The sequence below is a fragment of the Toxorhynchites rutilus genome, chromosome 2 (assembly GCF_029784135.1).
Source record: "Toxorhynchites rutilus septentrionalis strain SRP chromosome 2, ASM2978413v1, whole genome shotgun sequence".
Lineage (NCBI taxonomy): Eukaryota > Metazoa > Arthropoda > Insecta > Diptera > Culicidae > Toxorhynchites > Toxorhynchites rutilus.
Window position 1 is genome coordinate 139,741,660 of NC_073745.1, and position 282,295 is coordinate 140,023,954.

Genomic DNA, 282,295 nt, shown 5'->3' on the forward strand with positions numbered 1-282,295 from the left:
TGTCTCAAATTTCGAACAGCAAAACTTCAATTTAAAAAAATAATAACTTTTGAGCTACTAGACCGATTCAGATGATTGATACATCAAGTCAAAACCAATTAGCTATTCATCTTTGGAAAAATATTATACTCTAAAAATTTGGATTTTGTGCTTCGAAATTTGATTCTAATTCCGAATTTGCTAACGCAAAAATTTTATCGTTGGTTTTGACAGTCACTTCTCTGTAAATGCTTAGTATTAAATGTAAATGATGTTAAAATGAAGTCTATACCACAAAGAATGTCAGGGTTTTTATTATTCTATTATTCATAACGTTTTAACGTTAGCTCAGTAAATTTACATTAAAAAAAAAGTGTTCGGAATTCGAGACATCCTTACAGGGTTGGTACAAGAACAACGAATAAGAAAGATTAAGAAAAGCAGTACAGAAATTAAATAAGTCATTCAAAACTGCGCCATTTTCTTCCACTCAACTTTGTTTAACATAAACATTTTATTTTTTACACAAATTAATCGTAACATTTTATAAACATCGAAAATTGCAACCTCCACTCAATAATTTCATCTAAACTGTCACTTAGTTCCTAGCTCCTGGCAACTATTTGGTGGCAATGCAACCGGCCTTCGTTCGCTATTCGTTCTTGTTCTTACATCTCAGATCTAAACAGTTAGCATTGATCTCGAACTGTTTGATCGGATGCCCATTGAGGTAGGCCTGTGCGTAGAAGTTGCCGAACAGGATGATGAACGAAATCATGTATCCAATCAGGGTGTAGTGCATCCACAGCGGAAAGTCACACCCGGTGACGATGCCGTTGATTCCCAGCAGCATGGCAAAGGTGAATTGGATCTGTCGAGGAGGATAAACAGAATCATTGGATGAATGTGCATAGATGTTGTTGACAAAAATAGTTTCCTGTTACCAGCTGTAGGATTGTGAGGTATTTTTTCCACCAAAGGTATTTGTTCATATGTGGTCCCAGAGCGGAAAGTCCGTAGTACGTGTACATCAGAACGTGAATGAATGAGTTCACCATGGCGGGTAGGAAAGCTGGAATGAGAAGATAAATCAAGTAACCCCTCCACTACTGGGAACATTTTACATAAGATTTGACGAAACGGACACTAAAGTATAATTCAAAGTTATTTGGGATACGATGTATGTTAGGATATTGTTAAAATTCTGATATTAGGCTCAAAGCTCATAGGAAAAATGTGTTTTGTACAAAAATGCTGATTTGGAGTAGCTGGGAAGAGTTCTCAATTGGAATGAAATAAATAGAAAAATGTTTAATGACCAGATTAATAGGTATCATTTGTTACTGCATCAGAAAAGATTAAAAAATCCGACAAAAAAATTAGAGGAACAGAGTGCGAAGTCGAAATTTGTAGGTAATTATTGAAGACCTGTAACTTCGCGAAAAATCAGCGCATGAAGATGGGGTGTACACAGTGTTGTCACACGTACAGATTCATCTGGAATGGTACAGATTTTTTCGTTATTTTTGGTACAGATTCTGCACGGTACAGAGTACAGATTTTCGTCAAAAAATACAGATTAATACAGGTTTTTTCCATTTGTGAAATTTCTTACATTTGAACAAAGCAACATTGAGGCACATGACGACTTTTACGCCGCAGTATCGCTTGGTGATCATAAAAGTATTTATAATGCTATAATTGATCATTTCATAAGGTCGAAATTCCTTACGTAAATCGTCTGAAAGGATTCGCGTCGGACGGTGCGACGTATGTTTTGCCCCAGATTAACAGATTGAATCGTTTGTTCCAGGCTGAAAAACCTGAATGATTTTTGTTCGATCATTCTCGCTAATATCTGAGTGGAATCTTATGTTGTTTCAATGTCCAATGCTATTAAATATGAAGATCATTTGAAAAGCGACAATTAATTTAATGGTGGAATAGCAGCAAAAGAAATTATCAGAACAATGAACAGCGAAAGACAGATTATTTCAGAGGATATTTGTCGCAGTTTTTCCGTGGAGCTGATCAAACAAATGAGAAAAAGACTCGTGCAGGGTTGATGGACAAAAATTGGATGCCTGAAAAGAATTAACGGTTCGATCGCCTTTTGGGCGCTCCGATGCCTTGTTTGTAACGTTCTCACTATGCCTCACTCCTCGGCAACTGTCGAGCGATTTTTATTCTGAACATAATCAGAACAAAAATAAGCTTTGAAATCGGCTCAGCAACGATACGATGAACGATATTTTGAGATCAAAGGATTTGATCAAACATCGTGGTGGCAGCTAGAGAATTTTAAAAAATTATAGTATGAAATTTAGATTCAGATAAAAAACTACGCATAAGCATCATCAAACACACGAATGACTTGCAAATGTGAATGTAGTATTTGTAGTAAATAAATCAGTATTTTTTTAATGCGAATAAATTATTTTTTTCTCTACAACGAATATTTTCGATGGTACAGATTTTTGGTACAAATTTTTGGAAAAAAGTACAGATGAGAAAATTTTTTGATCCCTCTGGTACTGATTTAAATGCGGCAACACAGGGTGTATATCGTTTTAAAGCTTCAAACTTGAAGTTTTGGAATATTTTACAAACACATTTTTATCTGAGTGTGTGTAGATGAAGTGGACAAAAATATATGAAGTAAAAAATCGATTTCTTTCAGATTTTCCAAACTTTTTTTTGACTAACACAATTTTTTGCTAACCGATTCAATAGATTCCAATTCAATTTCATAATGGAAAGATATACGATCCAACAACGAGTCGAGATTATTAAAATTTACTACCGAAATTCAGAGTCAATGGCCTCGACTTTAAGAGCGCTACGTCCAATTTATGGTCGTCATAATCGTCCTGCCAGATCAACAATTGAGCATCTAGAGGAAAAATTTGAATCCACAGGCACAGTACAAAATGTTCCCGTGCCACAGAGACAAAGAAGTGCCTGTAGTGTTGAGAGTATTTCTTGCTAACAATTGAGGAAGACCCAAATCAGTCTCTCACACGTCGTTCTCAAGCGTTGGGCATCTCTGTAACGTCATGGTGGTGAATTTTGCGAGAAGATCTTGGCCTACATCCTTACAAGATCAAATTGATGCAAGAACTGAAGCAACTTGACCACCAGAAGCGTCGTATGTTCGTGAATTGGGCTGAGCAACAACTTGAAAATAATCTGGACTTTCATCGAAAAATCTTCTTCGGCGATGAGGCTCGTTTCCGACTGAATGGCTTCGTCAATAAGCAAAATATGTGTTATTGGTTAGGTAGCAATCCACACGTACTCCATGAGTCAGCATTGCATCCTGGAAAAATAACGGTTTGGAGCGGTTTATGGTCCGGCGGCGTCATTGGGCCGTACTTCTTCCGTGATGATCAAGACCGGCACGTTACTGTGAATGCGAATCGCTACCGCTCAATCATAACCGAATTGGATGATATGGACTTGGACAATATGTGGTTTCGACAGCACGGCGACACAAGCCACGCAGTGAATTTACCAATCGATTTATTGAAAACCAAGATCGGTGAGCGTGTTATCTCGGGAAATGGCCCAGTCAATTGGCCGCGTCGGTCATGCGATTTGACGCCGTTAGTCTATTCCCTGTTGGGCTACGTCAAGTCTATGGTCTATGCCAACAAGCCAGCGACGATTGATGAACTTCGTACGGATATCAAACGTGAAATTGCAGCAGTATCGACCGATTTATGCTTGAAAACCGTCGAAAATTGGGTTCAGCGTCTGGACTTCTGCAAGCGTGCCCTTGATGGCCAGGCAAAAGAAATCGAGTTCCATACATAATGGCATCAAATGTACTTTAACATGAATAAAGAATTTCATTGATATCCAAAACCGTTTAAGTTTTGTTTAAAAAAAAACTTTTGAAGCAGTCTTATCGAAAAATCCGATATTATCCTCCTATTATTTGAATAATTTTGTTTTTCTTTGGACATTTTTCGTTCGATCGATTCAATGTGGATTTACCTTGGATCGATCTTTCTTTTCTCACATTATGTTATTTTTCTCCTGCTTATTCTTACGAATTCAACACGGTGTGGCACCTATCCAAGCAGCCATGTGCTATACTGTCTCATATTATTCTAAAGATCAGAAGATCATAGGGTCAATGTACTCCATTGACTTTAATTGATATGAATCTAAAACTCAAGTATTCTTGTTTCCGTTTTCCTCAATCGACCATTCGACGATATGTAAATCTGAAGATCTCATGCGTCATAATGTGTGGCAAATACAGTAGAACCCCCATTATCCGCGAGCGGATGATCCACGGTGCGGTTTATCCGCGGAAACGAGTTCCATAGTAATTCTATGAACCTACCCTAAATTTGACAATGAGTGGTAGGTTTTTGTTCTTCTGTTTTGGTCATGACTTTCACATTATTTGGCTACTGGTGTACACGACCTTACAGATGGATAGTTCAATGATTCCTGTATTGATAAAACATTGTTTTCATACTGAAATATCTGATTTTTTGACGTGGGACTACGTCTAACCGGAATATATGGGGGGTAAAATGGAAACCTAAACACAGAACATGCAGGAAAAAATGAATGATTTCGAATGCTTATTTCTCTAACATTTTTTACTGGATCGGCATGATGCTTGCATCAATTGATAGGGAATATTTCTACGCATCCATCGCAATTAATAAAATGTTATTTTTCATTAGATAAATAGTTGAATAACTGTGAAATTTTAAGCGTTATCTAAACGCCCTAATTGCCTCGTTTTGATTGGTCCGATTTACGGTTTCCCCAACACAGACTTCATAACCACGCAGCCTTGAAGTAATCGGCATTGCAAATACATGAAAGTAGGGGGATTTTCGTTCTCACCGAGATGTGTTCCCTAACATGGACTTCAAAACCAAGCAGCATTGGAGAAATCGGCATTGCAAATACCTGAAAGTAGGGGGATTTTTTGTTCCCACCGAAATGTGTTCCCTAACAGAGATTTCAAAAGCAAGGTGCCTGGGGGAAATCGGCACTGCAAACACATGCAAGTTGGAGGTATTTTTGTTCCGACTGAAATGTGTTTCCCTAGCATAGACTTCAAATCCATGGAGCGTGGGAAAATTGGCATTGCAAATTCATGTAAGTCGGGGGCATTTTTGTTCCGACTGAAAGTTGATTCCCTAACACAGACTTCAAAACCAAAGTGTCTGGGGAAATCGGCTTTGCAAATAAATGCAAATTGCGAATACTTTTGTACTGAATATGATATATTTGCACCCGCATGTTTTTTTTGCTTTCCGGAAAGTGTTTTCCTAACACGGATTACACAACGTTTTGGCTCAGCTATTCAAGATTGCATTGAAGGATATGCCTGCATGTCTTCTGCTATCTGAATTTCTAGGCATATCATTGGAAGATTAGGCAAAATGTTGATAACCATTTGCTGCGAGAACGCCTATTGATTAAACAATATGCGCTCGAAGTACATGTCAAAATAGAAAATGAGTGCCTGAAGTTCATCAAATCAAGTAAATTCAGTATTCGAGAAGTGCGTACACACGAGAGATACAAACTTCAGAGGGAAATGTAAAATACAATAATCGTTTGATAACTCTTCCGTTGACATATTTTATAATTCCTAGGCATCATACAAAACGTAAAAGGGCAGTAATTTGATGTACTCGTAATGAAGAACATAATCTGTCACAATGTATGAATTGACCTTACAAGGCATTTGTTCAATATTCTTACTCACAAAGCAAATATATTGAATTAAATTCAATTCGGGAATTATTTTATTCAATCAAAAATTTATTCAATACAAATAATTGATTACTAAACTAACTAACTAACTAACTATGATAGTCCCTAACTAACTAAACTAAGATAGTCCCACGTCAACCTTGCGTTTATGTCTAAGATATAACCCACCCATTTTTTTTGTGTTTGCACCTCATTTTTAGTCATTTGATGTGTTATCCGCGATTTTCGTGATCCGCGATGAGCTAGCCCGACTATTCCGCGGATAATCGGGGTATTATTTTTAGGTACCCTGAAAAGGGAAACCTGTACAACTAATTGGACCTGCTGTATACCCTACGACGGTGGAAAGTTAACTGTTGGAAACCTGAGAAAGTAAACGAGAAAACTCCTCTAAAATCAATCGTCCTGGCGATATGTTATGTTATTTATAGCATATACATTTTATAGAACTTTATTCGCGACGGTGAGTTGTTTTTGCGTAATCTAAAAAGATAACTGCAAGAACTATAGAACCAATCTGTTATACATCTTCAAACTCGAAGGACGAGGGTTATCTTTTGGAAACATGAGAAGGTAACCGAAGGAAGGAAGAAGATATTGAATTAAAGAGACTTTAAACTCTGAGAGTTCATTCGTCTCTTAAGGTAACCGAAGGTCTTGTATTATAGAGACTTTAAACTTTTGCAGTTCATTCGTCTCTAAGGTAACCGAGGGAAAGAAGGAAGGTCTTGTATTATAGAGACTTTAAACTTTTGCAGTTCATTCGTCTCTAGCCTTGAGAAAGGCCCTTTGAAAACTCTACTCTACTCTACTCTACTACTCTACTCCAGCGTTACCACCTCCGCTCTCTTGCCTTGAGAAAGGCACTCGATCCCTCGCCGTCCAGCTCGTCTAGCAACGATGTTGTCCAGTCGGTGTCCACACAAAGAATGGGTAACCGAGAGAACTCCTTTAAAATTAATATTTCCGGCGATATGTTCCGTTATCAATCGCGCGAACTCTGTATCGAACTTCAATTGCGACGGTAGAGATGTAATAGCGATGGATAACAGCTGTTACAACCGTCATCCTTAGGGGCTTTGGGCTCTCTGCTCTTCCTTGTTTTCTTGTTTGTATTAGATCATTAGTTGCAGTTCATTCGCTTCTAAAAACCCTCTACTCTGGTTCTCAATAGTTTCAAATTCTTTTTCGGGCATGCTACTATAGAGATCCTTTTCTTATTCCACACTATTAGTGAGTGCGAGAAAGATAGCAACGAAGATGGCCAAAAACACTACAGAAATGTCAAAATTCGAGTTAGAAGGAAAATAATAGAAGATTGAGGTTAGGTTTGATGCAGTGATCAACAACCAGAAATCGTGTCCTCATGCACCTCAATTAATGGCATTGTCGAGCAATAATTCGAGATTTTTCAAGATTTATCCAAATAAAACCTTATTTTCTAGAGATTCTAGGAGAAAAGTTATTTTGATTTGTTCGAATGGTTAATCAATTGTTTTTTATGAACTAGATATGAATATTTTACGAAGCTCCGAAGAAATATTTTTTTTCTCAGGCATTGGAATAGGTAAAAAACACATTTTAGATAAATCAAAGTCGAAATTCCTAAAATAAAACGAATTTACAGGATCCAGTTTTCATCCAGTTTTTTAAGAGCAATCTTCCAGATCTTTGAAAAATATACTCTGCTGCCGAATCTCCGTGAGAAAAAATTCAAATGGTTCACGCAAAGCAAGTTATAAAGACGTCGGGCACAAATTACGTAACGCGAGAATGGAGGGAGGGGAGTCGAGGTTGCATTACTTAATGCGACATAGGGGGAGCGGGGGGTTAACCGTGATCGTTAAGTAACAATATTCCATTTTTATTCCTGAATGAATTTACGCACCCCCATTTACTTGAGCAGCTATCTACGATATGATAAAGCATAAAGAACGTATTATAATGGGTGTAACAGCAGCCAGTAAGCTGGCACCGATTAGTGCATCTCGAATGTTGCATCAATCTACCGGATCATGATTTGGCATGGCTGCTAAGTATAAACTTATTCCTTCTTTTATCGCAGGATGCAAAATAAAGCTAGGCCACCTTGGTTATGCTGAAGCAGTTCAATACAGCGATGCAATGTACGTTGCAGTTCAGGAAGACACTGTTCTTTGAACGCATTTTTCTGATGTACTCGATTTTCGAAGGATGTGCGAGCTGACTGGATTAGAGATTATTCGGTATCAAAGAATAATAAAACCTATAATCATAATTGATGTGGATGGAAGACCAAACGTGAACCCTCGTTTCAAAAAGCTCATAGATATTTTCGATTTATCATTTTAATCAATTGAATCTTGATGCAATATTCGCTACTACAAATACTCCAGGACGCAGTGCTTTCAACCGAGCTGAATGTCGGAAGGCTCCTTTTACGGGAAGTTTACAGGTTCAATGCTCACTTGGATGAAAAACAACAATGGTCTAAAATCCGCATTTTAAGCGTTACGTTAACAGGTTACTCAATAGAGGTGGTAGACCCCGAGAGTGTTATTTGTCTGATAGAACCTCTATTGAACCTGAATCAAAGGCCCCACGTTATGTACAATAATACTAAAGCTATTTGAATTCCTGAAGAAAGCAACGCAAGACAATCATCTGTCCCCTTGCCCCTGCGGAATCCATATTATGTCTGACCATTTGTTTTAACTCATCGATCAAGGCAAAATAAGATCATTTCTCCAATAATTTCGGTATACAACACAGCTGTTGGGCGGTACGAATCGAGATGAAGAATTGAAGGTGGGAAGATTCACGGGTTTTGGTTGTGTTAAACTTTGATTGTATTAGAAGCCTGGAAGGTTGGAAGTTCACATACCAGGCATACCAATTAGTTACTTAAATGTTACAACATTGAGTGTGTCAGCGAATAAATTTGAAAGAGGATATACAGAAACTAATTACATATTTCCAAAATATATTTTTCGCATTATAAAAAAAACAGAGCATGTCACAAACTAAAATGTTTATTTTTTTCTTTGATTTCTTCTTATATCAGAGATAGTATTCTAATGACTACTATGTTTGGATTTTAGAGCAACTTCATGGAAGTTTTTCTCTTGTCAGCAATTGTAATTACTTGTTTCACAATTAGGGTGTTGAACACTTCATTCGTCTAAAACTAAGACATAAGCGGAAAATGTTTCGCCTCAATCTTGGTCATATTTTTCAAGTGCATTTTACATGAAAAAACTTGCAACCTTTTTTCCCATCCACTGTCAAATATTTCTCCGTTAAAGGAACAAAATATTCTGTGACTCTTTGGTTACGTTTTTGGTCGACGAACAAGAAGAAAAAATGAATTGAAATTATGTTTAGAATATCTCAATAATACTGATATTTCAGTTTCTGCTAAATTGTCAGTTGGGCTTCTATGATTTTGAACGCTAACATTGATTTAAGAAAAAAAAAACTGTTCGTTCATTTCATCTGCTTATTTTTACTTTTAATAACAACACTTTTCTTATGTAGTGGACTATTATAAGAAAAGTAACATGCATAAACAAAATCTGTCACAGATTTAAAAATCTTCCCACCTTTCATTTTTCATCTCGGGTATGAATTGATGTCGGACACGGGTTTTCCGTGTTTTATATATATATATATATATATATATATATATATATATATATATATATATATATATATATATATATATATATATATATATATATATGTATATATAGAAGGTGCATTTGCATATGAAGTAAAATTCTGATTAAACGCGAGCGTAACATGAGCAAATGCGAATTGGGGCTCTTTTGATATTAACAAATTCTTCCGCATAGTAACTCGATGTTGATAATTCCTTAATATTCTCCTTCGTTGATCGTATTGTTTTCACATGTTCACGTTGGAGAGCCTCAACCCTTCTCTTCTCAATGTAATACTTTTCCGTTTACTGTTTTTGAAAGCTTAGGCAGCCGTGGCAGTGTTCCGAGCTCTGCAATACAATTTTCTCACCCAATGTTAAAGTTGCTAAAACTTGCACTATAGACCCATTAAACGTAAAAAATATAATTGTATTGCTATCAACACAATTTTATTCTATTGATTTTCATGACATGAAACGCTATGACTCAGGAATAACAATTTATTGAGTGGTTTTTTTAGCTGTTTCGATGATGTTGTCAGTGTCGAAAAAATAACAATGCTTTCACCAATACAAACAAAACCATTGCCGACAATTGAAAAATGAAAATTTAACTTTTACAGCACTAGCTCGAGTTTTCCGACGTTTTTAATTATACAGTGCGATAGCAGATGAAAATTTTATACCTTGTGAGTAATCGATTAGAGTTTGGTTGATATTACTTGATGGGAAGTGTGCGAAAACGATCATTTTCTTCACACAGTTTCGCAAAATTATTGATTTTCGGCGAGGGGTGAGGGAGGGGGATGAAAGAAATGAGCGCCATTGTGGCTAGCTTCCACCATCACCTTAAAAAATCAAGGTTATGGAAACTATTGGAATTCATCCTAGTTCCTTCCCATCGTACCAGCCATGGATCCAACACAGCCCTGTAAGGTCCTCAAAGTCTGTTCAACAGTAGCTGCTGGTTTCGACTTCCATTATTCGAGAAATGTGGTCCGGCAACATTTTATTAGATAAATTAGGAATTTCTATTAATATCATTAGGGAAAAATACTGCCTGTTGATAACAATAGAATAAATAAATAAATAACCTGATACTAAATAGGATACCATTAGGTTTTTGTTTGTTAGTTACTACAACTTGGAATAATTATTATCGTTAAACAACTTACCACCTGTAGTGAAAGGGTTAGTCACATTTTCTAGTTAATTAGGGTCGGTTAATCAACTATTATTGGGCGATTAAATGGAAGCATTCAGTTCATTCAGACGATGGGAATAAAATGATGAAAAAAAATAAATTCATTGAATACTTACTGCTTCCGCTCGGGACCCATTTGACGCCGATCCACCAAAAGAAGAACATCGTACTGTGGTGATACACGTGCAAGAAGGTCAGCTGGTTGTCTTTCTTGCGCAGGATGAAGAAGAAAGTATCGGTAAACTCCAATACCTTCGAGAAGTAGTACCACCAGACAGCTCCAACGATCTGCATTCATGGAGCGGATGCAACGCAAAGATGAAAAGAGCGATGAAATAAAATAAGTAAAGGAAAAAAAATATGTTGTAGAAATCCCGAAACATAGCAAATTAAGATCCTTGTACCAACCTGCAAGATTGGCGGCATAATTAACCAGGAAAAAAGTGAATAATCGCAGGAGAAGACGTACCCAAACTTGTTTCCTTGCTTCGCACACAATTCGCGCCATAAAGCAGGGAAGTGTGTCAACAATAATTTTCGATTGATAAATTATTATCACATTGGCAGATCGAAATGAGATACTTGTTTGAATATAGGTTCAGCTTCACAAAAAAGAAAATAAAAGTGACAAGTTGCAACTAAATTATTGTGTTATTTGCAAAAAGTGCATCTGATTTGTAGCTGTCCTGTATTCACATTTGTCCTTGTCGCCAACAAGTTTTTCGCGAGAAAGCCGCCAAAAGAAACAGGATTTGTTATGGTTTTTTTTATTTTGATGCATGATTTGGTTTTGCATTTTGACCCGTTTCCGTAACGAACGTGAGTTTGTTTATTTTTTGCAAAGACTTGCATAACACTTCATTTAGTTCTCTTGTTTTTTGCATAACTTACCCTCATTTCGGGTATACTGAAGCTTTGCTTGCATGGCTCACAGATGTAGCTGTAGTTCTGTTGTGTCGCTCCTACCAGTAATTGCACGCATATGTACAGATTCAACAGTGCCATCGCCAGATTGTAAGGTACAAGTATCGTGTTGAGGTCGAACGGTTTCCGGCTAAAATATGTTAAAACGAAAAATTGGAAGTTAATTGCGGCGTATTTCACTTGACCAGAAAAATACTGACTCGCGCATAAGTTTTGGGCCGGCCCAGACGATGCACAGATAGGCACACACACAGAGTAGCGTTGGGACCGGAGAATCCACGAAAAGCCATCCTTTTGTCCGCGGGTCGGCCAGTGTGAGGGTCCATTCGTAATATCCAAACACATCGTAGAAAGGTATGCTTTCGTTGGCGTTTGACATGGCAGCTTGGTTAGGTGAACTGTGGAGAGAGATAATGTGCTGAACGTAAGTAATGTTGTTAATCTTATTGGAAATCAAAAGGAGATGTACAGTAATGGCCAGAGAGAAGATCCTCGCTCAATAAAATTTGTTCATTTGCACAAACGTTCTCTTTTTCGAGAATTTGTGATCTTGATTTATGTTATTGGGAAATGCATATTGTGAATGGTTTTTTGTTTTGTTTTTGAGTTAGAACATAATTTAAAAAACAAACAATCGAATAGAACCGAATGTGTTTGTTGAGTGTGGTTCGAATGGCAATTTCTACGATCCAAGATTGTACTTGCATGTACCACCAGATACTTTCTTTTAGCGTTCCAAAAATTATATCCACGTTTGAATTGAACAATTCCAAAATTAGCAATCCTTTTTATTTACTGCTTGTCTATACAATGTCTTCTAAGCTACTGATCTGATAATTTTGCTATCGGTCATCGTGAAGCTGCATAGTGTGATCGTTACGCCTATATCCTTTTTCTGAGGACGATCGATGTCCGATAGAGATGGTCATTTTAATTTATTTATAACAGTTTTAATTTGTCGACAAATTCATTTTAGTTAGTTTAAGTTTTAATTGTTTGTTTAACTGTTGCAGCCTTTTAAACCTATGACAAATATCATTTTTTAATTCTTGACTAACGGGTAACGAAATCAAAACAAATGAATATGGTCAATTAATACGTCCCTTAAAGCTTCAAGATAAATTCCATTCACTGTGGCCAGAAAAAAAAACTTTGCGATCTATTGAGAAATGCTCGAGTTATAAGCGTTCCAAATCTTGCATTTTTTCCTACTTGTTCAGTGCCTAGATTTCCATTTCACCCCCTATTTCTTCCGGTTAGACGTAGTCCTACGTCAAAAAATACATTCATTACGATTTGTTCGCTCGTTGGATTCACATACAGACTAAAAAGGGTCCTTTTCAGGATCACAAAAAGTCTAAAGAGTTTATTGTTCTGTTATCACTCGATATCCCTATCTTGTTCGGCTAAACCTTCCTGTTTAGCGATTTGTTGTCACTCGCCACAGCTTTCACAGTTTGAAAATTTCTTCCCATCCAGCTTGTGACATATTTTACAGTAAATTACATTCAATGGCACGTCGCATTACCACCACTCAGTGCCGGATTGGAGGTAATTTTAACCTGTAATTGAACATTTGCGATGACAGTGGTACAGTGTCGACTTTCAATGTGGGGTCATAATTTGGATCTCTATGTTTACAAAAATGTCCAACTAAATAAGTCGCATTACATGTCCGTCCAATTAGCTAAATGTCGAACTAATTGTAGATTACTGTACTTTAAATCTGGAAACAATTTAAGAATTGGTGAAAATTGAATAATCAGGAAAGTCCCCAACTATAAATAAGCTCAGAACAACTGCCAAATTCACATACTCATCAGATCCTGGCAAACAAATTATAAAAACATCAATTTGTGTTTTATTATTATTTTGGATAATGTTTTAGAAAGCATTGAACTTTATTTCCTAAACTCTTTTTTGGAAGGTTTAATGGCCCTGAAAAGCGCCTTGTTTTATGGAATGGTTCCAATTTAGAAAACTTAGTACTCGTGGTTTTGAAAAAAACCATTTCGAACGCCCTCGAAGCCGCCTTGTTCTGGATTTGCCACCAAAGCAGTTTGTATAAAGAACAAACTTTTTTCTTCTGCTACCTGATGCCGTTTTGCGATTGCGTTTGCCACTCGCCATTCGCTGCAACTGCCTGTTGTCTTGATGTCCGCCGAACCGAATGTGTTCTGTTCCGAATGCAGGTTTTCTTATCGTCGCGAGCAGCTTTGCCGCTAACTCGATCACTCCGGCGGCCGAAACTATATAACGCCGGCTAGGTGGACTGGTACACAGGTACTAACGCGCTCGACCTAGCAACCTTTTCCGGTGCAATTGGCGGATACACCTACGGGAAATTGCAGACCACCACGGTTCGAGCGGGATTTTGCCTTTCCCTTCTCTTTTCCTCCTTTGTTGAGTACACGATGCCGATGCCGTACAACCACACGGGTTTACGGTTTGAAAGAAAATAAGATATTTTTTTGGGGTCCGCGTGTTTTATACTCTAGCGGTACACACTCACAGGATAGAGACAAATCGGCAGACTCAGCCAAAGGGGCGGGTCCAACGAGACGAATGAATGAGCGTTAAAAGGGAGCGATGGCAAAAAAATACATTCATTACGATTTGTTCGCTCGTTGGATTCACATACAGACTAAAAAGGGTCCTTTTCAGGATCACAAAAAGTCTAAAGAGTTTATTGTTTTGTTATCACTCGATATCCCCATCTTGTTCGGCTAAACCTTCCTGTTTAGCGATTTGTTGTCACTCGCCACAGCTTTCACAGTTGGAAAATTTCTTCCCATCCAGCTTGTGACATATTTTACAGTAAATTACATTCAATGGCACGTCGCATTACCACCACTCAGTGCCGGATTGGAGGTAATTTTAACCTGTAATTGAACATTTGCGATGACAGTGGTACAGTGTCGACTTTCAATGTGAGGTCATAATTTGGATCTCTATGTTTACAAAAATGTCCAACTAAATAAGTCGCATTACATGTCCGTCCAATTAGCTAAATGTCGAACGAATTGTAGATTACTGTACTTTAAATCTGGAAACAATTTAAGAATTGAAAATTGAATAATCAGGAACGTCCCCAACTATCAATATGCTCAGAACAACTGCCAAATTCACATACTCATCAGATCCTGGCAAACAAATTATGAAAACATCAATTTGTGTTTTATTATTATTTTTGATAATGTTTTAGAAAGCATTGAACATTATTTCCTAAACTCTTTTGAAAAGCGCCTTGTTTTATGGAATGGTTCCAATTTAGAAAACTTAGTACTCGTGGTTTTGAAAAAAACCATTTCGAACGCCCTCGAAGCCGCCTTGTTCTGGATTTGCCGCCAAAGCAGTTTGTATAAAGAACAAACTTTTTTCTTCTGCTACCTGATGCCGTTTTGCGATTGCGTTTGCCACTCGCCACTCGCTGCAACTGCCTGTTGTCTTGATGTCCACCGAACCGAATGTGTTCTGTTCCGAATGCAGGTTTTCTTATCGTCGCGAACAGCTTTGCCAGCTAACTCGATCACTTCGGCGGCCGAAGCTATATAACGCCGGCTAGGTGGACTGGTGCACTGGTACTAACGCGCTCGGCCTAGCTACCCTTGCGGGGAACTCCAGATCAACACGAGCGGGAACTCCAGATCAAGGTTCGAGCGGGATTTTGCCTTTCCCTTCTCTTTTCCTCCTTTGCCATATCCAACCATGGCTGCTTGTGTTGGTTTGTTGATGTGAGGTGATGCGAAACGATGTGGTGTACGGTTCGGATGAGAATGATCGTTACGGCAGCGGAGAGGGGATTTTTAAGCTGACTGGCTGGCTCGAGAATTACGCATGTGTGAGACTGCGACCAATGTTTCCCTCATTTTTTTCTTTTTCCTTTCCAATCGTGCTTCATTCTATTTCGCTGCTGCTCTGGTTGCCCGTTTTGGTCGGTACGATTTGAGGAGCACAAAATGGACCAATCAAAAATGGGCACATAGTGTATTTGGACAATGCTTGATATTTCACAATTATTCAATTATTTATCTAAAGAAAAATGAAATGTTATTCGTTATGATAGATGCGTAGATATATTTCCTATCAATTGATGCAAAAACCTTTGCGATCTATTGAGAAATGCTCGAGTTATAAGCGTTCCGAATCTTGCATTTTTTCCTACTTGTTCAGTGCCTAGATTTCCATTTCACCCCCTATATCTTCCGGTTAGACGTAGTCCTACGTCAAAATTGCATCCTCTTTTGAAGTTTTCCTTTTCGATCAATTTTCTGCTTCATGATTCCAGAAGTTACGAGAGCGTCAATTTCCAGTTCTATTCGAAAATTTGAAAAAAATAGAGTCACCCTAAAAGCATCGTCGCGATTTGATTTTGCGCAACCACCTGGAAAATCCTCAACTCACTCATCGGGACATCGTAAAACAACTCGGGATCGTGCAGTCAACGGTGAGTCGTGTGATCAAACGTTACTAAGAAACTCTGAGCATCGAACGGAAGGAGAGATGCGGTCAGAATGGATTTTCTATTAGTGATCAGGATCACAAGCGTGTCGTGAAAGCGTTTAAGCGGAATCCCAATGCATCGGTCAGGGATGTGGCCAAGAAGTTCAATCTGTCCAAGTATTTCGTTCAGAGAGTCAAGGACCGAGAAGAACTGCATACGTTCAAAGTGCAGAAGGCTCCAAATCGTGACGAACGGCAAAATATGCTGACGAAGCCTTGAATTACGCCAAGGCGGACTTCCGGCAGCTTCCGGGACTACTGTACTCCACCGCCCAGCAAATGTTTGATGTTCTGTAGATAGTGAAGATGCAGAAACTTTCAGAGTTTGTCAAAGTTTGATTAGGCAAGCAATCTGCTCATGTGGCAAACCGAGTGCGCCGTTCGTGGCTACCGAGACTGTAAATGGACAGATCTACTTCAAGGAGTGTCTACAGAAACGTCTGCTTCCTCTGTTGAAGATACACGAGGGCCCTACGCTTGGTGCCACTATTCAAAGGATGTTCTGGAGTGGTAGAAAAACCAACGGGATCACTTTTCACCCGAGGACATGAATCCCCACCAACGCACCGAAACTAAGGTCCATCGAAAAATACTGGGCTATTATGAAGCATGCACTACGGAAGCATCACAAAGAGGCCAATCTGAGCTAGACATGAAGAAAAAGTGGGTATCCGTACAGAATAAGCTGGAACCAGATGTTGTACAGAACGCACGCGGTTTTATAGCGACTTTCCCGTCAGGCTACGCGCTGATATCATAGTATAGAAAATTTGAATTTACTCGATGGTAATTTTTGAACGTATTAGGACCATCATTGATGATGATGATGGTCTCGCCTCTTTCCCCTACAGAGGTTTGAGCAAGACGAGTTATCTAAAAGATAAGATATTTATTTTTTTCTCAACATTGAAATCAGTTTAGCAAACACAAAAAACGAACTGAAATCGAACGAAAATTGCAATGTCAAACGACAAGCCAATACCTAGTAATGTCCACCACAGAGCCGATCCAATCCCGACGAGGCCCTTGCAGCCAAGTGGTCCACCAGAGCACAAGTCCAACCGTCAGCCTTGTTTTGGATTGACTATGAATAACCTTATTCAGAGAAATCGAGAAAGCAGAATTTTCAATGAAATGATGCCTGATTGTTAACTATTTCCCAAATCACATACACCGGCACTGTGAGCCTTAAAAATATCACCATATTATCGCGAAAATAATGAAATTTTTTTTGTTTCTATGAAGATGAGAGAGTGAAAAAGACACACAAAAATATCGCTTTTATTCATCTTCTCCGACATGATTCTACAAATATCCACTGCACATTGCCACATTATATTCATATCCAGTGGGAATTCCGAAAAATATCTGTTTTTAATTGATAAGAAACTTACTGAGAATATCGTTTTACATGGATGTGGAAGGCAATTGATGTAAACGCAAACATTGACGTCACGATTCGAGAAGTAGCTATGGTAAAGGATGCTATCACGCATACTACGCTCGCAAACTCTGCCATCTGCTCCACATATAATTCCTGCTCATGGATTGGAGACGATCTGACGTAGTGGTAAACATCCGTATCTCTCACGCTAAAGGTCATGAGTGCAATTCTCACCTCCGACATTTAACGCTAAAGGTCATGAGTTCAATTCTCACTTCCAACATTTTTCCTTCGAAATGGAAGTAAAGCCATGGTCCGAGTGACGAATAGGATACAGAAAAAAAATATTTCTAGATCAACTGGAGTTGTGCATACCGATAGACATTGATGCAGTATGCTCTTCTCTCTCAATTCCACTTATTTTCTAGCTGCCGAACTGAATGGAGCATTTAGCGAAATTCGAGATTTAGATGATAATTCGATACAAATGTGTGCCTTTGACTATGGATTTGATAGTGAAGAATACGAAATGTTTGATATGGTGTAGTGGGTATTTCACCATATCAAATAAATCTTACAGATAAAAGCAGCGTTATAAAATAATTTGCATACGAATGCCGCAATCGATCGTCGTTCCCAATTGTTGGGATCGGAAGTATTAATTGTGCTAAGGAGAAATTCATTCCTTCTTTGAGCGTTAAAAATTGTACTCCGTTAAAAATTCTACTCCAAATTCCGTTTCTTCTCTGCAGCTGGACTGAATGGAGTCGCACTGTTTGGTGAAGGTAGAAGATCTATTGTCTAATTCTAAAGCTCACGAATACCGCCATTGACTGATGATTCTTGTCGGGTCTTGGAAAGGGGGTATTATTTGCGCTGGGTATTTCCAAGGAGGAATCGATGCTTCATTTGAGCGTTAATAATTCTTTTCTGGGTAAACGAAGTTATATGATAATCACTTTATTCGACAGATGAATTGCCTAAGAGTTATATGCTCGTTACTTATTGATTGCCAACCGTTAGTCCTACGTCCATCTTGCGGTTATACCACAGATATAACCCACTTCTTGTTTTTTTACATAGGACATTCAAAAATCAGAGAGGTGTTTTGTTTCATTTCTGAGTTATGATTTTTCGAAATTAACATGTTTTGAGTCTTCGTTCGATACTTCTATGCGGCTAGAATTGAATTAGAATTCCCAAGCGTAATTTTTTTCACAGAAGACTAGCTCATTGACTTTAATTTAATATATCGATTATCTGAATCGGTTCAGTAGTTTAAAAGTTATGAATTTTTGAAAATAGATAGAGCAAATAGAAATAGAGCAATTCCAAATGAAATCGACAAATGACAAAACATGAGTATTTTTGATTCGAATGAAAGTGTTAGAGAAAATATGAGTTTTTCACAGCAATTGGGAATTTTTTGACTCAAGCGTAACTTTTGAAAAGGTCGTATCGATTTGAGTAAGAGAAATCTTTGATTATTTATATCTCAAAAACTATGAGTCGTACCGAAATATTGTCTTAGAAAGAGTTATAGAGTATTGATGGTTGAATATGAAAAAAATGTACACTGGGAAAAAAAATTAGTACTCTTTTTTTTTATTTACAAAATAAAAATTCAATTTGCAATATCCAAAATACATATCTTTTAATTTTTCTTAAATTTTTTCATACAAAATAGAAGTCATGTAGAAAATTAAAAAAATGGGCTCAAGATGGTAAAACTATTTTTGACGAACTTTGTGGAACATCGAATTTTTGGGAATTTTCGAAACTTCGAATTATTGTATGTTAACAATCATTTTTAGCCACAAATTATGAATCCTGATGTTATTTAAAACAAAAAAGGTTATTATCAATCTTGTAGCCATTCTCGGAATATTTAAAAAAATATTTATAATTTATTGTCTTTTTTTATAGTAAATAATCCCTTTTAATATGTTTGTCGTGTTATACCGTCATGTTCATGAAATTTTATGCTTATAATTTCCAAAAATTTTTCCAAATACATCATCAAGGTTCATTTTTTGACTCAAGCGTAACTTTTGAAAAGGGCGTATCGATTGAGTATGAGAAATCTTTGATAATTTATATCTCAAAACATATGAGTCGTACCGAAAGAGTGTGTTAGAAAGAGTTATTGAGTATTGTTGGCTTAATTTGAAAAAAAAATACATTGAGAAGAAAAATTAGGACTCTCTTTTTATTTACAAAATAAAATTTTAATTTGCGATATCAAAACATATGTATTTTGTTATATTTTTTTCAATTTTTTCATATAAAATAGAAGTTATGTAAAATATTTAAAAAAATGGGCCCAAGATGGTAAAACTATTTTTGACGAAATTTGTGGAACATCGATTTTTTAGGAATTTTTGAAACTTCGAATTTTTGTATGTTAGCAATCATTTTTAGCCACAAATTATGAATTCTGATGTGATTTAAAACAAATAAGGTTATTATCAATCTCCTTCTAAATGCAACCATTCTCGAGATATTTAAAAAATATTTCTAATTTATAATCTTTTTTATAGTAAATAATCTCTTTTAACTTAAATTGCGGACCGCTCACGAGATTTCTCGTGTTTCGCGTTCCGTCTGTTACGGATGGACTACGAAATAACCCGTGTTTTCAACACTTGCAGGTTGAATTCTTGGTTTGCCAAGAATCTAACAAGGCCTACCGATGGCTCACCTTCGTCTCATCCACATCGAAGGAAACGATCTCACTCATGGAATCCTAACAAATGAAGCTTTCAAGTTTGCCCCAAAACGTTCGGTCCATAATGTGTTAATATGTTTGTCGTGTTATACCGTTATGTTCATGAAATTTTATGAATTTTCTTATAATTTCCAACAATTTTTTTTGATTGATTGAAGTTTGTATTAAGATAAAAAAGATTTTTTAGTTTCGCTACGTTTTGTATTAACCCACATGTCTTCGAATGTTTCGTAACGTAACTCCTAAACATATGTCCTTACCATAACGATGTAAATCTCATGAACATGATGATATAACACGACAAACATATTTAACGGGCCTATTTACTTTTAAAAAATACATATTTTTTGATATCGCAAATTAAAATTCTATTTTGTAAATAAAAAAAGAGTACTAATTTTTCTTCTCAGTGTATATTTTTTCGAATTAAGCCAACAATACTCTATAACTCTTTCTAACACACTATTTCGGTACGACTCATATTTTTTGAGATATAAATTATCAAAGATTTCTCTTACTAAAATCGATACGCCCTTTTCAAAAGTTACACTTGAGTTGAAAAATGAACCATAATGATATATTCGGAAAAGTTGTTGGAAATTATAAGCAAATTCATAAATTTTCATGAACATGACGGTATAACACGACAAACATATTAAAAAGGATTATTTACTATAAAAAACTCAATAAATTAGAAATATTTTTTTAAATATCTCGAGAATGGTTGCATTTAGAAGGAGATTGAAAATAACCTTTTTGGTTTTAAATAAAATCAGGATTCATAATTTGTAATTAAAAATGACTGCTAACAAATTCCTAAAAATTTGATGTTCCACAAAGTTCGTCAAAAATAGTTTTATCATCTTGGGCCCATTTTTTGAATTTTCTACATGACTTCTATTTTGTGTGAAAAAATAAAAAAAAAATTAAAAATATTTATTTTGGATATTGCAAATTCAAATTGTAAATAAAAAAAAGAGTGCTAATTTTTCTTCTCAATGTACATTTTTTTCATATTGATTTTTGATTTTTCGTACTATCGGTTAACTTTGAAAAATCGTAACTCGAAAACAAAAAAAACGCCTCTCTGATTCTTGGATATGTTATGTAAAAAAGCCTCAGTCAGCCAAAAAAGCAGTCAGTTGAATTGAAGTATATAGTGTAGGATATAATAACTATTCTTCATCCAGGTGCGAAACATTAAAAAAACTAAAATTCCAGTGTTTCATAACTATAGAACCAAATGGAAAAACTCTCACTCCTTTACAAAATTAACGTCAATTTCACGTGAATTACAATAAGTTTCTAATTCTTAGGTCATCTTTAGTTCTCAATCAGTACAAATAACCCACACTGGGGGGTTTTTACCTCATATTGGGTTGTCCGAAAAGTTAATGTCGATTTTTGGGAAAACAAAAACACCATTTTCAATCAAAGCATTATAATTTAATTTTATATCCATAGTTCTGTTTCACAATCTTTCGCCATCGTTCACACAGCTTAAATATTCTATCCTTCCAGAACATGTTTGCTTCCTCGTCGAAAACTGCTGCGAGCCATACATGTGAGAAACAGGTTGCTTAATAGTAGCTCTTAATACAGAATCCATTCCAAATCCCACCAGAACAGAGTATATCTTCCTTCGGGCGAAGACCGGATATGTAAAAGAATTAATAAGCAGGGTATAAATCCTCGCATAAGCGAAAATGCTAGTGTTTCGCATGACTTTTTGATCATTTATATTTTTTTCCGAAAACCTACAGCATCACTACAGTCAATTGCAGGGAAATCAATATTCAAATTTTTACTGAATTCATCATCCATGCTTTGGAATATCTTTACTCAACAAATGAGGAAAGCAAGGACTTGTTGATTTTTTTATAATTTTTATGATATTTAGTACGGTTATAGACATATTTACCATAGTCTCATCATTGAAGTTGATCCTACTTTGTATCAGACCAACAAATTACATATAAAATCTTTTTATATTGACTGTGGATTCAAAAATTTTCTCTTGAGTAATTTTACACTCTGAAACGTATTCCTACATTAATAACTCTGGAGATACATCTACATACACATTATCTTAAATAAAGCAATGTTGTTCCTCAAACTTAACCTCATTGTAATTCCATAAAATCGTCAGACAATCTGGTTTTATGAAATTTTCTAGCACTGTTTTGGGAAGCCACGAAACAATTTAGGGTAGATAAAAAAAAGTTAAGTACAAAGTTTAACTTAATGTAAGATATATACATAGTGCTCCCGTGGCCGAGTGGTTAGCGTCAAACCTAACATGCCGGGGGTTCGGGTTCGATTCCCGTTCTGGTCGGGGAAATTTTTCTACAAAGAAATTTCCTCTGACTTGCACTGTGGTCACGCGTAGTCTAGAGCTTGCCACTCAGAATGCATTCAAGGCGTGTTATTTGGCATAGAAATCTCAACTAAGTACTAATGAAAATGACGCAAGTAATGCTACGTTGAGACGGCGGAGTTCCTCTAGGAACGTTAGTGCCATATAAGAAGAAGAAGAAGAAGATATATACAAGTGCGAACCGGAGAACTGTCATGACAGAAAACTTTGGCATGGAAACCAATATATTTATTACAAATAATGTAGAGTACAAAAATCAGGAAAAATCAGGATCATTTTAGTTATGGAACACTGGAATTTTAGTTTTTTTTATTGTTTCGCGCCTGAACACAACAACAAAGTTCAAATGGCCAGTCTTTTAAATGAAGATAGTTATTATATCCAACACTACATACTTCAATTCAACCGACTTCTTACATATCACTCAGAAAAAAGAGTGGTTCTATAGTTGTGAAACGTATTAAAAATGGAAAGAATTGATAGCTTATGGTTACGGATTCTTTCTGCTGTTACTACTCTTATAATCCGTTTAAAGTTCAGTTCAGTTCAAATAAAAAAAAATCTAGGTTGATTTTTCTAGGTCCAGTACTCTTTCTGTTTTGGATAATCAAAATTTACGTATTACTGAACAACTACAAAAACTCAGTTCAAAATCAATTGTCCTGCGAGTCCTACGTCAACTTTACGTTTGCGCCTCTAGGCTCAGGCCCTTCTACTTTTTTGAAATTTTATCACGGCCAAGACAAATTTCATCGTGAATCTGGCGAGATAACATGTCAACTTGTCAATTTTTTTTGATTTGTGGATCAACTGGACCTGCCTCAAACGAAGAAAACACAAAAGTTCAACCTGGAAAAGGGGCTTCGTCTGATGAAATTCCTAAACGTGGCTCGAAACCATCTAAGACTAATCGAGAAGGGAAACTCAAAAGTCTTGTTTTGAATTAATTAGTTTCGGTTGACTTTTCAAAACATAGTTTATTGTTTATAAATGCTCACATTTACTCAGCCAATTCCAAGTTCTAGACTTATAATCAATGATTTACCAAACTAGTTCCTTTTTTGTGTTGAATAAAATTGATTTTAAATGTGTTTAGTTCAAACACCCGTCTATTCGCCAATGAACATAGGTTCTTATTTTTTCCAGAATTCAGCTGATAGTTTGTATAGATGTTACATTCAAATTCACGATATGGAACAGTTTCACGCCAGTTCAATCGAAAAACAGCCGATTTTGACCAATCCCTTTTCGATGTTTTTTAATCCTTGTATATAAGACTGCAGCTAGCAAAAATTAAAATTTTCACTGCCATATGACCAATTTTCATCACGACTGATTTTTATAAGGGCGTATCTACAATCAAAAATAGCAACTTGCAATAATTTTTTGAAAAACTAATAAACTAATAATTTCGAGGAAAAATAACGTTTTTAGGCTTGCTCAGAATTTGATTTAGTATTAAAAACTTTTATATCTGAGGAAACCCTTTAAAATGATTTTATATATTTTCACAAGGAGACTGTTTTGATTTAACAAATTTTTACGCATAGTGGAGTAGTTTAGAAACGTTTATAATATTTCTGGTCCACTCCGAAACCTTAGTTCCAATGTTCAGCGACAGAATACATTTTCTAGTATTTTATGAAGATGATCCGTAAATTACGGATTAACACAGAAAAAAACTAACAACCAACAAAACTTTATGTTTGTGGAATGCTTTTCGGCATAAAAACAGTTGAAGTGCCGAGTCTTGCGGGGGTTTCTAGATTCCCTAAAATGTTACGACATGAAATGGTTCTCGTCAACGTTAAGCCTTACGGGTCGACATATATGGCGTTATAGCGTTTTTACAATGCCAGACTTTTTTGTTTGTTTTGTCCTAGCTTAAATAATGTTTTAAAATTGTCATTAAAAGAGGAAGTCGATAATTTATTGCCAGTGAATAAATCGAATCGTTTCAACGTTGTATTTATATATTTTCGCCAATGTTTTGATCTTGGAAACTAGCCAATGCACTTTTAATGAGCAGATTGTGAGTTAAAGTGACACTTTGTAGGAAGTTTTCCTACCCAATCCCTTTTTTGTGGTCAACATGAAGTTTAATTTGAACCCACCTGTATTTGCATTCAATTCCCTATTCTACTCTGCGTCAAACTTTTGAGAGGACGTCCAAAATTATGACGTGTCGTTCAAACAACTTTCATAATAAGCGTAAATCACACATAATGAGGTAACAATTGGAATGCATACACTAATTTCACTTTTTCTCTGCCACCACACTTTTGTTTAATTTTCGGGCAATACTTTTTCAGATGGGAATGAACGTCTCAAAAAGTCGGCTACGGGACCAACCCGTCAATATTTGTTCTTTCTTCCACACAAAAAAAAACAACCAATGCAGCATAAACACTCACACTCGAATGAAAGAATTGTTTATTTTTGCACTTTCGAACCGCTGACGGAGGCACTGTGCTTGAACTCAAAACCGCGGAAGATGCTTATTCGCAGTTGATACTACACGAAGGCCCCGTTTACCCGTTGACAAGTAACTTGTTTTTCGGACGATCACTAGTGGTCGAACCGTTGAGAACTTTCGCTTCCGTTTCGGGGAGGACCGCGTGGCGCGCGCTTCGACGTGTTGACGAGGAATGACGAAGGAACCTACGCGGCGATTCGAAAAGTAAAACCATGCGCGCTTTTTCCTGAGCTTAGCGCTTTTTCCACTCCGCAGGCTGATTTTACGGCTGGACTGGACGCGCGGCGGTCTTTATGTATTTTTTTTTTGCGTTTTCGAAGAAGGTGTTTCGGATTGAACTATGATTTCATATTCTACTTCATCCTGCATTCGTGTTGATGAACATCCTTGCGTTTTTAATAACTGTGAACCCCATCATGTGAGGGTTACTAATTACGTCAGTTTAGTAACGACCGTACATTTATAGTAAGCATCTTTGTACGACATACAGTATTGGACCAAACATTACGACCAATGATGTACGATAATGAAACTGTTGGGTTGTTAGATATAACGGCGAATGTTAGAAGATATTTGTGAACTGTAGAGTTCAATTTTGTTTCATCAAGAAAGTACTATCCGTACTCAACAATTCAGAAAGCAAAAGGGAAAAAATGTTTTGCTTCTGGACTAAACAAATGCAACTTTGCATATTTTTCATCAAATTAGTTCTGGTTCCAATGTTTCAGAGTGAAACTTCCATTTTTAATAACGGACTTTCATCTTCGAGGCGTACGTTCAATCCAGAAATTGAGGTCTCAATACATTGCACCCATACCTCGCTTTACGGCCTAGATATGTTCCACGAAATTCGGCCGCAAAGCGAAAAGCCGTATAAGGAATCAATTATTCTAATACAAATTTATACAAATTCAATCAGGTCAGTTCCAAATTTGTTGAATATGTAAAGGGTGTGTCACATCAAATTGCATCACGGAAAAAACGCTGTAGAAATTTTATTTTTAGGAATTATATCTTCAGCTTTCGCCTATAATCAGATAAGAGTGTATAGATCACGTTGGCCATGCTTCACTGTCAATTTTTCGTAAATTTGGAAAAATGTCGTCGAACGAAAAAGAGCGTCGTGAATTAATCCTGTGCACTCATTTCGAGAATCCGGAGTTGTCACATCGGGACATCGGTAAGATGCTGGGAATCGTCCAATCCACGGTCAGCAGAGTACTAAAACGATACTTCGAGAACCTAACCATCGACCGGAAGGTGAAGAACGGCAAAAATGGATGCTCCGTCAGCGAAAAAGATCACAAGCGCGTAGTTAAGCAGTTTAGACGTGATCCGAGAAGTTCGGTCCGGGATGTCGTCAATAAGCTGAATTTGTCAAGTTCATTCGTCCAGCGAACCAAGCAGCGGAAGGGCCTGCATACATACAAGGTTCAGAAGGCTCCAAACCGCGACGAAAGGCAAAACATGGTGGGGAAGACGCGAGCCCGGAAGCTGTACACCGAAATGCTGACGAAGCCGCATTGCCTGGTAATGGACGACGAAACCTACGTCAAAGCGGACTTTCGTCAGCTGCCGGGCCTGTTGTTCTTCTCCGCAGAGGACAAATTCAGCGTTCCGGAGGAGATTCGCAAGCAGAAACTATCCAAGTTTGCCAAAAAGTACATGGTGTGGCAAGCGATCTGCTCTTGCGGAAAGCGGAGCGCCCCCTTCGTGATGACCGGCACGGTAAACGGGCAGGTTTACCTTAAGGAGTGCCTACAGAAGCGCTTACTACCACTATTGAAGCAGCACGAGGGCCCGACCATCTTCTGGCCGGATCTCGCTTCGTGCCACTATTCAAAGGACGTGTTGGAGTGGTACGACGCCAACGGGGTCACCTTCGTGCCAAAGGAAATGAACTCGTCCAACGCGCCGGAGCTTCGCCCAATAGAGAAATATTGGGCGATTATGAAGCAGGCCCTCCGGAAGAACCCAAAAGTTGTCAAATCGGAGGCGGACTTCAAGAGAAAATGGATTTCTGTTCAAAAAAAACTACAACCTGACGTTGTACAGAACCTTATGGACGGGGTAAAGAGGAAGGTGTGAGCATACGGGCTTGGGCTCGAAGTATGAATAAAAAGAAAATGCCAAAAGTTGTTTAATAGTTTTTATTTTACTGTCTAAAATTTTCAAAAGGATCGGTCTACTGGGCGAATTTCTACAGCGTTTTTTCCGTGATGCAATTTGATGTGACACACCCTTTAACATGGTTTATCATTCAAAATGCATTTCCTCCTTTTATTTTTATTTCATTTTAATCAAAATTAAAAATTAAATTCATTTAAATCAGAAATACATGCATAGCATAAACATAAAATATTCATGCAACATACATACATTTGTGCTCCCTTGGCCGAGTGGTTAGCGTCATAACTAACATGCCGGGTGTTCGGGTTCGATTCCCGTTCTGGTCGGGGGAATTTTTCGTCAAAGAAATTTCCTCCGACTTGCACTGTGATCACGCGTATTCTAGAGCTTGCCACTCAGAATGCATCCAAGGCGTGTTATTTGGCATAGAAATCTCAACTAAGTACAAATAAAAATGACGCAAGTAATACTACGTTGAGACGGCGAAGTTTCTCTAGGAACGTTAGTGCCATTGAAGAAGAAGAAGAAGACATACATAAAAACCAACAATAAATAATCTATAAACAAAAATGAAACAACTTCATGTTACATGGAATGTGTGTATGTATACTAGGGTGCCAATGAAAATGGTCATCTCTAATTTGGAAAAGTTACCTCATAAAAAATGTTCACCACCTCGAAAAAACACCCTATGCCAAATATTACCTCAATCTGACATAAGGGAGAGTGGCACAAAGCGATCAAAGTTTGTGTTTTTTGAAAATCGAAAAATCACCCAAGGGGGAGTAAAGGAAATCGGGGTTTTCGATTTTTTTTTATGCCAAATGTCTTAAAATAGCATGAAACGTGGAGATCCAGTGTCACCTCGAATTTTTTTTTGTCAAAAATCGACACTCTGGGACTTAGTTTATTTTCGAAGTGCGAGACGAAACGTATGATTTTAAGTGCCAATAAAAATAATTATCTCGATTTTTCATTCGAAACTTGCTGCGAAATGTTGATTTGCACGATTATATACCCTATGCAAAATATTAGCTCCTTTGGACTTCATTTACTCGTGTCACAAACGTTAAAATTCGAGTTTTTTGGAAAACGAAAAATCACCGAAAATCGAGGTTTAAAACAAATATTTTGATGCCAAATGTCTTAAAATTGCATTACTCGTCGATATTTACAGTTATCTCGATTTTTTTTTGTCAAAAAAATGGTTTTTTTGGCGTTTGGTTGTTTTTCGTCTGCTCACAGATTTACAAGAAGAACTTTCACCAATCTCGCGATTTATTCATTCATCCATTCATTCAGAATTGATTCAGATGCAACTTTAAACAAATGATCACTAAATCAACGATAGTCCTACGTCACCCTTGCGGTTATAACACAGATATAACCCACTTCTTGTTTTATCTGCTGTGAATATGAATCATCGTGAGATTCATCGTCGTTTACAGACTGTTTATTGTGACGATACTGTTAAAAGGTCTACTGTAAATCGATGGCTAATAAAATTTCGTGATTCCCAGAAGCCTTAAAATTTACCCTTTTGGATTAAGTTTAGCACTTGGGCAATCAAATGCGGATGTAATGCGAAGGCAGTAGCTACTGTGCTGCTTACGAATGCAAATTTTCTTTTAATCCTACGCTTATTCAAGTTGGCTGGAACCTCAGCCATGGCCGATTAAAAAATAGATGCCCGCATGTTATTCAGCTTTGTTATGGCCTTAGTGATCAGCTATTGCTCTGTTTCGTCCATTAAATTATTGGAGTTATTGGATACTCCGTTTGAGGTTCGTCCAAAAATACTATCGATCGCAGCTGTAGCGTTTTCCAACAACACTTTACAAATACGAATCGTTTATATGCCCTAAGACGGACAAGTGCGAATTCTGCTAAACCTCAAGTTTTCTTTATTTGTATTCCTACTCGATGAATTCATATTTCATTCTTTCCTATTACAACCAAACAACAACTGACAGCCAACGCCGTTTAACCCTTTAGGGCACGATGGTATTAAAAATGTCCCACCTTTTTGATGCGTAATAACGCATGGTGGGGACATTCAGAATCAGAATAGCTGTGTGCTTATAAATTGCATTCGGAACCTTCTTATTTAAAGTAGTTGGCAACACCATTAGCAAAAGTCAGAAATATATTTGATTGTGTTGGCATCATATGACAACACACCAATTTTTTTCAATTTTGAATGATATAGAATTTCTGTGCAACATGGGTGTTTTTTATTTTCTAAAATTCTGTGCCTCAAGGGGTTTAACATAAATTTATTTATAAATATTTTTGTTTCCATGGCTTGATTCAGTTAGAATCCGGAATCACTGTTTTTTTCACAGCAGCGGTCGTAGTAGGCGTACCTGAAATATTTTGACAGCAAATTATTTGAAAAACCTGCACCATTCGATGGTAAATTTTTTTTTCCGTTTTGTTTTAAAAAAGTTGTACAAGATGGAAGCCGAGAGAAGACATTTGATTTTGAACACCCACATTAAAAATCCGACGCGGTCTGGTACTAAAATCGCGAAATTGCTGAATGTGGCTAAACCGACCGTGTATGATGTTCTGAAACATTCCCGTGAACGTACAACTGTTGTTCCGATGGATCAGAGGGCACGTTGTAGTGGACCTTACGATCTGAAACTGAGGTTGAAGGTATTAAGAATAGTTAAGGTAAAACCGGGACTCTCGGACTATGACATCGCCAAAAAACACAACTCTTACCAAAGTATCACCCGAAGGATCTGTATGCAAGAAAGTTATCGTGATTTTCGTAACCTCAAGCAACCTAACAGGATGCTGAAGCAAAATCTGGTGACCAAAAGAAGTGCACAAAAGTTGTACTACAAGGTTTCGACGAAGTACGAAGGATGCATGCTGATGGATGCCGAAACTTACGTGAAGATGGATTTTGGATAGCTCCCAGGCCGGCAATTCTAGAAGGCCAGAGGAGATGTCCTCAGCAAATTTAAGTTTGTTTTCACTGATAAGTTTGCCAGGAAGTTCTTGATTTGGCAAAGGATTTACAGCTGAGGACAGAAAAACAAGGTTCTCGTCACAAACAAGACAATGGACTCGAGAATGTATAGAGGAATGCATGAAGAAACGTCTACTTCCTTTTATTTAGGCTCACAATGATCCTGTGAATGCTGGAACACCTTAAAAGCAGCAATTAGCAGCACAGCAGAGACCGTCATCGGGTATGAACAACGAGGACAACGGAACGAATGGTTTGACGACGAGTGCCGAGCGCTCCTGAACGAGAAGGATGCAGCACGCGCAGCCATGCTGCAACGAGCGACTCAACAAAACGTGGAACGATACAAACTGAAGCGAAGGCAGCAAACACATTTCTTTCGGGAAAAAAGCGCCGCCTGGAAGAGAAAGAGTGTGAGGAGATGGATCTGCGTTATCGTTCTCGAGAATCGTGGAAGTTCTTCAAGAAACTAAACGCCTCGCACAAAGGCTTTGTGCCGCGGGCCGAAATGTGCAGAAACGAGGAAGGAGGCATCTTGACGAACGAACGCGAGGTGATCGAAAGGTGGAGGCAGCACTACGATGAACACCTGAACAGCGCGCAGACAGGAGACCAAGACGGCGTTGAGGAGGACTACACCGGTGCAATGAACAACGAAGACGTACCACCCCCGACGATGGGTGAAGTTAAGGAGGCCATTAATCAGCTCAAGAACCACAAAGCAGCTGGTAAGGATGGACTCGTAGCGGAACTCTTCAAGGGAGGTCCGAGAAAACTTGTAGAGTGTATGCACCGGTTGATAGTCAGGATCTGGGACACAGAACAGCTACCGGTAGAGTGGAAGGACGGGGTAATCTGCCCCATCTATAAAAAAGGCGACAAGTTGGAATGTGGGAACTATCGTGCCATCACAATTCTGAATGGTGCCTACAAAATTTTGTCTCAGATCCTGTATCTATCTATCACCAATAGTAAGTTGATTTGTGGGTAGTAATCAGGCCGGATTCATGCCCGGTTGCTCGACGACGGATCAGATTTTTACACTGCGGCAGATCCTCCAAAAGTGCCGCGAGTATCAGGTCCCTACACACCACATCTTCGTCGACTCCAAGGCCGCATATGATACAATCGACCGACGACAGCTATGGAGGATGATGGACGAACACGGCTTTCCCCGAAAGCTGACAAGACTGATTCAGGCAACGATGAACGGTGTGCGGTGCAGTGTGCGAATCTCAGGTGAACGGTCGGAATCATTTGAGACTCACAGGGGACTTCGACAAGGCGATGGACTCTCCTGTCTGCTCTTCAACATGGCGCTGGAAGGTGTTATGCGGAGAGCGGGCTTCAACATGCGGGGCACGATTTTCAACAAGTCTAGTCAGTTTATCTGCTTCGCCGACGACGTGGAAATAATCGGAAGAACACATGCGACGGTAGAAGACTTGTATACCCGACTGAAACACGAAGCAGGGCTGATTGAGCTTGGGATCAATGCGTCTATAACTAAATACATGCTAGCTGGAGAGACTGATCGCAACAGAGCTCTTCTTGGTAGTAGTATTGTGATCGACGGCGACGAGCTCGAGGTGGTGGAGGAATTTGTCTACCTTGGCTCGTTGATAACAACTGACTGTGAACGAACAACAGCAGCAAAATGCTGAATTTTCGCATCAAATTTTCTTCAGCGCTGAGGCACATTTCGAGCTCGGTGGCTATGTGAACACCCAAAATTTTCGTATATGGGGCTCAGAAAATTCACAGGTGATTGTTGAGAGGCCATTGCATCCGCCAAAAGTCACTGTTTGGTGCGCATTATGGTCTGGTGGAGTCATCGGGCCGTATTTCTTTGAAAATGAGGGCGGCGAGACGGTAACTGTGAATGGTGGGCGCTATGGCCGCATGTTAACCGATTTTTTTGCCACAAATTGAAGATATGGATACGGATGACATGTGGTTTCAGCAGGAAGGCGCCACGTGCCACACAACACGATCGAACATGGCCATATTGCGAACGAAATTTGAGGGACGCATAATTTCGTGTTTTGGTGATGCCAATTGGCCGTCCAGATCATGCGATTTGAACCCGCTAGACTTTTTTTTGTGGGGTTATGCGAAAGACCGTGTCTATGCCAACTCTCCGCAAACTCTTGAACATTTGAAAGACAAAATTCGAGAAGTTATGACCGAGACACCGCCCCATGTGTGCCGAAAAGTCATCGAAAATTACCTGTTCCGGATCAAGGTGTGCGAGGAAGCCCTAGGTGGACATTTGAATGATGTTGTATTTCACACATAATGGCATAAACCAAACTTTAATTTGAAATAAAAGTTTCATCGAAATTCGAATTCTAAGTCGAATGTTTCGGTCTCCATTGCTACAATATGGTGAAAACAATGGACTTCCTTGAAGTCAGCAAATGTAACTATATGCCAGAAGCCATATTCATATAAAATCGCAAAAAAATATTTTCAGGAAATAGTCTAATTCATGGCCTTTACAGCTTTTTTTTTACACATTCATCATCATAGAAACAAATATGTTTTCATTATTTCAGCGATACCATGATAATATATCCAAAGCTCACGGTGTTAGTGTGTGTGACATGGAAGGATAGTCTACAATCAAGCAAAATTTCACTGGTAACGATTGCGGTATAGCGAGGACCAAAATTAAGACTACTGTTTGGTTCGTGTGGTCACTCTTATGTTGAAAATAAGTCACAATATAATTTTCATCCATTGAAAATCCAATCGATACTTATAAGATCATTTTGGCTCTTATTTTTGCTGAAAAACCATTATCATTTTCGCATCAAAATAACGGAACACGAAGCTCAATGCCGTTAACGTCGTTTTTATTTACTACAGAAGTGCTAGTTTTTTTGTATTATACCCAAACTTTCTCATAAAAATAACTATTTTACAGTAGAATCCCGAATATCCGGAAGCGGAAGCGAGTTTCATAGTAATTCTATAGAATTTCCTGAAATTTGTCAGTGAGAGGTAGGCACTTGATCTTTTGTCTTGGTCATTGCTTTCGTATTATCTGACCACTGATATACACGACCTTACAGATGGTTAGTTTAATGACTTCAGTATTGATAAAACTTAGTTTTCATACTTAAATATCTTTATTTCGCGTTTGCATTTCATTGTTAGTCCTTTATCACGCTATCCGCGATTTTCGTTATTCGCGGTGACTTTGTCCGACTACTTCGCGGATAATCAGGGTTCTATTGTATTTGTGTAAGTGTGAAATGTGCAGAATTACGATATTTTGCTTAAACTGGCTACAAGCCAGTCGTCAGAAACCATACGCAGTGCTGCACTTGAGTTTAATTTTCATCAGCGCGAGTTCAAAACTAACACGTATTCTCTCTTGGTGCGGAGTGCACAAAATGCAGAATTCAGATACTAAACATCTCTTCTCACTTGTGTGATGCGCACCTCATTATATACATACACACACATACACATCAAATTCTAGCGCCCGCTTTGTCTTCGCTCGTTCTAAGCAAAGCATAAAAACAACAGTGAAGAAATGTGAAGAAAAATAACTCCACAGGGAGAGCATTCCAGATTCAAGCGCGCAGTATAGAAATACAGCGCAAGCACGGCGCAAAATTCCGCGCAAAACCGGGCGTAAAAACGGCGTTGACAACCGAACATTTCATTTGTGTTTCGGAGCGTGCTCATTCGCCAGTGCGCATGTGTACAAAAGGAGTGGGAGCTCAACTGGGTACAAAAATCTTGTTACACATCATCACCGGGTTGCGTTCAGAAGACTGTTTGTAACAGTATTGTGAATTTAGTTAATTCAATCAAGTTTTTCCGTGTGTCTTCGTGAATCCTGAACTTGGTAAATAAACGAACTAAAAAGATAATATAAAAGATTCAATAAATCCAGTACACTTGTAAATGTCTAACCATGTATATATAATGTTTTTTTTTCGAATTTCACTTCATTTATTCAATACTTGATAACTTATTCTATCATTCTAATGACGTGAAGAAGAACAAAACGAAATAAACACAACTCGAATATGGCTGTTCGTTCTGATGAGGATGATGAGGATGAACCGAAGCTTCATTTCATATAAGATAAATAACATTTACTGCAAACAATATTTATTGTTCAAGACGAAGTTTGAAATTTGTTTCACCAGATCAGAGACTAGACTATAGCATGTGTTGAGAAAACAGCACTGTACATAAATGTTGTAACATACCTAAAATAAATGTTATCAAATCTGCACTTGTTACTCATGACGTAACAAATATGAGAATAATAAACTAAAACACTTGATTTCGAAACTATTTCTTATGTCTGTGCTTGTAATGTACAATTGAATAACTTATCATCAATATCATGCGTAATCAAAAATCTATTTTTACCATGCCAAGACTACACTCAGTACTGTATTTCGTGCAAATTTCTTCACCCAGACGGTTGTATCATAAACGCACAACAATTGCTATCAATAAAGCGTATTTTATTAGCCTGATCTACCGGTCGCATTGGCCCGGTTTCAATCGCTCACTCACATTTTTCATCGCCGCCATTCCTCGGCGAACTTCAACGATAATGAGGTGGGTTTATTTCAATTCTGTTTCCACCGAACCAATATTTGGCAAGTTCACCTCGCCGCCGCAACCAGATTTCTCGACCCTGGAATATTCACATGAGGTCTAGTCCCAGTCCGACTGCGCGGGTAGACCCATCATGTGCAATGATCAATGATGAAACCGAAGGGAATTTCTTTTTAAGTGAAATTTTTCGGATTACCACAGCACAAGTAAAGTGAAAATAAGGAGATGTGATAAAGTTCGTTCGTTGGTACCAAGCAATGCCAAGTTCCCCGCGTTGCCGAAGAATTGAAGAATCAACAGAAATAAGACTCAAACAAAAGAAGACCGACCGGTCAAGTCACGCCCTAAGTATTTCGTTATTTATCTCGAATTAAACTTGTTGAGGATATTTAATGAGACCAGTTGTGCTACGGTCAACTTTTTTTTGTTTAGCTCGCCAACTGCAAATAACACAAACGAAAAAAATGTTGAGTATTTCGGTGCGATGAACTCAATTAACGGTCGTAGCTGCCAAGACAGGTTGTTAAGTTGGTGGAAGTCCTGTGAACAGTGCTGCCATATGAATTAAAAACGTCGTTTTCATTTTTGATACCAATAGCTCTAGTAGGTCAGTGATTCAAGTTTTCAATTTCAATTCTGACATATTTTCTGCCACTATGGCTCGAAGGAGCGTCAAAACGAGATTGATCTTGCACTGTTTCATACCATCTCGGGCCATCCTGCCCGAGACTAGCTGGCGAGATGCAGAGTCCTGATGCACTGAAACACTGAGATTTTCACTTTTAATGAACCATGACCAGCTCGCGCGCATCGAGGCAAATCAATCATGACTTAAACTGGTCGACTGACTGACCGACCCGCATCTTGATACGGAATGTTTCGCGAAGTCAGCAACTGAAGCAATTATTTCGTCTTGCCCTTTTGGTTGGACAGAATCCGTTATTTGTCGCATACACTTTATCGCTTGTCAGGCTCATCATCTCGTCCGAAACGGTGGGTTCGGATTCGATGCGGCAAGTGACACGCGAGTCAAATTTGAATATTGCCCTATCCTGTCGATCGACCTTTGTCGAAAATGACAAATTGTTGTTGGTTCGAGTGGTAAATGGAGATGTCAATGCTTTTTTCGTTACTTGAAATGCAATCAGGGGGTTTTCAGGCACATCAATAGAAGTTATCAATGAGAACGATGCTGCTAATACGAAGTTGAGGAAGCGAATTTCCTCTATGGAGCGTAGTGTCATTGGAGAAGAAAATGAAGGTACTGCTCGAGACTATCAGGCGTGATTGATTTCACTTGATCTCGTCCGTTGACAGGTCTTAAGTTTTTGCACACAAATGAGCTTAATAACCGGTAGGACGGACACCAATTCGAACATTTTAAGGATGGTACCTCCTCGCGTTTACTCGTGTGAGCCAATTGTCGAAACATGAGATGTAAAATTGTTCACTTATGTATTGTTTATGCGCTAGTGGGCTGTTTATAAGGTATGGTGTTTATGAACAAGTGAGCTGTGAGGCATAATCAACATATTTCGCTTTGCTTGGATCTTTCTGTATTATTATTTTAGTGAATTACAGCTCATCGTTGCTTCTCGAGAGAAATGTGAAATCGCTTAATTTGCAAATGTGCGCTGGTTCAGGTTTGACAATTATTCGTAATCATTCATCTTTATCAGATCTCAGTGTTCGTAGACGGAAGATTCCCAAAAAAAAAGAATGAAAGTTCATGTTTTGTGAACAATTTGGTTGACATATAAACTAGATTTTGATGAAGTGGAGAAAAAGTGGAGTGGTAAAATAGATGTTGCTACAAATACACTTCATGTACATTGTAAAACAATCTGAACTTTGTTTGAATAAAAAATATCTTTTCGTCTTTTGTCGTAAATATTAGGTTGGGGAAAAATAAATCCATTATTTTCGCGTGAATTCAAAACATTATTTAAAATGTTTTGGATTATCCGATTTTTAGTTTTGTTGTATAATTTGTATAATTGTAATTTTTTTGAAGGGTACCTCATAATGCCTCTCTTGTCTTGTCTTGGTAATCTTGCATTGCGAGAAAAAGGTGGTAATCGTTCAGTGCTAGGTCTGGACTAACGGGCGTTAAAAAAACGACGCAACGTGGTGGAGATGCCCACCAATTATTCTTGTACACCAGGGCACTGAGGGAGCCGCGAAAATCCTCGATCGGACGGCATTGAGCCAAGTTGGTCGGGTTTCGTTCCTTGGTAACTCGTTTCTAGGGAGCCCAGAGAGCAATTCTCTCGATGAGAAAACAATTTACGCTTTTCACTTTTCTACAGAAAGGTATTTAAAGCATTCTCATTTTTTATTGAACACCCATTATATGATGGTCGATGCATTAAAACTTTCCAAGCTGCCGGAGTTTCTGGTAGGTCACAACACACGCGTGTGGCTTTGTGTTGTCCCGATGGAACACAACACCTCTTCTGTTCGCCAATGATGGTCGCTTTGGTCAATCACTAGCTTCAAACGGCCCAGTTGTTGACAATAGAAATCTGAATTTAGTGTTCAGCCATACGGAAGCAACTCATGATAAATAATTCCTCTCAAGTCCCACCAAATACACAGTTGAACCTTCCTGGCCATTAGTCCTGGTTTGGATTCTGTTTGGGCTGCTTAACCTTGCTATGATCACGACCGTTTTCGCACCGTTTCGGTTTCGGTTCCGTTTAAGGTTGATTTCATTCCGTTTGGTCAAGACTTCGCGGATGGTAATTCGATCCATTATGTTTTTTTTTAGTTTTAATTGAAGTGGTACCCAAACATCGAGCATTTTCGAGAATCCAGCTTTGCGCAAATGATTCAAAACTGTTTTATTGTCGATCTTTAGTGCCTGGATGATTATACGACTACCGTTTTGTCTCATATTCCGAACAGTTTCAAATTCCGAACACCTCATTTATATATGTAAATTTGCTAAATATTTATGTTATAAATAATTGAATAATGAAAGCACAGACATTCTTTGAGGTATATGCTTCATTTTGACATCATTTACAGGTATTGATACAGCCTATAGTTTATAATATTAGACATTTGGAAATGAGTGACAGTTAAAACCAATGATAAAATGTTTGTTGCAAATTCCGTAAAAAACAAGCATCGTTAATTTTTCACTTTATGTAGTTGTTTCAACTATTTTGTCTGTTGTATTCATGTTAAGTGCTAGAGAATGTATAAATCCACAATATATCGGTAAAAAATTATATTGTATGCAGAAATCTTCATTAAAATTAATATTAATATAATAAAAATCAGGTTTCTATGCATGATTCAAATTCCGAACACTTCATTTTCAAATGTAAATTTACTGAACTTTAATGTTATAAATAATTGAATAATCAAAACCCTGAAATTATTTGGGTTATACCCTTCATTTTAACATATTTCACAGGTTTCGATACAGCCTTTAATTTATAATATGAAGCATTTGCAAAAAAGTGACAGTCAAAACCAATGATAAAATGTTTGCGTTACCAAATTTTGTAAAAATTAATACGTGATTTTTTCAGTTTTTGTGGTTTTTTCAACTATTTTGTTTGTTTTTCTCACGTTGAGTGCTATAAATGGTAAGAATCTACAATAAATGGATGAAATAAAATGATATTTTATGCAGAAATCTTCATTAAAATTAGTGTTCGGAACACTTCATTTTAAAATGTGAATTTACTGAACTTTAATGTTAGAAATAATTTAATATTAAAAACCCTGACATTTATTGGGTTATGGACTTTATTTTAACATCATTTACAGGAATCTATACCGATATAGCGCCCTTGGTCCTCAAAACATTGTAAACTGCCATCAACGCATTAAACTGACGCTATGGTGAAGCAGGTGTTAAGGTTGTGCACCAAAAAATTATTTGGGGAATACCAAGTTATTCAATAAGTTATATTAAGTTATTAATTTGTTTGGGCTCGCGTGCCAATCGCAAAACTGCTTTCAACTAGGATTGCATTTGCGCTAATCTTGATCATAATGAAGCAGTGCTACTCTTTTCAATGTTGTTGAGATTAACAGATAGAGTTTATTTCGTATAGTCACCAAGAAAGTAAATGTGGTTTTGGAATTTTGTATGTGATTTTCGCTTGCCAGTAGCAAAACTTTCACCACTAAGGATGACAGCTGCGCTTATCTCGAGCATGTATTATTCTGCGAGCACAAGAATGAATCATCAAACAATTATCATCAAATTATTCTACAATAAAAAAAAACATTTCAGAGCGACCAAACTGGTAGAATGCTTTTTTCAAAATTTTCGTTGCATTATAAAATAATATCCGCAGTTATAAACAAGCGACTTGAATTAAACCACAGCGTAGTTCTACGTCAACAATGCGGTCGTGTCTTCAACACAACCTCCTATATTTTTTTTCTCATAAAGAGTTAATGTAATGTTTTAATATTTTGAAAATTAAACTAGATTCGTCGCGATTATCGAGTTTATGTATCTAGTTGAAACTATCCTTTACTCGATAATCGGTTGAAAACTCTCCGCCACAAACAATATTTGAGACTTACGAATGCCGAATCTCTTATTAAAAGTAAGGCACTACTATACTAGAGCAAGTGCTCCAAATTTACCTACGAATTTATTAGTTTGCAAGTGAATCATTTTTTAGTGGTTCTCTCGTCATGTAAGTCTTGACATGGAAGTGGTCACTTTCTATAACATTCAAGATGGATATCGTCAAAAAAACTGGTCAAAGCTCACACTTTTTTAAATATGCCACCGATTGGAATCACGTCCTGGAGGATTTTTTATCTCGCTAATTTTTCGTTAAAGAGGAATAAATGCAAACTTCAATTCGCAAAAGCTGTCACAAAACTGTTTTACCGACTACCTGCAAAAGGAATTTCACCAGTTGACGAAATAAAATACAGGCAAACCTTTTTTGTGCGGGGGATAGGGACCGCACAAAAAAGTCGCATAAAAAATTTTTTTTGCATGTATTTTTCGTTTTTCGAAAATAAAAGAGGAATTTGATTTTTGATTCATCCCCTTAAAGTCAGAAAACACCTTTCTCACATAAAAAAAAATAAATTTATCCATATTCTCTCAGAAGCAGGGTTACCATATTTACAGAATAATCTGTATTTATACAGATTTTTCAGACTTTTTGAAACCAAGAATCTGTAGATACAGATTACAGTTTTTTTTGCTTTTCATACAGATTTATAATTTTTTTCAAAATAACGATTCAATAATTGGTGGATCACAACATTGAGGAAGATGGCGGTTCCTTCGGCTGAAGGAGGCCAGGATGATGATAGCTCAGGAACATAGTTCGGATGTGACTTGCACAGGAAAATTAAACACTGGAAAACAAAAACTTGGCAAACTTCTTCACACATGGATTTATTATTAACGATGTAACACGGTAAACGTTTGAAATTGGGAGGGAACTTCTAAATGCACTTGTTTTGTTCGTATGTGTTCGGCTGTTGTTCGACATCGGGATATGATTTTTAGATATGATTTTTTCAAAGTTAACCGGTGGTTCGAAAAATCATTTTTCCCCCTTTGTCCAAAAATAACTTTCCGCAAAAAATCATTACATCTGAACTACTGAACCGATTTAGATGATCGATATATTAAATTGAAGCCAATAAGCAAAATTTGGAAAATATCACACTTGCGGGAAGATTGGATTCTAGTAGCATAGGTCTAGTTTAGTCACATATGAATATTGATCGAAGACTTAAAACATGGTAAATTTACTAAATTATAACTTAAAAACGATAATTGTAGCATCTCTGATATCGAGATATGTTTGGTAAATAATCCTCAGCTTTCCATAAAAAATATAAAAAAATATAGCGATCCTATCTTTAACCGAGAAAACTATGAAAAACTAACTCAATCAATAATTACAAAAACAAAAATTCAATTTTTCTCAAAAGTAAAATTTTTTTAAAGAAAAATAACTCGTAAGCTTCAATTTGATATGTCGATGATATGAATCGGTCCAATAGTTCATAAGTTATGACTTTTTGTAGTGGGAAAAATGGGGAAAATTTGTTTTTCGAACCATCGATTAGTTCTGAAAAATCATATTTCAAAAACGAAAAAAATAGCATCTCTGATATCGAGATATTTGATGTAAAAAACTCTCAGCGTTCAAGAAAACATATAAAAAAATATAGCGCCCCCAAGTCCAAAGCCATGAAAACATTAAAAAACGACTACAATCAATAATTACGAAAATAGGATCCATATTATCTGCAAGTTCAATATTTCTCAATTAAAGCTCATTGGCTTCAATTTGATATGTCGATCATCTAAATCGGTTAAGTGGTTCGAAAGTTTTAAATTTTTGAAAAAAGTAATTTTGGGAAAAGTGGAAAAAATAATTTTTTGGATCACCCTAAAATGGAAATGGGCACCCGAATGACAAAAATAAAAAAAACCCGAGTTCAATGTTTTGCGATAAAGAACAAAATTACCACTTTTGACGAAGATCTGAGATCCACTATATTAGTTTGACATGGAATGGCTGTATATATAAACGAAAACAATCTTACGTGCATCGCGATGTACAAAGTATTAATGAATATGTGAAAATTAACGTTAAAAGACATTTCTATAGATCTGCACACTTTTACAGACTTTTCCACATTTTTAACAGACATTCACATATTTTTACAGACTTTTTTTTAAAAATCATCTGGCATCTCTTCCTTCCACTTTTTATCGAATATTTTCAAATCGCAGGTGTAAACATTGACTTTAACTTCGTTTGTTTTTAATTCGTTCGGAAAAACGTTATGTCAAAGAGAGGGGACATTAAAAATGCATGCGTTGCTCAATGAAAGACAGAGATGCTCTTTCAGAGATGCAATGGTTAATTAAACAATTGACGGAAAAATGTAGTTCGTTCATTTTATAATTTTAATTATTTTTGCCCTTGACAACAATATCTCTTTTATAGTGTTGATTATCATAAGAAAATTAACACTCCTGATCGTTGGATCTCTTTTGACATTTCAATCGTATCTTTTTTGGCAGCCGTTTTGATTCAGTCCGCACTACCTAGGTTGATATTCGTCATCTTGATGAACAACGTCGGCTGCCCTAATCTACTACAAAATATGATGATAATGATATGAATGCTATACTACAAAGGATTTCTCTGTTGGTATTGCCAAAAATGCAAACAATATGAATAAGATATCTGTTAAGTATGTATGTAAATAACCTCATTTGGTTGGTATGCATAATCTTTCCGCATTTCAACTGTATTAGTGTAATGTTTTACACACTACGAGTGCCTTTAGTAGTCGAAGCATTGGTAAAATGTACACATTTTTTGTACATATTCCCAAATTTTGTAAAACTGATGTCAGATGCAACGCACATCGCTACCAAAGATTCGTACAATTTACTCCATACCATAAGTAACCTTGAGTGTTTTTATTCTTTGCAACTGTGTGTGTGTGCAATCGCCATTTCTCTAGTGGAAACAAAGCAATTCGGAGGTAAACATTTGGATATGTTTCATTATATATAAATATCTTTCGGTTTCAGCATCTAATCGTAGAAAAATATTCAGAGCAACATAATTGCACAAAGGCAATTCGCAATTCGGAGTAAGTATTTTGTTTTTATTGATTTGAAACATGCATCCGTCTCCTCGGTCTAGAAACTATCTTCATGTTTCCACCGGGAAGAAACTTTAATCGATAACATTTCAACATAATTAACCTCGTCTTCTTTTTCAGTTGGTTTTTAAAAGTTATATGCGATCATCAGGTGCTAGAACCAAACAAAATGTCGGAGCAGCCGCAGAGAAGATTGTAGTTCTAGTACCGGTCAGCCTGGTGCACCGACCAAATATCAGCTTAGAACAGCCGGATAGATGATTGTTCCTGCTACCGCCATTCGTCCTGGTTACAGCTAAAGTTGAGTGCACGTTTTGTTTCGTTGGGTGATATAGTTGAAACCGTTGTAGACCGTGTATATCGCTCTGAAGTCAACATAAACTTCAAATAGAAGTTTTGAGAGTATTATCAAATAAACTGATATAGCAATTTTGCATCGTTCCATTTTTTCTTAGTTATTTTCAACTCCAGCTTCGAGTTTCATATCGCAGGAATGTGTGACTGGAAACTGACCATTCACAGAGTGACGTGCAGTCCACACCAGAAGCAAGCAACAAAAGGCGCTTAAACGCCGCCCAAAGACGAGGCTCGGTATTGAGTCTTGTTATTTAGCATTACCGATCTTCTAGTGTGCGCAGATTGTCAAAAGACTCCAAGGCGTGCACAAGAACTTCCACAGGCCGCCAATTACTTGCAGGCTCTTGAAGAGAGTGTTATGTGAGATGCCATTTAACCACATATTCAACGAGATAAAACGAGCGGTAAGAAGAATTTGTTGGTAGAAACTGGAGTGAGGAGTGTTTGTGACGAACTTTTCTCCTTGCAGATGGAATTTAAAAGGAATGAACGTCGCACCTGTGGAGCCGATCTGGCGTGGAGGTAACATCCATACTTCTCACGCTCAAGATCACGAGTTCAATTCTCACTCTCGACATTCTTCCAGAATGGAAGGTAAAAGTGACGAACCAGCCAGAAGCGTTGAAAGTCACTATAATACAGAAAAAAAAACAACTAGTTTTTATGGCCATTATCCCATTGATGAATTACTAAAAGGCATTACTGCAACCAAAGCATTAAGCTGCTTTAAACTGTATTTATTCATTTTTGTTTTTGTCGCTAGTTCGCTAGGATTACTAATTTTTTTGTTCATTTTTGTTGTGTGGCTCATACTCCTTTCGATTACAGAAGGCCTTTGCAACCAATGTTTTGTAGAATTATTTCAATTGAATAGAGAATAAGTTATGAGTGTTGTGTTCTTAGTATGTAGAATAGTATGTAATTCAATAGAGTATTTGAATTAATAATTGATTATTAAAAAAATATAATCCCTTACAAATAAAGAATAAAACATTCACTGATATTTTACCAACAAATCTGCCATTTGTGAACCGACAAATCGCTTTTATTGAGTCGATGTTGATCCAACTCTGGGCTTACAAATAGGAGTTTTGCACCTACCAATTTTTTTTCGTAAAATATATTAATAATTAGTAGGGTCGAAAATGACTAGTGAATTGGTAACATGTACCAAAAAATTCGTTATATTTACTAATAATTTCTCTCAGTGTAGAGTTTCTATTTATTCGTACCTCGCCAACTATTAAGCCCTCATAACAAAGCGGACCAAGAAACACAATGAATGGTAATAAAAATACACCGAGTGAGCATAACTATTTGAATTTTCTCTCCCCGACCGTGAGGACCGAAGATTGACACTTCTCGTCATCATCGCTGTCCTCTGGTCTCTGGTGGTTCACCGATTAATTGCAAGGCGTTTTGAACAACTCCATCGATTGGCAGCTAAAAATTGCAACACCAACAGGAAACTGTCGAGTACATTAACGACAAAAGTCGCGCTCTTTTCATCGCGAGACATGCATGTGCACTCCACAATGAGACCAATTCAACGTAACGGATTAGAAATTCATACAATTGATGCCCACCTTCGGTGAGGTAGGACATGAAACAAGAAGTCATGCCGTCTGAGCCATCGGCTGTCCGTCTCGTTCGTCAACAATAAACTTCGATGGCTAATAGCAGAAAGTAAATCTCGAGTCTGGGCAGTAAATAACGATTTATGGTGTATTACGTTACCCGGAGACGCTGATGTGAGTCTGATAGTGCAGAAATAGCGGCCAATCGAAATAGATTTGATTGAAAAGCTCCACTGCCTTTCAGCATCGCAGATTCTTCTTTTGTTAGTGGTAATGGTGGTCGAATAGCCTCCAAGTGATTGTGGTTTAGGTTCTGGAAATAACCAATGTCCTGTAAAATAACTCACACCGATTTCTGATAAAGTAAACATCATTTAATGTATTTGATTCAAATATTCATCTCTCGTTGTTTACCATGATTGAAGGAGAAGTGGGTATCGTGTGAAGTTCTATATTTCTCTTATTCCCTATTGTTTGCACATATGCCAAACAGGCGCTATGTATTCTGACTCATTACGAGTAGAAATCATCGGCGTATTTGATGCTGAGGCAGAATATGAAATCCTCTATGTTTATCCTAATCCACTATGATGATCGTTGTGGTTATGCAAACCTTATTTATTGGCTTCTAACACTTGTTAGCAGTTAGCAGCAGTTCTCTATGGGGTATCTGGTAAAGCAGGAAATCCCTTGGAAATTATGTCAATTATTGACAATTTTCCGCCAAAATTGCATAAACGCAACCTGTAACAGCAATGACTTGCTTGTTAAAAGGTTGCGGCAGTAATAAATGTTGTTCCGATTATTGAATATAGCCGAAACCAATTATCGCCTCACGGTGTGATGCAAAGTATTACGTAATCTTTATACTTCCCTGTTGCATTTGCAGTGAAATCTGCGTTTGAATGAATCTTTTGATTTGAGTCGAGGAAAAAATCTGTGGCTTATTTGTCTACATCCAATGCTAAATGGCAATACATTTTTATCCACAATGGAGCCTCACAAACTGTAATGATTAGCTTGTGAGGCTTTTCATCCCAACAATTAGATTGATCCGCACACAGACATGGCACTAATATCTATTAGAAGCAAATGTCGAGGCGTTCACAAATGATGGCTGGAGGGTTGTCGAGTTCATCTTCACTCGTACGTTTGCACTTTCCGGTACGACCCAGTTCAACAGTTCAAGTTTTATCAAATTAATTTATGATGATGTTCCAAAGTGATAATTATTTTACAGCCTAAAGGTGCCCACAACTGGTTGAACTTTTGCGCAAATATCCACAATTGCGCGATGATGCTGACAGCTTGAAGCAGGCAGTAAAATTGGAACGGATTGGAGCGCGAACCCTTTGCGCCGATATGAATAGACCGTTCAAATAAACGTCTCTGTGAACAAATAATTATTCTCATTTGTTGGCTCAAGAAAATGCACTTAAGCAGGGGGAGAAAATGACTGCATGGAGATACCTTGTGCACCTCATCGAGTCAAGTGCAAACGTGTACACGTTTGCATTACACAAAGTCATAGCTTTCTTACCTTTAGGGTGATATACGAGGTTGCAAATCGCTACTCATCATATTCACTTTCGATAAATCTCTCAATGGTGCAGCGCGCATGAAGATTGGACAATGAGTCTGCTGGGATCATATCCGGCTTCAGGTTTGGTTCCTCGTCAACGCGAATAGCTTTTGACGTGACCCTTTGTCACCTTTACTTCACTGTCACTGCATTTCGTTATGCTTTTTTTAATGAATATTATTACGCATCAGAGACAAGGACTATCCAAGAGTAGCGGTTAGCCGCAAATAACGATTAGTCCTTCCTGAGCCACGGTTTATCTTGGGAGACCTCAAATCAGTACAAACTCATATTGCGACCAAGGCCTGTGAAAAGTCTCACCTGAATGTTATTGTTTCTCAAGCTATTATATCTCAGATAAGGCAATTAACTCACTAAAACCTAGTGTTCTCCATTAGAGATTATGCGAAAACTGCTGTTGAAACATGTGCACTAGGGTGCCAATGAAAGTATGGGAAAAAAATCGACCTTAAAATTTAAAAAAGCTACCCTATACAAAATGTTCACCACCCCTCATGTTCAAACACCCTATGCAGAATTTCAGTTCAATCGGACTTAAGGGAAAGTGGCGCAAAGCGGTCAAAGCTTGAGTTTTTTTTTTAAATCGAGGAATAACCCAAGGAAATGGGGTTTTTGAAAAAAAAAATTGTTTGATGCCAAATATCTTATAATTGCATGAAACGTCGAGATCTACTGTCATCTCGAAAAAAAAGTCAAGAATCGACACTCTGGGTTGGTTGGTTCTTTGTTTTTAAGAGGCTTTAAACTTTGCATTCGTCTCTAAACGACACTCTGGGACTTGATTTTTGTTCGGAATACTAGACGAAACGTATGGTTTAAGGCGCATAACATTTATACATTTCTGCATAATTCAAGCACTAATCAAGCAAACGGAACCAATTTTGGCGTGTGGAGGTTTTAGGGGACAAAAAACATTTCTAAGGTGGTTTAACACTTCTCCGCCTTTCTTAGGGGGGGGGGGGGCGGTTGCCATAGAAATGAAACACAAATTTCTGCATAACTCGAGAACTAATCAAGCAAATGGAACCAAATGTGGCATATCATTCTTCGCCGATTGCCCGAAGTAACCAGACGAAGGAAAGTCGCGTCCAAGTTCCGTTATCGGTTACTGCGTGATTGTTTTTTTTCCGCTGAAGAGTTCATTTCGCTGTCTGGATAGTGAGTGGAGTACCCTGCCTGAAAGTGAATAGAAGCTTTCATCCTCGGAGTCATCGTGCCAACAGTGCCAGTGCGGGTAAGCTTTTACCGACGACTGTGTGTAGTGGTGTCGTAGGCACATTCAAGGCGCCTCTATATATGCCAGGTGATACAATCATATGAAATGCACTTTCAGCCATATTGGAATTGCTGTCGTATTGTTTACAAACAGCTGCCGGCGGCTCTCTACAAACTGCCACGACGCTTATTCGAACGATGCCTACTATGTTCGGCTTTCGCGAATTTATGTGAAAAAGAAATACAATTTCTTTCTCATCCAGTTCAACCACTAGTCACGCATGTGAAAATGCAAAAATAGCGTATCCAAGCAATAACAAAACAAACAACCCCCGCTCCACAAACCGTAATCCCCTTCTTATTGAAGTGATGATGTTGCTTCACCTGTTCTACATTTATGCAAGCGCCTTGGGCACATTCTCATCACCAACGAGCTTTCAGCACGCTCCCGTTCATCTGCACTAGAGTGCGTTCATAGGTGAATAAGATTAAATATACTGAGAGAAAATATTTATTGATTATAAGTTTTTTTTGTTTTTGCGAATTATTATCATTGTGAAATATTATTTAAAAAACAAAATACTTAGACTATAAGTGCAAATTTTAGAATGGCAAAGAGTGGGAGGACCTTCGCATATGGAGGTCTCTGACTCTAGTTCCCTCCTGATGAAAAAAGTCACTCAAACGCGTTCCAATTACGGAAGATACTTCTTCTGGGGACGAGTCAGCAAACCCTACCAAGCCTCCCTCCAAAAAACCACCAAATCTCCCATCTGTCCTTAACGATCCCACTTTACCTTCAACCTCGTCTTCTCCCTCTGTTCTCCCCGCTCCTTTTCAACCTTCGCCTTCCCACCCTGCTGTCCCCGATCCCTCTGAATCTCCGTCCTCCCCTTCCCCCCTGTTATTCCCACTCCCCGTGTGAAGGTCTATCCAGAAGATGCACCCGGAACTGGTCCCTGGGTTGTTTTCTTCAGGCCTAAGCCAAATGGAAAAGCGTTGAGAGTCATGCAGATCGCGAAAGATCTGGCAAGGTATACCTCCGTTTCGGAAATTTCGAAGGTTAGACCAAACAAATTGCGAGTTGTCGTGACTGATCGAAAAGACGCAAACAAGATTGTTGTCGATCAGCATTCTACAATTGAGTATCGGGTTTACATTCCCTCCCACATAGTCGAAATTGAGGGTGTGATAACCGAAACGGGCTTGACGTGTGAATACATTACGAGTGAAGGTACTGGCCGTTTTAAAAAACTGCCCTCGACGACTGTTAAGTTCTTGGGTTACCGCCAGCTCGGAACAGTCTCCCATGAAGGGAATGAAACTAAATTTACACCGTCCAACTCGTTTCGAGTCACCTTCGCTGGTTCAGCTCTACCTGACTACGTGATGGTAGATAAATTGAGGTTAGCCGTGCGACTTTTTATTCCAAAGCCAATGACTTGTCTAAAGTGCAAGTCAGTTGGTCACACGGCTGCTTATTGTACCAATAAAGAACGATGTGCCACTTGCGGAGAACAACATGAGGGGAAATCCTGCAGTGCGAATGAACATAATTGTCCATATTGCGGGGGATCCCCACACGTGCTCTCAGCTTGTGAAACATACAAGACTCGCTGGGAGAAACAGAAGCGCTCGTTCTAAATGCACTTTCGCAGAAATTTTGATGGGCTCTTCTCCACTGGCTCAAGAATAACAACCAATCCGCACACACAATGTCTTCGCTACGTTGCCAGTTGACGAAATGGAAGCGGACACAGCTAGCGAAGGCACACCGGTTATCTTCCAAGGGAATCCTCGACGCAAAAATGTGACCACTCCAAAAGTTTAAGGACAAGTCCCTCCGGTGATATCCCCTGTTAGCTTGCTTAAAAAATCGAGTGCAGCGGATAAGCAAAATCAGGTCCCTCCTGGCCTCCGTGGTGATAGTTCACTTTCGCACGACCCTGCACTTGAGGGGACATCAAAAATCCCAACTGTCCCTGTTTTTCCGTCCAATTCAACTTCCCAATCGGGATTTATAAAGTTGTCTGACCTTGTGGATCAAATCTTCACGTGTTTTAATGTTTCCGACTCCATCAGAACCATTGTCACCGTAATGCTTCCAGTATTAAAGACAATTTTGCAGCAATTGATGCAAACATGGCCCCTCCTTGCAATGATTATCTCTCTTGATGTCTAATTTAAATAGAGAGGTCGGAGATATCACTGTTTTACAGTGGAATTGTCGTCGTCTTATGCCTGAATTGGATACATTCAAATTTCTAATTCATAAACTCAATTGTGATGTTTTTGATCTGTCCGAAACCTGGCTTTCTTCGCGAGATGATCTCTCTTTCCACGTTTTTAATATTATACGCATGGACCATGATGACAGATACGGAGGGGTGCTATTGGGAATCTATAAGTGCCACTCATTTTTTAGAATTGACCTTCCACCTATTGGAGGAATTGAAGCTGTTGCTTGTCATGCAAACATCAGAGGCAAAGATCTCTGTATTGTCAGCTTGTATTGGCCTCGGAGAGGTGCGGTTAGCCGCAAGCAACTTGCTGACATGTGCTCACTCCTTCCTGAGCCACGATTGATCTTGGGAGACTTCAACTCTCACGGAACTGCCTGGGGGAACAGTACGACGACAATCGTTCATTGTTGATATATGATATATTAGGCTGTCAAAAAAGTCCTGCGGTATTTCCGCGAGGTGTCGTTGTAAGCGCGTAGTTCTAGTTGTATTCATTGTATCGAGTCATACTATAGCTTGTTGGAAAGGTATTTTTGCGCGCTATAATATAGTCCTTGACAGTGTTTTGTTTGGTTAAGTCGTTCGTGAGTTATAGTGTCGCAAATATGGAGCAAAATAAAGAGAAAATCCGACATATTTTGAAGTACTACTATGACAAAGGCAAAAATGCATCTCAAGCTGCCAATAAAATTTGTGCAGTTTATGGACCCGATACAGTTTACATTTCCACCGCACAACGATGGTTTAATAAGGTGAATAAGATTAAATATACTGAGAGAAAATATTTATTGATTATAAGTTTTTTTTGTTTTTGCGAATTATTATCATTGTGAAATATTATTTAAAAAACAAAATACTTAGACTATAAGTGCAAATTTTAGAATGGCAAAGAGTGGGAGGACCTTCGCATATGGAGGTCTCTGACTCTAGTTCCCTCCTGATGAAAAAAGTCACTCAAACGCGTTCCAATTACGGAAGATACTTCTTCTGGGGACGAGTCAGCAAACCCTACCAAGCCTCCCTCCAAAAAACCACCAAATCTCCCATCTGTCCTTAACGATCCCACTTTACCTTCAACCTCGTCTTCTCCCTCTGTTCTCCCCGCTCCTTTTCAACCTTCGCCTTCCCACCCTGCTGTCCCCGATCCCTCTGAATCTCCGTCCTCCCCTTCCCCCCTGTTATTCCACGATGGTTTCAACGTTTTCCTTCTGGTGTAGAGGTCGTCGAAGATGCGCCACGCTCCGGAAGGCCTGTCGTCGAAAATTGCGACAAAATCGCTGAATTAGCCGAGAAAGACCGGCATAGTAGCAGCCGTAGCATCGGCCAGGAGCTGGGGATAAGTCATCACACCGTTATTAACCATTTGAAGAAGCTTGGATTCACAAAGAAGCTCGATGTATGGGTAACACACACGTTGACGCAAAAAAACATCTTTGACCGTATCGACGCATGTGAATCGCTGCTGAATCGCAACAAAATCGACCCGTTTCTGAAGCGGATGGTGACTGGCGATGAAAAGTGGGTCACTTACGACAACGTGAAGCGCAAACGGTCGTGGTCGAAGCCCGCTGAAGCGGCTCAGACGGTGGCCAAGCCCTCATTAACGGCCAGGAAGGTTCTGCTGTGTGTTTGGTGGGATTGTCAAGGAATAATCTATTATGAGCTGCTTCCCTATGGCCAAACGCTCAATTCGGACCTGTACTGCCAACAACTGGACCGCTTGAAGGTAGCACTCATGAAGAAGAGGCCATCTTTGATAAACAGAGGCCGCATTGTCTTCCATCAGGACAACGCCAGGCCACACACTTCTTTGGTGACGCGCCAGAAGCTCCGGGAGCTCGGGTGGGAGGTTCTTTTGCATCCGCCGTATAGTCCGGACCTTGCACCAAGTGACTACCACCTGTTTTTGTCCATGGCCAACGAGCTAGGTAGTCAGAAGTTAGCCACAAAAGAGGCCTGTGAAAATTGGCTATCCGAGTTTTTGGCCAAGAAGCGAGCTTCTATAACAGGGGTATTATGAAGTTGGCATCTCGTTGGGAACGAGTTATCGAACAAAACGGCGCATATTTGACTTAAAACAGATGATTGTAACTAATTTTATGAACAAATGAAAATTCAAAAAAACAGGAAGTGGGTTATATCTATAGTATAACCGCAAGGGTGACGTAGGACTATCGTTGATTTAGAGATCATTTGTATGAAGTTGAATCTGAATTCATTCTGAATGAATGAATATTTGGAGAACTTCGAAAACGAGAGCGTTACGTTGGAGGCACAAGGTTTTATGCATCCAATATTGGATACGGAAATATCCTACTGATGGGGAAGAATAATCTTCAGAAGCTATCCTGTTGATTGCGATTGATTGAAAAATCACAAAACCTAATGTATTTGGTCACAGTGTTACATGGATAGAAAACATTAAAATAAACTCTTTCATATGAATGTAATTTTAAATTCCCAGAGGAACTGGCAGATTATTTTCAGTAACGATTAGATATTTCCACATTTTCCTCGATACTGGAAGCCCACCAGTGATTAATGCTAACTCGATAACCATCTGTTAATAGCACTTGATTGAAACATATTTGGTCACAGTGTTACATGGATAGAAAACATTCAAATAAACTCTTTCACATGAATGTATTTTTAAATTCCTAGAGGAACTGGCAGATTATTTTCCGGATCTTTCTCGATCCAAACGGAAAGAATTCCGTGCGTGTATGTGTGTGTGTGTAGCGGCTGCTTTGAGATCTTCCCGGGGAACCGTTTGTAGCATCTATCTCCTCCTGATGAATTCCCTTCTGGCCTAAGGTGCACAAACAGGCTCTTGGTGACACCGTTCATCCGCGCTTTCATGATAAATGAAGAGCTTCACCACAACAGCGACAACATGCTCCAATCGCTGTTCAATTAGAACTGAGTGGATTTCCGAGCGGCGCTCGCTTATATACCGATTGGTGATTTCAATAGCCTATTTTGAAAGCAAATTTAAGACTATTGAAACAAGTTTTTGGATCAGAAAGTAACAAGTATAGAACGCGTAGACATTTTATCTTTCGAATGAAGTGTTTATCATACCATTTCGTTCAGTTGTTTAAGAGCTATTAACACTCAAAATCTCGGTCTCCGGCGTAACGCTTTCGTTTTCGAAACTTTGATTTTACATCCCGGTATAGAAATGAAAGACGTAGTCCTACGTCAAAAAAATTCCGCAGGACTTTTTTGACAGCCTAATATATATTGTAACAGCTTCAATATGACCGTTTTGAACACTGGGGAAACAACACGTGTACCTAAACCTCCTGCTAACCCAAGTACTCTTGACCTCTCGCTTTGCTCGAATTCACTATCGTTAGATTGCAAGTGGAATGTAATCCAGGACCCCAACGGTAGTGATCACTTGCCAATCAAAATTCCATCACCATTGGGTTGAATTCTTCTGATTCTATAAACATGGCATATTACCTCACAAGACACATTGACTGGAAAAAAAATATGCGGACGCGATTGTTCTAGCCATCAATTCCAGAGATGGCTTACCTCCATTGAAGGAGTATAACTTCCTTTCTCGTTTGATCTATGACAGCGCAGTTCGCGCTCAAACGAAACCCATCCCAGGTTCCCCCATTCGCCGAAGGTTCCAAGCTTAATGTAGGAAAATCGAATGCATTTAAAGCTTTTCGCAAACGTGGAACCCCTGAAAATTTTCAAACGTACCTTGAGAATCAGTTCAAAAATTTGATCAAAGGGAAAAAACGAGCTTATTGGCGAAATTTCGTGGGAGGTTTGTCACGAGAAACGTCAATGAAAAAATTATGGAAAGTGGCTCGAAACATGAGAAATCGTTCTTCAACGAATGAAAACGAAGAATATTCACATCGATGGATTTTTAGTTTTGCACGGAACGTTTGTCCTGATTCCGCTCCTGCGCAAAAAAATGTTCGAGATATACCACAAGATAGGTGCTATCTTGATTCCGAGTTTTCGATGGTAGAATTCTCTCTTGCTCTCTTTTTATGTAACAATTCTGCTCCGGGATCGGATAGAATTAAGTTCAACTTGTTGAAAAACCTCCCTGATGTGGCGAAACATCGCTTGTTTATTCAATCGGTTTCTGGAGCATAATATTGTTCCAAATGATTGGAGACAAGTACGAGTTATAGCTATTCAAAAACCCGGAAAACCCGCGTCCGACTTCAATTCGTACCGCCCAATAGCAATGCTGTCTTGTATACGGAAATTGTTGGAGAAAATGATCTTGTTTCGCCTTGATCGATGGGTTGAAACGAATGGCCTACTCTCAGATACACAATATGGGTTCCGCAGGGGCAAGGGGACGAATGATAGTCTTGCGTTGCTTTCTTCAGAAATTCAATTGTCTTACGCCGAAAAAAAAAAACAAATGGCTTCAGTATTCTTGGACATAAAGGGGGCCTTTGATTCTGTTTCAATAGAGGTTTTGTCAGACAAATTACAATCTCGGGGTCTGCCGCTTCTATTGAATAATATGTCATATAACTTGCTTTGTGAGAAACATTAGAACTTTTTTTCCATTTTGAAAAATTTTGCGTACCTGATGAAATCAACTCACAGAGTGTATGCGGATTATGAACGGTACATCCTTTAGTGAAGAATAGCGAATGGAAAGTGTCTTCCTAATACGAATTATGTATTATGTCTTTTATATGAAAACACTGTAAAACAAATCATATTCGTGCAAAATATGTGAAATTTTTCATACTTTTTTGTGTTCCTCAGCTGATTGTGCATCTCTCTTATCAACATCTTTCAATGAGTAATTGCACGTGATTTCTGAATCAAAATCCGGTTATAGTTATAATTTTCTAATTCGTTTCTTCACGGGGAATATTTCTAGCAAAAACTGGACGATCAAATGAGTTAGTTTTCAAAATTGTTATAAATTCGAATCAAAACATTGTGATTCTGATAATCATCAAATCTGTATTAACACTTTGACGTCCGCACGGTTTGTAAAAAAATATGCGCTTGGCGCCGGCAGCGCTAACTTGGCTTGGCTTGTCGCCGCTCGTTCTTAACATTATCGGGAAATTTAGAAATTGCTAAGTTTTACTAATCTTATCGTTAGTTTTCAAGTTAGTTTTCAGATTCTCAACCCTGTTCCCCTATTTTCATGAATTCGACGATATACATACGTAAATATTACAAACCTATCCATATTCCCCCCACTTCATGTCCATGCGGGTTCAACGAAAAAATGTTCTACTTTTTGGTCTGTTTTAATTTTAGTAAAATCATCGAAAAACACCCGGCCAATTAATTCGAAAAACAGTATATTGAAATGCGAGAAACTGCATTTAAGTTTGGAAAAAAATGAGTCTCGAAAGATATAACTAAAGTTCTTCTTTTTATGTTCGTTTTTCCCCATCTCCCCTACTTATAGAAACATAAATCTTGATAGCGTGTGTAAGTTATTGTTACTTAAACAAAACAGAATGCAAACGATACTAAAGTACTGTTGCCGGCCTCTGAGATACTATGCGTGCGTAACCACTGTGGTGTCGCCGGACGCCAAGGTGTTAACCCTTTCCCGTACAACATCGAGTCTCACTCGTGGGTACTTGAATAACATAGAGCACTAGAACGCTCAGCAGGCTAGGGGCTGTCCACATGCCACGTGGACAGAAAAAGTACGATTTCAGACACCTCCTTCCCCTCCAAGGACAAGCGTGGACATTTCCTATACCCCTCCCCCAGTTGTCCACGTGGACTTTCCACCATTTTATTTAGATCATGAAAATAATTGAAATGGTCTTAAATTTCGTTTTCAACATGTTTCTATTTTCTACTTCTGCCCGAATTGTCGCTCAAACTCATAAACGTTAGTCAGTGGTCTGTTTCTTATGCCGTTCACTTAGCCAATTCTTTATTCCATTATGATTAGTTTACTATTGCAAAATATTTTACGAATTGTTCGCTCGGACCCAGATCGTCTGAGCATCAATGACATAATTCCACTTTAACTGGAAAGTGTCTGGAGACTACCATTTTGTTTCACAATTTTACGTCATTCTTCACACAACATGAACATTCCATCCTTCAAAAACTTTTTTGTTATCTTGCCGAAAAACTGGACATGGTGTTTTAATTTTTGACGTAGGACTACGTCTTTCATTTCTATACCGGGGTGTAAAATCAAAGTTTCGAAAACGAAAGCGTTACGCCGAGACCGAGATTTTGAGCGTTAATAGCTCCTAAACAACTGAACGAAATGGTATGATAAACACTTCATTCGAAAGATAAAATGTCTACGCGTTCTATACTTGTTACTTTCTGATCCAAAAACTTAGTCTTAAAATTGCTTTCAAAACAGGCTATTGAAATCACCAATCGGTATATAAGCGAGCGCCGCTCGGAAATCCACTCAGTTCAAATTGAACAGCGATTGGAGCATGTTGTCGCTGTTGTGGTGAAGCTCTTCGTTTATCATGAAAGCGCGGATGAACGGTGTTACCAAGAGCCTGTTTGTGCACCTTAGGCCAGAATGGAATCCATCAGGAGGAGAGTGATGCCACAAACGGTTCCCCGGGAAGATCTCGAAGCAGCCGCTACACACACACACACACACACACATACACGCGCGGAATTCTTTCCGTTTGGATGCCATTCAGCATCGAGAAAGATCCAGAAAATAATCTGCCAGTTCCTCTGGGAATTTAAAAATACATTCATGTGAAAGAGTTTATTTGAATGCTTTCTATCCATGTAACATTGTGATCAAATATGTTTCAATCAAGTGCTATTAACAAATGGTTATCGAGTTAGCATTAACCACTGGTGGGCTTCCAGTATCGAGGAAAATGTGGAAATATCTAATCGATACTGAAAATAATCTGCCAGTTCCTCTGGGAATTTAAAAATACATTCATGTGAAAGAGTTTATTTGAATGTTTTCTATCCATGTAACACTTTGACCAAATACATTTGGTTTTGTGATTTTTCAATCAATCGCATTAACAGGATAACTTCTGAAGATTATTCTTCCCCATCAGTAGGATATTTCCGTATCCAATATTGTATGCGCCCGCAATCGATTATTACTCAGTCGCCGAAAGTTCCGAGCTCAGAGAGTTCATTCCCCTCTAGTTTGCCTTCCACATTGCCATCGTAAACCACGCCTTCTCTCGATTCAATCACGCACAAAAAGCATACTTAAGCGATATTCTGGTGGTGAGACGCATTCATTTTTCGTGAGGACATCGACAAGACAACATCGTTGCTGAGGGTGCTGGACGGCGAAGGATCGAGATCTGCCCTGAAACGCAAGCAGTTTGTTGGAAACTGTGAGGGAGCACAGAGAAGCCGATCCTTCAGGAGAAGAGAAGGTGACCATCGAAGTAGCCGCTACACACACACATACACGCACGGAATTCTTTCCGTTTGGATGCCATTCAGCATCGAGAAAGATCTGGAAAATAATCTGCCGGTTCCTCTGGGAATTTAAAAATACATTCATGTGAAAGAGTTTATTTGAATGTTTTCTATCCATGTAACAATGTGACCAAATATGTTTCAATCAAGTGCTATTAACAGATGGTTATCGAGTTAGCATTAATCACTGGTGGGCTTCCAGTATCGAGGAAAATGTGGAAATATCTAATCGTTACTGAAAATAATCTGCCAGTTCCTCTGGGAATTTGAAATTACATTCATGTGAAAAAGTTTATTTTAATGTTTTCTATCCATGTAACACTGTGACCAAATACATTTGGTTTTGTGATTTTTCAATCAATCGCAATTCACAGGATAGCTTCTGAAGATTATTCTTCCCCATCAGTAGGATATTTCCGTATCCAATATTGGATGCATAAAACCTTGTGCCTCCAACGTAACGCTCTCGTTTTCGAAGTCCCCCAAATATTCATTCATTCAGAATGAATTCAGATTCAACTTCAAACAAATGATCTCTAAATCAACGATAGTCCTACGTCACCCTTGCGGTTATACCATAGATAGAACCCACTTCCTGTTTTTCAAACAGTTAGAATTATCAAAGAGACATGAAGTTTGGAATTGTGCATTGTGAAGCATTTCTTTCTAATCAGTCACAGAGCATTTTGCTCGCCCAAATTTTTTTTCAACATTGTTGTAGACGGTTTGATCTTTCACCGATCATTGATTTTTTAGTAAAACGGCGTGTTTTCATTGCGTTTATAAAACGACTCGCAGATGCGATCCATTAAGTATGTTTTGGTCAAACAACCCATACATTGTAGTGTTTTACGTAACCAAGGTTTAACACTTTTGTCGCCCCGTCACCCAGATATGGGTGACACTTTTCTCGTTCAAATTTGGAATAGGAATTTCAAAAGAAATTTGATAGAATAGGAACCCAAGTGTTACAATAGGGAAAAGTGTTATGTGGAAAATTAATAAAATTATAACTATACTAGCTGTACCCTGCCACACTTTGCTGTGGCACATTGTGGTTGCATGGTTACAGTTGAATTTTTATTTTTTTTATGTTGTAACAACAATCCTAGATGTGTTTGGTTGTTTTGTATATTGTATCATAGTTTGAACTCAATCGTTTCCGTACTTTTCGAGTTTTTACGCGCACACAAACGAACAGAAATTTTTTATGTATATAGAGATAGATGAGGGAAATCGATAAATTTTAAATCACTTCGTATCACAATTTTAGTTCATGGTTTTGTCAAACACGTGGAAAAAAGATGTTTCCATCACATAGAACACATATTCATTGCTGAATAGTCGATTTTCTTTAGAAGCTCAATTCCAGAAACGCACTCTGACCATATATAAAATCATTTTTCTTCCAATTTTCCAATGTTTTATGCCGTAACAACACTCCTTGCAGTGGGTTGTATATTATGTCTAGCTTTGAGCTTAATCGGTTCCACACTTTTCGAGTTTTTGACGCGTACACAAACGAACAGAACATTTTTATATATATAGAGATAGATGAGGGAAATCGATAAATTTTAAATCACTTCGGAACACAATTTCAGTTTATGATTTTGTCAAACACGTGGAAAAAAGATGTTTCCATATATATATATATAGAGAGAGAGAGAGATTATTATAATGTTTATACCATACTTTTAATTAATTCATAGTACAGATGGTTGTACTGGAGTTTTTTGCGAAACCTTATATGGATATAACTTTTGTTTTTTGTTATTGTTGTCAATTCGTCTTTAAATTAAGGAAAACATTGCAAATTCATGTAAATGTTGTCTACAAACTGATTTTGACCTCCATTTAATAATTTATCCGCAAGTTGGACCCAACAAGAAACTCAAAAACGTCGTGTGGGCGACGAACGTATTAACAGATGCTTCTGATTTCATGATAACAGATATGTTAATTCATGTGTAGTGTACCTGAGATTATTCTTGAGCGACCTCTCAATCTGATTGTCATCAATGGCGACACAAACTTTCTAAACAAACCAATAGAAGCATATTCAAAAAATTCCACATTTCAATAAAGAAGATCATCACTACTACAAACCCCATCACCCGCAACTAAGAACACAATATCTTACATTTCCAATGCTTAAATACTAGCTAACTAACATTATTTAACATTATTTTTCAGTATAAATCAGCTCCCGATACAACTTATGTCCAGTAACTCGCTCCGTTTCTCTATTTCCCATCCAGTATCTCTTTTATCATCTTTGTCAATCAAGATCACTTTCAGTTCATTTTCGTTACTTTCAGAATACATTGTTTACTAACATATCATTTACGAGGATTGAAATCATTGAAATCACGGAGATAGTATGCTTTATTTTTAACTGCATGAGCGATTTTCATATTTCGGTTTCACATGGAGGTGTTCAAATTTAACATGGAATTTAAAGTTAGCCACTATTCGACTATATAACCGGACCGAGTTGTAAACAATAGTAATTGATAGAACCAAAATGTCAGTAAACCGCAGCAATATTGGGTACACTGGCAATACGAGGGATTTGACGTTTTAGTCATACCCCTGTAAAACTCAAGCTCATACGTTTACGGTTGCCATAAAAAGTTACCGCGACCTGCGTAACTTTATGGCAGAACGAAAATTGTCGGAGTGGCACGTAAGCTTTGGAAACTAATCAGAAACTGTACTTGGGATATGCTGAGGCGATCTGTGAAATATCTTTTTTTAATATTAAACTATTTTGTATTGTGAATTGAGGCTAACAAGATGGTTATGTTTAGTTAGCAGAAAATGTAATGCTAGAAATGTTTCTTATCTATAAATAGATTGAAATACAGGTCGAACTCGTTTATATATAAAGTAACGTCTCGATTTTAACACTAAACATGTTTCGTTTTTATCACGCTTCTCGAAACATTAGAAATAATTTGTAAATTTCAATTCATCGTTGAATTATTGATCAAAAAATGAGAATTGAGCAGAAAAAATGATTTTTTAAATATTCATGCCGTCTCTAGTGATCAATCGTATTCACGTAGCTTACGAAAAGTTTTTCTACTGTGGGTTTTGTAGCGAATATTGCGTGTTTCTATTGAAAGTTCCTCGTAGGGGAAGACGGGGTAAGATCGCCCGGCGGGGTAAGACGAACCACTTCTAGTTTTATAAGAAATCCTCAGTATTTTGGCAAATGAGCTACGCAAGAAGCATTGATAGCATATTTTTGTCATTTCGAAACACCTTGCTACACTTAAGCGTACGGAATATAAAAATTGTAAACAAAACAAAGTTTTCGTCCATTGTGGTTGCAAACGATCTAATTTTCAAGGTAACCAAAATAAGGATTTCTCCGGCAAAAACTGTATATTCCATTAGTTGTCAGAATCCCAGGCCTTCAATAGATTGTTCCGGTTCTGCCTGCGTAAAAAGGTATGTAAAATATAATATAAAATGCGTGTAAAGTGCAAGATAATGCAAAAGGTTTTCTGGGGGGAAGACGGGGTAAAAGCGCCACAAGTTGTGATATTGATTGATTTTCATATCAAATAAAATACTATCTTTTTGCTCATCTCTTTACACACAAATGTTTCGAAAGTACATAAAGAAGTCGTCGCGGGTGCAATGGACGTTGGATAAGCTGAATATGGCTAAAGCGGCAGTGGGTAACGGCATGTCCATCAGGACAGCTTCAGTCAGTTTTGGAGTTCCTAGAACCACCAACAAATCAAAGGCAATATGTCACCGACGATGAAGCTCGGATCCATTGATCCGGTTTTTTACCACTACTCAGGAACAAGAACTGGTGGAGCATTTGCTGCAGCTGGAGAATCGATTCAACGCAATCACAATGCGAGATGTCAAGGAACTGAACAAAACAGCATATCGAATCGGAACTAGAAATGCCTACTTCGGGGTCATACAGACTTCACGTGAACAGATTTTGACAGATTTTAGACCCACGTAGATAATCGTCCTTATAGATTCCGAAAATTTGGTAAATTTTCACGAATATTTGCAAAACTCTGCACTTAGAATATGGATGGCCTTTCCAGAAATTTGTGTGTAGTTTATGAAGAACCCTATACATTTAGTACCTTAGACAACTGTTCCTGTTATTTTCACTAGACTGAACTGTTTGAAAATAGCATCGCTCCGTCTTATCTCGTAATGGTCCGTTTTACCCCGCGGGTGGTCCTTCTTACCCCGCCAGCAAAATATTTTTTTTTATCATTTCAAAAATTAATAAAAAAACGCCTAAAAGTTATATAACCAACAGTTTCACATTTTTTAGTAGTATATTATTATATACTCAAAAATATGCAGCACAACAAATAGGGGAAATCATGAAGGACATTTAACTAAAAATTGGTTTTCTTAGAGGGGCGGTCTTACCCCGTCTTCCTCTACTACTTTTATTTTTACAAAATCAACAACTATGGATGATTCTGAACAGTTTTCTCTTTGATTGTTTGGAATGAGATGTACGGCCTGTGCCGTTTCTCAAGATTCTTCCGCGAAGGAATCAGTAATACAGTATTCTATTTTGTCATTTATTGAAATTCCATTAGGATGTAACCGGTGATTATTTTTTATGACAGCTTTTGCGAATTGAAATATTTATTTATGTCTTTGGAACGACAAACAGGCGAGACAAAAAAATCCTCCGGGACGTGAATCGAATTGTTGGTATGTTTAAATAAGTGTGGATAACTAGTTAACGGTATCCGACTTGTACGCTACCACTTCCATGCCAAGACTTACGTGACCAGAGGAGGAAGTTGGACATAAAAGAAAATAATTTATTTGCACATGCAAACTAAGAAAAATGTACTTAATTTTGGAGCACTTGCGTCATTCCAGTTTTGTAGTATCTCAATTTTGAAAAGAGTTTCGGTATTCGTAAGCTTAAAACATGGTATGTAGCGGAAGATTTTCGGCCGATTATCGTTTAATAGATATTTTCATTTAGGTGTATAAATGCGACGAATCTAGTTTACTTTTCAAAACATTAAAACATCAAAACATCACATTACATGATGTCTCAAAAAGATTTGTCACTTCCAATGCACAATGCATTTAAATTGTATAATTCCAGGAAATGCATTTAACTCGACAGTTATTAGGGTGACCAAAATTATAAAATTATAAAATTATAAAATTACAAATTAGTTAATTATAATAATTATAACAATCTCGTGTTACGATGTTCGTGGTCGAACTCCTCCGAAACCGATTTTAATAAAATTGTACTAAAAAACTTGGTAGGCATGAGAATAGGTCGTGAACTAGATATCATACCGCTAGGATACCGATTACTATGTATTCAATACCGACTACCCAAATATGCAAGATTTTTTTTTCTGAATGATTTTTGTATTTTTTGCATAAATTTGGTTTGAGAAAATGCATGTACAACCAATTTTCATCCCTATCTCCTATTTTTAACCGCGATATTTGTATTTTTATATAAACAACACCAAATAAATGATCCGTCGTTCGGTTTTCAAACATTTACGTTATTAAATGCCAGATGGCACTCCGTTCTCTTCATCGAGCTTTGACCCCATACATACGCAAGTAATCTCAATTCAACTAAAGCTAGGCGCATCGCCGGCGAGCTGTATGTCTTTTTGGATGAGCACAATGAATTATTGAAAGAATTCTAAACACACACATGCTCGGAATGTGAAGTAACAATCACGTTGTAGTGGTCAATCCTGATAAAAAACCGACTGGAGAACACGTGTGTAGATCCAATGCGCCATAGTTACTTCAATGATTAAGAACATCATTACTCAATTTAAACTAATATTATTAAACATGTGGTCGGAGGGGACGAAACAAACAAGAGAGTGCGCTCCATAGATTTTAATACGTGTCGTTTGATGAAATGACGCAGTCAGGACAACGTCTGTGCCAATAAACCACGGTCAACATGTTCGCAAAGGTAGAGAGCGATTCTGCGATTCCTATGACACAATCAACAGAATCCATTCACTTGCGAAACGCTATCATGAGCAACACCGACACAGCCTTTGTTCAAACGACAGCACGTGTGTCCAAACAAAAGAAATTATGTCTTTAATGAGCTCCATTACAAAATTACACGTGTTCCGTCCAATGTGGATGTATTCGATTGAATGACAAAACCAAGTATTACCTTATACGCAAATTTTTAGTTTTAAGGATAGAGTAATTTCCTCGGAAATCACTCAAGTTCAATCGAGTTGTGCAAATGTGGTAGCCTTGCCATGCCATTGAGCTATTTTTGTGAAGCGAAAATGATAATTAATTCTCGGGTGGAATGAACACGCTTTTAGAAAAAAGTTACAAATGAAAAAAGGACTGTTCGCGACCGACAGCGCGAATGTTTAGCGAAAGTGAAGTGCAATAGATTACCCATTCCATCCCGAATCTTGTCCCCATCCGAATCACTCCTTCCAATTCCAGAACGCAATGTGTGGTGTACAACACAACGACAGACATCCGCATATACCAACTAACAGCATGAAACACATACAAACAAATATGTGCATACAATCGATCAATAGCAATAAATCAATCTAGTTTGTGTTTAGATAGTATACCGAACCACATCCAAACGGTTTGGGATTTATTCCATAAGACCAAAGTGCAACGAGTATCCAGATTTCTGAGCTATCAAAATCCAGCCCTCCTTCAGCCGAAAGATCCGCCATCTCCCTCAATGGTGTGATCCACCAAGAACTCTACGGAAAAAAATTAAGATAGTCTCTAATATGTGTTCTATGTAACAGGGAAACACACATTCAAAATTTGTCTCTGATAATGATTTCATATTATGGATAAAGTTTTGGCGGAAATGCAAATAAATATATAGAAGCAACGTTAAGTTAGAACTGTCTTCTAAGTATTTAAGCAACATCGAGTAATGATTTTCATACAAATTGTAGCAATTTAGAACTGCTTTCGTGTCTGCTAATCTGATAGAGAGTAAATTGCTCCACGAATATGGATTAATTATTTTGATGTTTATTTTGCGCCAAGGCAATATTGGCACAATTCATAGCACGAATGAATTGAGGTCGATCAGAATTCAGAGTGCAAATGACGAATCGTCAGATCCGATCGAGATTCAATACAATCGAATTCCGGAATATGGGTGACTGTTCGATATTGTTACTACAAACATGGTTCATTGCCTACGTGGTGATCTAAACCTTTTATTACCTGGCATGGCAGATGGAAAATGTAGGGGAAAAGGGGGGAATTTGGACCACCTAAGCAAATCGCCTAATATTTCCAAACCAATACGGTCTAAACCAAAAATGTCACATTGTATACTGATCTACACTTGTTTTCTCAATCAATAATGTTTAATCATTATATCAAGCTTCAAACTACCAAATATATCATAAAATAAAAGAGATGATTTTTGGACATTAAAATTTGATGCGGGGTGATTTGGTCCAGTGTGTGTTTCATCGAAAAAAAACATACTTATGTTTATGTAAAGTATTTTGGGATAACGTTACAATCCTTAATTGACGGCGCCAGTGGTTGTGTGGTTAGCGTAACAGCTTCACAATCCGATCGGCCTGGGTTCAATCCCAGCTGGCGTCGTTGGGATTTTCTGAGGCGAAAAATCTCTGGTTACGTCTTCCTTCGGAAGGGAAGTAAAAGAAGTTGGCCCGGCTCATGAGTTGTTGAGTCTGATAGGTAGGAACAGGTGGAGTCGCCTCCCTGATGTCGGTGATTGTGGCACTAAAGTGGCGGAAATATGCCGACGTAAAACAAGCGAAGATAAAAAAAAACGTTACAATCAGTAACAGTGTTTTGGGATCGATATCAGGCGTCTTGGTCAGATTCCAGACCAGAAAAATTGGATTGACACCATCTCGAATTCTGCATGAATCTTTCCACTGTTGTTCGAGCATTTTCACATTCTTTCGTTGTTGGTCAAAGAAAATCCGTTCTTGATGGCCTGAGTTGCTCTTTCAAGCTCCTTCTTCTCCCTATGTTGTCTGCCCATCCTTTTTTGTAGTTCCGTGACATCTGGAATCAATTAGATCAAAGAAAAGCCTCAAGCCTGTAGGACTAATTCACCCCACAAAAACGTGTCCATGTCACCCCACACAACATTCAAAAATTAAAATGCAATTAATTTCATTTATTGTTATCAAACTTACAGTTTCGCTGCATCAAAATGTTCCTCTTCTGTAGTCGAACAGAACTTTACTGCACAATACACGAAAAGTTTGTTTAATCAGCGGGAAAACTTGAAAACCACGATCGGAAAACTCACATTTTTTGACAATCAGAGTGCTTGTTGTGTTCATGCTACCGTTGCCTTCGCCCTGTCGAATTTTACCAAAGTTTTTTTACGTTAGTTACATACGGTTCAATAAAAAAAGAAAATGACATTATAAAAAATCCAAGTTGAGCCGTATTTTTTGAGATTAAGGGGTGGTCCAAATCACCCCGTATGTCCAACTTACCCCGTGGTACCATACAAGGCGTTTTCCAAAAAGCATGAACGGGATCCAGTACTTATAAATTTAGCCGTCCATATTAAAAACGGCAGCGCGCATTTTCCGTCAACTGGGTAGCAGTTTAATTAAAAGCATTGATTTTTCTTTATTTTATTTTTTCGTTTCACAACAAAAATATATTACTTTTTTCACTTTACATTTAACATTAAACAGATCAAGCATGTCAGTTACGATAATAAAATATATTGAAATAAAAAATGTTTTTTTGAGTTTTTTTTTAATTTATGTCGGCGGTCATCGTCTAAAGCGCTCCATTCCTCTGTATGTCATAGATCTCATCTCCATCTCCACATCACACTCAGGTTTGGGAAGTCAACTTTCCCACGGTTCAATGCAAAACACGGTCAAACCTTCACGTATCTGCTCGATATTCACGTGGAATGTATCCTTCATCGATCACAATTGATTAATTTTGTAGACCGTTAAAACATATAAACACACTTACAATACATTAGCTATTTTTTATTGAACAGCCAAATATTCACTAGAAATAATTTATATGGCAGAACAACGTTTGCCGGGTCAACTAGTATAAAAACATATTTTTTTAATCGTTTATATACAGGATTCGAACATATACAGTGAAAAGAAATCGGAGACTGTATATAATCGAGCCCGCCCTGTATACGAACACAACTTGGATGTCGAATACCATTTTGATCTCGATTCAAAATAATCAATTTAAACTCACCAAGATTGAATTCACCCATATCTCGCTTTACGGCCTAGATACGTTCCTGGGCCGCTAAGAAAAAAGCCGTGTAACGAATCAATTATTCCAATACAAATTCATACAAACTCTATCGGATCGGTTCCAAGCTTGTTCAACGAAAAGCCGTATAAAGAGCGGCCGTATAGCGAGGTATGGGTGTAGTTCAATTTCGGATAAAGGAAGAAAAACAAAACGTCAAACATTTGATTCTCTAGCATTTTTTAACAACATGTGTCAGTTTTTGTTCAGATTGAATGTTCAGAAAATTTTAAGGGTTACTTTCACTTTAATTTTAAAATAACACACAAAATTGCCAAAAAAAAAAGTGTAAGTTTTCATTTGAACCATGTTCTACCTTCAAGGCTTGAAAATAGAATCTTGTCATTTATTTGGAATCAATTATACCATTTTATTCGTCATTCCATTCAATGTCAGTAAAATGAATATTTTTGAGCTCTCTCTCCTTGAAGCGGCTTTAATTTGTGATTTGCTGAACTCTTAGTAAATTTAACCACTATTCAATCAGAATATCAAGACAAATCAAGATTTAAATCCCGTCAAATCAATCACTGTTAGGTTACCATTCCAGCCATCTATTTCGTTTACCTTCTGCATACACCCGATTCATTACCTTCGATGATGAAAATTTCATTTAATAGAACGTGGGTCGGTTAGCTTTCCTAAGTATTGAATATGTGGAGCCGATCTGGCGTGGAGGTAACATCCATACTTCTCACGCTCAAGATCACGAGTTCAATTCTCACTCCCGACATTCTTCCAAAATGGAAGGTAAAAGTGACGAACCAGCCAGAAGCGTTGAAAGTCACTATAATACAGAAAAAAAAAGTATTGAATATATTTCTGACTCGTCTCAAATGAAGTTAACATTAGGGATTTAAAAAAATAAACACAAACTCACAGGCAATGACTTTCAGCTTATAATTTATTAGCTGATAATTGCAATATTTAACTTTTCAAACCGCCCATAGCATTAATGGACCTATGATTATTGCCCGAGCCGTTCCGAAACACATCCATTTACTTCCTAAAATCAGTCCGCTTATATGATTGCATGTCCACCCCGATGTCCTCCAATTTCGTAATTACGACTTTAGCACAGTCCACCTTGTGTCGTCATACTTTCCATCGTTGTGCAGTTTCCTTCCCCCACATCCCTGGACACAAGAAATCCCCATTTCTTGGACCTTTCCCAAGTTGGGCTTCACCCACCTAATTGGTGCAATTTATCCACTTCTTTGGTGGGGTTTACGTCAGACTCCGATGTCGAATTCCATTTTGGATGATTTTTTCCAGAAACTCAATTTTTAAGGACGTATAAAGTATAAACATGAAGAATAGCGGGATCGCAGACATCAGACGCCTCTGCGTCAGCGACGGCTCTCGGTGGGGCCATAGTTTGGGCGAGTGAAGGTTACATCGCCGATTCTTTCTCTTATCACCCACCCGCTTACGAACGCATCTATTGAACTGACGGCACGGTTTTTTATGTTGAACTATTCATTATATATGTATCCTTTGTTTGATTCGAGTGTCAGTTGTAACAAACAAATCTCGCGTAACTTTTGAAAAGGTCCAATATAACATTTTCGTCAACTCGAGAAAAACGAAGTTGAAGACCCGAACATTATTCCGCGTATTGTCTTAAAAGTTATCGATCTTTATCGCTCCTCTCACCACTTGCGATCAAGAATAACTCTCCAAAACCAATCGTAGCTGTTGTTCCGTAATTTGAGTTTAAAGTTGAAGCCAATGAGCGAAAAATGTTACATTGGTCGTTTTGACTGTCCGCGTTTGCACATTGGACATATTACGTTGTACGATAAGAATTTGAAACTAACTACTAAACAACAATCCAAAAATCAGCATTTCGTTCTAAAGACAGATTATTATTGTTATCACCCGTTGAATTGAACTGAAATCGATAACAACAACTGTAAGAAACAAAAACTTAAAACGACCGAAGTACGACTTCGTGTTGTTTTAACTGCTTTGTTACTTCGGACGTTTTGGGCATCGGCGGAAAGTGGCGTCCGAAGTAACAGCCGGGTGCTTAAAATCCGAATCTGTACATTGGATATTTTTTGTATCGGCGATAAAAAGATGAAGAAAATGGATACGTGAACGATAGTTTTTGTAATGCATTCAATGATTGAAGACTAATAACGTGCATCCATTAACTCGATTTGTTTACATTTGTTACATAGGACCTTTTCAAAAGTTACGCGAGAAATCGAATCTATTACTATCACAGTCTATTGAAATTGTTGTCGTGTGATATATATGTATTATCTGTATTATAGTGATTTTCAACTCATTTGGCTGGTTCGTCACTTTTTACTTCCATTTTTGGAAGAATGTCGGGAGTGAGAATTGAACTCGTGACCTTTAGCGTGAGAGGCATGGATGTTACCACTACGCCAGATCGCCTCCATTGTCGTGTGATAATGACTGTTCTGTACAAATATAAAAATGATAAATTCAATTCATTAGTATTCGACTCGCAATCCAATTCTGACAAGTTTTTATTTCCTGCAAGAATTGAATTAGGGTTAATCGTATGCGGGACTGAATCAAGTTTTATTCTTATGATCTTTTCAAGATATCTTCATCCCAATACTCAGGCATTTCAAACAGGTTTCATATTCGGAATCCTAAATTTTAATTTTTCAGAATTTCAGATTGAACATATTAATATCAAAACAACCATTTTAACAGTTATAGAATTTCATATTTATAATCCATCATGTTAAATCTGAAGTGTTGGTTGAGCATTTGTAACAAGGCTTAAACTCGGAATCTGGATGCTGACACCATAGATTGTAAATATGAAATTTCGAATTTACAATCTGTGATTCTTAGTCTATAATCATAAAACTTGAAATGGAATTTGAATTTGAGACGCAACATCTGAAACGTCTTCAACCTGTAATATTGATTAAGATCTGGTTCCGTCAACCGGAATACACTATCTGAGGCAGGGATCAGTAACTAAAACCTTCAACTGGTTTCTGAAATTAAGAAACTTGTACTTTAAAATTTGTATTCAGATTTGATATCTGAATCTGGGATTCGGAACTTTATTTTAAAAACAACAACTGTAATCGAATTGGATTCTGAACCAAGAATTTGAAGAATTGGATCTGAAATATGGAACCTAAAACTTTTGATCTGAAATATAAAAAACCGTAGTTTGAAATATAAAATAATACTGCAAAACTCGCGTATGGGAACTTGAAACTAGGATGTCTGATAGTTATTTCCGGGATAAGCACGTTAAGCCTCGGCCGAACTATGGCACCGACAATGAACTTTTCGTGTGATCCGCGTCGGTCTCTGTGGACCGGTGGTGGGCTTTCCTAAAAACTATTTTATAACTTTGTTACTTATCGTTCCCAGCACCGACGCTTTCCAAACGAAAAGTTCACTTTCGGTCCGATAAGATTATAACAAGCTATACAATATCAATTCATTAGTTCGAACGTGAATGTGGCTTATGACTGAGTGCTTCAGCAAGCCATATCTGCGTTTTCTTGGCATTATGAGCAGGTGCTCCGTTTTGGTGGGAGATGAAATGACGGCCAGCAGCAATCTTCTTCATCTACGGGACAACAACATCTTGCAGAACCTTCAAGTATACATCGACTGTTACTTTTAGTCCTTGATCAATAAAAATGTGGAGGCATTACATCTCCCTTGCTGGAGACTACGTCTAGAAACTTCACATGAGTCTGAAATTTCTTTGACATAACGATAGGAACCTGACTACGATCTGGTGCAAACTATTTGTCATTCTTTCGATTCACCTTTTGATGCTGATTGAATTTTTTTTTCATCAGGGAAAAAGATTGCAGATTTAGTATGATGAGGATGCTTCAACCGACTCAGGAGTTTTTTAGCTTTGTCCAATCGTTGTGATTTGGTCGTAGCGTTCATGAATTGTCCTCTGCGTAGCACATACGACTTACAGCTAAGGTTATTGCCTTTACCCGCCGGATTGAGAAGTCCGAACACTCGTTTTCCCGAGCCATGGACCTCATCGATCTCGCTGGATTCTTTTAAATCATGTTTCTCCTTTTTGCTCCGTTCAGCAGTATTGGAACGGCACTTGTAGTTCTTCCGGATAGGTGCGTATGATAGTTTATTACGTTCCCAAGCCTTCTCTATATAATGAACCGTTCTTTCCGACACTTTTGCCGACCGAACTATCTTCTTTACGCTTGCTCCGGCGCGCAATAAAACGACGACGGTTGACCGTCGACATCTTTACGTATACTCAACACTGTTTGTTTACATCTGACATTTAACAGTATAAGCTATTCAGTGCTGCCAGATATATCTGAATCTTGTTCCGCAAGCATGAGAAATTGCTATTTGAAACAATTTTTTTTGTCATTCCGTCAAAAATACAAAAATGTATAAATCTTGGGACAAGTTCAATTCAACGGATTACTCTGAGGCTAATATTTCGACTGTAGAAAGCTACAATCCAGCTAAAATAATTGAGGGGGGTGCCTCACAACGCATTTGATTTTGTGGACCTTGAAGCAGACAATTTCTTTTCGACCTGGGATGAAGCGTCAACTTCTTCGTGTTATCTACGATCTTCCAACAACACGTAACGACACGTACTCTCATTAATCCGTGGTGCATTGGGATACTCCGTAAGTGGATATGCTTCCGTATAAGTTAGACTGTACGTCGTTGTTTGACACTGCTGTATATCGTAGAGTCTACGATACCTACGAACAAGGTGGCTGGACCGAAATCAGCACAAAAGTTCCCGTTAAATTTAACAGCAAATACGGACGAAACGATTCCCAAATCCAACACTTCGTCATGCATTACCTGTTCAGACAAACATTTCTTGTTCCAGTGTCCAAACTTTGGAAAAATGAGTTTGATCAATTCTCATCGCCCGTTGTTGGACCTCAATTCAGTATGATGGTTCCATGATATTTAAGGGGGTCTTCGTAGCCAATGTATCAATGTGCGTTTACTTACTAACCGATTGATCGTGAGTTCAAAACTCAGGGCCCCCAATTGACCATCATTGTGTTGTTATAGAATAACTACGTCCACGCAACAATCATCAGTGATGGAGATCGATTCACGGTCGGAATCCGGGAATCTCTCCATCCATACAAGCTCTGCTTGCAGTAAAGGAACATGCTATTAATAACACAACAATGATCATGTGAATTGTCTCCGCTTTCCGGTCTAACTGAACAATGGAACAGAAGGAACACTCTTACGCCTTAATGACTACTGTGTAATTTACAATTTATAGAGTCGTGTACATGTAATCAATCTGGCTCGATTGCAATTAAAATGCTAATTAGCCTAAATAAATAAACAAATGGGATGAAAAAATCTATGAAATATCACGGAACACTACTGTTGTTAGTTTTGAAGACCAACGTGACAAATACTCTGAGCGCGCGCTCATTGATTCGGCTAAATTCTTCTTCTTCGGTAAATGTTCCTAACGGTTCCTCGCCGTAATATTACTTGCGTCATTTTTATTCATACTTTAAGAGGAGGAATCAAAAATTAAATTCCTCTTTTATATTCAAAAAAGGAAAAATATAGGAATAAGAAACAAATAATTTTTTTTCCCTTTTATCGAAGATAATCCGTAAAATGTAAATTGTCTTTTTGTCGACTTCTATTTCAAAGCCCTGCAATTCATGACTGAGTGAACCAAACGAAAAATTACGAAAGAGTTGTGACAAACAGTCATCTTTCCAACGATCATAAATCTGCACCCAAAGCGTTGGCAGAAAAGATACATTTTCTTGTGTTAACGCGTCAAATGCATACATAAAAGCACATTTTTCAAGATGTTGTTATGTATGAAGCAGATCTCTCATTCTCTCAAACTGAATGTTACCTTGGAACTGTACAAAAAAAAATTCAAATGATGCCAACAAGGATTAAATCCAGGCCGGCTAGTATGTAAGGCTATTCCGCGCGTTTACGCCATCCACATAACCACTGATGCGGTTATGCCAATTCGTGAAAATATTACACTAAATATTACAAAACATTACACTACATTACAAAATGAAGTTGGATCTTAAAAGTCAAGAAATTATCGCTCTGAGAGAAAAACGGTGAGCATAAACAACGTGAAACCTTTAACTCGTTCGCGATGGCGCAGAGTGGGACTAGTGATCCCCGATAATCGTTCGATTAATCGATTAATCGAATACTTCCTACAGAAATCGATTATTAATCGAACGAATCCTACGCAATCAATAATCGAAGCGAACGAATAATTAACGTCGATTAATCGATTCAAACCCAGAGAACAAAAAAACGTACGGCCGCTACAGTTTTATCCTGCAATTCAATCATTATCTTTGACGCTCCCCTAAACCCGTAAAAGCAGCTCAACGCCGTCAACGCGAATTGAACTTCGTTTACGCGTTCCAGGCGGAATGACACTTTTTTGATTTTACATGGCTCTCTAGCAAATGTGAAATATTAGTCTAAATAATTATTTCTCTCAGTGTGACGATTAATCGATTAATCGATTATTTGGGGCGATTAATCGTATCGAATAACGAACTGCTGAAAATTATTCGATTAGCTGATGAACGATTAATTTCAAAAATCGGGGATCACTAAGTGGGACAATTCTGAAAAAAGACGGTCAAAAATCTTTTCTTGCTTAACCTTACATTTTACATTTTGTACTTGCGAAATAGTTGACTTTTATTTTCGGAGAAATTGTAGGCCTAACAACAATAATTTCTATCTCTTAATTTCCTAGTAACTGGGTTTCTTAGGAGAGTACCCTAAAACTAGTTTTTTTTAAATTTAAATTGCATCTAAATAACATTATATGTACTCAATATGCTCCACAAAGTTATAGGTGGTTTTAAAATAGATAACTTTGCTGATGACATTGATAGTATTTAATGACCCCATTTCGATGTACATTGCTTACAAAGAAAAAATATTTCACTTTTTCTTACTAAGTTACTCAAAAATGTGCACGTCTGTGCATCCAAACTCAACGTCATTTTTTGTCGTCAAAGTTTGAAGTATAACACATACTTTTTTTCGAACTCGGGCACTTTCGGGAACATCATTTTTATGTTAATTTGTGCAGCCCTATTTGCTCCATTTTTTACCTTTTTATTTCATACTTTATCTAATATTGATGTTTATCTACAATTTATTGATTCACAATTAAATTTTTGTTTCCAGTTCCCTATCTGAGCTTAAATCTGAGTTATTTTGCAAAAATTTCACTGCAGTTGGTGGAAGAAATTGGATTTTTTTGGATATTTGCTTTCACGAGCTGCTTATCAGAGGATCGCATGTCATAAGCAGTCTTACGAGAACATTCTGATTGTTGACCTCTCTGCAAATTGTATTATGAAGGCTTACAACAAGTATAATATTTGAGAAAAATAACATTTAACATATATTATTGAAAAAATTGTTATGCATCCACTAGAATAGAAACAACGAAGGGGGATTGACGAATTTACGCAAAGCTGAATCAGCTCATGCGACATCTACATTAGAGCTCAGAACCACAAAAGTGAGGGTGTTTGTTTATTTTACGCACTGAAAAGCAAGATTCGGTGGTGATTATTCATTTTATTTCAATTTAGGTTCATTTCAGCCATTGAATGTCGTCAGTATATGGTAAGTAAGTTGGAGCTTTGTATATTTACGATGGTTTCAACACGCGATTTGATCAAAGTCATAGATAATCTTCGAAAATTTTAAGTTTGACAATGCATACCGGTTATTGATACTATGGATAATTGCAATGAAATCGATATCATATCAAATTGGCTGATATCATTGATTTTGTAGGGGCCGATTCGAGAAGGATTTGCAGTATTTTTAACGCAAAACACCCTATTCATCGTTTACTTAGTTAAAAAAATTAAAGTTACAATACTTATAACAAGCCATTCCTCGTAATGTACATAACACATTGTAAAATTATGATTTTCTAACCTTTTCAGCGTGGAAAGAATACTTGAATCCGGAAAATTTGAAGGAAAATTCGAATTCTTCTAACAAATTTAAACGAATTTCATATAAAAAAAACAAAACATCATCACTTTACTCGCTGCGCCATCTGGTTGTAAATCTAACGTAAATTCGTCAATTGACGATTTATAGTTTTCACTACTGAAAGAGGTAAATAAATAACATGTTATATATAAAATTGCGCAGACTTAAATTTCTTACACATTCATCGCAATCAAATAATCTTTTATGATTATAACATTGTAATTTATGGAAATAACTACAAGCCTTCCAAAAGCTCACATAGCAAAATTTAAAACCATCATCACTTTCACCACAGCGCCGCCTAGGTGTAGATTTGTACGTTAGATCGCCAATAAGTGGACTGTCGCTAGCGTATTCGCGTTGACAGCGGAATGGTGTCGACATCCAGATGTCTCTAATATCGTATCCAGATACGATATCAGTTTGTATGAGGTCAACTATTCTCTATCAGATTAGTCGACTCTAAGGCAGTTTTAAATTGCTAAAATTTGTATGAAACTTTTTTCTTTGCGTTATTTACCTACTAGAAGTTCGTTGTTCTGACCCTAATTTAAACTATTTTCTATGAACTTTCAGATATTCTCACCAAAACTTACCATTATTATATAAAATTATCTTTAGACACAATTTTTGTATGATATTTTTTCACTACTTGCAAGCAAAAGTGATTTTCATTTACATAGAGTACTAATTTGGTTTGGTAAAAATAATTTTCATTCGTAATTTTTATTTTAAAGGCACGTTCATTTCTTCTGCAAACCCATATTGTCATGCCTACTCCCCCATTTCGTAATACGAAACTCAATGCCATCAACGCGGATAAGTGTTGCATCTCGTCTGATGAATATTCATGATGAACAAAGGTCGCTTATTTTGCTCGTTTTGTATTTTATGTTTCCCCTCGAGCTGTGAACGTTAGTGAATATTTGACTAAAAGTGCATCTGGCATTGCAAGAGAAGAGTGCAAATAATTATAGGTCGCTTCTAGCCATCAGTGTTTGGCTTTGTGTGTTGCTTGTTTTCGTTGCGTGAAACTTAGAACTTGTTCATTTTCTGTATATGTTAAGCACACCTTCGATACTTTTAGTTTGCCATTCGTATTTGCTTTCGTGCGCATCGGCTCTGTTATAATGCAACAAGCTCCTAGCTTTGTTGACGGTTTTGACCGAAAGTCGAGAAACGATTTTCCATAAACGGTCATTCTCGCGATGTTTCATTTTTATCGCTGCAACTGTGTGCATCTGTTTGACGCGTTTTTGATGCTTGTTGAATGGCGATCCACGGAAGATGCCTCTCGTTAAATACTCAGTGCAATGCGTGCATTGATATGAAGAAACAAATTGCGACATATGACCAATTAGTGTATTGTTCTCGCAAAGGCAAGAAAGAATCTTTGTTTCTCGAAATAATTCTACAAAAGCACGCGAGCCAATTAACCTTTTCAGGGTCCCCGGAATTTTTTTATTAAAGAGGTATTTATGAAATTTCCCGAAAATTCGCAAATAATAAAATGGTAAACCAAAAAATTAAAAAAAAAAAAGAAAGTCCTACGTCCTAAGCGCTCGTGTCTCGGGTACAACCCCTTGAGTTTTTTGTTTTTTTTTCTCAACAAAACCTGAACTCCTTCATTTTATCCAGACATGGTTGGAGCAGTAGATAGTCTGTGAACTGGATTTCATAAAAACTAAACCCTGACCTTTCAGTTGCTGAAAAATGTCGTTGTTCAAATCTGCAGCATTTCCCACCCAAAACGAAAAAAAACTAGGAGTGGATTATATCTGTGATATAAACGCAAGGTTAGCATAGGAGCCCCTCATATGTAAAAGAGTTAATAAGCATGGCAAAATCCTCGCATAAGTGGAAATGCTAGTGTTTCGCCTGATTTTTTGATCTTTTATATTTTTTCCGAAAAACCTACAGCATCACTACAGTCAATCGCAGAGAAATCAATATTCAAATTTTCACTGGATCATCCATGCTTTGGAATAAATCTTTACTCAACAAAGAGAAAAGCATATCAGCAAAGGAAAACTTGTTGAATTTTTCCTAATTTTTATTATATTTAGTACGGTTATAGATATATTTACCATAATCCCATCATTAAAGTTTATTCTACTTAGAAACGTATTCCTACATTAATAACTCTGGGGATACATCTACATACACATTATCCTCAATAAAGCAATGTTGTTCCTCAAACATAATCTCGTTGTAATTTCATGAATCCGTCAGACAATCTGGTTTCATGAAATTTTCTAGCACTGTTTTGGGAAGCCACAAAACAATTGAAGGTAGAGATAAATAAAAGTTATATACACAGTTTAACTTAATGTAAGTGCGAATCGGAGGACTATCATAACAGAAAACTTTGGCATGGAAACTAGTATATTTATTACGTATAATGTAAAGAGTACAAAAATCAGGAAAAATCAGTATCATTTCAGAAAAACCAGGATAAATTGAGTGTTCGTCAGGATATCAGGGTGCGTCCTAAAAAGTCTGGCAACCTTCCTGAAAAATCAGGAAGGTTGGCATCTCTGTTCATAAGCAAAAGAGAAACGGACAGAAGTTGGGCAGCCGACGCATCATACATCATGTTGATACCGTTGATACCGCAGACCAATCGAGACTGAAATGAAATTTCATGAAGCTATCACTATTTATAATGGTTTCAATAGTTTGCTTTCGAAGCAGTTTTGACGTAGGATTACGTTTTTCGGGAACATATTGGGGTACAAATTGAAAATCGAAAATCAAGCACATCTTGAAAATTGTCCAATTTCTAACGCTTATTGCTCTGTCATTTCATTTGTTTATTTGTTTATTTGTTTATTTATTTGTTATCAAAAGGCCTGAACAAGAGTGCCCTAATGATATACTTAAATCTAACTTAAATTCTACCTAATATCTAAGGGCATCAGAAAAAATCCTTTTCAGATGTGAACGGGTCAAGTTAAAATCGTACTAAGTGTACGAGCGGTTGAAAACTCGGCACATACTTGAAACGGGTTCATTATACCCGTAATTAGTGCGTGAAGAGGGGACACAAATGAATTTATGAGAGCGCAAAGTTCGTGTCCTTATATTAAAATTAATTAATTGGAGAAGAGTAGAACAGTCGATGTTTGAGAGGATCAGGTCTGATACGAATATCGCTTTAGCGACGTCTCTACGTAGATTTAGTGAGTCTAGTCCAATTAAATTAGAGCGATCTTCATAATTTGGAAGATTTGAAGGATTGTTCCAAGGCAAATTTCGCAGAGCAAAACGAACGAATTTGCGTTGAATCGCTTCGATTCGCCTGAACGCCATTTTGATAATAAGGCGACCATACCACACAAGCATACTCGAGGGTTGAGCGGACCAACGCACAATATAGAGACATTAAACAATGTATGTTCCTGAAATCTTTCGTAACGCGAAAGATGAATCCTAGAATCCTTCATGATGGATTGACGAAATTTTTGCGTCAATCGATTTCGGCACTCCATAATAATATATATAATGATACTATCTATCGAACAATTGAAAAATCTCAACCCCTATCCGAACAGAAATACCCACTTCTGATAAGGAACTTTTGCTCCCACTGAAATGTGTTCCCTAACAGAGACATCAAAACCAAGTTGCCTGGGGAAAATCGGCATTGCAAATACATGAGAGTAAAGGGAATTTTTGTTCCTACCGAAATGTATTCCCAAACAGAGACATCAAAACCAAGCTGCCTGGGGGAAATCGACATTGCAAATACATGAAAGTAAGGGGAACTTTTGTTCCTACCGAAGTGTGTTCCCTAACAGAAACATTAAAACCAAGGTGCCCGGGGGTAATCGGCTTGCAAATATATGAAAGTCGGGGGCATTTTTATATTGCAAGTAAGATGAGTGATACGATTAATTCTAGCAAATTTAATTTAAATTTGAACCTTAAAGTTGATTATTTCGAGAAATTTCATATCAATGACCGATCGTGTATTGTGAAAAATTAAACACAAGCGTAAGTGTAAAATTGGATATGGTAGCAGTTGTGTTAAAAATGACTTGATATATAAAACGATTTATTTCAATTTTCATAAATAAAAACCAAGGTGTGTTCCCGCTCGAGAACGGGCCGTTTGGTTTAAGCTGTCTGTTTTGTTCATTTTCACCCAAGGAAAGTTTATACGACGAGAAAAGTTGGAAAAGTGAAGAAATATTAGAGAAAGTGATTGCTTTACATATAGTATTAGGTGTTGTTAGTCCAATTAAAATTCGCATTAGGTTGAATAAACACTCATAAAGTAAAAATTATAAAAGAAAATTACCTTTTCCATTTCAATTATGTTTTCTCTATATTAAAGTAACATGTTTTACTGATTAGAAAAATTGTGTGTGGTATTGGTAATTATTCTATACATAACACATTTCGTCTAGGATCACAGAGGGTGGTTTTCGTCATATCTCGTTCCACTTCGGTATCTTTTATCTGATACGCACCATCCAACGACTGTTTACCATCATCGGTCATCATCACTGGTGGAGCTTGAGCTTGAGCTTGAGCTTGGGTAGACTGTACAATTCGTAGTTGCTCTCCGTGATTAACCTAGCAAATCATTCTCGTTGTGCAATTTTCGGTGATTCGAGCTTTAAATGGTCAATAATGACGCCGGCCACGTCCTTACAGTCACCAGGGGAAGGGAAGGAATGTTAGTATGATATTCGCCGCCCGAAGGCTAGAAGGGTCGCCTCTATAGCGTGGTTCCCTAGCGTCTATCATGGGAGGGATAGTTGTTAGTGGGAGAGGTAAGAATCAGGATTCACTGAGGTAAGTGATGTGATTATGTGAACGCGAGCTATCGACCACTCGACGAAACGAAAATTCGAGAATCGAAGGCATTCCGTAGCGACAGTAATGATGTATTGGTAATGATGGCTATGGAATGTTCTGCCTGTAAATTGGGGATTGTGATAAGTGATCTGCCTGTTTGCTGCAGTGGAAGGTGTACCGGTGTATTTCATTACAAATGTACACCTCTCACTAAAGCGCTGGCAAAGCTTATCACAGAAAATGTTAATGTTTTATTCAAGTGCAATGAATGTCTAGCAGACCAGAGTTGTGGTGAGCAGAGTGATCTGATCTCGGATGCGCGGAAGATAGAGAAAGAAGTGATGAAACTATCTTCACTTTCTGACTCGCTTACAGACATGCGAGATCACGTCACTGCTCAGTTAGACAGCGCGTTAAAGTGCGGTATGGAAGAATTGAGACAACATGTGAATGAGTCTCTTGGAAAATTAATTTGTGAGAAATTTGAATCAATGACTAGTTCTGTTTTATCAATTAATACGCAACAGAATTTAGCTGCAATGAATGATTCTAACGAACCTAGTATTATTTCTACAGGTTCGCAACAGATGAATCAAAAACGAAAGAAACGTAAAGTTCAAAATAGTGATAACGATGATGTCTTTCAAGATAAAATAAGTTTTGCGGATATTGTTAAAAGTTCTAATATTGCTGAGAAAAGTTATGCAACGGGTAATATTAATAAGTAAGGTAATCGTAAGGCTCCTCCGGTCATTGTGATAAAACCTAAGGAGTCCAAGCAAGCTTGCGAAGAAACTCGTACGCATTTAAATTAGATCCAAGAACACACAAAATAAGCAATTTCAGAAATAGTAGAGATGGCTCCATCATTGTTGAGTGTGCAACTGGAGCAAATTTAAACGATGTGAAGAATGATATTGAAAATAATCTGGGTGAGAAATATAGTGCTGTTGTTCCCATATCGGTTCCAAGATTGAAAATTGTGGGCATGAGCGACCAGTATTCCTCCGATATCTTCGTTGACTATTTAAAAAGTCAAAATCACGATAGATATGTAAAAGATAAAAGATGTAAAAGTTATAAACACGTTCGAGAATCCACGCTTCACATATAACAAGTATAGTTCTGTTATTGAAGTAGATGTTGACACATGTAATGGTATGTTGCGTGCAAAAAAAGTAAATGTAGGGTTTGATCGGTGCTCCGTAGTTCCCGCGATAAATGTGTTAAGATGCTTCAAATGTGGAGAATTTGGTCATAAGAGCAAAGTATGCAATATTTGCGATACGTGCTCTTGGTGTAGTCAAAAACACCAAACATCCGAGTGCAAGTCAACTGTATTGAAATGCGTTAATTGTTTAAAAATGAATAAAGAACGCAAAATGAACCTGTACGCTAACCATGCCGCTTTTAGCTCTGAATGCTCGGTTTATAAAAGACTATACAATTTGAAAAAAAGCAGCTTGCATTTCAATAAATAGCAACCATGTTCCAGAAGAATTGTGGATCAATTTCATGTACTGTATTTAAATATCGCGGGGTTGTCGACAAACTACGTAGCATTACGTCAGATTGTTGAGGAAAAGCGTCCACTTTTAGTTTTATTATCAGAAACCCACATTGTTGAAATTGAATCATTTGATCAATATAGTATTCCGGGATATAATGTTGCTGCTCGTTTATCACATTCTAGACATACTGGCGGTGTTGCTATTTATGTAAGAGAATCTGTACAATTCAATCTTCGCCTCAACGAAATGATTGATGGAAACTGGTTCTTAGGCATAACAGTTGCACGTGGTATGAAGATGGGTAATTATGGTGTTTTATATCACTCTCCCAGCTCTAGTGACCAACGTTTCGTTGAAAAGTTAGAAACCTGGCTCGAAATGTTCATTGATTCTAGTAAACTAAATATACTGGCTGGTGACTTTAATATTTTAAAATCTTTATTGAAGCCAAGTAATTGCAAACCGCGGTCCATAACCTTTAATGGCACATTAGAACAATCCGAGCAAGTAATAGCATCTAAGTTTAACGATTATTTTGTCGATAGTGTTTCATTGATCAAACAATCTATTGAATTGGTGGATGAACCCGATGAAATAAAACAGCCGGGTAATATTAATTGTTGATTTGTAGATTTCCACCCAATTACATTAGGTCAGATGAAAACTATTTGCTTTTCATCAGAAAAAACGGCTGGAGTAGACAATGTTAATGCTAGAGTTGTTCAAGACTGCTTCCATATCATTTCTCACATCTTGCTGGACCTTATAAATACTTCATTGCAAACTGGGCATGTGCCTCAAGTGTGGAAAGAATCTTTAGTTGTTCCGATCCAAAAGGTTGCTGGAACGATAAAAGCCGAGGAGTTTCGTCCCATCAACATGTTGCACACCTTAGAGAAAATATTAGAACTTGTTGTTAAAGGCCAGCTGTTGGAATATTTAGATTGGAACTCTTTGCTGATACCAGAACAATCGGGATATCGGGATGGTCATTCCTGTGAAACCGCATTGAACTTGGTATTAGCAAAATGGAATGAACAATTAGAAGATAAAGAAACCATTGTTGCTGTTTTCTTGGATCTAAAACGCGCTTTCGAGACAATTTCTAGGCCCTTGTTGTTGAACACGATTAAGCGCTTTGGAATTACGAGTACTGCATTTAAATGGTTCGAAAGCTATTTGTATGGCAGAACTCAACGGACTGCTTTCAGCGATTTCATTTCTAGTCCTTTAGAGAATAATCTTGGAGTACCTGAGGGCAGTGTATTAGGGCCTCTTTTATTTATTATTTATATCAATGACATGCGGAGAGTCTTACGATTTTGCGATATTAATCTTTTCGCAGATGACACTGTGTTATTCATTGCAGCTAAAGATGTATATCAGGCCGTTTTGCACCTGAATGAAGATTTGCGTTTTCTAAGTAGATGGTTGAAGTATAAGCAATTGAAATTGAACATAAGTAAAACAAAATACATGATAATCTCGCGAAATCGAATAAATGAAAACGTCTGTATTGTTATTGATTATGAGACTATTGACCGCGTTCGGGAGATTAAATATCTTGGCGTGATTATTGATGACAAACTTAAGTTCAACACTCACATTGACAATGTCATCAAGAAAATTGCCAAGAAGTATGGAATCTTATGCCGATTGAAAAATGATTTAACTATTTGCAGCAAAATACAGCTATACAAATCAATCATCTCTCCTCATTTGGACTTTTGTTCATCCATTCTATTTCTAGCCAATGGAACACAAATATCGAGATTACAGCGTTTGCAGAATAAAATAATGCGATTAATACTAAAATGTAATAGGTTCATTTCCTCATCTTTGATGCTGGACGCTTTGCAATGGTTATCCGTGAAGCAAAGAATTGTTTATTTAACTATGGTGTTCATTTTTAAAGTAATTAACGGTTTGCTACCTCGATATTTGTGTGATCGAGTTGAAAGGGGAAGTGACTTTCATAGTTATAACACTAGAAACGCGAAAGAATTAAGAACACCCCATTTCTTGACATGTGCTTCACAAAATTCGTTATATTTCAACGGAATTAATGTTTTCAACTCGATGCCAAGACATATTAAACGTGCAACAACATTAGCAGAGTTTAAGAGAAGCTGTGTTTCACACGTGAAAGCTGTGTTTTCATAACATCTGAATGATTTTCCTTTTACTTTATGACGAAACTTTTAAATGACGAAGTTTTATACGAACGGATAATTTATGTGAAAAGTTTTATGCAGTCTTTTTTATTTAACTTTTTTCATTGAATATTGTATCTGACGAAGTTTCTATTGAACGGATTATAATGTGGAGACGATTTAATTTTTTTTACATTATTTTTTTTCTCTATTTTGTATTAATCTCTATTATGTCTGTCATGATCTTGGTGATGATGGACTATTTTTATTTTTATTTTGATTTTTTTTATATTGTAGTAGTTGAAAAAAAATAAAAGTAGTCTACAAAAGTTTGAGCGTCGCGCGCGTGTTGCAGATATGAAGGATAAAAATTTAAAAGTTTTGTAAGGGCCGGTCTAGAAATTTTTCGTGAAGGAAAATTTCTCGATTTCTCTGGATGGGGATATTCAAGTCAATCCAAAACAAGGCTGGCGGTTGGACTTGTGTCTTGGTGGACCATTTGGCTGCAAGGGCCTTGTCGGAACCGTATCGGCTCTGTGGCGGACAAGACTGAGTATTGGCTTGTCTTTGGACATTGAAATTTTTTTTTGAACTTATATCTGTAAATAAAATCAGTTCGTTTTTTTTTGCTAAACTGATTTCAATGCTGAGAAAAAAAAATCTTTTAGATAACTCGTCTTGCTCAAATCTCTGTAGGGGAAGGAGGCGGGACCATCATCATCATCATCATCATTATCATCACAGAAGACCTAAAAAGGTCTTCTCTTTTATGTAATCGGAACTGAGGTGAATAATGGGAAACAGTAAACAACAGAAACAACTACAACTACTCTATGAAACAGAAACTCTAGAATGAAAAACTTCTCGTGGCAGCTGGTGATGTTAAAGGGTGACCTGAAAAGGTATCCTCTGCAATAGATCGTACTGAATATTGTCTAATCACACGAAATTCTTTCATTGTAACCCTGTGTAATATTAGAACGCAATCGAGAAAACTCCTCCCACGCATATCAAATTGACGATATACCTTCTATTACTAGAACAAGAATAAATAAGATCTTTACAAAAACAAAACAACCTCGCTACAAATTTACCATGACCTTTTTTAGTAAATAAAATGTTTTTAATCCTAGGCACAAATTTCTGATTGTTAATTTTGATTCAAATTACTGGATAAAATCTGAATCTGAATCTGATCTTCAAACTAAAAAAGTACATCGCGCTGAATCTATCGAAATGACGTTTTAATTGCGGAAAATAAACCTCACTAAAAGTCACCCATAATTGTGAATTAGTAAAATAAATAAATAAACCAGAAATATCCTTCAAAATCTTAAGAAAAGTGAACTTTCAAGATGGACAAGAGGACTAATATCTGATTAATGTGGGATAAGGATGGTATTATAAAAACATTAAGAAAATATAATAAAATTCTATTTCAGAATAATTAGTACTAAGCGCCTCATCTGTTATGCAGCTTTTACGAATCTGTTGACATTCTCTGAGAAATAAGAGCCATCTTGAGATCTGCGTTATAACGGATAGAAGTATGAGTGTAGGGTGTTGCTAGATTAAAAACGAATGCATTATGGGGAAAAACGAAACGGAAATATCAACTGAACGTATTCTCCTCTCTTCTATATAGCATACATCAAAGAGAAAGAGAAAAAATCAAGAGTTTCGCGAGGACTTCAAAATATTTTTACAATGAGATATTAAATTGAATTTTAAAGCAATTTGCTGAGTTATCGGAATGGTCAATTTCATACGACCTGAAACGGTTATGGCACCAGTTACCAGTTATCATGCTGTGCGTCGATCCTTCGCCAAATGTAGCATACTACACAGGGACAGACACCCTCCTCCCCCTCCGTGGACAAACGTGGACATTTCCTATACTCCTCCCCCTGTTGTCCACGTGGACATTTCTCCAGTTTCTGGAAGAAAATCAAGAAGATCCTATATGTTTCGCTTATATCTAAATTCAAGTTTGTTTCAATTTTCTATTACATGTTTTGTTAATAGAAATGATAGCCTTATTAATAGTAACGATTTGTTTTAAATTCATCGATTTTGATATTATCGCGCTGTTCAAATCGTCTAAATGTTGTAATGTATTGCTAGTTTTGGACCGTTCAACACACCCGAATTGTCACTCAAACGAATAAACGTTATTTGTATTGACTGCATTAAACTTTGTGCTTTGTTATTGGGAAGGGATAATGACAATGGCTTGGTGGATTGAACACACTTTGAAAATAAAAATTATTATTTTTTTTGTCCTCCACTCACCCCCATCTCAAAGATACTCTTATTTGAGGATCCAATTATCAAAAAAAGGACACCAACAAACATCTAGAAACAAAATGAGTGGACAAAAAACATGAAGAACAAAAATGTATGGACCCCAGTGAAAAATAATATTTGTTTTAAGGATGCCATAAAATAAGAGAAGAAAAAATTAAATGAAAAAAAAACAAATAAACATGGAACATGAAGTTCACAAAATAGAGTACTGGCAAGCATACAAAAGATGAAACATGAATGGATTTTTGTGGTTGATTGATCTATATTACGATAAAATTGGTCATCGATTTGAGATATTGTTCTAATTTTTTTTGAAAATTCAATTTCCATTCATTTTTTTTTTTAATTCTAAGATGAACGTAATTTGTCTCAGAATCTATTCATCTACATTCATGATCGCGGATTGCGAAATATTTTCTCATCTTACAGAAATCTTAACAGTTGGTAAACTGAAGATACAATATCTGGTGAGTAAGACAGGTGGAGTCTAGGAAGCGCCCTTGAAGCGTTCTAGATCGCTGATTTTAATTAGTGATGAAACGGATAGTAATTTGGCCGGATATTGTATACCGGATATCCGGCAAGCTTCGATTTTCCGTATAGAATGAAAATCCTTTAATTGAGTATCAAGTTTTCTGCAAGGATATTGACCACTTTTTTTTCTCAAGGATTTTCTATTTTCTATATCTATTTCTATTTATTTATATATTTTTTGTAGATATATTGAAATAATTCTAATACTAGCTGAGTTGGAGTAAGTACTACGAATTCAAATAATCAAAGAACAACAATCAATTATTTTCATTCAAAAAAGAAAAGGAACTGTCTTCAGGGATGATAATCTGAGAGAGGGTACACTTACTTCGACACAAATCAAATCAAACAAAGCAGAAGAGACGAAACTGAATTAAACCTGAAGCTCACGACACCTTTTGAAACACTTTCAACAAAGTGGCAAATGAATATGATAGTTATCGTAGCGAAAAGAAAAAAAATGTCATTGGTAACGAAATCGACTGTTATGGGAAAACATTTCGAATGGATCACAATCACGTTGATTACATTTGGTAATCATTAAACTCTAAGCAGTACCCCAATCGGCAAAATTTGCTAGAGTTTATCTTTCAGTTCCTTACAGTAGTGTTTATAAAGAATGACTGTTCTCTGAAGCTGGCCTGGTGTACGAAGCAAAGCGTAATCGGTCGGTTCAAACATTCATAATAAAAGTAATAGTGTTAATGAATTATTGTTATGAGTTGATATGAATTTAATTTTGAAAAAAAATATTATTTATCTTGTGTTAATGAGAAATTATTGATTTTTTCTGATATCCGGTATCAGGCCGGATACTAAGTCACCATCCGGTATCCGGCCGGATAGCAAATATTGTGTTTCATCTCTAATTTTAATACGCTCAGCTGCAAGCAGTACTTGTTACTAATTGGAATTCATCGAGACTAGTTGCTTGGTAGAAACTCATAATGCAGATTTTCTTCTAGTCTTACCAGACCCAGACAACCTGCTTCGGGGTTATATTCACTTGGTCAATATTTTTTTAACTCAACATTATTGTGAATGATTTGCTCTTCACAATTTGCTACAAATATGTATTTTTGTGCTCCCTTGGCCAAGTGGTTAGTGTCACACATTATCATGCTGGGGGTTCGAGTTCGACTTGCACTGAGGTCACGCGAATTCTACAGCTTTACACTCCAGAATACATTCAGGGCTTGTTCTTCGGCATAGAAATCTGAACGAAGTACTACTAATAAAAATGATGCAAGTAATACCGTTGAGAAGCCTCAATTTCCACTGGGAACGTTAATGCCATCCAAGTCAAGTCATGCATTTTAGTTGCGTTTATGAAACGAATCGTAGATTGAGGTGCGTTCTTTCAAATGTTTTTCGATAATATAAACCCTTATTCCGGAATACGGTCGAACTTCAAATTAGCCCAATATAGCGTTCATTCATCTGATTGAGTCAAATCCAATCGGGTTGTGCAAATGTTGCATCCTTGCAACCCTCTAGAAGTGTATTATAAAAATTACCATATCTCAATAAAGAAAAACATCATTGCAAGAAACAGATCGCCACAGATACGGCCCGTGCACTCATGGAAGAATTTGTTGTTCGTTTCAATTTCGGAAAACCTTGGGAGCTCTCTGAAAATAAATACGAAGCCGTGTTGTCATCAAGAGCAGAAGCTGAATCGAAACCTGCACATGAGTCGTGATTTTTATACTACAAAAATTCCAACATTCTTTATGTTTTTATCCTGACGAAATACATGGTCCTCTACTACCGTTTGGAATAAATTGATCGATGCCAGTTCATGCGCGTTTGTTTCAGAATATACATCTCCGGGAAGAAGTCTAGCCATATGAAAGAATGTGGATGTCTGACCGGGCAGCACTCTCAGGCAACTCAGTCTTTTTATTGTTGAATACAGAATATTCAGGGTGGGCGTAAAGTTAAAAATATCTTGTAAATATAGAGCAGATCTCATTGAATTTTTAGTTTTACTTAAAAATATACTTTACATGTCCACGTGGACATTATTTAAACCCCCTCACACCTCACCGTGGACAAGCGTGGACATTTTGGTAACCCCTACCTCCCCTAAAGTTGTCCACGTGGTATGTGGACAGCCCCACATACACGCTTCATGAGATAAATGTACACAATTCATTTGCACGAAAAATAACTAGCAATTGACTATGTACTGCACATTTGTAACCCACAGAGAGTATAGCAGTTCGTAATATTACTGACACTTTTTCTTTTGAATGAAGAATTCAAAATAGAACTTCCGCAATTAATTGATTTGCGTTTGTAACACTAAACGATACCCATCATCATTGCATGGTGATGATCACGAGAGCAAACCACGAGAGCGTAACATTTCGAGCGGCTGGACTAATGAATAAAATACCCACACCAATTCATGGTTTGACAGCGAACACTGGCACTGGATCACATACACACATGTATAGAAACATAAAATGGAGGGAAGAAAGAACGTTTTCAAAATCATTTTCTTTTTCCGTTCAGCCACTGTTAAATCACGGCCACGGTTGAACACTGTCAAATCACGAGAAAAGCACGGCCCGAAATGTAAAAGAAATGGCCTACGAAAAAAAACTACTGTTCACTTTGACGGACGCATCGAGCAGCCGGCTCGACAGCATAACGGAAGTCATCGCAACTGGACCGCTGCTTTGCAAATTAATACAGACGAACCGCCGTTTCACACAAAAACCACTACTTCACACCACACACAACTTTAACATATAAACTAGTCATCAATTTCGACACCAATCTCGATCATGTCTTTTCGCGTTGAACCGCAATGAGTTCCGTTAAATTAAACTATGTACGGAGCAAACAAGAATGCGTCTGAACTCGACGACGGCTCGCTCGACTCTCCCCATCACTCGGTAAACACTAGTGGAGTGAACAAACAATACCCAACAACCAAACAAAACGGCCCTTTTTAGGAGGCCACCAAATCGTTATTAAAGAGTTTAACGATGTAAATCTTCAAACATATCCAAAATCAACGGATAGCCTAACGGAATCCTACGTCAACTATGCGGTCGTGTCTCGGACACAACCCTCTTGTAACTTTTTTATCTTTCGAACAATGTTATTTTCATAAAACTTCGTTCATCTGGTAGAGAGTTATGAACGCCCAAAACCTTGTACTTTGAATGTAACCCCCTCGTAACCACAAGAACAGGAATGAAGCCAAGAAAGATTCTATAACATGGACTTTCCCATAGTGAATTGCTTCATTCAAAATCATGTTTTTTTTTCAATATAATATACTTGTCATGGTCATGGGTGTCACTCCTCTAAGGGAGACACCGTAGGCGGACCGCCCCCCCCCCTTTACTACGCTACAGCGTAGGGGTTATCCATCATTGTTGGTCATTCAGAGCCATTACCAACAAACCGGAAGTCAAAACAATATTCGTTTTCCGCTCGTCAGTCATTTTCATTCACTATCTGTATAATTCGGAATGTATGTCATTTCCATGCAATTGGGAGTAGATTAGCTGCAAAAAGTACATGGCCAATTCAGGACCATGGGGTCGGTTTAGGATCACCATTTCAAAAATTGCAAAAAAACGAAATTTTATATAATGAATGGCCGTTGAAATGCCAATATCCAATGGTCGAATGATAGATCTATCAGAAGCTTTCCAGCAATTGTTATTTGAGCGTATCAAATGTGTACAAATGTTTTTTGAGCATAATGTTCATTTAAAATCCCTTTGTGTTCATTTGTCTTGCAGATTATTCCGAAATGTACTTGAAAATGTCGTTTATACTGGCAACCCTTTATGCCAGTGTTCGACACATGCAACGTTTGGGGTCTAGCTTTCGCTTGTGCATTGCCCTGTTGTCTTGTTGTTTACCATCACAAAACAGCGGCGACGCTCACACACACACGACCGTTACTCACTCCCTGGTCATACACACACACACACACACACACACACACACACACACACAAAGAGAGAGAAGCGCTTTCGCGAAACGGCGCCTGGAACGGAACGCGACCCACAAGGAAAACTGTTTTTCAACTCGCCACCCATTCAGTTCCAGTTCGGAGTCACCCGCGCGCACGTTGTGGCTTTAGGCGTCTCAAAGTTCCCGGCATTTCTCGGTAGCACAAGGGCCTGAGAATCAATTCCCAAACAACAGCTGGCCACTGTTCGGTGTGTTTCTTACTGTTCTGCTTGCTTCCCCTGGTTTTGTTTGTTTGCGGATTTTCCTATGAGACCGGTAAAGTTGCACGCCTAGCTTTCGGGTGGAAAGTCGGGAGCTTTCAGTTCGCGACCGTCCGTCCAACAGTTCAGCGGTGTTGGAAAAATCTGTGGATTAAAAAAGGATTCCGTTGCTCATTGCTATCAACACGCGGTGCCTTACGGGGAGGGAGTGCTTACTTTTAGTGCCCCAGAGGATAGTGTATGTGGCAGATGAAAACTGCTGCTCGGGAGGGTGAAGACGACAAAAGAATTCCCGAGTGATAGTTTGTGGCGGGAGATTTGAGATTTGGTGCTAATAAAAAAAAGTCGAAATAAGTCAGACAATTTTATCGGTAGTTATGCGAGCGTATTGATGGAATGGCTTAATGAATTAAAGTGTAACAAACAAGCGACGTGAAGACGAGAGGTCTGTTGCCGATAAGTTAATTAAAACCGAATAGATGTAAAAATCAAGTTGCTAGATCGACGACCCACGTAATCGTAGCGTTGATTGGATGGATTAATTCTAGCGAAGAGAATTGAGGCGCGTGGGAACTTGTGCTGTTTTTTTGTGTGTGTATTCTAGTTCAGCAGGTTTGACGAACGCGCAGACCGGAGCCTTCAATAATGCATATGATTTTCAACGTGCCGTAATTTGATGAAGTAGTGAATTTGTACAGCAGACAATTGGGCAACGCGTGTTACACTTTAGATAATTAACTGCAGTACACCTAGTAGTTAAATATCAGTGTACAGATAGAAGAGTACATTCGAAATGTTACGTGATAAGTTGTTTTGGATGGTGTATCGTAATATAATCAACGCTGGTACGAATACAGTTTTGGTCTCTGAATACCGAATATCGTCCGATTACTTTTTGTTCATTTCGCTAAATTGTTCTCTATTCTACTCCACATTTGTTGTATTTGAATCCAAGATTTAATAAAGATTCAGCTTTCTCTCCGATGACTAAGGAAAATACCCTCAGTGCAGTTCTGTGGTGTCGTAATAAATATTTATCTCCAGTTAGAGATGGAAGAATAGAAGGAGTTTTCGTAGTGTATAAAATTCATTTTAGGTATTTTTTTATTATTATTGAATACTTTTCTAATAAAATTTGGACTAGTTGGAGTTTGAAGCACTGTGAATCAAAAGAAAACAAATAACGAATAACTGACAGTCTGAATCGTTACAATTGTTTGTTTGTGAATCAGCCGTCGGAGAATGAGCCTACCCATGGTTAGGTTTGGCATCAGGGTGTCTACTTATTTCCTCGAAAAAAAACCTCCTCGAGACCGCCAGGTTGCCCAATGAACAGTAGAACAATGTTATCATTTACTTTGGTTTCCGTTTAGAAGATAAATGAAAGCAATATGAAGGTCTGGTTTGCACTTTCTCTGAGCAATAATCCGCTCTTCCAGCGCTGTCGTTTCCTTTTGCACATTCTCTGAAATCTTATCCACTTGCGCTATAAAGATCCTCACGAGAACTAACGATTACTTCCCTTACATGCTTACAATTCGTTCATTACTCGGGCCACAGTCCCAGACTCAATGTAACACCTTACGTTACGTGTGCCTTCTGAATCATATTGTAGAGTACGGCCCCGCAACTGAAAGTTGAACCGAAACGCAAATGGTTAATTCTTTTAAGTTTAAGTTATAGTTCTCATCAGTATTAATCAGCACATAATTTTAACAGCGCCAAATGAATTGTCTTTTGAAATTCTAAAATATTACGCCAGATAACGTCAATACAAAACAATGCTGCCTATATTTTTTTTACAAAATTCTATGATAGAAGGTTGTTCTAAAATTGTGTGATGTTCTTCAAAGCCTGTTTCAGTTATAATTTGGTCGCATAAAGTAGGACATTTCTCAGCATAGAAATAACGTACAAAAAAGGGAAGGATGTCATTTTGTAAGTTTTTCAATGAAGTTTAAAAATTCATGAACATTATTCGTCAACTGTTCGGATGAATTTTTTGAACATTTTGTGTGATACCACCCATCATTGTCTGCAAAATACTGCTGGTAACCGTATTTGCTATCCGAACAGCTGACGAATACAACGAATACAAAAAGTTCACTAAAAACTTATAAAAACTTTCCTTTTTTGTACGTTATTTCTTTGCTGAAAAATCTTTTACTTTATGCGACCAAATTATAACTGAAACAGGCTTTATACATCGTATATTCTGTCAAATCTATACCGGGAATTTGGGTTTTTCAAGTAAATGCTTTATTTATTATCTTAATTTACAATATCGCTTCAAATTAAGCCCCTTCACTTTTTACACTTTTTCCAACGAACAATCTTGTGGAATTGCCTACAGTTCACACAGTGAATTCGTTTTATGTCTTCAATGCTATCAAAATGAGATCCACTAAGCGCTAATTTGAGTTCCGGAAATAGGAAAAAGTCACACCCATGTCTCGTCGCCAGTGTGTTATGCGTTGGATGAACGTTGGATCAGAATTTGATCGTTCAAGCATGTCTCTAGCTAGAGATTGTGATGAAATTTTTGAAAAAATAGAGCTCTCTTGGCACTAATACATACTGTCCAACTTCTATAAGACACCCTGATTCTATTTCGTTGCAACACAAACAGATAGAATTTCAACAAGATACATTCATACATTGTTGAATGCTTAGAATAAAGTATATTTAACGTCAATTTCGTTCAAAAGAGTTTTTTGTTTATTTATTCTGCTTAAATATGATAATTTCAGCTGTCCAGTTTCTATAAGACCATTTCAAAATGCATAAATATTATCAATGTAAAATTCAAAACGATCGGCTGATTTACATGTCAATAATTGACAATCTTGCCATTTCGGCTGTTGGAATATTATTTACCAAATGCTGCTGAGAGAATTTCTCGATATTTTTCCATGTTTCCGAAATTGTGACCTTGAGCTCTTCAATCGTGGTGTACGTTTTCCCTCAGTGTAAATTCTGCGTACAAGGATCCCCCCTAAGAATTTCAACAGGATTCAAATCTGGAGAGTGAGCCGACCAGTCCAAAAAAATGAGTTTTTGGTTCTTAATCCATTGTTTAGTTTCCTTGCTGATATGAATAGTATCATTGTTTTGTTGTAATGTGAGTTTTTTATGAAGATATCCACATAAAAACGGTAGGAAAGAGGATTCCAGAACATGTATGTAATCCTTGAATGATGTGAAAGCTATCTTGAGCTTCCGGTTGCACAGAATCCCGCCCAAGCCATGCACGAGGCTCCACCAACATTCCTGGTTGAACAATACTGTTCCTTCCTCCGTAAATTACGCCAGTACCCGTTGAAACCGTCAGAGCCATCCTAATTAACCATTTTGTTTCGTCAGTGAAGATAACCTATACATTGAAGAACTTTTCTCTATGGTATATGGCAAAATGTATTTTTCAGAAACATTCTTTGTCACAACTTACCATGACAACTGTTGGTTCATGTGAGCTTTGCAAAACTCAGACATCTTCCGATGTGAGACGGTTCACGATGAGGAGCCTTAGCCTTTTAAACCCTCTTTATTTGAGGATTTTTACCAAAACTTGACGAATTGTCACTCGAGTAACATTTAAGTTGAAATATTGCTTTATTTGCATAAGCGATTTTGAGGTATTCGAAGTTGTTCTAGCTATTTCCCGCTTATCCCGGTCAAAGAGCCTCGATTTACGTGGAGCTTTCTCCTTCTTACAGTATCATTGAGGATTCGTCAAATAATTGAGAACTACTTGATCGGATCGTCCAATCTGACGAGAAATTTCTCTGATACTAACATTTTCTTGGTGGAATGCATCGATGTGTCTTTCTTCTCTCTCCGTGGGCTCTTTTTCCTTCGGCGTTTTCCAGATTTATTGATCAAAACAACTAAAGGGTGAGTCACATCAAATTGCATCACGGAAAAAACGCTGTAGAAATTTAATTTTTAGGAATTATATCTTCAGCTTTCGCTTATAATCAGATAAGAGTGTATAGATCACGTTGGCCATGCTTCACTGTCAATTTTTCGTAAATTTGGAAAAATGTCGTCGAACGAAAAAGAGCGTCGTGAATTAATCCTGTGCACTCATTTCGAGAATCCGGAGTTGTCACATCGGTACATCGATAAGATGCTGGGAATCGTCCAATCCACGGTCAGCAGAGTACTAAAACGATACTTCGAGAACCTAACCATCGACCGGAAGGTGAAGAACGGCAAAAATGGATGCTCCGTCAGTGAAAAAGATCACAAGCGCGTAGTTAAGCAGTTTAGACGTGATCCGAGAAGTTCATTCGTCTAGCGGACCAAGCAGCGGGAGGGCCTGCGTACATACAATGTCCAGAAGGCTCCTAACCGCGACGAAAGGCAAAACATGGTGGGAAAGACGCGAGCCCGGAAGCTGTACACCGAAATGCTGACGAAGCTGCATTGCCTGGTAATGGACGACGAAACCTACGTCAAAGCGGACTTTCGTCAGCTGCCGGGCCTGTTGTTCTTCTCCGCAGAGGACAAATTCAGCGTTCCGGAGGAAATTCGCAAGCAGAAACTATCCAAGTTTGCCAAAATGTACATGGTGTGGCAAGCGATCTGCTCTTGCGGAAAGCGGAGCGCCCCCTTCGTGATGACCGGCACGGTAAACGGGCAGGTTTACCTTAAGGAGTGCCTACAGAAGCGCTTACTACCACTATTGAAGCAGCACGAAGGCCCGACCATCTTCTGGCCGGATCTCGTTTCGTGCCACTATTCAAAGGACGTGTTGCAGTGGTACGAAGCCAACGGGGTCACCTTCGTGCCAAAGGAAATGAACCCGCCCAACGCGCCGGAGCTTCGCCCAATATAGAAATATTGGGCGATTATGAAGCAGGCCCTCCGGAAGAACCCAAAAGTTGTCAAATCGGAGGCGGACTTCAAGAGAAAATGGATTTCTGTTCAAAAAAAACTACAACCTGACGTTGTACAGAACCTTATGGATGGGGTAAAGAAGAAGGTGCGAGCATACGGGCTTGGGCTCGAAGTATGAATAAAAAGAAAATGCCAAAAGTTGTTTAATAGTTTTTATTTTACTGTCTAAAATTTTCAAAAGGATCGGTCTACTGGGCGAATTTCTACAGCGTTTTTTCCGTGATGCAATTTGATGTGACACACCCTTTAAACCAACGGAAGAATGTCACTGGTCTTATAGAAACTTTGAAAAATACAAAACCTTTGGTTTACGCTCAGCGTTTGCACATATACAGGGTTTTCCATTTCGGGCTTCCGAAAGTATACAGCCCTGCGCTGACAACCGTTTGACATAGCTGTCAACCAAAGCGTCATATCGTTAGTTGAATGTCTGCCATTTTACAATGTGGGTCGTTTTAGCATCGCACATCGGTGTTAATTTTGTTAAATTATACTATAAAAATGATGAAAAACCGGCAAATGTTTTTCGAGCATTACGGACGGATTTTTGTCGTCATGGGCAGAGCACACAATCGCTAATGTAGTACGTAAATTCGAACAAACTGGATCCGTAGCGGATATTGTCAGACCTGTGCATCATCGTAATGTTCGTTCGGCCGAAAATATTGCTGATGTTGCTGCCAGTTTGGAGGATGACCCGAATGTTTCGATTCCACAGCGTGCTCAGCAATTGGGCTTGTCAAATACATCATTGTGGCGAATTTTGCATTTGGACTTGCACCTACATCCATATAAAGTCCAACTGGTACAAAAATTAGAGCGTGGTGACCATGGAATGCGTCGGGCATACGTCGATTGGGTGAACGAACAACAGCAGCAAAATGCTGAATTTTCGCATCAAATTTTCTTCAGCGATGAGGCACATTTCGAGCTCGGTGACTATGTGAACACCTAAAATTTCCGTATATGGGGCTCAGAAAATCCACACGTGATTGTTGAGAGGCCATTGCATCCGCCTAAAGTCACTGTTTGGTGCGCATTATGGTCTGGTGGAGTCATCGGGCCGTATATCTTTAACCTATTTTTTTGCCACAAATTGAAGATATGGATACGGATGACATGTGGTTTCAGCAGGACGGCGCCACGTGCCACACAACACGACCGAACATGACCATATTGCGAACGAAATTTGGAGGACGCATAATTTCGCTTTTTGGTGATGCCAATTGGGCGTCCAGATCATGCGATTTGAACCCGCTAGACTTTTTTTTGTGGGGTTATGCGAAAGACCGTGTCTATGCCAACTCTCCGCAAACTCTTGAACATTTGAAAGACAATATTCGTGATGTTATGACCGAGATACCGCCCCATATGTGCCTAAAAGTCATCATAAATTACCTGTTCCGGATCAAGGTGTGCGAGGAAGCCCTAGGTGGACATTTGAATGATGTTGTATTTCACACATAATGGCATAAACCAAACTTTAATTTGAAATAAAAGTTTCATCGAAATTCGAATTCTAAGTGTGTTTTATTTCAATTTACTTTCGGAATTTAAAGTTGGAAAACCCTGTACATATGAAAATTAGTAGTGTATGATAGTCACCAATACCAACACACTAGAATATAAGTTAAAACATTGTTTGTTTACAATGGCACAAAACAGCAAGATCATTCACCTGGTCTTATAGAAGTTGGACAGAGTGTAGTGTTGCGACTTTTTTCATGCCCAAAACATCATCATGCCCAATTAAAAGACGATTTCCGAGCATAATTCCTTTTCTTTTGTCGATGTTTTCATCAGTTGAAGAGGGAGATGGGCGTCCTTGATGTGGCAAATCGTTCATCTCTTCTCGACCTTCTTTGAATGCCTTATACTATATACCATTCATACACCCGTGTTTTTAACATAGTCACCGAATGTATTCTGCAACATTTTCAACTTTTCGGCACAAGAGATTGAAGAGTAGCTGAGAGATAAAAACATGACTCTATGTTGGATCCCTGTTCACAGCGGAATCTCAGGGAACGTGGAAGCCGACCGGTTTCTTAACGATGGATGCGGAGGCTCCGTTGCCAGCATGGGTATACCTGGTAAGAACCTCATTAAAAGATAGAACCATATCATTCGCCTCACTAGGGAGAGTGATCAGAATCATGATCATGACATGCAGCTTCGTAAAATTAAAACATCAACCGTCAAGTAGAAGGACAAAGCCAACAGGTATGAACAAAAAAATCTCCCTCGTCTTTGGATCGGACATACGTGGCTGACTCACAACTTGCTGGCTAGAAAGGAAGAGCCTCCTAACTGTTGGGACGACAGCCTGACAGTGGGGCATATTCTAACGCAGGGATTCTCAAAGTGGTCGATATCGACCCCTTGGAGTTGATGTCGGTTCTTCAGGAATCGACATAAACGAAAACTGATTTCCGGGGTCGACGAGGCCTAAAAAAAGAACCCTATTAATTAAAACAAGCTCTTATTTGAAACTTTAAATATACTATATGAGTTGTGATCAGAGATGCCAACCTTCCTGATTTTTCAGGATTTCCCAGACTTTTTGACACGATCCCTGATATCCTGACAAACACTAAATTTGCCCTGATTTTTCTGAAATGATCCTGATTTATCCTGATTTTCCTTGATTTTGTACTTTTTACTTTATTAGAATGAAAATTTACAGTAATAATAGTTTTTCTGGTTGGAAATAAGAATTGTCATAATATCCTACTTAAAAAAAAGTTTTCCAGTCTGCACTTACATAATGTTTAAGTTGGCTCGAAAAAATGACACTCTATCAGATTAGCACGCCCAAAGGCAGTTTCAAATCTTTATATTGTGAATGAATATAATTACTTGTTGTTTTTGAATAACTCAAACACGTAGTCCTAGTTCTTACTTTACAACTGTGTCAATAAAATTCCCGATAGTTCCACAAAAATTAATTATCATTAGCATAAGCTTACGAAACAGATCTCGAAGCAGAACTTATTCATTATTCTCGAAGCTCCATTATGAGCATCTACTAATCAAACAGTCGATAAATTCCCAAAACTACTGCCCGCAACAAACCTGAGGAACTTCCACAATTAGTCAATGCGATGGCCGTCGTGTTCCATCAGAGCCAACGCCAACCTTTATGTCTCTTTGCCAACACGACAATTTATGTTGGAATCTGGCTGGAATGTGCTATCCCACCAGCTAAACTAACCGGATATTGCACCTTAAGATTATCACAGGTTAACGTCGCTGCGAAATCCTGCGAAAATTTTCATTCTCCCTGATTTTTAAAAATAATAGTTGGCAACCCTGGTTGTGATACGTGAACAAACTTTTAGTATGAATGGCTAACATTTTAGAAGAGAGCACAGTAGAACCTCGATTATCCCCGAAATAGGACATTCGAAAGCGGTACGACTTGAGCGGTGCCCTAGATGTCGTATTACGACATACGACACACAAAATAAAGTGTTAGGGGTAGTGGGGGTAAAGGGGTCACCTGCTTATTCAGAAGTATAACTATTGATAGTCATCATATGTCTGAAGAATTTCATGACTTTTGAGTCACCATGTACTTCGGTGGAGCTGTCGCATGTCAAAATATAAATAAAACAAAAAAAAACTCTCTTGGCCGTAGTTCTGTGCGTTTCAAATTTATGGAATTTCTAGTGAAATTTGGTTTATTTGACCTGATATTTTCGACCATTCAACAGTTTGGACGACTTTTCACGCATTCTAGGAGAGGATATTTTGTTCAATTTCAGCGATTATTTGGCATATTTTGCTTTTCGTTGTTCGGGGGACAAAGTGGTCAGTGGAGGATTACTACTGACAATGTTCTGTTTTCAAAAGCTGATATACCTTATCACCTTCCGCTCCTAAAGGGGTTCCGTTTGTGGTTTTGATCCAGGAAAAATATTCCATCCCAACCAAAACGAACGAAAACAAAAAGATCACGTTGGCCATGCTTCACTGTCAATTTTTCGTAAATTTGGAAAAATGTCGTCGAACGAAAAAGAGCGTTGTGAATTAATCCTGCGCACTCATTTCGAGAATCCGGAGTTGTCACATCGGGACATCGGTAAGATGCTGGGAATCGTCCAATCCACCTTCAGCAGAGTACTAAAACGATACTTCGAGAACCTAACCATCGACCGGAAGGTGAAGAACGGCAAAAATGGATGCTCCGTCAGTGAAAAAGATCACAAGCGCGTAGTTAAGCAGTTTAGACGTGATCCGAGAAGTTCGGTCCAGGATGTCGCCAATAAGCTGAATTTGTCAAGTTCATTCGTCCAGCGGACCAAGCAGCGGGAGGAGGGCCTGCGTACATACAAGGTTCAGAAGGCTCCTAACCGCGACGAAAGGCAAAACATGGTGGGGAAGACGCGAGCCCGGAAGCTGTACACCGAAATGCTGACGAAGCCACATTGCCTGGTAATGGACGACGAAACCTACGTCAAAGCGGACTTTCGTCAGCTGCCGGGCCTGTTGTTCTTCTCCGCAGAGGACAAATTCAGCGTTCCGGAGGAGATTCGCAAGCAGAAACTATCCAAGTTTGCCAAAAAGTACATGGTGTGGCAAGCGATCTGCTCTTGCGGAAAGCGGAGCGCCCCCTTCGTGATGACTGGCACGGTAAACGGGCAGGTTCGTGCCACTATTCAAAGGACGTGTTGGAGTGGTACGAAGCCAACGGGGTCACCTTCGTGCCAAAGGAAATGAACCCGCCCAACGCGCCGGAGCTTCGCCCAATAGAGAAATATTGGGCGATTATGAAGCAGGCCCTCCGGAAGAACCCAAAAGTTGTCAAATCGGAGGCGGACTTGAAGAGAAAATGGATTACTGTTCATAAAAAACTACAACCTGACGTTGTACAGAACCTTATGGACGGGGTAAAGAGGAAGGTGCGAGCATACGGGCTTGGGCTCGAAGTATGAATAAAAAGAAAATGCCAAAAGTTGTTTAATAGTTTTTATTTTACTGTCTAAAATTTTCAAAAGGATCGGTCTACTGGGCGAATTTCTACAGCGTTTTTTCCGTGATGCAATTTGATGTGACACACCCTTTATCAAATTGTTTTCAAACACAATTCTCGTTCAAGATTTACCAACACTTGCAAATAACATGTTCCTCCGTGAAAAACATGTTTGATACTGAAAATATAATAAAATGAAGGCATCTTAAATGGGACGATTCATTCTTCGAGTTCTGCGCTTACACATTTTTACACATTTCACAACACGTTTGGCGATCGGATCAATCTCGTTAGCGCAAACATCAAATGGACTAACAACGCTCATCACGATGTTATTGTAGAACATATGACGAATATGGAAGTATGGAATATTGTTGGTTGGAATATGTGTGATATTTTTATGGGACCCCCTTCCTCTCCCATAGAAGGTAGGGGTGTTATACCATCATAGGAAAATTTATTGTGCTAGAAACCTTCACATGCAAAATTTAGCTCCATTTGCTTTATTAGTTTTCGAGTTATGTATAAAATTGTGTTCCATTTGCAGCCCACCTTTAGAGAAAATTCTATTGGCCTCCAAAAACTTCACATGCCAAATTTGGCTTCTTATATTTTTTTAGTTTTCGAGTTATGCAGAAATTTGTGTTTCATTTGTAATACTAAAAAAAATTAAATGAATTGTTATTTTATTTTAAATTAAATTTATTTTTTTTATTTTGAGATTCAGTACAACTCTAGTTTGTATTCAAATTTCTTCCTACGTCTATTTCAGGTATAGAGTAAAGCGGGGCAAAGGTTGGCCATTTTGAAGCAAACGAGCATAAAATTTCGACAACAGTGTAGTCGTTTGATACATTATTACACCAACAGTAGAGAGTTTTGCGATGTTTTGATCTTATTTTTTTCAGTTTTGGAGATGACTATTTACTTGCCTAAAACAACTGGAAAGTTCGAAACTACACTGTCAAGGAAACCTTCATAGTAGATGATACTGCGTATTCGTTTTTGTGAAAAAGTTTAAGAGCTTTTTTTAAAAATTCGATTAGTTCAAACATTGCTTGTGGAGCAAAGGTGCGCAGTGGCTGTGGAGTAAAAGCTCGCATGTTTTCAACAAAATGTTTAACGGGACCCAAAAGGAGAAAACCGATTTGAAGAAATGCACTCCAGAAATGTTCAAATGGCCCGACAGAGGCTTCGGGAGGGAGCCTCGAAATGTTGGATGGCGGCAGACCTCGGTATTTCTGAATCAACTCTGAGGAAGACGCTCATATCAGAAAGTGATTTATGATTTGAATCTTCTTTTATTGACATTTCTACTTCTGCTGGAATGTGTCAGCGAGCACCTAGTGCGGTTCAGATAGGTATTTACGAGTGAGCAGTCTGAGGATCTGCAGGCCACTTTTCTATGGTATGACTCTCAAAGATTTACGGCGCATGGCGTCCGATTTTTCGGAAGCAAACAACCTCCAGCACGAATTCAACAAAGTTGCAAAACTAGCAGGAAGAGATTGGGCCTCTAGCTTCATGTGGAACCACCACCTGTCTCTTTGAACCCCACAACAGTGCAACGGAGCAACAGCGCTACAAGGTAAAGCGTCGGAATCCTCAGAACCGATATCCAAGATGAGGAATAAAAATAAACAATTGCTTAAAAATAATTCAGAATGAATTTCAAATGAAAAATGTTTTTAGTTCAATTCAATAACAGTTATGTTTCGTTTATGTTCGTGTTTTCACCATGCACTTCGAATCAATATTGTGTTTCATTAAGGGTGCCAAATCAGAAAACAGGTCACGTTTTTATGAAATAAAGTTAACGTTAATAACTATTTTTGCCGCGAGCGGATTTTGGCAATTTACATAGCAAACGAATCGGAAATTTTCTAAGATTTGTTTGATATCGTATACATTACAATGCCATAGTCTGTATATGATTTAAATTGATGAAAATTGATGGAAGCATTCCCATTTTCTCATACATTTGTTCTGTCCATTTGTGTGCTTTCCCTAACAGAGCTGTCAATAACGAGCACCTTATCGACGAGCAACGAAGGGGAAATCCCTCTAGAGGCGAATGAACTGAAAAGTTTAAACCCTCTTAAAGCCAAAAAGAAGAAAAAGAAGAAGAAGGGGAAATCGTAAGATGTAAAGTCTCCGTGAACAAAGGAAAAGAAGAAGAACGAAGGGGAATATTTGCCTAGAGTATAAACAGTGGAAGTTGCTGAGGCAAACTTTCATTCTTCGTGAGAAAATCGACTGAACAACATCGTTGCTGGGCGAGCTGGACGGCGAGGGATCGAATGCCTTTCTCAGCGCAATGGGGGTGGAGGAGTAATATGAAGGATAAAGTAAAATTTTCCAAGGGCCTTTTTGAAGGTTAGAGACGAATGAACTAAAGAAGTTTAAAGTCTCAAGCAAGGAAGGAAGATAAACTTTCAGTATCGTTCTGTATTCAAAGCAATGAATATCGCTTGTTCTTCCTTGTTTTGTGTCATCACATGTATTCGTTTTGGATTGAGCTGTGGACGCGACCAAATTACTTACTCGCTGATGTATCTGGCATTGCAATTGTTTCATCAAACTGACGCCTTCGCATTAATGTTCTGAGCTACACAATTGTGTGGGAATCATCAAGCTAGGCTATCGTCAGCTCACCAAGAAAATAAATGTTCTAGAATTTTGTCAGTGATTTGGTTTCGCTTGCCAGTAGCAATTCTTTCTCCACTAAGGGTGACAGCTGCGATTATCTCGAGCATGTATTGTTCTGCGAGCACAAGAATGAATCATCAAACAATTAAAGTCAAATGATTCTACAATAAAAAAAAAACATTTCACTGGTAGAATGGTTATTCCAAAATTTTCGTAGCATTATAAAATAATATCCGCAGTTATAATCAAGCGACTTGAATTAAACTATAGCGTAATTCTACGTCAACAATGCGGTCGTGTCTTGAACACAACCTCCTATATTTTTTTTTTCAACAATGAGTTTCAAATAAATCAAGTGAAGGTAACTATGTATTTATAAACTAGATCTATATAAATCAAAATGATTTGGTGTCCGTTCCTCACGATTTAACTCAAGAACGGAGCCACGGATTTAAACAGTCAGTATCAGGATTGATGCGTCTTAGTCTGCATGCCAAAAAAGAAATTATATACCGCGAGTATAGACTACGCGCATAAAAATAATTTCTGTGGGAACTTGAGTGTTCGAAATTATTCATACCAATATATCAATTGTGGGTGGGACGAAGTTCGCTGGGTCAGCTAGATTGTTAATAAAAACGAATTCTGTTTCAAGTGTTGGACATTTTCGGATATCTTATATTGTCAGTCTCCTTCCTCCCAAAAATTTCCACGTGGTCTGTTCGACTATAACACTCATCCTTCTCCACCCATAAAAAACACAGAACACCCCCTCTCCTGCCTACTGGACGGTGCCTACACTCTCTAGTAATGATGCTTCTCCTGCTTATGATGATTAAGCATTTATTGTTGGTATAAGTCATTTCAGAAGTTCAATTCAATAAGTGCGCACTTTTGCCCCCACTATGGGGCAAAGGTGCGCATTTGTCTTTTTGTATTAAAATAGGAAGATAACATATATAGTTACAATTTAATAAGCAAACGGAATTTTATTTGCTTTTATTTCAAGAGTTATTGCACGACAACAGTTAGGTGCGAACCTTTGCCCCGCATTACTCTATGTGTTTTTTTCAAAATTTTTAGAGTGTTTTTCGCGGTACAAAAAAACAATTTCGAAAAAACAAATTACTAGACCCACTTTTGCTCTAATTTTCATTGAAATGTGTTCGTATGTGTTGTTTTTTCCGCATGTAGCGTAATTTTTTCTTGAATTTTTAAGAGGATTGCGCGAAAAAAGGTTTTTTTTGGCCTTTGGGCATTTCAAATTTATTTTGAATTTAGAGACCCAGTACTGCTCTAATATTTATTTAAATTTTGTTTTTTATGTGTCTGAATTTTGTCGGTATATTTAGAGCTTTACGCTGCACAAAGATTTTTCTCGTATCTTTTTTTTTATCCCTTTTGTTTATTTTAGGCTCATTAACATTTTTTAGCTGTAAACAGAGCCGAATTTTAATCGTGTACATGTCACATGTTTATCATATCTATAATTAGCACATTACACAGTTGCCATTTTTCGGCGTTAGAGTATCCTGTGGAAAGTCCTTGTGGAAAGATCATTCGGAATAATGAGAAGAACAGTTTAAAAAATCCAGATCATTATTTTTTTTTTATTTTAATTTTACAATTCAAAACCACGAATACGATAAAATAATCGATTTCAAGAAAATAAAAATAATAATGCAGACGATGAAGGTCCTAATATTTTTTTTTCAAATTTTCGAAATGCCATAAAATATCTAAAAAAAAATTGTACCGATTTATTTTTTTTTATTTTTAGATTTTTTGATGAAAAATTGATTGAAGATATTTATCGATACACATGTACTTTCAAGATGTACAAGATGTACTTTCAGTATTTTTTTTCTTATTTTTGTCTCAAAACTATTGAGAATGGCGTGAAAAATTAAAAGATTTTTCACCATACATCCTATGGTGTACCATATGAGGACTCAAATACCGTTCTGAATCATATTTCGGAGGCTTAAGGCATATGATGCAGAAAACAGATCTAAACTTCATGCACAGGTTTTATTTGGTTGATATTTTCAATAAATTAGTTCAATATGCATTCAAGCTTTCTACTTTGGTAACTATTTGATTGAAAACATAAAAAAATTATCGAATAAAATGCTTTTCAAATCAAGCGAATAAGAATCAAACTTCGGACACTGAATCAAATTTCGGACAGATTGAATTCAAATTTAGGACACTTTATTTTGTAATTTTTTGGACTAAAATTACATTACACTTGATTATATTTTATAGTCAACTGCGAAACACTTACCAAGCAATCACAGTAAACTGTTATCGATGATGAGAACTGATGAAACACGGGAGAAAATTAAATATTAATGAACGGGTAAATTCTACGTGCTTACGTTGAGCAAACGTTAAACACAAACGATAATGAGTAATGTTGTAAGATTTCTGCCGATTATGTTATAATTCAAATGTAGTTCTCATGGGAAATGATAGTGGAACCAAGGGATCACTCTAAAGAAGCAATTGTGATATTAATTTGATAGTTATATCATCAGTGCATTAAGCATTTCAAGATATTAGAACAAAGTGTCCGAAATATGATGTTGTCCAAAATATGATTCAGAACGGTATATGGTACTACTGCCAAAATTTCTTATTTAGTACCCTTTAAAAAAATCACACATATCTAGAGAAGCCGTAGGAACACATTTAAATAGGGATTGGAGTAGTACTGAATCTCTAAATCCCAAAAAAATGTTTTCAAAATTTCAATATTTTTTTAGTTTTTAGTACTTCAATTTTTGATGAAATTTTTTTTTTATTATTATTATTTTTCTTAATACACCGCAGTGAGATGCACATTCAGTATTTTTTTTCAAATTTTAATCTCGAAGTTTTAGAGGATGGCGTGAAATAAACGAAAATATACGTTTTTCACCATAGATCCTATGTTCAACCACATAAGGGTTAAAAAAACGCCAAAAATACTTATTTAATATCCTATACAATATTTGCCATACAGCTGGTGATTTATTTTGGGGGCTCTTTTTACTCCCTTACCCGGCCAGGCCCTTTGTCTCGAACTGTCATAAGAACCTTCCCCGGATTCAAAAACTCCTACATACAAATATTCACGTCTATCGGTTCAGTGATTTCCGAGTCCATTAGAATCAGAAAGATAGACAGACAGAAATCCATTTTTATATACACCGCTTTTTGATAACTATAGAACCACTTCATTTTTCTGTGTTTCCAGCGATATGTAAAAAGTCGTATTTAAATTGAAGTATATAGTGTAGGATACAATAACTGTCTTCATTTATAAGACTGGCCATTTGAACTTTATTGTTGTGTTCAGCCGCGAAACATTCAACAAACTAAAATTCCAGTGTTTCATAACTATAGAACCAGATGGAAAAACTCTCACTCTTTTACAAAATCAATGTAAATTTAACATGAGTTAAAATAACTTCCTAATTCGAAGGTCATGTTTAGTTTTCAATCAGTTCAAATAACCCATTCGGGGTGGTTTCGACCAAGTTTCGCCATGTTGTAGTGTGCATCTCGTTCTATGCAGAGGATACTGCTCGTTTAAGCTCTTCAAATCTCTCATACTGATTGAAAGCTGCATCTACTATTCGTGCGATCACTCCTCGTAAGTTCTTGATAGGGTTTTGATCTGGTAAACAAGCTGACCAGTCCATAATTTGGAGCCCCAATTCAATAAACCATGCCACGACTTACCGGATTTTATGAATTGATGTCAAATTATCCAATTATAACATTGTTTTTGATGCAAAAACAGAAGCAAATGATTCTGAAGTACATCGTTGCACTTCTGACTGTACATTGGTGTTGATGAAAAGCTATATGAACCAGGCCTTGCTCGGTTTTCAAAATGACAATAACGATATTGTCATCAATCCTGATAAAATGAAACCTGCTGGAGAGCACGACGAGAGGGAAGTTTTTGTCATCTTGGAGAAATTAAAGGTTACAACGACACATGAAATGAGGCGTCATTTTATATCAAGGGGTTAATTGGTCTCCATAAAAGCTGTTAATAACACAACATCGAAAGCATTTTGGTTACCCCACAACAGAATTCCCAACCGCCGAAGGTTCGCATTTCCATTTCGAATGAACAGCTGTAGCTCGCGGGCATTCTTCTTCGGAACAAATATAATTGCATCCGCTTGCATCCGTAGATAAGGTTGACTTATCGCTGTTTTCCACTTATCGTGCTGGTTTTTCCCCGCAATGGTCGCTTTCTTTGTCCGAGAGGGCAAATGCGAACAGCAGCTAAAATTTCAAAATAATTTATCCCTCCGAGGAATGGCGTGAGGACTCATATCGTTCGATGCGGGAAGCTAGGAAACGAATGACTGCCGTTTTATGCAAACGATCATGCTCACATACACATACACACAGACACACTTTGGCTGGAAAAGTACACTTTGCAGCTGAAAATAATAAGCCATCCATCCGTTTTGTGGGATTTCAGGATATTCCCCAGATACTACTGTGAGTGGCTCAATTTCATTCGTGCAATCAATTTTTCAGCTTGATGCAATCGATAGAAGTTGTCATAAAATATTTTACTTCCAAAATTCGCCCGCTTTTTCCATGAGACTGACAATCGCCGTAATAGGTAGCAGCGATGTGTTGTTCAACCCCTTTGGAGTATTATCGTGTTATTTTAAAATTTTTATTCCCAACCAGATTTTCAAGTAACAGTGCACCGTAGATTCAGAGCACTAAACGAATGATGTGGGCGGCGTAAATCGATGAGGACATGAAAATGTTCCTTCCACTTGGTTTTGATGGGATTTTCCGTATTTTCCACTGTTTTCAGGCGACTATTTATGTAACCCACAGTGCTGGCCGCTCGCGGGAGGAAGGGTAAATCGATAGGATAAAATATTAATTCTACTTACCAGAAGCCATCCGGTCCTTGGCTCGGTCCAAATATCTTCTTTTTTTCGTTTTGTTTGATGTGAACTATTTCCATTTTTCCTGGTGGAAATTGCTTGATGAGGCGCGCGATTATGAGATGGGCATATATTGCTTTGGGTCGTTAAGGATGTGGGTTTTTTGTGGCATATGAATAAATTTTGCATACGGAGAAGTCGAAAGTGTTGATGTTGGAATTGAAAACAAAAACAGTTGGATGCTTATGAGCACGAGACTCGGATTGTTGAAGTCGTTGGTGTCGTTTATGCCCATTGTACTTATAAAACGTAAATAAACACAAAACACTTGACACTAAACTTAACATATATTTATACGAGAAATATGTGATTTGTACAACTGAACTTTGAATTCGAAATTCGTGGAATTCATTGATTTAGATGAAAATGTTGTGTTTTTTTTGTGAAAAATCTAAAATAACACTTTTTCATTTAGACAACAAAGCCTTCCTTTTGGGTTATAACCATATCTCCTATTTCTTCATGAATACATGTGCTGTGATGGTTACAGCAATCCGTATTGACATAACAAATGAAAGTAGACTACCAGCAAAGTGGCGCAATTAGAAAATCCGAAGCGACTGTTATTGTATGACCCCATATTTTCCCAGTGTTTAGTGTCACGAAGGCAGCAAAAAAAAACAGGTATGTTTCGGTGTGACCGACCGACCCGTGTTGGAAATTAACAGACTAGTCTTGCGAGTAACTACCACTATCCGGGGATACCAACCATAACAACAACTCACTGCATGTCGTAAATATGGAGAAAATATGTGAGAAGTTGAAAGTGCTTCCAGTAAGGGAACCGCGAGCTCTGATCGATTCAACCTCCACCGACGGTTACCTAAATTGAGTTGCGTGCTTTAGATTTGCATCTCAGTTGAATGATAGTACCCGTCGTTTGGCACAAGTGACTGACAGTATGTATGTTGGTAATTGTTTATCTCCTGTTGAGCCATCACATACGCTCTCCCCATTCATATGGTCGGGCTGCATCCAGAAGTGCGCACAAGATTTGCATAATTTATGAAATGATTGTGCGATGTCTGAGCGGTCGGATTTTAGCACTATCAATCGAAAAATTTGCAGAGATTTCATATACCTACGACTGAGACGATGCAGTTTGATAAGCTTTTTCCTCCCTATTAAGGTAGAGGGAAACTTGTGCTCGTACTAAAGTACGAGGAGAAAAGAGTCCTCCCTCCCCCCGCTGTTTGACATTCTTGCATCCATAAGAAGTACAATTTTATGACTGTTGTAATAAAGTGCGCTGCCGAACACGAAACATTAATTTATTCGTTAATTATTTGTGCATAACAACTTCATAACTGACTGATGCTTAATTTGTCTCTGGAAGTTTTACGATTGGGGTGCGTCTCTTGTTACCTTGCCATGACATGGCTTAGGAGGAATTCAAATGACTGTAATACGACCGTCGGTGTGCTACGAAATAGTCCCTTGCACGATGTAGAACTATTTTGTGCCAATACCAATGCGAAACTGAATCAAAAAGTGTATGTAATCCCTGTGTAGAAGCAATGTTATAAGTTCGTATTTTTTTGACGTGGGACTACGTCTTTCATTTCTATACTGGGGTGTATGTTCAAAGTTTCGAAAACGAAAGCGCTACGCCGGAGAAATAGATTTTGAGCGTTAATAGCTCTTAAACAACCGAACGAAATGGTATGATAAACACTCCATTCGAAAGATAAAATGTCTATGCGTTGTATGCTTGTTACTTTTTGACCCAAAAACATGTTCAATAGCCCTAAAATTGCTTTCAAAACAAGCTATTGAAATCACACCAATCGGTATATAAGCGAGTGCCGCTCGGAAATCCACTCAGTTATGCTTGCGCAACGATTGAGGTACGATCGCTGGAATGGATGGATGTTTGCCTAACACAGACTTCAAAACCATGGAGCCTGGGGAAATCGACATTGCGAAATAGATGCGAGCAGCGGGTACTTTTGTACTCGCTTGCGTTTCTGCGAATCGGAATGTTCCTCTAACACTGTTACGAACCTTAGTTCTCGTGCGTTCCCATCTGTATACCGACCTCGCCCAGCGATAATCGAAACTGTGTTTGTTTGTTTATGTCGTATTGTGATTGTATGCTGAGAAAATATTGTATAGATTGTGAAGATTATTGTTCAAAATCCTACGGTGAAGTTCGTTATCCATCAGATTTCTAGATAAAATGAGCAAAAGATTTAAAATTTGATCGTATATAAGATAGTTCAAATAATTCAAAACTGCGATAGTGCGAGATAGCGTATATGCCAGTATAACAGTTAGCGTAGGAGATATTACGATTCGCTAAGGTAATCACACATTCCTTATATTTATGAAGAAAACATTAATGTGGTGGTTACGTAAATAGCACAGGGTGATCATCTTGCTACGGTTGGCCGGAAGTTAGGGTACAAAAGAAAGGAGAACACTAAACGTGAGTTTTGAAATCAGAAAAAATATATACAGATATAATGTATGCTTCATCCGTAAGATTTTAAAATTGCTTATTGAATAGAGCTATTACAAAAACGGAAATTTGTTCGTCCTTCCCACCACAACAAACACAGACTTCGAAACCATGGAGTCTGTGGAAATCGACATAGCAAATTAGATGCAAGTAGCGGGAACTTTTGTATTCGTTTGCGTTTTTGCAAATTGGAATGTTTTCCTAACACAGACTTCTAAACCATGAAGCCTGTGCAAATCGACATTGCGAATTAGATGCAAGCTGCGGGTACTTTTGTACTGGCTTGTGTTTCTGGAAATCGGAATATTTCCCTAACACAAACTCCAAAACCATTGAGCCAGGGAAAATTGGCATAGCAAAAAAGATGCAAGCTGCGGGTACTTTTGTACTCGCTTGTATTTTTGCAAACCGGAATGTGTTTTCCCAATACAGATTCCGAAACAAAGAAGTTGGGAAAATCGGCATTACGGATACATTCAAGTCGGCAATACTTTTATACCCCCATGCATTTTTACAGTCCGGAATTCGTTTTGCTAACACGGTCTACAAACGCGGGTACAAATGCAACGCTTTGGCTCGATTATCCAAGACTGCATTGGAAGATATCTCTTCATATCATCAGCTCACTGGACTTTCACGCATACTGTTTGATGATTAGGCAAAATGTTGATAACTATTTGCTGTGATAACTATTATCATAATGCATGGATTGACTTAAATTTGGATTTGTTTGCAATTGATTTCGTAAATAGTTTCATTCATTCACTAGTTCAATCAATACACATAAAAGATAGCTCTGCGCAGCGGCGATATCGTACCCTATGAGGAACATCCGAGGTGGGATTATTGCTAATTAAAGAAATACAATTGATTACTAAGCCAACGGCAGTCCTATGTCAACCTTGCGGTAATATCATGAGTATAACCCATCCATAGTTTTTTTAATTGTATTTTCGTACAATGCGACATTCAAGAAAGAAACATGTTATGAACTGTTATATAAAACAAAGAATTTAAATACATTAAAATTAAAATTGCATTAACAAATATACTTATTTTTGATGGCAAACCTGGTGATGAAACGGATAGTAATTTAGCCGAAAACCGAATGCCGGATATGCGGCAAGCTTCGAGGCCGGATAGCCATATATTCGGCTCTTTATTTGCGAATACGAACATGGGAGAAACTGCATGTGTGCATGAAGCTATTAACACTTTCGTTGCCCAAAGCGACCTTTCTGAGTTCCTCGCGGGACCCAACTTGCGGATAAACTATTAAATGAAGATCAAACTTAGTTTGTAGTCAACTTTTATATGATCATGCAATAGTTCTTTCAATTTGAAGACGAATTGACAACAATAACACATGCCAAAGTCATATTATATGGGTTTCGTCAAAAACTGCAATACAAACCAACCGTACTATAAATTAATTAAAAGCATAGTATAAACATTATAATGACATGGTTATAATTTTTTATTTTTCTACGTACCCACTCTATCAAATTCCATTCAAAAATCTTATTCAATTTGAACGAGGAAAATGTCACCCATGTCTGGGCGACGAACGTGTGAAAAGATTACATTTTAGGGAGTAATATACACATCTTTATACACTACGTTTCACAAATATGATCGTATGAATAGTAGAAGCAGCTTACAAACAGTAAAAGTGATTTGAAGAGCTTAAACGAGAAGTATCCTTTGCGTAGAACGAGATACACACTACAACTTGGCGCAACTTGAAACCACCCGAATTGGTTATTTTTTTCTAATTGAGAACTAAGAATAACCTACGAATTAGAAACTTATTGTAATTCATGTGAAATTGACATTAATTTTGTAAATGAATTAGAATTTTTCATCTGGTTCTATAGTTATCAAACACTGGAATTTTAGTTTTTCTGAATGTTTCGCGTCTGAACACAACAAAAAAGCTGAAATGGCCAGTCTTTGTAATGAAGATAGTTCTTCTATCCTACACTGTATACTTCAATTCAACTGACTTCTTACATATCTCTGGAAACTCAGAAAAAATGACTGGTATAAAACCAGCCAGTTGTGAAACGCAGTAAATACAAATAATGAACTATGATGAAATATTCCGTATAGAATGAATATCCCTTAATAAAGTATTAAGTTTTCTGCAATATTGATCACTCTCTAAGCAGTACCCCAATTGGCAAGGTTTGCTACAATTTATCTTTCAGCTTCTTACAGTAGGTTATACAAAGAAAAACCGTTTTCTGAAGATGGCCTGGTGTTCGAAACAAAACGTAATTGGTCGCTTAAAAATAATAATAATAATAAAAGTAATAGTGGTAATGACTTTATGTTATGAGTTAATATTAATTTAATTTTGAAAAAAATATGATTTATCTTGTGTTTATGAGAAATTATGGATTGCTTTCTAATGTCCAGTATCCGGCCGGTTAGTAGATCACTATCCGGTATTCGGCCGGATAGCAAATATTGGCCGGATAGGCCGGATACCAGATATCCGTTTCATCTCTAAACAAAGCTACAAAAGATACAAATTTTTCTCAACTTCTAACGACCAAGCCGTAATATTTTTTTTCACGGAAACTATCGATGTAATTTTGATTGTTAACGCTAAACCCCAATGTTCAAGATTCATGTTTTCCCATCTTCCATTTTCCCAGAAATGACTGTTTAAAAAATTAAACATTGACCGAACCCCACACTTTTTTTTCTAAGTACAAACATACTGCGAACTAAAAGTCACTTCAATTAGCAAATATACGGCTTTCATAAACATGGTTAGATTACCTTGAATATTTCAGTAGAATTTCTTCTATGTTCGATGTTTGACATTGTTTGCCACTGTTGATAATTGAAGAGAGGCAAACAAAATAGTGATTGTACAAATTTCAAACCAAACTTAGTCTGTCAAAAGTGTCAAATATTTGACCTCCGGACAAACAGTGTACGACCACCTTAAGTATAAACCTCAATTGATCCATCTGTGGTGAAATGCTCTTATTTATATTGTTGGCCGTGGAGAAATTTCAATGTTTAATAATTATATCTTTCCGATTATCCATTTCCCGAAAAATAGAACATTTTCCAAAACCAACTTTTTTTTTCTTAGCCAGGGCCCTGTTGCATAATCGAAATTTCACTTATAATATTAGTCTTGTAACTTGTAACTTGTAGATTCTAGTTGCATAATGAATCTAGAAGCATAATAGAATCTACAAGTCTTATATTACAAGAAGGTGGTACATATCACCTATTACAAGTGAATGTTGCATAAACAAAATACAACAGCAAATTATTAATTTTGACTGGTACTTTTTTCTACAACTTCGAGTGGACCCGTAATTTCATTTACAAGTTGGTTTTTTTAAAAGAATGATTTATTGTTTGAATTTTTCGAATACGGAAATATACCTACCATAGTTAAAGATGAATCGAGTAACGAAAAAAATTGTTTCTAATGCCGCAGAGTGAAATATTACGCACCGAAAATAAATTTCAGTTTTCATCATAAAGCTGATATTTTTTTGCAGCGTTTCAGATGACTCAAGCGAAGGTAGAGGAAATTTTCCAGGAATTGGTTTTACATCGAGCTTTCAAATCGTGGAGACGCACTCAAATCACACCAACAATTGAGTACAACCTTACATTGGCTCGGCCAAGAAAGCCAATGCAATGATACTGGGCTATGTCAGGGAATTCACATATCAACAGTGGAAAAAAACCTAATATTCATAAACAAACTTCTACTTAGACAGATAAATAAGGCGATACTAATAAAACAATGACGCGTTACTAATAGAACAAGTACTACTATTATTAGACCGATGTATGATTTTTATGCAACGCAAAATGATCAGCCTTATTCTTGTTTACGGACGTATCTGACCTTCGTTCGAAAGACTTTTTTTTTTTTTTATCTTCGCTTATTTTTCGTCGGCCTATTTCCGCCACTTTAGTGCCAATCACCGACATCAGGGAGGCGACTCCACCTGTTCCTACCTATCAGACTCAACAACTCATGAGCCGGGCCAACTTCTTTTACTTCCGCTCCGAAGGAAGACGTAACCAGAGATTTTTCGCCTCAGAAAATCCCAACGACGCCAGCTGGGATTGAACCCAGGCCGATCGGATTGTGAGGCTGTTACGCTAACCATACAACCACTGGCGCCGTCTTCGAAAGACTTGATTCGAACAATTTCGAAGAATACTTTCTTGTTTTCGTACGAATCCGTTCGAACAAGACCTTTTTCAAACGCAAACATCAGATGCAAGATTTCATGCATCAATAAAATTTCATGCGAGATTTCATCAAAGCTACGATGAAAGTGTCACCCATACAGTGATCGTTTGTAAATTGGGCCGGAAAATCAACCCAATTGCTAACTGGACTGCAAAACAGCAAGAGCAATAATTTAAATTGAAGATGTAGTCTATCATTGATACATAACTGCTTTGCAGCCCAGTGAAAGATTGAGTTCAGTTGAAGAAAGTCCAATTAGCGAATGACTGCTGTATATGGCTCACAGGGCGACGAACGTGTTAAGCGGGTTGCAGCAACATGGGCCAACAACGATGAATGATATTAATACTAGGAGAATGGCAGAGATTATCATGCGAGGATTGAAACTGGCATTTAATATTCTTCACGACTCATATTCATAATTCTTAATGATTCAATTCTCTCTATAATAGATTGAGCAGTAGAATCAGTACGACTTAAGCTCGAATTATCGGAAAAACGTGAATACTGAATTAACAAACGAACGGGATTCGCAAGAAAAAAGTGACGTTTGGGGAACAGTTGAAAAAACGCATCCGTACAAAAACTAAAATGGACGATTCGTTCGAATTGTTCAATTTTCGAAAGTTCGAACGGATGGATTTGATTCGTACGAAAACAAGAGTACAAATGGGGCATACTTTCGAATGTTTTCTTTTCGTTCGAAAACAAGAATGAGGGTGATTATAACTTGTAGCTTGTAGACTTATAACCTGTAACTAATATTATTAAGCTGATTATGCAAAAGGGCCCAGACAACCAATGCTCAGTCTTCTCAGAAACGGCTGAACCCAATTGAATGCGACAAGTTCAATTGGAAACCCCATTTTCCCGTAGATATGACGAGAGAAAGTTCAGTGACCATAAACATCAGAGCCTAAAGGCAACACAAAATTCGTCATTTGGAGTATCAAATTTCAAGATTTTTCAAAACAAACATAGTTGTGATGGATTCGAGCCTATATGACCTGATTGACGTAACCCGGATATTTTCCGGATCTGGTGTCCGAGGGATTGAGTTATAAGAAAGACACGACTACACCTTTAGGTGGATTAAGTCAGATTTGGTACCTTAAAATGCTTGAATTATCATTTGAATTACCATAGGTTAAGAAATCAGTTACACTAGAAAATAGTGAAACAAATAGATTGATAAATTCAACCCCAAAAGTATGTTTTGAAACTTGGCACTAAGAATTTTCCAAACTAACGTTTACTGAAATTTTTCAACAAAACATTTTATAACGTTTTGTGTCCTTTGCACCAGTACTGTTTTAAAAATAATTGGAAATCATTCAAACAGAGCATTTCGGAAATATTTACATATTTTTTGAAAATCGTGATCAATTTGCTTCCGGTTTACGGTATTGATTCAGCAGAAAAATATGTTCGCTATGGCCAACGTTCGATTTTTCGAACTCTCATTTTCCTCGGATGTTATTTTTCTGTAGGTGGATCAATCGATGATTACATCACAATATGTGTTCTTTTATCAAACTAATACTGTGGAAAAGTTCACATATTTTTGTATATTTTATTATTATAATTGAAAACACCTTCCAGACATACTTGCTTTAAATCGAATTTATTGTCCAATAAAGTCATACAAAATTGAACGAAATTAATGGTAAGTGGTAGCTGATAAATAAAGCTATCTAAAACATTACCATATGTTTGCTTTCCAAAGACATGAAAAATTATCAAATTTGCTGTTCGATTTTTCGAACGATTGGTTTGAATCCTACGTTCATTAAGCCTTCTACAAATATGCTCTGACACTCTGCTGGGTGGTCTAACGCCAATCGGGTGGAACTTCAGCCATGGCCGTTGAAAAGATGGATGACAGCATATTTTTCTGCTCTTTCGTGGCCTTGCCGATCAGCTGCTTCTCCGTTTTGGCCATGAAATTATTGGAGTAGATCATCTATCGATCGTAGCTGGAATACGTTGGGAGAGTTGTCGATCTTTGGTACAACGTTTATCTTCAGCCGATCCATCTAGTCCAGAGATCTTTTGGTATAGTGGACCGAGGCCAGATCAGACCAAAAGACCACATCCTACTTCGCGTGATACTTATTGACGAAAGCGGCAACTTCCAGTAGACACGTACTGTATCTCCCCTCGTTCGTTAAGCAACAAATGAAATATAACCGTTCCGTAAAATCAAATCTGAAAAAATACTGTTGATCAATCGAAGCGTGTGAAAAATGGTTAATATCCACACAATCATTTTTACGAACTTTTGTTGCGTTACTAATTTCTTTTCTTGGTGTTGCCGGGCGTTTTGATCACGTTTTTTGATTTTAGTGAACACCCGGACAACTGAACTCGAACTCCAACCGCCATTTTAACAGGAGCTTTCGAGAGCTCAATAGGGATAAGATTTTGATAGATCATCTCGACGATATTCCTATGCAAAAAAATCAGACCGAATGGCCGTAAATTGCCGCTCTGGAATCAGTCGAACCCATAGATCATTCATGAATGAATTATAATTTAATTAGAATCCCAATATCTCTGTAATGTACATCTGATGTCTTAGATCGCAACCTGAAATTAAAGAATAAAAAATGAATTAAAGAAAATGTACTCTAAGGCAGCATATACAGATACATACAGCTCACAAGATTCTTTTTTTTCAATTCGCCTCTATTTCCGAAAGTTAAAGGAGGACTAATTAAATATCAGTACAAACTGGAATAAATATTATACAAGATGTGACACTCATTTATACTGAGTTCCGCTGGACTTGTTCGTCTTTTTCAGTCTAAATCATCTTTTTTAGATTGTCACTGTATTTCAATTATCACCTGTATGTTTTATTATTGTATTTCAAAACAAAAACGTAACACCCCGAGCAAACACTCGCTGAAGCTCGGTCGGACATTGCTAAAGGATCGTATCCTATGTTTCAAACTAACCGGGCAATTAGTAGAACTCAGGTTTGCATGCGAGAAACCGCCGCTTCCGACGGCGGGTCGGCGGTGGACTCGGTTCGCCTCATCTTAGCGGCTTGGGTCGCCTCGATTCCTTATCCTCGTTAAATGGGAACTTCGTCCCCATTACATTGGCCTCAGAATAAATGTCGAAAAACGAAAACGAGAGAATAAATTTATAATATAAATGTGAGGCATTTATACACATGATGTTTTTCCCGTGCCACAAAATTTCTAGCCTACTACACTTTTTTCAAGCGGTTGTTGAAGTTGTTTACAGCAGCGAGTTATTCCGGTCACAAATTTTTCATGCTTTCACCACTTGTGCATCGTCAATCATAGTAACCCATGAGTTTTCAAATAAACTTGACAGCGCTATCAGATGAACTGCGGAAATTATGGCGAAAACTGTAAAGCAATTGGGCTCCATCCCGTTGCGAAGAATGTGGACATCGACAAGTACTTTGAGTCCACCGAACATGCCCGTTCAGGTATCTATAATATCCTTACACTTCTGGGGAAGAATGAGACCATTGAACGAAAGCCTGAAAAGGTGGCTAAATCGTTCCGGGCTTTGGGCCGTGAGGTCGGAGCAACGAGCAAGACACTGATAAAATACGGAGACGAACGTCATGGCAACAACTGGCAAGGAACCAGCTACTTTGCGGCCTCCACCAATTAGATAGTTCCGTCGTGAAGTAAGACTCCCACGCCAAGTTCCCAAAGAAGGTGCTGCTGTGGCTTACCATCAGCGAAAAGGAAATGTCAAAGCTACTTTTCTTCCGTTCGGAACTTGCGGGAAACGGGGAGATTTACAGCACAAAGTGCCTACCAGAAATTGCCTCCTTCATCCAAAAGTACCATCCGGACGAGGATGTGGTGTTTTGGCCAGATCTGATCTCCGTCCAATACACGATGAAGTCGTTGGAGGAGATGAATCGCTTGAAGATAGATGTTGCTCCAAACCTCCTTCAGCTGCTTCCCATCGAGAATTTTTGGTCGAACCTGAAGCGGATGGTTTGCTCCAACATTTTCGTGACGAAAACAGATGAGAAGCTTAGAAAGAAATGAAAAATATACTAACAAGTATGAGGGACGAATGACCATCGGGTTAAAGTCCCTTAAAAGCCAAAACTGAACTGAACTGCTAAAAAGTATGTTTTCGGCAGCGATGGCGAAGTTCGGACCATAGGGCGAACGGCCGCCCGACAGGGCGTCAAAATAGTTTTGTGACATGTCACTAAATTTATGTTTTATGGGAAATTTGTTCCAGATTAATTTTCTTTTGTAGTTTTTTTATCGCCGTCCGAAAATTATCATTTTCTAAATGCAAACGTTAAGATGTTCTTATCACATACCCATTAAATCGAGTGAGCAGAAGAACTGTAATAGGCTTCCCTCTGAGTTCAGAGAGCACATCTTTTTCGCGAATAAAATCAGCGTTTCTTTAAAAACTACATCGGGTGTCGAGTCAGTCTATATTAATATCATACAGACCGAACTACAAAAAATATCTAGTGTGGTACGGAGATTTCTGCGACAAATTGTAGGTTTTTGCACTAATTACTCAAACTGATCATTCTCTTCTTTGGTTATATTTTACTCATTTTTTTTTATATGAACACTATTGTTTCATTTGCATTATGTAACAGATGAATGTTGAAGGGGAAACTTTTTTTTTATTAATTCGTTTATTTTTACAGGCTCAGTTACTTAAGTTTAAAGGAGCCGAATTCTTAAATATAATTTTAAAACTATATATATAAACAATTTTCTTAGATCTATGGTTAGTAAGGTGGAAAACCGATTACTCGCGGTGTACTCGAGTTTAGGAGGGTGACATATTTTTAGGAGAAGGATGGGATATAAGGAAATTGTAACAATGTTGATGAACACTCATTTCTTAAAGGGGAAACTTTAAAAGCTCATCAAAAATATGTTTAAACACACAACATGAGCTCACAGGATTTTTCTAAACAAAAATATTAGATTTTGATTCACGATTTTTGACATGAAAAACATTTCGAATGTGCGCTTTCTTTAGTTGTAAATTTTTATACGACCACCGCAAAACAAGTGCATAAGTCACTGACAAGTGTCCTCGAATAACCTTTTTTCGTTCTGATTGATGAGAGTTAAGTGTCATAAAGATGAAATGAAGAGTGAATCAAGTGTACAACGCTTTATTAAAATTACAACAAATAGTTTATGAAGTGAACCTATTCCGTCGGCATTGGGCCGACGGCAGTAAAGCATCATTCCAAATGAAATAATTGGCAGAAGAAAAACAAAACTATGTGCAACCGAGTACCGCCAGAGTGTCATAACCAAAGTCGCAGCCCCATTGACATCCCCTGTTTACAAAATCACACCATTATGCGATGTTCATACGCGTTAGGGTGACTATCGAAGCCCCAACCGCTGCTGCGACCGAAATTACCGTCCGGACCTATATTTGCACTTCTGGCGCCCGAAGGATCACTCCTCTCCTCATCCGCTGGAGTAGGACGACACTTGTGAGCAGCTCAGCAAGGGGGAGGAGGAGTAGGATGGCCACTGCTACCAAAAATACGTCGGTTATTTTTGGAATCGCCCTGCTGCTGTTGGGGTAAGTTAATTAACATAAGCTTTCTAGATGATTGACCTATGATACTCAGTAAGTATGTTTTCCAAATTGCGGCGGTTTAATCAATCCCGATTGTTGAATTTCGAATTCGATTTCTAGACTATCCAATTTTACGTACGTTCATTTCTCACAGAAACATCTCTATTGTTTTCGAACCAGAAAACATAACTCTATCCTAACTCCATGCTTGACGACCTCGCCCGTGTTTTAAAATATAATTTATTTTAATAGCAGGATAATCACACCTTCTCACGTGAACTCTAACTGGTTGCGAAATGCACTCGAACAGTTCACACGCGCTCTCTTTTTTGTTTCAATGAAGTTTTATCTATTGTAGCGTAAGCTGACTCGATTCTTGGTCTGTTTTACGCCATCGTTACCGATGGAAAGAACACCATCTAACTACATTACTGCCTGCTCAAGAGGGGGTGATCGCTGGAGGAAGTGAGGGGCTCAGGACCTAGTTTGAATAATTTTTCGTCCGACTGAACGGGCCCAACGTCCTTATTGTTGTTCCCTTCATTCGCGATGATGCATGACGTTTTTGCATGCACCGTTGTTCGACTACCGATTAACTGTAAAAGCTCCCACGCTCCCAAAGCTTCTCGAGCTTTAATATTACTGAAAAGTGTATGCTTTTGAAAACTTTAATAACCTTGTTGATGTTCTGCATTGTGTTTTGTTACACCTATTCTATTTTGTATATAAAAATCGCGGGCAAAAATTCAAATAAAATTCAACGTTACGTTGCCATCTTGACTCACTTTTTTTCGTTACGGTTTCTGTGTGTGCCTTTGAAATGTCGCTTTGTAACTTTCATGGTCAAAAACGGCATTTTTTGCAGCCCATTTCGAATTTGTCACTTAAATCCGTTGACTTGTATCCGGTGGTTGGTTTGGTGGTTCCCGTCTGGTTTCCTTTTTCGCGTGCTCTTGTTTTTTGTTTCATTTAGTTCTCTGTCGAGTCGGTTGGTGTCCTCATGCTGGGAAGCGATGCATTCTGATGTTAATGCTATGAATAATGACGTGTGGTTCTTGGAACTTAGCGGAAAGAATATTAGTTTTTTCGTAGTGCAATTATTCAAGAATTAATCAAACTTTTTTTTTGTCAACTCCGGAAACGTGAATTTGCTGCTACATTTTGACGGAAGATTATTGCCTGTGTTATATTCCAATAAACATAGGAAGAAATCTGAATAAATCTGAATAAATAAGTATGGAATAGAAAATTTACATTTAAACCATGGGTCGTATTAATTCTCGTCAAATCACTCTTATGTATCAGATGTGCAAATTACCACCCGCCGTTTTTCATTAAATAAAAAATAATTTTAGTCAACAAGGTTTAGACTCCCGGAAAAAATGAAAACGTTTGATGAAGCAGAATTGGAGCCACTTTTTCATTAGGTTTCAATTCAAATGCAACAGGGACTAAAAGAATCATTGGGCGTAGTTCTACAAGCCATTTCGTATCGTTTGCGCGTTTTGGGAACGATCCAAAAGTGCGAGAACTGGATTCCAAAAAAAAAAAAGTAAAGCCGAGATACGACGAACGACATTTGTTCGCGTGCAAGCAGCTGCTCCAGCGCCTAAAACAGAAGGGTCTGCTCAAGTAGTTAAAACTTGATATTTCATTGAGTCCCCTTCGATTGTTTATGTTTTGAGTGTTCTAACGTTTAAAAACAACTGGCTTGACACTGAAGCACTTGCGCACTCTTGGTGAAGTCGAGAAAAATGGAGAACGCATTTATTTCCAAACCGATTCATTTGTGCATCCGAAAATTGGTCATTTGAAATGTCGAGAATGGCAAATCGCACCGGACAGTTCTGTTTATGTTTGCATAGGAGTCGTAATCACCAACACCATTAGTGTTGGGAAAATGCAATTTTGTTGGTTATTTACCTACTAGCGTAATCATGCAAATTTATTTACATTTCCGATAGTAGTCAAAACGTCTCCGTCGGTAGTTTCAGTTGTTATCGGATAAAATCAAAAAGGTTTGGAAGAAATTTAGTGAAATGTCTGGAAAAGGTGCTCTGGATTTGTTGAGAGTCTATGATAGTACTTTTTTCCTGAATACTCTGGGATATGATAAGAACAGCAGGTTCGTGTGTTTCAATCAATTGAATTTGTAAAGGCAATCTGCAATGTTAGTAATTTTAGCAACATGATTCACTGATATCACGATCAATCGTATAAAGATGATGGAGTACCTTAACCAATGCACAATGGTCCAGGAGATGCATTTAAGTGGAAATTAGCATTTAGAGCTTGACATTTATTCTCTAGACAAAAACTGTCTTAGACAAAGTTGTTACTCATGATAGAGCGCTTGTTTTTATGTTGTCAATAATAGGGTGACCAAAATTGTCGATGTAATAAAAAAATCTAACTTTCTTATCTTTATAGATAGAGGTAAACATAGTTCGACAATGTTGTAGCTCCAATTATTTGAGACATCTTTGCAGAACAAAGTTTTTCTCTATCTCTTAAATTAACCGATAAAGCGCCTTTTTTCTAAGCTACGTTAGGGTCACTATGAAAAATCTGTTTTTTGCTCTAACTTTTATATTTCAAATTTTACATGCAAACTGTCTTCGAAAGACTTTTAGAGCTTACTTATACAAACATTTTTCGATGCAGAACTTGTCAATATCTCAACTTTACTCGAAGTTATTGATATTTCTTCCCAAAAAACATGCTCTTTTCATTTGTTTGTCACTCTTTCTGGCGCCTTCCATCTGAGTTGCATTAGGGTAACTATGAAAAAAAACGGGTATTTTACTTTAACTTTTATATTTAAAATTCTACATCAAAATGGTCTTCGTACGACTTAGAGCTCATCAATACCAATATTTTGCGATGCAGAACATGTCAATATCTTAATCCTGCTCAAAGTTATTAATGGGTTTTCATCCAAAAACTAATGATTTCAATTTTAATTTACTCAAACACAAAAAATAACATAGTTTTGAAAATCACTTATTATATAGAGTGAAATCTGTTCTTTCAAATTCCGTCAACAAACATTTTTTATGTTTGCCCCAGAAAGAATGACAAGCAAATGAAAAGAGCGTGTTTTTTGGGAAGAAATATCAATAACTTTGAGTAAAGTTGAGATATTTACAAGTTCTGCATCGAAAAATGTTTGTATTAGTGAGCTATAAAAGTCTTTTGAAGACAGTTTGCATGTAAAATTTTAAATACAAAAGTTAGAGCAAAAACAGTTTTCTTCATGGCGACCCTAATGTAACTTAGCAAAAAGGCGCTATATCGGTTACTTCAACTGATAGAGAAAAACTTTGTTCTACAAAGATGTCTCAAAAAATAAGAGCTACACCATTGTCGAACTATGTTTATCTCTATCTATAAAGATAAGAAAGTAATATGTTTTATTTCATCGACAATTTTGGTTACCCGGTTTTTGACAACATAAAAACGAGCGCTCTATCATGAGTAACAACTTTGTCTAAGACAATTTTTGTCTAGAGAATAACTGTCAACCTCTAAATGCTAATTTCCACTTAAATGCATCTCCTGGACCATTGTGCAATGGTATGAGTAAATGCTGAATATGTAGAATAATTCGATGTCGAATCCGAGGAGTTATAATGCTAAGAAATACTTTTTACTACAGATCTGATGGTCTCATTATCTACTTGAGGATTCACACGCAGAAATTTAGGTAGTTATAACATTAAAAAAATTATAGGAGGTTGTGTTCAAGACACGAACGCATTGTTGACGTAATAAAAATACGCTGTAGTTTTATTTAAGTCGCTTGTTTATGCTTGCTGATATTATTTTATAATGCTACGAAAATTTGGAAATAACCATTTTACCAGTTTGGTCGCCCTATAATTTTTTTTATTGTAGAATCATTTGACGATAATTGTTTGATGATTCATTCTTGTGCTCGCAGAACAATACATGCTCGAGATAAGCGCAGCTGTCATCCTTAGTGGAAAAAGAACGACATTTAATTTCTTGGTGACTAAATAAGCAAAATAAACTCTATCTGCACGCGAACCCAAATAAATTAATGACTCATTATAAATTATTAAATAACTTGGTATTCCCCAAATATTTTTTTGGTGCACAATCTTAACACCTGCTTCACCATAGCGTCAGTTCAATGCATTGATGCAATATCAAAGGTACCAACGAAGCCTTTATGATGACAGAAAACAAACAATGTTAACCGCTTGGAAAAAGGCTAAATATTTGCCTCAGCTGAGATTCATTACTAATACCCTAGCGTAAATAATTCCCTCCCGCTATCTCCTCTCCTTGTTTATGTTTATCATTACATATGGGGTTTTAGCGTAGCGAAGATGCACGTACGTACGCACACAAATATCCATATATCGATGGCTTGAAGCAACTAAATATACACTCACTTATCTCTGTTTTGCGTTCTTCTCAACAGAAACCCTTTCTATTATTATTGCCAGTCTTGATTAGCTTAGTTGTCATCCTTTGTGGAGAGAGTTTTTCTACCGTCATGCGAAACCAATATTCCAGAACATTTATTTTCTTGGTGAGCTGATGATAGCCTAGCTTGATGATTTCCCACACAATTGTGTAGCTCAAAACATTAATGCAATGGCGTCAGTTTGATGCAATGCAATTCACGGAGACTTTACATCTTACGATTTCCCCTTCGTTGCTCGTCGGTAAGTTGCTCGTTATTGACAGCTCTGTTCGGGAAAGCACACAAATGGACAGAACAAATGCATGAGCAAATGGGAATGCTTCCAATTTTCATCAATTTAACCCATATACAGACTATGGGATTGTAATGTATAGCATAGCAAACAAATCTTAGGAAATGTTCGATTCGTTTGGTATGTAAATCGTCAGAATCCGTTCACGGCAAAATAGTTATTAACGTTAACTTTATTTCATAAAAACGTGACCTGTTTTCTGATATGGTATCCTTAATGAAAGACGTAGTTCTACGTCAAAACACAATCGCTTCTCTTTGTTCATCGCAGTGTAGTGTACATAAAATAGTAATTATATGAGCAGTGTTTCAATGGTTTCTTATATCCATCTTGTTTCCTAATAGATAAGTCATACGTAATAAGACACTATCGTGACAGGCATGTTTGGACTCTACAAAGAATGCGATTCAAATGTAGATTTATCTTATAGCACATAATACTGATAATTGTTGATTTTCGAACGATGTATGAAAGCTGTATGGAACTACGTCTGCGAACAAACAGTGATTTTTCGGAAACGTTTCTTTCAAAATTGCTCAAATATTTTCGAAAAAAAAATGTTTGTTTGCATGTTGAGCAAACGTATTACATTGCGTAGAATGCGAAACGGCGAAAAGTCGATTTTGTTCATTTTGTCGCTTACGTCTCCTGTACAAACATGGGCGGTGTTGTCAAGAAGTACGAGATCAGCAAGGCAGTGGCCGAAAATATAATAATAAAAAGCTGAAGACCTTCGGATCGGTGATGAATCGCCCAGGCTTGGAAAGAAAACCGAAAGCAGACAAGATCATCCGGGAAGTGAAAAAAGATCCAAGGAGAGCTTCAGCTTTCGGTTACGCATCAGGCTGTCTGTCGTTGCATCCAAGCACATGGATTCAACAGCAGGATGGCTTTGAAACGACATTTCATTAGCGAGGCGAATAAGACCGAAGGGCTTAAATTCGGTGATGTGATGTGATGTGGATAGACGAATCCAAACTCGAGCTTTTCAATCGGAAGAGGTGGGTTCGTGTGTGGCGCAAGTCGGGTGAAGAGCTGCAGGAGCGTCACGTCCAAGGAATGGTCAAGCACGGAGGAGGCAACGTGATGGTGTGGGGGAGCTTCACATGAGGTGAGGTGGGTAACTTGATGAACAGTCGTACTGCAACATCCTGCGTGAAAATTTCAAAGTCTCCCTAATCAAGACGGGCCTTAAAGAGTAAAGGGTGTGTCACATCAAATTGCATCACGGAAAAAACGCTGTAGAAATTCGCCCAGTAGACCGATCCTTTTGAAAATTTGAGACAGTAAAATAAAAACTATTAAACAGCTTTTGGCATTTTCTTTTTATTCATACTTCGAGCCCAAGCCCGTATGCTAGCACCTTCCTCTTTACCCCGTCCATAAGGTTCTGTACAACGTCAGGTTGTAGTTTTTTTTTGAACAGAAATCCATTTTCTCTTGAAGTCCGCATCCAATTTGACAACTTTTGGGTTCTTCCGGAGGGCCTGCTTCATAATCGCCCAATATTTCTCTATTGGGCGAAGCTCCGGCGCGTTGGGCGGGTTCATTTCCTTTGGCACGAAGGTGACCCCGTTGACTTCGTACCACTCCAACACGTCCTTTGAATAGTGGAACGAAGCGAGATCCGGCCAGAAGATGGTCGGGCCCTCGTGCTGCTTCAATAGTGGTAGTAAGCGCTTCTGTAGGCACTCCTTAAGGTAAACCTGCCCGTTTACCGTGCCGGTCATCACGAAGGGGGCGCTCCGCTTTCCGCAAGAGCAGATCGCTTGCCACACCATGTACTTTTTGGCAAACTTGGATAGTTTCTGCTTGCGAATCTCCTCCGGAACGCTGAATTTGTTCTTTGCGGAGAAGAACAACAGGTCCGGCAGCTGACGAAAGTCCGCTTTGACGTAGGTTTCGTCGTCCATTACCAGGCAATGCGGCTTCGTCAGCATTTCGGTGTACAGCTTCCGGGCTCGCGTCTTTCCCACCATGTTTTGCCTTTCGTCGCGGTTAGGAGCCTTCTGAACCTTATATGTACGCAGGCCCTCCCGCTGCTTGGTCCGCTGGACGAATGAACTTAATAAATTCAGCTTATTGGCGACATCCCGGACCGAACTTCTCGGATCACGTCTAAACTGCTTAACTACGCGCTTGTGATCTTTTTCACTGACGGAGCATCCATTTTTGCCGTTCTTCACCTTCCGGTCGATGGTTAGGTTCTCGAAGTATCGTTTTAGTACTCTGCTGACCGTGAATTGGACGATTCCCAACATCTTACCGATGTCCTGATGTGACAACTCCGGATTTTCGAAATGAGTGCACAGGATTAATTCACGACGCTCTTTTTCGTTCGACGACATTTTTCCAAATTTACGAAAAATTGACAGTGAAGCATGGCCAACGTGATCTATACACTCTTATCTAATTATAAGCGAAAGCTGAAGATATAATTCCTAAAAATTAAATTTCTACATCGTTTTTTCCGTGATGCAATTTGATGTGACACACCCTTTAGGGTAACACGGGATGATTTGGTCATATGGGGTGATTTGGACCACCCCTTTACCTAAAAAATTACAGCTCAACTTGGATTTTCTATAGTGTCATTTCCTTCTATTGTTGAACCATATGTACCTAAAGTAAAAAAACTTTGGTAAACTTCACAAGTAGAGGGAAACGGTAGCATAAATACATCAAGTACTTTGAGCGTCAAAAAATGTGAGTTTTCCGATCGTGGTTTTAAGGTTTTTCCCGCTGATTAAACAAACTTTTCGTGTATTGTGCAGTAAAGTTCTATTCGCCTATAGAAGAGGAACAATTTGATGTAGCGAAACTGTAAGTTTGATAACAATAAATTAAATTAATTGCAATTTAATTTTTGCGTGTTGTGTGGGGTGACATGGACACGTTTCTGTGGGGTGAATTGGCCCTACAGGTTTGAGACTTTCCTTTGGTCTAATTGATTCCAGATGCCGCTGAATTACAAGAAGAGGATGGACAGACAACGTTGGAAGAAGGAGAAGCTTCAAAGAGCAACGCAAGCCACGGATTTTCTTTGACCAAGCATCAAAAGTGTTTGAAAATGCTCGACCAACAGTGAAAAGATTAATGCAGAATTCGAGATGGCGTCAATCCAAATTTTCTGGTCTGGAATCTGGCCAAGATACCTGGTATCGATCCCAAAACACTGTTACTGATTGTAACATTATCCCAAAATACTTTACATAAACATAAGTATGTTTTTTTCGATGAAACACACACTGGACCAAATCACCACGCATCAAATTTTAATGTCCAAAAATCATCTCTTTTATTTCATGATATATTTGGTAGATTGAAGCTTTATATAATGATAATTATTTATTGAGAGAAAACAAGTGTAGCTCAGTATATAATGTGACATTTTTTATTTAGACCGTATTGGTTTGGAAATATTAGGCGATTTGCTTAGGTGGTCCAAATTCCCCCCTTTTCCCCTGTAGAAATTCGCCCAGTAGACCGATCCTTTTGAAAATTTTAGACAGTAAAATAAAAACTATTAAACAACTTTTGGCATTTTCTTTTTATTCATACTTCGAGCCCAAGCCCGTATGCTAGCACCTTCCTCTTTACCCCGTCCATAAGGTTCTGTACAACGTCAGGTTGTATTTTTTTTTGAACAGAAATCCATTTTCTCTTGAAGTCCGCCGCCGATTTGACAACTTTTGGGTTCTTCCGGAGGGCCTGCTTCATAATCGCCCAATATTTCTCTATTGGGCGAAGCTCCGGCGCGTTGGGCGGGTTCATTTCCTTTGGCACGAAGGTGACCCCGTTGGCTTCGTACCACTCCAACACGTCCTTTGAATAGTGGCACGAAGCGAGATCCGGCCAGAAGATGGTCTGGCCCTCGTGCTGCTTCAATAGTGGTAGTAAGCGCTTCTGTAGGCACTCCTTAAAGTAAACCTGCCCGTTTACCGTGCCGGTCATCACGAAGGGGGCGCTCCGCTTTCCGCAAGAGCAGATGGACACCATGTACTTTTTGGCAAACTTGGATAGTTTCTGCTTGCGAATCTCCTCCTGTTCCGTCTGCTGGGAACTGTGGGTGGACTGTATAGGGTGAATTGATCCACTCATGGAGACAACCGGGTGCGTGGAAGGAACCCTTGTGTTCCTCACGCTTTATTCTTCTGGATGGGAGCCCCTTGTGGCTCCGCTCCATGCTCTGAAAAGAGCATGTAAACTCTTTTGGATTGGCTTTAGGAAAACCTTTCATGGGATGCGGGTTAGAGTAGCGCAGAGTGAAAACATGGTGGATTTGCAATCTATACTAGATTCATTCTCTCTTTATTCACTAACACTTATATACATTGTATGCTGATGCGCCACCTTCTGCTGGTAGAATTTTCTTACGATGCCGCTGCCGCTGCTGGTGCAACCTTCAAATGCTATTACTTTTGCTGGTGTTCTTGTTGATATTGCTGCTACTGCTCTTGGCGCACTTTTGCGACGAAGTGTTGGCTGTGTACACTTTTGCACTGCATTCGCTGCTTGTAGTTGTTGCTTGCGACACGGTTGATAATAGACTGTCCTCCGCGCGGTCGGGTGGCTGCTTTTATGCTCGTCTGTTGCGCCACGAAAAGAAAAGGTGGGTGGGACTTACGATCTGATATGTTTTCTTCTTCAGTGCGCTTCTCGGACTGAACACCTCCGGAACGCTGAATTTGTCCTCTGCGGAGAAGAACAACAGGCCCGGCAGCTGACGAAAGTCCGCTTTGACGTAGGTTTCGTCGTCCATTACCAGGCAATGCGGCTTCGTCAGCATTTCGGTGTACAGCTTCCGGGCTCGCGTCTTCCCTCGTCGCGGTTAGGAGCCTTCTGAACCTTGTATGTACGCAGGCCCTCCCGCTGCTTGGTCCGCTGGACGAATGAACTTGACAAATTCAGCTTATTGGCCACATACCGGAGCGAACTTCTCGGATCACGTCTAAACTGCTTAACTACGCGCTTGTGATCTTTTTCACTGACGGAGCATCCATTTTTGCCGTTCTTCACCTTCCGGTCGATGGTTAGGTTCTCGAAGTATCGTTTTAGTACTCTGCTGACCGTGGATTGGACGATTCCCAGCATCTTACCGATGTCCCGATGTGACAACTCCGGATTCTCGAAATGAGTGCACAGGATTAATTCACGACGCTCTTTTTCGTTCGACGACATTTTTCCAAATTTACGAAAAATTGACAGTGGAGCATGGCCAACGTGATCTACACACTCTTATCTGATTATAAGCGAAAGCTGAAGATATAATTCCTAAAAATTAAATTTCTACAGCGTTTTTTCCTTGATGCAATTTGATGTGACACACCCTTTAAAAACAATTATTTTGAAGCCCTGGAGCGCGCGTGGGAAGTACTCGACCCGCAATACCTAAAAATTTTGTGGAGAACATGCCGAAGCACTTACAGGACGTCTTGAAGGCTAAAAGAGGTCATTTCAATTATTGAATTGTTCTTGTTTGTCTTCACTATCACTGAAATTATGCACCCGCGCGCGAGTTTCATGCCTAAATTGATGATACAGTATTCACTCACCAAAGAGAAACCATGCGCTTTTCCCTTTCACCGGAATATATGAAGAGCCAGAGTGCGCTAGTTGGAAGAAACCTTGGTGCGAGTGAGTCACAATCTCTTACACTCTTTTCACTCTTGGGAGTTCGAGTGTGCGAAAATCTGTTTCCAGCACTGAAGTGCGCTGATCCGCACTCTGCTACGCTGAGGAGTACACTGAAGAGTAAACTGAAGAGTGCATTCTCATTCGACATATAATCCACAAAAAGTTTTACCACGGTAAAAGCTCATCAGAGTGTACTCTCCAATGAATTTCTCCACTACAATGTAGATAGTTTGTGCCCTCTCTTTCCCCACTCTAGCGCGACCGAGTGTTGAGTGAAAAAACTGGTCTCCTACCATCTTGCGCTCCACATGTCTAAGAACTCTGGTGTTCAGAGTTGCCAACTTTCCTAATATTTCAGGATTTTCCAGACTTTTTGGCACGTTCCCTGATATCCTGACAAACACTTAATTTTGCCTGATTCAGAAATGATCCTGATGTATCCCGATTTTCGCAATTTTTACTTTGTCAGAATTTTAATTTTTTTTGTCCTAATAAATATACTTGGAAATGAAAACTGTCATAACAGCTCTCCGGTTCGCACTTGTGTAATGCTTACATTTAATAAAATTCTTCTCATACAAAGCTGTACCCAACTTTTTTCTCGTACATTTTGCCAGTTGTAAATTGAATGAATCAGCTTTTCCAAAGTAAACATAAAAATAAAAACCTCTCCATCCGAGAGTCGCTCTATGAGCGATACGAAAATGTCGTTTTGAAGCAAATCGTGATGGGTAATGGAAATGGATCATTTACAACAAAGAAATTTGAGGTAAGCGAAATAAACCACCATCAACACGTTAATGACCGTATGTTTTTGGGCAAACTTATACGCTTCAATTGTTCGGATTCCACGAATGAAATCGTTTCCTTCGGTGTGGAGGAGACGAAGGCGAGCCATCGGTAGGCCTTGTTAGATTCTTTACAGACCAAGGATTTAACCATCAAGTGTAGAAAACACGAGTTATTTCGTGATCCATCCGTAATAGACGGAACGCGAAACACGAGAAAATTCGTGAGCGGTCCGCAATGTGTTAACTAACCTCTAGGCCGGTCTTCATCCGGAGAAAGTCATACTCCGTGTCTGGTGGGATTGGGAAGGAATTCTGTATTATTAACTTCTACAAAGCAACCACTCGATAAGTTTCCCCAAATATTGCTGGTCAAATTAAAAACAGCGATTCAGGACAAACTTCTAAAATTAGTCAATGTGATAGGTGTCTTGTTCCATCTGAGCAACGCCAAACTTCATGTCGACACGACAAATTATTTAAGAGGCTGGCTGATAGGTCGTGCAGTTAAGCTAACCAGATATTGCCCCTTCAGACCACAGGTTTAGATTTTTGCAAAATTCTAAACTCTATGGCCCGCATAAAAATACCCTGAACAGTTTTTGACGAGAAGGCTAACATGTTTAATAGAATTTTTGAATCGAGTAGAATAGAATAGAATTTTTAAGTCGCGTGAAAGAGGGAGATGGATTGTGGAACAAAACGATGATCTTGTTTCCCCAAAAATCGGCACAAACTTTCCGCACAACCCAATATGTGCGATTCTGATTTCTTCCAGATTTTTATTTTCATTCTTCCTGATTTTTGAAGAAAACAGTTGGCAACCCTGGTGTTGGTTATAGACCAAAGAAGAGCGCTCTCGTTGAGGATGACGGAGTTGGTGGATGAATCTTCGAAGTTTCTCTTCGCTACACAGAGGAAATAATATTCCACTATTTCGCAACTACCAGTATTGTGCATGGTATCTATGTAGACAGCTTACCAGGCATCCGGAAAGGTCATTCTACGAAGTTACTGATTGAGAGAGTAATCAGAGCCGTTAATTCTGCATCCCTTCTTGAAGACCAGGTCGTAGATAGTTTCTACAATATGTAGGTCGAAATTGTACGCAGGAATATGAGCAAAACAATCGTGTTTTGGTAGGGGTGGCACTTCGCTGAACACGCACTCGGAAAACGAAGCACATTGAAGCTTACACCAAAATTGGTCAGCATTGATTCTTGCACGTTCTACGACTTCGGCAAAGCAATCTTCGACGAGATGAACAATTTACTCTTGACCGTAATTGGAAAGAAGAACGGGCCAATCGCGACGTTTACGTCGCGGCACTAACGGTATCGTGCATCGTAATGTACGCAATCGATCAATTCGTACCTAAACGAACTAATGGCAAACCTACTAAACCTGCCTGATCGAACGCGGAGCTTAAGCATTTTCATGTAAAAAGTTGTGGGGTTTTTACGAATTCCCTTGTCTGGCTTTTCCCCATCACATTTCATATTTCATTAAGACAATAATATAAATGAATGAATAAATAAAATAAATAAATAAATAAAATAAATAAATAAATAAATAAATAAAATAAATAAATTTGAAGAAGCGGAAAAGGGCCAAACTTTATGAAGACTCTACGGAAGCGCGTTATTCCAAGGCCAATTTGGACTGCAGACGTCTAATTGATCAATTGCATCAAGCGCACCAAACACAACTTCAAGCCGTCTGAAATCCAATCCTAAGAGGTTTGGGCAACACGTGGATGGTCAAAGGAAGGAAACTGGGTTCCCCTCAAGCATGACCAATGGTGAAGTGGAAGCTGTAACTATCCCGGATACAGCAGACTTATCAGAACGTACGCAGTTTCATTTCACCACGTTCCTTCCTCGACCTTCTCAAGCGGACCGTTTTCCATTACGAAAGACATGGTTATCCCTGTTGGGAGCGAACAGAAAAAATCAGTGGTTCCGGTCCTTGATCCTGAAACGTTGCATATCTGTGCCTCTAGCCAACGTTTCCAATTTCTCCCTGGTATCGGGCGACTTCCCATCCTACTGGAGGGAATCCTATATTTTTTCGATTCACAAAAATGGTTGCAAAAGGATTGTATCTCACTATCGTGGAATAGCCGCTTTAGGTGCCACCTCGAAGTTTCTCGAGCTAATTATTCTCGAAAAATAGATTCAGAACTTCGTCCACTGCATTTCGGAGGATCAGCATGGTTTCATGCCCAGGCGTTCGACGATTGCCAATTTGGTACAGTTCACTTCGTCCATCATCCGTGAAGTTGAACAAGGCCATCAAGTAGATGCTATGCATACAGATCTCCCAGCCGCATTTGACAAAATGAATTACGATATCGCTCTCGATAAATACGACATTTGACTGATCGAAGTATATCTGTCAAAATTGGGCACAAACTCGAAACGGGAATCAACTGTCAATGATCTTGGATTCCTTATTGAGTCCATTGAGATTTACATTCAAGGATCATGTCGCCTATGTGTCAAAAGCTTCATCCAGGCTCGGGTTTATACTGCGCTTCGCTAAAGGTTTCAGAGATACATATTGCCTGAAGGCTTAGTGCTGTTCTTTGGTATGACCTATAAATCTATAAATAGATAAAAAGGCCTTTGAATGCGAGTATTTGTTTTTTTTCTCTTCATAATGTTCCAGAATCCCGACGAATCCCGAGGTCTTGCCTGAGTCCTGGCTATGCAGTTGCCGTAGGTTTTTGATAGCACTATTTCATACTGCAGTTCAGCGTCTTAAAGGTAGCTCGGATTGCTTATAGACTTCGAATTGGAGAAGCGGTAACGAGCTTTCCTAAGAAAGTTGCGCAAGCTCCGGTGTTCAGGAGATCATCACGACATGCTGGAGACTAAACTGAATGAACGTTGTTAAACACTGCGTAGATCTTGTCATGGAATGCTGAAAGTAGTTGTTTCACTGATTCGGTTTGCAGTAGAGTCAATAGTCTCCAGAACCATTTTCAACTGCGCGGAATTGCATATGTTAAAATGGTAGGAAGGATTATCGTCCATCTCATCATGCGCATTTAGATCATCGCTTTCATCGTAGATTACCAGAGCAAAATGTATGTGGGTTATGGGAAAGCGGATAGCCTCAAAGCTGAATTTAGCTTTAGCTGCGATTAGCACTCCTTCTTCACAAGAGTTATAACACGCTTCGCGATAGTATTTTTTTTTTATTATACAGCCACTCCATGTAAAACCGATATAGTGGTTCTCAGATTTTCGTGGGAAGTGAAAATTTTGTTCTCTGTCGCAAACCATTAGACCCGTATTTTTTAATTTTTTTGTTAGGGTGACCATTTCCATTCGAGGGTAGTCCAAAAAAATAAAAAATTTCCACTTTTTGAATAATTGACCCCTATTTTTTATTTTTTTTGTTAGGGTGACTAATTTCCATTTGAGGGTAGTCCAAAAAAATCAAATTTTTCCACTTTTTTGAAAAATTGACTTTTTTCATAAATTCATAACTTTTGAACTACTGAGCCGATTTGAATGATCGACATATCAAATTAAAGCCAATTAGCTGATCTTTTTTTTTTTGGAAAAATATTACAGTTGCAGAAAATTTGAATTTTGTTCTCGTTATTATTGATTGTATTTGTTTTTTATAGCTTTCATGGTCTCGGGACCAAAGGCGCTTTATTTTTTTACATTTTTTCTGGAATGCTGAGGATTTTTCACATAATATATCTCGAAACCAGGGAGGCTTTTTTTTCGTTTTTGAGTTATGATTTTTCAAAGATAACCGATGGTCAGGATAAAAAATTTTCCACATTTTTCCACTACAAAAAAACATAACTTTTGATCTACTAGACCGATTCAGATGATCGATATATCAATTTAAAGCCAATAAGCTAGTCTTGTTTGAAAAAATATTACACTCTGAATAGAAATGGATTTTGTTTTCATAATTATTGATTATATTTGTTTTCTATAGCTTACATCGTTTCGGGACCAAGGGCGCCATATTTTATTATATTTTTCCCTGAAAGCTGAGGTTTTTTCACATAATACATCCGAATACATACCAGAGAGGTGTTATTTTTTGTTTTTAAGTAATGATTTTTCAAAATTAACGTGTTTTCAGTTTTCGTTCAATATTTCTATGCAACTAGACTGGATGTATGTGACTGTAATTCAATTAATTGGCAAGTTTGTTAGGCTAGCTAGTAGACTTTAATTTGATATATCGATCATCTGAATCGGACCAGTAGTTCAAAAGTAATGATTTTTTTTTAAAGTCATTTTTGGGAAAAAGGGAAAAATGATTTTTTGAACCATCGGGTAACTTTGAAAAATCATAACTCAAAAACGAAAAAAAAGCCTCCCTGATTTCGAGATATGTTATGTGAAAAATCCTTAGCTTTCCATAAAAATACAAAAAAAATATAGCGCTCTTGGTCCCGAGACCATGAAAACTATAAAAAATAAATACAATCAATTATAACAAACCCAAAACCTGGAATTTTCGCAGGCGTAGTTAGATTGACTAGCTTATAAGCTTCAATTTGATATATCGACCGTCTAAATCGGTTCAGTAGTTCACAAGTTATGAATTTTTGAAAAAAAGTCATTTTTTGAAAAAAGTGGAAAAATTTGATTTATCGTACCACCCTAAAATGGAAATGGTCACCCACAAAAAAAATAAAAAATACGGGTTTAATGGTTTGCGACAAAGAACAAAATTTCCACTTCCCACGGAAATCTGTGGTGGTATATATAGTGGTTGACATGGAATGGCTGTATATATAGAATATTTAGTCGGTCGAGATCACAGCACTATCTATGTCTATTTGAAGCCAAGTTTCAATGAAGACCATGCAATCGCAAACGCAGCTAGATAGCAGCCTTTCGGCAGTTGGTCGAAACTTTCGCCATTTCTGTCGAAAACATACTCTTTCTTAGCTTTATTTATAAGTTCCTCCTTCGTTCTCGCCACGAAATTGTTAAAGTAGCCCCTCCGCTCCAACAACAACCAACGGAGATTCTCGATGGGACGCAGCTGGGGTACGTTTGGAGGGTTGGCGGACTATAGAACAACATCTAGCGGTTCATCTACTCCTGCGACTTCTTCGCGTAATGGCCGGAGGCCAGGTCCGGCCAAAACACCACAGCCTCGTCCGGATGATATATTTGGATTCCAACAGGCACTTTGTGTTGTAAATCACCTCGTTCACCGCAAGTCCCGAACGGAAGAAGAACAGTTTTGACATCCCCTTTTCGCTGATGGTTGGCCACAGAAGCACCTTCTTTGGGAACTTGGTGTGGGAAATGTACTACGTTTCCACATGATGATGTCTATCTTCGCTAGGTTTTTTTCCACTGTCCCACCCCTTGCTCCGACCTCCCGGCCCAAAGCCTGGAACAATGTAACCTCCTTTCCCTTCGTCTTCTGCTTTAGCTTCAGCTACAGTTTACGATTCACCAGAGCCCAATTGGAGAAGTTTCGGCACTTCATATGATCAAGTGGTTTTAGTTCTTGAGTCAATTTGATCTTATAATGATGTAGCCCAAGATCATTCCGCAAAATACGCCAAAATGAGGTTTGGGAGAAACCCAATTCTTGAGAACGCCGTGCAATTGACTGATTTGGGTCATTTCGGACGGATTCACTTGCGGCTGCGATATTTCCGTTGTTTCGAGCGGGGCGGCTTTTCGTTGGCACGGAAACATCCATCAGCGAAAATGTGGGCTCAAATTTGGTCACTAAGCTGTGCACAGTCCGCCGGCTAAGACGACAATTACGGCCGAAAGTTGAAGTAAGCGCTCTTAAAGTTGCAACCACCGACTGCAAATATCGGCAATAATTTTTAATAATTATTAAGCGTTGCTCATTCGTATACTTCATCATGATGAAAATGTTGATTTTGACTAACGTGACTAACGACATTGACAGAGCATAAAAATGTGTTGAGGGTTCGTTCACACGAAGATAGAAAACTGTCAAGTTATGGATGACCTATTATAACTTTCATATTCGCTTGTATTATCGAACAGTTACTTGAAATGACTTTATTTTGTCGATAACTATAACAAGACTACGTCAATATCCAGAGGAAACGTGAATGAACCCAAGATATTGCAAACGCTCACAAAGCAGTTCGATCTGCATATGGGTTCAATATTTATCCTTGAAGCAAGTCAATCGTATGAGACAGAGGATGGGGGGAGGCTTCGGGAGATTCACCCTCATACATAATCCAACTGGATTTGGGACAGGGATACGCCGTAGACGCAACTCGGACCAACACCCGTTCATAAACCAACATAAACCAACACGAGGAAAAGGAGTGAGTGGATTTTCCCGGCAGCAATCATCATAAACTGTACATCAAGCAAAGGCCGAGTGATTATGTTAATTACACTGACAATAAAGCCGCAAACGAAAAAAGAAAGCAATTGAAGAGGAGAAAACGGCCACCGAATGACCGACTCGGGTGGACGGGTTGTGACCAGGCATAGTAGTGCTTGCGGAGTTTGGGTGGCCAAAAATCAATAACCAAGGAATAACCACGGATGAGGAGAAATAGCGGGAACTATGTAATGAGTCATTTTGCGCCATATCATTGTCCAGTGTTTACAATTACTGCCGGAGACGGCATCGAGCGTTTTTAATTTGGCTTCGTGATTAATCAGCTTTTGGCAGCCAAAGTTGAGGGGCTGCTTCCGCACTGAAACGGTTTATTGTGGTTGAAAAATCCGCAGTTCGTGGGTTTCATATTTGAATAATGAATAAAGTTGACTGGTTACGGAGGATGACCGATACTCGAACGTAATTGAGGAAGAATTACCATCAGATTCGGGGTGTTTTCCGGAAGATACGAACGACTTATTCGCTATATTGATATTTTTGGTATACAGGGTACTAATGCAAACGCTTCCATTATAGCTTGTCATTGCGATTAATTAACGAGAAAAAACAACATCTCCCATCAAAATCGAGCAATGTCGGTCAAGCGTCTTCGGTGTGGGGGCATTCCACCAACCCACAATCGTCGAGTTATTCCTGGCTCATGCATTCAGCTAGTTTCTAGCCATGTTTGCTTCAAATAATTACATGTGCATATCGATGAAGAAAAAGCAGCTTGTTTATGTAATCCTACCCCAACGCCACCGTCGGGCTAGACCTGCCAGTAATTAATTATTCATGAGATATTTGCGCTTTTCCACGGCACAATCTTTGCATGCGAGGTTCCTCAAGCAAGAACTTATCAATCCACGAACGGGAAAGTCACAGGAGAAAGGTGCTCAAGCGGAAATGAGTGCGTGAAACCAAAGGTGCCAATGGCGTTCGCCGCTACACATGGCAAAGGATCAAACGCAGCCCAAACAGCTAAAATATGAGACAGAGTGGGGGGCCAACACTGCAGTACGGTGGCCCCAAAAAGGAACCCATTAAGCAGTGCTCGCTTCCGGTATAATGGTCGGAAGGAGGAAAAAACACAGTTGTGGTGCCACCAAGAAATGCATATTCAAGGAGTGGTAGCAGAACCTGGCGAATTGTCGTCCTTGAAGCATCTGGCCATCTAGACAAACATATATTGGAGAAACGCCAATTGCTTTTCTTTCTATTTGGTTTAGTTGCGTTTAGAAGGAGACGTTTCTCGCTGTGGGCGCCGTTGCCAATAATTTCATTCATGAAATATTCTCCACAACATCCGTCTGTTTTCATTGTTTCCGGTTGAATGACTGGAACTGCGTGCCTTTCGTTGGACATTGTTTGTGTGTGATGTTATATAACCATGAAATGCGATTTTTAATCGCCATCGATTGAAATTACTCATGGAGCCGCATGATACTTTTCAATCATTGGGACTCACTTCCCACACGTCATGCACAAAGCAGAGTTCAATGGATACGAGCTACGATGTATTTGTAGGTTATTGTTCTGCGATCCGTTGTTTTACTCTTATCACTACAGTGTTATCTGCAACGGCAATGGCCCTTCCGTGGTCACTGCCGGTTCTGACATGGTTGATGTATGATAAAAATCTTCCCTACTGCAATTTCATCAGTGGGTGGTGTTATGACTCCCTCGCTGCTAGCACAATGACACACACTCGCGTCATTTCCCCGAGGTTCGATTCTCCATTAAGTCGAATGATGGTAATCACTGAATAGTCTACCTTTCATTCATTACGTGTAACGTTGCGATGATCAGAGAATGTATAAATATTATATATTACAAAAGTAAAGGCAAAGTAAGGGCATCGCACATCAAACTATGAAGGTTACAAAGAACAGCGATGTTTACAATTCTATTTGAAAGAAAAGGATTTGGATCGGTTTTCTTGAATTGCATGTTTTGGTTTCGTGATTGCACTTTTTTTCTCACTATGGAAACGTATGATGAACACAAAAATGATTACAATATATACAGGGACTCGCACGAAATTTGCTACACGTCTTCAAACATTTAGTTGAACAACTGAAAAGTGTTTCTCTTTTAAATATGAGTTGAGTACTTCTTGTTTACATATCACTTCTCAATTTTTTTAATACGTTAGTTTCAATTAAAGCTCAGATCATTTAGAAATAAGTCACATTCGAATGCGTGTAATTTAAACATCTAAACCTTGAAAAATCATAACTCGTTAACGAACAAATCCGCGGGGTTGTATCCGAGAAACGACCGCTTAGGACATAGGACTACGTAATTTTGTTTTTTGAAATTTGTTGGTTTATCATTTCGGATATCATTTGCGAATACATCGAAAGTTCATAAATAACTCTTAAGTTAAATGTTCCGGGGACCAGGGTTATCATATCTACAGAATAATCTGTATTTATACAGACTTTTCAGACTTTTTGAAAACAAGAATCCGTAGATACAGATTACAGATTTTTTTGGTTTTCATACAGATTTACAGAATTTTCAAAATAACGATCAAATATTAATTATGGTTTGTTTTCAATAATATTTTTCCTAAATCACCAATTTTAATCATATAGAATTGGAATCAGTCTGAATGAGAGTCAATTTGGCATTCGTATGTAGCATGTAGTACTGCTTTCTCATGTTCTATCTAAGTCGAAAAGATACAAAAGTCTGCGTCATCGGCTAGATTTACAATGAATAAATAACACTGTTTATCTTTTTCCTACTAAAGCAGAATACTAAAGTGAATACGAATTTGTACGTGGATACCATCAATATCGTCAAATTCATAATAACTGTGCCAATCAATGATATTAAAACTAAGATTATGCTTCAAGACTTAATTTATAAATTTAACCCTTTTCGGCCGTATTAAACTTCGTCATGTGTGTCGTACTGGCCGCATTTTTTAACACTATAAAGCAGTGACGTATAACTTTGTGACAGGTCGGATTAGGATTACACAGGATTATATATTAGGCTGTCAAAAAAGTCCTGCGGTATTTCCGCGAGGTGTCGTTGTAAGCGCGTAGTTCTAGTTGTATTCATTGTATCGAGTCATACTATAGCTTGTTGGAAAGGTATTTTTGCGCGCTATAATATAGTCCTTGACAGTTTTGTTTGGTTAAGTCGTTCGTGAGTTATAGTGTCGCAAATATGGAGCAAAATAAAGAGAAAATCCGACATATTTTACAGTACTGCTATGACAAAGGCAAAAATGCATCAAGCTGCCAATAAAATTTGTGCAGTTTATGGACCCGATACAGTTTCCATTTCCACCGCACAACGATGGTTTCCACGTTTTCGTTCTGGTGTAGAGGTCGTCGAAGATGCGCCACGCTCCGGAAGGCCTGTCGTCGAAAATTGCGACAAAATCGCTGAATTAGCCGAGAAAGACCGGCATAGTAGCAGCCGTAGCATCGGCCAAGAGCTGGGGATAAGTCATCAAACCGTTATTAGCCATTTGAAGAAGCTTGGATTCACAAAGAAGCTCGATGTATGGGTGCCACACACGTTGACGCAAAAAAACATCTTTGACCGTATCGACGCATGTGAATCGCTGCTGAATCGCAACAAAATCGACCCGTTTCTGAAGCGGATGGTGACTGGCGATGAAAAGTGGGTCACTTACGACAACGTGAAGCGCAAACGGTCGTGGTCGAAGCCCGCTGAAGCGGCTCAGACGGTGGCCAAGCCCTCATTAACGGCCAGGAAGGTTCTGCTGTGTGTTTGGTGGGGTTGTCAAGGAATAATCTATTATGAGCTGCTTCCCTATGGCCAAACGCTCAATTCGGACCTGTACTGCCAACAACTGGACCGCTTGAAGGTAGCACTCATGAAGAAGAGGCCATCTTTGATAAACAGAGGCCGCATTGTCTTCCATCAGGACAACGCCAGGCCACACACTTCTTTGGTGACGCGCCAGAAGCTCCGGGAGCTCGGATGGGAGGTTCTTTTGCATCCGCCGTATAGTCCGGACCTTGCACCAAGTGACTACCACTAGGTAGTCAGAAGTTAGCCACAAAAGAGGCCTGTGAAAATTGTCTATCCGTGTTTTTTGCCAATAAGGAAGCGAGCTTCTATAACAGGGGCATTATGAAGTTGGCATCTCGTTGGGAACAAGTCATCGAACAAAACGGCGCATATTTGACTTAAAACAGATGATTGTAACTAATTTTATGAACAAATGAAAATTAAAAAAAAATACCGCAGGACTTTTTTGACAGCCTAATATGATTCGATTATATACAATTTTGGACTCGATTATATACAGTTTAAAAAAAATTTCATTTCAAATATTACTTATTTAGAAAAAAGGTAACCTTGCAACGTTAAGGTGAAATTTAAGTGGCTATTATAAGCACAGTGGGGAAAATCGTGATTACTGAAGATTTAGACTGAATGTTCACCAGAAATTGTTTATATTTATATTGTAGCGAAAATAAGAAAGATAGAATTTAGGTGTCAAAGAACAATTTGTAGAGCGGTTCGAACTTTGTTGTTTCGGGCTCAGAAAGATTCTAAGAATTTTCCTCAGAGGAGATGCAATACTTATACACTAGCGACAGCTAACTTACTTCGCAAATATTCTCTTTTCGCAATCCCTCTTGGTTGTTTCTATTCTTCTTCTTCTTTTTCTTTGTTTACAGAGACTTTAAATCCAACGATTCATTCGTCTCCGACTGTTTCTATTCTAGCGGCAGCATAAGTTGCTCATTATTGATAGCTCTGTTCGGGAAAGCACACAAATGGACAGAACAAATGTATGGGGAAATGGGGATGCTACCAATTTTCATCTATTTCAACCATATACAAACCATGGGATTGTGATGAAGAGCATATCAAACAAATCTTAGAATTTCCGATTCGATTGGTATACAAATCATTAAAATCCGTTCGCAACAAAAATAGTTATTAACATTAATTTTTATTTCATTTCATTTCCTTTTTGATTTTCATTTCATAAAAACGTGACCAGTTTTCTGATTTGGCACCCGTAATGTAAAACGTAGTCCTCCGTCAAAAAAAAACACCTATCTTGTTTTTGAATATATTATGTAAAAAACCTCAGCTTTCAAGAAAAACTCACTTCCGCCACTTTATTTTTTCATTCTGTCAGAAACAGACCCACTAGGCCATGATGTCAAAATATTGCCTTTCAATCTTCCTCACTTGCTGAAGCTCACCCCAAAACACACCTCCATGAAAATCCATGAAAAAAATATAGCGCCCTTGGTCCCTAAACCAAGTAAACTATAAAAAACCAATAGAATCAATAATTAGCAAAACAAAATCCAATTGAGAGAATTCCACTACACCGAGACCGAGAGAATTCCACTACAATCAACTAACGATATGTACTATATTAAGATAAATTCCGCAATTCATCGTGCGTACGCTTTATAAAACTTGGGAAACCCGAGAAGGTAACCGAGAGAACTCATCTAGAAACAACCGTTTTCCATCATGATATAAATTAACACACCAAAGCTACTGCCATAGGTTCATACAGGTTCAATTTTGGTTAGATTTTATGAACCTCTGTGCAAAAATACGGCCACACGGATCGCAACCCCGAAAAGTAAACATCTACACAGGATTGTACCGGTGCAGTTGCCAGTGACCCTCCGCCCACTCGAAATCGGGCAGATCAATCGAACAAAATAGCCTGCTTCCCCTTGTCAGCCATCGTTCAATCAAACTATCGTACTATCCGATTCAATATAACTGTTAGAGCAAAAAAACAGTTTTTTTTCATGGTGACCCTAACGCAACTTAGAAAAAGGCGCTATATCGGTTATTTCAAAAGAGATAGAAAAAAACTTTGTTTTACAAAGATGTCTCAAATAACTGAGACTACAAAATTGTCGAACTATATCTACCTCTATCGATAAAGATAAAAAAGTTATATTTTTTATTTCATCGACAATTTTGGTCACCCTATTTTTGATAACATGAAAATGAGCGCTCTATCATATGTAACAAATTTGTTGAAGAAAGTTTTTGTCTAGAGATTTACCGTCGAGCTCTAAAATGCACCTCCTGGGCCATTGTGCATTGGCTCCAATTTGATATGTAGATCATAGATTGTTTTTAATTTAATATTTCGATCATCGAAATCGGTGTAGTATTTCAAAAGTTATGAAATATTGAAATAAGTCATTTTTGGAAAAATGAGGAAGATGTTTTAGGACCACTCTAAAATGGTCATCTTAGAAAATACGGGTCTAATGTTTTGCGATAATGAACAAAATTACCACTTTTCACGAGAATCACTATAGCGATTTACCAAGGAACGGCTGTATATTAATTTAGTAAAGTTTAACAGGTGGAGGAAAACGGTAGCATGAACACATCTTTGATGATGATGATGATCTGCCTCCTTCCCCTACAGAGGTTTGAGCAAGACGAGTTATCTGTAAGATAATTTATTTATTTTTTCTCAACATTGAAATCATCAGTATAGCAAACACAAAAAAACACACTGATTTTATTCACAGATATAAGTTCAAAAAAATTACAATGTCAAAAGACATGCCAATACTCAGTCATGTCCGCCACAGAGCCGATACGGTCCCGACGAAGCCCTTGCAGCCAAGTGGTCCACCAGAGCACAAGTCCAACCGCCAGCCTTGTTTTGGATTGACTATAAATATCCTCATTCAGAGAAATCGAGTGAATCTATTACATTTTAGAATCAACCGCATTATTTTATTCTGCAAACGCTGTAATCTCGATATTTGTGTATCATTGGCTAAAAATAATATGGAATAACAATAGTCTAAATGAAGAGAGATGATTGATTTGTATAGCTGTATTTGCTGCAAATAGTTAAATCGTTTTTCAATCGGCATAAGACTCCATACTTCTTGGCAATTTTCTTGATGACATTGTCAATGTGAGTATTGAACTTGAGTTTGTCATCAATAATCACGCCAAGATATTTAATCTCCCGAACGCGATCAATGATCTCATCATTTACAATTGAGATGTTTTCATTAGAACGATTTCGCGAGATTACCATAAATTTAGTTTTATTTTTATTCAACTTCAATTGCTTATACTTCAACCATCTACTTAAAGAACGCGAATCTCCATTCAAATGTAAAACGACCTGATTCAAATCATTAGCTGCAATGAATAACACAGTATCATCTGCAAAAAGGTTAATATCACAAAATCGTAAAACTCGTCGCATTTCGTTGATGTACATAATAAATAAATGGGGCCCTAATACACTGCCCTGAGATACTCCGAGACTATTCCCTACGGGACTGGTAATTGAATCATTAAAAATAGTTCTGTCATACAAATAACTTTCAAACCATTTATATGCAGTACTCGTAATTCCAAAGTGCTTAATCGTATTCAACCTAGAAATTGTCTCGAAAGATTCCATTCATTGTTGTCAAACTTACAGTTTCGCTGCATCAAATTGTTCCACTTCTTTAGGCAAACAGAACTTTACTGCAAAATACACGAAAAGTTTGTTTATTCAGCGGAAACCATAAAACAATCTAAGTGCTTGATGCTACCGTTTTCCTCTTCCTGTTAAATTTTACCAAAGTTTTTTTTACGTTAGGTACGTAGGGTTCAACAATAGAAGGAGATGACATTATAAAAAATCCAAGTTGAGTCGTACTTTTCGAGATAAAGGGGTGGTCCAAAACACCCCGTATGTCCAACTCACCCCGTGTTACCTTACGTGTGGTAACATATTTTTAATTTTATAGAGCAGTCCTTCGTGCCAGACTTTACCGAATGCTTGAGCTACATCAAGAAAAAGTGCTGAGCAATATCTGCGGCCTTCATTACTTTACGAATTTCTTCTAACGATCGGTGCACTTGTTCAATAGTGGCATGTTTTGCTCGGAATCCGAATTAATGATTCGAGATTAATCTTTCAATCTCGGGAGTTAATTTTATTAGGATATTTTTTTCGAACACTTTTGATAAGATTGGAAGGATGCTGATAGGTCTATAAGATTCCACTTTCTGTGCGTCTTTCGCTGGCTTAGGAATCATAATGATGGTCGAAATTTCCCATGCTTGTGGGAAATATCCTATATGGGTCATTGCGTTGAAAATTCTCGTGAGATGTATAATTGCTAGGTCAGGTAGTTCCTTGATCATATTTCCGTTCATATTGTCGATACAGGGTGACTTTTTCACATTGATATGATTTTTGATATTATGTCTCACAAACCGATGTTTTTATTTTGTTTCGGTTTGTAGCACCAGAAAATTCGAGCGTTTCTTGATTAGGTCCCGATTGATTCGGAGTAAAAACTTTTTGAAAATGGTTTGCAAAAGTTGCTGCTTTTTCATCGTCACTTCTGGCCCAATTCCCAGAGGACATTCTGAACGGCGGGACCTGTAACTGAGGTCGTTTTAGATTCTTAGTTGCCTTCCATGGTGAGTAATCAGTATCTTGATTTGGCGACAATTCAGTTAATTAATTATGAAATTTTTCATCTTTCTCCCCTTGTAATAGTTTTCTTAATTTACGTTGTGCCATATTGAATTGGTTTTTAGATTGGCGATCGTTTGTTTTGCCAGATACGTCTTAGTATTATCATTATAATATAAAATAATTATTAGACATAATTCTCCCTTAAGGTTCTTCACCACTCGAAAATTAATATAATTCTCAATTACAGAGAATACGTACAATAATAATTTAATATACAATACATATTTTCAAAGCGTGTTCAATCCATCAATCCATTGTCATTGCCCCTTTCCAAAAACGGAGCACAAAGCTCAATGCAGTCAACGCGAATAGTAAACTAATGTTATTATAAATCTACGGATTAGTAAAATGAACAGCATCAGGAATTGGACACTGTATAACGTGACAGCCGGTCAGCTTTAAAAAAATACTCGAGAGTAGATTCACAAGTGATATTTTGATATGGATATGAAGACGACGTAAATGGAATTCGAATGAAAATAATGAACCTACCGGACAATTTGTATCAACAAAAGCATGGAGTAGAAAATAGAAAACAAACTTTTTAACCGAAAAAAATGAAATTTTCTTGTTTTTTATCCCCAAAAACAGGAAAAATGTCCACGTGGACAACAGGGGGAGGGGTATAAGGAATGTCCACGCTTGTCGACGGAGGGGGAGGGGGTGTCTAAACCCACGCTTCTTCTGTCCACGTGGTATGTGGTACAGCCCCTAATGATATAATGGATAGTAAAAATATTCTTTGTTTTATTTTTACGGAGCTCGAAAAAATGTCCAAAATTCGTGTCTCTACACTAGAACACCCCCTTAAAACTTTTTTTTCAAGCCTCTATAATTCAAAACATAATCTTCATCATCATCCTTCAGGTCGTCTCGCTCCAGTCTTTCTCAATGCTGATGTAACACACAGTGATTTTGCTCGATTCTAAGGAAAATTTAAAGATATATATCGCTCGGTATGGTGCAATTTTTTTCGGTGTAGGGAACCGCGTCGATTTGCATGCCGTCTGGTGAAGAGTGTCTCTGCAGTACTGGGGTGTAAGCATAAAATTTCTGAAGCGAGAGCGTTACATTTGGTTAATATCTTTTCATCAGTTGTACTAAGTTGTATGTTAATCACTTTATTCGACAGATAAAAAAGTGTATGAGTAATTGTGGTTACTTATTGACTTGTTTCAATAGCTCAAAAAACTGCTTCGAAAGCCAACTATTTAAATCACAAAAGACTATAATTATGAGAACCTGTTTGAAAGTCCATCTTAGTCAAGATTTGCCGAAGTACTCTAAATTTTTTGCTCGCCATTGCCAACCTCAGTTTGATTTTTGCTACTGTGTTGAACAATTTTTTTCGCCACAGAGTACATCTTCAGAATATGCAAGAAGCAAGCATAATGTAGAGCAGAATCAAAGAGAAACTTTAAATAGGGCGACGTACGTCGTCGGTTTTCATACCGTGCAGATTGTACGAATTGTTAATTTTATGATTCTATGCGTTTTATGCGGTAGTGGAGGACAAATATGTCATCCCCGCAATATGTATAGTGCGGGGAGTGCGTGTATTGTTCAATGACGTATCATGAATCAACCATCTTCAGCTGCGTCTGCAAAACAACGTAAACCCATGGGTCCTTTTCAGAGTCACTAAAACTTTTGACTAAATAGTTATTTTAGAAATTTCGATGCATTCTAAAAATCTATTTTCTATTTATTTTTGGCTGAAGGTCTTCTGTGAATGATATTAATTTGAGTTATAGAGGCCTGAAGCTTCCGCAGTTCATTCGCCTCTATCACCAATCTGAAAAACCAAACTAAAAAAAATCGGCCTTGAGCAATACCTTTTGAAAAGTCTTGCTGTTCGGTCGCTGACTGGATGACTGATGAGTCTTGAATGCCTGAGTTGTTATTTTTTTCAATCGATCATTCAATTTTCATGACTTCAATTATTGTTTCCGAGTTAAAAGTGACGTAGAGTGTTTTTATTTGGTTCGGATTTTCTGTTGTTGTTGTTCTTCTTCTTCTTCTTCAATGGCACTAACGTTCCTAGAGGAACTTCGCCGTCTCAACGTAGTATTACTTGCGTCATTTTTATTAGTACTTAGTTGAGATTTCTATGCCAAATAACACGCCATGAATGCATTCTGAATGGCAAGCTCTAGAATACGTGTGATCACAGTGCAAGTCGGAGGAAATTTCTTTGACGAAAAATTCCCCCGACCAGAACGGGAATCGGTGCTCCCTTGGCCGAGTGGTTAGCGTCACAACTAACATGCCGGGTGTTCGGGTTCGATTCCCGTTCTGGTCGGGGGAATTTTTCGTCAAAGAAATCAAAGAAAAAAGTTTTCTCATAATAAATTGTATGATGTTTATGGTTTTGTTGAACTTTGCTTTTCTTCTACACTTCCGATTACAGAACTTTATTTTGTTGGCATTGTGAAGCGAGAATATTCACTCAACATACGCTTATGAATGTGGAATTATGAAGAAGTGTCCCAAAAACATCCTTAGCAGGAAGGGAGAAGTGAGGTGACATTTCATATGGTTCAAAATTTTTATAGATCAAGGTACATATCTTCATGACTCAACGATAAAAAAACAAAGTTTATAAGCAATAAAGTAGACAGAGCAAATGAACTGTAATAAGTTTAAGATTTAAATTAGAATTTAAAAAAATATCATCAAATTCTGTATCTTTGCAGAAAATCTGTAAACTATATATATACAGATTCTATATCTGAAATTTTACGAAGAATCAGTAAAATACAGAATATTCAGTATATATGGCAACCCTGAGAATGACTTAGTAGAAAATATTATTGCTGCACATCTTAGAAACTCAACAAGATGATGAGTTTGCACAAGTTGCACAAAAAGTACAGTACAAAAAGTAAATGAAAAATTCGGCAAGTAAAAAAACGTGAACAGGTTCGTGCAAGATAATGTGTCCTTCAGGCATGTTTAACATTTCTTTGTATTTTAAACATATACGCGATACAACACGAAGGAAGTCATCATCAAATTCATGTACAAACATGCTCCTGATATTTTACTGTATAACAAGCTTGCCCTTAAGTTGCAAATTCATATGCGTTCTGTAATACGTTGGAGCTTGAATGATAATGTACTCAACTTCTAATTTAATTCAAGAGATTACAAGGTAAAGTAATTTAATTTGTTTATTTTGGACTATAGGCTGTAAGCCCGTTAGCCTTCTTAAAATTAAACGTGAATACAGAAAACATAAAACATACAAACTTAGAACTTATACATTCAGTTGGTCTCTAAAATATAATCTTAATCTTCTTCGAATTTCTTCTGATGTCATATTTAAAGAAACAACATTTTGCAGCACGTTGAACTCACGCATAAATCTGGCTGTCGGTTCATGCTGGGTGTAATTTCTGTTCCTCAGGGGTGGGTCAAACATCCTCCGTCGACGAAGAGAAACGGGGCTGGTGTTAAAACGAATCCTGTCGTAGAGACGCGGGCTTTTGATCCGTCCGTTCAGTACGTTGCAAAAAAAAGTTACGTCTGTAATTTTGTGCCTGCTGCTAATGGTATCCAGATCTACCAAACAGCAGAGATCTTTATATGGTGGCCGGGGTTCTTCTCTCCATCCCAGATTTCATAGCGCAAATTTCAAGAACTTCTTTTGAACATTTTCAAGTCTTTGAATATGTAGATCGTACTGCGGTCGCCACACCACACTCGCAAAATCGAGTTTGGATCGTACAAGGCAGGTGTAAATTTTCAGGATTGCGTGCGGATCGGTAAAGTCCTGCCCGAATCGACGAGTGAGTGCAAATAGTTTCAGCGCTGCTTTGACAATACGCTCTATGTGGCAATTGAACGAAAGAGATCGATCCATCGTCACGCCTAAGTCACGAACATTCTCTACTTGTTGTAGATTCGAACCTCCCAGTCTATAGTCGAAGCTTATTGGCTGAACTCTCCTCGTAAAGGTCATAACGGAGCATTTGTTGGGGTCTACGCTCAATCCATTGTTCTCGACGAACCTCTCAAAATTGTCCAAATCCTGCTGAAGCAGATGACAGTCAGCGATGTGTTTCACTGGCTGGAAAATCTTTACATCATCCGCGTAAATAAGCACTACTGCGTTGGTCAAGAATGATGGAAGATTATTCATGACCATGACAAACAGGATAGGCCCCAAATGACTTCCTTGTGGAACTCCTGAGTGGACACCAAATGACCTACATGAATTATTGTGTACTTTCACATATTGCGTTCTGCTCTCCAGATACGTCCTAATCCATTCAAACATTTTACCGTGAATGCCGAAATCAACCACTGCGCGCATTATGCTGTTTATCCCTACCACATCGAAAGCCTTGCTCATATCTGTATAAATACAGTCCACCTGATACCCTTTGGATATACTGTCCGTGACGGTAGAGCAAAACTCGCATAGGTTCGTGACAACTGACTTTCCTTTCAAGAAACCATGCTGTGTTGGTGAAACACGGTCGGCAATACGTTCGTAAAGGTGGGAATAAACAAGCCGCTCGAATAATTTTGGCATCGCCGACTGGATTGCAACGCCCCGGTAGTTTTCAGCATCCGAGCGAGGGCCCTTCTTATGGATTGGAGTAATATGGGAAATTTTCCACAACGGCGGGAAGTAACCGGACGAAAGTGAAGAATTGAATAAGGTAGTCAGGGGTTCAACAAGTTCATCCTTGAATTCCTATAAATATTTTGCGGGGAGTCTGTCTGGTCCTGCTGACTTACCCGAGTCTAGATCCGACAAGCCTTGTTTCACTTCCCGATGCGATAACTCCAACAAGTCAGCGGTCATGAAGATCGAATTGTTAACTGTACTAGGGTTGTAGTCCTGATAAACGCTCTTGAAGTATTCCGCAAAAAGCTCGACTGTCTCCTGTCCGCAAGTCGAAGATCGGTTACCATAGGTTATAACCTCCGGAATTCCGTTGTTGTTTCGTCTGCTATTCACAAACTTCCAAAAAGGTTTCGGATTTTCCTTTATCCCATTCTGGATACCATTGATGTAGACTTGATACGCTTCCCTGTGTAAAACTTTGAACGATCGCAATAACTGTTTGTAAGAGGCAACATTTTCCGGCGTAGAATTCTTTTGCAGTTTTTTTAACGCTTTGCGTTTCTCTTTGAGAACATGAATGATAGCCGATGAAAACCATTCCGGGTACGGGGTTGTCGATCGCGAGCGGTCCCTGTAGAAAGGGGCAAACCTTGCGAAAACGTTGAACAATACGAAATACAACGACATAACGTTGAAGTCTGTACTGTTACATACAGTCGTAAAACAATCGAGTCCACAGTGAAAAACGTCCAGTGAGTTAAGATATTCGATAATTGATGCGGCGTGTTGCTTATGTGTCTCCTCATCATGTTCATCTGAAGATATGAAAATATCGTTCCACGATAAAAATAAAAATAAAAAAAATAAAAAATAATAAACAAATTAAATTAAATTACCTACAAGGTATAGCTAAATAAAAAAAGGTACATAGCTAAATGAAGTGAACTAGAATAAAGTGATTGAAAAGGAATTTCCAAAATGCTTGGCTTGGGCTATGTGCACAATTTTTGTTTAATTATTTCAGGAAACTTGAGAAGTATCGCGAAGAGGGAAAAATGTTATTCAATTTATTATACGAGGGTCGTTCAAAAAATAATTTTCAGTGCCTCAGAAATCGCGTGAAAATAAAGTTAGGACAAAAACAAGGCGATTTTCGTAATCTACGTTTTATTTTCTATTTTTCTACATAATCGCCGTAACGGTCGAGGTATTTATCATAGCGTGGCACGAGTTTTTCTATTCCGAGCGCGGAGTGCGTAGCGTCCAACTTTTTGAATAACAATGTAACTGCGCCACGAATTTCTTCAGTCTTATCGAATCGTTGACCGCCGAACGCCTGTGATAGTCGCCGGGAATAAGTGATAGTCGCTAGGGGCGAGGTCTGAGGAGTAAGGAGGATGCTCGAATACAGTCCATTTGAATTTTTTCAATTGCTCTTGAGTTACGCGAGCAGAATGAGGCCGCGCATTATCGTGGATGAGGAACACTCCCTTCGTCAATAAACCTGGTCTTTTGTTCTTAATCGTGGTTCTTAATCGGTCCAATAGTACGGTGATAAAACAGGCGTTCGGCGGTCCTAATTTTATTTTTCCACGATTTCTGTGGCACTGAAACTTATCTTTTGAACGAGCCTCGTAGGCCATCAGATTTTTTCTCCAGCTGGACGAGTCTACATTATCCAGCAATGAAGCTCTGTTGTAGAATTTATTTTTGCTACATACCGTTCTGATTTCGGACAACATCATATTTCGGACACTTTGTTCTAATATCTTGAAATTCTTGATGCACTGATGACATAACTATAAAATTAATATCACAATTGCTTCTTTAGAGTAATCCCTTAGTTTCACTATCATTTCATATGAGAACTACATTTGAATTTTAACATAATCGGCAAAAATCTGACAACACTACTCATTATCGTTTGTGTTTGACGTTTGCTTAGCGTGAGAACGTAGAATTTACCCGTTCATAAATATTTAAATTTCACGAGTGTTTCATCAGTTTTCATCATCGTTAACAATTTACTGTGATTGCTTGGTAAGTGTTTCGTAGTTGATTATAAAATATAATCAAGTGTAATGTAATTTTCGTCCAAAAAATTACAAAATTAAGTGTCCGAAACGTTTGATTTTTATTCGCTTCATTTGAAAAGCATTTTATTCGATGATGTTTTTATGTTTCCAATCAAATAGGTACCAAAGTTAAAAGCTTAAAAGCATATTGAACTAATTTATTGAAAATATCAACCAAATAATACTTGTGCATAATGTTTGGATCTGTTTTCTGCATCATATGCCATTATTTACATTTTTATTTATATAGATTTAGGCGGCCCGCAACACCATGACTAACACGTGTTTGTGTGAAAAAAATTGAATTGAATTTCTAAGATAACTTGTAACAAAAATAAATGCTTTATCATTACCAGCGGAAGAAGAATCATTACCAGAGTGTGTAGGCACCATCCAGTGGGGAGGAGGGTGGTGCTATATGATGTTTGATGGGTGGAGATAAGTGGGTGTTATGGGCGAACATACCACGTGGAGACTGACAATCAGGGTCTTCCACCCTGCTACTCCTGGCAAGTACGACAATGTATTTTGTAGTTCAGCTTCTGATTCACCCACCGGTTCTAGCGTCTCAACCAACTGTCACGTCAGGGGGTCCGATTGTTCACGCACCACGGCAACAATCAGTGTCAGAAACGGTGTGGCTCAACCTGATCAAAAAAATTTATCTGTCTACTACCAGAACGTCAGAGGTCTACGCACAAAAACGTCACTTTTGAAACTGAAACTATCGTGCTGTGACTACGATATAATCGTCTTCACTGAAACGTGACTCAGGTCCGATATCTGTAACACAGAGCTTACATCAGACTACACAGTATTCCGGTGTGATCGCAATGAGGCTACTAGCAACCTTTCGAGGGGTGGTGGCGTCCTTGTAGCTGTGAAATCTAAGCTTGCACGACAGTTTCCTTAGCTGTTTGTAGTCAGCTGGAACAGGTTGTTGTAAAATTAACACTTCCTCATCGTTCGCTGTTCATCTCTGCTATCTACCTTCCTCCGTGCTCCGATGTCGGGCTATATTCGACTCACGCTGTGGCTGCTCAAAACATATCGGATCGTTCATCACTCAACGACGTTATTCTGCTCATTGGAGATTATAATCTTCCTCATCTGCAATGGTGTTTCGAGGAGGACATCAACGGATATTTACCCTCTAATGCATCCAGTGAGCAAGAGACAAATCTAGTAGATCCAATCTCGTCGTGTGGTTTGGTTCAGGTGAACTCATATGTCAACTCTAACAACAGACTTCTGGATTTAGCCTTCACGAGTTCTCCTGATATAACTGAGGTATTCGAACCACCACTTACACTGTTGCCCATCGACACACATCACTCACCGTTCATTCTGTTGGTGGACATACAGAGTTCGGTCACATACCACACACTTCACTCTGCTACGGATGAATTCGACTTGGACTACAGACGTAGCAATTTCGACTCGCTGAATGCCGCGTTTTCGTCCATCGACTGGCAACATTTTCTGAATAGACAGTCTGTTAACGAAAACGTCCTCATATTCTACGACAAACTGATCGAAATAATCCGCTCAAATGTTCCGCGCCGTCGTCGTAATTCAAGCAACGTTAGTAAAAAACCTTGGTGGACAACTGATCTTCGCAACTTGCGTAACCGATTGAGGAAAGCACGCAAACGATTTTTTGCTCTCAGGTCTGATGTGAATACGTGATGTGATGTGGTTACGTGAAATCGAGTCATCGTACAATGAATTAAACATCTCCGCCTACCAACAATACTTATCAAGAGTGGAATCAAACTTGAAACAAAACCCATCGATGTTCTGGAGGTACGTTAAAGGACAAAAAACTAACAACCGCGTGCCAACCAATGTCACATATAATGACTACACAGCCAGCACAGCCAACGAAGCTGCCAATCTTTTTTCTAACTTTTTCCAAAGTGTGTATTGTTCAACTTCACCTGTACCTCGCCCGGGATGTTTCAACAACGTGCCAACCCATAATATTCACCTTCCGATCTTCGGATTTTCCAACGATGAAGTACTTGGTGCATTGGTCAGATTGGATGCTTCGAAAGGAGCCGGAGTGGATGCTCTGCCACCTTTGTTAGTAAAAAACTGCGCTGTATCTTTGGTCGTTCCTTTGACGATGATATTTAACAGTTCAATAGAACAGAGATGCTTTCCAAGTTTATGGAAAACAGCTTCAATGATTCCTGTCCACAAATCTGGCAGTTTATACAATGTTGTCAATTACAGGGGAATTTCGATTCTCAGTTGTTTGGGAAAAGTTTTGGAATCTCTAATGCACAACGTCATGCTTAATGCAGCAAAGCCGATTATCTCTGACTATCAGCACGGATTCATACCACATCGTTCAACTGTGACCAACCTAATGTACTACTCCAACATACTATTCCATGAAATCAAACGGCGTAATCAAGTTGATTCCGTTTATATCGACTTCTCGAAAGCCTTCGACACTGTACCGCACGCCTATGCAGTCGAAAAATTGCAACACATAGGCCTCCCGACGTGGATTACGGAATGGCTAATGTCATATTTAACAGATCGGAAGGCATTCGTACAGCTGAATTCGTCGCGATCCAGCACATGGTATGTGGTGTACCACAGGGAAGTGTGCTGGGTCCATTGATATTTGTCCTATTCATCAACGATTTATGCTTTCGTATATCCTCCGGTAAGCTACTATTTGCTGACGACCTTAAAATCTTTCGAGTCATCGCATCTCCATTAGACTGCATATTATTGCAAACCGACATTGACGTTGTTCTGAGCTGGTGCAGAGAGAATGGTATGAGTGTGAACATAAATAAGTGCAAAACGATCACCTTTAGCCGCAGTCGATCTTCAGTCTCACACCAATATCTGATCAACAATACTCCATTGGAACGCGTACAGTCCATTCGCGACTTGGGAGTTATAATGGACTCTAAACTTCGTTCTCATGAGCACGTTTCTATCAGTATTGCCAAAGCTTTTTCCGCACTTGGTTTTATTCGCCGTAATGCTGCTCAGCTAACCGATGTATATGCACTGAAATCGCTTTTTTGCGCATTAGTGCGTAGCATTATAGAATACGCTGTTCCGGTTTGGGCACCTTACCACACGTATCAGATAATCCGCATTGAACGCATCCAGAAGGTGTTTATACGTTTCGCACTTCGAAACCTGCCTTGGAATGATCCACTAAATCTTCCTGACTACCAAGATCGTTGCCGCTTGATTAATCTCGAGCTCCTGTCGGTACGACGACTAAGGCTGCAACAGCTGTTCATATTCGACGTCCTGATGAACAACATTGACTGTCCTGATATACTACGTGAAATTCCACTTATTGTACCCCCTCGCCAGCTGCGACACTCCGCTCTAATCGCCATTCCTAGGCACAGGACTAATTACGGATACAACAGTTCTCTATGCTCATGTCTCAAAGCTTTCAGTGCCATCTGTGATAAATTTGATTTCAATATGTTTGTTTCATCTGTAGACTTAAAAATTTTGTATAGGTTAGGATTAGTCTGTACGGTACCACCGAAGACCGAATACAACTAAATAAATATAAGATATCTGAAAATGTCCAACATTTGAAACAAAATTCGTTTTTATTAACAAACTAGCCAACCCGGCGAACTTCGTCCCACCCACAATTGATATACAGGTCGGACTCGATTATATATAATCGCAATTTCACTTCCAACGTTAATTTTCGAATCCAATACATAATCGAATCACAAAAAAGCTGTTTTTCTATTAATATTTGACATTCATACATTAACGAAAAAATTGTTTTCTTGAGATTCGATGATGTGTAGGATTTGAAAATAATTGTTGAAAAAAAATGGTCGACTATATATAATCGAGTCCGACCTGTATTGATATAAATCATCTCGAACACTCAAGTTCCCACAGAAATTATTTTTATGTACATAATCTATACCCGCGGTATATAATTTCTTTTTTTTGGCATATAAACCTGATGCAGACTAAGACGCATCAATCCTGATACTGACTGATTAAATCCGTTGCTCCGTTCTTGAGTTAAATCGTGAGGAACGGACACCAAATCATTTTTATGAATATAGATCAAGTTTATAGTTACATAGTTTCCTCCACTTGATTTATTTTAAACTCATTGTTAAAAAAAAACAATATTAATTTGAAGTTCATTGTGAAAATATAAACATAAACGAAACATAACCGTTATTGAATTGAATGCATGGTGAAAATGAGAACATTTTTCATTTGAAATTCATTTTTAATTATTTTTAAGCAATTGTTTATTTCTTCCTCATCTTTGGATTTCGGTTGTAGGGTTCGAAGAGACATGAAGCACAGAAGCCAAATTTCTTGCTGCCAGTTTTGCAACTCGATTGAGTTCGTGCTGGAAGTTGTTGGCTTCCGCAAAATCAAACGCCAGACGACGAAAATATTTGAGAGTCACACCATAGTAAGCTTTGTCCAGTGCTCTGCAGTGGTCCGCCAGATCCTAAGACTGCTCACTCGTAAACACTTGTCTGAACCGCCCTAGCAGAAGTAGAAATGTCAATAAAAGATGATTGAAATCATAAATCACTCACTGATATGAGCCTCTTCCTCAGGGCTGATTCAGAAATATCGAGGACTGCTTTGATTCGACGCTTTGAGACTTCCTCCCGAAGCATCTGTCGGGCCATTTGAAAATTTCTGGAGTGCATTTCTTCAAATCAGTTTTCTTATTGTGGGTCCCGTTAAAAATTTGGTTGAAAACATTTTAAAAATTTTTTCAGAGCAAAACTCTGGTGCGCACTTTTGCCCCACAAACTATTTTTGAACTAATCGATTTTTTAAAAAAAGTTCTTGAATTTTTTTACAAAAACAAATACGCACTATCATCAACTATAGAATGAAGGTTTCCTTGACAGTGTAGCTTCGAACTTTCCAGTTATTTTAGGTAAGTTAATCGTTATCTCCAAAACTGAAAAAAAATAGATCAAGACATTGTAAAACTCTTTTTACCCCGAAACTTTTTGCCACTTTCATGAAATGTATCTTGTTTATATGTTTGAGCTGCTGGTGTATGAGTGTATCAAACGAATACTCTGTTGTCGAAATTTTATGCTCGTTTGCTTCAAAAAGTCCAATGCGCACTTTTGCCCCGTGCGCACTTTTGCCCCGTGCGCACCTTTGCCCCGCACTACTCTAACATCATTTTCTTTCTAGTCCCAAGTCTGAGATGATTATATGATTCTTCAGAAATGATCAATGATCATTATGTATTTATAAGTTCAATGTTTCTGTTGTCTTTAGAGTGTTATTGTTATTAAGTGTAGTATGTGTTGTTGTTTTTGAATCTTTTTATTACAATTAAAAACTATCTTCTTGTTGTTGGATGGCACTAACGTTCCAGTGGCACTTTTGCCTTCTCAACGTAGCATTACTTGCGTCATGTTTATTAGTAGTACTTGGGTTGAGATTTCTATGCCGATTGACACGCCTAGAATGTACTCTGGAGTGGCAACCTCTAGAATACGCGTGACCACAGTGCAAGCCGGAAGTTTTGTTTTGTTACGAAAAATTCCCCGGCCAGAACGGGAATCGAACCCGAACCCCCGGCATGATAGTGTGGGACGCTAACCACTCGGCCACGGGAGCACTAATTCAAAACTATATGCCTCTCAAAATTGCCAGAAACTCGTGAGACATCCGCGCTAAACGACTTCTCTCCTGTTTTTGTAATATAGAGCAGACACTTATTTTGTTTCTGCGTTTCCTCGACTACACTGCAGATCTTCTTTTCCGGAATCCAAACTTAAACTTTGAGAGTCCATGTACGTATTGTAAACTCCGTAAGTCTGTTGAGATTTATTGTCTGATAACAACGACTGATGTTATTTCTGACTCCACGGCTTCCAAAGCCATATTATGGAATTCATTTGTGTGGCCTTTCAGGGCCATACAAAATTCAACTAAAGAATTATTTTTCATAATTCGTTTAATTCTAAAAAGAAATTCAAAGACCTAAATGAAGAAAAAAAATCATCGTCCTTCGTCAAAAGAGCGGTCGTGTCTTGGACACCACCGATTTTTTTTTCAATTTCAAATATCAACAATACAAGACCCGTACATATTTGACGCCATTCTTATAAAAAAAACCTCGAAAACGATTACAATGTGTGGGTAATACGTTGAATCACTTCAACCCTACTTTGTTGTTTCAAAATAAATTTAAAAAAACTGCTGACAGCAATTTTTATTCGAGCATATATGAATTCGCATTTGAGTATCAGTATGAGACTCATTTCGACTCATGTTCGCACTCATTGGCACGATTTTTTTTTTCATTTCCTCCTAAGGTTCTCAGAATCCACTCCAACCTGTCCGACAAACGGAAGTTGCCTCATAAATAATTGACGCAAGCGTGCTTCACGTTTGCCAATGCTTTTACCTAGAAAAAGAATGCATTGTAGGTCAACTAATGAATGTTTCTTCGCTCATATAAAGTTCTACAAGAACATACTTCTGTGCACATGTGTGCGAAATACACTTGTCATTGAAATGGCCCGATTTCCTGTTTCTGCCTGTCTCAATGTTTTATGTTGACGCCAAAGGTTGCTTCCTTCACTGGAACACGGCGTATTCGTGATACATGCTCTTCACCGCCACTCTCTGTCCTGTTTCGAGGATATGGTTTTCGTTTTATGATCTCGATAAGGGTGCGAGGCTGCACCAGACGGGGAGAGACGATTGTAAACACCAAACAGGATTATAATTATGATGAGGAATTGGTTTATTTTTAGCGCGGTACCATACTGGTTATTTTTATCTTTCATGCTACGGTGCCATTATGAGCTAACGGCCACGGCATGCAAGAAATAGATACATATAACAATATGTACAACGTAGTTTTTATCAATTTGAATGTGCCGAAGCGAAATTGTTTGCGTTGATTGTGCCAATAAAAAATTCTCTGCTTCAATTTTTGTCCACGATAAATCGTGAGGGAAAAGCAAAAATGATATTTTACATTTCAACAGACGTGTGTCATCGATGACAATGAAAATAAATGCAAAAAATATTCAACTACATACTAGAGGGATTACCAACTAGAAAAGATCAACGCCTGAAAATCTGAATTGATTTGAAATTTACTGTTTAAAAAATCATACAGTACTTATTCAAGGTTTGTTGTTATTTTCACCAGTGTCCTCAACATGCTTTGTAGACCTTAGCCGAGAAAGTGTGTTAAATAAACAAACTGAGAAATGAATGCATGAAAATCAAATTTTTGATTGGTGATTATATCCCTCCGATGCCATTTCATCACATGACGAAGCACTCTCTCTCTCTCTCTCTCTCTCTCTCTCTGGAGGTGTGCTGCTTTCGTCGGTTTCACTCAAAATACCTTCCTTTTGATATTTCACGGTCAATGTTCGTGAGTCAGCTGGAGAGTGGTAATGTGGTCCGTGCCTCCGAGTGCAACTAACTCCAGACACTCAGCTAAAGCCACTTGTATGTGATGGGTTCCCGATGCCATGTGTGATTAGACATTCGGCTGATTGCCATCGCGTCGTTTCGGTTTTTTTCCATCAAAAGACTACCATTTCTTCTGTGATCCCAACCGGCTGATAGTGGAAGACGCCCAAAGCAAGGAAGTGGAAGCAAAAAGTCGAAACTTTTGTAGCAATTCTTTAGATGTGTGAGCATGCCCGCGCGTGGAGGAAGCTCGCCTAGCCGTCTCCAATCGTCCGTCGAGCTTACGGATACGTAGGATCGAAAAATTTGTATCAATAAATCATCGGAATATAAATCGAACGACGTGACAGGCTTTTTGTACTGCAGTTTCCTGTCGTCAGCCTTGGAGCGAAAAATAGCTGGCAGCGATTACGTTGATTGGCCAGGCGACAATCCAATTTGCAGGAGATAAACGATCAGGCATATGTACAAGTGTTTGTGTTGACAATCAATGTGTCGACATAACATAACAAAGTAATTATGCGGTAAAATGCGGATGCTTTAATTTGACGTAAAGAATTTTGGGCGATCGAAGACTGTGTTAATTGAATTATATTATGAACTGACTATATATTAGGCTGTCAAAAAAGTCCTGCGGTATTTCCGCGAGGTGTCGTTGCAAGCGCGTAGTTCTAGTTGTATTAATTTAATCGAGTCATACTTTATCTTGTTGGAAAGGCGCGCTATAATATAGTCCTTGACAGTGTTTTGTTTGGTTAAGTCGTTCGTGAGTTATAGTATCGCAAATATGGAGCAAAATAAAGAGAAAATCCGACATATTTTACAGTACTACTATGACAAAGGCAAAAATGCATCTCAAGCTGCCAATAAAATTTGTGCAGTTTATGGACCCGATACAGTTTCCATTTCCACCGCACAACGATGGTTTCAACGTTTTCGTTCTGGTGTAGAGGTCGTCGAAGATGCGCCACGCTCCGGAAGGCCTGTCGTCGAAAATTGCGACAAAATCGCTGAATTAGCCGAGAAAGACCGGCATAGTAGCAGCCGTAGCATCGGCCAAGAGCTGGGGATAAGTCATCAAACCGTTATTAACCATTTGAAGAAGCTTGGATTCACAAAGAAGCTCGATGTATGGGTGCCACACACGTTGACGCAAAAAAACATCTTTGACCGTATCGACGCATGTGAATCGCTGCTGAATCGGAACAAAATCGACCCGTTTCTGAAGCGGATGGTGACTGGCGATGAAAAGTGGGTCACTTACGACAACGTGAAGCGCAAACGGTCGTGGTCGAAGCCCGCTGAAGCGGCTCAGGCGGTGGCCAAGCCCTCATTAACGGCCAGGAAGGTTCTGCTGTGTGTTTGGTGGGATTGTCAAAGAATAATCTATTATGAGCTGCTTCCCTATGGCCAAACGCTCAATTCGGACCTGTACTACCAACAACTGGACCGCTTGAAGGTAGCACTCATAAAGAAGAGGCCATCTTTGATAAACAGAGGCCGCATTGTCTTCCATCAGGACAACGCCAGGCCACACACTTCTTTGGTGACGCGCCAGAAGTTCCGGGAGCTCGGATGGGAGGTTCTTTTGCATCCGCCGTATAGTCCGGACCTTGCACCAAGTGACTACCACCTGTTTTTGTCCATGGCGAACGAGCTAGGTAGTCAGAAGTTAGCCACAAAAGAGGGCTGTGAAAATTGGCTATCCGAGTTTTTTGCCAATAAGGAAGCGAGCTTCTATAACAGGGGTATTATGAAGTTGGCATCTCGTTGGGAACAAGTCATCGAACAAAACGGCGCATATTTGACTTAAGACAGATGATTGTAACTAATTTTATGAACAAATGAAAATTAAAAAAAAAATACCGCAGGACTTTTTTGACAGCCTAATATATCACCGGCAAACTGTCAACAATAATGAATATATAAATAGAAATCGTGATTGTGGCAATAAAAGAAATAGTAAAGGGAGATAATAAGTCAAATGAGATTTCCGAAACTCAAGTTATCAAACATCAAGCTGCTCCATCGTTCGAGAAGGGTTGCCAACTATAATTTTAAAAAATCAGGAATAATGAAAATAAAAATCAGAATAAATCAGGATAGCTCATATTGGGTTGTCCGAAAAGTCAATGCCGATTTTTGGAAAAACAAAAACATTATTTTCAATCAGAGCATTGTAATTTAATTTTATATCCATAGTTCTGTTCCACCAACTTTCGCCATCCTTCACACAACCTCAATATTCTATCCTCCCAAAACATGTTTACTTCCTCGTCGAAAACTGCTGCGAGCCATACATGTGAAAAACAGGTTGCTCGGTAGTAGCTCATAATACAGAATCCATTCCAAATCCCACCAGAAACAGAGTATATCTTTTTTCGAGCGAAGACCGGATATGTGAAAGAATTAATAAGCATGACATAAATCATCGCATACGCGAAAATGCTTGTGTTTCGCTTGACCTTTTGATCGTTTATATTTTTTCCGAAAAAACTTCAGCATCACAGTCACAGTCAATTGCAGAGAAATCAATATTCAAATTTTCAATGAATTCATTGTCCATGCTATGTAATTAATCTTTAATCAACAAATGAGAAAAGCATATCAGCAGTGGAAGACTTGTTGAATTTTTCCTAATTTTCATGATATTTAGTTATAGATATATTTACCGATTGTGTCACATCCTTAGCCTCGTTAAATGGGGACTTCACCCTTATTACGTTGACCTCAGAATAATTTTCATCGCGAAATAATAAATTCATGATAAAAACTGCGCTGCGGTGGTAAATACGTGAGTACATTTTTTATCAATTGTTTTCACATTGTCATGGCAATTAGGCTTTATATTTTTTATGTTAAAATTACCTGCTTAATTTTCGAAATATTCTATAAACCATGCTCATTTTGAGTGATCTCAGGTCCTTAAAGATCAACAAGGAAAGGAAAGAAGATGGCATGTCAATTGTGCCTACACTAATTTTCAAAAATGACACCGCGAAGTATTCAAAATCATTTTCAAAATTCTTCATTACAATTTCTCATTTTACTTCGTATTTTTGTTGCTTTTTCATGTTGTTTTGATTTAATTTTATTTATCAACAGGAGATTCGACGAAATCACAATCAGATTTGTTGGAATCTTTCCTTCTCATTCGAGTAAACATTGCATTCGGGTAAGTGTTGCATTCGGGTAAATGTCGCATTCGGGTATTCGTTACACTCGGGTATTTGTTGTCAGGGTTGCCACATATATAGAATATTCTGTATTTTACAGATTTTTCGCCAAGTTTCAGATACAGAATCTGTATATACAGAATCACAGATTTTCAGCAAAAATACAGAATTTACAGATTTTTTGAAATTGAATTTTAAATATTAAATTTATAACAGGGCATACATACATACCTTGATTTATAAAAAAGTCGAACGCAACACAACGAGATGGCTTGCGTTTGAGGCAGTTATTAAGCGAAATCTTGAGCGATTTCAAGACCTTAAACTGTTTTTTTCGTTCCAAGCTATGTATGACCATAATCAATCATATATTGACTCATTTAAACGCTCCTATGACTAAACCGATTATACTGTTCCTAAACTTTGTTCTACCGCTCATCAATAACGTCAATCGCACCTTTCAGAATTGAGATTTTGCGAACTTTATGATGAGAGAAGACTGTTATTGTCGATCATGTTGGGTAACTTATGTTTGGAGAGCTACGTGTAACGATTCGTTTATGCTGACCTTGATGTGAAAGATTTTGAAGACTTTTTGAAGAAGCCAGAAAATGTTTGCGATGTAGAAGAAGCTGAAAAGGGATTGGATGTAGCTTGGAAGTTGATCTTCAAATCAATTTGACGTGACTTCTATATTGAATTGGTGGAACATAGCTGCAGTCTTGATAAACACTCAAAATTTCGTCAAGCTACCAAACCTTAATGATTCGATGCAACAATTTCCTCAGTTCGTTGAAGCAAGTAATAGACAAGGGACAAGTTCAGGCTACTCAAGTCGAATCTTATGGGGCAAAAATTTTTGTATCCATTGCCAGAACAAAGTCCGGAAATCCCGTTGGAGGACTCTATTTTGAGAGCGAAGAACTAAGTATCGGCTCAAGGATGAAGTTGAAGGAAAATTTTAAGGCAACGTTAAACCAAACCATGTAAAAACATCATACAATTTAGAGGCGGAAAACTTTTCTTTGATTTATTTTGTTGTATTGACATGACTTTAACAACCCATAAGTAAAAATAAGCTCAAAGTGAGAACCAACCTTTATTTTTTTTTTTTTTATTAACTTTCCAATACAGATTTTTTGGCTAAAAATACAGATGTAGATTTTTTCAGAAAATTTTACAGACTTAAATGTGGCAACCCTGTTTGTTGCATTCGGGTAAATGTCTATTCGGGTATTTGTCGCATTCGGATAAATGTTCATTCGGATATATGTTGCATTCGGGTATTTGTTACATTCGGGTGAATGTCGTTCGGGTATGTGTTACATTTGGGTAAATGTGTTTCGGGTAAACGTGTTTCGGGTGAATGGTATTCGGGTGAATGGGACACAACAATATTTACCAAAGTCCCATCATTAAATTTGATTCTACTTTGAATCAGACGAACAAATTACATATAAAATCTTTTTTTATTGACTGTGGATTAATTTTTTTTTAATCGTTTATTTTTACAGGCTCAGTTACATATGTTTAAAGGAGCCAAACTCCTCACTGTATTGTTACAAGTATATATAAACATTTTTCCTTGATTCTAATGTCAGTGATGTAGAAAACCGATTACTCGCGGTCTACTCGAGTTTAGGAGGGTGACATATTTTCTTCAGGAAAAGGAAGGGATATAAGGATATGTTGACAATGTTCACACTCACATTCATCACACTCAATTCTTAAGCCTATCTTATATCTAATATGTATTTAAATTTCACCTTGTTCTATTGTTAGTAAGAAGGGATTTGATTTCTCGCGAAGGAAAAGAAAAAGGAGAATATAAGAATATAAGGACAATCAGACACGAAGATCGATAACTTTTAGGAAGACATACATTTGGGACATGTAATCAAGGTCTAACCTAGCCAACACATCTCTCACCGGCACATTGGGCTGCCTTCCCCTAGCCCGAAGAGAGTTTTCTAAATTCGATCTGGCAACAAGATACTCTTCGCACGACCAAACAACGTGTTCGATGTCGTGGTAACCTAAAAATTTTTCTCTTGAGTAATTTTACACTCTGAAACGTATTCCTACATTAATAACTCTGGGGATACATCTACACATTATCCTCAATAAAGCAATGTTATACCTCAAACTTAATCTCGTTGTAATTTCATAAATTCGTCAGACAATCTGATTTCAAGAAATTTTCTAGCACTGTTTCGAAAATCCACGAAACAATTTAGGGCAGAGATAAAAAAAAGTTAAGTACAGCTTTGCGTCTAGAGAATTTAACTTAATGTAAGATATATTCAAGGGAAACCGCAGAACTATCTAACAGAAAACTTTGACATGGAAACCAGTATATTTATTACAAATAATGTAAAGAGTACAAAAATCAGGAAAAATCTGGATCATTTCAGAAAATTCTGGATAAATTGAGTTTTCGTCAGGATATCAGGGAGTGTGCTAAAAAGTCTGGGAAATCCTAAAAGATAAGGAAGGTTGGCATCTCTGGTTATAGCAGTTGTCGATTTGTGAATACCCTGTAAAAATACATTGTGTACGCGATTGTGTCACATTTACCCGAAACTCACTCACCCGAGTGACAGTTACCCGAAAGACATTCACCCGAATTCCACTCACCCGAATGTAACAAATACCCGAAAGTGACAGCTACCCGAATGTAACATCTACCCAAATTGACACTTAACCGAATGCGACATTTACCCGAATGCAATAATTATCCGAATGTAACATTTACCCGAATGTAACATTCACCCGAATGCGACAGTTACCCTAATGTAACAAGTACCCAAATGTAACTTCTACCCAAAAGCGACACTTACCCAAAAGAAGGATATATTCAAATAATACACAAATTTTACTATATTTGTATTTGTATTTGTATATTTAATTCTGATCAGTGTTATATAAAGATCATATTTGTCTAATACTTTCATTTCCATTCAAAAAGTATTTTTCGTGAAATTCTGGCATTGAATAAAATCATTTTCAAAATAATGAAAAGTGAAAGAATGCAGTTTTATAACTTATTATTAAGTCCATCCATTCTTATGGATGACGCAGCCCGTTTACGAGCGTCGGACGCCATACGTTTATCTGATGCATCACGTTTGCAACCAGGCAATCAAAATGCATGATATGCATAATTAACCGGGCAAATGTAATGCACCAGGTAAACGTATGCAGTCCGACGCTCGCTAAGGCTCGGTCGGACCTGACTAAAGGATCGTCTCCTATGTTTCACACAAACCGGGCAATCGGTGGAACACAGGTTTGCTTGCGAGAGGCCGCCGCTTCCGACGGCAATATTTCAATATTTATTTTATAATTATATAATATTTCACAACCCATGCTCATTTCTGAATGATCTCTTGATCTTAAAGAGCAATACGGAAAGGAAAGAAGACGGCATGTCAATTGTGCCTACACTAATTTCTAAAAATAACACAGCGAAGTCTTCAACATCTTTTTCGAATTTCCTCATTACAATTTCTCAGTTTACTTCGTAACTTCCCAACAGCAGATTCGACAAAACTCATAAACTGATTTGTCGGATTTTTTCCTTCTTCATTCGGGTAAACATCCCATTCGGGTAAATGTCGCATTCGGGTAAACGTTGCATTCGGATAAATGTACATTCGGGTGAATGTACATTCGGGTATATGTTGCATTCGGGTAGTTGTTACATTCGGGTGAATGTCATTCGGGTAAATGTGCTTCGGGTAAACGTGTTTCGGGTGAATGGAATTTGGGTGAATGGGACACAACCTGTGTACGCACAAATCCCCTTCAGAACACTTTTTTTTCCTATACTCAAGAGAGACCTTAAGGATTGTCATTACAGCTCGGACAATGAGGTGATGACAGCCATGTCGTCCGGGTTCGAGAAAAGCCGGAAAAAAATTTCAGTGACAGTATGAAAAAACTTATAACACGTTAGTTAGCACAGTTAGCACAAATCGAGACCGCATAGCCGATAAGCGGAATATAAACATCCGAATCACCATCCAGCTGCATCATCATCAACAATCACAACTTATTGGACCACCCGGAGACCAAGAATAAACAATCAACCGTTCACAAGAATCGATATCAGCATCGCGCTGATGCCATGAATAAACATTCCCACATTCAAGATGTTGTAAACACAAATCATTGATATATATAAGCAGGGACAATGAATGTAAGGTTAGAGTTAAATTTGAATAGTGAATAGATGCACATCGTGTGCTCGAAAAGAAGAAATTGTTTTTTTTAAGTAAAGTTTAGTGTTTAAGATTAACTGGCGCCCGAATAGGGACCTTGCCAAGTGAAAGTAGTGCCAAGGAAGTGAGACAAGTGAAGTGATAGGGTGAACGATAGAGTTACCACCCACACTATCCGAAAAAAATATCCGAACGCACGAAGCCTCTCTGGACCGCAGGACCTCTGCAGCCGTGTGGAAGAGCCCCTCAGTAGCCACAACAGTTAGGAGCTCGCTTGTGGACCGAACAGGAATTTGCCGCCACACTGGGAAGGAAGGAAGACACTTCAAGGATCCCGACCAACCAGTCTCGCTGAACCCGCCAGCGGTTGGATAAATCAAAAGGTGATAATAGGACATCGAGACAAAAGTACTGGACACGCGCACCGAAGCTTTTCGAGACGTCACTGAAAGAGGATTGACATCCGAAAGTACGTTGTTCCGCAGTCTTGTGGTGTTCCCACAAGATGTTCAGGATTTACATGTAAGTACTAAAAACAAAAACAGAAATATCACAAAGTGAAATAAAGTGAATAATTTAACAAAGATTCAAATACAAGTAGTGCAAATAATTGTATAATTCCAAAATATAGTGTGACAATTAATTAATTAAATAAAATAACAAAACAATTAATTTCAGAAAAAAATAAAGGTAATTTCCAAAATATTCATTGAAAATAATCATATTATTTAAAAAAAAATATATATATATACTAATTCTTTTTCAGGTAAGGTTAAAATTTTTTGATAATTTTCCAACAATATTTTTAGGATAAAACTTTTTGTGAAACAAATATTTTTAAAACAAACATTTATTTTTATATTAAACAATTTTTTTCAGGTTAAAATAAACATTTATTTTATCAACATTTTTTAACATTCAATAATTTTTTTAAACTGGATAACCTGCTAGAAGCATTTAATCAATTAAGAATAAATAATATGGAACAATTCGACGTTAACCAACTACTGAGCAGGATTACCGCTCTGGAAGCCGCTTCCGCTCCACAAAATATTCCTGATTACAGTGATCCACCCCTATTTTTCACAAAACAAGACGGTTCTCCCGTAAACCCAGATACTTTTGAGAAAATTCCCGATTTAGTCAAAGACTTGCCAATATTCACAGGCGATCCAAGTGAATTAAATAACTGGATCAGTGATGTTGACAGTCTAATCCAATTATATAATACTACTGCAAACCATAGTGTTGAAAATAAATTCCACATGGTATGCAAAACTATCAGACGGAAAATTAGAGGAGAAGCAAATGACGCTTTAGTCGCTTCTAACATTGGTATCAACTGGACGATGATCAAGAAAACACTTGTCACTTATTATGGTGAAAAGCGTGATCTTGAAACACTCGATTATCAATTAATGACCGTACAACAAAGAGGAAACTCTTTAGAAATTTATTACGACGAAGTAAACAGATTGCTATCACTAATAGCAAATCAAATCAAAACAGATCACAGATTTAGTCACCCAGAAGCTTCAAAAGCTTTAATAGAATCTTACAATAAAAAGGCAATAGATGCATTCATAAGAGGGCTTGATGGAGACATTTATAAATTCATCCGAAATTATGAACCAACTTCTTTAGCAAGTGCATACAGTTATTGTATCGCATTCCAAAACGTAGAATGCAGAAAAATGCTAACTAAACCAAAACATTTTGAACATACAGCAGCACCCAGAAATTTAATTCCAATTAATCCTCTAAAATTACCACCACGTATGTTAAAACCAAATCCCATTCAAAATTTCAGAAATCACAATTTCAAACCCCAGCCCTTTATTAATAACAACAATAATTTTAGGCCCCCATTTCAATGGAATGCTCCAAAACCAAATTTCCAACAATTTCCGCAACATTCCTTTCAACCAAAACCACAATTACCTCCCAGAAATCCTTTCCGACAACCTCCACCAGAACCTATGGAAATAGATCCATCTATTAGGACTAGACAAATAAATTACGGCAATAGACCTCAAAATACAACTCAGGTAAACCCAATGAAGAGACCAAGACTCTTCAACATTAAAACCGGCCAATATGAAGATCCCCAAAATTTCGTTAAAATTAATCCCAATGATCACGATTATCCATGCATAGATAACGAATATAATGAAGAGGAACAAACCGAAGAATCATCTCAATATGAACGATATATGAAAACAATTGACACACAAGAACGGGAAACACCTGAAGAAGAAGACATAGAAAAAGCAGAACTAAATTTTTTAGATTAAAATCTGCCCTACCATACTTTCTTTATTTTGGTAAGGCAAAAGAACCACTAAAAATTCTAATTGACACAGGATCAAACAAAAATTTCATTCACCCTCGATACGCAAGTATCAGCCACAAAATAAAAAAACCTTTTTATGTATCTTCAGTAGGCGGAGATATAAAAATTAATAAATATTCCAGCGGAAAATTATTCAAACCATATTCTAATGTTTTGATTAAATTCTTTCATTTAAATGAATTAAAATCTTTTGATGCAATCATAGGACACGACACATTAAAAGAATTGAAAGCAGTAATAGATACTTCAAATGAAAAATTAATTTTAGAAAACAAATTCATTATTCCTCTACTCCAATACAAACTACAGGAAATCAACAAAATAAATATTCGAGATGATCACCTAGACAAGCAACAAAAAGACAGACTCGGAAAAGTTTTAAAAGATTTTCAAGATTTATTTCAACCTCCGGATGAAAAATTACCATTTACTACAAAGGTCAAAGCCGATATCAGAACTACTGACGAAAATGCAGTCTATAGCAAAACTTATCCTTATCCTCAAGCTTTAAAATCTGAAGTTAATAAACAATTAGAAAAACTTTTACATGATGGAATTATTAGACCATCACGATCCCCTTACAACTCACCAGTTTGGATAGTACCAAAAAAACAGGATGCTTCTAAAGAAAAGAAATACAGAATGGTTATAGATTACCGAAAATTAAATTCAAAAACAATTAGTGACAGATATCCAATTCCGGATACATCCACAGTCCTATCTAACTTAGGAGAAAACAAATTTTTTACCACATTGGATTTGGCATCAGGATTTCATCAAATCCCAATGTCTGAAAAAGATATAGAAAAAACAGCTTTTTCAGTTAATAATGGAAAATATGAATTCATTCGTTTACCCTTTGGCTTAAAGAATGCACCAGCAATCTTCCAAAGAGTAATGGATGACGTTTTAAGAGAACACTTAGGAAAAATATGTCATGTCTATATAGATGACATCATAATATTCGGTAAAACACTTGATGAACATTTGAAAAATTTAAGAACAATTTTGGAAACATTAAGAGAAGCTAATTTCAAAATTCAACCTGACAAATCAGAATTTTTAAGGACCGAAGTCGAATTTCTTGGCTTTATTGTTTCAAAAGAAGGTCTAAAACCAAACGATAAGAAGGTTGAATGTATTCGTAAATACCCTGAACCAAAAACTCTGAAAGATTTACGCGCATTTCTAGGACTGTCTGGATATTATAGACGTTTTGTAAGAGATTATGCTAAAATCGCAAAACCCCTTACAAAACTTTTAAGAGGGGAGGATGGCCATCGCCAAATTCTGAAAAATCAGTCAAAAAACACAATCATCAATCTAGATGATGATGCACGAAATTCATTTAATACTCTTAAAGAAATTTTATCTTCTAAAGACGTTTTAACATTTCCAGATTTTGAAAAAACCTTCATTCTCACCACAGACGCATCAGATAAAGCAATAGGAGCAGTGTTATCACAGCAATTCCAGGACGGCGAACGACCAATAACATTTATTTCTCGAACTCTTTCCAGGACCGAAGAAAACTACGCAACAAACGAAAAAGAGATGCTTGGAGTCGTATGGGCTCTTCACAACTTAAGGAATTTTATCTACGGAGCAAAACTAAAAATTTACACAGATCATCTCCCACTCACATTCACATTATCACCCAAAAACAATAATGCAAAGCTAAAACGATGGAAAGCTTTCCTTGAGGAACATGATTATGAAATGTTCTATAAACCAGGGAAATCCAACGTAGTAGCTGACGCACTTTCACGCATCCAAATAAATTCATTAACCCCTACTCAACATTCGGCAGAAGAAGATGACAGTTCCTATATACCCTCAACTGAGGCTCCCATTAACGTTTTTCGGAACCAATTAATTTTTCAGATTGGGCCTAATTCATCCTATGAATTTAATGTTCTTTTTGAAAAATACAACAGACACACTTTTGTTGAACCAAATTTTGATATAAACTTTCTAAAGGACAAACTACAACAATTTCTCAACCCAGGAATATTGAACGGAATTATGACAGATGAACGAACCATGGGAATTATACAAGAAATTTATAAAACAAACTATAATTCAAAAATTTTGAAAGTGAGATTTTCGCAAACAAAAGTAGAAGATATTCAAGATGAAGAACAACAGTTAGAAACAATCAAGGATGTGCATAATTTCGCTCATCGGAATGCAAAGGAAAACTCACTTCAACTCATAAAGAAATACTTTTTCCCAGGAATACATAAACTTTTCCAGAAATATATAAGAACTTGTGAAATTTGCAAAATGGAAAAATATGAACGACAACCTCAGAAATTTATCCCCGTAAGAACTCCAATCCCTAATTATCCTGGCGAGATCATACATCTCGATATATTTTGTTACAATGCCAATTTCCTTTTTATATCCTCACTTGACAAATTTTCAAAATATCTCAAAATGAAACCAATTAAGTCAAAGGCCATTTCTGATGTAAAGAATGTTCTTTTGGAATTATTATATGATTGGGACTTGCCCGCATTAATTGTAATAGATAATGAAAGTTCTTTTATATCAAATGTCGTAGAACAAAACATTATAAATTTAGGTGTCAAAATCTTCAAAACTCCTGTTAATCATTCTGAAACCAATGGCCAAGTAGAAAGATGTCACTCTACAATACGAGAAATAGCTAGATGTGTTAAAGCATTAATCCAGATATGCCAATTACTACTCTCATTCAAGAAGCAACTCATAAATACAATAACACAATACATTCATTTATTAACAAAACACCAAAAAATATTTATATAGGAGAAAGTAGAGATAATGCGTCCTATGAAGAAATAGCAAGAAGTCGAGACAAAAATAATGAAAAAATATTAAAATTATACAAAAACAAAGAAGAAAAAATTATTCCAAAAGCTTATCAAACATACGAACCCAATAGCTATGCATATGAAAAAACAAATACTCACAATAAACGTAAGAGTCGATACAACATTATAAAAATAAAAGAAGATCACAATACATACATTATAGATTCCAATAATCGAAAAATCCATAAATGTAATTTACGAAAGAATACAAGCGAATAAAAACATTTTTCGTTTCTTTACAGACTCGCCCTCTGCGCGTCTCAAGTACTGGCAGGAATTCAAATACACGACCTTACAAATAACCCACTCGCAATTGTACCACTAGGAAAAGCAAAAATAAAAATAGGACACATACGCATTGTACATCCTATTGATTTAATTCAAATTGGCAATACAATTTTCAATGTTAATAGTGACATACAGAATAATCCTTCAAATAATCCATTGTATGAATTAATCCAAATCAAAAATTATAAGTTATATGAAACATTTATGAAAATCAAACCATTTGTAAACAGAAGAAAAAGGTGGGATACAATCGGAACAGTTTGGAAATGGATCGCCGGCAGCCCAGATGCAGAAGATCTCCGAATCATCAATCACTCCATGAACGCCCTGATAACCATGAACAACAAGCAGTTATTCATCAACGAAGCTATCGACAAACGAATCCAAGAAATAACAGACATAACCAATCAAGTACTAAAGATCGAGAATGAAAGAACAAAAAACCATTCCCTCGAAATTAATCAATTGATAATTCTCTCCAACATAGACTCATTACAAAATCAGGTAGAAACATTAGAAGAAGCAATTCTAATGGCCAAACACGGAATCCCTAGTAGCAAACTACTATCGATAAAAGATTTTACAAAAATTGCAACCTTTCTACAAAACCACGATATTCACATAACTTCCTTCGAAGAATTATTAACACAAGCCAAAGCACAAGTAATGCTGAATAATACGCACATTATCTATATGCTAAAGATTCCACAAGTATCAACTGAAACATTTGAATACGACTACATTGACTCAATAATCAAGTCAATGAAACGCATTTTATTGAACAAAAATTACATTATCAGAAATCAAACAAATGTTTACGAATTGAATCAACCTTGTGAAGAGCAAGATGACTATTTCTTATGCGATAATTCTCAAATAGAACATGCAAATGAATGCATATATAAACTTACTACAGGGAAACATTCAAATTGCACCTTTGAAAAGGTATATTCAAAGGGACTCGTAAAACGAATCAACGATGCAACAATTTTGATCAATGACGCTGGTGCAGAAGTCTCATCAAATTGTACCAATTCCAGTCAACCCCTATATGGATCGTTTTTAATACAATTCAGCCAATGCAATCTTCATATCAACGGCGAACAATATTCCAATTATGAAACAACTATTCCTGCAAAAACATATGATCCTACCACTGGACTTCGTGTTAACGAAATTCATATCATAGACGCACCACCTGTGGAATACCTTCAGAATTTAACCCTTGAACATCGCGAAAAATTGGAACTATTAAACCTGCAAAATCATTCCTTGAGTTGGAAACTCAATATCTTTGGATCATTTGGACTATCAACAATAATTCTAATCGCAAGCACATTTGCAATTCTTCGATTCCTTTCCAGACGTAAACAAAAGGCCAACATAACAGTCCACTTCGACAAAAACGCTGAGACCATCCTAATAAATGAGCCACCAAAAACAACAGAAATTAAACCTGACACCAACAACACAGAGGAATTATCAGACGAAAGAAAAAAACAACTTCAAGCATTCTTTGATGCACCAACACCATTACGCACCATCCAAAAGTAAACTTTGAGGACAAAGCAATCAAGAGGGGAGGAGTTAGCACAGTTAGCACAAATCGAGACCGCATAGCCGATAAGCGGAATATAAACATCCGAATCACCATCCAGCTGCATCATCATCAACAATCACAACTTATTGGACCACCCGGAGACCAAGAATAAACAATCAACCGTTCACAAGAATCGATATCAGCATCGCGCTGATGCCATGAATAAACATTCCCACATTCAAGATGTTGTAAACACAAATCATTGATATATATAAGCAGGGACAATGAATGTAAGGTTAGAGTTAAATTTGAATAGTGAATAGATGCACATCGTGTGCTCGAAAAGAAGAAATTGTTTTTTTTAAGTAAAGTTTAGTGTTTAAGATTAACTCGTTGTGTAATGCTTAACGGTAACTATATTGAAAAATAAATGCATTATTTTGAAGGCTAATATTTGTACTTCAATCTGTTTTTGTTACCCAATCTTGGTTCATCTTCTACAAGCGTGTGTGCATTACTTATAGACCTACCCTCATATATGGGAGTATGGGAGTATGTAGTGAACACTTTTCCTATATGCGTAGGAAACACACATCGAACAGCATTGTAAGAGTGACGTTATCATTAGAAGTTAGGTTCAGTTTAAAACTTAGAAAATAGAACTTAGAAAAATAGGCATGTATTTTCCGTTTTTTGAATAAGAAAGAAGACTTTCATTTTTGATTCATCCCCTTGAAGTCTGAAAACACCTCATATGAAAAAAATAATTCTTGATGAAAAAAATCCTCCTACGCATATGTTCGAAATTCAACAATGACAGAATTATAGAACTTTTTTTGTTGTTTCGGACTCTGTTGCTTCAAACTGGCTCTACATTAAAAAGTACGCTACAGAAGACGACTCTGTTGCTTTCATTCGAAAGATGAGAAAATTTAGCACAGGATATAGTAGTGGAACATCTAAACTAGTGGATTTTAATACATTAACATTTTGGAAGTGAAAAACTTACAAGTTAATAATTTTTAATGTGTTGTTATTCATTTTATCCTAAAAAACTATATTAAACTAGATTGTTTCTATCAATTAAATTGAAGCTCTCTAACTGCTCTACAATTTGTTCTTTGACACCCAACTTCTATCTTTCTTGATTTGGCTGCAATATCGATTTTAACAATTCCTGGAGAAAATTCAAGCAAAATCTTTAAAAATCACGATTTTTACCCCACTGTACATGTAATAGCCACTTAAACTTCACCTTAACGTTGAAAGGGTACTTTTCTTCATGAAATAAGCCATATTGGAAATATAAAAAAAAATTGTTTTCCAAACTGTGTATAATCGAGTCCATAATTGTATATAATCGAATCACATATAATCGAGTCTGTATATTTTCGAGTCCGACCTGTAATAGGTGTTTAAACTCATCAGTCCTGTGCATTAAAAATACTGGGCAAGAGGTTTCATATGCTGGAAAAACTAGAGGTGGGTTATATCTGTAATACAACCGCAAGGTAGACGTAGGACCACCATTGGATTAGTAATCATTTGTTTGAAATTGAATCTGAACCAATTCTTAATGAATGAATATTTTGAGTGTTTTCTGACCGTCCTTCTTGAAAGTGGGTGAGTGGATGAATATAAGTATTGAATTATAATTGATATAGAGAATAAATAAAATTCAACTCTTTTGAACTGGATGGTGGTCTTGAAAAGGATCGCAAGGTCTGCGTGGCTTTGTAGAAACAACTGAAGATGCATACATTCTTGTTCTCGTGAGAACGATATAAATTGCCAGTGTGTATCTCTTCATCTAGACCAGGGGTGTCCAAACTTTTGGGCATTGCGGGCGACTAATTGTTCAAATATTAGGCTGCGGTCTACCAACGTTGACTGTATCAAAAAGTCATTAGAAATTAAAGTTTTAACTGTCCTGTTCTCGCGCGCAGAATTATAACTCTTATACTCGCGCACGGTGTCACAGGCTGTGCCTCTGTAATTTTGCTATTGTGTATTTTAGGGCGTTATTGTTATTTATATAAAGTAAAAAAAGATATAGTTAAATGAAAAAAATCCAGAAAATATTTTTTCAGCCTCCTCAGAACAGAATTATTGATCCCCGGTCTGTGAGATAGTAGGTTAATAAAAGGAAAAACATAGGTCATACTAATAAATATTCAATGATAAATAATTCTATAAAATAAAAATATTTGTCGGTTACTAAATGATTGATAAGCAATACTTTATTTTTCAAGGTCTCATCGATCAATATCGTTGATTGTTTTAAGCTAATTGTCATTTAAAACATTTATTTTCCATAAAAATATACCCAACATGATTATTATATTCCTCAATTACCTTGAGGTAAAAAAAACAATTTATCGAAAATATTGACCCATATTATGTAAACTAAATCGAATGGTCAACTGTATATTTTGAAATGTTTGCTTTAATGAAGAAATATCTACTCTTACAACTAATATGTTTTATTGAGATTCGCATAAACACCACATAAAATGATCACGGCAAAAGGTGGAGCGATATTTAATCAATTGCGTTTGGAGGTAACACTATTCTAGAGCAGTTGGCGGGTGCCTAGGAATACCTACGCGGGCGACCGGTAGACCGCGGACTACCGTTTGGCCATGAGGCCAGAGGTGATTTTATATTTGTTACGCCACTACCATTCTATATCGTTGAAAACCTATAAAATGAATAACGTTTACGGGCGATTTAATCGTACACAAACACTCTGCATCTAATGAAAACCATCGATATACGAAAATCACATGAGCTTCCGCACCATTCTACTCAAAGCATTCCTTAACGTTCGATTAACCACTTAATATTAACTCAACCAGAATGATTCTTTTTCAGCGCACCACTTTCCAAAGCTAACGATTCCATACTGAACTCTGTCGCAATCCTGCGGTCCAGAAATACTACAAATACCCAGCTCAAATTATACCCTCCGCTAATTCGAATCGACGATCGATTGAGCCAATCGAGAACATTCAATATTGGCACTGTAGCTTACATCGAACAAAGCGGTTTCATCGACATTGTGAAATACTCTCTACCCCAACTCGCGATGAAACATCCTGTATGTTTCATACAGAATGAAAAATTGAAACGGTGGAAAAATTGAAACGAATTTGGCGAGAACATGCTCCAGCATCTACAGTATCAAAATTGAGTGGATTTCCGTTCAGTTCTGTTAAGACTTTTAAGAATTTTTATTAGTTTTGGGTCTAGAAGTGGAATACCCAGGAGGCAAAAATCAACATTTCCTGCTCTTCTTTGTTTTTCATCGAAGTCAAAAAGCTGCCGAAACAGCCCTCTTCTGAATTTAATGAAGATCGTCTCAAATCACGTTTAACGAATGATGGATTGACGTGATAAAAATAAATATACAGCCATTCCATGTCAAACAGATATAGAGGTTCTCAGATTTCTATGAAAAGTGGTAGTTTTGTTCTTTATCGCTAAACATTAGACCCGTATTTTTTTATTTTTTTTATTAGGGTGCCCATTTCCACTTTAGGGTGGTCCGAAAAATGTTTTTTTTCCAATTTTTCCCAAAAATGCCTTTTTTCAAAAATTCATAACTTTTGAACCACTGAACCGATTTAGATGATGGCCGTATATATTTTTTATATTTTTTCTTGAAAGCTGAGGACTTTTACATAACATATCTCGATTTCAGAGATTCTATTTTTTTCGTTTTTTAAGATAAGATTGAGATGGGGATTTGCTTCTAATGAAAATGTTTTGAGATCCTTCTGATAGTCATTCGTTAAAACTGTTCGAAGTTCTGCAAATGTTCTTCTTTTGGAATGCAATCTGTAGCTGTGGTCTGAAAAGTGGCGACGCTTTCGTAACTTATGGCTCCAGAATTCCAAGATTTTTTTTTTCAAACAATTGTCCATAGACAATGGTGTGATTCTGGATCCTAAGGAATAAAAACAACCTGTTTATAAATAAGGTACACCGGGGCAAGTTGAAACGATTTTTCTGAAGCTCAACTTGAAAGTTATCTTGAAAATCACTAAATCACCAAATTCAAATCTGTTGGCAGCATATGACAGATGACTTGCGATAAAAAATGTAGATTCACACTGGATGTTTCTAAAAATATCAATTTTGAAAATGTTTTGTTTTCATATTGGGTTGGTGAAAAAGAAATGTCGTATATTGTAAATACATGACAATACTTAAAAGCATCTTGTGTTGTACTTATCGCATCGGGTCATACTATACTGCTATTTAAAGACGACAATCTGTGCTACAAGTGTCGTTTTGACAGTGTTGTGATTGTCCTTTTCAGTCTCAAGTTATAGCGCGTCAAAGATGGAGTCCACCAAGCAAGAAATTCGCCATATTTTACGCTTTTACTACCTGCGAGGTAAAAGTGCTTGGCCGTTTGAAGCAGGCGATTGACCAGAAGCGGCCAAAAATGATCAACGCTCGGCCTCACACATCTTTGATGACTCGCCAGAAGCTACGGGAGCTCGAATGGGATGTCCTATTGCATCCACCGTTTAGTCCGGACATGGCTCCAATTGATTATCATCTCTTCCGGTCCATGCAAAACGCTCTTGGTGATACTAAGTTGGCCTCAAAAGAGGCTTGCGAAAACTGGCTGTCTGAGTTTTTTGCAAATAAGGAGGGGGGTTTTATAAGGGGGGGATAATGAAGTTGCCTTCTAAATGGCAACAAGTTTGCGAACAAAACGGCGCATATTTGACTTAAATTGGATAATTTTAAGTATGTTAAATAAAGCGTCAAATTTCGATCAGAAATACGACATTTCTTTTTCCCCAACCCTATATTTATTGATTCAACTTGTTCCGTAGAGCGGGGTAAATTGAAACGCGAAATATCAAGAGTTTAATGTGCGGTTTTGCTACTCGAACTATCTACAACTGATTTATGAAACACTAAATTTAAGGAATTACATATGAACAATTGGAAAAAGGTATTTTGGTAAACGTAAGATGTAGGGGAGTAGTCTGTTACACGCAAAATGGACACTACATATTAAGTGTTAATGTACGAAATCATAACGTCAAGAATACTATTTTAAACACTTTCATGTCAAAGTAGAGCCACTAAAAAAAGACCACTAATAAGGTCTATAAGATCGTTCAAATATTCATAAATCACGTAACGCACTCAGAAAGGGAAGGGGGAAGGGATGCCTTGTGGAAACATGTTTGAAAAAAACCAAAAACGTTTAAACATGTTCATGCAAATGACCATTTGTTACATTTACAAAAGAGGGAGTCTAAAATAGCACACGAATTGCGTTACGTGATACTGGAACGACCCCCAGTTGAAAAAATAGCAAATTTGACTTGTATCATGTATTCATAAATTATGTAGAACACACAGAGAAACGAAATATGAATTATTCTGATTTTTTGAATTTATCATGATTAATTCATACAGTAATCACCGATAAAAAATGTTAGCAATGTTTAAAAAATAGTCGATTTTCGCTGCTTTCAACTTATCCCAGTGTTGAAAAAAACATGGTGTGAGCAGGGTTTTTTTTTATCCCATTTATTTATTTATCAGGCTCATTAGCATTTTATCTGTAACAGAGCCGGGTTTTTGTCGTGTACATGTACATATGTTTATGTTTCTATAAATTGTAAATTACACAGTAGAAGTAGTAGCCATTTAGGCGTTAGGTTTTCTGTTCCATTACATTATGGTAAATTACACTGTAGTAGCCATTTAGGCGTAAGGGTATTCTATCTGTTCTTCCATTGTTCAGCAGACCGGACAGCGGAGACAGTTGATATTGATCATTGTTGGGTTATTTATAGAACAGCAGCCCGATGTTTCTTGCAGAGCAGAGCAGTTGTATGGATGAATCGATCTTTGTTCCACCGTGGATCGATCTCCATAGCTGATGATGGTTGCGTGGACATAGTTATTCTATAACAACACAAAGATAATCAAATTGAGGGCCCTGAGTTTGAACCCACGATCGATCGCTTAGTAAGCGAACGCGTAACCAAGTGGCTACGAAGACCCCCCTTGAGCAGGGTTTCTAGCTATAATTTTCAAAAGTCAGGATAAGTGAAAATAAAAATCAGGAAGAGATCAGGATAATTCATATTGGGTTGTCCGGAAAGTTCGTGACGATTTTAGGGAAACAAAAGCATCATTTTTATAGCCAGATAGATGCACAATGTCTTATGTAACCAAGCCTGTAAAAATAAATGGATTAATAAAAAAATGCACAATGTTGTACCACAATCATTTGCCATCTTTCACGTAACTTAAAAAATATGTCCTCGCAGAATATGTTTGCTTTTACATCGAAAACACAGTATACAACATTCACATCGTATTTTCTAAGCTGTCCATAGAGTCGAAGTTGTTGTCCTTGAGAGAATTTTGCAGGGATCTGAACCTGGACCTGAACCTAAACATAAACCTAAAATAAACTGAAGGTGCAATAGCCGGTTAGTTCAGCTGGTTAGGGATGGCACTTGCTAACCAGACTCCACAATAATTTGTAGAGTGATCAAAAAGACATGAAGTTTACCGTTTCCCTGGTGGAACATGACGCCCATCACATTGACCAATTAAGGATTTTTATTCTGGATGGCTGCCTTTAAGTTGTTCAATTCCGAGCAGACATTGTGGGAATGTATCGACTGGTTACTTGGTAGAAGACCATAATACAGAATTCCTTGCCAATCCCACCAGACACAGGGTGTGACTTTCTTCGGGTGAAGATCAACTTTGGGGTTAGCCGAAAAGAAGGTAAAATCAGGATCATTTTATAAAAATCAGGCGAAATTGAGTGTTTGCCAGGATATCAGGGAAAGTGGCAAAAAGTCTGAGAAATCCTGAAAAATCAGAATGGTTGGCATGTCTGGGTGTGAGTTGAAATGCTCAGAGCTATACGAAAAAAGATTTTTCAGTTTCAGTCACTACACTTGATTATGAGTTGATTACCTGACGTGCAATTCTGGCGATTTTTTTTTTAAATCAGTGGTTTCGGACCGGTCGAGTCAGCGCGCAAAAATGTTTGTTTCGGTTTCACGAACGAGGAAATGTAATCAAAGGCGCGGATTACGTGTAGGCATTCCAATATTCTGGTAATGGCTGTCATAAGGTGGGTTGACAGGTTATGTTTACTGAAGAAATATATCACGTCAATTCATCATTCCTATTAAAAGTTATGGTTTTCGTTTTAACTTGCCCCGAAATTAATCAAAATAATGAATGGAGGAACTAAAAATACCAAAAAAAAACTTTCAAGCTGACAAATTCTTTATTCTAAAATTAAAATAGATACACGTAATCCCACACTGTACATCTCTCCACCCTCTGCTTTTCCTTGGTACTCGAAACAAGCTAGAAAATTGTTCAGTGAGTCCCGAGTGTCATTCAAAAATCAAATCCTTCCACAAAATGACTGTGGTTCCGGCGCAAACTGTAATATTGTGCCACGGAAACGTGTGCAAATGCAGCTCAGTGCTTCCGTGCATTGCGACAAACACTCATTTGGGAAATGGCTGCCATTCCTTTTCCGACAGTTCAAACAGTTTGATAGATAGGAGAGTGCAGTGCTGGTGATAAAGAGTCGACTTTCAATGTCACGTTTGGTCGTGACCATTTTAATCGATCTAAATTGCATTATCTGGCAGCGAAATCTAGCCTCCCGCCTACCGTTTATTGCACTGCCCTTGTCATTTTCAAGTTCAGTTCCCGAGAAATATATTGCTTTTTCACTGCCCCATTCAGATCCCCCCCACCAAGCAAAGTGGAGAAAATAGTTCGTGGCGGGAAGAGTTCAAACGAATTATTTTATGAACACGAATCTCTCGTAAAAGACGGAGAGTAGAAACGTGAACGAGAATGAAGCTATGGAATAAGTGTCTCTACTGATGTAAATAAATATGTTCTGTACGAATATGTTTTCATTTAGACATGCAGACAAAAGACGCGCGCGTGTTCTGTGATGCTTATGAATCGAAATTACACATTCCTACGTTCCTTGCCGCTGTAAGAGTGGAGGAAGAGCAAGATCGCCTGGCATGCAATGGGAATTGAAACCATATGATGTATGAATGCTGAGGCATCACAGAAGGGCAATAGTTATAGTTTCAATAAGGGTAGAAACCCTGCTGGTGATAAGAGTATACGTTTAAAATCAACAATTATACGGGAGGCGAGACATTGACGTGACGCTAACGAAGCAATTATTTTGTTTCATTCAAATGATATGTTATTATCGTGATATATTCCTGTAGGGGCAAAGGTGCGCACCTCCAATAACTCCTGAAATAAAAGCAAATAAGAATTCCTGAAAAATAGGAATTTCTCGAGTTTTGTTTGTAGTTAGACAAAAACCTATTTTAACACTACTATACTCGCGCATTGGTCTGTCAGACCGAGAAATCAATAATTCGTTCATTTCTCAGAAAATATCAATACTACGACTTTGCGATTCTCTCTAGCTTCGTTATTCGTCGTTCGTCATCGTTAAGCGTATCGCATGTGTTGGTACAAAGGGGACGTGTGCCACTTTTTTAACACTTTCGGTCTGACACACCGACGCGAGTATAGGAGTAACTTTTTTGGACAAGTGCCTTTTTTCATATTCTAGAATATTGTTGAATGAAATGTATAAATTAATGTTAGTGGCGTGGAATATTTATTGAATATAATGCATAAGAACATTACCGGACTATTTTTATTTGATTTCAGTCCATTTTGTAACTGGATTGAACGGATCCATATATTAACTATTCGTCGTTAGATTCATACGCTCAAAAGCACAATATAAATATTTGACTTTCGTATAGTTATTCGCTAAATATAATGGTCATACATATACATACTTGTGAAAGAATATCACTTGTGGAAGAATTGTAAACAGTAAACTATAAACTAAACGGTAGTTTATGGTAATTTTTAACAGTTACAGTTTCGGGGATATTTTTTATAATGGACAATATCGACAAGAAAACAAGAAAAAGAAAAGGAAGTTCCTAGATCCGTCTATATCACCTTGTTATGCTCCATCTAAAAAAAGGCATTAATTCTTAGTTTACTAAGAAAACAGAGACAAAGAATATTAGAAATATGCAAACTTTATATTCCAGAACCTTTATCATCTGGTAATTATCTAGAAGGTCGTTATACATTCTTCTCTTCGACAAAAGACCCGAAAAACACACAACAACTGAATGAAATGTAAAAAATATGTTTGTTTCGAGCATGCAGTTATGCTATGTTCTGATTCTTACTCCAATGAAACCACAATCGATTAATACGTTTTATGTTACTTTATAGCTCTTTATACATCCATGAATTATATTCAGTTGCTTACTTTTAATTAAAAACAGTGAAAAATTCGAATTCCGTTATTTGTGTTGGAGTATCAAAAATTACTCTATTATGAGAAGGCTGACTTAGATGATTATTAAAACATAACAAAGACGAAAAAAACATATTTTTTGGAGTTTTTTCATTCAATCATATCCTGTTCTTCAAATAAATGCCGATACAGCCTGAAAAATACACAATGGCAACATTACAGAGAAGTTCAATTGTCGGTCTGTGACACCGTGCGCGAGTATACGTGTTATGATTTTGCACGCGAGTACAGGAGGGTTAATACAAAATGGCAAATGTGTACTTTTGCCCCATAGTGGGGGCAAAAGTGCGCACCGTACGAGGCAAAAGTGCGCATTTATACAATTGGACTTCTGTACAAAAATAAATGCTTTATCATTACCAGCGGAAGAAGAATCATTACCAGAGTGTGTAGGCACCATCCAGTGGGGAGGAGAGTGGTGCTATATGATGTTTTATGGGTGGATATGAGTGGGTGTTATGGTCGAACATACCACGTGGAAATTTTGGAAGGGAGGAGACTGACAATATAAGATATCTGAAAATGTCCAACATTTGAAACAGAATTCTTTTTTATTCACAAACTAGCTGACCCGGCGAACTTCGTCCCACCCACAATTGATATATTGATATAAATCATTTAGAACACTCAAGTTCCCACAGAAATTATTTCTATAATAATAATAGGGGAAAGTTGGGAAAGACGGACACCCCTGTATAATTGATAAATTACATTTTTATTTTGAATTTTAATTATGTACAAACTTGCAATACAGTGTGACAATACCTTTGAAACTTACTGTGTACGCCTAGCTGCCTTTCTGTTAAAATTGTAAATAAAAACAAAAAAGTAAGGGGCTGTCCACATACCACGTGGATAGAAAAAGCACGATTTCACACTACCCCCTCCCAAGCGTGGACATTTTCATACCCCTCCCCCTGTTATCCACGTGGACATATTTGCTTATTTAATTAGAATAATTGAGGAAATAACTGGATTGCGCTTACATTAAATTTTAATTCCATATAAGTTTTTTTTCAAATTTGATTAGCTGTACTCCGCCAAACTTTGGCTATCTAGTATGCCAACACGGGAACGCGCAATATACAGTTGAACAATCCGCACCCGAATCTACATCACAAAATTCCAAAGATTGATCTTGAGCAACGCTAATCGAATAAAATTAAATGGATTTGATATGATATCGGATACAATTTTGGTTCACGATTTTTAAAACACTTGCAAAAAAATGTGTTGCTACCACATAGAATACGTATTCAATACTAGAAAGTTGATTCACGCTCACAGCTTTACTTCAGAAGTGTGCTTATTCCATTTGAAAATCTTAAAGCTTCCTGAGGGGTTGGCAATAGCAACAACAATCCTTGAAGTGGATTGTATATTGTGTCATGATATGAGCTCCATCAGTGGCGAACTTTTCGAGTTTATGAAGCGCACAAAAACAAACAGAACAATTTTATATGCATAGATTTTTTTTATCAATTAAAAAGAATTTCACGGAAAGAAAAGATGGAATAGAGACCATGCACTGATATCTAAAGATCTTCATTTGATGAAGGATTGAGGAGTAAAGGGTCGAAATTTCTAAGCGATTTCGAAGCGCCTGTAATTTTGATATAAATCATGACATGAAGACAAAAAATTCAGCATTTTCAAACTACAAATTTCTGGTTTGCGGATATCGTACGTACCTATCTTAGTTTAATGTGTATATGCGTGGAGACAAAAGACATTGCAAGAAAAGATAAAACGTTTTTGGATTGCTTTCAAAGTTTCTATAAATTTTAAAAATATATTCACAATAACAATCCAATCAACCTGATTATTTCGCTTTCATTTGATTCATAGAAAGTTTTAGTAGAACTATTTTCTACAGAGGTATTCTCTATCGAATGATCCGTTTATCCTTTAATTTTGAATCAAGAATTTTTCATGAAATAATGAACGCACCGCAAATCGATGGTCAAATCTGCCCACTGCAAACTTGAAAATATTCTATACAAGGTCCAGTTGTTGCTTTGATGAATGTATTATTTCATAAAAGAGTTATGGCGTTTCAAAAATCACTCAAAATTTTCGATGTCGCATTTTGCTCCTCTATTTTTTTTTTGTCGAGTGTAGTTTTTTACCCACTCCGGAGAACGATAGGTCACAGGAAATGTCGAATCATTTACACATTCGCTTCACTTTAAGTCATCAGCGCAATGCGTAGCCTTTTCCGCAATAGTTCCGGGAATTTTCAGAGAGTACTAATAGCGTATTAGAAAAATTTTAATGTATATTTTTTAATTTTTCAACTGCTTGTTGACCATTCTTCATTGAGATGGCTTTCAAAATTAAAAACTACCACCCCTATTCTTTATTTCGATCGATTCGATATATTTCGATTGACTTGATAAAATTCCATATTGTATTCCGTTCAAGTTGTTTTTGCATTTCGTTCAATCTGCTTCTCTTCGAACATTAAATGGGCAAAAAATAGAGAATGCAAAATAATATCTCGAACGAAATAATGGTTTCGAACTGAATACAGAATCGAGGTATACATCAGAAAACTCACGACTAACGACGATTTTTTACTAACTTTGCCCGAAAAGTTATTTGTATTACTCTTTGCTTTTCCTCCGCTAAAATCCTTATCAAAACATCACTTATCAAATTCGAATAGTTTACTAAAGAACAATTCAACGCCAAATTAATCAGTCGCTGTCCCGATCCTCCCCTTTTTTTAAAAAAAATGTACATTATTGGTTCGAAATCTGCTGCCCGATTGAAATAAGTTTTTGAGAAATCAATTAATTTAATAGAAAGTTAATAGATTCCTCAAAAACATGAAAAAATGTTGAACCCATTTCAGGCCAAGCATTCTATAAATCAAACAGCAACTTTGATAATTTTTCATGGTTTTGGAAAGCTACCATATGGTAAGGTTTTGGCATCAAATGATAGCTCAATTTATTAGAAAAAATGCAAAAATGTGTATACAGTATTACTTTGATAAAAGAACACACATTGTGGTGTAGAAAAAAAACCAATGGATTGAACCTCCTACAGGATCATAAATGCAGGTTTTAGCCAATGTTTTTGTTTGGCGATTTTTGTTTTTTTTTGTCATTTTCCGGTAAACGGAAGGACGAAAAAAAATAATTCTTGAAGATATGGGTTTCTGTAGCGCCAATAATCAAAATTACACCAATGGTGTTCGTTAAAAAAATAATTTTTACAGTTTGGTCGTTAATGGGTTAAACTGCTGGGAAAACTTTCTCATAAATTGAATAGAATATCGAAAACTATTATATCTGTTTGAAACATTGTTATATACAAGTTGTTAAGTAGCTGATCCGAAATATTTCAGGTGATAGAGGATCGTGTTTGATGAAAAAAATCTTCCACGCTTATGGTCAAATCTCATCTACGAAAGAATTATTAAACTTTTCCTTGAGACCGTTTTTTTGCATAAACTGACTTTAATTCAAAAATGACGCTGCTAACACGATTCAATTGATTTCATTTGAGAAAATTGCGCATAACTTATGTTGTGAATCATTTAAATTTTTGCAAGATAACAAGAAGGTTGGGGGTCTTCGTAGCCACTTGGTTACGCGTTCGCTTACCAAGCGATCGATCGTGAGTTCAAACTCAGGGCCCTCAATTGACCATCTTTGTGTTATTATAGAATAACTACGTCCACGCAACAATCATCAGCGATGGAGAACGATCCACGGTCGAAATAGGATCGATTCATCCATACAATTGCTCTGCTCTGCAAGACACATCGGGCTGCTGTTCTATAAATAACCCAACAATGATCAATATCAACTGTCTCCGCTGTCCGGTCTGCTGAACAATGGAAGAACAGAAAGAATACCCTTACGCCTAAATGGCCATAATGAAATGGAACAGAAAACTTAACGCTTAAATGGCTACTACTAACTACTGTGTAATATACAATTTATAGAAACATAAACATATGTACATGTACACGATTAAAACCCGGCTCTGTTACAGCTAAAATGCTAATGAGCCTAATAAATAAATAAATGGGATAAAAAAAAACAAGAAGGATTACAGTGTAGTGTCAAGGAATGTCAAGAATGGTTGGACAGCTTCAATTTGATTGATAGAAACAATTCAGTTTATCATACATTTTTAGAAAATTTATAAAAAACCTATAAATGCACAAAAATTTAAGGTTCATCTTTACCTCTAAAAGTTACTTGATTTCATTAATTTTAATGTTTTACAACTGCGTTCTACGCAAAATTTTCTTATCTTTCAAATGAGTAGCATAATTATTCTAAGAAGCGTACTTTCTAAATTAGAGTCAGTTCGAGACATAAAATTCGACTCAAGAAAAGTTTAACAACTCTAGTTGAGAATTGACCAAATGTCTAGAATTTTTTCATTAAATATAAATGAAATATTCCGAATCAGCTACCTAATTCCATTTATATTATTATCAGAACAGCAGCTCAATTTTTTGACGACTAGTGGAAATTGGTAAAATTAAAATAATTTGGAAAAATGATTTTACACGCAATTCTGAAAAAAATGAAAAACAAAACTGAAAAACTATACAGACATTATTATCCTAAGACTAACTGTTCTCGAGATATGACAAAGTGTATAGAAAATTATAATTGATGAAAAAATCATTTACGCTTATCATAAAATCTCAATCATTATGAAATTGTTTAATTTTTATAGTTTTGAACTATGAGTGTCTATGCATACCCCGTAACTACAAAAGTTCGATCATAAAAAATAGCTTGGTCATTAACAGTTTACGTGAGACATTTTTATAATACAGATAACACTGAAGATCAATTGTTTGAGAAAAAAATATGAACGTTTGACTGGGCAGCACTCTCAGGCGGCTCAACCCTTTCATTGATAAATACGGAGAGTTTTTAAATTCTTGAATATGTGTTATTTAATTTAATTTTGAATGTATAGGTGGTTGTATTTAAAAAAAATATTCTTCCTGTCCACGTGGGCTCGATCTATACCCCTCCCCCCTCTCCATGGACAAGCGTGGACACTGTCTTACCCCCTACCCCCTCCTAAAGTTGTCCACGTGGTATATGGACAGCCCCTAATCTACAAAAAGCATTTCGATGTATGTTTTCGTCTGCATAAAATAAGATTCTCATTGTTATCGAGTAGTTTTTGGGGTGTTTTTCGTTACGTGAATGTTTTACCATCACTTCTCTTCCAGTTTATCGAATCAACGGTGAAGTTTTCTCATTTTTACCGCAAAAAATATTAACGAAAATAAAATGCTAATCAGGTCGGGTAAGACGGACACTCCACCGACGAAGAACAAAAATTTTGTTTTTAAAATAAATTGATCAGATTAACAGATGCCCACTAACTACGTTTGAAAGTGCAATCACATATCATGGAAGAACCAGCAGAGCGGTTTTTAAAACGTAATTTGAATTTGTCATTCCGAATGCCGGAACCTATTTTAGACATGGAAAAATGAGAAAAATTACAATCCCTTCTAGGTGATTTTAGTCTAGTTTTTTGTTAGATTATCTTTAAGTCATATTTGAAGATCTTCAATTTTTTTCAGATTTTTCAGAGAATTTTCAGATAATGTCCATCTTCCCCACCCCAAGTGTCCATCTTTCTCGACTCAATCTTATTTTTTCAAAAATACCGAACACATTCATTTTTCAAAATTTAGTCATCAAAGACAATTTTTATTATGAAAAGAGACCTAGACAATTTGTGGTGAGATAGATAAAAAAAATCAACTTTTCCTTAGGGTGTCCGTCTTCACTACCCTTCCCCTACATAATCTGTACTCGCGGTATATAGTTTCTATTTTGACATTTACCTGATGCAGACTAAGACGCATCAATCCTGAAACTGACTGTTTAAATCCGTTGCTCCGTTCTTGAGTTAAATCGTGAGGAACGGACACCGAATCATTTTTATTAACACTAGAACTACTGAAATCATCAATTTCACAGATTTCAAATTGCATGGTCAAAAATTTTATATAATTTCTATGTATTGTTCTAGAATTTTGCGATGACTTTTCATGAGATGTAATGATAGTTTATTATTCATATTCAATTTCTATTTACCGGCTTTAACTTTCATAATCAATACCATCTTTACCTATTTCTACCGAGACCCGTCAAATTGACGGATCTGGCAGTTTATAACAATCTATGCATCATCCATGGAATGGTGGACATCAATAAGTATTTGCATTCAGTTAGACATGCAACATAGTTGTCCGATATGATTAGAGTTTGGAGTAGTTACAAAATTTAGATTGTAGAAATACCTAAAATTGTATCGTTTTACAATAAAACCAAGTTTAGAGTAGATGTAATTGACCAGATGGCACGCAAATATAGCGTAAAAGCAGGGTCTCGTAGATGGCCATTGCAAGTGTTCTACTATATTTTGGACTTGGCAGCAAGCAATTCGTGGATTTTATACAAAGAGACTTGTGATGAGAACATAACCAGAAAACAATTCTTGTTTCAATTGGCAGAAGAACTTTCCAATGAACATAAGTGCTGCAGAAAACAAGCTTTCTCCAAAAACCAACCAAACAAAGCGATGGATTGTACTACAAAAAACTTAACTAAAAGACCTCAAGAACGAAAATCTTGTCAAATACAATTATACAACAAAACAGAGCTTGCAATACATGCAACAAATACGTTTGTGGCAAGCGTTCATCCTGAATAACATGTTCTTGTAAGATATGTGCCTCATAGTCATAGACCTATAAATGTAAATATAAATCTGTTTTGTTTAATTGTTGAATTAAAAACATATGAAGTGCTATATTAAATGCTTTTTGTCAAATTACATTCTTTCATTAACATAAACTAAGTAAAAAAATACAACAAACGCGCTAATAAGGAATCCGTCAATTTTACGGGTGCGGTAGAACTAGGTATATATTAAACGTCGGTAGTTCTAGTGTTAATATAGATCTAGAGTTTTTAAATACATAGTTACCTTCACTTGATTTATTTGAAACTCATTGTTGAAAAAAAAAACAATATTTATTTGAAGTTCATTGTGAAAACATAAACATAAACGAAACATAACCGTTATTGAATTGAATGCATGATGAAAATAAAAACATTTTTCATTTGAAATACATTTTGAATTATTTTTCTTCCTCATCTTGCATTCGGTTCTGAAGATTCCAAAGCTTTGCCTTGGAGCACTGTTGCTTCGTTGCGCTGTTGTGGAGTTCGAATGGACAGACGATGGTTCCTCATGAAGCTAGAATCCCAATCTGTTCCTGCCAGTTTTGCAACTCGATTGAATTCGTGCTGGAAGTTGTTGGCTTCCGCAAAATCAAACGCCAGACGACGTAAATCTTTGAGAGTCATACCATAGAAAGCTTTGTCCAGTGCTCTGCAGTGGTCCACCAGATCCTCAGACTGCTCACTCGTAAATACTATTCTGAACCGCCCTAGCTGCTCGCTGGCACATCCCAGCAGAAGTAGAAATGTCAATGAAAGAAGATTCAAATCATAAATCTCTCACTGAAATGAGCCTCTTTCTTAGAACTGATTCAGAAATATCAAGGTCGGCTGAAATCCGACGCTTCGAGACTCCCGTCCGAAGCCTCTGTTGGGTAATTTGTCCATTTCTGGAGTGCATTTCTTAAAATCAGTTTTCTTCTTGTTGGTCTCGTTAAAAATTTGGTTGAAAACATTTTAAATTTTTTTTTCAGAGCAAAACTCTGGTGCGAACTTTTGCCCCACAGCCACTGCGCACCATTGCCCCACAAGCAGTTTTTGAACTAATCGAATTTTTAAAAAAGCTCTTGAACTTTTTCACAAAAACGTATACGCACTATCACCTACTATAGAATGAAGGTTGCCTTGACAGTGTAGTTTCGAACTTTCCAGTTATTTTAGATAAGTAAGTCATCATCTCCAAAACTGAAAAAATTAGATCAAAACACCGCGAAACTCTTTTCACCTCATAACGTTTTGCCACTCTCATGAAATGTATCTTGTATATATATATATATGTGAGCTGCTGGTGTAAAAATGTATCAAACGAATACACTGTTGCCGAAATTTTATGCTCGTTTGCTTCAAAAAGTCCAATGCGCACTTTTGCCCCGTGCGCACCTTTGTCCCGCACTACTCTAAGTAGCATTGGATCGATACAACGTTTGTTTCAACAGAACGAAAAATATCGTCCAATATTTTTATCATTAAATTTTAATCTCATAACAAAAGCCAAACTGACTAAACTGACTAAACTGCTTCATCTAACACAGTTGTTTTTTTTTTGTTTTTTAAATTTCAGCTTCCTGAAAGAAGTGATAGCCGTGAAAAACTATACCTTGAAACCACGGGTGGTACTTCCTGAAGATTATGTAAAAGGTAATTACGAAGTGTGTTCCTAGAGATCGATGTGCATGTTATTAATATAACATAACCTAGTTACCAGACCAGTCATTTTGACTGGTTGTGCAATTTCAATTCAAAATTCCTACTACATATAATATTTGTTTTCCGCAGTCTTCAGAATGCAACCCGGTGATGATGTGTAACAAGATTTTTGTACCCAGTTGAGCTCCCACTCCTTGTGTACACATGCACTCTGGCGAATGAGCACGCTCCAAAACACAGATGAAATGTTTGGTTGTCAGCGCCGTGCTTGCGCCGTATTTCTATACTGTGCGCTTGAATCTGAATTACTCTCCCTGTTGAGATATTCACACTAGCGTAAACGTTTCGTATGGAGACGCGCTGTTGTTTTTATGCTTTGCTTAGAACGAGCGAATACAAAGCGGGCGCTAGAATTCGATGTGTATGTATGTGTGTGTGTGTGTATAGAATGAGGCGCGCATCACACATGTGTGAAGAGATGTTTAGTATCTGAATTCTACGCTGGGTACATTTTGCACTGTCGTGTTCATGAATTTTGTGCACTTCGCACCAAGAGAGAACACGTGTTTGTTTTGAACTCGCGCTGTTGGAAATTAAACTCAAGCGCAGGGCTGCGTATGTTTTCTAAAGACTGGTTTTCCGAAATGATGTTATGACTTTTGTAGCTATAAGTAGACAATACATTAAGTACATTTTATGTACTTAATGTTACTTCATATACACTAGTAACAAACATATTTTTTGTTGTTGACATTTATACCAGTACCAGTCAAAATGACTGGTGCATGTTCCTATCAAGAAATGTATGATTTCGGGAGAATCATGAGACCGTTGCAGTATATGTAGCGCCCATGTGTCTTTTTGAGGTGTTGCTGGTAGATTACCAGTTCAAAGTGCTTTCAAAAATGTACACGGATCAACAGCACATGCTAAAAGAAACATTATGAACGGGAATCTAAATAGTGCGTTCCAATTACTGATTGACAACCATATTTTGAAACATATACGAATTTGTACAGAGTTAGAAGCCTCTCGAGTTTTGGAGAAAAACTGGACAATTACGCAAGAAAACTTGAAGGCATTTCCTGCAATATTGCACGCACGTGGGGCGTAAGGAAATACCTTGAAGCTTCAATATTTGTGGAACAACAGATAGGGACCATCATTTTTCTCTAGCACTATAAGTAAACGAGATTTTACTGAGATTCTGCGATACATTCGTTTCGACAAAAGAAATCAGAGGAGTCAAGTTTGCAAACAGACAAGTTCGCTTTAGTCTCAGCAGTTTGGGATAAATTTATTGAAAACAGTCAAAATTGCTTCAAACCGGAAGCTTATATTACCGTGGATGAGCAACTTTTTCCATCGAAGGCCAGATGCAGATTTACTCAGTATATGCCAAACAAACCCAAGAAATTTAGCGTAAAATTTTGGTTGGCACGAAATATTTGGTAAACAGCTTTCTGTATTTAGGAAAAGACGAAACACCAAATGCATCAATCCCCCTAAGCGAGTTTGTCGTGATGAAACTTCTTGAGCTGTAATAACTGATAATTGATTGTAACAAAACGCGCAAACAAGAGGGAACTGCCGAAAACTTGCAAACTAGAAAAAACATTTTCCAACATTGTTGTACCAATCCAATGTTACTGTTCATAAGAATAAACAAAACAAAAAAGTTCTTTTTGTAAGAACAAACCATAAACACATCACAATTGATAAAGCTGCTAAGAAATTATCTGAAACTGTATCGTTTTATAATAGAACTAAATTTGGCGTCGATGTCAAATGGCACGAAAATATACAGTGAAATCTGGTTCCAGAAGGTGGCCACTTCAAGTGTTTTTCAATACTTTAGATTTAGCCGGAATAAATAGCTGGATATTGTACAAAACACAACAGGAGAAAATATCTCACGGAAACACTTTCTGTTTCGATTAGCAAAAAAACATGCTTCAGAATATCAGACTTCAAGGCAAAAACTACACGAAGCTGATATACCAACCACAAATGGCACGATTTCTGTACGCAAATGGTTTCAAATAGGATATTGCAATAACAATAAGAATACAATTATTTGCAATAAATGCAAGAAAAGACTTTACGGAAAGTGTACACGCAGCAAAATCTATATATGTAGAAATTGTGAGCGATAAACTGAAAACAATTGAGTGTTTTGTTATTTGGCAATGTCTATAAATCCATTTATCTGTTGCAATTAACATTGTTCATTGTTCATTGTTCATAGCTAAAAAATTGCTTTGGCCACAACTCAAAATATGCAATTATTCATATGTTCAACTTCATTCGAAACTGATGGCCCCTGGATTTGCATGTTTCTTAATCAACGGGCCTTGCGAACATTTATTAATTCACCCACAAATCTGTAACAATCAATTCTCATTTCCGTTTCCCACTTTAATTTTCATTCTCCTTCTAGAGGTGAGGCCACCATCGAAAAAAGGCACCCCGGTTGTGGTAGAGTTCAGCATATTTGTCGTTGACATCAACTCGATTAACGTGGAGGACATGGATTTCAGGTACTCGTGATAGTCGTTTCAATTTGCATCCACTTTGTATCATTTCAATGGTATTTTTTAAAATTTGGTTTTTGTTATCGAGCACTTTCCGCGATTTTCGCGATTGTTTTGCTATTAAATACTTGAAATCTCCATCTCTCTTTTCCTTTACAAACAAAAACCAACAACACAACCTCGCCCACCGTAAACCGTACCTCCTGAACCCGACGTGTATTTCTTGCAGAGTAGATATGTTTGTGCACCAGAAGTGGGTCGAGTCGCGGCTTGATTTGCATGACGATATCTTCGAAGAAGGCGACGATCATGTTATACTTCCGCCCGAGTTTTTCGATAATCTATGGCAACCGGATCCGTACTTTTTGAACTCGAAAATTTCAGGTGAGTTGCTCATTCTCGCAAACACCTCATTTTCCCTATTCTCCTCCTACTCAGCTGCTGGCGCCACCCGCTGTCGGTCGTCAATTCCCTGTCATTACATTCTTCCGTTTGTGCTCTGTATGTGTGCATGAGATTATTTTTGTTTTGCACCCAATATGTGATTCTTTTACTCTTGTTGTTATGTCTGACCAATTTTGTTTCGAACTTCTTGGTTATTGGCATATCATGCTTTTCTAGCAATAGTGTAGCTTCCTTATTATGTTTTTTTCAACGGGGTAGCCAGAAATACCCTTCTTGAATCGATTGCGTCGGCAGATATACACATATTGTAGAGCTTGGAAACACGTGCTTCAAAATCATGGTATTATCTCTTAAGTCGAAATTCCAAATACGGAAAAATGAAGTGTCATTGCATAAAATTATGCAACACACATAGAGTGTAAATTTTATTTTTGCATGGGACTAATTCTATTAAATACTATTTTCGTTATAATAGAACAAGTTTATATACAATATTTCTGTTATTATTGGAATTATTGTAATAATGACAAAATAAAACAGTAATTATAACAATAAATGGCAGAATCAAACAAATAATAGCATTAAGCGGGTGTTCCAGAGAAAATAAAATAAAAGTAAATATGAGAAGTATTTCGGGTTGTGTCTCGAAGTATCTCGAAAACTCGAATCGGAGACATGTTCTCGGATTGGCAAAGTAAGGTGGAAAGTCGAAGTTTATCATCTTTTAAAATAACAAAATAAACCGAGTGTTTTTTCCATCCACATTAACAGTTCGGCTGAAAAGTTGATAATGTTGGCGTCTCTAGCAAACATCTACTTAACTATCACAAAACACTATCTTTCAATGGATACGTGTCAAAATTTGACAGGAATCGGTCGATTGGTTCGTGAGTTACAGCATTGAGAGTGAAGCAACTTTTGTTATTGTGAAAAAAATGGAAAAATCCGAATTTCGTGTATTGATGGCAAAATTGCATGAATGTGGGCTTCGAATTGCTTTCGCATCCACCGTATTCTCCAGATTTGGCCCCAGCGACTGTTTTCTGTTCGCAGACCTGAAGAGAATGCTCGCTGGCAAGAAATTTAAGACCGATGATGAAATGATTACCGTAACTGAGGCCTATTTTGAGGAAAACCGAAAGAGTACTATAAAAATGGTATCAAGTTGCAAGATCGCTATAACCGCTGTATCGCCCTCGAAGGCAATTATGTTGAATAATAAAATTGAATTTTGCAAAATAGTTTCACTGTGCTACCATATAAACTTTTCAGCCGAACTGTTATATATGATCCATGTTCTTAGCAAAACCTATTTCAAAAGATAATTCTAACCCTAAGAAACCATGGGTTCGCAAAATGTTGAAATCGTTAGCACGAGATCACATTGTACGGATAACGAGTTTTTGAAAACTAAACATAATCTCAATCATCATGAAACTGAAACATCAAACATGGTCTGAAACGTCACCTCAACTAGTTTTGTAACATTTTGTATTACTCAAACATATATTTCCTAAAAAAGAATCACTTTCCTTGGTAGAGGAACACGGGGCAAGAATGCCACCTTAAGCAAATACGTGTTTTTGAATACCATTTTGCTATATTTTTTGATTTTTTTTTCCGCTGGTTTGTTCATTCATAGTCCTATTCAGGTCCTTCTATGTATCAAATTGTTCAAAAATTAAGTTTACTATGAAAATATTTCATTTCAGCAATTCCAAATGAAATCGACAAACGACAAAACATGAGGCAATTGGGATATTTTTGACTCAAGCGTAACTTTTGAAAAGGACGTATCGATTTGAGTAAGAGAAATCTTTGATAATTTATATCTCAAAAACTATGAGTCGTACCGAAATAGTGTCTTAGAAAGAGTTATAGAGTATTGATGGTTGAATATGAAAATTATAATCTTTTTTATAGTAAATAATCTCTTTTAATATGTTTGTCGTGTTATAATTTCCAACAATTTTTTTGATTGATTGATGTTTGTATTAAGATAAAAAAGATTTTTTAGTTTCGCTACGCATGTGGGTTAATACATGTCTTCGAATGTTTCGTAACGTAACTCCTAAACATATGTCTTTACCATAACGATGTATTTGGAAAAGTTGTTGGAAATTATAAGCGAATTCATAAAATCTAATGAACATGATGGTATAACACGACAAACATATTTAAAGGGCCTATTTACTATTAAAAAGACAATAAATTACAAATATATTTTTAAATATCTCGAGAATGGCTACATTTAGAAGGAGATTGATAATAACCTTTTGTGTTTTAAATCATATCAGGATTCATAATTTGTGGCTAAAAATGATTGCTAACATACAAAATTTCGAAGTTTCGAAAATTCATAAAAATTCGATGTTTCACAAATTTCGTCAAAACTAGTTTTACCATCTTGGGCCCATTTTTTAAATTTTCTACATGACTTCTATTTTATATGAAAAAATTTAAAAAAAAATATAACAAAATACATATGTTTTGATATCGCGCATTAAAATTTTATTTTGTAAATAAAAAAAAGAGTACTAATTTTTCTTCTCAGTGTATATTTTTTTCAAATTAAGCCAACAATACTCTATAACTCTTTCTAACACACTATTTCGGTACGACTTATATTTTTTGAGATATAAATTATCAAAGATTTCTCTTACTAAAATCGATACTACCTTTCCAAAAGTTACAGTTGAGTCAAAAAATGAACCATAATGATGTATTCGGAAAAGTTGTTGGAAATTATAAGCAAATTCATAAAATTTCATGAACATGACGGTATAACACGACAAACATATTAAAAGGGATTATTTACTATAAAAAAAAAGTAATAAATTAGAAATATTTTTTTTAATATCTGAATGGTTGGTTGGAATGGAATGGTTGCATTTAGAAGGAGATTGATAATAACCTTTTTTTGTTTTGAATAATATCAGGATTCATAATTTGTAATTAAAAATGACTGCTAACATACAAAAACTCGAAGTTTCGAAAATTCCTAAAAATTCGATGTTCCACAAAGTTCGTCAAAAATAGGTTTACCATCTTGGGCTCATTTTTTGAATTTTCTACATGACTTCTATTTTGTATGAAAAAAATTGAAAAAAATTTAAAAATATGTATTTTGGATATTGCAAATTTAATTTTATTTTGTAAATAAAAAAAGAGTACTACTTTTTTCTCAGTGTACATTTTTTTTCATATTCAATTATCAATACTCTATAACTCTTTCTAAGACACTATTTCGGTACGACTCATAGTTTTTGAGATATAAATTATCAAAGATTTCTCTTACTCAAATCGATACGCCCTTTTCAAAAGTTACACTTGAGTCAAAAAATTCTCAATTGCTGTGGAAAACTCATATTTCCTCCAACCTAAACGCAATACACACTTTCATTGGAATCAAAAATACAAGTTTTAAAAATCTGCATTTTTAGGACGATTCCATTTGGAATTGCTGATTTACAAAAATTATGTTTTTGGCTTGTATTTTTCCAGTACGGGTAGCTAGAGTAGCGATCTTATAAAAATATAATTTTTAATGAAAAATGCACTGTGTTTCATTCAGATGAAATAAAATACATTATATCATGAACAATTAAACATTTATTGCATAAAAAATATAAAAGTTTGGAGTGTTTTTTAAAACAAACATGATATGAAAATTCACTTTTTTGTTCATTGAACCGAGCCGAAACAATAATCAATCTATTCTTTAAAGCGGTTTTATTAAACGGTTTTATTTGGCTTGCCCTGTAATCTGTTTGTATGTTTGTATGTTTGTATGTTTGTAACATGTTTGCCTGTAGCGCTAACCCACAATAATAAAAATTTAACCCCCTTTCTATTGACCGATTGATCTGAAATTTGGAACACACCTTTATCTCTGTAGTTTTTATAAAACTGCGTATTTCATCATCTCGAAAATCCAAGATGGCGACCGCTACAAAATGGCGGATCACATATTTTTCCAAAACCTCATCGATATGGGTTTTCCAAAACCCCATCAATGTGGGTATCAAATGGAAGGGCTTGACTAGTAGAATACAGTTATTTATGAAAAAAGCAAATCCAAGATGGCTGCCACTACAAAATGGCGGAATACATTTTTTCTCAAAACCTTATTAATATGGGTATCAAATGAAAGGGCTTGACTAGTAGAACACAGTTATTTATGAAAAATGCAAATCCAAGATGGTTTCCACTACAAAATGGCGGAATACATTTTTTCTCAAAACCTTATTAATATGGGTATCAAATGAGAGGGCTCGACTAGTAGAACACGGTTTTCTATGAAAAACACAAATCCAAGATGGCTCCCACTACCAAATGGAAGACTACATATTTTCTCAAAACCCCATTGATATGGGTATCATATGAAAGAGCTTGACTAGTAGATCACAGTAGATCATGAAAAATCCAAATCTAAGATGGCCGCAATCACAATACAGGTCGGACTCGATTATATATAGTCAACAATTTTTTTCCACAATTATTTTCAAATCCTATACATAATCGAATCTCAAGAAATCTTTTTTTTTTCATTAATGTATGAATGTCAAACATTAATAGAAAAATATCTTTTTTGTGATTCGATTATGTATTGGTTTCGAAAATTAACGTTGAAAGTGAAATTGCGACTATATATAATCGAGTCCGACATATATAACAAATTACTTTATTAAACGGTTTTATTCAGCTTGAACTGTTTGTATGTATGTTTGTATGTCTGTAGGGTTGTCCCACATTAATAGAAATTTGACCAATAGGAACTGACCGAATTTATAGAACACCTTTATCTCTGCTGTCATTTTAAAACTGCTTATCCTATGATCTTGATAAATCCAATTTGGTCGCCGCTACAAAATAGCTGATTCCATATAATCTAAAAAAATGTTGATTGAGATGTGTGTATCAAACGAACGAACTTGACTTCGAGAACACGCTATGTATATTTGCAATCCACTCAATATCGGTATCAAATGAAATGAATTGACTAATAGAATACAATACAATGGTTTTACTGTAGAGAAACATTCTAATGAAACAGATAATGTACCAAAAACTAGAAAATAAAATAAGTTAAAAAAAACTTTTTAAGTTAAACGGTTTAATTGTGATTAATCATAATAATGTACTAAAAGCTAGAAAATAATTAGGCAAGTAGCAGTTAGCAGTTATCACACCTCTCCTTCATTAGTCTAGTGCCTTTATAGGACTAAAATAAAATCGTGGGGCTCGTTGAATTTCCATTATCCACAATTAGCGACTTCATCATATGTCCCACGATTTTATTTTAGTCTTATCAATGCCCTAGACTAGTAACGGATAGTCTGAGCTCTGTCGAAGCTATCCGTTCAGTGAGGCCGGAAAAGCACTCGCCGTACTTCCTTGAGAGAATACGAGAAATTTTGAGTGCTTTATCCAGACGCTGTTATGTCATTACCTTTGTCTGGGTCCCTTCACATTGCTCAATTCCGGGTAATGAGAGGGCTGACTCATTAGCAAAGGTAGGTGCAATTGAAGGCGAAATTTATCAGCGTCAAATCGCCTTCATTGAATTTTATTCTTTAGTTCGTAAAAATACCATCGTTAACTGGCAACGCAAATGGAACGAAGATGAATTGGGCCGGTGGCTCCACTCAATTATCCCTAAGGTTAGCCTCAATCCGTGGTTCAAAAGTCTGGACTTGAGTCGGGACTTTATTCGCACCTTCTCCCGACTCATGTCCAATCACTGTTCGTTAGACGCGCTGCTTTTTCGTTTTAATCTTGCCGACAGCAATCTCTGCGGTTGTGGCCATGGTTACCACGACATCGAACACGTTGTTTGGTCGTGCGAGTTGTATCTTGTCGCCAGATCGAATTTAGAAAACTCCCTTCGGGCTGGAGGAAAGCAGTCCAATGTGCCGGTGAGAGATGTGTTGGCTCGGTTAGACCTTGATTACATGTCCCAAATATATGTTTTCCTTAAAGCTATCGATCTTCGAGTGTGATTGTTCATACATCCTTTTCCCCTCCTTTTCGTCCTTCGCGAGCTATCGGTTCCCTTCCTACTAACATTAGAATAAGTTAAATTGTAAACACATATTAAATGTAAGGATAGTTTTAAGAATTGAGTGTGAAGTGTCAGTGTGAATGAGAATGTGAATGTGAATGTGAATGTGAATGTGAATGTGAGTGCGAGTGTAAACACAAATCTCCTTACATCCCATCCTTTTCCTAATGAAAATGTGTTACCCTTCTAAACTCGAGTCGACCGCGAGTAATCGGTTTCCTATTTCATTAACCATAGAATTAAGGAAACAACATGTTGATATATGCTAGTTGAAATATAGTTAAGAGTTTGGCTCCATTAAACTTATGTAACTGAGCCTGTAAAAATAATCGGATTAATAAAAAAAAAAAAATGCCCTAGACTAATGAAGGAGAGGTGTGATAACTGCTAACTGCTACTTGCCTAATTATTTTCTAGCTTTTAGTACATTATTATGTTTAATCACAATTAAAAAAAAAATTATTTTTACCTTCGGTTCGTCACCGTTCTCGAGAACAGGTAATCGATTGTTAACCAAAAGCTTCTTGGCCGACGGATCAATGGATTCGTCCGACAGGTCGGCGACATTTGTAGATCGGGAGCGCTTACCGTTGCTGCTACCACTTGTGCTAGAGCGCTTTTAGTCCACGACTTGGTTCATTGGGACGTCGACGTCCAGCGCAAAATAACAATACTTTTTTACTTTAATTTACTAGACACTACTTATCACGAGCAAGAGAAAACACGTCTTTACTGCTCGACACAACAGCAGAGAATGACGATGAAAATTTTCCTCAGAGAATATGAAATATTTTTACGCTAGCGACAGCGTACTTACTGTGCAAGGGTGAAGTTTACGTCACAAATATTCTCTTTTCGTTATCCCTTTCGCTGTTTCTATTCTCGCGGCTGCATAAGCTGCCCGTTATTGACAGCACGGTTCGGTAAATACCAGTGCCGAAAATATTCACGTTCACGACACTCGAATACGGCGAATTTCAGTCTGCCTTGTATTGATAACCTAGTGCTCAAGCGAGAGTCGATAAATATGAAACAACGCTATCAATGAATACCAGTGGAATGAACATCTACATCAGCTTGCCATGAATGATATTCGTAGCGTAGAAATTGAGGATCATTGTTAGTGAAAATCAAAGCATAAAATTCAACGTCAACCAATTGAGAGTGAAATCGATTAATGGTAAACTCATGGTAACTCATGCTATGTTTTATGAATTTACTCCCGATTGACTGGAAATGGTCTACACCCCCTTTTATATGGGCAATGGGTGACAATAACAATGAGCAATGGATGAGCGGAAAATATCATAATCTTGTTTTGATTTCCGGTTTAATGATACGCACAACACCGAACAACGGTCAACGTTCAACGAAAACTAATTTTGTCTTTTCCGGATTCATGGTCCTTTCATTCGTTCTAAATATGGAAATCGAACACGTTTTCAAATAAAAATTCACTACAAGCGATGAAGATCAACTTAACTTTCGTGAAAATCACATGAAATTATTGACAGTAATGAAAGTGCCTGAATGCAGGCTTTCCGAAATTCGTTCATGCTGTTTTCGTTCAATGTACCAGACAAAGTTCTGTATAACCACTATATCGGTTTGGCATTGAATGGCTGTATATATATGGCGTGGATTTGTCGCATATTTCTGTGTGATATTAATAATGATTTATACAGTTCATAAATCATTTAGTGTACCTTCTTACATTGTGACAATTGTGTGAAACGTGAATCATTTGTATATAACGCGTTATACGGTGTCATACGGGCGCATCATACGAAATTACTCCTACAACGCGTTTTCCCAAAAGCGAAACTAATCTAAAATTTTACTGTGAATTACTATGTTTTTGTTCCTCTGTATGTCCTTTACAACAGCTCGAAAGTAATGACAATTTTGCTAAGAAAAATCTGTGATCAGTGCAGTGTGATCAACAAAGAATGGATTGAAAGAGCGCTCTACTTCAAATCTATCGAACGCAGACATTCGAATCAAATAATATTTTATGATCGATCAAAATATTTGATGAATCATTGAAAATGATGAATATCGTTTTCATAAATTCTTAGGAAACACAAATATCCACATTGTTGAATGATATAATTCCAAATTCCCTGCCTACAATACTTCCTTCTAACATTGGACCCTCTCGTTTTTGTATACATCTTATGGTGTGGAAATGAGTATCGTCATTTGACCTATTAACTTATAAGAGATATTATTTTACAGATGTTGTTTTACGATAAATGTTCCAGTTAGTTTAGTTATAATTATTACCATAAAGTAAACACTGGCTACCCTACAGTATACCAACACATTGCACCTTTAATTCCGTGTTTTGGCTTTCTGTGTTCAGTTATGGTTCAGTTGCGCTTCGTTATCATTTTTTCTGATCTCAGTGTTTGTATTGCCAGACTGAATCCATTTTACTCACTGCAAAAGAATAGGCTCAACGTGAAAATTGACCGCCATCGTGTGCTACCGAGGAAGTCCAAAATAAATAACAAATTCTGCTTTCTCAAAACCAGTCGGAATAACACCTCAAGTTGAAGGTGGCATATGCTCATGAGCGCTACCCATGGCTGGATGCATCGCGAAAAAGGAACGATTTGCCACCGACTGAGGTCTATTCGGGAATAAATTCAAACTTGAATTTGTGCTTTCTTGAAACACGCCGACATGTGCAATGTACATAAGCGATTTAGCCGATGAACGCTATCGATAACCTTTACCTTCTAAAGTTTCTTACACAATCCGGCTCCCAAAGGGCGCCACATCAAATCCGAACTGCATCTACAGATATGGGTGTTCAAAACCATTGTTCCAGATAGCTACATACTTATGCATATAGCCATGAACAGACTTATATAGTACACCCCTGTTCGAGGTTTTCCGTAGTTTTCCTTCAACTGTAGCTCGTGGCCATGTTTTGCGCTATTTTTAAACGCCCGCATGGCAGCGCAAAAATCTAATTTGACCAGGTTTTTTTGTTTGTTTTTATTTTGTTTAACCCGAGACTCATCATTCCTATCAGCAATAATTGGCACCAGATACCTCCCAAAGCAAAAGATGCAAGAGCCCTCACGACATCACAAACGTAGCAAACCACAATGCATCCGATAAGCCAAACCCGAATACATACAATCCAAAACGAACCGATTCTTGCAGGTCAATCTTTTATAAATGAAGGTATAAATAGGGTTATGTGTGGCAAAATCAGTTGTATGACATCCGTACGTCAGCAAGGTGAGTACGTTTGATTTGGGCTATTGATTGATTTTTGGCCGCACCGTTTTGCGTTTGTATTTTGTATTCCGCTGCAAATCATGCGTCATTATTTCCCACGGATCGACTCATTCACCTTCCTTTCCCTGAGATTCAGGGGGTGTGTTTGTAAATTGTTGATTGATGTATTGTGGTTGCATCCGGTTAGTTTTTCACGTCGTTGATTCCGTTGATTTGTTGGAAATGTAAACAGGATATTTATAAATTGCCACAGGCACATGTGCGTGTGTAGTGCTCTGTACTGGGTCATTCGTTGCAATGGTTTTGGAATGTACACACATATTATTACTTCATGAAGAATGCCCAAAAAATGATGAACGATAAAAATCTCAAACTGAACAAACATTGTATGGTTACAAACGTCCTTTTGTATTCCTATGATTAATGACTTTCTTGATCAGCATATTTTGGGCACAATGAGAAAATAATTGTTTCGACATTTTCACCTATTGGCCACCTAACCAAAACTCATTAGGTCTTTGCATTGTGTCGTAATGTCCTCTTTGTTAGATACGCATCACATTTGTGGAAAGATGCAAACGATTATGAACCGAATACTTATGCATTATATATGTTTGATCCATGTTCATTTGTATTCCAAACGACAATCTTGCCATAATCATTTACACACAAACTGCTTCACACTCAACAGCTTTTAAATAGTAGCTACACTATAACGAAGACACATATGATAATATGAAAATAAAACTAGATTACGACACAGAATAGTAAAATTCGATAATCACTGAATACACTACATATAAAATCACTGAAACACACCTTTGTCACATAGTAAATGGAAATCGATTCACAAAGAAAATCTTAAAACTGACTTAAAACTAAAAGTTATCTTCTGAAGACACTTTTCCTTGTAAAGTTTTCCATTCATGGTTGCTCTAGTGAAGGAAACCTTTGTTTTCTTTCCGAAACTACAGATGTCTTGTCAAATCATTACCTTGTAAGCGCATTTATCTACCAAGATAAATTTGAACGTTAACAAGGTAATATTTCAGCTATTCTATGCCAAACCGATATAGTAGTTTTCAGATTCTCCTGAAAATTGGTAAAACGGTTCTCTTTCTCGAAATAACATTCTATGAAACTGTAAAAGTAGCTTTAAGCATTTGCAATATTAAAACAGTATTGTGATGACAAACTCGAGCGTTTTAATTTCTTCACATTTATCTATATAACAAAGGAATCCTATGGTCAACTATTTGGCGCAAGATTATCAATAATTTACTTATAATATAATGGCATTACCATCATCTCATAAAGGAAATATATTTTCCACAGCCATCATCATAATTCCGAATAACCGGAGGAAGGCAACCCAATGTGCCGGTGAGAAATGTGATGGCTAGGTTAAACCTTGATTACATGTCCCAAATATATATTTTCCTAAAAGTTATCGACCTTCGTGTCTGATTGTCCTTACATCCTTATATTCTCCTTTTTCTTTTCCTTCGCGAGAGATCAAATCCCTTCTTACTAACAATAGAATATGATGGAATGTGAATACACATTAGATATAAGATAGGCTTAAGAATTGAGTGTGATGAATGTGAGTGTGAAAATGAGTGTGAACATTGTCAACATATCCTTATATCCCTTCCTTTTCCTGAAGAAAATATGTCACCCTCCTAAGCTCGAGTAGACCGCGAGTAATCGAGTTTCTACATCCTTGACATTAGAATTAAGGAAAAATGTTTATATATACTTGTAACAATACAGTGAGGAGTTTGGCTCCTTTAAGCTTATGTAACTGAGCCTGTAAAATAAACGATTTGTAAAAACAAATTGAAGAGCGATGCTAATAACTTTTTGTGCAATTTTGGTGGAAAAATCAAAGAATAGAAAACAACCGATACTATTAAAAAGCCTATTTGTATTATTTTTTCATTTTTTGCGGAGACGAATGAATCGAAATATTTCTTGAACATGTTTTTTTCCTTGAATTGTTTTTTTTTATAATTGAAAAACACCAAGCATAAAATAAGACTAATTTAAAATTGAACATAGGCGCAATGCAATTATTTACCTTTTTCAATTAAAATATAAAAAAAATATATGGAAGAATGTCCACATGGACCACTGGGGGGTGGTATAGTCATTGTCCATGATGATGATGATGGTCCCGCCACCTTCCCCTACAAAGGTTTGAGCAAGACGAGTTATGTCCACGCTTGTCCACGAAGCGGGAGGGGGAGCCTAAAATCGTGCTTTTTCTGTACACGTGATATGTGGACAGCCCCTTATGAGATAGTGCAGAACCTTATGGCTTCAAGAACCTTTTGGGATTAAGGCCAAGGTTCGCGCATTCGAGTATAAAGGCAAAATAAATTAAATGAATGATGCCAAAATTAACTTCAATTATTTTATTACTTGCTGAAAATTTGGTGATGACCGAATAAAACCTCGAATCTTGAGATTGAATTTGTGTGTGCGAATTTTAAACGGTACACCCTTTATCGTCAGAAACAATACCTAGATATTTAACTTCGTTAACCGGTTCAACTAACTCATCAACAATTTCAAAATAATCATCGAATCTGATTTATTGAGGACATTAACATGTATTTAGTTTCACTAAATCTCAACTGTATTTATTTCAATTCTAATAACTAAGCAACAAAATGAAGATCTTCGTTTGGATGTTTCATAGTTTGATTACAGTGCTTGAAGAACCAATTGACATTACAAAAACGCTATATCCACCATATAATTAACATTTTGATCGCCCCGTCACCCAGATCTGGGTGACGGGTGTACAGGGTTTTCCATTTCGGGCTTCCGAAAGTATACAGCTCTGCGCTGACAACCGTTTGACATAGCTGTCAACCAAAGCGTCATATCGTTAGTTGAATGTCTTCCATTTTACAATATGGATCGTTTTAGCATCGCACAACGTGTTAATTTTGTTAAATTGTACTATAAAAGTGATGAAAAACCGGCAAATGTTTTTCGAGCATTATGGATGGATTTTGGTCGTCATGGACAGCCTACAGAGCACACAATCGCTAATGTAGTGCGTAAATTCGAACAAACTGGATCCGTAGCGGATATTGTGAGACCTGTGCATCATCGTAATGTGCGTTCGGCCGAAAATATTGCTGCTGTTGCTGCCAGTGTGGAGGATGACCCGAATGTTTCGATTCCACGGCGTGCTCAGCAATTGGGCTTGTCAAACTCATCATTGTGGCGAATTTTGCATTTGGACTTGCACCTACATTCATATAAAGTCCAACTGGTACAAAAATTAGAGCGTGGTGACCATGGAATGCGTCGGGCATACGTCGATTGGGTGAACGAACAACAGCAGCAAAATGCTGAATTTTCGCATCAAATTTTCTTCAGCGATGAGGCACATTTCGAGCTCGGTGGCTATGTGAACACCCAAAATTTCCGTATATGGGGCTCAGAAAATCCACACGTGATTGTTGAGAGGCCATTGCATCCGCCAAAAGTCAATGTTTGGTGCGCATTATGGTCTGGTGGAGTCATCAGGCCGTATTTCTTTGAAAATGAGGACGGCGAGACGGTAACTGTGAATGGTGAGCGCTATGGCCGCATGTTAACAGATTTTTTTTTGCCACAAATTGAAGATATGGATACGGATGACATGTGGTTTCAGCAGGACGGCGCCACGTGCCACACAACACGGCCGAACATGACCATATTGCGAACGAAATTTGAGGGACGCATAATTTCGCGTTTTGCTGATGCCAATTGGCCGTCCAGATCATGCGATTTGCACCCGCTAGACTTTTTTTGTGGGGTTATGCGAACGACCGTGTCTATGCCAACTCTCCGCAAACTTTTGAACATTTGAAAGACAACATTCGTGAAGTTATGACCGAGATACCGCCCCATATGTGCCGAAAAGTCATCGAAAATTACCTGTTCCGGATCAAGATGTGCGAATATATTTTTTATACTATACTCTTAAACGGTTTTATTCAGCATGGCCTATTATAAGTATGTTTGTATGTTTATCTGAAGGTTTGTCCCCCTTCCTGTTGACCGATTGATCTGAAATTTGGAACACGCTGTCGTTATAAAACTGCGTATTCCATGATCTAGAAAATCCAAGATGGCGGCCGCTACAAAATGGCGGACTACATATTTTATCAAAACCCCATCAATAGCCTTGACTAGTAGAACACAGTTATTCATGAAAAATGCAAATCAAAATGGAAACATTTTTTTCAATTCATCAATATCGATATGCAAATCCAAAATGACGATATGTTTTTTCTCTAAACCTCATCAATATGGATATCAAATGAAAAGACTTGGCTAGTGGAACACATTAGATCATGAAAAATCTAAATTCAAAATTGTCTATTACTTTTATTCATAAAACTCTCGTACAGAGCAATCCCACCCCAAAGCTGCTGAACCGACCCTCTACGATTTTTTTGAAACTTGGTACAAAACTATCTAAATTACTATTTTGATTATTATATGACCAATTTAAATTACAACTGATTTTCTTATAGGGCGTAATTAAGATGATTGATCTTTCTTTCAAAAAATTGTAACTCAAAAACCAGATGTCTGATTAGACAAAGTTATTGGAAAATCAATAAACCGTTTGAGAAAAATAACATTTTGAATGTACTGTTAAAAAATCATTCTTAAAAATAATATTAAAAACTTTTATATCTTTTTGTCGTCTATAGTAAGTTCTGCTAATATATCGTCCAGGTCTTCACGTGCGTATAGTTCCTGAATATCCGAATCGGAACTCGATGAGATAATACAGGTCGGACTCGATTATATACAGACTTATATGTGATTCGATCATATACAATTTTGGACTCGATTATATACAGTTTGTATATAATCGTTTGTATATAAAAATTTTTTTTTATATTTTTCAAATATGACTTATTTCAAAAACAAATTTAACTTTTTAACGTTAAGGTGTAAGTTAAGTGGTTGTTACATGTACAGTGGGGTAAAAATCGTGATTTTTGAAGATGTTGCTTGAATTTTCACCAAGAATTGTTTATATCGATATTGCAGCCAAATTAAGAAAGACAGAAGTTGGGTGTCAAATAACGAATTGTAGGACGGTTAGAGAGTTTCAATTTGATTGATAGAAACAATCTAGTTTAATATACATTTTTAGGATGAAATTAATAATAACACATTAAGAATTATTAACTTTCAAATTTTTAACTTCCAAAATGTTATTAAGATCCACTAATTTAGATGTTCCACTACTATATCCTGTACTAAATTCCCTCATCTTTCAAATGAAAGTAACAGAATCGTATTACGTTGCGTTCTTTGTAATGTAGAGCCAGTTTGAGGCATCAAAGACCGAAGCAAAAAAAAGTTCAATAACTCTGTCATTGTTGAAATTCGAACAAATGCGTAGAAGGATTTTTTTCATCAAATTTGATCATCTATCACTTCCTGAGAGAATTTTGACAAATTTATTTTTTTCATGTGAGAAAGGTGTTTTCTGACTTTAAGGGGATGAATCAAAATTCAAATTCCTCTTTTATATACCGGAATCGATTATATACAGTGAAAAGAAATCAAAAACTGTATATAGGGGAAGTCTGGGCAAGACGCCCCTGTTAAGCAAAACAGGGTGAAACATGTATTTTTACTACACATTTTAACGTTTTTTTTTATTTTTTTTTTTTTTTTATCTTCGCTTATTTTTCGTCGGCCTATTTCCGCCACTTTAGTGCCAATCACCGACATCAGGGAGGCGACTCCACCTGTTCCTACCTATCAGACTCAACAACTCATGAGCCGGGCCAACTTCTTTTACTTCCGCTCCGAAGGAAGACGTAACCAGAGATTTTTCGCCTCAGAAAATCCCAACGACGCCAGCTGGGATTGAACCCAGGCCGATCGGATTGTGAGGCTGTTACGCTAACCATACAACCACTGGCGCCGTCCATTTTAACGTTTCTTCACATCCACAACGTAGCCACGTTTGTTTTCTTTGTATTGAAATGAGCAACAACGATTACGAATAGGCAAACCAACAGAAATAACGAGAATTCTGAACGCATTCATATTACACCATTCTCAAATAAGCGAGGCAAGATGCCCATATGCGTGTCCAAAACGCACCACAACAACTAGTCAAAATGTCAAACGATATCGAAGCGTTTATTTTGAATAACTCTTGATTCGCTGCTTATATCTTCCGCTTATGTTTCTACCAGTTAGAATCATCAGATGATCTCGAATTTTCGCCAAAGAATTTTGAATCCTATATTTTTGTTTACAAGCGTATCAATATGTGCCGCTGTTCATAAATATATTGCTACGTGCCGCTGATCACAAATGTGCTGCCAGACTTTTGGCCTTTGTATTTATGAGTTTTTCTTTTGGTTCAAAGGTTTGCATTATTCTTAACAATGGAGGTATCTTAGTAGTCAGAAACATTGGAATAATTTTGTTCGTTCTGGTTCTTATTACATAATACAAGAAAAAATATGTGAAAATGGTTTCGTGCTTTTCAGAAACCATCTGGGTATAAAACAACTGCAGAAAATATCTGAGTGAATTGGTAACACTGGAACTGACTAACTCTTTATTAATCTCCATACTGGAGCGATGTGCCCCATTATGAGATGGATTATGAAATTGCATTTTGATATAAATAATGCTCCAAAAGCGGTCAAAATTGCATGAAATCATGCAATTAAGGTGAAGGTGAAAGCTACCCACATTCCGTTTTGCCTGCCAAGATCGGGTCGATGAAATGTCAACAATCGACCTCAAATGCTGCCACCTTGCAATCGAGTTATCGACCTTTCATATGCATTCATCGAACAACTTGACGCCACTTTTTCGCCAACATGTGCAAGGCGTCGACCTGCTTGCAGCGCTGCTTCCAGCACTGCTTGCTGCTTGTTTGTATTGGTTTGTTATTGAAAATGAAAAGGAAATATATTGATCGATTTTAATCATTTTATTGAAAAAAATAATAAAAATCCATGTATAATAAAAATAATAATGTATATAATGGAATCGGTGCATCCGGGTTGTCTGGATTGACGATTCAAATCCGACTGAGTACATTGATGAATACCTCCTTGCCCTGGATGACACAGATATGTGGCTCAATGTGCGTGAAGCACGGGATCTCCGATGGGGAAAATTGCTCGAAATACTATCGATGGCCAGGTCCTGATACTGTTGCTGTTGATGCTGTTCCCCGGAATAGCACCCTGGTCTTAAAGGATACTGTTGCGGGAAAGCTGATGCTGTTGGCTGGTGTGACAGAAGTGGAAATAAGCAATGTGGTGATGAGGGAAATCATCTTTCTCACTCGCCGATTGACTGAGTCGGATGTATTCATAGCTGAAACAAAATAAAATGATTAGTAAGTGAAAAGCAGAAATGAATTCCCTACTCACCAGTTGTATGATCCGGATAAAAATGCGAACATTAAAATATCATGCGATTACGTTCGCTTACCTCTGCTGTTTTCATTCTACTATACAACGGAATCAGTGCATTCGGGTTCCTCCGGGGTGGTAATTCAGCTGAGCAAGTTGATAAATACCTCCTTGTCGTTGAGTTTTCGTGTCTGAAGAGGATTTTTGAATGTGCGCGAAGCACGGAACCTCTAATGGGGAAAGTTCTTCGCAATACCATACCATGGTCAAATTCTGCTGCTGCTGCTGTTGATGCTGCAGGAAAACGGATGTTGTTGGACGCTGTGATAGAAGTGGAAATCCGCACTGTGGTGATGGGAGAAATCATCTTTCTCACTTACCGATTGATGGAAGCAAATGAGTCGAATGCATTCATAGCTGATAAGACAAGATAAAATAATTAATAATTAAAAAGTCGAAATATATTTCATACTCACCAGTTGTATGATCCATTTGTTTTTGTTTGAGATGACAGTTTAGCGGAGTGAAAAAAAGAACCACCAGTGATTCCATTTGGTTTGTTTAATTATTCAGTATTTTCGACTAACGAACTATCCGCGTTGACGATATTGGGGAATAGGCATGACAGTATGGATTTGCAGAAAGAATGAATACAGTTTTGAAATGAAAATTACGAATGAACATGATTTTTCCTTAATCAAATTAGTACTCTATGTAAGTGAAAATCACCATTGCCTGCAAGTGGTGAAAAAACGTCATAAAAAATATGTTTTGAGATAATTTTATATTATAATGACAAGTTTTTTTGAGAATATCTGAACGTCTATAGAAAATAATTCAAATTAGGGTCATGACAACGTACTTTAAGTAGAAAAAATTATGCCAAGAAAAATATTTCATACAAATTTTAGCAAATATAAACTGATTCGGGCCGACTAGTATGATAGAGAATAGTTTGCCTCATACAAACTAATGCCGTATCTAGATGTCGATACCTAATCGTCATCATCGTGAATAGGTAACAGCGTTACGGTCGTTGTTAGGTCGATGTTTTTTTCGTCGATTGGATTGTGGGTAGCCATTGTGGTAGTATAGGTACACCCACGTGTAAAAATCAGTTAATAGTGTTTATGAGAGAAGAGCAAAGCACACGTAAATAGATCAATTCAGACTGTGTGGCGCTTCATTCACACGAATCTTTGAATACATTTGAAAAAAAATAACAATTCAATACTAAAGTAAAATGTATGAACGATATGTTCCGATGAACAATTGCAAATATAAATATATATATAGAAGGTGCATTCGCATATGAAGTAAAATTCTGAGTATACGCGAGCGTAACAAGTTCTTCCGCATAGTAACTCGATGTTGATAATTCCTTAATTTTTTCCTTCGTTGATCGTATTGTTTTCACATATTCACGTAGGAGAGCCTCAGCCCTTCTCTTCGTTGGCTGAGGCATTTTGATTGAATGTAATACTTTTCCGTTTACTGTTTTTGAAAGCATAGGCAGTTGTGGCAGTGTTCCAAACTCTGTAATACAATTTTCTTACCCTATGTTAAAGTTACTAAAACTTACATTATAGACCTATTAAACGTAAAAATAACAATTGTATTGATATCAACACAATTTTATTTTATTGATTTTCATGACATGAAACGCTATGACTCAGGAATAACATTTTATTGAGTGGTTTTATAGCTGTTTCGATTATGTTGTCTGGCATCAGTGTCGAAAAAATAACAATGCTTTCACCAATACAAACAAAACCATTGCCGAAGATTGAAAAATGAAAATTTCACTTTCAGAGCACTAGCTCGAGTTTTCCGACGTTTTTCACTATACAGTGCGACAGCAGATGAGAATTTAATACCTTGTGAGTAATCGATTAGAGTTTGGTTGATATTACTTGATGGGAAGTTTGCGAAAACGATCATTTTCTTCACACTGTTTCGCAAAATTATTGATTTTCGGGCGAATGGGGAGGGAGGGAGATGGAAGAAATGAGTGCCATTGTGGCAGCCATTTGTGGCTAGCTTCCACCTTCACCTTAATAAGCGTTGTTAGTCCATTCGATATTTGCGCTATCGAAATTGAAATTGAAAATTCGTAACTCGCATTCCAACCCTATTTTGACATATTAATTATCGAAGATTTCATAAATATATATATATTGCCATAAAATCTCGTAAATCCATCAATAAATGACAGAGCTTAAAATTGGACAATTTTCGTGTATGTTCTCGATTGACGAAACCTTCGTCAGAAAGGAAAAACAATCTTATACTTTCATTAAACAGTTAAACACTGTTCGTGGAATAACCGTAGGATTTTGTCGCTATTGTTTATGTTATTTGGCACAGAATCTCATCTAAATAACCATTTAAAATAACACATGTAAAACTACGTCGATACGACGGAGTTAGCCAACGAAAAAAAAGGATACAAAATTATTCATGTGCAAAATGAAAATTGGAATTATAATTAGAGCCACCTTCGCGACTTCACTTCAACAAAGAACCACAAAACGGAAACTCCTAAAATGTGCAACTGTTTTAAGCATACTTCAATTTGTAAGGTACGTATTTGAAACGTTGTGTAGTTTCCCTCTTCATCTTATTTCCTAGTCACTGCTTATGGCTGCTGCACATTTGAAGTGTTAGTTTGGTTCTTTAGCGTAGTGCAGTGTAGTGTTGTTTAGCAAGTACGAATTGCAGTCCGCTGGGTGAATAGGTGTATGAGAAACAATTAGCGTAAGTAAAATGAATATGAACTGATTGCCCATAATGCTCAAAATTGATTCTTCCCACAATTATTTTCTTATTGTTAAAAGGGATTATAAAGGGACAGGAAAAATTCATTTATCCAATAGAGTAAACCTAACGGGTGTTAAATAAAAAATGAGAATTTTTTCAATCACATATAAAAAAAAATTTTTTTCATCGATTTCAGTATTTTTTATTAATAACATAATGTATTTTCTTCAAAAAAATGTCAGTGAATGTTTGAGTAAGGGCCGTGGTTTGCTGTTCGACGCAACTTTGTCGCGATGCTCCCACAAGAACGTTGTGCGGCACTTACGTCCATTTTCCGGATACAATTCCGGATTCTTGTAGTCAGTTTCTTCGTGTCCTTGGCCCTTCAATTGTTTTTATACACTAGGGCACTGAGTGAGCCAAAGAAATCATCTATTGGGCGGCACTGGGGCAAGCAAGTTTGTTGAGTTACGATCTTTCGGCACGAACGGTATCTTTTTCTCTTCAAGATACGCCAGCGTCTTCTTGGCGTAATGGGAAGACGACTTGTCCGGCCAGAAGACGTACTTCCTATCCACGTGATGCTCGTTCAGGAACGGCAGCAGGATTTTATCGAGGCACTCTTCTCGATAGATTTGTTGGTTGATTGCCAGACCGCTCGGCTTAAACCAAGGCTTTGAAATGCCCCGGTCGGAAATGGCGATGTATAACATAACCTTTTTTTCAAACTTGTGCTTGAACTTGTATTTCACTTCAGGCGGTGTGGATGACTTGCCGCTGGAGTAGTAATTATCATTTCCTGTAATACGAGGGTCACTATTTATATTTCGGGAATTGGCAACACTGATGTCATGTGAGTCCATCTGACGGTTCCATCGTAAAGTTTGACATTTTTGACGATATACGTACTCAGAACATTTTGTCATACGGACGCTATTTGTTTATTTTATATTTAGTTGAAAGTTTGGTCTCGGCAAAAAAATTGAACTGAATCGTGAACATTTTCGTGCGATGATTTTTTACGACTTTCGACGTGGATTATCACAACAAGAGTACGTCAATCAACTTAATTTGACTTTTGGCGATGAAGCTCCATCAAAAACCACTGTGTATCGCTGGTATAGTGAATTCAATCGTGGTCGTAGTTCGCTGTCCGACGAGTTTCGTGAAGGTCGTCCAAAATCGACTGTAGTGCCAGAAAACATCGATGCTGTGCACGAAATGATTAAGCAAGATCGTCATGTAACCTATTGTGAGATTGAGGCATCCCTAAGCATTAGTTCCACCAGCATATATGCGATTTTACATGAACACTTAGTTGTGCGAAAATTATGTTCACGTTGGATCCCACATAATTTGACAATCGCTCAAAAAAAAGGCTCGTGTCGATTGGAATAAATGCTTTGAAAATTGGTTTAAGCGCAAAGTGTATCGATCATCGTGGCGAGTACTTTGAAAAACAATAAAAATATATTCGCAGCTTAACTATTTGTTTTTGTTCCTATTCCCGAAATATAAATAGTGACCCTCGTATGCGTTTTGGACAGCGGAAAATAGCTTTCGTCGTCCAGAACGAAAGACGTCCCGCAGTATTTTTTGGTCATCCACCGACACTTTAATTTAACCGTCTCAATCTGCTCCTCCGTGTACTCCAGCGACCACGTCTTCTTCCTGCAGACGATTCCTTCCATCTTGAGGGTCCGATAGATCAATACGTGGGAGCAGCCATATTTCCGACCGGCGTCACGCAGGCTGGTTGCGTCCTTGTTGTCAAACAGCTTCTTTAACGATGTCTTCCTCTGCTTGGTCATTATCGTCACCTGACGACCACTTCCGATCTTCCGCTCTACATTCAGGGAACCCAGGATACGATATACCGTACTGACAGGTACATTTTCTTCCTTAAAATGTGCCACCGTGAACTTTTTTCCTTGCTGGAAATGCGTTTCGTAGAACCGTACAATGCGTTCGCGGAGCACGTGCTGTTTCGACGCCATCTTTGCTTTGACTAAATTCAAACTAGCAAAACCAAACACGCCTACTGTTTCTAGGGAGCCCAAAGAGCAATTTTCTTGGAGAAAGAAAATTTTACGCTCTTTATTTGAGTTACTGAAAGGTATTGAAAAAATTCTCGATTTTTATTTAACACCCGTTACAAACTTACTTGCTTAACATGTTGAGCCCAGCGTCCCTAGAGGCCGACGTTGAGCTTTTTAGTAGAAAAGTGCTGACTGACTGGGACTGACACTTAAAAAATAATAAAATAAAAATATTTACGGTTTGTTTTCGAATGTTTTACAAAATGTGACTACTTTCTAGTCGAATTGCTGACTATATTCTATTAATACAATAAGTATCTTTGGGAACTGGGACCGACACTGATATTGTGCAAACGCTCTTGATCTAAATGAAAGCGTAGCAAGAAAAAATCGGGGCTCAACGTGTTAACCTACTCATATCATAATATCATAAATCTATCACTAGAGCATAACAAATGAAAACAAAAATTAAAACGCATATGTAGTTAGAAAAGCTGCATTCAACATCTGTACCATAGATAGCAGCACAATTGCGCAGGAGTTCCGGATTGCCGTGAGCATTTACTGATATTTCCTCGTCTGTGCTTTTCCTTACAGAAATTGCCACACTCACACACAAGTTCTCCTCAGTGACGTTGTACAAAAATTCAACCGTTCGGTACGCCTGCATGATGCACGCCATTATCGCATGTCAGATGGAATTCCAGCTCTATCCGATGGATATCCAGATTTGTCCGATTTTCATCGAAAGCTTTTCCTACCACAACCAAAAAATTCGACTCAAGTGGGCCGACAATGGCGTCACCATTAACCCTGAGCTCAAACTGTTGCAGTACAATCTGGGTCAGCCGCTGCAGTTGGAGGAGACCAATCGTTACATGCCGGAAAAATATGGTAACCGTTGAGCTGAGCTGAGCTGAGTTGTGTTCATCCGACAGTGAAGGTATTATTTTGTTTCAGGAAACTTCTCTCGATTAGCGGTGTATTTCCGCTTCGAGCGTCAGATCGGCCATCACTTGATACAGACCTTCGCGCCTTCAACACTGGTAGTCATGCTATCGTGGTTTAGTTTTTGGTTAGGTTTAGATGCCATTCCGGGACGGGTAACTCTGTTGGTGACGTGCATGTTAACTCTTGTTACAATGTTCACTGGAATGCGTGCGGACATCCCACCGGTGGCTTATATTAAGGTGAGATAAAATGATTCGATTAATGATAATCTTTGACTAACTATTTCCTGCCAAGGCGCTGGATTTGTGGATGGCGGGTTGCATGATGTTCGTGTTCTCGGCACTGGCCGAATTCGTAGTTGTAAAAGTGCTTGACGTCCAGTATCAGCATCAAATGAACAAAGTACCGAAAATACTTCCGATGCGAATCAGTGCCATGGAGAAAGGCCAATGTGCTACGGTGGCAAACTGGGAGGGCGGCACTGTGAGCGTTCGCACCCGAAAACCCATCCAAACGCCCACAACTCCTGGCCAGGCTTCACTGCAGGGCAACGGTGGCCCCCAGCCCCCACCGTCTAAACAACCCACACGCAGGCAAAGTATTCTGTCGGTAGCGTGGACCGATACGGACACAGGTATCGAGAAGATAATGTGGCGTGAGATTGATAAAATGTCGCGTGTGGTATTTCCCGGTCTCTTTCTAGTTTTCGTTGTTCTATACTGGCCGATACTGATTTTCAAAACATCCTGATCGATGACTGCACATTAATAATTTCGCTTATCTTTCCATTAACATAATTTATGCCAACAATCCGCTTTGTTTCCTTCATACATCTGCACTGTGATAGAAAAAGTCATATACCAGCACCGTGCAAGAGTTATTTTCGTTAATTGATTTTGATGGTACATTTACAAAGTCATGTTAGAATGATCTATTTCTAATTGCATGAAATAATTAACCAGCTAAGTTTTTATTGATTCATCACCGCTTGTAAGAAAGCAACCACACTTGATTGTTTTGGAGAACATATTGCCGTAAAAGCATTGCAAAATACTGTGCGAGTTGCCCTCTTATGTTGGAGCAAATGCTCGATTCATGCTTGTTACTTTTAGATCAAATTATTCCTATGGCCGGAAAGAAATCAAGACAAAGACAGACCTATCGCAAATTTACTAATGCAATTTATAAATACGATTCAGTCCATGTCCATGAAAATAAAACTCCCCTATCCGATCGAATCAGAATTACCCGAAAGGATCTCAAGCTTACATTCTGAAGTCTTATCGAGTCGAAATCATAGATAATGTTCACGTGGACGCGTTGGATAAATATTATACAAAAATATACTCACATCTCCAAACAAAAATATATGAAATTTGCACTAAGCCTAGCTATTTTTTAAAACTTTCTGAATTCTGATGTCGTATTGGACGAATTTCGTGCCAACTCGACGGGTCGTTGACAGTAATATCTCAACTTTTTACGAAAAATCTTAATTTAAAAACTCAGATCTTCAAAATGCGGGTTAAAGAATGAAATGCAGGAAATTATTCGTGTTTTCTTTAAAAAATATTTGAAAACAGAATTTCATTGAAAAAAAAATGTTTTGAAAACTAACATGCTTTTTTAAATTCTGAACAAAAATAGATATGAATAGCTCATACAATTTTCATACAAAGTCACCCATTAGTCGGAAAAAGGGCACTTTTACAGAGAAAAAGTTTTCCGAACCATAATTTTTTTATGTTATCCTTGAAAAATTACTATTAATGTTTAATTCGTAACATTTATACATATAAATTATCGTGATTTACGTGAAGTTCTGATTTTTTTTTTCTATTTAGAAACATGTCGAACGTGAGAATTTACACACAAAAATGTTACAAGTAAAACATTATTTTTTCAGGAGTGTTCATACAAAAATGCCTTATATTACCGGAACTATAAAAGGTAGAAAGTTGATGTCCTGGACAAAAGTTCATATTTTAATGAGATCTAAAGCTTTGTCGGATACACCACATCGCTATCTTCACTTTATACTAAATTAGGATTAGTTGGAACTTTTTCAAAGAAAACATGAAAAAGTTGTTTTAGAAAAACTTTTCCCCTGTAAAATGCCCATCTTCCGATGTATGGAAAACTTGTTGAAAATTGTAAGGGCTATTCATATAATTTTTTAAGAATTTTGAAAACATAAGTTTTTGAGAAAAATGAGTTTTAATTTATTTTTTCTGCGAAATTTTATTTTTTGTCGTTTTTTTTATGAAAGTTTAAACAATTTTCTACATTTCATCCTTTGACTAGAATTTGTTTGGTATCATAGTTTTTGAGTTATGTTTTTTTTTGTAGAAATTTTAAAAAAATATTTTGGCACTTTCGAAAAAGTTGTCTAGTTTTTTTTAAATGTATCAAGTATGCATAGTTGCTTAAATGACCCATGTCTTTACACCCACAACGTTTCACTGGTACCTGAGATGGTGCTGCCAACTCCTAAGGCGAGTTGGTATGAAATTCGTCATTTATCAATAAAAGCATTTCATATAGTTTTACTTCTTCGCCGAAATATGAATAATGAAAGTAACGCATATTAACCGTGAGCGGTCGAGTTATTTCCTTCCGTAGCAGAGGATCATGCATTCTACCAGGATGTTGACACCACCAAAGAATGTTAGTTTTTGTGCGATCCTTTTTTGTGCGACATTTTTAGTGCGATTTTATTATCAAATCGTAACGGAATCGTAAACACAACATTGTTTACGACAAATTTCATGCCAACTCGTCTTAGGAGTTGGCAGCACCATCTCAGATAGTAGTGAAACGTTGTGGGTGTAAAGAGATGGGTCATTTATGCAACTTTTCATACTTGAAATATTCGAAAAACAATTAGACTACTATCTGGAAAAAACCAATTTTTTTTCTTAATTTTTTACAAAAATTTATAACTTAAAAACTATGATACCTACAAAATTCATGTCACAGGATGAAATGTAGGAAATAAATAAAATTTATATTTTTACAAAAAATTTTGGAAAGAAATTTCGCTGACAAAAAAAGTTATTTTAAAAATTAAAATTCATTTTTCTCAAAAACGTATTTTTTTAAAAATCCCAAAAAAATATATATATGGATAGCCCTTACAACATGAAAAAGTTGTTGTTCGAAAACTTTTTCCATGTAATTGTGCCCATTGTCCGATGTATGGAAAACTTGTTGGAAATTTTGAGGGCTATTTATATGTACTTCTTTCAAAATTTTGAAAGCATATGTTTTCGAGAAAAATGAACTTAATTTTCAAAATATTTTTTTTCAATGAAATTTTTTTCCAGAAAATTTTTTGATAATTTTTAATGAAAACCAAAATAATTTCCAGCATTCCATTCTATGACTAAAATTTTGTGGGATGGATTTTTTCTCGCATGTTTTTTTTAAATTTTGAGTTTTTCCACCTTTTTCGTAAAATCTTTATTTAAAAACTATAACATCTACAAAAAGATGGTCAGAGAATGAAATGCAGGAAATTACTTAGGTTTTCATTAAAAATTATCAAAGAATTTTTTGGAAAAAAATTTCATTGAAAAAAAAAAATATTTTGAAAATTAAAATTCATTTTTATTGAAAACATATGCTTTTAAAATTTTGCAAAAAAAATGGATATAAATAACCCTTAGAATTTCCAACAAGTTTTCCATACATCGGACGATGGGCACATTTATATGGAAAAAGTTTTTCGAACAACAACTTTTTCATATTTTTCTTTGAAAAAATACTATTAATGTCTAATTCGTAACATTTTCATGTATCAATTATCGCAATTTACATGTACTGCTAACTTTTATCTATTTGGAAACATGTCAAACGTGAGAATTCACACACAAAAATGTTACGAGCAAAACATTACTTTTTTCAGTAGTCTTCATACAAAAATGACTTATATTCCGAAAACTATAAAAGATAGAAAGTTGACGTCTTCGACCAAAGTTCACATTTCAATAAGATCTAAAACTTTGTCGAATACACTATATCGCCTATATGACTTTAAACAAAATAAGAATTAGTTGTATTTTTTTCAAAGATAACATAAAAAAGTTGTTAGAAAAACTTTTTCCCTGTTAAAGTGTCCATCTTTCGATGTATGAACGAAATTTTGGAAATTTTAAGGGCAATTTATAAATTTATTTTGGGAATTTTTAAAAAAATACGTTTTTGAGAAAAATGAATTTTTATTTTCAAAATAACTTTTTTTTAGCGAAATTTTTTCCAAAAAAATTTTGGTATTTTTTCGTAAATATGTAAACAATTTCCTACATTTCATCCATTGACATGAATTTTGTAGGTATCATAGTTTGAAAGTTATAATTTTTTGTAAAAATTTAAGAAAAAAAAATGGCTTTACCAAAAAGTGGTCCAATAATTTTTCGAATATTTCAAGTATGCAAAGTTGCTTAAATGACCAATGTCTTTACACCCACAACATTCCATTGCTATCTGAGATGGTGCTCCCAACAGCCAGTCGAGTTGGCATGAAATTCGTCTTACTTAGGTGCAGGTTCCGATCCAACTTTATCTCTTACGTTAAAACCGCTTCGTTTCTCCCTTTGGGGATTCGTGGAGGTTTTGAAAAATAGAAGACAAACAACGAATTCTTTTGATGGGTGCACTGGCCATATCATATCTCTTGAGAAATGCTTTTTTTCAAGAATTAAATCGAGACGCTGACCAAAAATAATCCTCGGGAAACGACACATGGGCAGAGTTGCCAATAATATATTTCAAAAAAAATGGAAGATTGCTCTTTAAAAAACTGAGAGAGAACTGGACCCTAAAAACTCGTTTTATTGCAAGAAGTTCGATTTGAATTTATCTAAAATCACTTGTTAACCTACTCCAGTGCTTGAAAAATAGAATTTACTTCGAAGCTTCATGTAGTATTTATATGTAGTTCATGAAATAGCGAAATAAACTATAATTCAACCATACGAGCAGATCAAAATAACGTTTCCCGACACTCGAACATTACTGTAAAACAATATTTGAGGATCTTTTCTTCTTGAACCTCTAGAAAATACGGTTTTATTTGGATAAAACTTGACAAATCTCGTGTTTATTGCTTGACAATATGACTGATTGAGGTGTTTGGGACACGGTTTCTGATTCTAAATCACTGCATCAAACCGAACTTCAATCCTCTGTTCTATTCCTTCTAACTCGAATTTTAACATTTCTATAGTGCTCCTTTTGACCATCTTCGTTGCTATCTTTTTCACGAAGAATGTGGAATGATCTCTTCTGCAGAATGTCCGGAAAAGAACTTAAAACTATTGAGAACTCTGGTTCAGGGTCCAAAGCCCCTAAGGAGGACGGTTGTAATAGCTGTTATCCATTGCTATTACGTTAAGAAAGACTCCCCGTCATTGCAATTGAAGTTCGATACAGAGTACGCGCGATTGATAGCAGAACATATCGCCAGGAATAATGGTTCCAGAGGAATTCTCTCGATTACCTTCTCAGGTTACCAAAAAAATAACTCTCCTCCGTCACGATTAAATTTCTATAAAGTGTACGCGTGATGCATAATGGAACATATTTTCAGGACGATTGCTTCTGGAGGTGTTCTCTCGGCTTGTCATGTTTCGAGATTGAAGTTCGATATTTTTTTTTCAAAGCATTAAAGTGTATTATATTTGTCAATTTGTTTTGGGTTACGTATACATTTTTAAGTGATACATTTCAATTTTCAACCTCCATTACAAAATTTACATATTTTTCAAATATGGAATTGATTTTTTTCCAATGTTATTTTGATTTTGATATTCCTATATCAATGATATTTTAATTTTTTTATCCTACTTAACCTAACTTTAAATTTTAATAAGCCTAATTTATCAACGCTAGGATGAGCGGATATTCCGAGATTGTAGAGCTCATGACAAGTGTTTCAACTGAGGCTTCAATACGTTCCTCGATTGTTTTGCAGTTGCCAGCTTTATGCAGTTCTCTTATCCGGGTGTCATATGGGGCGTCGAAGATCATTCTTAGAAGACGATTCTGAATCACCTGCAGCTTTTTCTTGTGGGTGGAAGCACACGCACCCCACACAGGCATCGCGTAGCTAATCACTGGAGCAATAATCGCCTTGAAGACTGCCAGATTATTATGTCTAGACAGTCGTGAACGTCGAGATACGAGCGGATAAAGGGCCTGAGTAAGCCTCGTGCATCTCACTACCAATTTGTCCGTGTGGGATCTATATAGCTGCTTGTCGTCGAAGGTGACACCAAGGTAGAACACTTCCTTCGACCAATCAACTGGACGGTCATTTACTTTGACGAAGCAGTTAGCAGGCGGAAGCAGTTTCGGTGATTACCGGTGTCGGAATAAAATGGCTTGGCTTTTCGACTCATTGACTTTAATTTTTCAGTCATTCAAATATGACACGTACGCAGTTATGCTTCTCTGGAGTCTGGATCTGTAAACCATGGGAATGCGACCATTTGCCATGATGACACTGTCGTCCGCATACAGTGCCAGGTGGCAGCCACCTGGAAGTGGCAGGACGTCCGAGGTGTATATTATATACAAGATTGGACCAAGGAGGCTGCCTTGTGGTACTCCAGCCGTAACCAATTTTAGCTCTGAAGAGGCTCCTGGAAGATTGACTCTAAAAGCTCAAAATTTTGGCCACTTTATAGAACGGCTTCGAGTAGTCGCTTTTGTTGTTGTACACTGCTAGTAAAGTGTTGATTTCTGATCATCAACATTCGATCTCTTATCACGCTGTTGAGATAGATGACAACCTGCTTTTTCTGAAGACAGCCAGTGCGCTGGAATTGCCTCCTGACGGTGTTACGTTGCTGAATGAGTCGTCTTGTGTCAATGTCAATTCTGGTGAAATGTTTTCTCACTTGGACCCGGCGAATACATGTTTCTTCTGCAGCGTGTATTGCATCCTCGAAGATGCACAACTGGTGGTCTATGGCTTCAACGGATGAAAGGTCCGGTTCGTCGGATAAGCTTCAATCCACGACTGAAGGCTATCCAGTTGACATGATGAAAATCTCGTGTCATCGCTGGTGGATCTAGAGCAGGACAGAAATCAATTTCGCACGTAATCGGACTGAATTTGGAACTGTAAGCTGGAGAAAAATAACACTGAGAGTGTGTAAAGAATGATCGATCTAAGGTAAATACACCTTGGATCGATCGAACGAAAAATGTCGAAAAACTAAATTAGGCAAGGAATATGAGGTGAGGGAGGGATAATATTTATGAATTGTGAATTTATTTTACATAAAATTGGAGAAACTGAATCACACATAAAAAACTGGATTAACCTGGACAATATTTACAAAAACTGTAAGATTTTAGGTTTTAACTGTTTGACTGGATCGAGCGAAATAAACTGGAAGAATCTAGTTTAAACTGGAACATTGGCAACGCTTCACATGGGTTAGCAGTTTCATTACAAGTATCTAAAATCACCTTTCAATAGCACCTGGTGAAGTTCGGTAAAACGCCATTATGGGTTCAACACTATTTGATCGATGAACATTTAATGGATGCGTCATAAACGCAACGCAAACACATTTCGAAGTGTCAACTTTCGTTATGGTCGTAACAACATAATGTTCAATGATCGTCAGCGGCGCAGACGTACATCAAATGGTGGAATGCGGCAAGTCATCATTATGCACCGGAGAAATCTGTAAATAACTTAACAGAACTTGTTAGTGTGTCTGTATTTGTACCAGCTTCCGGCATTTCATTAGGAATTCGGTAGACTTTTTTCTGTTTTTAATGTAGGACCGGAGGATGTCGGCTAACAATTCAGGTTTAAATCAATACGGTTGGTACAGCTATGCTCAGTCGCACTGCAGGATTCGCCCTCATGCTGTTCTCCGGTAGTGCCACAGTTTTCCTTGTTGGCGCAATAGGCTGCTGTATGACCAACTGACTTACATTTTTGGCAAGCCATGGGCTTTGGCACGAATAGTCGCACCGGTAGCCTCAATTTGTCCAGCATTACGTAGTCAGGAAGGGCTGCACTAGCAAATGTGACTCGAAACGAGTCGGCCGGCGTAAATTTGGTTTTTTCTTGTCCATGGGAAATTTTCCCGAGTTGATTTTTAAGCCTTTTACTGTCTTGTTTCGAGATTCAGCTTTTCTTGAATATTTTCCAATAATTGTTTTTTTAACGAAGCTTATTTCATTTAAAGCTCAAGCAGCTCAGTCATCTCACGTCTGTTTATAATAACAAGAAAAAACAAAATCCTGAACTAAAATGTTGTCCTATAATGATTTTTGAAGTTCTAGCGAAAGTGCTAGAAGAAAAATAGTGAGGTAAGGGTCAGAACCATGTGTTTGAAATACTCAAATAACATCAAGTAATGATTCAAGTTCAACAATTTAAAACTGCCTACGAGTCTGTTATTTTGATGAAGAGTTAATTGCTTCACAAACACGAATGAATTATTTTGACGTTTGTTTAGCGCCAAGGCAAGGTTTCGATCGAATTTCAAACAAATCTCTTATAAGATCGTCAATCCTCTATGGACGGAAACAGATACAATGATTAGCAAAATAAAGTGCCCACTCAATTTTTTAATTCGCTCGTTTAAAAACAAAAACTTTGAAGTAGCTCGGCTGCGAGTAGCATGCAATTCAAATGTCAGATTTTGTGGTATAGGTGCGTTCGTAATTCTTTGGATCGATTGACGTTTACTCGCAGCCGAGTAACTAGTAACGATCAAGACGGGTCTATGGTACTAGGTGAGGCCGTTTCGTCACTAAGTTGGTTAGGGGAGCGGTATATGAAAACAGCACGGAAGAAAGTAGAAGGGGAATTATTTGCTTGTAGCGTGAAAGAGACAGACTGATCACGAGCGAGCTTCGGCAATAGCGTATTGTGTTTTGTTTACTAACAAAACACAGTAGACTTCCAAGATGGCTGAAGAGTGGTTTTAGCAAGTTGGCCCACCTTAGTATATACTTCTAGGCGCCTTGGTAACGATTTTTGAAATTAATCGTTCATCGGCAAATCGAATACTTTTCAGCAGTTTGTTATTCGATACGATTAATCGCTCCAAAACGATTAATCGCTTCAAATCGATTAATCGCTCCAAATAGATTAATCGTCACACTGAGAGAAATAATTAGTTAGACTAATATTTCTCATTTGCTAGAAAGCCATCTGGAATCAAAAATATGTTCATTTCGCCTGAAAATCAATTATTATCTTTGACGCTCCCCTAATCTCGTAAACGAAGCTCAATTCGCGTTGACGGCATTGAGCAAGATAATTATGGAATTTCAAGATAAAACTGCAGCGACCGTAGAATTTTTTCTCTCTGGGTTTGGATCGAATCATCGTTGTAAATTATTCGTTCGCTTCGATTATTGATTGTGCAGTATTCGTTCGATTAAAAATCATAGCAACATATATAATCAATCATCATAGCAATCATTGTATATACACTCAACTACCAAATACAGCATTCCAGGTTTTTTTAAATGCATTTTTAACAGATATACACCAATTTGAAGTCGACTATTTTTTGCGCGTTCCAGTCTCCAAGCTCACTTTGGGATGTGGGATCGTTTCATAGAAGTCTCATTTCACGATGAACTGTAACACGTCCAATGCAGTTCAACGATTGGTATCGTCCAGTTAATTTTTTTCCAGTTTGAGAGACGTATTTTCATATTTCGTATTTCAATATGTGTTGAGCATGATTTGCTTCAAATATTTCGGCTACTTACTTAGACGATTTTGACCGCTCTTGAATTTCCCGATGAAAGTAATCAATGCACGCCAACATTCCCACGTATTCTCTTCCTTAATTGTTAGGCCGGGTCTGGAAGGTCTTTCGTCTAGCTTGCTTGTCATAGTCCGAATTCTCTTCCAGAAGCATATTCGTCCTCGTGGATATTCAAACAAGCCTTTTGAATGGCTTTCGACTAGACTTTACCTTTTAACCTTTTAGCAACAAGAAAAAATACCAGTGCATTAAATCTGGTTTCAACGTTCCCCAGATGTTATATTTTTGTTTGAAATTGTCCAGACTGAGAATTATAATCACAAACTGCTGATGGAAAGGAATGATCTAGTATATACGTTCTTGGCAAGATTCCAAAAAAAAACTTCAATAGCTGTGATCAGCCCATCGCAGTTCGCAATTTCGCATAAATTGGTTGCTCAACATTATAATGAACACTTCATCGAATTAGTGACAACCTTTTTACCATCTTACCTATGTAGCTCAGAAGCGTATCTCAGGAATGAGTTGATCTTTGCTGAATTGATCTTTGAAAAATAGAATGCCTTTTTTCCAATTTATTTATTAATTCTATAGAAGTGTAGCCTTTGTTTGAACATGGAATAAACATTTGCATTTCTATTCAAATTTGATGACAGCATGAAGGTCGCAAAAAACTTGAAAGCACAGAAATTTTGTGTTTTCCAAAGGATTCATCTGGTACCGGCATGGAATGAATCAATAATCCCATAAAATCCAATCATGCCCAATCGTACGTCTGGAATTTAGTTGAAATCGTGGTAGCAGTCCCAGTTCTAGAAAAGAACGCTTCAGTTGGACTTGATGTCACAAACCAATTTCGACACAATTTTCACTGTCAGCCTAGTAAATGCGTTAGTATAAAAATATCGTGTGACCACTTGTTTTGTAATGATCACACTTAGAAAACTGCTTCTCCTAAATTTACGAACACGTATTTGAAAACCTTTCTAGGGATCCAATGTTTTTGAAAATTGTCAGGTGGTTTTTGGTGAGAATCATATCACTGAATTTTTTTTGCGTTCAAAGAATCGAAAGGAAAATATCGATTTTCGCGATTGTTTGGAGTACAAAGAATCGATCCAGAAATCGGAAATCGGAAGGGAAAAGATCAGTTTTCAAAATATCGATCCAAGATCGCCCAATTCTAGTCTACAAACCTAGTTGTTCACTAAATAATACCGCCAATCACTGACGGGCGACGTTCATTCAAAATATCGAAAGATTTTTTTTAAATTATTTTTTAATATACTATATCCTGGTAGCTCTTTTTTTCGTGATGCCTTTTGCATTACTAACTTATTTTTGACATATCATTAAAATGAAAACGTTCTCCAAAGCAATTATCGTTATATAAACCCATCAGTCTCATTCGCATACCTATTGCCCTGCATCGGATATCCACCTCACCACACTGGTTGGTTTCACTAGTTGCATTTCCTGTTTTTCTCTAACATGAAGCATTTTTTATAATTCTGAATGGTCTTCCCAACGAACGAAATAGTTCTTCTGCAGAAGAAAATAACAGGATATTTTCCAATGTACGATCACCGCAACCTTAATTTGTTTTTGCGTATCTGAATTACATTGAGTTTTCCAACACATTCGCCCAAATGAAAGCACTGAATGCAACTAGCTTTAACCATCTCTAACCGTAACTCGTGTTTCAACTCACAGAAAACTTTGCTTGTGTTAACTCTAGATAGACGCTTAAGAAAAAAAATACATTCTTCTATGGATAATTAATAGGAAAAAAGCTGTGAAAGCAATAAGTACCTTATGCAGTTAAATTGTAAGGATATTTAGAAGAACAAAAACATGCTCTGAATAACTGAGATGAAACCACTATTGGATTATATTTATTACACCAAACGAAAATAGAGCACTATAACAAATACATTAGAAAAAAAATTATCATGAAAAAATGAAAAAAATTAACGAAATCAAATGGATCATTAAACGCTGTGCCTTTTACGTTCACGAAATTTCTCGATGCACACACAACATAAACAAACCAATGAAGCTAGTATTAAACAAAAATAGCTTATGGAAAACAACAAAAAAGGCTATAGCTTTAAACAGAACTGTTATAAAAAAAATTTAAGCGATTCAGCGATTCACTCAACCCAAGATCAAGATTGTATTTTAGTAGCTAATAATGAAGATGTGATAAAATTTAGCTAGTTCATGACAGAAGTTACCAAAGAAACGAATTGAACTTAAGGACAAATAATACATAATACAGCACAAAGAGTTTCAGCTGCGATTGCTTGAAGAATCGGTTTCGAAAAGCCCCCGAACGCCATATTATCGAGCCCAGCGAAATGAGAGGCGTTGTTCCACTAAAGTCGTGGATTTGTAAATATTAGTAGTAACTGCGCGCTAGGAACTGCAAAACTATTAAATGCAAAATGCGTGCTCGCTCGAATCTTGAAGAAAAACCAGCATCACCGAAGGCTAAGCATACGCAAGTTTTATCAATTGTTAATAAAGTAATAATTAAGTTGGATTGTTGTTGTAACAACGCTAACAACGATTAGTAGTCATACAGTTATCTATAACTAAGAATATTTTTTTAATTTATTAAATTATTTGAAGCCGTGGGCGATATGAGAAATATTTTTTATAAAAATCGTTATCTGAAACATTAAACAAAATGTTACCGTTTGTTTAGCTTGCTATCCGAAAATCCGTTGGCGGTAATTGAGGTTGGCCTTGTCATTTGAACCACAAGTCCTCAGTTGCCGAGAAGTCTAGTTTAATCTATACACCAAGTTAGAGGTTCAAACCCATGGAGACCTCTTTATACCCCCCAATACCAACTGCCAACAATGGGCCCTATTATAGAAATTGAATCGATAGGAATTTTGTTCGTTAGCTCTTTTTTACGATTATACATACCGAATAAAGTCGATAGCATCGACAGAGTGAAAGCTATCGATGAATGTCAGAATTTTTCGAGTTGTTTGGTTTGCTTGTCGCTTATCTTCAGAGAATTATTTGGATATTTTCCTCTGGAAGACGTTTCAGAAACGCCTAAATATATGCAATCTGCAACACATGAAGTTCGAGCTCGGTAAGAGATTATATCGATTTACAAAATACGAAATTTTGCTCGGAGTGATATTGGTAGTGATTGTATCGACTGCTCGATTCGATTTATATAATATGGCCCAATGAAAATGGTAGGTGGTCGGTATATCTTAATCATACCATTTCAAATCTATGCTTGTTGGAGAGATGACATTTCGTACTAATGAAACTTTTTCATTAATTTTTTTTTGTTTATTCATTTCAGTTCACAACTGAAATGTAAATTGCACATGAGCACATGAGCAAAAGACAGACAGAAGTTCATGCAAACCGCAATGTTGTGTAGGTACCGCCAATGTTCACATAACGTTAGCGTTCTTGTTCATGGTATCAGTGAAAAACTTTTATTTCTTTCTTATTTTGTTTATATTGGCAATCAAGGTCCAATATTTTTGAAGACGAAACATGAAAATCGTCTCTTCTAACAGTCACTTCGCTTCTAGTAGGACAACTTCGGCATTCGCCGTCAGCATAACTAGTTCATCAGTTATTCTCGCTCTTAACGCTCGTCAATTCATTGCTCGTTGAGACAAATGGTTGTTCTGATTGACGTGGCAAATGAATACAAATCTGCCTCTTCATTCAACCTTACTTTTTATGGTCCCACCTCATTCCCCTACAATGGTTTGAGCAGGACGAGTTATCTTATTGATAAAAATTGAGTTACTGTATTTATTTATTACATCATACTAACCGCTGAGCACATTAAATTTAAAAGAAAACGGACTGTATATCCCGCAGACATAGATTACTAATCGAAAGAACAATTTAAGCCTTTATCTAAAGTATTCATTCCATGGCATGTCGAGAGAATTTCCAACCCGGGAAGACCCTAGACCGATCGGGAATTGCACCCAATGCCTATGTCAGTATTAGCCATGAATTTACAAGGGAAATCCCGCTTTATCAGATCCCCGGCCACGGCCTGCAATTGCGATCGTTTCCGAGTTCTAGTAGTTGAGCAAACCCAAGCCTAATTCTAGCCGATACTTCAGGCCCATTACTCTACATATCCCAAGGCATAACAAGAAAATTTCCAACCCGAAAAAATCCTTGACCGATCAGGAATTGAACCCAATACCTATGTCAGCATTAGCCCTGAATTTACAAAGGAATTTCCGCTTCACTGGATACCCGACAACGGTCTGTTAATCGTTTTCGAGACCAGACAGCTGAGCAAACTAAAGCCTAATTCCAGCCGATACTCAAGGCTGATAACAATTCAACATGGGGTATAAATGTGTCAACCTGAATCTGCAATGAGGTCTGCACAAAGGCAAGCGAGTATAAAAATACTCGCAGTTTGCATTTATTTGCAATGCCAATTTCCCCACGCTCCATGGATTAGAAGTCTGTGTTAGGTCTGTGTCACATTTCAGTCGGAACAAGAATACCCCAGACTTTTATGTATTTGCAATGCCAATTTCTCCAACACTGCTTGGTTTTGAAGTCTGTGTTAGGGAACACATTTCGGTGAGAACGAAAGTCCCTATACTTCCGTGTATTTTCTATGCCGGTTTCCCCTAGGCTGCTTGGTTATGATGGCTGTGTTGGGGAATCGTAAACCAAGCCAATCAAAACGAGGCCGTTTGGGTGTTTAGATGACGGTTAACATTTTACAGTTATTCAATTGTTTATCTAATGAAAACTAACATTTTAATAATTGCGAAAGATGTATAGAAATATTCCCTATCAATTGATGCAAACATCTTTCCGATCCAATAAGAAATGTTCGAGTTATAAGCATTCGAAATCTTTCATTTTGTCCTGCATGTTCTGTGTTTAGGTTTTCATTTTACCCCCCATATACTCCAGTTAGACGTAGTCCCACGTCAAAATATTCTCGGTTACCATCTCAGGTTTCTTAAACATAACTTTCCGAAGACGCTATTGGAAATTGATAGGGTACGCTCGCTGAACAATGGAATATATCGGCGGTCCGATTGGTTTTAGAGAAGTTCCCTTGGTTACCTTCTCAGGTTTCCCAAAGGTAACTCTCCGCCGTCGCAATTGGAACTCGATAAATAATACACGTAATTAATAACGATATATATCATAATAATTTGAAAGAAGTTCCATCGGTTACCTTGTCAGGTTTCCCACACTCAACTCTCCCCCGTCGCGAGTGGATTTCTATGAAAAATACGTGTGATAAATAATAAAATATAACCAGTCCAATTGTTTTTACAGGTTCGCGTTAACATAATCACATCACTTACCTCAGTGAATCCTTATACTCACCTCACCCTACTAACAACTGTCCCTTCCATGATAATCACTAGGGAACCACGTTATAGAGGCGACCCTTCTGGCGATTATCATACTAACATTCCTTCCCTTCCCCTGGTGACTGTAAGGACGTGGCCGGCGTCGTTATTGACCATTTATAGCTCGAATCACCGGAAATTGCACAACGAGAATGATTTGCTAGTATCAAGCGCCATTCTGTGTGTTCTTTGTGCAATTTGGTTGGTTCAGGTCAATCACGGAGAGCAACTACGAATTGTACAGTCTACCCAAGCTCAAGCTCAAGCTCAACCTGAATCTGCAATGAGATCCGCCACAACACAGAAAAGTCTTGATATAATTATCTACTGAGAAGATAAATTTACAAGTATTCCGATTGAGCTATCCCTAGCATAACTCAGGTTTCCACATTAAACCCCTTGGAATGACTTTGTTTTATTCGATCGAAAATTATTTTGCTTTTGTTCAATCTCACGTAAATTTAATTGAATAACTAAGATAAATATAAAAGCAAAAAAAATACCATCATCACCATAGTCTTGACATGAAAAACACATGGTTACACATACACACAAAAGACAATAATTTCTTCGTTTCATGATATAATGAAATATTTTTCATCACTCCACCACTGTTAATCCACCCCGACATGTACCTCGTTGCCCACGTACACAATCTTATTAATACGTCCATATAAAGTGAAACGAAAACTTGATTTACACCATTAATGGATAGATCCATTGTTTACCCACCGTGAACTCATCCACAATTTGTGAATGAAAGAGAGAGAAACGAATTCAGTCCTTTTCACTTCAATATGCCGTGAAGTTCATTTGACGGCGAAACAGTAAACGAACACGAAACGTCGTAGAGGAGTTAGCGTTGGAAGAACTTCTTATGTTTCGGAGATATTTTATTACTGCCCAAGTCGATTGTGCCGTGCCATAGTTACATCTGCCTCCATGAGCTTGAACTTGAGCTTGAGTAAACTATACACTTCGTAGTTGCTCGCCGTAATTGACCCGAACCTGTGAAATTGCACAAAGAACACACTGAATGACGCTTGGGAGTAGCAAATCATTTTCATTGAGCAGGCTTCGGTGATTCGAGCTTTAAATGGTCAATAACGACGCCGGCCTCGTACTTACAGGCATCAGAGGAACGGAAGGAATATTAGTATGATATTCGCAACCAGAAAGGTCGCCTCCTTAGCATGGTTCCTTTGCGATTATCATGAAACGAAAAATTGTTAGTGGAAATGGGTAAGACGATTCACTGTGGTGAGTGATGTGATTAAGGGATTTATCCATTTATTTCTTTGCATAACAACTAGTAATGAAACGGATAGTAGTTTGGACGGATACCGGATATCCGGTAGCCGGATATTCGGCTTTTTATTTGCAAATACGAAACTAGGAGAAACCACATGTGTGCATGGTGCAAATAAAGGATTACATTTTAAGGAGAAATGAACACATTTTTACATTAAAATAATGAACGATGATTAAGTTTTCGTTTAGATTGAATAGATTTTTTACTGATAAGGATTTTCTACTACAATGATGAGCGTTTTGTTGGTAGGGTAGATATGGACGATATGGTCCCATTATGCTCAATCCTCACGATTTGAAACCGTATTGATCGATGTACATTGTATGAATATACTTTGAAAAAGATTTATGTGAAAAATTTACACATTTTAATTTTTTTTTTCCATTTCCCTCGATCGAGTGCACTACGGGGTAAAATGGACCCATGTTAGTAGATTCAATCATTTAAACATGTTTTCGCTAGGAAATAACGTAACAAGTTCATAAAACGAAAGAAGGGTATTCTATTTTACGACTATCACATATATTTCATTGGATTTCATTCAGTTTGCATGTACAAAAATGAACAATTTGGTCAAAATGATTGAACTGCAATTTTACGTTACTCAAAGCAGAACAGAGAATATCTGTGCAGTTATGTACCCACGAGTGGCATCGGCAGCATTAGTTCCATCCAGCACTGCCCGTAGAGGAACTGAATTGTGCCCCACAGTAGCAACATAGCGTGTCCTGTGGAAGATTCTAAAATCGTTATTCCGTGCGCAATACCCAGCGCTCAGCTGAAGTTTTAGCTCTCATCTGCCTTTTTCCCCGCATTGCTAGGACTTTGAAATTTTTGGTCTGCACCTGTTGAATGAAGATAATAATTTTTAGTTTACTTGCTTCTCCTATTGATAATAGATAATTACTGGAATCACTGATGTCTCGTCGACGTTGGATTGCCTTTCTGGTGATATGTTGTATTTCTGCCTCCAATAAATCGTAGAATTCCCCGACTGCGACGCGATTCGATCCTTGTACCCTGGTGGCGGAGCTTGCTTCTGGTGTCCGATGTGAGAGTTGTGGATGGTGCTTTCGAAAACCAGCCAACTGATCTATTCCGGCTCATTGTTTTTGGCTATTGGAAGGGTGAGAAATATCATTTCTTTCAGCCAAATCATATGTTGTACCATAGCGATGATATAATCTACAAGTTCACACAATGTGATAGGAGTACCGGTAAGTTTCTTCCTTTTTTGACGTAGGACTACGTCTTTCATTTCTATACCGGGGTGTAAGATCAAAGTTTCGAAAACGAAAGCGTTACGCCGAAGACCGAGATTTTGAGTGTTAATAGCTCCTAAACAACTGAACGAAATGGTATGATAAACACTTCATTCGAAAGATAAAATGTCTACGCGTTCTATACTTGTTACTTTCTGATCCAAAAACTTGTTTCAATAGTCTTAAATTTGCTTTCAAAATAGGCTCCTACTCCTGTTGTGGTGAAGCTCTTCATTTATCATGAAAGCGCGGATGAACGGTGTCACCAAGAGCCTGTTTGTGCACCTTTGGCCAGAAGGGAATCCATCAGGAGGAGAGTGATGCTACAAACGGTTCCCCTGGAAGATCTCGAAGCAGCCGCTACACACACACACATACACGCACGGAATTCTTTCCGTTTGGATCGAGAAAGATCCGGAAAATAATCTGCCAGTTCCTCTAGGAATTTAAAAATACATTCATGTGAAAGAGTTTATTTGAGTGTTTTCTATCCATGTAACACTGTGACCAAATATGTTTCAATCAAGTACTATTAACAGATGGTTATCGAGTTAGCATTAACCACTGGTGGGCTTCCAGTATCGAGGAAAATGTGGAAATATCTAATCGTTACTGAAAATAATCTGCCAGTTCCTCTGGGAATTTAAAATTACATTTATATGAAAGAGTTCATTTTAATGTTTTCTATCCATGTAACACTGTGACCAAATACATTAGGTTTTGTGATTTTTCAATCAATCGCAATCAACAGGATAGCTTCTGAAGATTATTCTTCCCCATCAGTAGGATATTTCCGTATCCAATATTGGATGCATAAAACCTTGTGCCTCCAACGTAACGCTCTCGTTTTCGAAGTTCTCCAAATATTCATTCATTCAGAATGAATTCAGATTCAACTTCATACAAATGATCTCTAAATCAACGATAGTCCTACGTCACCCTTGCGGTTATACCATAGATATAACCCACTTCCTGTTTTTTAAATTAATGCTTCATTTTGCAAGAAATTGTTACAAAATTAATATTCAAAGTATTGTCCATCGCTAGTCACAACTTTTTCCCGTCTTTCTGGCAATTCACGGATCCCTTTGCGGAAATAGTCGGTCGGTTTGTCGGCTAACCACGAATCAATCCAATTTGACTTCATCAAAATTGGAGAAGTGCTGGTCAACCAGGCCATGTTGCATCGATCGATAAAGTTAGTAATCGGACGGAGCAATGTCTGGAGAATACGGCGGATGGGATAGGACCTCCCATTGCAGCGTTTCCAAGTATGTTTTGACCGGTTTCGCGACATGCGGCCGAGCAATACATGCTCGTATTGCGGCCGTTTTCCTTCAGTGCTCAAACGCATCAATTGTCGTCGGTAGAGGTCCTCCGTAATGATTTCATTCAGTTTTAGCAGCTCATAGTACACCACACCCAACTGGTCCCACCAAATAGACAGCATAACCTTCTGGCCGTGAATATTCCACGCGGCCGTCGATGTTGATGCATGGCCGGGGTATTCATACGTTGCTCGACGTTTAGGATTGTCGAAATGGATGCACTTTTCATCGCCAGTAACGATTCGATGCAAAAAAAAAACACTTTCTTTTATGCCGTTGGAGCAGTTGTTTGTACGTGAAAACACGGCGTTCGACGTCTCGTGGCTTCAATTCATACGGTACCCAATGTCCTATATTTCGGATCATTCCCATTGCTTTTAAACGGTCGTATATGGTTTGCTGAGCTACTCCAAGTGTATCTGCAAGTTTTTGTTGCGTTCGTGACGGATCTTGATCGAGTAAAGCCTCTTCTTCTTCATCTTCAAACCTTATGGCGGTTCGGAATGTTCTTCGTCTTCCAAGTCAAAATTACCATTTTTAAATCGTGCTAACCACGTCTGACACGTTCGCTCAGTTGGAGCATGGTCATCATAAACTTCCACCAAAATGCGATTACTTTCCGCCGTTTCTTTCTTCATATTGATGTCATGAAGTGAGACTCCCCGCAAAAACACTCTCGTTGGTACGAAATTCAACATATTCGAAGTGGCAAAAAACTATGTTGTTTACGCTCCAACTTTTTGACATATACTGAAAAAGACGCGCAATGACAGTAGTTTTCCAACGAATGTCTGAAAATTTGATTCACTGGAATAATAATCAAGTTACGCCATCTTTTGTAAAACCGAAGAAACTTACCGGTACACCTAATAAATAACGTTGAAGTGTTTCTCACGGAACACATTGCACTAAGGCTGCATATCGCACGGACGTATCCTTACACGGACGTGTTTCGATAGCCGCATTCAAGCCGGTCTGTAACCACCTTTTACGATCGGATGTCCTGGTATAATACCGCTCTATGATTCCACATCTAGCTATTTCCAACCATGTTTACAAATTTTGATAGCTCTATTTACAGGTTATGTTGAAAAAAAATACCTGGTTATACTGCCTCAAGCATGTATGCCGATTCTGCTCGTGCAATTATGCTCATTAAAAAAGAACTGATCTTTTACAAAGCAACGCAAGAAATCAGTGGAAATGTTCAGAAACAATACCAGTACGAATTGATATGAAGAGCAGAGTCATAAATTTCAGTATGAAGCGTACAGAGCTTATTTTGTTTACTGCTTTCTTTTATGTTTTTCGTAATAATCAACCAATGTGAGATTTCTTTCAATATCTTTTTCAAAAAATTGATTTTGAAAACGGTTTTCACGGAGGTACTTCATGAAAGTATTTCTAACACAAATGCTGGAAAATTGATTCTATAACAAACCCAAATGAATGATGGCCCATTTTGTCCCGCCTGGTGATATTGCCCCTACTTACCCTATATTGAAATAATAACGGGTGTTCAATAAAGAATGAGAATGAGAATTTTTCTCACCGAAAGAATTGCTCTCTGAACTCCCTAGAAACGGGTTGCTCGTTTCTTTTAGCTCGGGTGCTGTCAGTTCGATCAAAGATGGCATCGACACAACAAGCACTCCGCGAGCGCGTTGTACGGTTCTTCGAAACTTCCATAGTCGAGGAAAAAAGTTTACAGTAGACCACTTTCGGGATGAAAATGTGCCGGTGAGCACTGTTTACCGGATCCTGGCAACCCGGAACGTCGAGCGGAACTTACTTACGAACATCTTCAAACGCTGGATTAGAAAGTTATTTCAGTTAATTAGGAGATAATCCAAAATATTCAATTGCAACCTTTTTAAACCCGAGTTTCATGACAGATTATTAGAAAGTTCTTGGAATGGAAACAGTCCGGCAGAAAATCTTATTGGAGTAAAGTAATCATTCAGTTATTGAACCTGAAAAGAAGTCCAGTTATCGACATTCGCTTTCTAACTGGACCGGCATGTTAAATGCCTAATCAAATTGAGGGGAATTTCAATGAATTGTTTGATTGGTGTTAATCTTTAAATTATTGCGTTGGGATGTATGCCCTCAACGCATACCATGAGTCTCGAGGTTTTGGCAGGCGTACTCCCACTAAAAGATCGCTTCAATTTATTATCTCTTCGGTTCCTCATCCGGTGTAAGGTTATGAACCCATTGGTGATCGGAAATTTTGAGCAACTGATCGAGCTAAATTTTCACTCTGGATTCATGAGTTCATATCATGAATTCATCTCCATGCAGGTTGTTCCTTCTTCGTATATTCCCAACCGTGTTTGTTTTCCTGACTACATCAATTCCTCTGTACATTTTGATCTGTTCATGAAGGAGAAAATCCATGGAATTCCAGATTATCTTCTATCGGGGATCGTTCCTACGATCTTTAATGCAAAGTATGGGCGTATCAATTGCGATAATATGTACTTTACTGATGGGTCCTCTATGAATGAGTCCACAGGATTTGGAGTGTTCAACGTATTTTTTAGCACCTCACACAGTCTTCAGTATCCTTGCTCAGTGTATATTGCTGAATTGGCAGCAATACACTCACGACCTGTTGAACACTATTACATTGTAACGGATAGTCTTAGCTCTGTCGAAGCTATCCGTTCAGTGAGGCCGGAAAAGCACTCGCCGTATTTCCTTGAGAGAATACGAGAAGTTTTGAGTGCTTTAACCAGACGCTGTTATGTCATTACCTTTGTCTGGGTCCCTTCTCATTGCTCAATTCCGGGTAATGAGAGGGCTGACTCATTAGCAAAGGTAGGTGCGATTGAAGGCGATATTTATCAGCGTCAAATCGCCTTCAATGAATTTTATTCTTTAGTCCGTAAAAATACCATCGCTAATTGGCAACGCAAATGGAACGAAGATGAATTGGGCCGGTGGCTCCACTCAATTATCCCTAAGGTTAGCTTCAAACCATGGTTCAAAAGTCTGGACTTGAGTCGAGACTTTATTCGCACCTTCTCCCGACTCATGTCCAACCACTGTTCGTTAGACGCGCTACTCTTTCGTATTAATCTTGCCGACAGCAATCTTTGTGTTTGTGGCCACGGTTACCATGACATCGAGCACGTTGTTTGGTCGTGCGAGTTGTATCTTTTCGCCAGATCGAATTTAGAAAACTCCCTCAGGGCTAGAGGAAGACAGCCCAATGTGCCGGTGAGAGATGTGTTGGCTCGGTTAGACCTTGATTACATGTCCCAAATCTATATTTTCCTTAAAGCTATCGATGTTCGTGTGTGATTATCCTTATATCCTTATATCCTTTGCGTGCAATTGGTCCCCTTGCTACAAACAGTAGAATAAGTTGAATACATTTCATACACAATACACAATAGATATACGAATATATTTAAGAATTGAGTGTGTGAGCTGAACAAATATGTCACCCTACTAAACTCGAGTAGACCGCGAGTAATCGGTTTTCTACCTTACTTACCTTAGATTTAGAAAATGTTTATGTATAGTAATAAAAATATAATTAAGAATTCGGCTCCTTTAAACTTATGTAACTGAGCCTGTAAAAATAAACGAAATTAATAAAAAAAAAAATAAATCTTTAAATTGGACAAATAAAAGGTTCCCACTAGATGTTTTGCATTAAGTGCAACAATAGGACTGATATATAATTTGGGGAAAATGTTTTTCTGTGATTTAATCAATGTTTTTGTCATGCGAAAATAATTTCAATTTTTATAACATCTCAAATTATATTCGAATGCCCCTCACACAAAATTTTCAAATTGAATATGGCAATTGTTTACGAAATTCTGCTTTATAACTGGACCAAAGCCCAGTTAACGTTCTCCCAGTTAAAGAGCAGTCCAGATACACCAGATTCAGTAATCGAATGATTATTGTATATAAAATATCTTTCAACGAATCTTCTAAAAGTAAAAACTCATCACCGTCTTCAGTATATTCTAAAAAAAGCAAAAGAGACGAAACAGAATCAAACCTTATACACGAAATTCACCACACCCTTTGGGACTGTTTCAACAAAGTGGCATATAGTCAGCATCGCATTCAGCAATAATATTCTATTTCTAACGAAATCGATTGTTATGTCAAAACATTTCGAATCGATCGCAATCACGATCCTTATATTTGCTGGTCATTAAACTCTAAGCATTACCCCAATTAGCAAGGTTTGTGAGAGTTTATCTTTCAGCTCTTTTTGAAGCAGACCAGCAGACCAGTGTACAAAGCAAAGCATAATCGGCACGGCGAATTAGGTGAGATGGCTAAAGTCACCGCATTCCCGTAGGCGAATGGCGTGACTATAGTTTGTCACTAGGTGATATTTGAAATTGTGTCCTCATATGTTATCGACTCGGGTATCAAAAAAAAGTTGAAAAGTAAGGTAGCTTCCACAATGAAGCGGAAAACTTTGCCATCTCACGTCACTCGCCGCGTGGAATAAAGGGGGATAAGTTTAATTTTGAACAAAAATTTCTGCATTTCAGTAACCAAACCTTCCATTTAATTATGTATGAATTATGTTAATGAGCTATTTTGTTATGATTCATCTTTTATTGATGACGATCTTTGTGTTGTTACAGAATAACTAGGACCCACGAAACGATCATAAGCGATGGAGCTTCATTCACGGTTGAATGAAAATCGATTCATCCATTGCTCTGCTCTGCAAAAAAACATCGGGCTGCTGTTCTGTTAACATATCTGACTCCGCTGTCTGGTGGTCTAGGTGGTTAATGGAAGTACAGAAAGAAAACTCTTACGCCAAATTGGCTACTGTGTAATGTACCATATGCAATAGTACAAAAGGAATACTCTTACACCGAAAAATGGCAACTGTGTAATGTGCTATTTATAAATGAGGGGCTTAGTGTAAGTGATTTGATCGATTTTTCTTCATCGACTCTCTCTTTTGGTCATAACTTAGCTGCAAATACATTCCCAGCTGTATTTGACAATGTGGAAGATAGGCCAGAACCTCATCTATCGTATTCTATAGCAAACTTAAATTAGAACGTTTTTGCAGTTGAGTTATCAACTAAATAAATAGTTGATGAAGAGAAATCGATCAAGTCACTTACACCCCTTGCATTCTGAGCCCCTCAAATATGATAAACATGTGACATGTACACGATTAAAATTCGGCTCTGTTACAGCTAAAATGCTAATGAGCCTAAAATAAACAAATGGGATAAAAACAACTTCTATTAATGAAATAATTATTTTTTTTTTAAGTCCGGTATCCGGCCGGATAGCAATTATTGGCTCAATAGGCTGGATACCAGATGGTTACCGGATATCCGTTTCATCTCTAATAATAACCATGGATAACTATTACATCCATCCTCCTCAGGGGCTTTGGAATCTCTGCTCTGGTTCCCGATAGTTTCAGGCTCTTTTTCGAACATGCTACTATAGACATCCATCATTCGTAGACGGAGTTCATAGTTCCATCAACCTATATGCACCCACAATTTTATTCCTGTTCACCGCTAACAGCTCCACACTACTCAAAATAACAGATTCCACAGATTCAACCATAAGCCGATTTCTCAAAAGCTCTGTATTCTTCTTCCAAATTTACCACTGAACGATAGTGATTAAGATGAGTCTGACACCAACTGAGCCTTATACGAAAAAGTTCGATCAATAACAATCTGTGAACTATCCTGACTATCGCCACATTCCGTTTTGCCTGCCAAGATCGGGTCGATGAAATGTCAACAATCGACCTCAAATGCTACCACCTTGCAATCGAGTTATCGACCTTTCATATGCATTCATCGAACAACTTGACGCCACTTTTTCGTCAACATGTGCAAGGCGTCGACCTGCTTGCAGCGCTGCTTCCAGCACTGCTTGCTGCTTGTTTGTATTGGTTTGTTATTGAAAATGAAAAGGAAATACATTGATCGATTTTAATCATTTTATTGAAAAAAATTAATAAAAATCCATGTATAATAAAAATAAGGTATATAATGGAATCGGTGCATCCGGGTTGTCTGGATTGACGATTCAAATCCGACTGAGTACATTGATGAATACCTCCTTGCCCTTGATGACACAGATATGTGGCTGAGGAGGATTCTTCAATGTGCGTGAAGCACGGGATACTCCGATGGGGAAAATTGCTCGAAATACTATCGATGGCCAGGTCCTGCTGCTGTTGCTGTTGATGCTGTTCCCCGGAATAGCACCCTGGACTTAAAGGATACTGCTGCGGGAAAGCTGATGCTGTTGGCTGGTGTGACAGAAGTGGAAATAAGCAATGTGGTGATGAGGGAAATCATCTTTCTCATTCGCCGATTGATTGAGTCGGATGTATTCATAGCTGAAACAAAATAAAATGATTAGTAAGTGAAAAGCAGAAATGAATTCTCTACTCACCAGTTGTATGGATAAAAATGCGAACATTAAAATATCATGCGATTACGTTCGCTTACCTCGCCTATTTTCATTCTACTATACAACGGAATCAGTGCATTCGGGTTCCTCCTGGTGGTAATTCAGCTGAGCAAGTTGATAAATGCCTCCTTGTCGTTGAGTTTTCGTGTCTGAAGAGGATTTTTGAATGTGCGCGAAGCACGGAACCTCTAATGAGGAAAGTTCTTCGCAATACCATGCCATGGTCAAATTCTGCTGCTGCTGCTGTCCCCCGGCATTGCCAACAGGGGTTGGAGGTTACTGCTGCAGGAAAACGGATGTTGTTGGCTGCTGTGATAGAAGTGGAAATCCGCACTGTGGTGATGGGAGAAATCATCTTTCTCACTTACCGATTGATGGAAGCAAACGAGTCGAATGTATTCATAGCTGATAAGGCAAGATAAAATAATTAATAATTAAAAAGCCGAAATATATTTCATACTCACCAGTTGTATGATCCATTCGTTTTTGTTTGAGATGACAGTTTAGCGGAGTGGAAAAAAGAACCACCAGTTTAATTATTCAGAATTTTCGCCTAACGAACTATCCGCGTTGACGATATTGGGGAATAGGCATGACAGTATGGATTTGCAGACGGAATGAATACACTTTTAAAATGAAAATTATGAATGGACATGATTTTTCCTTAATCAAATTAGTACTCTATGTAAGTGAAAATCACCATTGCCTGCAAGTGGTGAAAAAACGTCATAAAAAATATGTTTTGAGATAATTTTATATTATAATGACAAGTTTTTTTGAGAATATCTGAACGTCTATAGAAAATAATTCAAATTAGGGTCATGACAACGTACTTTAAGTCGAAAAAATTATGCCAAGAAAAAAAATTTCATACAAATTTTAGCAAATATAAACTGATTCGGGCCGACTAATATGATAGAGAATAGTTTGCCTCATACAAACTAATGCCGTATCCAGATGTCGATACCTAATCGTCGTCATCGTGAATAGGTAACAGCGTTACGGTCGTTGTTAGGTCGATGTTTTTTTCGTCGATTGGATCGTGGGTCTTAATTGAGGGGTTTAGAATGCAAGGGGTGTAAGTGACTTGATCAATTTCTCTTCATCGACTTTCTCTTTTGATCATAACTTAACTGCAAACACTTTCCCAGCTTATTTGACAATGTTGACGATAGGTCAGAACCCCAATTATCGGTTTCTATAGCAAAATCAAATTGTAAAATTTTCGTGCGCTGAGTTATTCACGAAAGAAAAAGTTGATGAAGAGAAATCGATCAAGTCACTTACACCGCTTGCATTCTAAGCCCCTCAATTTGAATTCGCTAATATTCGCTATTTTTTCTGAGTGTATTAGGATCAGAAACGCATGAAAACGGAACAAAACAAACATTTTGAACCGTCAAACATATTCTCAGCCGCACATGGTACTTGTTGTGTTTATGTTCGTCGCGTGTTGTTAATCGCATATTCGGCGGTTTTCATTCTCTTGCTATAATTTTACCTATTGTTAAACAATGAAATTCACTTACAAGGTGAGTGTTATGGATAAACTTATCAAGATTAGGTATTATTTAGCTAATTACAGTTCAACAACTTACTCGGTTCAGTGTACCGCAAAGGTACTTTGCTGTTCACTCCGGATGGTAATTCGGTCATCAGCCCCGTTGGCAACCGAATCACAATATTCGACCTTAAAAAGTAAGTTCCGCTTATAACTTTTTAAGCCTTCCATAACATCCACGATCTGTTTACAGCAACAAATCGGAAACACTTTCGCTGGAAAGCCAATACAACTACAATGCGGTGGATCTGTCTCCGAACGGATGCATTCTTGTGGCCGTGAATGAAGTTGGCGAAGCGCAAATGATCAGCATGATTTCACGCACCGTCATTCATCGGTATAAGTTCAGAAGTGCAGTAAAACATCTGCGCTTCAGCCCAGATGGTCGCTTCTTTGCTGCCTGTGTGCATAATGCCATAATCATATTCCGCACCCCAGGGGAACTGAGTGGAACATTCAACTCGTTTGTCATTCAACGAGCGTTTGAGATTGCCTATGACGAGACCACATTCATCGATTGGTGTTGCAATTCCAAAATTTTAGCCGTTGGGTCGAAGGACAACACAGTTCGCGTTCAGGGGGTGGAGTTTTTGGACAATTTCAGACCCTTCATTCTTGGTGGACACCGAGACTCTATCGTAGGATGTTTTTTCGAAGATAAATCCTTGGATGTGAACACTATAAGCAGGGACGGTTCGCTGATGATATGGGAATGCAACACTGATGTGGAGGATATTTCGTCTGGGTACAAGAAGGTTGGGAATGAACATGAAGTTGTAAAGAAAAGTAGACAAAGTGAAGATGACCTAGAAGAGGATCTTGCAGTCGACAAAGATTTTGAAGCTTCAGAGAAAACAACGGACAAAGTCGTAGAGCATATTCAAGGTAAGAATGTCTTGGTCGATACATACGATTTCGTCGTTAACATATGTTTCGCAGGTGCCTTCAACAAGGATGAAGATCGAGACGAGGCGGGTAAATTGATAGTGAAGAAATCGAAGAAGATATTCACGTACAAACGCCTCGCTCGCCATTACATTGCCGATGAAGCCCGAAAAGAGAACCCGAAAGCAGTTCTGACAGCTGCGGCGTATCACCAGAAACATAAAATTTTGATAACAGCCTTTTCCACGGGTGTATTCTATCTTCACGAACTACCAGACGTTAGCATGATTCATTCGCTGAGTATCTCCGAATTCGGTATCGATTCGGTGACGTTCAACAACACTGGGGATTGGATCGCTTTAGGTGTGTCGCAAGTTGGACAGTTGCTGGTCTGGGAATGGCAGAGTGAGCAGTACGTAATGAAACAGCAAGGACACTCCACCGGATTAAATTGTGTCACATATTCACCCGATGGACAATTGTTAGCTACTGGTGGTCTGGACGGTAAAGTGAAATTGTGGAGCATTACCAACGGGTTCTGCTTTGTCACCTTCAACGAGCATTCAAGCTCAGTGACAGCGGTTGAATTTAGCGGCAATAAGAAATTTTTCGTCAGTGCTTCTCTGGATGGAACTGTTCGTGCGTACGACATCGTGCGGTATAGAAATTTCCGAACATTTACCTCGCCTGAGCCGGTCCAATTCGCCTCCGTGGCGGTGGATCAATCCGGAGAACTGGTCGCTGCTGGAGGTCAAGATGTGTTCGAAATTTATCTATGGTCAATGAAACTCGGAAGATTGTTAGAGGTTCTAAGTGGTCACGAAGGTCCCGTTGTTACATTGGCATTCTCAACAGTGGCGTCTTCATCTGCTATGGTGTCCGGTTCGTGGGATAAATCGATTCGAGTATGGGATTGTCTAGAGTCTTCTGGAGCCCACGAAACGATTGACGTTGCATCGGATGTAGTTTGTGTAGCATTCAAACCAAATGGCGAAGAGGTTGCCGTTTCCTCACTGAATGGAAACATTTCGATATTCCACGTAAAGACTGCTCAACAGTTAGCTACGATTGAAGGCCGAAACGATATGGGAGGCACCGTGTCGGATGTTGATTTGAACACTGCAGAGAAAAATTTGCAGGGAAGGTAAGAGACACGCGTCTCACCACTTTATTGACTTCAAATAATTTCTTTCTCTCAGAGCTTTCACTTCCATTTGTTACTCGGCCGATGGCGAATGTATTTTGGCAGGCGGCAAGTCCAAATACGTCTGTATTTATAATGTCAAGGAGGCAATTTTATTGAAAAAATTCCAAATCACACAAAACCGAAGTTTGGATGAAATGGATGTAAGGACACAACAGTTTGGATGCTTTCGAGCATATTTAAACTTCATTCACTCTTCACAGGAATTCATCAATCGCAAAAATATAACCGAATTCGGTAATATGGCACTGATAGAAGAACGTGAACAGCTGGAAGGGGGAAATGTTTCAATCAAGCTTCCGGGTGTGAAACGTGGAGATCTGGCAGCTCGAAACCAGAAGCCGGAGGTGAGCGTTTACGCGGTGCGATTCTCTCCGAGTGGTCAATCTTGGGCAGCTGCTTCCACCGAAGGGCTACTGATATACTCTTTGAACAAAGGAATTGTTTTCGACCCGTATCAGCTCTCGGTTGAAATCACTCCCAAAGCCACGAAGGAACTTCTAAAGAAAAAAGACTACTCCGGAGCTCTTATAATGGCTCTGAAACTCAATGAAAGCAATCTTATCCAGGAGATAATCGAAAATATACCGCACAGCGATGGTAAAATCTAAAAACGTACAATATACATGCAAGCTTATTGTTAAAATTTATTTTAATTTCCAGTGGAACTGATAGTCCACTCGCTGTCCGATGAATTTGCTCATCGCACACTGAAGTTCGTTTCTAAGATAATTGCGTCTAGTCCCCACATCGAGTTCTATCTGAATTGGTCCAACACGCTGCTGACTCGCCTGGGACAACGGGATAATGTATTAACACAGCAGACATTAGTTCTGCTGCATCAGAACCTGAACAGAAAGTATGAGGCGTTAAACAAAATGTAAATTATTGAAACCTTCACAACCAATCCGTAATAGCATTCCAACTAATCTTCTGGTTTTCTTAGATGCGATTTCAACAAATATACGATTCAAGTTCTTAAAAATATGTCACTAAGGAAGGACGAAGAAAACAGACAATCTGCAATGTCGGCGGATGAGGACGATGCAAGCGATAATGAACTGAGGCTGATCAACGGTAACGGAGCCAAAGGTGATAACAGCGATACGGATAGTGAACTAAATGATGATGAATCAGAGGAATAAATGTTAACATTTTAATACGTTACATGACATTATTTTCAGTAAAGGCAAGACGAGAAGTTCGAAAAAGGTTTCGTTTCCAAACATTTTTGTTATTACTTTAGAAATTATTCGAATTATGGTACTTTCAAACTTCAATTTCCTCAATTTTGCCTTCCTTCCGAACAGTCCAACCCTTTTTATTGAGTCCTACTATGTGAATCGAATCGAGAAGTCCATACATTCACTACCAATATCACACCGAGCAAAATTTCATATTTTGTAAATCGAGGTTATCTCTTACCGAGCTCGAACTTCTTCTGTTGCAAATTGTATACACAGTGACTCAAATCCGTAATCTTACTCCACCATGCAGATCTCTTTCCCCTTCTTTTTTAAATCGAAAACAAGCTTTCGGAACATTCTATTTAGATAAAATCATAGTGTCATATGAAAGTTAAAGGGCTTGCTATCTGTTTTCAGAATAGTGGGATGGAATCGGGATTCAAGTTTTGCTAGACCCAGAATTCAAGACATATAAAATTCGTACATAGTTACATTACAATTGCTCAAAAATTATTGATATTCCTCCACAATCTTCCGACATCAATCCCAGTAAAAAAAAACTGAGAAAGTTATCTGTGTAGGAAATTCAGAAACCATTAAATTTTTAAAAATAACGATTTTAAAATCCACTTAATGAAAACATTGATGAATATTCCTTCCGAATACACCAAAAAACTCTTAGATAGTTGCAATGAAGAAGGTATACCATACTAATGATGGAATTCGGAAATTGGCCAACGCCTTCGAAATCGAGTAGAGATTTCAACCAGCGTACGATTATGAGTTTAAGTCAATTTTCATACATTAGTACATACATTCGCCATTTTTAGAGAAATAAAAACCATTATTCTGAAAACAGATAGCAAACCTTTTAACTCTCATATGACACTATGATTTTTTTTTATGAGGGACGCAAACCAAAACAAAATAAGTCAGTGAAGATTTGCGACAAGAACTTTCCACGTTCAGATCGCCCACATGTATTGGAAAATGTTGAATAGGTTCGCGATTACGTTCGGGATGATTCGAGGCAGTCCGATGTTTTTGGCCATAAGATATTTGTTAGCAGCCCCATGGCTTTAAAATGGTATTTTTTATTGAATAAACAATTGAATAACTGTAAAATGTTAAGCGTTATCTTAATGCCCTAACTACCCCGTTTTGATTGGCCCGATCTACGGTTTCCCCAACACCGCCATCAAAACCCAGCAACCTTAGGGAAATCGACATTGCAAACACATGAAAGTATGGGGACTTTTGTTCGAACTGAAATGTGTTCCCTAACACAGACTTCGAAACCAAGCAGCGTTAGAGAAATCGGCATTGCAAATACATGAAAGTCGGGGGTATTTTTGTTCCGACTGAAATGTGTTTACTTAATAAAGACTTCTAAACCAAGGTGTCTGGGGAAATCGGAAATCGGTTCTGACTGAAATGCGTTTGCCTAACGCAGACATCAAAACCACGATGTCATCATACCAAACGTAAATGGACCATCATCAAATTTACTTGTAACGTAGAACATAATCTATTTCATGAATTGACCTTACATGGCATTATACAATCCTTTTACTCACAAAGCAAATATATTGAATTCAATTTTATTCGGAAATAATTCAATCAAAACTTTAATCAATACAAACAAATGGTCGGTGTTAAGTCAGAGCGGACCAAGTCGCAAAATTAAAAATTTAGAGTTATTGATTGCATTAGGTGAAACATTTTGTAAACTGCATTCCACATTTTTCAGAATTGGAAAATGATGCGTACAGCAGGAATAACTTATCGAAATTGTTTTGAACGCTCAATGAAAACCCTTTATAGCACCAAACTTCAAACTCGTTTTTCTCGAAATCATAAAAATGTCACATGGTCTGGTCTGACTTAACACCGACCAAATGATTGCTAAGCTAAGGTAGTCTCACGTCAATCTTGCGTTATATCATAGATATAACCTACCCATTTTTTTATGAGAGGCTAGCTCATTGGCTTCAGTTAGATATATCGATCATCTAAATCGGTTAGCAGTTCAAAAGCTATGAATTTTTGAAAAAAAAATCATTTTTGGGAAAAAGTGAAAAAAATGATTTTTCGAGCCACCCTAATAAAAAAAATATACGGGTCTAATGTTTTGCAGTAAAAAATAAAACAACCACTTTTGACGAAAATCTGAGAACCACTATATCGAAATGACTGAAAGAATATTGCATCAAGATTAAAATTATTAAAGTGCCCAGCGTATGAAATTTAATACGCAAAAATGCCCGTTTTTGAAAACCTGTTTTTGATTAAACTAAAGTGTTAAGCGCATTTTAAATGATACCACATGACAATTTAAGAGTGTTTTTTGTGTCAGTGTCATTTTATCTGTCATTTTTGTTGTTTTGTTGTGTATTGAAGCTTGCAAGGAGCAACATTGAACGAGACCAATCACAAGAATGCTCCTCAGGCAGCAGCAAGAAGCGGAGAGCCAGACACTGGGAAAAAATGACCTTAAATTCGGATGCAGATGCAGCCGTTGTTCTTGAAGAACATTCACCTGATCTTAGTGATCTCTGCTCGAAACATAAATGGTCTGCCGTTCAAATGTTCCATTACCTATTTGACACAGATTTCGTCGGACTAATCGCCACAAAGACAAATAAGTACGCACTGCTAAAAGGAGTACGCACAAGATTCCGTGTGACCGTACCGGAAATGTACAAATTTCTAGGAATTGTGCTCGTTTCCGGATACGTTAAAGTACCAAGTAAGCGGTTCTACTGGGAAGCAAAAGAAGATACGTACAATATGCTGATTGCCAATGATATGCCAAGGAATAAATTTGAGCAAATCATGAAATATCTGCATTTCAACGACAATTTATTTAATAATGGATCCGACAAATTGTTCAAGGCTCGACCTTTGATTGAACATGCGAATGTCAAGTTAATGAAAATGGGACAGCCATTGGGAAAACATTTCTCTATCGACGAAGCTATGGAGCCTTACTACGGCAGGAACTCTATGAAGCAAGGAAAAGGAAAGCCAATTCGTTTTTGCTACAAATTGTGGTGCCTTTGTACTCATGACGGATATCTCATCAAAATTATCCCGTACGAAGCTAAAACACATGTTTAGATTCATATGCATTTTATAATGTTTTATTGATATACTATGTAGGAAAAACTGATCGTGACCCTGAAGAACCATTGGGATCGAACGTTGTGTTCAATTTGAGCAAAGATATTGTTGCTGAAGAAAGTTATGTGTACATAGATAATTTTTTTACCAGTTTGGCCCTACTTGAAGATTTTGGCAAGAGGGACATGAATATCATTGGAATCATCCGTAACAACCGCATTGAAAAGGCGCCGTTGGAATCCATGAAAAAGCAAGCTCGTGGATCATATGACATTGTGCGTAATACTGAAACAAACATCATGATTAGCAGTCACGACAAAATCATGATCTAGAACAGTGGTGTTCAACCTTTTTTTAAGAGGGGCCACAAACACATGGTGTCGTGGGCCGCAAAACAGAAACAAATGTACAGTAATTTACACTTAATACGACATTTTGCTAATTGGACAGACCCTTTAATGCGACACGTTTAATTGGACATTTTTACCTTCGACACTGTACCACTCTCATCGAAAATGCCCAATTACAGGTGAAAATCGCCTTCAATGCGACACTGAGTCGACACTGCCTCGGCATGTAAATTACTGTACTACGAAATTATAATCAGCGAGAAACAAACATTTTAAAAATTCAAAAATGAAACTCTTTACTACAAACATTTGGTAGCACTGACTTTTTGCAAAATCCATGCTATGGTTGATCCACTAACGACCAAACGGTAAAAATATTTTTGGACGAAAGCCATTGGTATAATTTTGATAATGCTCAAGAATTATGAAATCGGGGTTTTAAAAAAATTATGCCAAATGTCTTCAAATTGCATGAAACGTCGAGATCTACTGCTATCTTGATTTTTTTTGTCAAAAATCGGTGCTTAATCGTTTTTTCGGAATACGAGGCAAAACGTGCCAATGAAAATCGCCATCTTGATTTTTCATAAGGAACATCCTGCAAAATGAAATTGAAAACCGAAAAATCACCAACATATTTTTTTTTTGAAAATCCGAATTTCATGTACTTGGGTGATATTCGGTTTTCAAAAAACTCAAACTTCAAACAAAACACAAAAAGCTTTGACGGCTGTGCGATACTATTATATGAAATCCGATTGAGCTGACATTTTACATAGGGTGGTTTCCCGTGAGAATCAACATTTTTAAGAAAGTCCTGTTCGAAAATTCGAGATGACCATTTCCATTGGCACTCTAATGAACATACATTATTCAAAATACATTGATTTCGACCATGAAGTGGAATGATGATCTCACCGATGCTGAGGATAAAAGAAAACATGAACTGATTAAAAGAAAAATATCAGAAAACATAAACTGACCTTAGTTGTTGTCGAAGGATCATTGCAAGGACCTGAGAACCGGTATCCAGATGGAAAAATCCATCTTTGTTTATGAAGTCCTGTTCCTTTTAACAGGATCCTATCCAATAAGAATGAAGAGAACGAATAACGTTAACTGTGATAGAATCATTCCGGTTATTAAAATATGTAAAGAATGGAAGACGTAGAAAATAAGATTTAAAACAATAATCAGTGCAGAGAATAGTAAAACTATTACTTTACTGAAGGTTTTCACTGATATATTTCCATCACAATAATCTTCTTTATTTTTTTTTTATTTATAAACATTATCTTTTCAATGTTATCTGATGAACATATACTACATCTTTCACTGCAAACTTGTCCTGCTTCCGGAAAAACTCGCTCACATGGTACTGAAGTCGCCGGAATACATAATATTAAAAAAAAGGTAGAGCCGCGGAGAAATAGATTTGAATAGACTGTTTCGAATGGAATGTTTCCATGATTATTAAGTGTATGATATTAGTCAAATCATTTCACGTAATTGGCCACTTTGGAATTGGATTTATCATAAATAACTGCGCTCTACTAGTCAAGCCCTTTCATCTGATACCCACATGACGGGGGTTTCAGAAGAAATGTAGTCTGCCATTTTGTAACCGTCGCCATTTTGGATTTACAATTTTCATAAATAACTGTGTTCTACTAGTTAAGTCCTTTCAGTAGATACTCATATTGATGGGGTTTTGACGAAATTTGTTGTCTACCTTTTTGTAACGACTGCCATCTTGTATTTATATTTAACATAAATAAGCCCTTTCGTTTGATACCCATATTGATGGAGTTTTGACGAAATTAATTGTCTGTCATTTTGTAACGGCTGCAATCTTGGATTTCCATTCATCATAAATAAATGTCTTCTACTTGTCAAGCCTTTTCATTTGATACCCATATTGATAGGGTTTTGACGAATTTTTTTGTCTGCCATTTTGTAATGGCCGTCATCTTGGGTTTTCATTTTACATATATAACTGTGTTCTACTAGTCAAGATCGTTCATTAGATACCCATATTTATGGAGTCTCGAGAAAATAAGTAATCCGCCAAAAAGAGAAGTAGACTGCTTGTGTTGGATCATTTCTTTCCCATACAAAATAAAGAACACCATGACTTTGTTTTCAGTTAATTTATTGAATTATTCATCAGATGTTGTTTGAATGTCATTTCGGTTTTCTCTTTGTTTTTGTTCAACTTATCAATAACGTTAGATTTCGTAAAGCTTCCACAACAAAACAGGGTATTTTCAAGATCTTGGCATTATTTATCCGGTTTCTATGTTGATACTGGCTGGTTGATTAGTTGATTCCTGGATGATGTTTCCCCAATAACAATTACGTTTAGATTCATTCGTTTGCAACGTCCCCAAAAGAGTGTTTGCTTAGCACTCAAATGCTCGGGGAAAGGTAACTTCAAATTACCTCCTCTGAAGTAAATCGTCACTCTCAACAAATTGATGTTAATTTTTACAGGAAGTTAGATTGAGATCCTTCGAGAAGAGCCCCACTTATCTTTGTTCGTGTAACGCAACCTCCACATTTCAGCATCAAAATGTATCGGACCGCGTACAGGAGCATTATTTTGCGAGTGGAGTTATGAATTGAAGTTATCTTTGCTAGCGTTTGTGCCTTTGGTACTTTCAAATACGACGATCGATGACACGGTGGTGATGGTAGAGGTTCATCATCGCGTACTTGTATGTGTGTGTGTCGTTTTGTATCGGTGTGTGTGTCTTTTGTCTTTTAACCATTTACGTAGGACAACGACCAAGTTGTTATAGTCGTTACGGAGTTTTCTCATTCTTTCAGCTGGTACTTGTTTCCTTTAATTTGCCTGAATCCACGATGACTGCTTTCTATCTTGACGCCCACATTGGACTTTTCCGATTGGATTGAATATGTTTCATACAATTATAGATCATCACAATAGTGTTATACAGTTTTTGTTTGTTAACTCAAACCACGTGAAGACACAAACATATTTACGAACATTTACGCCTATCGGTTGTAACGAGCAGGATTGGTTGATATTTCTCCTTATATATCGGCTCTGCCGCGTTTATGACTTTGTACGTTCTATTTTGTGTAACGAATGCGAAAATAAATAGCTCAACTTTCTTCCAACATTAATTTTTCAGTCTATCTCAATAATATACGCAGCGAGGGATTCTTCCGGGACGTAAAACAAAACACATAATACTTTTCTCTCTCTCTCTCTCTCTGAATATAAACTACAGCAAGTTTGAGCACACGAAACGCAATTCCCAGATGTTACTAATTGTGAATGGTTGGAATTCGGTTGAGTTAAAGGGAACCGCTTCGTAGTTGTTCGTTTTTTTTGTGTGTTCAAATACATGGTTAGTGATGGAAGCTTTTATCACAGGCTCAACCTTTTATCGACTTGCATTCGCGAGTTTCAAATATTTGTGTAAAAAATAGATGATGGACTTTTAGAGGGACATGTTGATTCTCTCTGGGGTGTGGTGGAATTGGCTGTCGTGAACATGATGTTACGGTGTGTCCTAGAGATCCTGATTTGGACACGCGTCACTACAGTGCAGTTAAATGCAATCAAAACATAATTATCATTGCTGAACAATCTGAACCGAATATAGGAAACTTTTCAGTGCACATTGCGCAGTTTACAGGTTATTGATGTCATGCTGTACGGCTACACTTCGTCCAATATGGGCGATAAACGGTACATTTGACATTATCTAGATTTACACTTCTTTTTTGCTTTGTACAGTTAACTTTTATGCTTAGTTCCCAATCTATGCAAATAACCTATAAACGGCAACCAACTTGTTTGTTTCGTTTCTGGGGCAAAAATTTACATTACATAAATTAAGTTATAATTAAATACAATATTTTACATAAATACATAGTCTTTTGTTTTAGTTCCGGAAGGAGGCATCTGATGTATGCTCGAAAACGACACCTTTCGCTCACACGTCTCTGGTATATTATTGGCGACATGTTTTTGTTTTACTTTTTAGCTTTTCTCCCTAATATTGTTCCACTCTTGGCGTAGTTCTTCTCTAGTGGATGGTAATAATATGTTCACTGCTGGTGTTATTAGCAAAGTTGTTTTCACTACACTGTTTTTATGCACTTCATACCTCGCTTGATAAAATGATGTTGCCTCTTACTGTTTGCTGTTGTTTGTTCTGATGGTGTCGAGGATGGTGTTGGGATGGCGAAGGTGATAATGACAATTGTGGACCATGATTTGTAGCAGCTTATTTCGTGTACAGATAGATGGCAACGATCAGACCGTACAGACCCAAGACTTCAGCAAAAATTAGGATCAAAATCATACCGACGAACAGTCTCGGTTGCTGGGCAGTACCACGGACGCCGGCATCACCGACAATACCAATTGCGAAACCGGCTGCCAAACCGGATAGTCCTACGGAGAGACCAGCACCGAGATGGATAAAGCCCCTGTAAGGAACAAAGAGAATTAGTGTTATTAGGACGGTTATCTTGACTCTGCGTATGTGGGTTTCGTGCTGCTTGCTAGTTGGAAAGATATCCCCGTATGAATATGTGTTTTTGTGCTAGATCTGGATGACTTAGATTGGACATTATTATCACTAATATGTGACAAACACTTATAAAGAGTAACGAAGTCTTCACGGGCTTATTATTAATTGAGAAATTGATTCAGTTTTAATTTTTAAACTTTCTATTTATTCTATTAAAACGCAGTGAATTTTTAATTAATAATTGCGTGATAATGTTTGCACAATCGTACAAATAAGGTTCCCGTTTCTCCTGTGCATACAATGCTTTGGTTTTCTCTGTATGCGCATAAGCTATAATTTATAGCGAATTCGTTTTTGTCCAGTGCCACACTAACTACTTTCAAAACGGTTTTTATTCACTCAATTTCAACCTAGTTTCGCACTTCAACCCGAAAGCTGTTGGGTTCGCACTGAGATGTTTCACGGGTTCGCACTCGGGTTCACCAATTCATCTAGTCAAGTTCCGAGTATTGTTTAGGAAAATCTTAAAATAAAGACAAAGCAAAAGCCTGCTGCTTTTGCTTTTGTATTATTTGGGAATCGTAATCCAATTCGGATTCTGATTTTTCAAGAGTATTTTCGCATCGACGGCAATAAGCTTTGTGTGCGAATAATAAAAATAATTATAAGCATTGGAAAGCGAATATAATTATGGATTTCCAAGTGAAATAAACATGCTTTTGAAATAAAAATTATCAATGAAAATTTACATTTACGAATCGAATATCTCGAAATCTGAAATAAGAAGTTTTTTTCGAAATTGCAAAAACATATTAAACGGAAACTGTGTCTAATGATGATTTTATATTATAATGGTAATTATTTGTGGAATAAACAGGAAATGCATCGACAAATGGTGAGTGAGTGTTAGGACTGCATATGTTAGGTAATCAAACAACATTAAGTAGAAATTTTCATTCAAACTTTCATAATTTTACACTGCACATGGTCATTCTGATCTGATAGAGAATAATTTACCTCCATTACCGTTTTTTTTATTAAAGAGTCAGTTTGGAACTGACCCAGTCTCAAAAACGATTTCATTATTAGCGTTCAGAATCAGAAAAAGCTAACTTTTGGCGGGTAGTAAAATTGAATTGTAGGGCCCTAAAGGGTGTGTCACATCAAATTGCATCACGGAAAAAACGCTGTAGAAATTCGCCCAGTAGATCGATCCTTTTGAAAATTTTAGACAGTAAAATAAAAACTATTAAACAACTTTTGGCATTTTCTTTTTATTCATACTTCGAGCCCAAGCCTGTATGCTCGCACCTTCCTCTTTACCCCGTCCATAAAGTTCTGTACAACGTCAGGTTGTAGTTTTTTTTTTTAACAGAAATCCATTTTCTCTTGAAGTCCGCCTCCGATTTGACAACTTTTGGGTTCTTCCGGAGGGCCTGCTTCATAATCGCCCAATATTTCTCTATTGGGCGAAGCTCCGCCGCGTTGGGCGGGTTCATTTCCTTTGGCACGAAGGTGACCCCGTTGGCTTCGTACCACTCCAACACGTCCTTTGAATAGTGGCACGAACCTGCCCGTTTACCGTGCCAGTCATCACGAAGGGGGCGCTCCGCTTTCCGCAAGAGCAGATCGCTTGCCACACCATGTACTTTTTGGCACACTTGGATAGTTTCTGCTTGCGAATCTCCTCCGGAACGCTGAATTGTCCTCTGCGGAGAAGAACAACAGGCCCGGCAGCTGACGAAAGTCCGCTTTGACGTAGGTTTCGTCGTCCATTACCAGGCAATGCGGCTTCGTCAGCATTTCGGTGTACAGCTTCCGGGCTCGCGTCTTCCCCACCATGTTTTGCCTTTCGTCGCGGTTAGGAGTCTTCTGGACATTGTATGTACGCAGGCCCTCCCGCTGCTTGGTCCGCTAGACGAATGAACTTGACAAATTCAGCTTATTAGCGACATCCCGGACCGAACTTCTCGGATCACGTCTAAACTGCTTAACTACGCGCTTGTGATCTTTTTCACTGACGGAGCATCCATTTTTGCCGTTCTTCACCTTCCGGTCGATGGTTAGGTTCTCGAAGTATCGTTTTAGTACTCTGCTGAAGGTGGATTGGACGATTCCCAGCATCTTACCGATGTCCCGATGTGACAACTCCGGATTCTCGAAATGAGTGCGCAGGATTAATTCACGACGCTCTTTTTCGTTCGACGACATTTTTCCAAATTTACGAAAAATTGACAGTGAAGCATGGCCAACTGATCTATACACTCTTATCTGATTATAAGCGAAAGCTGAAGATATAGTTCCTAAAAATTAAATTTCTACAGCGTTTTTTCCGTGATGCAATTTGATGTGACACACCCTTTATTCCAGAAAACGAGACGAGCAATTCGTCTTTATTCAATTTTCTATTTATTCAATTTTATCTTAAATAACAATACTCTCTCTATGTAAAGAATTTTTATAAGAGAAGTAATGGCTGGTTTACACTAGGGAGATCTATAGCTATAGATGGATTTATTCACCTGAAAATAGGTGTAAACGGGTGAGAATAAATATGATACACTTATTCGAGGTATATATAACATGAATAAATTCAGCATATGTAAACGCTTGTGAATTTCTCACTAGTGAGAAATCACTAAAGTTGGATGCAGTTCTACTTCAGGTGAATAAATTCACCGAAAATATGAATATATTCATTATACAAGTTCACGCTAGTGTAAACGGTTGATGCGATTTCTATAAATTTCATCAGATTTCTTCACATGATTTTAAATGTCTAAACCCACCCTAACACATTTTCCCCTCCTGATTATTGGATAGACATATTCGAAGGTCACTGTTTTTCTTACTCTATTGCATATAGATTTAAAACTTTTTGTTATAAATTATTGTTTATCCCAATCATCCCATCTCGATTGATGAATTTAAGATATGTTTGTTCTAGGTTTGTTGTTTTTGACGTAGGACTACGTCTTACATTAAGGGTGCCAAATCAGAGAACAGGTCACGTTTTTATGAAATAAAGTTAACGTTAATAACCATTTTTGTTGCGAACAGTTTTTAACGATTTGTATACCATTTTCCTAAGAATTGTTTGATAAGCTATACATTACAATCCCGTAGTCTGTATATGGTTTAAATTGATGAAAATTAGAAGCATTCCCATTTCCCAATACATTTGTGCTGTCCATTTGTGTGATTTCCTGAACAGAGCTGTCAATAACGGGCATCTTATATAGCCGCTAGAATAGAAACAACGAAGGGGGATAGCGAAAAGAGAATATTTGTGAAGTAAACTCCACCCTTGCATAGTAAGTAAGCTCTCGCTAGCGTATAAGCATTGCACCCCTCTGAGGAAAATTCTTAGAATCTTTCTGTGCCCGAAACAACAAAGGTCGTTTATTCTGCTCGTTTTGTGTTTTATGTTTTCCCTCGAGCTGTGAACGCTAGTGAATTTTTCACTTGAAGTGCATCTGGCATTGCAATTAATATCATGGACAGACATACAGCTGTACAAACGTTGTACGTGTACAGACTTCGGTTGTACATTGTACCGTATGTCAAACTGACAATCAGAAATTTTTCCAATTTTTAACCACATATTTCAATGAAAAAACTTTTTATCTGAACTATCAAACACAACAAACAAGTTTCCAATCTGAGCATTTAACTCAAGAGAAAGTCAATGAAAAGAATGTTTACCAAATGTTTCGATTTGGTATATTTATGTTACCCACCACTAACCGTCTATGGCGCTGCGCACAGTACAATTGTAGCCATGTACAGCGGTAAAACAGGTCGGTACAGGTACAGCGATTGTACCGAGTTGCTTGCATGGTCCCAGCGCTGTGCATGGTGACAGACATACAATTTTCGAAGTACAGCGCTAATACAGTTTTATGTCTGTCATAAGTATAACACAACCATCAGAGCCATGGCAAAGCAGCCGAAAAAAGATGCAATAAGCTCCAAGCTTTGTTGAAAAACAACAGCTTTGTTGACGGATTTGACCGAGAGTCGAGAAACAATTTTCCATAGACGGTCATTCTCGCGATGTTTTATTATTTTCACCTGTGTGCATCTGTTAAACGCACATTAGATGCTTGTTGAATGGCGATGCACCGAAGATACATCCCGTTAAATGCTCATTGCAATGCGTGCATTGATATAAAGAAACAAATTGCGACATTGTTCTCGCAAAGGCAAGAAAGAATCGTTGCTTCGCGAAATGATTCTACAAAACCACGCAAGCAAGTTTTTTACTGAAGAGTTGAAATGAAATATGAAATATCGACGTATTCACAAATAACATCCGAAATAATAAACCAACAATTTGAAAAAAAAAGATTGCATAATCCTACGTCCTAAGCGGTCGTGCCTCGGATACAATCCCTCGAATTTTTTCTCAAAATGAAAACAAAACAGGCCCATTGATTGCATTAGGTTGAGCATTTCGTAAGCTACATACCACATTTATCAGATTTGGAAAATCACGCGTTCAGTAGGAGTATCGAAATTGTTCAGAATGCTCAGCGAAAATACCTTATAGCACCAAACTTCAAGTTCATTTTTCTCAAGAATGGTCGAAGCTGATTTTCCAGAAGATTAATCAATGCATGCATGCCTAACGTCAAAACATTGTCTCAACCCCATTTGATCATAGCGTATAACAGCGATGCTTTAACTTTGAGAAGCAGTACACAGTATAAGCAACAACTGGATGCATCTTGTGCACACTTCACTAATTGCCTGCACCTTTCTGTACAGTAGTGCATTTTGTGGTTTGGGATAACAGCAGCTTGAAATACGCTCTGTGCTGTAACGATATACACACACACATCCACACTGCTAAACGTGGCCACAAGCTTGCATGACACATTCAAGTTCATTCGTTCATTTCCTTCCTTTCTAGCGATATAATAATTCTATGAACGGAAGATAATTACTTGTAGAGCGTGTAGGTCGCTGGACTTTCCAAGTTACCGGCGATGAGGACGGCAACGACCAGACCGTAGATAGCAATGATACCCGCCATGACAACGGGAATGATGGACTTCATGATCAGCTCAGGTCTCATCACCGACATGGCAGCGATACCTGTGCCGGATTTTGCCGTGCCATAGGCAGCTCCGAGGGCTGAAATAAAAGAAAATAGTAATAATTGAATCAACATATTCTTCACAAATTTGATATTTATTATAATTTGTAACCTGGTCATATGTTCTCTTCAATTTCACATTGGTATTCCGTGAGGTATGAGAACATACCTTAATCACCCACTGGGAGGCATTCCTTCACTTACAATGACTGTACCAATACGGTTGACTATTTGCAGCGGAATGTTTTGTTTGTTGATTATTTATTGAGTATCATTGAATTATCATAACATTGTGTTACTCTTGCAAAGGAAAGTAAATCCAGACTCCATCCAAGGTAGTCGCAGATACTAGAATAAATTGATTGTTAGTTTAATTAGATTTAAATTTCTCTTCTTAGCAGTACGATCCCAGGGGAACTTTTGCCGTCTCAACGTAACTATCAACTTGCGTCATCTTTATCAGTACTTAGTTGAGATTTTTAATGCCAAATAACACGCCTTGATTGTACTGTGTGGCAAGCTCTAGAATACGCGTTACCACAATGCAAGTTAAAATTACATTTCTTGTTAAAAGCCTCTAACACAAGATGTTCAGAAAAGCAAAATCGGACCCTAAGTAGCACTCTCTCTTCCTATTTCGCGTTTGTCGGTATGCTCCGGTTTGTACATCTGTTTTCAGCGTGTAACAAATAGCGAACATTTCTCCACCACCAACAACGGATGAGAATCCAAAGCAATGGAGAAAAACCGCGCATGAACGCGATTGGTGAGTGACGCAATAGTGAAAGTTTTTGTTTTCGTGCAAATCCGCTACCTACGGACTATTAATCGGTTCGGCGCTTTTGGGGTCAAATAAAATTGCATTCGAATATGCCTCCAAATTGGTCAGGAAATTTTCATGCGAATACTGGTTTTTCTTTCCACGATAGAATTAGTCAGAGGTAGGATTGAGGTACCTATAGCCTTTTTTCAAATTCTCAAGTTCCGCAAAAAAGGTAAATATAAGTGGGCATCAGCTAGTATAATAAACAAATAACTTCGGCTATTGTGATTTTAATTTGAAAATTATTATGTGTGAAAAAAGGAGTGAAATGTTTATAGTAAAATTAAGAGTTAGTCTAATTTTTTGCCTGTATTCTACAGTGTTGTATTCCACTAGCTTTTTCATAAATATTTAGATCGATTGCTCAAACAGTATACGCTCAAAAACCCGATGGTCAAGATGTTAATGTCTCAGTTCTTGATGGCTTAAGTGAAAATGGAATAATTTTGAGAAGCGTGCCGGAGGTTAAAAGTGAATTCCTATTCACAATTAGGGGAACAAGAACTATCGGCATCTTCAAACGGCGCGGAGTTCCCTTTTCTGGCCTGAGGTTATGGCAGGTGGTCTTTTATACATCTCACGGCACTTTCCAGGCATTTTTTTTATTGAGATTTTTTTTACTGAAAGTCTCTTTAACAAAGAGTAAAATAAAAAGTGAGTTAAATATGTTAGAGTACTACTGGGATGTCAACTTCTTGCTTATGCAATATTTCACGTTTACATTTGAGTATGGAGAAGCTTTGTGCTAGGTTCAATCCAGATTTTGAAATTCGTCGATCGTCGCAATGTCTACAATCAACGAAATGAAGTTCCGATCCCCAAATCCAAATAATCACCAGACATAGCACCCATTTATGACCCTCGATTCTATATTTCGTGAATCCATCAGAATACAGAATCGTGGTGATTGGCTCGGAGCATGTGAACATTGAAGATTTTTTGGACAAACTATGATTATAATTTCTCTTTGAGGAAAATCGTTAGAAAACATTAAAATTTGAATAACTTTAACGCCTTATGGCAATATTAGCAACAAGAAACTTGGGGCTTTTCAACAAACACAAACTCGTATAGATTGTATGTGATTTTCATGAAGAAAAATCGATTTGCATTTACTAGTTGCGTGAAAACTCCCTATACAGTAGAACCTCGATTTTCCGCGAGCGGGTGATCCGCGGTGCGGATTATTCGCGACTACGAGTTCCCTAGTAAATCTATAAATCTTCCCGAAATTTGTCAGTGAGTGGTAGACTCATGTTCTTGTGTTTTGGTCATGGCTTTCACATTATCTGATCACTGATGTACACGACCTTACAGATGGATAGTTCAATATTTTCTGTATTGATATTACATAGTTTTCATGCTAAAAATATCTTTTTTCCCTGCTTGCACCTCATTTTTAGTCCTTTATTACGTTATCCGCGATTTTCGTTATACGCGGTGATCTAGCCCGACTATTTCGCGGATAATCGGGGTTCTACTGTATTTGAAAAACCCAGATCATTTAACCTAATCAAATCAGTATACAATCGTGTCCGATTTGTATATATTTTTCGTTTCTTTTTTTGAATATAAAAGAAGAATTTAATTGTTGATTCATGACCTTATCCCTCTACAACCCAGCCCCGCCTTTAGACGGGCTTCACGGATTTTTTTTTTAAATTATTCAGACATTATTTTCAATGTTCACCCACACTAGCACTTCTACAAAATACTTTCATCTATCATACAAACACATTGGTTTTATGTTGGTTATTTTCTGCTAGGAGTATTTTATGTCGAAAGTCAGAAATTCGAGATAAAAGTGGAAAAAAAATAATTCAATTTCGGTCGCGTACTCCAAACGAAAAATACAAACAAACTTTTTGAACATCTCATCGGTGGAAACGGAAATTGGTCGGTGGGTTTATTTTGATTAGTATTTTGCGTTCGACGTCAAGTTTTGTTGTTATGGTAACAAAAAATTACAGTTTTTCGGTAAAAACCATAACTCGCTTTGAGGCGGTGTTGGGCAGTTGAGCGAAAAAAATCAGACTCTCGCTGATTTGTGATCTATATTTTCATGTTTTTTATAGGTTTGTTTTCCAGCACGGTATGGGGACATGACCAAGTAGATCCTGAAGACGACTCCGGGAGCGATGGTGAGTACTACAATGATCAGGAAATTGAAGAACAAAAAAAAATACCACTAAAAACCAAACACCAAATTCACATCGGAAACGCAAGTCATATACCTTAAATGCAACATCAATTTACACCTGCAGTCAACCTAGAACTGTTTTTATGCCTTCCATCATAAGGAATAGGTACTTCGAGCAGTTAAAAAAAAGTTTTTTTTACCGGATACCCAATTAAGACGGATTACTGGTTTTGTAATATAAATAAAAAATCCGTGACTTTGAAAAATTGCCGTTATGTTTTTCGATTTTCTCATCAGAAATATGATCTACTATAGTTTTTTTTAAGCAAATAAAAAAAATGGGTTTTAGAGGGTTAAAGTCAGAAAACAACTTTCTCACATGACAAATAAATTTATCCAGAATCTCTCAGGAGGTGATAAACTCAGAGTGATGGACCTTATTTTGTTTCGGACTCTGCTTACCACGATGCATGACGAGTATGGAGGATAAAGCACAAGTGGATGTCATTTAAACCGACTTGAAGGTGGTATTCGATAAAATTGACAACAACATGCTGCTGCACAAATTGACTCGTCTTGGAATTTCTCCGCAGTTGGTGTCTTGGTTGGAATCCTACCTTACGAAATGAGAACTTAGAGTGACGATTAATGGTTACGTATCACTGCAGTTTTCAAATAACTCCGGAGTCCCACAGGGTAGCAACATCGCGCCTTTGCTGTTCATTTTGCTCTTCAACGATGCTGCGTCAGCTCTTGAAAAAGGATTTAAATTGGTTTACGCTGATGATCTGAAGTTATACGTTATAGTGCGCACGGAAGAGGCTGCTGGCTCTTGCTAAGTTTGCTGACTTCGTTTGACGATTGGTATCAGAGAAATATGTTGATACTGAGGGTTGAAAAAGCGAAGGACTTTTCCGATTCAAATTGTTAGAAGTCATTATACTGCGCACATGCCCGTCCAATTCTGGAAAATGCATCTGTATAAATGGAATAATAAAAAATGCCTCCATATCCTGATAGATACCGATTGTTGGGTTTAAACACACTGCAGCACTGCCGCAAAATACAGCAATCGACGCTAGTGGCCAAATTGATAAACGGAAATCCCGATCTACTGTCAATGCTGAACTTTCGGGTGCCAAATAGATCGCTTCGCAACGCAACCAAGTTTCCGTAGAACCGTTTTTTGATACAATTAACCTCTGTCAAAATGTATGCGTGCGTTTTCGAATGCCGACAATTTTTTTAATTTTTTGAATGAACCTAGACACCTAAACAACTAGACACTTTATAAGTAGAATTAAACTTGTTTCGAATTAGCTTTAACTTAACTCATTGTATCAAGACTAATGTTGAATGAATTATCATAAGTAAATCATTCTGATTGCACAACCTGTGAGTTGAAGCATTAATATATATTACGGTAGGATAACCGTTAAACTTTGAAGTAACATATAGAAATGATCACTAGCTGATGTCAATACTTATTGGTTGGTATAAGCCGATTTATTCAGTTATTCAGAAACATTGCATTGGACAGCATGTTTTCATTAAAATTAATGTTTTGATAAGAGAATCTCAGAGTTACAATATTTTAGTAAATCGTCACATCTCCATTGTTTCGCCGATATAATTAGAAGGTTGATTAATTAAAAGTGTTTCTACGTATGATAAGCGAAGAACAAATTGATGAGACAACGAGAGTCAGAGCTGTCATCAAATATTTGTTAATACTGATCACATGGTTCGCATCGCACGCAAAGTTGGCCTCAATGTTATACCATCCATACTGCACTGAACTCGTGACACGCCGGTAGCAGATATCATCTTATGCAATAGTAGACTTCCTACCTACTACTACACATGTCACTGATTAATAGCATCAGGTGATTAAACGACAACCTTAAACGGGTAGAATGCGATTTCGGATAGCGAATGAATTTGCTAGCTGGCGCCCAGTGTGTTAATTGAGTCCGATGATACCTCTCACATGACTAGTAAATAACCCTGGAAGCAGAGACATACCACGTTGGCAAAATGACACAAATACTTAGCCAACGCGAACCCCGCCGAAATCATATGACGGTATTTATAGCAGAGGCATATAGAAGATAACGCAATTAAATGATGTGTAGAGTTTGTTATTCAGTAACTTGCAATATTGTTTATCGGCTATCCAGTATATTGAAGTGGTGTAGCATGATTCATCGAAACTGACAAACACTTCAATTGTATACACATCGTCATAGCGAGTAGTAATGCATAAACGATCGTGACTTGGTATTTAATGCGATTGTAATGACGTTATCGCTCAATGTCGTTACTAGAAAGTTTCATTGGTTCGTTTGTGAATTTAATCAGTGTTGCCAAGTTCATATTTGCAGAATAATCTAATATCAATTACATTCTTACCACATCACAAGAACATTGCTTAAAATTTAAATTGAACATTGTTCGAAAAGCATACAATTGAATATGTACTCCATTAAAAAAGCATAATTTCAATATAAAATTAATATGGAATTATAAAATTATCTCACACGACTCCACTTAATGATTGCGTGAAAATTAAGTTGACTATGGAAAAGATCAACTAAAATAATCCCGATTATTCATAGTTCATTGCAATCTGTTCGTTATTAAATTTGTCTGTTGCAAACGAAAACATGAAGAAATTCAAACAATTCAACTTATCTCGCTGCGCTGGTCTTGTGGTCTGTCACATGAACACCGATCTCACCAACACACGTCAAAGCTCAAGGCGCCAAGCAAACTTCTACAGGCTAACGAAAGTCGATATATACAAAGAAAAAGAAGGGAGTCAATACAATGAGCGAATGAGAAACAAGAATGACAAGTAATGACGTCACATGATAGTTTTCACTGTGTAAGACGTATTTACTGTTACCGAAGTTACGATATAATTCCGAGAATGCAACCTGTAATGAATTGAACGTTGTGAAATCTTGAAGAAAGAAAGGAGAGTACCAATGCAAATATGATAACGCTCGTTTCTGTTTGTTTCAATGCAACGAGAAAAATCGATAATCTTCTCTCAGATACATCTTTCTCGTCTGTCCTGAGATGAGAGTAAATCTACGGGATGAGAAATTTGTACGAGCATCTAAAATCAATATCAATAATGAAGGCATGCACTACAGAAATCAATACTTTCAAAAGGCTCATTCAATCACAGAAATGATGGAAAAAAACTCCCCTGATGAACATTGCAGTGGTCACGGGACCAGAAAACATGATAAACACATAAGCACTAGTCAATGGAAAACCCCCACACAAGAGGTCCCGTGACCGGAAGATTTGGGCGTAGTATCGTTCGCTTTTCAACTTCCCTCCGACTTAATAATTGTATGGCAGTGCTGACATAATTTGTGGTCACAGTTGTGGAATCCTTGTTGGCCAACAATTTCTGGGCGATGTAAATCCTTGGCCCCAAATTAATCAATAATAATCAACGACGACTGTGCCTGAGCACTTGTCTGCACATACATACATCAGGCTAATTTCTGTCAATCTTCACGGCATACCACAAACACCAATTCATTCCGTGTCTTACAAGAAAAAGTAGGCGATTAAACCTGATATACGAAAATTTTCTCTACCAACCAATTATCGTAGCGCGTAAATGTTATCCTCAACCTTGATAACTTCTTCGTATACACAGCGAATCATGCTTTTATGACCCTCCGCAGCACATGACCAGGAAACAAGCCGATATCCATTTTTTTTCCACCAGACGGGTCGATTTTGAAAATTGGGCTTACCGCTGAAAATGATTGCAGAAGCTGCTCCCATAACTCCGAAGAAGGGAGAGTAGACGGGGTTCTGTTCTCCTAGTGGTTCTGCCATCTTTGATTTGGTTACTGTGCTGATTCCTGTTTTGCTAGGATGAATGTACTGGAGTTTATCCCGCTGGAACTTCTGCTACTGAAGGCTGCTGACTGGTGCTACACCAAGGAGAGCGAGAGGTCTCGGAGAAAGATGACTTACTCGACACACTCACTGTACAAAACTGAATGAATCGACTGGTTGGCAGAGTCAAGCAAATATGGCCTACCCGTTTCGTACTCCAACTGCTGTACAGTATATGTGCCACAATCGAGACGAATTCCTCCTGGTGATACGATATTTTAGCGAGTATTGCTTCGGTCGCTTGTACGTATAGTGCTTGCGGTGGGTGTGGTAGTGACTTTTGTGCAATTGTATCACATGACCATTGGAACTTGGTGGTCGCAGCGGATAGAAGCTGCTTTCTGATTGGTTCAATTTGTGGTGAGTATGAGACAGAGACATCAATCAAGAAATTATTTACACCGTAACTATTAACAAGATTGTTTCTGAGGTGATTAGGTTTGTCAGTAAAGATTACGTTGCTAAACTCAATTCTGGAGTGGGATTTAGAAATCGAATTGAATTTTGTCTCGTTTGACAAATATTATATTCTACTATTAAAAAAAAAATGATTTTGTTGTTCTCAGGAAACGATTATTGAATACAATTACCATAACGTTGCTCAGAATAATTATTTTTAAAAATAGCAGAATCATATAAGAATAATTTTTGTGTCCCCCTTATTCTGCACCGCGCCAAGTTAGACATATAAAAACTTAGGTCGTGCGGAGTCAGTCAAATTCATTTCAAATTTCAATCAAGTGTATTTTGCTTGTAAAAAAGTTCTTGCGCCTTCTTGTTTCATGCTTCGTGCAGTCAAAAAAAAAGTCCTAAAAAAGGAGCAAACGTTTTCGTGATTTTGTGCAATTAAATTTTTTAACTGATTGATTTTTTTTAAATTGGTGTAATTTGAAAGAAAAATTTTCAAATAATACAATTCTAGAGTTTAGAAAAATAAAATCCAAACATTTAGCGAAAAGTAAAATAGAATTATAATTAAATTAGAAGTCAATAAATACTGAAAAATCAGTATCTGCCAAAATATCAAATACCCTATGATTTGAAACGCTAACATTATTTGATGAAAAAATGTAGTTCGCTCATTTTTTATTAATTCACTGCTATTCGCCTTTGATAACATCATTTTCACGAAGGCAACAAACACATCTCTTTCGAGAAAAAAGCGCCGCCTGGATGACAAAGAGTGCGAGGGGATGGAGTTGCTTTACCATTCTTGGGAATTGCGAAAGTTCTTCAAGAAATTAAACGCCTCGAAAAATAGGCTTTGTTTCGCGGGAAAAAATTGCAGGAACAAGGAAGGAAGCATCAGGACGAACGAACGCAAGGTGAGCGGAAGGTGGAGGCAGCATTACGATGAGTACAGTCAGGGGACCAAGACGGCGTTGTTGGGGACTATACTGTAAGCTACACTGAGAGAAATAATTAGTAAATATAACGATTTTTTTTGGTAAATACCAATCTATAGTCATTTTCGACCGTACTAATAAACACATATGTCAAGCAGAACCATGATTCGGAAGCCCAATATCGGCTACATATTTTCGCCGAAAATGCACGTATCAGAATTATATCCTTATTATATCTCCGTATTGCCTTATGGGAACAATGAAAATGGTTAATACGCGCTTTTCTCACCAATTTTCAGATATGACAATATCCAAGCTTACTAATGTTATCGAGTAAAATATACTAAACTCTGGTAGGGATGCGGGTTTGTTGACAATATGTACAAAAAAATTGTACATTCTACTAATTTTGCATTGCGTATTTAGTAGTTTTCGACCGAGGATTTTTCTAAGGGTATATGCAAGTGAATCGAATGAAGTTTATTCAATGTGTATATATGTTTCAAGGTAGTGTCATATAATGATTGGTTAACGAAGGTTATGCATATACGTTACATCTCTCGTTTTTTTAACAATATTCAAAATCACTGAACTTCTTGACTTTCACAGCACGTCCAGAACTACCCCCCCCCCCTATTCTACACGGCGAATGACGGTGTTCCCGAAGGCGAATTGGGTAACTATAGTTTGTCACTAGTTGAGATTTGAAGTCGTGTCCTCATATGTTACCGACTCTGGTATCAAATAGGAGCTAAAAAGTAAGGTGGTTTCCAAAATAAAGTGAAAAACTTTGCCATCTCGCCGCGCGTGATAAGGGGGACTATCTCTGTCGAGGTCTCGCCGACATGGTCCATCGCCAATGTCGCCTCACAACGATTGTCGTCCAGATTCTCAACCGTTGGTGAAGTAATCTCTGCTGGTTGATTTCCGTCGCATAGCTTACGCAAATGATGAGCATTTCTCCGAACAATCCTGTTACCATCAGTCACATCAGTCAAATAAGAACGGTTTTCGTCTAACTGCCTCGCTATAGTTCCTGGTATCCATCTTCGAGAATTTTGATCCTGTATTAGTATTCTCTCCTGTTCGTTAAACTGAGATGGTTCCTTGGCTCCTCTGTCCGCATAGTTATTTTGAGTTTCCCGTTCGTGCTCCAAGAGTTGTTAAACGTTTATAGTCACCTTAGGTTTCAATGCTTCCAACGTCATCGGCATGTTTGATCGCACTAACTGACCCATTAGTCTTTTATTGAGAGATGGCATGGAGTTAATTTTTTCTACATTTTTTCAGCATCGCTTTGGCTACTTGCACGAATCTTCCTGCCAATCCATTTGCCCGGGAGAAAGGTAAATACAGATTGCTATCGACAACGAATAAAAAATTAAAAATTGATAACTAAAACCGGAATAAGCTTCCAGGCAGCGTAGAGTGATATTGGATCGTTTTATAGAAATCGAGTCGATGAGAATTTCGCTCGTTAGTTCTATTTTACTATTATATCATATATACCGAGCAAAGTCAATAGCATCGACCGTGTGAGAAATATCGGTGCAACTGTTAGAATTTTTCGAGTGGTTTGGTTTGCTTGTCGCATATCTTTAGAGAATTATTTTGTTTTGGTTTGAGTTTCTGATATCTTCCTTTTGGAAACGTTTCAGAAACGCTTAAATATATGCAATATGCAACACACGAAGTTCGAGCTCTGTGCACATCGCCGAAGCTGTGAAGGACGCAATAAAAGCCCTCACCGGGAAACGTTATCGCACCAGCCGTATTTTACAGATCTGTTTCGTCAGATTATCACCTTTTTACTTCAATGGGACATGCACTTGCAGAGCAAAAATACAAAGTGAATCGGAAAATGCGGAAGGTTCTCATCGAAACAAATAAGTTTTATTCAAAAGGAATCCACAATTTGTCTGAGAGATGGTTAACATGTGTAGAATCAAACAGGGATTAATTGGATTAAAATATTTTGAGGTTCTCCAGAATTAAGTACAAAATTATTACAGTTGATTCTCTTCTTGGATGACACTAACGTTCCCAGTGGAACTTTGGCCATCTCAACGTAAGTATTATTTGCGCCATTTTTATTAGTAGTACTTAGTTGAGATTTCTACGCCGAAAAACACACCTTGAATGTAATTATTTATTTGTATTCGGTCTTCAGTGGTACCGTACAGACTAATCCTAACCTATACTAAATTTTTAAGTCTACAGATGAAACATTGTCTGTTTATATTGAAATCGAATTTATCACAGATGACACTGAAAGCTTTGGGACAGAAGCATAGAGAACTGTTGTATCCATAATTAGTCCTGAGCCTAGGAATGGCGATTAGAGCGGAGTGTCGCAGCTGGCGAGGGGATAAGTGGGATTTCACGTAGTATATCGGGACAGTCAATGTCGTTTGTCAGGACGTCGAATATGAGCAGCTGTTGCAGTCTTAGTCGTCGTACCGACAGGAGCTCGAGATTAATCAAGCGGCAACGATCCTGGTAGTCAGGAAGATTTAGGGGATCATTCCAAAGCAGGTTTCGAAGTGCGAAACGTATAAACACCTTCTGGATGCGTTCGATGCGGATTATCTGGTACGTGTACGCCCAGACCGGAACAGCGTATTCTATAATGCTACGCACTAATGCGCAAAAAAGCGATTTCAGTGCATATACATCGGTTAGCTGAGCAGTGCTGAAACGTGCTCATGAGAACGAAGTTTAGAGTCCATTATGACTCCCAAGTCGTGAATAGACTGTACGCGTTCCAATGGAGTATTGTCGATCAGATATACACTCATACCATTCTCTCCATTCTCTCTGCACCAGCTCAGAACAACACCCTCCGTGGGTATTCTGGAGTGGCAAGCTCTAGAATATGCGTGGCCACAGTGCAAATCGGAAGAAAATTTCTTTGGTGAAAAATCCCCCGGATAGAACGGGAATCGAACCCGAACCCCGGAATGAGAATTTGGGATGCTAACCACTTGGCCAAGGGAGCACAATGGTTGACCAATCTACGTGCATACGAATTGATTATTTTATTCTGAAGAGTACAATCAAAACGTATTCCCTCTATCTTTAAAAGGGACGTATTTAAAATATTTTCTATACGAGATGGATAGAATAAAATTGGCAGACCTACGTTTTTCAAAGGAAGTTAGCATTGCAGGAGTTCCCGGTCAAATGGATCTCAAACGCCACAATCTCATTTTTCCACTTAGATCATATGACTACGATCATCTGGTTGGTCGAGATTGTGAGTATTACCGATTCCAGTACATAACCCAGGTTCTGAACAGGATTCTTTGTTGTTATGGAATGTTTTGTACCAGATGATGTGTTTCATGGATGTAATAGAAAAGAAATACAAAGCTCAAAAATACCTTTTTTCGACAGGTGTAAAAATTGTGTGCCCAAAGTCAAGTGTGAACAATAAGGATGTCGAATAACGCTAGGCGCTGGTGAGGAAAAATACCGGACATTCTACTCTCGTTAGTTGGAAATGGGTTTCCGTCTACCACCGATGCCATGTTCCACCTGATCTAACCTTCCCGCTCGCTGGGCTACGCTTTTTTTTGTCCCTACCGGATGCGGCTCGCAACGCAGTCTTTGTTCGATGTGTTTAGTTTCCGTTCTCGAACTTCCGCGATTCTCGAGAACGATAAAGCAGTTCCGTCTCCTCACACTCTTTCTTTTCCAGACGGCGCTTTTTCCCCGAAAGAGATGTATTAGCAGCTTTTGCTTCAGTCAGTATTGTTCCATGATCTGTCGAGCCACCCGTTGCAGTAGATGCTCAAATAGGCAACCCCTTCCCTGTTAGCATACGACCAAAATAGCGATTTGACCATAATGAATTATATCTCAGTCGGCACCGCGAAGTTACTGGACAAAAAGCTAAGCTATACGAGTGAGGTCAAATCTATGCCTGCTAGTATACAATGTAGGGGAAAAGAGGGGAAATTGGACCACCTAAGCAAATCGCCTAATATTTCCAAACCAATACGGTCTAAATCAAAAATGCTACATTGTATACTGAGCTACACTTGTTTTCTCTCAATCAATAATGTTTAATCATTATATCAAGCTTCAAACTACCAAATATACCATAAAATAAAAGAGATGATTTTTGCTCAAAGAAAATCCGTTCTTGACGACCTGAACTCCTCCTTCTTCCAACGTTGTTTGCCCATCCTCTTTTTGTAACTCCCTGACATCTGAAATCAATTAGATCAAAGAAAAGCCTCAAACCTGTAGGACCAATTCACCCCATAAAAACATGTCCATGTCACCCCACACAACATGCGAAAATTAAAATGCAATTGATTTCATTTATTGTTATCAAACTTACAGTTTGTTAGAAAGATATTTGCGACCAGAGGGGTCGCCTTTATTGCGATTATCATGAAAGGGATTGTTAAAAGTGGGAAGGAGTAAGAATCAGGATTTACTAAGGTATGCGATGTGATTCTGTGAACGCGAACTCTCAACCACTCTACGAAATGAATCACGAAAAACGAATATATTTCAATATACGGCGACCGAACATATTTGAATACCTGACAGCGGTAGATATCGATGGGCACCCTGAGAAAGTGGATGAAAATTTACAATAGAACTGACCGACGATGAATATCGCGATTCATTTTCACTTTCGAATAACCGGCGGCAGATGGGCAACCTAGGAAGGTAACCGGGTAACCACATCTGTAATCGAACTGACATAAAGATATACAAAACTGGAAACTCAAAAGTTAAGTGAGGCTTTCTGATAACGATCTTCAATTGATGAGATATATTTTGTTTGAGAACGGGACGATAGTAATTTCCATCTTATGCCATTCTAGCATATAAGCGAGAGAACGTTAATATGTGTCATATTTGCAGTTGAGGAGAATGGTGGATCCGTCACAAATAACATTCAAGATAATAATTACACTAAAATGCCGTTCTTCTCAAGGGTTTCGCTTGCCTTTTAAAAACTGCTATCGCCCATCGAGTCATATGATGCATTTGGTCGACGTGCTTTTACGTAAAACTGTATCATGTGTGCATTCTTCGCTTATATGATAAGCAAATATATAGATAAAGCCTCGTGCTCAATTATCGTGTGATTATGTCTCCCAGTTTTGTTTAGTTTTCTTCGTGCACCCAATTCTACTCCATACAACAAGAGATGGAAATGACGATATGAAAAGTTTGCTAAAAATTATGTGCATCAAAAAGTGCTAATATATAATTCAAACTATTATCAACAGTTGATGTGCTTTTGATTGCACGGTTATAGTTTGGCCTGAACATAAATAGATGACAACGATGTCTCGAGTCTAATAGATTCCTTACGCAATGGTTAATAGAGTCGATAATTTTCTGTTGATTTACGTTTTCAACCGATGACTCGCAGTTTACTCGAGGTTGAAAAAGAAAGCATTTAAAGGGAATTGTCAGGTGAAGAATATGGAAATGGAGTTCCAATGTCTCATCAGAAAGTTTCCGATGGCACTGTTGCGTTATGCATTGTAACCACGGCTCGCGTCAAATGTTTGACAAGTTGTCGAAGGTACTAATAAATAAAAGCATCAAGAAATATAATTATTACACTAGAAATAGGAAAGGAATACATAAATTGATTGTATAAGTAAGTAAGTCAGTGTTGCGGTGAAGACTGGGCACACTGTAGCGGAGTGAATCCACTGACCGTTCCCTCGAGCAAGTAAAGTGTGTGAAGGGAAGAGAGAACAATTAGAAATTGATCGTAAACAAACGAAGTGCTCTTATTAAGAAATCGAATTTGCTAAAGAATATTTTGAAAAGTAGGTAGAAATTAATCGTTGTGAACTGCAGGGAAGTTTATGATTTGTGAGTCCTTGAATACTATAAGTATGGTTTGATTTTATTAATTCCATCCATATTTAGGTCATACTTACATTTCTTACCATCGTGTTAATACCCAAAAGTTAGGTTAGACCCGTATAGGCCCAAGAAACAACTGGAAACACTGAAAATGTAAGATCACTTACCAATATTTGAAACTATGTAAACTGAATTAAATAAATGAATTACAGCTTTGAAGCTGCTTGATAAGCACGCTGAAAAACGGTGTTTGGGTCATCTACGGTAACAGTCAGTAATTTCTCATTAATCTATATAAATAAAAATGTAAGGCAAGATCTGTTGGTAAGCGGAAAGCCCGAAGAAGGGATGGTCCGATTTCAGCCTTCTTTATTTTGTTGTATTCGTCTCTTTATGAGAGGTCGTAGAGTTCTCTGTTCTCTCTTAAGTAAATGTCGAACTAACATTCCTTCCCTTTCCTTAGCAGTTGCAAGGACATGGCCAGGACAATTCTTAACTGTTGGAGAAAACATACCTTCATCTAAGAGATATTACTAATCATCAGCAACGGATGGAGGCTAGTTTTTTAACACTTCAGTTCTGAATTCGTACCACCTACGATATTGTGCAACTAGCTCAATGCTAATGCTAATGCTAATGCTTTATTTTGTTGTATTCGTCTCTTCCCGTAGATCAATATAGTGGAAAGAAAAGTCGGAACATTTTCGGAAAACTCTGAAGGAAGGTCGGAAAATTGAATTTCCACATGTTTTAAAATTACATCATAATAAACGTTGTAAGTCCATTCAATGTTTTCGCTATCGAAATTGATCTTTGTTCGTAAGTGGAAATGGATGTTCAGGCGAAATAACGCATTTCCATATCTTATATCTATATAAATAAAAATGTAAGGCAAAATCTGTTGGTAAGCGGAAAACCCGAAGAAGGGATGGTCCGATTTTAGCCTTCTTTATTTAGTTGTATTCGTCTCTTCCCGTAGATCGAAATAGTGGAGAAAAAAATCGGAAAATTTCCGGAAAATCCTGAAGGAAGGTCAGAAAACTCGGAAAAATGAAGTCCCACATATTCGAAAATTACATCATAATAAGCGTTGTTAGTCCATTCGATATTTGCGCTATCGATATTGATCTTTGTTCGTAAGTGGAAATGGATTTTCAGGCGAAATAACGCATTTTCATATCCTATATCTATATAAATAAAAATGTAAGGCAAAATCTGTTGGTAAGTGGAAAACCCGATGAAGGGATGGTCCGATTTTAGTCTTCTTTATTTTGTTGTATTCGTCTTTTCCCGTAGATCAATATAGTGGAGAGAAAAACCGGAAAATTTTCGGGAAACTCTGAAGAAAGGGCGGAAAATTTGGAAAATTGAATTCCCACATGTTCGAAAATCACATCATAATAAGCGTTGTTAGTCCATTCGATATTTGCGCTATCGAAATTGATCTTTGTTCGTAAGTGGAAATTGATTTTCAGGCGAAATAACGCATTTCCATATCTTATATCTATATAAATAAAAATGTAAGGTAAAATCTGTTGGTAAGCGGAAAACCCGATGAAGGGATGGTCCGATTTTAGCCTCCTGTATTTTGTTGTATTCGTCTCTTCCCGTAGATCAATATAGTGGAGAGAAAAAGTCGGAAAATTTTCGGAAAATCCTGAAGGAAGGTCGAAAAATTCGGAAAATTGAATTCCCATATGCTCGATAATTACATCATAATATTAGGCTGTCAAAAAAGTCCTGCGGTATTTCCGCGAGGTGTCGTTGTAAGCGCGTAGTTCTAGTTGTATTCATTGTATCGAGTCATACTATAGCTTGTTGGAAAGGTATTTATAATATAGCTAATATAGCGCTATAATATAGTCCTTGACAGTGTTTTGTTTGGTTAAGTCGTTCGTGAGTTATAGTGTCGCAAATATGGAGCAAAATAAAGAGAAAATCCGACATTTTACAGTACTACTATGACAAAGGCAAAAATGCATCTCAAGCTGCCAATAAAATTTGTGCAGTTTATGGACCCGATACAGTTTCCATTTCCACCGCACAACGATGGTTTCAACGTTTTCGTTCTGGTGTAGAGGTCGTCGAAGATGCGCCACGCTCCGGAAGGCCTGTCGTCGAAAATTGCGACAAAATCGCTGAATTAGCCGAGAAAGACCAGCATAGTAGCAGCCGTAGCATCGGCCAAGAGCTGGGGATAAGTCATCCAACCGTTATTAACCATTTGAAGAAGCTTGGATTCACAAAGAAGCTCGATGTATAGGTGCCACACACGTTGACGCAAAAAAACATCTTTGACCGTATCGACGCATGTGAATCGCTGCTGAATCGCAACAAAATCGACCCGTTTCTGAAGCGGATGGTGACTGGCGATGAAAAGTGGGTCACTTACGACAACGTGAAGCGCAAACGGTCGTGGTCGAAGCCCGCTGAAGCGGCTCAGACGGTGGCCAAGCCCTCATTAACGGCCAGGAAGGTTCTGCTGTGTGTTTGGTGGGATTGTCAAGGAATAATCTATTATGAGCTGCTTCCCTATGGCCAAACGCTCAATTCGGACCTGTACTGCCAACAACTGGACCGCTTGAAGGTAGCACTCATGAAGAAGAGGCCATCTTTGATAAACAGGGGCCGCATTGTCTTCCATCAGGACAACGCCAGGCCACACACTTCTTTGGTGACGCGCCAGAAGCTCCGGGAGCTCGGATGGGAGGTTATTTTGCATCCGCCGTATAGTCCGGACCTTGCACCAAGTGACTACCGCCTGTTTTTGTCCATGGCGAACGAGCTAGGTAGTCAGAAGTTAGCCACAAAAGAGGCCTGTGAAAATTGGCTATCCGAGTTTTTTTGCCAATACGGAAGCGAGCTTCTATAACAGGGGTATTATGAAGTTGGCATCTCGTTGGGAATAAGTCATCGAACAAAACGGCGCATATTTGACTTAAAACAGATGATTGTAACTAATTTGATGAACAAATGAAAATTTAAAAAAAATACCGCAGGACTTTTTTGACAGCCTAATAAGAGTTGTTAGTCCATTTGATGTTGGCGCTAACGAGATTGATTTTTGTTCGAAAGTGGAAAAGGATTTTCAGACGGGATAATGCATTCCTATATCTTTTATCTATATTAACAAAAATGGAAGGCCAAATGTTTTGGTGTACCCTAAACCCGAGGAAGGAATGGTCCGATTTGAGCTGTCTTTATTTTGTAATATTCTCGGTGTCAAACATGTATTCCATGCAACGGAGAAACATGTTATTTCCAAATGCTTGAAGAATCTTGAACGAGAATTGTGTCTGAACATAATTTTCTATTATAAGGACGAATTTTTGTAGAAGTACTAGACAATTTATAGTAAAAGGAAATTGTAAAGGGTCAATGGGTAATCAATGAAGAATTCAGTGATTGGACTCACTAACGTTAACTTAGTAAGAAAACGTGGATGTTTGAAAATATTCAAATCAAAAAATCTATTTCGGGCGGGACGAAGTTCATCGGGTCAGCTAGTACGAGATAAATCATAGAAAAACAGCTAATTACCATAATTCATACATAATTAGTAGAGAGGGTTTGATTGCTGAAGAGCTTATAAATGCTTATGCCCTGAAAATCTCAGAAGATTCATCGCAAGACATTTTATATGCTCTAAAAAGATTTTCTGCTGTTTTTTTTCGTTTCAAGAACTCCTAAATAGTCTGACATGAACCAAAAAAGGTTGCAATTAGGTCATTTGGATCTTCTTTTAAGTAGTTGAAATGAATTTCAAATCCAGTGTTTGAAAATGCTTTCATGCAAGATAATTTGTAGTTCTATGTGCAGTTTCATCCTTGTCCAAAATCTTTTTTTATGCAGCAACATGTGAAATTACCTCGGATATACATGAGAGGTTAAAACTTGTATTTTTCAATATTTTTATTCAGATGCCTACAGAAGCCTAATGCACTGATTCACAAAGCACCACTGTTATGTCGTCAAATTAGTGAGACACACACTCACTACTCAGATTATCGTCCCTGAAGATAGTTCTTACTCGATCAGTATCAACATTATTTCAATATATCCACAAAATATCATCATCAAATCCATATCAGAAAAAAATCTGTTCAAGATTCCTTGCAGAAAATTTGATACTCTATTGAAGGATATTCATTCCAAACGGAAAATTTTATGGTCGTTCATTATTTTTATATAAAAATGTGTTTGTCTCTGAAATGTAAGCCTTTATTTGCTTCATGCACACATGCAGTTTCTTCCAGTTTCGTATTTGCAAATAAAGAGTCGAATATCCGGCAACCGGATATCTGTAATGCAAATGTAATGCGACACTTTCAATTGGACATTTTTGTAGACATCGAGTTAAATTATGGCCCCACATTGAAAGTCGCCACCAGACGTCGACACTGTACCACTCTCATCACCAATGTCCAGTTACAGGTCAAAATCGCCTCCAATGCGACACCATGTGGTGCCTCGGCATGTCGTATTAAATGTAAATTACTGTAATTGGATATTTTTGCCTCTAATTGGACATTTTTGTAAACATCCTTTGTACAGATTTCTACAACACGATACATTTCTAGGAGTGTTTTGATTATGTATTTTGCACACTTTTCTAATTGTTATTTGGTAGATTTTCAATGATTTTCCTGCTTAATTTGTTTTCGAATTGTGTTGTATTTGTTCATATGATCAATTACAGGTCACAATCTCGTCTCTAATGCGACACTGAGTGGTGTTTTTCATTTTAGTTACGTTTACTGACCAAGTTTATAACCATCATATTCTTTCTCGTTTTAATGGTTTTAATGTGCCAAATTCTTAGCTACATTTTTATTACTATACATAAACATTTTCACTAATTCTATTTTGTTAATAAGATTACCAATTATTCACAAAAGAAAAAAATTATAGGAGGTTGTGTCCAAGATACGACCGCATTGTGACGTAGAACTACGCTGTTATTTTTTATAAGTCGCTTGTTTTTACCTTCGGATATTATTCTATAATGCTGTGAAATTTAGAAACAACTGCTTAGTAGAATAATCTCTGGAATGGTTTTTTCATTGTAGAATCAGTTGACGATAATTGATTGATGATTGATTCTTGCCCTCGCAAAACAATACACTAGCATTGCAATGCATTGGAAATTTACCTCGAACGCTATTCCGGTGGCCTTTTTCGCAATTTACATAGACTCGGCTACAGTCGATTATATACATGTTGCACCAGCACCATCTTATAACTACATCAATATATCTTTGGCACCGCATGGAAACAACAACAACTTTTCAACAATGACAACCGCTGCAAGTATCAAATATCATGCTACATGTTATTTAGTATTGCCTCAAAGGAATCGCACCTCTAGGCATCGTTCGTACAACGTAAACTAAGCGCCAAACAAGCGTTCACCACAGCATGCATACAGAGCCATACATTGGTGGCTTGAAACTACCAGAAATATGAACACTTCTCATTATTTTGTGCTATTCTCAAAAGAAACGCTTCTGTTAATATTACTGGCCTTGAGAAAAGTTGCACTTCGAAACTTCGAAAATAGTAGCAATGCTTCATTATGATCAATATTAGCGCAAATGCAATCCTAGTTGAAGGCAGTTTTGCGACTGGCACGCGAATCCAAATAATTATAACATTTCAGTAAGACATTCAAGATGCTTGATATTCCCCAAATAATTGTTTTGGCGCACAACCTTAACACCTGCTTCGCCATAACGTCAGTTTAATGCATTGATGCATTCTCAAAGGCACCAACGAAGCCCTTATGATGACGGAAAACAAAAAATGTTAACTGCTTGGAAAAAGACTGAATAATGCCACACAGCTTGTACTCTAATGTAACACCCATCGATGCGAATTCGCTGATGAGTTTGTCAAGAGCGACCGCCTTCGCCACCAGCGGGGGGAGCTTGATTTTGGTTGCTGCCTGGGTAACTGTGTTTACATTTTCGACCGACGCACCGAAATCGCCATCGCGTGCATCATTAGATGACGCTTGTCTCGAAGTTTTATTGCCCCTGGCAATGCGTTCGTTTTTCAGGGCTAGCCTGCCTTCCTCTTCTTCTTGCTCATCACACACTAGGCGAAGCTTTAAATTTATGAAAAGAAAAAAAAACACACGATACGAATAACGCGAAAAACGAACAGAAAAAATCACACGATGATATCCAAGTTGGATTACCACTGGTGGGGTCCAATCTTAGATCGAAGCGCAGCGAAAGCAAAGTGAACTGGATTGCTCAACAGTCCGATGCCGAATGGAAGTTTGCCTCAGCGAGATCCACTGTTTATACTCTAGGCAAGTATTCCCCTTCATTCTTCTACTTTTCCTTTGTTCGCGGAGACTTTAAATCCTACGATTTCCCCTCCGTTGGTCGTCGATAAGTTGCTCGTTATTGACAGCTTTGTTCGGGAAAGCACACAAATGGACAGAACAAATGTAAGGGAAAATAGAAACGCTTAAAGTTTTCATGAATTTTAACCATTTACAAACCAGGGGATTCTAATGTATAACATATCAAACAAATCTTACGGTATTTCCGATTCGTTTAGTATGTAAATCGCCAAAATCCGTTCACGGCGAAAATAGTTATCAACGTTTACTTTATTTCATAAAAACGTGACCTGTTTTCTGATTTGGCACCCTTAATGAAAGACGTAGTTCTACGTCAAAAATTAGAATATAAGAACATAACGACAATCACACATGAAGAACGATAGCTCTAAGGAAAACATATATTTGGTACATGTAATCAAGTCTAACCGGCCCAACAAATCTCTCACCGACACATTGGGCTGTCTTCCACGAGCCCGATGGAAATTTTCTAAATTCGATCTGGCGACAAAATACACCTCGCACGACCAAACAAGGTGCTCTATGTCGTGATAACCTTGGTCCTAAACAGAGAGGTTGTTGCCGGCAAGATTGATCTGAAAAAGTAAAGTGTCCCGTCACCGTAAAGTCAACGTAAACGAATGAAATGTCAAATGTTCTTCCATGGAAATCGGTTGGGAATATACGACGAAAGAACAACCTGCATGGATAAAATTTCACGATATGAAATTTTCGATCACCAATGGATTCGTAGCCTTACACCGCATGAGGAGCTGAAAAGATAACAAATTGATCTTTCAGTGGGAACCTCGAGACTCATGGTGTGTGTTGAGGGCGTACATCTCAGCGCAATACGGAGACAAAGGTACTGAATTCGCTCGATGCTCATGAGGTGTATTTTGGCAGCTGATTGAAAACAGAAACTGCCATACTCCATCACTGAGAGAATAGTTGTTCGATACAACATTATAAGATCTTCTGGATGGGCTCCCCACCAGGTGCCGGTAATTGTACGGAGAAAGTTTATTCTTTGTTGACATTTTTTACTCAGATACCTAATATGGGCCCCCAAGTACATTTGGAGTCGAACCAGACCCCAAGATACTTGAATGACATAGCATGAGTGATCGGTTTACCCAAAAGTTGAAGCTTTGGTTTTGCTGGTTTATGCTTCCTAGAAAAGATGACCATCTCTGAGAATTCTATGTCAAATAACACGCCTTGAATGTATTCTGAGTGGCAAGCTCTA

At 37.6% G+C, this 282,295-nt stretch overlaps 4 protein-coding genes and 1 long non-coding RNA gene across 18 annotated transcripts; 2 read left to right on the forward strand and 3 right to left on the reverse strand.

Moving 5' to 3' along the window:
* Positions 1-468: 468 nt before the first annotated feature.
* LOC129764953 (elongation of very long chain fatty acids protein 4-like) lies at positions 469-176,822 on the reverse strand. Of its 4 annotated transcripts, XM_055764640.1 has the most exons (7): positions 176,753-176,822; positions 176,559-176,653; positions 11,699-11,896; positions 11,466-11,628; positions 10,691-10,862; positions 924-1,051; positions 469-850 (listed from the first exon to the last, which is right to left on the reverse strand). In XM_055764640.1, the coding sequence occupies exons 3-7, from the start codon at positions 11,875-11,877 to the stop codon at positions 632-634; spliced, it is 861 nt and encodes a 286-aa protein (XP_055620615.1). In that variant the 5' UTR covers positions 11,878-11,896; positions 176,559-176,653; positions 176,753-176,822; the 3' UTR covers positions 469-631. The 4 variants fall into 4 exon arrangements, with proteins under 4 accessions (XP_055620615.1, XP_055620613.1, XP_055620616.1 ...); XM_055764638.1 differs by having other exon boundaries at positions 176,559-176,797; XM_055764641.1 differs by lacking the exons at positions 176,559-176,653; positions 176,753-176,822 and adding an exon at positions 24,905-25,159.
* Positions 89,451-220,545, forward strand: LOC129764948 (glycine receptor subunit alphaZ1). 10 transcript variants are annotated; one of them, XM_055764622.1, is made up of 9 exons: positions 89,451-89,553; positions 118,791-119,354; positions 191,669-191,745; positions 194,195-194,294; positions 194,518-194,672; positions 203,935-204,012; positions 216,827-217,123; positions 217,190-217,419; positions 217,475-220,545. In XM_055764622.1, exons 2-9 carry the CDS (start codon positions 119,128-119,130, stop codon positions 217,928-217,930), a joined length of 1,620 nt encoding a protein of 539 aa, XP_055620597.1. In that variant the 5' UTR covers positions 89,451-89,553; positions 118,791-119,127; the 3' UTR covers positions 217,931-220,545. The 10 variants fall into 10 exon arrangements, with proteins under 10 accessions (XP_055620597.1, XP_055620599.1, XP_055620604.1 ...); XM_055764624.1 differs by having other exon boundaries at positions 89,452-89,620; positions 118,880-119,354; XM_055764629.1 differs by having other exon boundaries at positions 89,452-89,620; positions 118,952-119,354.
* Positions 211,029-242,676, reverse strand: LOC129764954 (uncharacterized). 2 transcript variants are annotated; one of them, XR_008741305.1, is made up of 3 exons: positions 242,666-242,676; positions 211,449-211,847; positions 211,029-211,392 (listed from the first exon to the last, which is right to left on the reverse strand). It is a non-coding gene; the product is annotated as an uncharacterized LOC129764954 (long non-coding RNA). The 2 variants fall into 2 exon arrangements; XR_008741306.1 differs by lacking the exon at positions 242,666-242,676 and adding an exon at positions 211,907-211,948.
* Positions 242,677-244,090: 1,414 nt separating this feature from the next.
* Positions 244,091-247,532, forward strand: LOC129767338 (periodic tryptophan protein 2 homolog). Its single transcript, XM_055768081.1, has 8 exons — positions 244,091-244,215; positions 244,269-244,381; positions 244,438-245,129; positions 245,184-246,273; positions 246,329-246,476; positions 246,537-246,933; positions 246,997-247,213; positions 247,280-247,532. Exons 1-8 carry the CDS (start codon positions 244,198-244,200, stop codon positions 247,476-247,478), a joined length of 2,874 nt encoding a protein of 957 aa, XP_055624056.1. The 5' UTR covers positions 244,091-244,197; the 3' UTR covers positions 247,479-247,532.
* Positions 247,533-253,128: 5,596 nt separating this feature from the next.
* On the reverse strand, positions 253,129-267,776 carry LOC129767680 (V-type proton ATPase 16 kDa proteolipid subunit c). Its single transcript, XM_055768809.1, has 4 exons — positions 267,644-267,776; positions 267,351-267,588; positions 260,454-260,643; positions 253,129-255,460 (listed from the first exon to the last, which is right to left on the reverse strand). Exons 2-4 carry the CDS (start codon positions 267,433-267,435, stop codon positions 255,256-255,258), a joined length of 480 nt encoding a protein of 159 aa, XP_055624784.1. The 5' UTR covers positions 267,436-267,588; positions 267,644-267,776; the 3' UTR covers positions 253,129-255,255.
* Between the last annotated feature and the right edge of the window lie 14,519 nt (positions 267,777-282,295).

Excerpts from the sequence above, each read along its gene's own strand:
- LOC129767680 (XM_055768809.1), bottom strand. The coding sequence starts at position 267,435 with ATGGCAGAACCACTAGGAGAACAGAACCCCGTCTACTCTCCCTTCTTC. Across the intron at positions 260,644-267,350 it reads TTCTGCAATCATTTTCAGCG|CCCTCGGAGCTGCCTATGGC; the intron begins GTAAGCCCAATT and ends CTTTTATTTCAG. Across the intron at positions 255,461-260,453 it reads GCGACCTACACGCTCTACAA|GGGCTTTATCCATCTCGGTG; the intron begins GTAATTATCTTC and ends TGTTCCTTACAG.
- LOC129767338 (XM_055768081.1), top strand. Across the intron at positions 245,130-245,183 it reads AGTCGTAGAGCATATTCAAG|GTGCCTTCAACAAGGATGAA; the intron begins GTAAGAATGTCT and ends TATGTTTCGCAG. Across the intron at positions 246,477-246,536 it reads GAAGTTTGGATGAAATGGAT|GAATTCATCAATCGCAAAAA; the intron begins GTAAGGACACAA and ends CACTCTTCACAG.
- LOC129764948 (XM_055764622.1), top strand. The coding sequence starts at position 119,128 with ATGTTCATACGCGTTAGGGTGACTATCGAAGCCCCAACCGCTGCTGCG. Across the intron at positions 194,673-203,934 it reads TTTGAACTCGAAAATTTCAG|GTCAATCTTTTATAAATGAA; the intron begins GTGAGTTGCTCA and ends CGATTCTTGCAG. Across the intron at positions 217,124-217,189 it reads TTACATGCCGGAAAAATATG|GAAACTTCTCTCGATTAGCG; the intron begins GTAACCGTTGAG and ends ATTTTGTTTCAG.
- LOC129764953 (XM_055764640.1), bottom strand. The coding sequence starts at position 11,877 with ATGTCAAACGCCAACGAAAGCATACCTTTCTACGATGTGTTTGGATAT. Across the intron at positions 11,629-11,698 it reads GGCCCAAAACTTATGCGCGA|CCGGAAACCGTTCGACCTCA; the intron begins GTCAGTATTTTT and ends AACATATTTTAG. Across the intron at positions 10,863-11,465 it reads TCAGTATACCCGAAATGAGG|ATCGTTGGAGCTGTCTGGTG; the intron begins GTAAGTTATGCA and ends CCATGAATGCAG.